Source organism: Talpa europaea (genome assembly GCF_964194135.1).
Source record: "Talpa europaea genome assembly, chromosome: 9".
In the NCBI taxonomy this organism is placed as follows: domain Eukaryota; kingdom Metazoa; phylum Chordata; class Mammalia; order Eulipotyphla; family Talpidae; genus Talpa; species Talpa europaea.
In genome coordinates, this window is record NC_140076.1 from 77,746,475 (window position 1) to 78,034,832 (window position 288,358).

The following is a 288,358-nucleotide window of genomic DNA, read 5'->3' on the forward strand; positions in this document are numbered from 1 at the left end:
TATCTGCAGCCTCTGCAGCATGAATTCAAACCCCGGCCAGGGAGCTACCCACATGGCACAGCAGACCTTTCCTGACTTGCCCGCTGCTCCCCTCAGAGTGTATTTCAGTCGATCTTTCTGTTCTATTCCCTACTCTCTCTCAGGTGAATCCTCTCACCCCCATACCTCTGGCCTGAATCCCAGTTCTTGTATGCATAAATAAATAAATCTTTAAAAAAATAGAAATAGAACATAAATGAAACATAGAAGGAAGATTAAAAAAAAAAGACAAGCTAAAACCAAACAAAACAGCAGCAAACACTTACACCTCAATAATCACCTTAAACGTAAATGACTTGAATTCAGTAGTCAAAAAGCATAGAGTGGCTAAATGGATTTCAAAACAAAGTTCATCCTTCTACTGCTTATAAAAAACCCATCTTTCCAACAAAGACAAGCAGAGACTTAGAGTTAAAGATGGAAGATGGTCAGATAAGCAAATGGTAATAATAAAAAAAAACACAACAGGAATAGCTACACTTACATCAGATAAAAAAAGACTTCAAACTAAAAAAGGTAATATGAAATGGATGAGCATTACATTATGATTAAGTGCCTAATACAACAAACATAAATGGTACTCACATAAGCACTAAATGACAGCACAAAGATACACAAGATAATCACTAACAGAGCTCAAGAGAGATATTGACACCACAATAACACTGCACTATATATAGAAAACCCTATGGAGTCCTCCAACAAGTTGTTAGAAACAATACAGGAAAGTTGCAGTTTACAAAAGCAACATACAATAATCTGCAGCATATTTATATACAACAAATGAGTAGAAAATAAATCAAGATAATAACTTAATTTTTAAAAAAGATTTATTTATTCATACATACAAGAACTGGGCACAGGTCAGACTTACGGGAGGGTAGAGGATTCACCAGAGACAGAGTGGAGAGCAGAACAGGCAGACTGACAAAATACACTGTAGAGGAGAGCAGCGGGTGAGACAGGAAAGGTCTGCTGTGCCATGTGGGATTCTTGCTGGCCGGCTGGGATCAAATTCACACTGCAGAGGCTGCAGACAGCTTCACAGTGCTGTGCCCAACCACCTGTGCCACCAGGGGAGGCCCAAGATAATAACTTAGTTTACAATGGCCTCAAAAAGAATCAGATGCCTCATAATTAACCTAAGGAGATGAAGGATCTATAAAATGAAAACGACAAGATGTTATTAAAGTGTTAGGGAGAAAGGATGTCCTGAGCAATCTCCATACAGGCTTTGTGGATGCCACCCCCACTCCGTCAAGACACTGGGAACTACAAATCCCATGATCCCCTAGATAGTGACATAAAGAGATGGAAGGAAGGGCATCTAATGCTCATGGATGGGGAAAATTAGTCTAATCAAAGTAAGTATCCTGCCTAAAGTGATATATAAATTTAATATAATTCCCAGAACAATACCAACAATATTTTTCAAAGAAATTGAGCAAAAAATATTGAAATTTATATGGAGCTAAAAAAGGCCTGGAGTAGTAAAAGCAATCCTGATAAAAGGAGAGACTCAGAGGCATCATAGTACATGACTTCAGACAGTACTAAAAACAGTGTAGTTTGGCACAAAAATAGACATGTGGATCAATGGAACAGAATTGAAAGCCCAGAAATAAATACATGTACCTAATGATATGATAAAGCAGCCACCACCATACAATGGGAACAGGAGAGTCTCTTTAATAAATGATGCTAGAAAGTCAGTAGCCTTCCTATACACAAACAATAAATCTGAAGAAGAAGAAATCAAAAAGACCATCCCTTTTGTTATTGAAACAAAAAAAAAATCAAATATTTGGGAATAAATCTAACAAAAGAGGTAAAGGACCTATACAAAGAAAACTATAAAACACTGTTAAAAGAAATAGAAGAAGACACAAAGAAATGGAGAGACATCCCCTGCTCATGGATTGGAAGAATAAACATTATTAAAATGGCCATCCTTCCAAAAGCAATATACAGATTCAATGCTATTCCAATCAAAATTTCAATGTCATTCTTCAAAGAAATAGAACAATTATTGATGAAATTCATATGGAATCACAAAAAACCCCGAATAGCCAAAGCTCTCCTGAAAAAAAAAAGAAGGGAATGGAGGCATCAGACTCCCAGACTTCAAACTATACTACAAAGCCATAATCATCAAAACTGCATGGTATTGGAACAAGAACAGACATACAGACCAATGGAATCGAATAGAAAATCCAGAAATAAACCCACAGATTTATGGTCAACTAATCTTTGACAAAGGAGCAAAGAATATGCATTGGAGCAAAGAAAGTTTGTTCAATAAATGGTGCTGGGAAAACTGGGTCGCTACATGCAAAAGAATGAAGCTTGACCACCACCTCACACCATACACAAAAATCAACTCAAAATGGATTAAAGAACTAGACATAAGACCTGAAACCATAAAATATATAGAAGGAAATATAGGCAAAACACTACGTGATTTGCACATCAAAGACATCTTTACAGACACATCACCCAAAGCAGTGATAGTGAAGGCAAAGATAAACAGCTGGGACTACATCAAATTAAAGAGCTTTTGCACAGCAAAAGAGACAATAACAAAAACAAAGAGAAACCCCACCAACTGGGAGAACATTTTTGCACCCAACACTAATGATAAAGGACTGATCACAAAAATCTGCAAAGAGCTGATGAGACTCAACAACAACAAAGAAAATAATCCAGTCAAAAAATGGGCAGAAGAGCTTAAAAGAAACTTCTCTGAAGAGGAAATGCAAATGGCCAACAGGCATATGAAAAAAAGTTCAACATCACTTGTCATCAGGGAAATGCAAATCAAAACTACCATGAGATACCATCTTACACCAGTGAGAATGGCACATATTAAAAAAACTAGCAACAACAAATGTTGGCGAGGGTGTGGAGAAAAAGGAACTCTTCTGCACTGTTGGTGGGAGTGCAAACTGGTCCAACCACTGTGGAAAGCTGTGTGGAGATTTCTGGACCTACTAAACATAGAGCTTCCATATGATCCAGCAATTCCACTCCTAGGTATTTACCCAAAGGACACAGAAACATCAATTCCAAAGAACACCTGCACCCCTATGTTTATAGCAGCACTGTTTACAATAGCTAAGCTTTGGAAACAACCCAAATGCCCAAAAATAGATGACTGGATCAAGAAGATGTGATACATATATACCATGGAATATTACTCAGCATTCAAAAAAGATAAACACATGCAATTTGCTGCAACATGGATGGTGCTGGAAGGGATCATGCTCAGCGAAATAAGCCAAAAAGAAAAAGAAAAATACCGGATGGTCTCACTCTTAGCAGGAATCTAGAAAACTTAAATAAGGGACCAGGAAAATGAATAACTATAAGAAAGTGAAAATCAAAATCAACAAAAAACTATGAACCAGAGACACTTTTAGGGGGGCGGGGGCGGGAGGGGAGGGATTGGGGTCATAATGGGGGGCTGCAATTGTATGGGGAATATAACAATAAAATTTATAAAAAAAAAATAAAACTAAATATTAAACAACAACAAAAAAAAATAAATGATGCTAGGAAAATTGGAGTCCACACATAAAAGAATGAAACTGGATCACTTTATAATTCCATACACAAAAATTAATTCCCAATGGAATAAAGATTTAGATACAGGACCTAAAACAATAAAATAGAAAAAGAAATACATAGAAAAAGAAATAAATGCTATGTTCCATGGCATCAACAAGGGCCTCCCTGGTGGTATAGAGGTTAATTCTCAGCGCTATCATACTATCGTTATCACAGCTGTGGCATGAAGGCCTGAGTTCAATCCTTAGCCACAGAGCTAACCTACATGGCACAGCAGACCTCTCCTGTCTTGCCCGCTGTTCCCCTTAGTAATGTATTTCAGTAGATCTGCCTATTCTGCTCCCCACTCTGTCTCTGGTAAATCCTCTCACCCCACCCCACTCCTGCCCAACCCCACATCTCTGGCCTATACCCCAGTTCTTCTATGCATAAATAAAGGAATAAATCTCAAAAAAAACCCCCACATGAGTGCAAACTGGTCCAACCACTGTGGAAAGCTGTGTGGAGATTTCTGGACCTACTAAACATAGAGCTTCCATATGATCCAGCAATTCCACTCCTAGGTATTTACCCAAAGGACACAGAAACATCAATTCCAAAGAGCACCTGCACCCCTATGTTTATAGCAGCACTGTTTACAATAGCTAAGCTTTGGAATCAACCCAAATACCTAAAAATAGATGACTGGATCAAGAAGGTGAAGAAGATGTGGTACATACACACCATGGAATATTACTCAGCATTCAGAAAAGATAAACGCATGCAATTTGCAGCAACATGGATGGCGCTGGAAGGGATCATGCTCAGCGAAATAAGCCAAAAAGAAAAAGAAAAATACCGGATGGTCTCACTCATAGCAGGAATCTAGAAAACTTAAATAAGGGACCAGGAAAATGAATATAAGAAAGTGAAAATCAAAATCAACAAAAAACTATGATCCAGAGACACTTTTAGGGGGGCGGGGGTGGGAGGGGAGGGACTGGGGTCAGAATGGGGGGGCTGCAATTGTATGGGGAATATAACAATAAAATTTATAAAAAAAATAAAATGATAGGGGGGGAAATTGCCATCAATTCCTTAGGTTTGGGGTTACCTATAATGATAACAGTTAATGGTCACATAAAAATTTTCAGAATAAAAAAAAAAAACCCACACTATCACCATGACATCAACGATAAAGATGGTTTTGGAGACTTGACCCCTATGGCAAAAGAAATAAAAGCAAATATAAACAATTGGGATCACCTCATGTGAAAAGCTTTTACATAGCTATTTATATATACACACGTATATATATATATATATATTTATACATATATATGATTATATACAGAAAACATTCACATAATATATAACCAAAAAGGGGTTACTATCCAAGATATATAAACAAGTATACAATTTAACAATGGAAAAACAAACAATCCAATTAATCAGGCAGCAGAAATGAACAATTCACCAAGGAGGATATCCAGAAGGCAAAAATGTTCATTAACACTTTCAGTAAGAGATGCAGGTTAAATTCACAATGAGTTACCATTTCATACCTGTGAGAATGGTGCACATGAAAAAGAGAGGAACCTTATTACACTGTTGTTAAGAATGTAAACTGCTGCTACCATTATAGAAAGTAATCTGAATTCATCTTAAAAAACAAAAATGGAAATACCATAAGAACCAGTAATTCCACTCTTAGGCATCTACAGAAGGAATATGAAACAATGCAAAAAACTATAAGCTCTAGCTAGGATATGCACGCAGCCTAATGTCTCCAACAGACAACTGGAGGTAGTACATCTACACCATGGAATACTATTCAGCCATAAGGAAAGATAAAATGCAGTCATTTACAGCAAAATGGTGGGAGTTTGAGGAATTATGTGCAGTAAAGCAAGTCAGAAAGACAAAAACATTCTGGGTATTTACATAATGGACAATTTGACAAAGTAAAATATGTATAGAAACTACTGGACATTAATAAACACAGTGAAGGCTCTGAGTTAAGAGAGAGAGGGGGAGGGAAAAAGGAATAAGGGAATGGTGGTGGTAAAAATAAATAAATAGGGCCTCCCTGGTAGAATAGGGGTTAAGTCTCAGCCTATCACCACTATGGCCTGAGTTCGATCCCCAATCAGGGAGTTAAAACTTGGTTCAGCAGACCTCTCCTGTCTCACCCGCTGCTCCCCGCAGCAGTGTATTTCAGTCAATCCGTCTTTTCTGCTCCCAACTTTGTGCTGGTGAATCCTCTCACCTCTTGTACCTCTGGCCTACTCCTGAGTTCTTCTATGCAAAATAAATAAATAAATTGAATGAATAAAAATATAAATAAATAAATGCATTCTCATAGGAAACACCCCCCACCCCCAAAGCAAACCATAAAGGCACAATCAAACATTTCTGTCAAGGAGCGGAAAATATTAATGATAAAACATGCCACTCTGAGATTTTGATTAGACCTTTCATTCCATAGTCCATCCTTGGTGGTATGAAAATAGTGTAAAACCCAGTTATTTTGCCAATTTGCAGAAATCTACCAGCTATATTATTTTTGATTAATAGTGTAAATCTTTGCTCTGTAGCTATTTTTAAAAATGTACTGAAATAAAATAATAACTAAAACAAGTACACTGTAAAGTTATATTAGAACTTTCAAACACGTGTATTTATATGAAAGCCTAAATTTATTTCATGATTTGCGTATAAGAAAGTTATCCAACATAAAATTGGAATTCTGTTACCTGGACAATCTGGAGAATTTTAGGAATTGGAATTGCTAATTACAAAGTTCCTTAAATATATTGTACATTCTTTACACAAAATATAGTTTTGAAAATTGTGGCCAGCACAAAATGTTAGATGTAGAAAAAAAATTGCTTCTAAACATACTGATGAGTACAAAGCTTTCAGAGTTGCTTAAAAAAAAGGCCTTCCTGAAGTTTGTTCTTTTTCATCATTCTACTTTCCTTAGCTGGTTTTGTACCAGCTTTTCAATATCAAGGGGATTAATCATGTCTTCCCAAGTCTCCACATAGCACCTTTTCTCTTTGCCTGACTTTATAGCTCATAAAATGGGAATAGTAATGGCTTACAGGCTGTGTTTTGACATGCTCAGAAAAATGCAGGACAGCCAGTCTTGCTAAAGACAACTTCATTTACTCACAGAGACTGGGCAGAGATGACACTGGGAATTCAGGGAAGGGGTAGATCACCACCCCATATTTCTGTCCCTTGATCTCTTGGTGGGAAACTAGGGTGTGTGTGTGTGTGTGTTAAAGATTTATTTATTGGGCCTCAGCCAGCGGTTGACCGCTGGGCTGCGAAGCTGCCCGCAGCCTCTGCAGCGCTGGTTCGATCCCCCCGGCTGCCGGCGAGGGTCCCACATGGCAGGACAGACCACTCCTGCTGTGCCCGCTGCTCCCCTCAGCAGTGTATTTCGTCAAGTCTGCCTGTTCTGTTCCCCTTTCTGGCTCTGGTGAATTCTCTCACCCTCCCGCGCTTCTTACCCAGTGCTTGTATAAATAAATAAATCTAAAAAAAAATTTATTTATTTATGGGGTACAGGCCAGAGGTGGGTGGGGGTGAGAGGATTCACCAGAGACAAGAGTGGGAAACAGAACAGGTAGATTGACCGAAGTACACTGCTGAGGGGAGCAGCGACCGAGACAGGAGAGGTCTGCGGCACCATGTGGGTTGCGCCATGTGGGTTGCGCCATGTGGGTTGCTCCCTGGCCGGCCAGGGATCGAACTCGTGCTTTAGAGGCTGCGGATTGCTTCACAGTGGGGTGCTTAACTCATTGCACCACTAGGGAGGCCCGCCGCTCCACTTTTAAAACCAGCTTAACATTAAAACAGCAGGTATTAGACTCAGCCTCGACATGTCGCAGGACACAACCCTCTGGTGTCATTGCCTCCTTTCCTCTCTAGAAATGACCCATTTTCACTGGAGGCCAAATAAGGATTTTCTTCAGCACATGCATTTTTTTTTTTAATAGAGGCATGTTTTATTTATTTATTTATTTGTTTGTTTGTTTATACATGCACTGGGTACAGTCAGAAGCGCGGGAGGGTGAGAGAATTCACGCAGGCAGAAGGACCGAAGGACACTGCTGAGGGGAGCAGCGGGCGGCAGGAGAGGTCTGCGCGCCATGCGGGACCCTCCTCCGGTTGCCGGGGAGCAGCCGGGGATCGAACCGGCGCCGCAGAGGCCGCGGGCAGCTTCACAACCCAGCGCTCAACCGCTGCGCCACCGGGGAGGCCAAGCACATGCATTTTTTAATGCACAAATAATAAAGCAGTTTTGAAAGCTTCTTCAACAATATCAATCTTATCTTTTTTCATAACATTTACAGGTTTGTGTGGAAGGCAACGCGACGTTCTTCTCAGGGAATTTTAAGACGTCATCCCCTTAAGACCGACACGGTCGCGCCCAGTCGGCCCCCGCGCTGCCGGCTGAGGAGGCGTGTCCCTGACGTCACATATGGGCGGGGCCGGACTGTTCTAAATCAGTCTGGTAGGGGCGCTTCTTTAGGGGGTAAAGGCTGTCCTGGGAAGTAACTTTCTTTCCCCCCACTTCTAATTTCTTTAGACATTACTTAAAATGTCCGGAAGCACACGCGAAGGCCGACAGTGCCCTCTACAGCCACGAAGAGAGGGGCGGATCCCCTCCTGCGGCCTCGCCAGCTAATGGCCGCTCCCACTCCGCGCGGGGTGGCCTGACTTCAGAGATGGGCATAAGTGTCGGCTTCAGGGCTCGCCGACAGGACGACCCATGGCCCCGCTAGGAGGCTCCCCGCGGCTCGTGCTGCTGTTCAGCGGGAAGAGAAAATCCGGGAAGGACTTTGTGACCGACGAGCTACTGAGCAGGTGTCCGAGGGGCGGGAAGGAGGGGAAGCGGGCGAGGGCGGAGGAGCGCCCCGCATCACGTGACGCGGGAGGCGTCTGAGGGTGGGCTGAGCTGCGGAGAAGGGGGTCCTGGGGTTGCGGGGCGGTCCGGCCCTGCGGGGGGCGCGGTCAAGGATTGTCACCATCACATAAAGCGGGCGATCTCCACACGCCCATCACAGAGACTTCAGCTGCCACATCTCCAAATACGTTAAACTGTAGATCTCTCTCTCCAGGAAATATTAGTAACAGTTGCCACTGAGGCATTTTTCTCTACAGCTGTTCCTGAACTTCAGGACAAGGAGTCGGAAACACAGACAATAGATTTTCTGACGATCACACCCCAGTCGTGGTTGACTCCTAACTAATCGTTGCCCAGCACACCACCTAAGAGCAGGAGTTTATTGAAACAACCTTTATTAAGTGCAGAGCACTGAACATGTGTATTATTTCATTTCATCCTGCAGACCTCTTTGGTACTGTGTGGTATTATTACTCAGAGTCTCTGCTTCACAGATGAAGAAACTGAGCATCTGGCAAGTTAAAAAAACCAAACCAAAATCCAAACTTGCCGGGGTCACAAAGTAAGTGGCAGGCAGGTCCAGGATTCAGATTCAGCTTTAGTGTGGCTCCAAGGAATGGATTCTTCCTGAATTACCACATTATCTTCCCAAATAACACTTTTCACTTGATATTTTGTTGGGGCATAGGCCAGGAGAGCAGAAGAGCTAGTGAGAAGGGGGAGTAGGGCATCTTTCCTCTTGAAGACCAGTGTGGTAGGAGTACCAGGAGGTTGCTTTAAGGTACCACAGGGGTTCCAAGAGGTTGTGGGGGAGCCTCGGGTAGAGGGTGCCATCTGGATCTTCCATCACCAAGTATCTACCATCTTTTCCTAAATTGTATGTCTTCTTATCCCCAGAGAACAGTCAAATGGTGTTCAGGAGCACAGATTCTGGTATTAAAACTTCTGGGGAAATCCTGGTTCACTGCTTGCTTGTGTGTGATCTTGTACACATTTCTTATCCACTCTGTTTTAGTTTTGTCATCTGTGAGATAGGGATAATAATAGAGTGATTGTAAGGATTAAATGAGACCATGTATGCGAAGGGCTGAGGACAATTCTTGACACGTAGTAAAGGCATGGGAACTAAATGCTGGCTGTTATTTATTTTGTGTTCCCACTGCTGACTTCATTACTTGCAGTGTTGCTTTAGGTAAGTCAGTTCTCCTCACAAAACCTGTTTCCTCATCTAAGTCATGGAGATAAGGACAGCTATCTTACCATGTCAGCGTTGAAATGAATCTGAACAGCTCAAGGCCAGGGCAGGAATCCTGTATCTTATTCATATTTGTATCACCTGGACCCAAATATAATACCCAAGAAACGGTTGGTTGAGCGAATTGAACTGCTGAATGAATGATTGACTTCTATTGTGACAACCATGTCAGGAACTGAGATACTCCGGCAGTGAGAGAATTTGTTCAGGGATCCAGCAGTAATTCAGCCAGGATATTGCCAGACAGGGATGTTCACACTATAATTAAAATTTTACTTGTTTTATCTGTTAGTTTCAGACTCTTTCACATTCAAGTTTCAAAATAATCCTGTGGGAGACAAGCGGAAACAGTTATCCCCACTTTACAGATGAAGAAATAGAGTCAGGGAAGTTGTGAGGCGACAGAGTTACATAGATAAGAGTAGCATAAATGGGGCTTCAACCCTCTGGACTCCTTTTCTGGGGTCCAGAAGTGCTAGGTTAACTGGATTTGGTTCTCCCTGTTCCACAGACTCGGAAGTGATGTCTGTGCTATCCTGCGTCTCTCTGGTCCACTCAAGGAGCAGTTTGCTCAGGTAGGTGACAACTCTGTGGCATCTGGTGGGTAGAAGGAGCCAGCTCCTGGGCTTTGGTTGCTGTGGGTATCATGCGATTCACCAGCAGGGCCCCTGCTGGCTGGGTGGTGGTCAGCAGTTTCCGTTTTCTGTGAGTGGATATTTTGGGAGCATTTTTAGCTTAAGATATTTCCCCACTGGCTTCACTCACTTCAGGTCACCTACCAGGGTGTGTTCAAGAAATTATGTTCAGGAATGGCTGTAGATGTGAGTGGCAGCTCCAATGGCCTCGGGTTAGTGTAAGGGCCTACACATGCCCCCTTACTCAGAAAGGGTGACACATATCATTCCCCTCTCCACCGGCCCAGAGGGCCTGCCACAACCTCAGGATTACCCCCTCAGAAATTAATTGTTAAGATATGGTGTTAAGTGAAAAGAGAAGATGTAGAATAGTTAGAGAATTCTACATGTGTCAAAAAATGGGGAACAAAAATTGTAAACAGGTGCTTAGATATCCAGTCATTCAACATTATTCCAGCATTGTGTTAAGTACTGTTTCTTGGGGTGCATTAAAACCTGAGGAGGGGCCTTCCTGGTGGCATAGCGGATTGAGTGCAGAGATATGAAGCTATCTGCAGCCTCTGCAGTGTGGGTTTGATTCCCGACCAGCCAGAGATATTCCCACATGGCATAGCAGACCTCTCCTGTCTCTCCCACTGCTCCCCTCAGCAGTGTATTTTGGTTGTCTGCCTTGTTCTGCTCCCGCTCTGTCTCTGGTGAATCCCCTCATACTCCTGCGCCTCTGGCCTATACCACAGCTTTTGTATAAAAATAAATAAATCTTAATAAAAAAATAAAACCTGAGGATACAGTGGGCCCTTGAACTATGCAGGGGCGGGGCAGTGACTTTGGTGGTTGGGGGAATGACTCCCCCCCTGCAGTTGAAAATCTGCATTTTTTTTTTTTTTTTAAAGAGGATTCACCAGAGACAATGGAGAGCAGAACAGGAGGACTGACTGAAATACTGTAACTAGCAATAAAAAGTAATTGCTAGCCCTGTGCACAGGTGTTTGAGGGAGGCTCGATTCCATGGGATTCAATGACCACACCGTATTAAAAAGGTAAAAGGGATTTATTGTGAGCAACATAAGCGATGCACATGCAAAATTATAAACAGTGCCCCAAACCTGACCAAACTGATGAACATGCATACATACTGTACAGTTTCCTCAGAAATTAGCATCACGGAGGCAAAAAAGTCAGCATTCTGGAGAACAGCATCACGGAGGCAAAAAAAGTCAGCACTCCGGAGAACAGCATGGGAGACATATCCACGTCCAGCAGCTGCGAGCAGCAGCAGCTGGGCGACCACTGTGTTTTTATCTCCCAAGGTCGGATATGGCCAGTATCCAAGCTAGGGATTCATGGTGGGCTGGTCATGTTTCTGCGCATGACGCCCCGGACTTACATAACCAGCCATATTTCTTGGTGGTCCCGGACATCGTGAACAGTTACATAACCAGCCCTATCTTTTGGCTCCTGGTCCGGGCGCTGGCCAGGCTCCCGGATCAGGAGGCCAAAAGGTGGTCGCACATCTTCCAATGTCCCCGGCAAAACGACATTAACACTTTATTTTCCTACAAATACACTGCTGAGGGGAGTAGCAGGTGAGACAGGAGAGGTCTGCCCCACCATGTGGGTTGCTCCCTGGCTGGCTAGGGAAGCTGAGGATCGAACTCCTGCTGCAGAGGCTGCAGATAGCTTTATAGTGCTGTGCCACCAGGGAGGCCCAGCATATAAGTTTTAATTTCTCCAAAAGTTGATTAGTAATAGTCTGCTCTTGACCAGAAGACTTATTGGTAACATAAACATTAATGATATATGTATTATACACTATTCTTGTAATAAAGTAAGGGAGAGAAGAATATATTATTAAGAAAACTTTAAGAAGTGGCCTCCTTGGAGGCACAGTGGTTAAAGTCTCAGCGCTATCAAGCCATCTCCAGCCTCCTCATCATGAATTTGATCCCTGGCCAGGGAACTGACCCACATGGTGCAGCAGACCTCTCCTGTCTTGCCCGCTACCCCCCTCAGCAGTGTATTTCAGTCAGTCCATCTGTTCTGCTCCCCACTCTGTCTTTGGTGAACCTCTTAACCCCTATACCTCTGACCTACTCCCCAGCTCTTGTATGCATAAATAAAAATCTTAAAAAAAAAAGAAAACCTCAAGGAAAAGACCATTCATTATAGTACTATATTATATTTATTGATACTGAAAGTTTACATGGTTAACAAGATCAGTTGTCTGTCAGTACCTACATCAATATCTTCTTATATGAGACAAAACAGTGTGGCTGTTATAGGTATTACTAGCCGTAGACATCAAAAATGAAAAGGTAGCCATGAAAAAGAAATTCGTGTTTATTTACATGTATAATGACGCATGTGTTGATAATGAAGACGCAGCAATAGGGTTGCGTCATGGCTTGGCCTGTACATGAAAATATTTATTTATTTATTTATTTGGTCGTTTATTTATTTATTTATTTATTTATACAACAGCAGGGCCACAGGCCAGATGTGCAGGAGGGTGAGAGGATTCACCAGAGACAGAGTGGGGAACAGAACAGGCAGACTGACGAAATACACTGCTGAGGGTAGCAGTGGGCGAGACAGGGGAGGTCTGCTGCGCCATGTGGGACCCTTGCTGGCCGGCTGGGATCGAACTGGTGCTGCAGAGGCTATGGACAGCCTCACAACGCTGCGCTCAACCGCCTGCGCCACCAGGGGAGGCCCTGTACATGAAAATTTTTATGATATACAGTATTTCAATCATTAGTCTTATGCTCTTTTATCATAGTTCGTGCTAGAATAGACTATTATCTACATATATATCTGTATATATATTATGTTTTTGTGATAAATGACTTTTTCTTAAATTTTTTGATATTTCTAGGCCATGTAGTTTTTTTCAAATTGTCAAAATTCTCCAAAACATTTCACAGTATATTTACTGAAGAACATCCATATCAAAGCAGACCCACAGGGTTCAAACCCGTGTTGTTCAAGGGTTAGCTGTACATGGGAGGCTACCGCGGGTGCCTCCAGGGAGAGACCTGGCTGGTGGACAGCAGCGGGGGGAGTTTTTGCTGTAAATGAATGTGTATCTTTTAAATTTTGAACCACGTAGATTGAAAAAATAGAGTTGCTAAACTTGGATTTAAAAAATAAACAGGGGGGCCTCCCTGGTGGCCCAAGGGGTTAAGACACAGCACTATGAAGTGATCCACAGCCACTGCAGCACAAGTTCGATCCCCAGCCAGGGAGCTAACCTACCTGGTGCAGCAGACCTCTCCTGTTTCCCACTGCTCCCCTCAGCAGTGTATTTTAGTTGATCCACCTGTTCTGTTCTCCACTCTGTCTCTGGTGAATCCTCTCCCCACCATACGTCTCGCCTGTACCCCAGTTCTTGTATGCACAGATAAATAAATCTTTAAAAAAAAAATAAACAGGGACTCTTGGATATTTAGATGTCCACGAGGGAACCTGGGCAGTGACATCAGCTTCCCACACAATGAAATATCTTGTCCCCTGTGTTTCTGTCCTTGACCACCAGATGCACCCCTCTGGGCATCTGGTCATGGCCTTTTGGTCAGTTGGCCTGAGTCTAGCTCTCTGGAGCCACTTAAGAGTTCATGCCCCACTTCCATGTGACAGCCCTGTGTTCGTGGGAACATTCCTCTGTTCCTTCTGTACCTTTGGGTCTTCTCCCACCACCATTCGTAGACAGCAGTGTTGGGGATCCTGGGGATAACTGGATCCGTGGTTTTCACATTTTTTTAGTGGGAACTTTCCCAAGTGAGATCAGATGCAGAAATTCTTTATATCCAGTAGACAGACTGGGAGTGATTATGATTTGTGGGAGACACTCAGCTTTCCCCAGTGGGGCCCGGGCACCTGTGAAGAACACTGGGACTCTGAGGAGCAGCTAGAAAGCCACTGGTGTTCCAGAGTTCCCAAAGCAGACTTGCTGCAGACCTATTATCCAGGCTGGAGTGGAGGTGGAGAGAAGTTTTCCTTTTTAAAACCTCAGTAGGGGACAGAAAGACCAGCCTGCCCTATCCTTTACAAGTCCACCCCCACTTCTATTCCAAAACAAATCCAGAATTAATCAATGTACTGATTTCTTAAATCACAATGGGAAATACGACTGACAAGCAAACCATGATGGTCCTGGTGGCTCCTCCTCCCCTGTGGCAAGAGGTGCGTGGGAAACCAGTGTATAAGCAGGAGGTGGCTTCTGGCCTCACCTTGGAGGAGGGATGAAGGGAGGTGATTTTGCAGTTTGCAGATGGAGAAACAGTCTGAGGAGGGAAGGTCTTCCTGTAGTGAGCTCACAGGGAGGTGGAACGTGAACTGAATGTTTCTCTCTCCTGGGGTCCTGGATGGACCCCTCCTCCTTATTAGTCCTTGGAGAAGGAGAGGTCAGGTCTGGAAACAACTTCCCATGTGATTAGAGTGCCCTTCTGCTTCTGGGTGTGGAGGGCCCCAGTAGTGCCTGGAGCCAAGTGGAGTGATGCTGCAGCAAAGGTGCTAGGAATTGGGGTACGAAAAAGGGGGCAAGGTGGGAAGAAGAGAGAGACAGGGAAGCCAAGTCTCTTGGGTTTATAGGGGGGCCAACAATGTCAAAAGGGTTCGTGGGAGGACATGGAATGTGGTGTTTTCAGATTTCCCACTGTAGTTAAAGGCTAAGCCTGTGCTCAGGGGATGCAAACTAATTTCAGGATTAGTTTAAGCCAGAAATAATTGGGAAGGTAAAACTGTTGCAAAAGAGAAAACCACATCACATATTTTAAAGACAAACTGAAACAATTTCTGGATTATCTTGAGACCTTTGTTCCATCTGCCATTTGGGGATTTCTTGGTTTCCAGGTCTCTTTCCTCTGCAGGCGTCTGTTGGCCTCTGTCCTGGAGAAACCTCATTAGTCTTTTCATGGGCCCTGGGGGAGGAATGAACCTGTCTCAGGAGTCTAGCAAAGTCGAGAGGCCGGTGACATAGACTTAATGATGTGCTCTGGACAGGAGCACGGCTTGAACTTCCAGAGACTCCTAGATGCCAGTGACTACAAGGAGACCTATCGAAAGGACATGATCCGCTGGGGGGAAGAGAAGCGCCAGGCTGACCCAGGCTTCTTCTGCAGGAGGATCGTGAAAGGTGTTTCCCAGCCCATCTGGGTAAGCCGGCTCTGTGGCAGCATTAAGGAAACCCATTTCTCTAGCCCTCTGCTTTTCCCCACATGCTGTAGATCTCAGATGCATTGGTTTCTCTCTCCACTGCTGCCACCTGGAGCAAGCCCCCACTGTCTCATCCACCTTTGATTCTTGCAGACAAAATGATGTTTTAAAAACAGACACTGGGCCTCCCCAGTGGTGCAGCGGTTGAGCGCTGGGTTGTGAGGCTGCCCGCAGCCTCTGCAGCGCCGGTTCGATCCCCGGCTGCTCCCCGGCCACCGGAGGAGGGTCCCACATGGCGCGCAGACCTCTCCTGCCGCCCGCTGCTCCCTTCAGCAGTGTACTTCGGTCCTTCTGCCTGCTCTGCTCCCTGCTCTGGCGCTGGTGAATTCTCTCACCCTCCCGTGCTTCTGACTGTACCCAGTGTGTGTATAAATAAATAAAAATAAATCTTTAAAAATTAAAAATAAAAATATTAAAAAAAATAAAATAAAAACAGACACTGAGTCATGTCACTCCTCTCTTTAAAAAACCTTGTCCCATTGTTTTCATGAGCAAAATCAAAATCCTTAACATGAACTTTTGGGCCTTGAATGATGTACGTTCTGCTACCCATATGAACTCTTTTTGGAATCAGGGCCTCTCCCTAGATGTTCTGCCTGCCTGAACTTCCCTTTCTTTCTCCACCTGTTTGGCCCCAGCTCAGCTTATAGGCACCTCTGCAGGGAATCCTTCCTTGGTGCCCATGTCTTAGCTGGTGCTCCCTGGCAGGTGCTCCCATGGTACCTTCCCTCTTCCTTCCTCATTCACTCTGTCAGCCTGTGTTAGCTGCTTGACCCAGGCCTGCTTCCAGCTACTGGGGATAGGCCATTGCAAAAATGTGAAGAAGTTCCTACCCGCTGGGAGCTTATATTATAGCTGGCCATGGAGGGAGCTGGATGTTCAATAAATATAGACTGTCAGGTGGAGGTAAATATGAAGGAGCAAAGTGAAGCTGGCCAAGGGTATTAGGAAGGCTGGGCTTGGGTTGCTGCTTTATTAAGGATGTAGGGAAAGGCTCCCAGATAGGATGACAACTGAGTATAAGGAGGAAGTAAGGGAGAGAACCGAATGGATGTGTAGGGAAGTAGCTTTCCAGAAAGGGAGCAGGCCCTTTTCTGGAAAGGCCCTGCGTGGAATGTGCCTGGCATATCTGTGGCAGATCCAGGGGTTGTATGGGTGAGGGTTTGGGTAGGAGTGTGATCAGATCCTACAGTTTCCTTGGAAGAGTCTGGGTTCTGCTGAGTTAGATGAGGACCCTTGAAGGGTTTGGGCAGAGGAGAGACATGAGCTGATCTATGTCGAAAGGGCTCACTTTGCTGCTAGGAGGAAGATGGCTGTGGAGCAGACAGGCCAGTAGAGGACGCTTCCCTGACAGGTGAAGTGGCTGCAACTCGGCTCTGAGTAGTCGGAGAGTGGAGGAAAGGGGTTGATTCTGTGCTGATTTTGAAGATAGAATCAAGAGGATTTGCTGGTGCACTGGCTAGGGGTGTGAGGACAGGAAATGGTACCAAGCAGTTGGACAAATATACTTGTTATTTTCTTATTCTTTCTTCTTCTTCCTTTTTTTTTTTTTCTTTAGAGAAAGAACAAGTTTATTGAGGAGAAAGGAACAGAAATAAAGTGGACTCCCAGACCAGTGGAACCAGGCCAGGGAGGGGCAAGGAAGCCCAGGTTATACTTGTTATTTTCTGAGACCAGGAATGGGGTGGGAGGAATAGGCTGAAGAGAAAATCAGAGGCCCTGATTCAGTCATGTCAAGGTGGAGATGCGAGTTGATGAGGACTGTGGTTGCACGGTTCTCAGTGAAGCTGCTGTCTCGCCCACCAGACTGTAAGCGCCACCAGGGCGAGCACCTACTGTTCTGCTCACCACTCTGTCCCCAGTGCCCAGCACACAGTAGGTGCATGCTGTTTATTTTTTTTAGTAACTGGGTGAATGAACACGTCAGCACCATGGACGAGAAGAGCGGGCCTGTTTATTCACTGCCTCATTCGTCAGGTGTGCTCGTGTGTCAGACAGGGCACAGGCCCGGAGACAGCGGTGATTGAGTCAGACTCCTTTCCCTCATAGAACTCTCTCTGGGAAGGCCAGACAAACAATAAACATATGACTAAATTAATAAGGAGTGATGATTTTAAGTGCACTTAGTGCTTGGAGGAAAACAGCCCATCAGGATCACGAGGTAGGACGGGAGGCAGGCTGGTGGGGAAGGCCTCTCCAGGGTGCCACTTGAGCAGAGACCTCCGTGGAGTGAGGGGGCTCATTCAAGGCCCAAAAGTTCATGTTAAGGATTTTGATTTTGCCTGTTTGTCCAGGCAGAGGCAGTAACATGAGCAAAGACCCTGAGAAGGAGAGGTGGTCGGCCTGTTTGAGAAACGGCCACAGATAGTGTCTGCCGTGAAATGAATGAAGGGAAGACGATGGGAAATAGGTGGTAGATCTTGTGCTGCCTTGTAAGTTGGCGTGAGAGCTTTGGGTTTTATTAGAATGATGGGAAGGGAGACTTTGAGTGGTTTAGGGACAGGGACTGCCAAAAATCAAATTAGTGTTTCAAACCAGGAAACCTGTTAGAGTACCTTTGTTCCTGGCCTCAGTTTGCTCACCTGTAAGATCAGTGTGTGAATCCACTTTAGGGCCCGAGGGCTCTCCTTCATTGCAGTGATGAGCCCCATCATTGCAGGTCACCAGTCTGTCCCTGGCAGAGAAATGTGGACAGAGTGGGCTGTGGCCACTCTGGGGGGTCTGCTCAGAGAAGAGGGGTGTCTCTTTGGCTGGTTGGGTGACAGTGGGGGTGGGGCTACACTTGTCTGGATTCTCCCGGACCTGTGCCCCTGCTTATTCAGACGGTTGCTGGCTCTTCTTTTCTCTCCCCCTTACCCCCTGCTCTATGCCTTGCACCCTGACCTGTTGGTCACATGTCTGTGTTCCTTCCCCACAGCTGGTGAGTGACGCACGGAGGGTGTCTGACATTGAGTGGTTTCGAGAGGCCTATGGCGCTGTGACACAGCTGGTCCGAGTGGTGGCCTCAGAGCAGAGCCGACAGCAGCGGGGCTGGATGTTCACGCCAGGTGTGTTGCTCACAACCTTTGCCCCTAAGACTGGCACATAGGTCGTCCACACCTTCTGCAAACCAGGCCACCCACTCTTGCGCTCTAGGTCTTCCACTTGGTTGCTGGCAGGCGGTGGGGGAGTGAGACAGGGATTATAAAAGGGAACCCAAGGCCTGGGCTCAGGAGAGCCTCCAGCTTAGAAAGGGGAAGGTGTCCCTTGGGGTAAAGGTCCCCTGAGACTTTGGCCTGACCTGTTTTCACTAGGTCAATGGACTTCTGGAGGGCCTGGGACCCACCCCACTGCTCCTTCAGCTTTGCTCTTCTGCCTAAGGGCCGGTGTGCTAACAGCAGGTAGCAGGTGGGAGGGCGGGCCTGACAGCCCTCATTTCATTTTGATTAGTAGTGTGTTGGGGGTGGCAAAAGGGGAAGCTCTGCATGGCAACTTTAGTCGTGCCTGCCCAGACCTGCTCTGTGGCCACTCAGAAGCCTAGCTCAGGCCTCTTTCCTGCCCCAGGTCCCTGTGACTTGGGGAGTTTAGGCCCATGTGCCTGCCCCCTCCTAATGGCTGCTCATTTCCCAGGTGTCCATCCAGGCCAGTCCTGGCCTGAGTGCCCTGCCCACTTTCTCACTATGTCATCACAGCACACTCACCAGGTCCATGTGTTATCACATTCTCCTTGTTACGTGAGAATGGCGCACACTGCCTCCGGAGAGGATTGGACCAGAGATTTAGCGATAGAAATAATTGACACAACCAGCTTTGCAGAAAATGAAAATACAACCCCCTTTTGGGTTGTCTATATAGATTTAGATCACCCAGTCTGCCCTCCATTGGCAGCCGTGAGTGAAGAGTTAACTCAGCTGGATAGTCTGGGGACTTGATGGGCAGTTGAGCCAGATAGCTGGTGTTTTAAGGGTTGGGCAGTACCCATTGGACTGGGTGAAGCTTGGCCCCATTCTGGCAGAGGGAAGGTAAGGGGAGGGTGGCTCCTTCTGGAGCCAGAAGGCTTGATATCCAATGTTTGTCTGGAGGGCTGGAGCCTAACCTTGCCTCACCTCCTTCACAGGGGTGGACGACGCTGAGTCAGAATGTGACTTGGATAACTTTGAGGACTTTGACTGGACCATCGAGAACCATGGGGATGCGCAATACCTGGAGGAGCAGTTGAAGAGCCTGGTAGAATTTGTGCGCTCCAAACTATAATCCTAGGTCCTAGGAGGCACCAGTGACTGCCAGGGTGAGGGTGGGCTGACTGCCAGACATGTGGTCACTGAGGCTGGGTAAAGTGGGGGAGCAGGCAAAGTGCCAGGATCTAGAGCTCTGGGGGATGGAGATGATAGACAAGTCAGGAAACCTCCAGGAGCCTCTGTTTATGGAGATGACAGCCCTCCCTCTTTAGGAGATATAAAGGGAAAGGGGGGTGAACTGGCTGTGCTTAAAGTGGAAGCACTGCTGTCTCGACAGTGCAGGCCTGTCAGCCTTTGGTAGCCTTGCTTCCCTTCTAGATGCTCTCAGCCCTTTGCTCTGAGTGGGAGCCTGGGCTGCTCAGTAGATACAATAAACCTTGGAGCACACTCTCTGAGCTGGACATTGTCATTTCCTGGACAAAGGCTGCCAGCCCAGCCTTTGTGGGGCTCGCAAGGGCCTGGAATGCATGCTGCTGACACTGACCTCAGCCTAGGTCATGTAGGTTACTGGCCTGCTTATGTTGGAGGCAGGATGGGGGTCTGAAGGTCTCATCTGGATTGCCTCTCAAAAGAGTCTCAGTGTTCCACACAAGTTGCCACCAGTAAGTACCCAGAGAGACTGAGGTATTAGAGCAGGGCAGAGACACTAGAGATCGATGGCCCTGGCAACCATTGTGTGACCCTGGGCAGGTCACATCATGAAGAGCCTCAGCCTTTCCCTAGATGTGACTTCTTATATTTACATCACTTTATACAAGGTGATGTAGATTATACAATTTCTAGATTTCTTCTAGATGCTTCACAACTGTCAGGTGAAACGGGCAAGGAGCGTATTTCCATCTGCATTTAGCTGATACCCAGAACTCAGAGAAGTGAGACAACTTGCCCAGGGTTTCAGGGTCAGTGAGAGTCAGGACTCAGCCTGGAGCACATACCGCCCCGCTTCTGCCACAGTCCTTTGGGATGTGGTACAAAGTCCATGGCTCTTTGTCATCCTCAGGCCTGAGCCAACCACCCCAACTCTGGAGCCTTGACCTCATTCCCCTCTCACAAATCCTGGGGTCCTCACCAATGAGGGACTTATATCAAGTTTCATAAAGATAAGGGAATTACATCAGCTTCAATGTGACCCAAACTGAACTTTGCACATTCCTGCCCAAATTTCTGCCCAGGGAGGAAGGCTTCCCTGGATCACCTTTTTCCTGTATTAGTTCCCTGGTTCTGCCAGCCTGACAGTGGGCACGGACTCCTCCATTCCCCCGACTGCTGGGACTAGTCACACTGTTTCTCTCCCTGTATCTTCCTTCTGGGATTCTCACTGGAAGGTGAATTCCTCGAGCGCAGGGGCCATATCTGTCTTGTAATTGTAACCCTGGCTCCTGGAACTGTATTGGCCCACGGTGGGTGCTCTGAAAATGGGTGTGATTTAATTCCGGCGAGACAGGAGTGTGGGAGTCATATTGCCATCAAGTAGGTAGTAATTTTATGGTAGCTCTGGGGGCCAATCTAGACAGGGGGCCATGCCTTGGGATGAAGGGACAGTGCTTGGTCAACCCTGGGGCGGCATGGACTCCCAGCCTCCTTCTCTCGAGGCCCCACAGATGTCTTCTTTGGCACTGACTTCCGGTTCCTTGGCGCTTTGGGGTACATCTCAGTCTCTCCCTAAATTAGGAGCTCCTTGCACCCTGCTCATCTTTGTGTCCCAGTGCCTGGCACTAGCAAGGGTGGTGACGACCGGGGATGAGCAATGATGATACTGAGTGGCCACCAAGCACCATCTCTCATGTTAGGTAATTTAAATGTACACTTAGAAAGAGTTTTTTAGAATGAATAAAAAAAAAAAAAAGAAAAAAAGTATTGACCAAACTTCAAGCTTTCAGGTACTGGTTTAATGGCCATCACCTCAATGATAGTTTTAACTACAGTGCTTTTTCAGGACTGCCATTGGCTAGGCACCATGCCAAAATTTCACACAGGCGTAGGCATTTTTCCTCCCATTTAACTGAGGGGTAACTAGAGGACTTCTGTGGTGCCTCCCAAGGGTACAATAGTGAGTGCAGGGCTGGCACTGGGTCCTGTGTGTGCCTCCAAAACCTGTGGCGGGAAGGTTCTATCATCTCCCCAAATGAGTGTGCCCTTCCGTTGGAGGGAATGTGCTGGTAAAGTTTTGAAAACAGCTACTTCATGCTTTCACAGGCAGAGTCAAAGCTCTGGATAGGTGTGAACCTAGATAGTGGGGCAACAGGCTGAGAGGTCACCGCTGCTTCCCCCTGGCTTTATTGAGGTAATGGACATAGAACATTGTGTAAGTTTAAGGTGTATACCTCTATACGCAGTGATGACTCCATACATGCATATACTGCAAGATGATTACCATCAAATGAGATTAGCACCTCTGTCAGCTCATGCCTTTCCCGTGTTTTGTGTACATGGTGAGAACGCCTCCCTGGTGGCGCAAGGGGTTAAGCACCACACTATGAAGCTATTCGCAGCTTCTGTAGCATGAGTTCGATCCCCAGCCAGCCAGGGAGCAACCCACATGGCACAGCAGACCTCTTCTAACTCACCTGCTGCTCAGCAGTGTATTTCAGTATATCTGCCTGTTCCGTTCCCCACTCTGTCTCTGGTGAATCCTCTCACTCCCTGCATCTCTGGCCTGTACCCAGCTCTTGTATGCCTAAATAAATAAATCTTTAAAAAAAAAGATTTACTCTCTCAGCAACTTTTGAGTATGAAATTTCAGTATTGATTATAGCCGCCATACCAGACTCCACAACTTACTCAGCCTTATTAGATCCCACAAATAAGTGAGATCATGTGGTGTTTTTTTCTGACTTAGCATAATATCCTCAAGATCCATCCATTTGCAAAGGATTGCCTTTTTTTTTTTTTTTTTGATGAAGAGTATTCTGTGTGTATGTGTGTTTAACACTCTTTTTAAATCTGTTCATCTCTTGATGGACACTTTTGTGTTTCTATGTCTTGGTTATTGTGAGTAATGTTGGAATGAACATGCAGATATGTCTTTGACAAAGTGATTTCATTTTCTTTAGATACCGAACTAGCAGTGGGATTGCTGAATGACCATTAGTTGTTGTTAAGTTTAAACATCAAGGATTTGAAGGTGAAGCAGAGAAGGGGAGGTGGGGCTGGTGGGTCTATATATCCTTGGAGGGGTGCTAACCTATTTCCTGGTCTGGGTATCTGTAAAAGTCACAGGATGCGACAGCCAGAAATCCTCCCCTGGTGACAGGTTGGCACTGACACTTCTTAAAATGGAAGGCCTTGGGGCCTAGTCAGAGTCACTTTTGCTGGATTTGAAGTTCCTCCATACTTAAAACAAATCCCTGATATTTCTCTGCATATCAAAATCAAGAATAACCCTAGCTTCTGATACTTTGATATAACGAGAGCTTTAGCTGATTGTATTTCAGGACCTTCTCCCCTCCCTACTAGTCATTGCTAACTTTGTCTGTGGTTGTAACCATAGATTATTGCTATTATTTATGTCATGTATAGAAATACACCACTTATTTATATCATGTATATGTTCTTTTGATAATATTCTTTTAATAATGATTTATAACACTAGCGTTCTCTTCAAGGTGTGATTATTCTATGTCTAACCAGCTTTATTGAGATATACTACGCATGTACTCATTGCACATATTTAAAAGGCACAATTTGATTAGTTTTGACATTTGTATTCATCACCACAATCACAACGCATATGTCCATCACCCTCAGAACATTTCTCACATTCACGTTCCCAACTCTCAACTTTCCCTGAACCCCCAACCCGTCCCCAGACTATCTCTGCTCTGCTTCCTGTCTTTATAGTTAGTTTGCATTTTCAATAATTTTATATAAATAAATCAAACAGCATGTATTCCTTGTTGTCTGATTTCTTCACTCACCATCATTATTTTGAGATCTAGCCACATTACTATTCATTCTTACTGCTGGCATACGGTATGACTATCCCACCACTGTTCATTATTTACCTGCTGTTGAACATTTGGGCTGTTTCTACTGTTTGGATATGACAAATAAAGCAACATTCAACTGATGTGCAAATCTTTGTGTGGACACATGCTTTCATTTCTCGTCGGTAAATACCTTTTAAACTTTCAAAGAAACTGCCAAAGTGTTTTCCCAAGTGACTGTATACTGCTGATATACCCATCAGTAGTAGGTGAGCATCCCAGTTGCCCCACATCCTCAGCAAGACTTGGTATGTTCAGTCTCTTCAATTTTAGCCATTTTAGTAGGTATGTAGGTAGTGGTATCTTACTGCCATTAAAAAAAATTCCTTAGTCATTAATTTGACACAAATCCCACAGTCATTTTTTTTGATAAGATCTCTCAGCAAACTAGGAGAATGAAACATCCTTTCCCTGATAAAGAACATCTGCAAAACCCCTACAGCTAGCAGCAGACTTAGTGGTGAAAAACTAAATGCTTTCTCCTTAAGATTGGGAATAAGACAAGAATGTCAACTCATCACTGACTCAAATCATACTTGAGGTTCCAGCCAGTGGAATAAGACAAGAAAAAGAATAAAAGGCATCTGGATTGGGAAGGAAGAAGTAAAACTGTTTTATTGATAGATGACATGGTTATCTATGTAGGAAATTTAGTAGCATCTCCAAAACTAGTAGATCTGATAAAACTGGATATAAAGACCGACATGTAAAAATCAATTATATTTCTATTTATTAGCAGTAAACTGTCAAAGATTAAATAATACCAATTATAATAGCATATAAATAGGAAAAAGGATAATTGATAAAAGACATCCAAGACCTGAACTACAAAAATCTTGAAATTAAAGAAAATTAAAGACCTAAATATATAAATAGATGACATCACATTTATAGGTAAAAGACTCAATATTAAGATCTTCATTTTTTAAATTGAGATATAATTATGTGCAGTGCAGTGTACTGGCCTTAAGTGTTTTACACGTGCAACACAAATCCTTACACCATAGGGGACATATCCATCACTCTAGCAAGTTTCTGTTTAACTCTTTCCAGTTTGATTTTTTTTCACCGTAGATCATCTTTGCCTATTCTAGAATTTCATATAAATGGTTAAAACCCAGTTTAAAAACAAATGTATAATAATTTATTTTTAAGTTTGACTGGTTTACTCTTCACTTCCAATCTTTTTATAATATGTCAGTTTCTCCATTTTTGTATTTTGATTCCTGTCCAGACAGTTGGTGTGTCCTCAAATGTTTTTTTCCAAAAGAGAGTGTGAGTGATAGATTTTCTAAATCCCTGTGAATGAGAGAATGACATTTTGTTGCCTCTGTATGCAGATAATGACTTAACTGGCATAGGATTCATATCCTGGCCCCACTGCCTGCAAGTGTTCAGTGTTGCAGAGTCTGAGGTCACCCTGACTTTTGTTCCTTTGAAGGTAACCTCTTTTTTCCTGTCTGGATGCTTTGGATTTTTTCCCCTTCATTTTTGAAATTCAAATTCTGGCATTCTCCAAGGCAGAACATGGTTGTTGCTCTTAGAAAAAGGTTGGCATCCATTGTTCCCTGTAAAGCCTTCCTGTGTAATGAGATGGCAATTTAAATGGTCCTGTTTCCATTTGAGTGCCTGCTGCAGCCTGCAGTAGTCACCTTCAGAGTTTGGGCTCAGACACTTCAGCGACGTGGCTTTATCCAATGTCCTGGGAGTTCCTCTTTGCTGTGAGGAGCTAGTCTCACCCCCTGAAAGTGGATTTGAGTTTTGGAAGCAGTCAAAGAAAATTTGGTGCTAAATTCCTGTGAAGGGAGCAAGGTGAGGGACATACTCTTTGGCTAGAGTACATGGTGTCTATTCTATACCAACTCTAAAGATCCCTCAAAGTCAATCTTAGAGAGGAATTTAAAAAAGTTATCATCCATGGCTCTGTGCCTTTCCATGTGCCACTTACTCTGCCTAAAGTAGCTTTCCTAGTGTCCTGGTCTTGGCCTCCACAGTTTGGGCTTTTACCTTGCCATTCTTGGGATGCCCCCATAGTGTGTACTTTTTCATTCCTCTACTACTCTGGGAGCAATTTAGGAAGAGATTTTTTGAATCTTCGAGCCCTTACACACAGTGGGTCTCAACAATATTTGCGGAAATGGAAAAGTTTTATAACTTTTAGGAAATAATACAATTTCCCAGGCTTACTGCGTTAAAGCAGTCACTATTCATCATACGGTGAGTGTGTTGGAAGAGCAGCAAGCTGGCTCCTGTTGCATTACTCTCATTTGTGCACAGGGGCATGCTGGGAAATAGTTCATAATTGGCTCTCTGGGGGGAAAAAAAAAGCAAAGCCCTGATTGTTAGCATTTGCCCATTTCTTTGGTGTAAATGTGCTGGCTATAACTGACTTTAAGCTGAGATGAGATGGCAACTGACCAGCAAAACCCCTGAACAGTGAAAAGTAGGTTCTTTTCAAGCTGTCTCCAGCACACCACCATAAAAATTCTATGCCTCTTTCGTTTTCATCATTACCCAATTCACTTGGGTGGCCCTTTTTCTGTTTACACAGCACATGTCTTATGTTTTGAATATTTTATCTCTTGCATCAATCTAATGATTAATTACTTTTATCTTCATTTTACAGCAAGTAAAATGAGGTCCAGAGACTAAGGGACTTGTCATGCTGGCAGAAATTTCCTATCTATTCCTGGCTCAGTCTCTGACTGGAGCTAATAGCAGGAGGGGCAAGAGAGATGTGGGCTTTCCTCAGCTTTCTTTCTGCGCACTGGTGTTGAAGGGAAGCTGCCTGGAAGGACCCCAGGACCCTGCGCCTCAGGACACCCCTGCCTGCAGTCCAATTGCGACGACCAATGGCCTTCGTCGTGCTCACATGAACAGGTGATAGGGATTTTAGCAACTGTTCTGTGGGGGTCAGTTGCTACCACTTTCAGGATCTGGATACTGGCTGTTGTCTGAGAGCCAAGTGAAGTGATGAGCTCCTCCTTACAGTTCAGGATTTTAACCTTCTTCTTCCTAGTGGGGTCTGGGAACATGGAGTCAAAGCTGAGTTCCTTTGAAGCCCAAGCTGAGGATGGTGATGGCTTCTTCAGGAGCTGAGAGGTGGGTCTGTTGCCTGTTTCCTGCCTGGCTATTTTGTCTCAAATGACTTTCAGTTACAGGACTTGTGGAAGGTCAACATTAGGAACTGTGTGAGACTTTCTGAGGGATCACAACATATGTGCTGTCACGGAAAGCAAGTAGCATTATGGGCCTCAGTGATCTAACTCTAACCCCTTTGCTTACAGATGAGGAAATTGAGGTCTCTAGAGAGAAGTGGTTTGCTAAAGTTCGGACAGCATTTGGTAACAACAGGATTTGGCTCCAGGGCTCCTTCCCTGCCCGGGTGTCTCTGAGAAATCAAGAGACTTGTGCTCTTTATGGGTGGTTGGCAGAGAAGGCCCAGCCTGAGCCCTCAGGACCTTGGTCAGATTCCATGCTACCTGGGTTTTTCCAGCCTTTTCTGAGGAGGCAAGGCCACCTGCCTATGCCACCTGGTGTGTCCTGTTAAAATAAATAAGCTGTACCAGGATGAGGAGGCCACAGAGGCCACATCCCAGAAGGAAACAATCCTGGCCTGCTAGGGGTTAAGGGGCTAAGAGATGGGTATAGAATGGGACCTACTATTACTTGGAGGTCAGGATTCCCGAGGTGGAGGCCCTGCCCTTACCATGCTGCTTTCCATGTGGGTGTTACTAGTGTCTGTGAAGTGAAGGCATTTTAACAACTCCCCTCTGTCGAGACAACGCTGGTGAATTTCCAGGCTCATCCAGATGGAGCCTGTGACAGTTTTGGCCCCTTAGGTTTCCAGCTGTACCTGCTAGCTGGTCTCACAAGGTGGGCGGGAGGACTCAGGGCATTGGGCATGGCTGGGTTCTAGCAGGCCCAGGGTGTCCCAGGAACTCTGCAGTAAGCCCGACTGAGCAGTGGCTAAGTGAGCCGGAGATAGAGGGGGCAGAACTTGTCCTTCCCCAGGGAGACTTTAACAAGGGGTCATACTTCACACACGTTTTCATAAATATTGTTTCACTTTGTTCTCCTAATGGCTCTCTTACTGTTCCCATTTTAAAACTGAAGAATGAGGACACAGAAAGGTCAAGTGGCTTTTAGTCAGGTTTGAATCCCAGCTGTCATTTCCTACCTGTGGGACCTTGAGCAAGTTCACATTCTGAGCCTTGTTCCTCACCTGTAAAATGATGGCCATGGCACTTACCTGAGGGTTGTTCAGGCAGCAGCTGCTTACCCTGTGTGAGCTCAGCCTCTGTGACTTCTGTGAGCTGCTCTTCCCCTCTTGCCCGTACCCACACAGACGGAAATATTGGAGCTGCACCTGGAATTGAGTTTCTATTTCATTTTTGGTATCGCTCTCCTTCTTCCTTAGTTATGTGAAAGACAATCTTGGCATTTTTGGAAAAGGAATTTTTTTTTAAAAAAAGATTTATTTATTTATGTTTACAAGAACTAGGGTACAGGCCAGAGGTAGGGGGGGTGAGAGGATTCACCAGAGACAGAGTGGGGAACAGAACAGGAAGACTGACTGAAATCCACTGCTGAGGGGAGCAGCGGGTGAGTCAGGAGAGGTCTCCTGCGTCATGTGGGTAGCTCCCTGGCCAGAGATGGAACTCGTGCAGTAGTTGCAAATAGCTTCAGAGTGCTGACGCCTCACCCCTTGCACCACCAGGGAGGCCCCGAAAAGGAATTCTTATTAAGACATAAAGGGGAAACGGGAATATACAGCTGCATATGTGAGCATGGCAGAGTGCTGATGCTGGGCCTAGACTTGCATAGACCCATGGCAGGGCCTCCAGGTCTTTGGCCCCTCCTGGAAGCTTCTCCCACTTCTGGGGGTGGGGTTTTAAATATGAGCTTATTGATGGTGATCTGAGCCCATCTTGAACTTGGAAGGGTGAGCAACCAGAATCATCCCAGAAACAGATTTAGCTGTGCCCACTGGTGGCACCTTAGCAATGGCACCTGGGACTTGAACCCCCTTCCATTATGGCTTTCAGGCCACAAGCAGGTTTTTAGTGATAATAGTGGCCTGGCAGGCCCCCACTCGAAATGATACTGGACATTCAAGCACCAGGACAGTACAATTCAAAGCTTGCTTGTACCTGGTTTCCTTCTGTCAATCATTTCTTAGGGACCTCACTTTTACGACATCTGGTGAGGCTGAAATTGACCAACTTGAAAGTCATAAAGTTTCCTTCAGCTACCATTAAACCAAGTCAGTACAGCTCTTCTCTCCCTCCCTCCCCCTCTCTCTTCCATCTTCTGTGATTTACCCACACAGCAATCCTGCCTGCAGGGTTATAGATTTTCAGTACGCAATGTGCATGGTTGTTTTGGTCCCAGAATATAGTGACCTATGGAGTCTTGAACTTGTAATAGGTAATGTTTTTTTACTATTTAACTTTTATTGCTAAATATCCCAAGCAGGCTCTAATTCCTATGACTTTAGCTCCACCCTTAGATGACTGTCCTGTGCTCTGCTCTTCAGCCAGCCTGAATTTCTGGATCTCTGTTCTGAGAACCACAGGCTCACCTCTGCACCTTTAAGTGCACCGTGCCCTCTGCTCAGGATACTTTTGCTCTTTCTGCTCTCCTGGCTGACTCCTCCTCTGCCTTTGGCTCTCTGCTTAATGTGGCACCTCCTGGTTTTGCTATTCCTGCACCTGTTCCCCAAGGTGAGATGTCCTTGCTCTGGAAACACCTTCTGTCTAGCCTCACCACCCCCACTCCTTCCCATGACATCCTGCTGAACGGAGCTCCCTACTACCCTATGAGTTCTAGGAGAAAGGGTCCTTGTCCTCTCGCTCATGTAACACCAGCGTTTGGCACAGTACCCATCACGTGGTAGGTGGGCAGGAAACGCCAGAACGAGTGGAGGAGATTATAAACCCATTGCTGGCTGGGGGCCTTGGTTATGACTCTAAAGTTGATTGGGCTCTGGGTTCCTCAACTCAGATCCCAGCACACAGCGCTGGTGTGGCCACCTTGCCATCGTCTGTGTCCAGCCTGTGCCCCTCTCCCTACCCTCAACTCCATTCTCTGAGTCCTTTCTCCCTTGTTGGTGGAAGCCCTGCCCTTAGACCTTCCTTCTATTGCTGACTCCCCACTAGTGTCCCACCCCCCTGTTCAGTTTTGCTGCATCGAATTAGGCCCTCTCCCTTGGAGTTTTCAGTTTTTCCATCTTCCCCTTCCGTCTGTGGAGCTCTCAAGGACCACCGTGGTCTCTCCTCCGCTTCACTCCTTAACGCGTTGCAGTTTGACCTCTGCTCCCACCTCTGTTGGAACTGCTTCCCGAAGGTCAGCCCCACGAGCACAGCCTTCCGGCTCTCATTCACGGCTGCCTGCATAGGCCTCTCCCTCCTTCACGAAACCACACTCTTGCTTCTCCTGCCTCTCCGCTCCTACCTTTTCTATTTCTGATTCCTTCTCTGTTCTTGACCTAGAAATACAGGTGTTCCTCAGGCCCTTGGACCTCATCATCACCCCTCCAAAGCTGGATCCTTCCCCTAAGTTCTCTGTCCCATTGCTCAAACTGTAATCTGGGGCCCTGGCAGAGACCAGACCTTCTAGTATTTGAAACCTCCAAGAAGTGAAAAGGGAAAAACTGTCACCGAAAAGTCACAAGAAGCTCCTTGTCTTTACCAGTGGTGTGTTTCAACTCAATTTTGGGCCAGGCAGACAGTTCTGCTTCCAGAAAATTGCCCTAAGGGGCCCTTTTTATCACTCACACATGCAGTAAGCATTTACCATGTTTCTAGGGGACAACTGAAGCTGCAGGCTACCCAAGCTTCCTCGCTTTAGTCCAAAACTTCTCTTTGGTGACATCCTATCTTGTGTGTATTTGAGCCAGAGCTCTGCCTGGAGAATTTCTTACTTTTTTGGGGGTTGTGGGGAGAAGTATTTCTTGAATCTGTATGAATTTAGCAAACACCGAGAGGCAGACTGCTGTTCCTGTGGCTGAGTGTTGTTGAATCAGTACTTTGTGGCATCCAGAGCCCACTGAGGAGATCTGCTGGAGAACCAGGTAAGCTCGCACCCTGCCCAGGAGATAATGGACCTGCCTTAGCATGGCCAGGACACTGGGCTGCGTGACTGACCTGTGTGATGGCATCAGTCTCCCACTAGACTGAGGCTGCACGCTGACAGGGGCCATGCACCGGTCAGAGGGGTCAGAAGGAGAACTCATAGATGGCTGAATATTGGTCTGTGTAGCTGGGGCCACAGAGCAAGAGCACCCTCTTTTGGTAGGGCTGGAGTTTCTCCAGAAGGTGCATCACTCTGGGAAAACGATGCTTCTGGGTCAGGAAGCAGGTTTTCACCTGGTTACTGGGCACCTTCTTTCTTCCCTCTGCAGGTGGGTTTTGTAGGGGGTCTGTGGGCCCCAAGTGACTCCATCTGTACTCACTGGGATTGTTCATTCTCTGTGAGTCCTTCCATCACTCTTAGTAAGAGTCTGAAGTTGGGCCTCCCCTGGTGGCGCAGTGGTTGAACGCTGGGCTGCAAAGCTGCCTGCAGCCCCTGCAGCGCTGGTTCGATCCCCGGCCACCGGCGAGGGTCCCACATGGCAAGCAGACCTCTCCTGCCACCCCCGCTGCTCCCCTCAGCAGTGTATTTCGTGAGTCTGCCTGTTCTGTTCCCTGCTCTGGCTCTGGTGAGTTCTGTCACCCTCCCACGCTTCTGACTGTACCCAGTGCTTCTATAAATAAATAAATAAATCTTTAAAAAAAAAAAAAAAGAGTCTGAAGTCACAGCCAATGCCCTGCCCCTCACATTTGTGGAGCGGGGCCAAGAGGCGTAAATATTACCTGTCTAAATATTAAAAAATTCTAAATAAAACTAACAACTGCTAAACAAAATGTGTTCTGATCTCCTACATTGACAAATACAGCTTTATAAGGACAAAATTGGAAAATATGTAACTCGAAGTTGGCAAGAGAGCAAATGGATTGAATTTAATTACAATTGTGCATGTCTGGATGTTCTGTTAATGGCCAGAGATGATTGGATAATAAAGATAAACATCACTTATAAATTGGTATATACTTTTTCATAAATTTATTTTTCTTGTCTTTATTTTAGCAAAATCACACATTACAATGGTTAGGTGAGATTTTGCCTAATCTGTGTGCTGTTGATAGAAGTGATCTAATAGATAAAAATGCTTTCCAAAAAGTAAGAATTTGAATATTTTTCATTAAAATGTAAGTTGAAGTAAATGTAAAATACTATAGATTTTAAATTAACCTGTATCTGTGTTTAAAGAAGTTCCTTTTCTTTTAAGATGGTCATCTATTAAAAGGCAAAATATGGGGCCTCCCTGGTGGTGCAAGGGGTTAGGCATCAGCACTATGAAGCTATCTGCAGCCACTGTAGCAAGAGTTCAATCCCCGGCCAAGGATCTAACCCACATGGTGCAGCAGACCTCTCGGTGACTTGCCCGCTGCTCCCCTCAGTGGTGTATTTCAGTAGATCTGTCTGTTCTGCTCCCCACCCTGTCTTTGGTGAATCCTCTCACCCTTCTACAACTCTGGCCTTCACCCTAGCACTTGTGTGCATAAATAAATAAAATAAATCTCAAAAAAGGCAAAATACCAGCTTATGAATTAAATAAAAAATTTAAAGCAAAATTTTTTTATTTTATTTTATAAATAATAAATTTTATTTTTATATTCCCCATACAATTGCAGCCCCCCCCATTCTGACCCCAATCCCTCCCCTCCCGCCCCCGCCCCCCTAAAAGTGTCTCTGGTTCATAGTTTTTTGTTGATTTTGATTTTCACTTTCTTATAGTTAATCATTTTCCTGGTCCCTTATTTAAGTTTTCTAGATTCCTGCTATGAGTGAGACCATCCGGTATTTTTCTTTTTCTTTCTGGCTTATTTCGCTGAGCATGATCCCTTCCAGCGCCATCCATGTTGCTGCAAATTGCATGTGTTTATCTTTTTTGAATGCTGAGTAATATTCCATGGTATATATGTACCACATCTTCTTGATCCAGTCATCTATTTTTGGGCATTTGGGTTGTTTCCAAAGCTTAGCTATTGTAAACAGTGCTGCTATAAACATAGGGGTGCAGGTGTTCTTTGGAATTGGTTTCTGTGTCCTTTGGGTAAATACCTAGGAGTGGAATTGCTGGATCATATGGAAGCTCTATGTTTAGTAGGTCCAGAAATCTCCACACAGCTCTCCACAGTGGTTGGACCAGTTTGCACTCCCACCAACAGTGCAGGAGAGTTCCTTTTTCTCTACACCCTCGCCAACATTTGTTGTTGCTAGTTTTTTTAATATGTGCCATTCTCACTGGTGTGAGATGGTATCTCATGGTAGTTTTGATTTGCATTTCCCTGATGACAAGTGATGTGGAACATTTTTTCATATGCCTGTTGCCATTTGCATTTCCTCTTCAGAGAAGTTTCTTTTTAGCTCTTCTGCCCATTTTTTGACTGGATAATTTTCTTTGTTGTTGTTGAGTCTCATCAGCTCTTTGCAGATTTTTGTGATCAGTTCTTTATCATTAGTGTTGGGTGCAAAAATGTTCTCCTAGTTGGTGGGGTTTCTCTTTGTTTTTGTTATTGTCTCTTTTTAAAGCAAATTTTTGAATAAAGTTGATGATATAAAATTTTATTTTATGAAAATTAAACTGCATCTATAAAATATTTGTAAAAATAAACCTATTTCAATTCTACCATTCAGCATCCATCTGGCAACCAATGTGAAGAATCAATATTAAGATTTATACATTTACAACTAGACAGACATATTTTCAAATTAAAGAATAATGGTAATGATTTAATATTAGTATATTTAATATTAGTAAATATAATAACTAAAAACACTCCTCACCACTATGTGTAAGAATTTTGAATACAGGTTTCCCTCATTATCCAAAAGTAGAGTCTGGTAGTCAAGAACATGCCCACATGTACCCAGAGACATGTTGAGGGATGAGTTGTGGAGCAGCTTTGCAAGGCAAGACTCTGCTGCTCAGTGAGCAGCCCTCTTGCTATTTATTAGCAGTAATAAACAAGCATGATTGATTATGTGATGACAATGGCAGGAGAAGCAAGGTCCAGGGGAAACAAAGGGTATTCATCTTTATGGGGAACAGGACTTCAAAAGCATCAAAGGGTAATCAATTTTATGGGGAACAGAGGAGGATATGTTGGCCATGTATACAGGGAGAACTTCTTGTGCAGGTGCTTGGTGTAATTTCCAAGCTACTCCCAGACTGTCTTGTGATATGGGCCATTGTCTCAAGGCAGTCATGCAGGAGGGCCTTGTCCAGTTCTTTCACAGACACACACACACACACACACACACACACACACAGGTGTGGAGAGAGGCTGTACACACAGGTGTAGAGGCCCTAGGTGGAAAAGAGGCCACCGTAGAGTGCTCCTATAAAACCTTTCATAAGCCGAAATGGCAAAAATGAAGAAGCAACTACCATTAATCAATAAAAATTAACTTTTTTCATCAGCACAGAGCAAGTTTATTAAGGAAAAGAGAAAAAGAGAGATGCCTGCATAAACACAGGTAGGCAGTGAGCTGCTCCCATTAATTTATATGGAAAAAAATTGTGAACCTTTCCAGACCTGAAAAAAAAAAAACCCTATCAAATCACACCAAATTACACATAAAACCCAAGATAACATTCACACATCACACATAGTAAAAACAGGAATGAGATGATAAGCACACACCTGTGAAAAGCAGTTCTGGAGGAAAGAGCTTGGTGCCGAGGCCCTTGCTGCTTGGGGGGCCGCTACCTCTAGAACAACGGGACCAGCCAGAGGCTGGGGGCTATATTTGCTTTCCTCTTTTTGTCTAAAAGTGAAGCTTCTTTATGGATTTCTTCCTGTTAGCAAAAACAGGTACTGATGCAGCAGGTCTTTCGTAAAAGCGATGTGGTGGCATGCGTGCTTCTGAAAAGTGGGGACACCTGTGCTAATTCAGAACTACTCCCACAGCCATGACTGAAACAGGGAGAGGCAAGAAAATGAACACTCAGCCTGTTGGTAAAGGAAATGCTATGTTATCTAAAAGGAAGGATTTGACAAACAAATTAACCTTATTTTTTAACCTAAGTACTTCTCCGCTGACAGGTTCATCTCCAGCATTGGTTTTGCCTCAACCCACACACCATCGTGGCATTTGGCTTTGTCTGGAAGTCATAGGGTAAGAGACATGGAGAAATGTTAACCACAAAAGAGGACGTGTGCGGTTGGGCATTGCCCGGTGCCGGCTGTCTTCCTGGAGAACGCTGCCGTGTGTGCCATGAGTATAACAGCTTTATTCTAACAGATGCACCAAATACCATATACTTAATTCACTTAAAGTGAATAGGCTGAAGCACCAGTGGCCAAAATGAAGTTCTCTCTCTTTGGGACTTCTGACCGGGCAAGAACCGTAAAAGGCATTTCAGAGCACCTTCCACATTCATAGGGAGGTCGGGTCTTCCCCTCTTCCCAAGGAGCTGAGCCAGGAGTGCTGTGTCCCATTCGGAAGGATGATGAAGTCCCGCTTGTCCAAGCGCACTGCAAAGGGCCATGTGTCCAGATTTACAGGAGGAAATATTGGGAGACTGAAGGAGTGCAGCGGGGGAGGCACAGAAGTCTATGGGGGCGCTCACCTCAGCAGGTGGGTATCACGGCTAAAACTGGACAAGGATGGCAGAAAGATCCTAGGATGCAAAGCCAAATCTCCCCAAGTAGGATAGGAAAAGGGCAAATACATGGAAGAATCAATTGCGAAGAAGCAGGAAAAAAGTGACCTTTCATACAACTGTCATTAAAAACTGCTACAATGAGGGGGAAAAAAAGTGAATAGGTCAGTGATTTTTAATATATTCATAGGGTTGTACAATCATCATCACTAATGTCATGGCATTTTTATAACCTTCAAAGAAAATTCTTCACCCATTATTAGTCACTTCTCATTCTACTCCCTCCCGCCAAGTTTCTGGCAATCCCATCTTGCTTTCTCTCTCTGTGCATTTAACATAAATGGAATCATTTAACATGATTTGTGACTGCCTTTTGTGACCCTGCCTGGGGGCAGGGTCCTATGTTGTCTATTCTCTTTAGGAGATATATAGGAGTGGACTCTCTGGGCCACTCTGGGGTGTGTGTGTGTGTGTGTGTGTGCGCGCGCACACGCACGCTTTGCCCTAGTCTAAGGGAGGTGCTGCTAGCCTGGTCTCTGCCATGTAGTAGAGAATGAAGAAGAATTTCATCACATTGGGGTTGAGAGGCCAGACTGTTGACCAGCATTTGTGGGGGGATGGCCAGTTGTAGTTTGGGTGTATACATGGAATGTGACCATGTGGTGGTTCTAGTCTGTGGCCTTTCTATGCACCAGTGCGCGTAGGGTTTGGAAGAAGCTCTCCTGCATGACTGCTCTCAGACAATGGTCCACATCACATGGCAGGCCTGGGGATGCCGTGGTAGCTGTTGACTGATTGTGTGGCCATGGTCTGAGGTGGTCTGGGAGTAGCTCAGAAATTATACCAAGTACCTGCACAAGAACCCCTCCTTATACATGAGGTCAACATGCCCCCTCCCATTTCCCCAAATGATTACCCTTTGTCTTCCCTGGACCTTGTTCCTCCTGTTCTTGTTGCATGATCAATCACGCTTGCTTGATAGTGCTAATAAATAGCAAACCTGTTCCAAGACTTGTCTCTCATTGTGTTCTTGGGGACATGCTTGTACGTTCCCGATATAACTCTAGTCTGGTGAGGTGTTGACATGGTGGTCTGGGCCATCATTCTCTTCACCATCAGGCTTAAATATTGTGGCACATGGTCTATGGATGCTGGCTTGTAGCAATGGCTCTCATGTCTGTCCTTTTGACTTCCTCTGCATGGTTTGCCTTTCATAAGAGTCTTGCACAGACACACTTCCTAGCACTGCAGAAATATGCAACGTAGAATGTAGAGTACCCATAATGAATAACTGATGGAAATAACCATCATCAATAGGATTCTCTTCCAAAAATTTTATGCATGTGCTAACATGTTATTTCCATGATTTCCTTTAAAAAACAAAAAAAGGGAGTATTGTGTACCGTTCATCCTGCAACGTGTTCTTCCCCCCCAACAAAATACATTAGGCATCTTTCTAAGAAAATCCATATAGATCTGCTTGGTTCTTTTAAGTAGATATATGTAACCTATTACGTAGTAATACAATGGTTTATGGACATTTGGGTTGTTTCCAAGTTTCTGCCATTACAAACAATGCTGCTATGTGTGTTTTGTTTACATGTCTCTTTATGCATTGGTGGATTTTTCTGGAGGATAAACTCTCAGCAGTGCAATTGTAGGGTTGGAGGAAGCACACAGTGAAATGCAGACCATCAGATTATCCTTACGTATCAATTGTTCTTGAGAATGATGGTTTTGCACCCCCACCCCCGACACTGGATTTTCTTGATTTCTGTCATCCTTACTGGTCTTGGCTGCATGCCCTCTTGCCTCCCTGTGGCACTGGCCTCCTAAAGGTTCCTCTGCACCCAGCTTCTCTTTGCATATTAATTTGTCCAAGACTGTGTTCCAATTACAACTTCGCCAACTCAAAAACCCTTTTGAAAAATTGAAATAAGCCCATCCAGGACACCTTTGTTCATTCAATCAACACATAGTCCTTGACTATTAACTATGTGCCAGGCATTATCTAAGCAAAAGTTGAACAAGCATGATAAAATCTTTTCTGTTGTGGAGTTTAATTCTTATAGTGGGAGACAGACCCAAACAAATATAGTAACAAAGAATGGTGAGTTTTAAGTGTTATCCTGAGAATTCATATAGGGAGATGCAATGGTTTCTAGGAGGCTGGTTGAGATTGGGTGGTCAAGAAAAGAATTTTTTAAAAAATAAATAAATAAAACAATAAATTTTATTTATTTATACAAGAACTGGGGTACAGGCCAGAGGCACAGGAGAGTAAGAGAAGTCATTAGAGACAGAGTGGGGAGCAGAACAGGCAGATGGACCGATAGCACTGCTGAGGGGAGCAGCAGGAGGGGCGAGACAGGAGAGGTCTGCCATGCCATGTGGGTTGCTCCCTGGCTGGCTGGGATTGAACCCACGGTGCAGAGGCTGCAGACAGCTTCACAGCGCTGCGCTCAACCACCTGTGCCACCAGGGGAGGCCTGACAATGGAGGATTTTAATCATGAAAGTGCCCTGATCTAAATGATGTTTTTAGAAGACCACTCTTACTGGGTTTGGTCATGGGTTATAACCAGGTTGTAACCAGGCAGAGAGATCCATAGGGATAATCTCAGTGACTTGGGTAAGGGGAAAGCAGTGCAGTTGGAGAGAAGTGAACATTTTTTGGATGGAGTAACTAGGTAGATGGCGGTGTTATTTAGTGAGATGGGAAGACTGAGTGAAGAATGGATTTAGGGATTGGAAACCCAAAGTTCTGTTCTGCCCAAGGCAAAGTTTGGAATGCTTATTAAACATTCACAAAATGTTATACAGGTAGTTGGATTTTTGAGTTTAGGATTTCAGGGAAATCCTGAGTTCATTGGTATAAATGTAGATTTGGGAGCCATCAACATATGGTATTTGAAATCTTGGAAGAGGGTCTGGCCACCTAGGATCCAGAGAGGGCTAGGGGCCCTGGGACTGAGCCATGAAGTCCCCCACTGTTGAAAGATCAAAGGAGGTAGAACTCACAAAAAGAGGAGGCTGAGAGGGTGCAGACTGGAGGCTGGAGGAGATTCAAATCAGGAGAATATGGAGTCAAGAAGCTAAGAGAATAACGTGATTCATGGAGGGAATGGCCAACTGTGTAAAATACACAAGGAAGGTGATCTTTGGATTTGGCAACCTGGGGGTCAGGCGTCTCCAGGCCCCAGCAGTTTGAGAGGACTGCCTGTAGAAAGAGTGACAGGTGGAGCCTCCCCAGTGGTGCAGCAGGTTGAGCACAGTGCTGTGAAGCTGTCCACAGCCTCTGTAGCGCTGGTTTGATCCCTGGCCTGGCCAGGGAGATACCCACATGGCATGGCAGACCTCTCCTATCTCGCCCACTGGTCCCCTCAGCAGTGTTTTCGGTCCGTCTGCCAGTTCTGCTCCCTGCTCTGTCTCTGGTGAATCCTCTCACCCGTGCTTCTGGCCTGTACCCCAGTTCTTGTATAAATAAATAAAGCTTTAAAAAAAAAGGAAGAGGGGGTGGGGCCAGGACTGCAGCCTCTGTCCTATAGCAGTTTTGCTGCAGTTGGGGAGAAAGCCATGGCAAGAGTACCTGGATGGGGATGTGAGATCAAGGGAGGATTTGGAAAGCAGGAGATACTAAAGCACATCACACGTCACACACTGATGGGGCTTTGTCATCAGTGTGGGAGGGAGGGGCTATAGGTGGCAACCATGTCCTTAGAAGGCGAGAAGCAGGGGTGGGGCACACGGATGGGTGCAGTACACTGTCCCTCCTCACAGGAGGGAAGGACAGAAAGGGTGGGCGCCCTGTGGGCAGGCCCAGGGTCTGGTGGTAGAGAGATGATGGCGTTCCAGTCAGACTGCACCAGACTTTCTCCTGGGAAGCAGGAAGCCAGAACATTGGTGTGGTGTTGGCCGGGTGTTGATGGTGGTGGTGGGTGAATTCAGGAGGTCTGAGGAAGAGGGGGTGGGGGGCTTAAGGGGGATGAACTTGTCATTTTGGAGACTGCCTAAGTATCCTTGGTACAAGTGGGAGGTTGACTTATCACTGTCCCCAGGTGTTACCCAGGGGGAAGACTTTAGTCCTTTTTCTTGGCCCAGCTCCCATTCTAGTGGTTTTGCTCTTTCATTTCCTCAAGGGGTGCTCTAGGTGGAAACCAAGGGAGGAGGGAAGGAGAGACAGGGTGGAGAGAGGAAAAAAATCAAGGTAGTTGTGTCCCCTGCTCAGGAAGTCCCCCTGTGACCCTGGGCAGCAACCGGAGGCCTGACTGGACCCCTAGGAAGGGCTGGAAGCAAAGCGGCTAATTATAGGAGGCCTCTGGGTTCTATTGTTCTTGGCGAGGCTGGGCAGGAGAGGAGGTGGTTTAAGGAGGGGATAGCAGTGTGGGAAAGGAAATGTGGCTGCTGTCTCCATCGCGTGAGGAGGATGGAAACTGTGAGCGTGGGGCGCAGGTTTCAGCCCAGAGGAGGTTCACCGCGTTCCCACAGAGCAGGTAGGAAGTTGCCCTTCCCTTGACCCCTTTCTGCCATGAGTGACTTTTCCATCGTTTCAGCTGAGCGTGGGGTCGGCTGGAGCCCTCAGCTCCCACGCCAGCTTCAGCATTGCCTGTGTGTGTGTGTGTGTGTGTGTGTGTGTATGCGTGTGCAAGTGCATGTGTGAGGTTGTTTCCCCCCAGCTGGCTCTCAGGCTGGCCGAAGCCAGCCTGTCAGAAGAACACAGTTTGGTTCTCCCAGCTGCCAGAGAGATAGCTGATATCCATCTCACATGAGTGACTTGGCCAAGATCTCACTTTGGTAGCTGAGCCCAGTCATGCTCCACGGTGGGGTGGGGGATGTTTCTTAGATTTCTGGAAGGATGGAAACTTTGGTTGTGGCGGTGAGGTTTGTCACTATTTGGTGGCAAACTGGGTAGACACAGTGAAGATGGTTTTCTTAGAATATCTGCGTCAGGAAAGAGGCAGGCAGGGTTCCAGGAACAGGCCCCAAAAGCCTGTGGCCAAATCTTGACTCCACCCCATATTAGTTTCATGACACTGAACACGCATTTAATCTTGAGCCTCTGGGTCTTCACTTGCTACCTGAGGCTAATAATCCCCGCCTACCTCTAAGGGCTTCAGTGAAGTGCCCATGAGATTGTGTGCCAGAAGGACTGGCACCAGAAGGGACTGACTAATGGGCCACATTAGAGGCTGGGTTTTTAATCTCAGTGCAAGAGGAGAGGATTGCTTTACAAAGGGAAAGGATTCATTGCACCTATTTGGGGGTTTCAAGGCTGGATTTTGTTAAAGTCTTGCGCTGGTTAGAGAAAGGCACACAGGGAGAGAGATGAGGTGCTGTCCAAGTCAGGAAAATTCCAGACCTTGCTGGTCTCCCAAACCCCTGGTAGTAGAGAGCCCTTACAGGCGGGGAAAACCACTCTGAAGGTGTCTTGTGTGAGTTAAAATTCTGAAGATGACTCGACAGCTGGGTATGTTCTTTGTTGCTTAATAGGTTTTCTCCAGCTAATTCTCCAGGGTCCTTTCCATTTCCTGGGCAGAAGGAGTCAGTTTTAATATCTCCCCGCACTGATGATAAGCTGGTCCCTGGTGAATGGAGGTGAGAAAGCGCAGATTTACGGAGGAGGGAGGATTGAGTGAAAGGATCTTAGCAGCAGGGCTAGAGGGAAGTTGGGCTGCCCTCAAGGTCACCTGGAGGTCTACCGTCTCCCTAGCCATAGAGCAAAACCTCTTAAACCTCACTGTGGTTGGACTGACCAGAACAGGACAAGGAAATACATGTGCTGATTAGCTTAGGTTGGTATTACTTCTTCTAGAAGCAGTCAGTATGAGGTGCAAAAGATGAAATTATGCCAGGCAGGGATCACCTTGGAACTGGGGTGGGATAACTCTCACCTAAAGATGTGGCTGCTACAAAGCAGCAGTGGGGTGGTACCCAAGGGGTACATTTTAGGAAGGAGAAGAAGGCAGTTGTTGCTGGGTGTGCAACCAGCAGATACCCAAAACACTCCTATGGCACTTGCTTCACTATTAAAATCATGTGTATTTACATTAGGCTCTCAAATTTCTCTTAATTTTGATGAAGTCCAATTTATCATTTTTTCTTTTTATGTATTGTACTTTTAGTATTATATTTATTGATGTATAGATTCATTGCAAAGCCTATCAAAATTCCAACTTAATCCAAGTTCACAATGACTTTTTTTTTAAAAGATTTATTTATTTATGCACGCAGGAGCTGGGGTGCAGGCCACAGATGCGGGGGGTGAGAAGATTCCAGAGACAGAGGGAGGAACAGAACAGGCAGAGTGACCGAAGGACACTGCTGAGGTAAGCAGCAGGCGAGTCAGGAGAGGTCTGCTGCACCATGTTGGTTGCTCCCTGGCTGGCCAGGAATCGAACTCGTGCTGCAGTGGCTGCGGATTGCTTCATAGGTTGCGTCTTAACCCTTGCGCCACCAGGGAGGCCCCACAATGACTTTTTTGGTGAGTTTTCTTTAAAAGTTTTATAGATTTACAACAAAAAACTATGAACCAGAGACACTCTATGGGGGGTAGGGGGCGGGAGGGGAGGGATTGGGGTCAAAATAAGGGGGTTGCAATTGTATGGGGAATATAAAAATAAAATTTATTATTAAAAAAAGTTTTATAGATTTAGGTTTTACATTTAAGTTGCTGACAATTTTTTTTAATAGAACCTTACATGGTTTTATTCATACATTACTGGTAATGAAATCAAACTTTATAAAAAATGTTTATAGAGATAAAAACAATCCTTGGCTAAGCAAAGCCATTCATGTGTGTATAGACACACAGATACACATACACAAGTATTTTACATCATAATTAGACATATTTAATGCACTGGAGCAAAGAAAGTTTGTTCAATAAATGTTGCTGGGAAAACTGGGTCGCTACATGCAAAAGAATGAAGCTCGACTACTACCTCACACCATGCACAAAAACCAACTCAAAATGGATTAAAGAACTAGACATAAGACCTGAAACCGTAAAATACATAGAAGGAAATATAGGCGAAACACTACATGATATGCACATCAAAGACATCTTTACAGACACATCACCCAAAGCAGTGATAGTGAAGGCAAAGATAAACAGCTGGGACTACATCAAATTAAAGGGCTTCTGCACAGCAAAAGAGACAATAACAAAAACAAAGAGAAACCCCACCGACTGGGAGAACATTTTTGCACACAACACTAATGATAAAGGTCTGATCACAAAAATCTGCAAAGAAATGATGAGACTCAACAACAACAAAGAAAACAATCCAGTCAAAAAATGGGCAGAAGAGCTAAAAAGAAACTTCTCTGAAGAGGAAATGCAAATGGCCAACAGGCATATGAAAAAATGTTCAACATCACTTGTAATCAGGGAAATGCAAATCAAAACTACCATGAGATACCATCTTAAACCAGTGAGAATGGCACATATTAAGAAAACTAGCAACAACAAATGTTGGTGAGGATGTGGAGAAAAAGGAACTCTCCTGCACTGCTGGTGGGAGTGCAAACTGGTCCAACCACTATGGAGAGCTGTGTGGAGATTTCTGGACCTACTAAACATAGAGCTTCCATATGATCCAGCAATTCCACTCCTAGGAATTTACCCAAAGGACACAGAAACAGTAATTCCAAAGGGCACCTGCACCCCTATGTTGATAGCAGCACTATTTACAATAGCTAAGCTATGGAAACAACCCAAATGCCCAAATATAGATGACTGGATCAAGAAGATGTGGTACATATACACCATGGAATATTACTCAGCAATCAAAAAAGATAAACACATGCAGTTTGCAGCAACATGGATGGAGCTAGAAGGGATCATGCTCAGCAAAATAAGTCAGAAAGAAAAAGAAAAAGAAAAAAGAAAAAAAAAAGAAAAAGAAAAATACCAGATGGTCTCAAATTTTGAGAGCTTCCATATGATCCAGCAATTCCACTCCTAGGTATTTACCCAAAGGACACAGAAACATCAATTCCAAAGAGTACCTGCACCCCTATGTTTATAGCAGCACTATTTACAATAGCTAAGCTTTGGAAACAACCCAAATGCCCAAATATAGATGACTGGATCAAGAAGATGTGGTGCATACACACCATGGAATATTACTCAGCATTCAAAATAGATAAACACATGCAATTTGCAGCAACATGGATGGCGCTAGAAGGGATCATGCTCAGCGAAATAAGCCAGAAAGAAAAAGAAAAATACCGGATGGTCTCACTCATAGCAGGAATCTAGACAACTTAAATAAGGGACCAGGAAAATGAATAACTATAAGAAAGTGAAAATCAAAATCAACAAAAAACTATGAACCAGAGACACTCTATGGGGAGTGGGGGGCGGGGAGGGGAGGTATCGGGGTCAAAATAAGGGGATTGCAATTGTATGGGGAATATAAAAATAAAATTTATTTAAAAAAAAAGATTTAGTGGTTGAATGGCAAGCAAGTGGTCTCTGGCAAGTTCAAAGAGGGTACAAATAACATGGATGCCCTGGAGTGCTTTGGGTGTAGGAACAGCAAGGCCAAAAAGAAGATCACCTGTCTTTCAAGCAGGTGGAAGTGAAGGATACTCTCTGAGGTACGGAAGGAATGGTCTGATGTTTTAGATAAAACCTAAGCCAAACTTATTAGATTTTTTTTAAAAGATTTATTTATTTATTTATACAAGCACTGGGTACAGTCAGAAGTGCGGGAGGGTGAGAGAATTCACCAGAGCCAGAGCGGGGAGCAGAGCAGGCAGAAGGACTGAAGTACACTGCTGAGGGGAGCAGCGGGCCGCAGGAGAGGTCTACGTGCCATGTGGGACCCTCCTCCAGTGGCCGGGGAGCAGCCGGGGATCGAACCAGTGCTGCAAAGGCTGCGGGCAGCTTCGCAACCCAGCATTCAACCGCTGCGCCACCGAGGAAGCCCTAGATTTATTTTTTTTAAAGAGATTTATTTTTTTTTAAGATTTATTTATTTTTTCATCCAAGAACTAGGGTACAGGCCAGAGGTGTGTGTAGGGGGTGAGAGGATTCACCAGAGACAGAGTGGGGAGCAGAACAGGCAGACAGACTGAAATACACTGTTGAGGGGAGCAGCGGGTGAGACACAAGCCTGCTGCTCCAGAGTAGCTCCCTGGCCGGCTGGGGATCAAACTCGTGCTGCAGTGGCTATAGGCTGCTTCATAGTGCTGTGCTTAACCCCTTGAGCCACCAGGGAGGCCCCAAACTTATTAGATTTGTCCACAGTCCTCAGTGGTGATCTTCTTTTTGGCCTTGCTGTTCCTACACCCAAAGCGCTCCAGGGCATCCATGTTATTTGTACCCTCTTTGAACTTGCCAGAGACCACTTGCTTGCCATTCAACCACTAAATCTTTTTTTTTTAAATAAATTTTATTTTTATATTCCCCATACAATTGCAATCCCCTTATTTTGACCCCGATACCTCCCCTCCCCGCCCCCAACCCCCCATAGAGTGTCTCTGGTTCATAGTTTTTTGTTGATTTTGATTTTCACTTTCTTATAGTTATTCATTTTCCTGGTCCCTTATTTAAGTTGTCTAGATTCCTGCTATGAGTGAGACCATCTGGTATTTTTCTTTTTCTTTCTGGCTTATTTCGCTGAGCATGATCCCTTCTAGCGCCATCCATGTTGCTGCAAATTGCATGTGTTTATCTTTTTTGAATGCTGAGTAATATTCCATGGTGTGTATGCACCACATCTTCTTGATCCAGTCATCTATATTTGGGCATTTGGGTTGTTTCCAAAGCTTAGCTATTGTGAACAGTGCTGCTATAAACATAGGGGTGCAGGTGCTCTTTGGAATTGATGTTTCTGTGTCCTTTGGGTAAATACCTAGGAGTGGAATTGCTGGATCATATGGAAGCTCTATGTTTAGTAGGTCCAGAAATCTCCACACAGCTCTCCATAGTGGTTGGACCAGTTTGCACTCCCACCAACAGTGCAGGAGAGTTCCTTTCTCTCCACATCCTCGCCAACTACTAAGAAATGCATCTTAACGGGCCTCTCCTGGTGGTGCAGCGGTTGAGCGCTGGGCTGCGAAGCTGCCTGCAGCCTCTTTAGTACCGGTTCGATCCCTGGCCGCTGGCGAGGGTCCCACATGGCGTGACAGACCTCTCCTGCCTCGCCCACTGCTCCCCTCAGCAGTGTATCTTGTCAGTCTGCCTGCTCTGCTCCCTGCTCTGGCTCTGGTGAATTCTCTCACCCTCCCGCGCTTCTGACTGTACCCCGTGCTTGTATAAATAAATAAATAAATCTTAAAAAAAAAGCATCTTAACAATCTTGAGTCTCTGATCTGTGAAAATAATGTGTATACATATACATATACATATGCATATATATATATATATATATATATATATACCTCCGTTTATTTAGGTCTTTAATTTTTCTCTGCAGTGCTTTGTCATTTTCAGTGTACAAATATTGCATATCTTTTTAAAAATTAGGTTCTAATCTAATTTTTATTTGATCCCTATTATATATATATTTATTAATATATGACAGCGTACCTCTTTTTTTTGGATTATTTATTTTATTTTTTAGATTTATTTATTTATACAAGCACTGGTACAGTCAGAAGTGCGGGGGGATGAGAGGATTCACCAGAGCCAGAGCAGGAAGCAGAACAGGCAGAAGGACCGAAGTACACTGCTAAGGGGAGCAGTGGGTGGCAGGAGAGGTCTGCGCACCATGTGGGACCCTCACCCAGCGGCCAGGGATAGAACTGGCGCTGCAGAGGCTGCAGGCAGCTTCTCAATCCAGCACTCAATCGCTGCGCCACTGGGGAGGCCCCCTATTTTATATTTTTGATGCTATTGCAATTGGCATGATTTAATTTTTGATCATTTGTTGCTAATAAGGAATACAATTAAGGGCCTCCTTGGTGGGGCAGTGGGTTGAGTGCAGTGCTGTGAAGCTGTCCCTAGCACGGGTTCGATTCCTGGCCCAGCCAGGGAGATATCCACATAGCACGGCAGACCTCTCCTGTCTCTCCTGCTGCTCCCCTCAGTGGTGTGTTTCAGTCTGTCTGCCTGTTCTGTTCCCTGTTGTGTCTCTGGTGAATCCTCTCACCCTCCTGTGCCTCTGACCTGTACCCCAGTTCTTGTACAAAAATAAATAAATCTTTAAAAAAAAAGAAATACAATCAAGTCATATACATTGATCTTTTTATCTTGCAAATTAGTCACTTCTAGCTTTTTTTTGGAGATTTTCATCAAATTTTTTTCTTAGTTGATTGACGATTGTGTCACCTCTGAATAAAGACAGTTTTACATCTTTTCTTTCTTCCTTATTTAAAAAACTTCTTTTCTAATGCTTCTTTTTCTTGTGCACTGGTTAGAACCTCCAGTATGATATTGAACAGGTAATGAGAGGGACATCTATGCTTTGTTTTCAACCTTAGGGTGGAAAACATTAACATTTCACCATTAAGTATGTTTGCTGCAAATTTTTTGTAGATGTCCTTTATCAAATTGAGGTGTTTTTTCCTGTTTTGAGTTTGTTGGAGATTTTTAATCAAGAGTGTGTGTTGAATTTTAACAAGGACCTTTTCTGTATCTATAAGTTCATCTCATATTTTTGTTTTTCTTTTTCAGTTTGTTAATATGGTGAATTATATTGATCTTCAAATGCTAAATCAACATTGCATTCCTTGGTTAAATCTCACTTGATTATGGTGTTTTGTCCTTTTTATATATTTTGGGATTCAATTTGGATTCAAACACTTTCTTGTTTTTTCTTGTTTTCAGACATTTCTTCAGGTCCACCATTAGGTTTCTCCCTCTGACTTGACCTATAATTGTTGCTTCCCCCAGAATCTTGTCCTGCTTTGTCCAAATTCTTGCTCTACATACTTCACCTACCCTCTCCCAAGGACAGCTCATCCACACATGCAGCTTCAACCATAACCTTTGTGCCGCCACAGTCTTGCCTATTGCTCTCCTTACCTGTGTCATGGCTTGCTTCTATTCTTCCCTTTGGGTTGGTGATGAAAATTTTGGGAGCAGGTAACAGAAAACCCACCCAAGCTGGTTTCAATGTAAGGGGTCACATATTCTTAAGGTAACATAATAAGACACTGGAAGGTGGCAGCTCCAGAGTTGGGCGATTCTATAACTCCGTGATGTTATCATGTACCTAGTTTTTTAAATTAATCTGTCACCCACATTGATGTCACCCACCCTCACAATGCCTTCCATGGGTTCAGACATCACATGTAGATGCAACAGTGTCTAGCATCAAGGAACACTTTCTCAGATGCCCCTCATAGAATTCCCTTCTCATGCCTTTGCCCGTACCTAACTAGTCACTGTGGAGGAGCATGGGGTCACCATGGTAGCCAAAGACCAATTATGATTCTGATGCTGGCTTGTAGGCTTCAGGTTGAGTAGTCCGTGCTGCCTGACATGCTTTCTGCCAGCCAACAGACAGAGCAGGCGGCACTCCTGTGTTCTCCCTGTGGCCCGGACACATAGTGTGACTGTTAGGTGTTTTGTCTCCCGGCCATTTTATATGAAAACCAAGGGAATCAAGCCATGTTACCCCTGGCAGCTTTGAAGAATGGGGTGACTCTAGAGAAGCTTGGCGTGAGACCTACCAAAGCCCGATTCTGGCAGAGTTCCTTTATCTTGTCTTGTTGCTGATTGAAGTTCTCACCTTCTCTGATTTTCTCTGTCCTAGGACAGGTAGCAGGATACAGCATCATGGTTAGGTTCAGGACCACAGATACACCCCCTACTGCTATTGTAAAGTTCCTGGGGGTGGGAACAGCTGGCTGCCTTGCACCTTTCCCTGGATACTGCTAAAGTTTGACTGCAGATCCAGGAAGGAGAAAGTCAGGGAGCAATGAGGGCTGTGGCCAGCGCTCAGTACCACAGCATGCTGGGCACCATCTTGACCGTGGTGCACACCGAGGGCATCTACAGCCTCTATAGTGGGCACGTCGCTGGCCTGCAGTGCCAGGTGAGCTTGCCTCTGTCTGCGTCGGACTCTGTGACTCCATCAAGCTGTTCTATACCAAGGGCTCTGAGTATGTTAGCATCGGGAGTTGCCTTGGCTGTGGCCTAGCCCATGGGTGTGGTAAAGGTCCATTCCAAGCTCAGGTCAGAGCTGGAGGTGGCTGGGATGCCAAAGTATTGTTGAGGCATGCAAGGACATTGCCTGAGAGGAAGGGTTCCGGTGCTTTGGGAAAGGGACCTCTCCCATTGTTGCTAGGACTGACATTGCCAACTGTGCTGACCTGGTGACTTATGACCTCATCAAGGATGTCCTCAAGAGGACCAACCTCATGACAGATGACCTCCCTTGCCACCTTATTTCTGCCTTTGGGGCAGGCTTCTGTATCACGATTATCACCTCCCCTGTGGACGCCGTCAAGATGAGATTGACGAACTCTGCTCTGGGCAGTACAACAGTGCTGGCTACTGTGCCCTTACATGCTCCTGAGCCTCCTACAAAGGGTTATGTGCTCTTTTTTTCCACTAGGACTCTGGGATGTTATGATGTTCATCACGTGTGAGCAGCTGAATGGGTCCTCACGGCTGCCTGCACTTCCTAGGAAGCTCCCTTTGAGCCTCTTCTGCTGCTGCCCTGACCGGCTCTGGCTTTGACTTCGGCTCCAGCCAGGCCCTACTTCCCTTTTCTTCTTTCCACTCCTTTTTCTTTCCCTCTCTTCCTACTGCCTCCTCCCAACCTCCCCCCATACCTCCTCCCTGCCTCACCTCCCCATGTCTCTCAATCCTGGTGAAGTCACTGCAATTGACACTTTTGGGGTTCTGGCACTGGCCAGGACCCCAACCCTCAGTCCCTTGAAAAGTTCAACCTGAATCTTCATCCTACCCTCAAGCCCAGCCCAGCCGGTCAGCAAGTTACCCATATAAATCAAGCTCAGTCTTGAAAAAATAAAACAATAAGACTGATTATGATTCAATGCCTGGGATTGGAGATGTGGTCCTCCTTCTCTGTGCTATCTGGTTGCAGGGGCGATGAAGTACCTGAACAAATCCTGAGTTCTTTTATAAGAAAAAGGGGGGCGGTGGTTGTTGGGGAGGACTGTGCTCCTCTGTGTGACTCTTCCAGGTGGCCAGACATCTGACCACATCAGTGCTTTGATGAGACCCTCTGGTGACAACACCGTAACTTCTGACTAAATTTTACATTCCTAGTGTGATCTAGTCTTTTCCTTTCCAGCCTTATCTCCTGCTCTCCGGCCTTGCTGTTTCACACCACACCAGAGCACACTGCTCCCTCAATGCGCGACTCACTCGTCACTGCCTCCAGAACTTGCAGGTGATCTGTGGGTCCCTGTCTCTCTTGATCCTCTGTGGCATCTCTGAGCACTTTTTTATTCTAAGTGCTTGATAAATCTTTTCTGAGCTGAACTATAGCCCTGGTGTCCTCTCTCCTGAGTTCCAGGCCTGTTTGACAGGTATTCTTTGTTCCAAAGAGACCTGAATCTCCACATAGCTCAGAAGTGAGGTGCCATCATTCGCTCTGGACTCTTTGTCCTCTTACTTTCCTTATCTCGGAGAATGTACCTTGACTGAGCTGCTCAAGAAAGGGACTTGGGAGTGACCTTTTCTCTCTCTCAACTCCATTTCCATTTCGTCAGCTAACCTTGTCAATCCTATCTTCAGATGCCCCTCCAACTTCCCTCCTTTCTCTCCTTTCTCCCTTAGTTTAGACCCTTGTCAGCTCCCAGTTGATCTCCTGGTGCCCAGTCTCGATGCTCTGCTCTCCTTTCTCCTCATCCTTGGATGCTCTGCATTCCCTTGTCAAACTGCCTTTCTTGGGTTAACCTGCACTCTTTGGTGTTTCTGTTTTAGTGGGAGTCAGGTTGGGAAGCTCCAGCTCAGAGACACTGCCAGGGGAGGAAAGTACAGAGTGTTTTCATGGAGTCAATAAGAGGACCTGCCCTAGTTGGAGGAGCCAGGGATGGCTTTCCTGCAGAAGCAATGGTTCATAACCTGAGATCTCTAAGGTCGGCCAGGTAAAGAAGATGGTGGGGGTGGTTGGTGGCAGTCCAGGCGGAGGGGCATCATGTGGGAGGACTCTGAGTCATGAGACCACCAGTCTCTGTGAGAAGCCGGAAGGAGCTGGCATGGCCGGTGTGTGGCAAGCGGGCGTGGTGAAGGATGAAGAGTGAAGTGGGCCACGGCAGGCCATGGAGTCCCATGAAGAGGACCTGGGCTTTCACCTCGAGAGCTCTGAAAGGCCATCGTGGGGTTTTTAACAGAAGAGCAAGATGGTCAGATTTGCATTTTTGAAAGATTTCCAGGCAGGCTTTTGGAGGATTGGAAGATGGGCTTGAGCACTGGAGGGGTGGCAGTGGGGCCAGTTAGGAGTCACTAGGGTGAAGATTTGGAGGAGAAGGGAGACAATGTTATGAGCTGTTTTTGAGGCTGGATCAACCAGATGTCAAGGGTGACTCCATCATCTGGGGTGGGGGGATGGATCCTGTCTGAGTTGGAGGATACTGGATAAGGGGATGGTTTGGGGGGACAAATGAAGAGCCTGTTTGGGACATAAGGATGAACTCTTCAAAGATGGCAACTCATATTATTTATCTCTAGTTCTCAGGTGTCAGGCCCAGCAGGGACCCAAGAACTGGAATGAACTGGAATGAATGACAGGCCGCCCTCAGGGGGCAAGGGGGAAGCCATGGTCATGTTCTTTCTCACCCAGTGCATTATCTTCTCAAATGGACAGCGTTGGCGGTTCCCCCAGATGAGAGGGGGAGGCACATGTGGGTGGGAGTGGGTGTTGGGTGTGAGAGAGAGAAGAGGGGCACAGAAGCTGGAGGAGCCAGAGCTCAGCATCTCATCACATTCATTTCCTGCTCAGCGGGCGTGGTCAGCCATAGGACAGCACTTTCAGCCCAGGGACTGGAGCACTTCCCAACACTAGCACATGGCAGGCCCAGATTTCCCTAGAGACAAGGGTTCCGTTTTGCAGTGGAAAGGTGGGAATGAGAACACACAGAAGACTGAGACACTGTCGAGGTATCTGAGCGGTTCATCCATCACCCAGCGGTGCATCATTCATTCACTCATTCTTTTGCCATATCCTGGGCCTGTGCTGGGCTCCATGTCTATCGTGGCAACAAGACAGGCTTGTTCCGAGGCCCCTTGAGCTCCCACACCTCACATGCCCCAGATACTGGGTGCTGCCACCACCCAGCCACCTTTAGAGTCAGCTGGCAGTTTCCAGAGCACCTTGTCCTCACTTCCGTCTAAGCTGGCTGAGCTACAGCACTTCCAGAGTGTGGAGGATGCTGTTGTTGGAAGTTTTATCTTCAACCTCACATACCAATTTGCTGGAATTTCTGGACAGCGATGCTACAGTGGCCCCAAAATAGTGAATGGTCAAGTATTCACTATGTGATGAGAGACCATGACTTTATCTAACAGCCACTCCAAGAAGGTGGGATTATTTTTATTTATTTATTTATTTATTTATTTATTTTAATAGAGGCATGTTTTTTATTTATTTATTTGTTTGTTTGTTTTGTTTACACATGCACTGGGTACAGTCAGAAGGGCGGGAGGGTGAGAGAATTCACCAGAGCTAGAGCAGGGAGAGAGCAGGCAGAAGGACCGAAGTACACTGCTGAGGGGAGCAGCGGGCGGCAGGAGAGGTCTGCACGCCATGTGGGACCCTCCTCCGGTGGCCGGGGAGCAGCCGGGGATCGAACTGGCGCCGCAGAGGCCGCGGGCAGCTTCGCAACCCAGCGCTCAACCGCTGCGCCACTGGAGAGGCCCTCCAAGAAGGTGGGATTATGTTGATGTGTTCATGAAAAGCTGACTTGATGTATCTGTGAGATTTCCCCTAACAAAATAAACAGAACATAAAATATCAGGCCTGTGCTGATTTCACTGCTCTACACCACGGATACACACGGCCATTGGAGCCGTGCAGGGAAATGCATAGCAGAAGCCTGCACCATGCGAGACATGAGCAACACCTGAGTTAGGCAGAAGGATAATGAATGACTTCCTGCTGCCTTATTATTTTCAATTCTTTCCAAGTTATTTATGACAAGCAAAAATATGCTATGAAAATGCAGAAAAAATAAATGTATACAGCGAAAACCTGTTACTTTTACCCACTGGCATAGATCAGAAAAGTACTTTCAGGGATGTGAGACGATCTTGGTGACGCCTAGATGCTGCTGTTCACATTTGTAGTAAAACACACACTGATATTTGAGAGCTGGGTTAGGTGGTGCTAAGTGTGTCCTTTAGCACCAAAGTTCTATGACTCAATTTGGTTCCATGTAATTTGAGACGTTCACACTATTCAGGGAAATGGACATTTATTTACTCATTCATTCATCCCACAAATATTCATGGCTTTCCCCGGGTGTTCCTGGCATTGTCCCAGATGCTGGGAAACAGAAACACGTAACTACAATGTCATATAGGAAGTGCCTCTTAGAAGCCCCTACAAAGTGTGACAGGCTCCCAACAGAGGAAGCAGCTGACCCTGTTAAGGGTTGTTGGGGTCAGGAAAAGCCTCATAGGGGAGGCTCATTTGAACAGGTCCTTGAGGGATGAATAAGAGTTCTCTAGATAACAAACAGGGGGAAATGGAACCTGCGTTATGTTGGGAATTATTTTAGGAGATGCCAACGTGTGCTCTGAGGGAAGATGGAATAAGTGGTTTGTTTATAAACTGTTGTCGTCCCAGCCACAGAAATCAGGATAAGTGAGTTCAAAGGTCTGAACTCAAAGTTAGAATAAGTCCTTTGATTCCTGTCCTCTTCTTTCCCCTGCCTTTAACTAAGGGTCGTGTGTGTTCAAGGTCTCTGAATAATGCCAGGTCCAGGAACTGGAAACATCTGGATCCTGCTGAGCTGGAAAAACAGTATGTGATCCCTGCATTCTGCCCTGCAGAAAGCAAGGACAGCTACCAGAAGATGACCTAGGACTGGAAATTCCAACTAGCATACACTGGGGTTGACAAGAAACCTTGAAAAAGCGATTATTGAGCATCTCTTGTCCACCTAGCTCGGTCACTCTTCTTTCTCCTTCTCCAGCGCCTGTTTCTCCTTCCTCTGTCCTTGTCACGTCGATTTTCCTTCTTTTCTCTTCCTTTTTTTTCTCTCTCTTGTCTCTTGGTCTCATTCTTTGTCTCCTTCTGTTGCTCTGTCTCTTCCTGATATATCGCTTTTCTGGGGGTCACCCCTTTGATTTTCTCCATTTTAGGGAGCGCCTACTTGTCTGTGAGGTATTTGGAGAGGACAGAGCTGGCAGGAGCTCTCCACTTGTTTGCCCTCCCTGACAAGCATCTCGTTTGAAGGAGTCTGAATATAACATACAAAGAGCTCTTTCATGCTGGCTCTCCTTTATCCCTCCTTGGGCCGAAACATTTCCAGACAGATAATCATCAAGTTTCCTACAGGAAATTAAAGACCTGGGCATTGTGTAGCTGCTGTCTTCACCTGCGTTGTCTGAATATCAAGGCAGGTTGGGGAGAGAACACATCTTTAATAAGATTTCTTTCCCAACTCTTTGTAATCAAGTCGCTTGTGTTTGTCTTCTAGATAAGCAAGCTCACAATAAGGCCAGAGGGTTCTCATTTCGTTGTGAGCTGGTGGCTCACTTCTTATCTGAATCACACTGAGCAGGCACCTGTCCTCAGGGTCCGCAGTGGGGAGCTGCCCTGGGGCAAGGACCTTTATAACATGGTGCATTTTGTATCTGCTTGGCTTGGCAGGTGCAGCACTTGCCTCCCTTTCTCTTTGGGCCCCCACCCTGGGCAGTGTCAGAGGAAGACAGGCCTCAGTCTGGCCAACAGGGTGGTCCCACCCATCCTGTGCCAGTGATTAACTTAGGTGTGAAACTTCACCCAGTTTGGACCCGTGAGATAGGAAGGAAACTCTTGGGACTTCTGGGGCAGTTTTTCTCATTATTAAAAAGACATATAAGATGGGTGCTTCCCTTCCTTGTGTCTGGACTTGGGAGCATGGTGAAGGGATGCTGGAGGGAGGATGTGAAGGGATGCTGGAGGTATTGCAGTCCTTGTGTGGTGATGAGAGCGGCCACCATGTTGAGGATGATGGATTGGAAAGTCAGAAAGAACCTGTACTCATGGTGACATGTGCCAACTAACTAATTGCCCTGGACCTGTTTCGCCTTGAGTTCTTAGTGTGTGGGTTGATAAATGTTCTTATTTCTAAACTCTCTTGAGTTGGGTTTTCCTTACTGGCAACTGAAAACATCTTAGCAGATATAGACAGGCAGGTCCAAAATGGTTCCACCATGTTTGATCAGGGCAGTGAGTTTGCTGAGAGAGGTAGGGTGTGGGGAAGACCCTCAGAATCAGGCGGCTCTGTGTTGGAGGAACAGCTTCATTGTCTGCTCTGTGGCAAGTAACAGGCAAATCACTTCACCTCCCTGAGCTGAAGTTTCCTTGGCTCCAAATGCATAGTGAGTACCACACAAATGCCCAGTAATGGCAGTTCTCTTCTCCATAGAGTGGTTTCTCTTTCAGTTATTTTTAAGGGACCAAGAAGTGCCAGGCACAGAGCGCTATTAAATGACATTTCAGTGCTGGGAAGAATTTTACACAGGGACCATTCTGAGTCCTTTACCCACAGTTGCTCCAAGTACAAATTATGTCTCTAATGCCAGCAACAGCGCTGAGGGGGAGGCAAATGCACCCAATTCTCAATTCTCCATGGTGATGAGGGATGTGGATAATTGAAAACAGCAGATAATCCCCAAACCTGCTTTGAGTCACTGCCTTCCACCACCTCCCCCACCGTCACTTTCCTGGCGTAGCTGACAAACTCACAGATGCACATCTCTCCTCTTCTCTCTTCTGTTGCATCACATGGCAAAACTGCTACAAGATGGCCAAGGCCAGGGTAAAGGAGGGGAAGCGAGGGGCCATCACTGTCTTCTCAGCCAAGAGTAGCCTGAAAGCTGTGCCACTGAGTTGGCCTTGGAGTTGGGCCCTGTCTAGCCCTTGGGCTAGTTTGACTTCAGTTTCTCTGTGCTTTTCAGGAGTTCACGGGGATCCTCCGGGTGGCAGTGGGTCCCCATGATGCAGGCTCTGTCCTTGTTGGGCCCTCCCCAGGCCAGCCAGGACACAGCTAACTTCAAGCATGCCAGAGCATCTATCCAGAAATAATGCCACCTGTTCTTTAGAAACAACAGTCTACCTTCTCCCATCTCATGACCAATGGCACAGACCAAAAGTAATTGTATTCACGGAATTCAGAGTTTTTGAATTTTTAAAAAAATTTATATAAGAACGGGGGCACAGGCCAGATGCGAAGAGGGTGAGAGGACCCACCAGAGACAGAGCGGGGAACAGAACAGGCAGACTGATGAAATACACTGCTGAGGGGAGCAGCGGGCGCGACAGGAGAGGTCTGCTTACCATGTGGGTTGCTCTGAGGCTGGCAGGGATCGAACCGGCGCTGCAGAGGCTGCGGACAGCTTCACAGCACTGTGCTCAACTGCCTGCGCCACCAGGGAGGCCCAAGTTTTGGAATTCTTGATCCAGGTAACAGAGATCCTCCTATTTACCAAAGCCTCCTTTTCAGTCAGTGAAACACCTTCATCCGAAAGGGATTAAAAACAAGGAAAGAAATGAGCATTGGTGAGCAGCTACCCCTGCCCAGCTCTGTGCCGAGCACTTTACACGTCTTTCTACTTGGGGACATCAGATCTTTCCAGTTAGAGCTTGTCTAGCCGGAAACAGGAGAGACTGGCTACTGGTTTGTCTCTGGCAATTTGTGATGGAAAATTTCCATCTTGGTATCAATAATACACAACTTGATTCTCTACCTCTCCAAGCCCCTGTTTCAGGTCTCAGGATCTCTTGTTATCTTGTCCTTTTCTAGACACACTAGAAATTTCGTCAGCCAGGATCCATGGGGCCACGAGCACTGGACAGCCTATGATCTCTTGGGGGAGTTGATAGCTTTCTTGGTCTTTATGTGATATGCCCCTTGGATCAGGGTTAAGGCTCATAGCATGGAAACAGCACTTAGATCTTGGGGCCCTGCAAGGACAGACTTTCACCTTTTCACTTTCCTTTCCCTTCTCTGACTCTTCTGGCTTGTTTGGAAGCTTCTATAATAGAAGTGGCAAGTAGTAGGAAGGCTCAGGAGGCTTGTCTGTTGGATTTTCAGAAGGAAAAGGGTATTGTGCTAAGATCAGAGGGTCAGTGCTCACCAGGCCTCCTGGGAGCCCTCACGAGGGGCCAAGGGACCATGGGATTGCTGGAGTCACAATTTGTCATAAAATCAGCTTTGGGAACACAATTTTGGGAACAGCCAGAGGAGGTGAGTTCTCCTAAATTGTAGGAAAAAACTCCCTGGTTAGAAGAATGGCTTATTTTGGGCATGTATTCATTCTGGGATGTGCAGCCTCATCCCAATTCCCATTCTGATGCATGACTTTCAAATGCCCAGTGGGAAAATAGCCAAGAGGAGGGAGCTGGGCCTTTTAGGCCTGGAGCTCCATTATTTAATCTTGGGCACGTCCTAGGCCTCTCTGGGCCCCAGTTTCTCTTATAAAACTGGGACAAGAACCACCTCACAGAGCATCATGGGGCTAATGAGAAGCAACTGCATGATCCTGGGGCTGGCTAGCTGCTCAAAAACTGGTGGTTGAATCAGATTTTGAACTTTAATCCAGGTCTAGTGTTGTGCCGATGACAGGAGCCCACATCCTCCCTTCTCCTGTTAAATGGCAGGCAGCCTGGAAATCCAGAATAACATTGTTCTCTTTTCTCTTAACCCTCTAAAGAATCTACTAAGCTCATGAGAAGATTCTCAAGATAGGAGCAGAAGCCAGGTCTAGAAAGACTAGTGTGGTTGCCCACTGTGATGTCTTGGGGGTCGGTCCTGTGCCCTCCAAACTGCTGCTGAAGGCACTTTCCAAAACTGAGCTTTCTCTGCTTCTTCGGCATCTCTTTTTATGAGAAAAACTTGCCAGAAGCTCTGGGGTGGGAGGGAAGTCTCATGCTGGGCTGTGACTACCCATGGTGGTTTCTTTGCTGAACAAATGTCAGGCAAGCAGAGGATTGGGATCCCCCCGCCTAGTACGGCAGACTGCGATGTTTGGGACTGACTTTGAGCATATCCATGGTTCAAGATGAGTAGTGATTTGTGGTTTTCTGGGACATGGGTTAGAGTTCCACTTGCTCAAAAGCCAGTGTTAGACAAAAACATTGGTTCAAAAGAACACCTGTACCCCTATGTTTATTGCAGCACTATTTACAATAGGTAAAACTTGGAAACAGCCCAAATGCCCCCAAATAGATGACTGGATTGAGAAGATGTGGTATAGATACAAAATGGAATACTAGTCAGCAATCGAAAAAGATAAACTCATGCCATTTGCAGCAACATAGATGGAGCTAGAAGGGATCATGCTCAGTGAAATAAGCCAGAAGGAAAAAGAAAAATATCGATGGTTTCACTTATAGGAGGAATATAGGGGAACCAAATAAGACATTAGGGAAAAAAATAATAACAGTACAAAACACAGCACAACAAACCAAAAATAAACAGACAATTATAAACCAGAGACATCCTGCAGGGGAGGAGGAGGGAGAGGGATCAGAAGGAGGGAGGAAGGAGCACAGGGGACTGTGGTGATGGTGCATGGGTGCATTGATGAGGGAAATTCTGTGGGGACTACACATGATTGGGGAGAGGGAAGCAAGCATTGTTTAAAAATGAACAATGATGTAAAGGCCATATATGACAAGCCCATAGCCAACATTATTCTCAAATGGTGAAAAGCTGAAAGCATTTCTATTAAGATCTGGAACAAGACAAGGCTCTCCACTCTCACCACTGCTTTTCAATATAATACTGGAAGTCCTAGCCAGAGCAATAAGACAAGAGAAAGACATACAAGGAATCCAAATAGGGAAGGAAGAAGTCAAATTCTCACTATGCGCAGATGATATGATAATATGCATAGAGAACCCCAAAAACTCCACAGAAAAACTAATTAAACTAATCAATCAATTTAGTAAGGCAGCAGAATACAAAATCAACACACAAAAATCAGTAGCCTTCCTATACACAAACAATAAATCTGAAGAAGAAATTAAGAAAACTGTCCCTTTCATTATTGAAACAAAAAAAAAAAATCAAATACTTGGGAATAAACCTAACAAAAGAGGTAAAGGATCTATACAAAGAAAACTATAAAACACTTAAAAGAAATAGAAGAAGACACAAAGAAATGGAAAGATATCCCCTGCTCATGGATTGGAAGAATTAATATTATCAAAATGGCCTTCCTACCAAAAGCAATTTACAGATTCAATAAAAATTTCAATGACATTCTTCAAAGAAGTAGAACAAATATTGATGAAATTCATATGGAGCCATCAAAAATCCTGAATAGCCAAAGCACTCCTGAAAAAAAAAAAAGAAGAAGGGAATGGAGGCATCATACTCCCAGATTTCAAACTATACTACAAAGCCATAACAATCAAAACTGCATGGTATTGGAACAAGAACAGACACATGGACCAATGGAATGAAACAGAAAATCCAGAAATAAACCCACAGATTAATGGTCAACTAATCTTTGACAAAGGAGCAAAGAATATGCAATGGAGCAAAGAAAGTTTGTTTAATAAATTGTGCTGGGAAAACTGGGTTGCTACATGCAAAAGAATGAAGCTTGACTACTACCTCACACCATGCACAAAAACCAACTCAAAATGGATTAAAGAACTAGACATAGGACCTGAAGCCATAAAATATATAGAAGGAAATATAGGTGAAACACTACATGACATACACCTCAGCAGCATCTTTATTTAATTAATTAATTAATTTATTTTTGTGAGACCTTCACCGGCAGCCAGGGAATGAACCAGTGCTGCAGAGGCTGCGGGCAGTCTCGCAATCCAGCGCTCAACCGCTGTGCCACCAGGGGAGGCCCACCGCAACATCTTTAAAGCATAAAAATCTACAAAGAGGGCCTCCCCGGTGGCGCAGCGGTTGAGCGCTGGGTTGCGAAACTGCGCGCGGCCTCTGCGGCGCCGGTTCGATCCCCGGCTGCTCCCCGGCCACCAGAGGAGGGTCCCACATGGCGTGCAGACCTCTCCTGCCGCCCGCTGCTCCCCTCAGCAGTGTACTTCGGACCTTCTGCCTGCTCTGCTCCCCGCTCTGGCTCTGGTGAATTCTCTCACCCTCCCGCGCTTCTGACTGTACCCAGTGCATGTAAAAACAAACAAACAAACAAACCAGCAAACAAATAAATAAAATAAAGCATGCCTCTATAAAAAAAAAAAAAAAAAATCTACAAAGAGATGAAGAGACTCAACAAAAACAAAATGAATAATACAGTCAAAAAATGGGCAGAAGAGCTAAAAAGGAACTTCTCCAAAGAGGAAATGCAAATGGCCAACAGGCATAATGTTAGGCATCACTTGTAATCAGGGAACTGCACATCAAAACTACAATGAGATACTATCTTACATCAGTGAGAATGGCACATATTAAAAACATTAGCTACAACAAATGTTGGCAAGGATGTGGAGAAAAAGGAACTCTCCTGCTCTGCTGGTGGGAGTGCAAACTGGTCCAACCACTATGGGAAGCTGTGTGGAGATTCCTCAACCTGCTAAAGATGGAGCTTCCATATGATCCAGCAATTCCACTCCTAGGTATTTACCCAAGGGACACAGAATCATTAATTCAAAAGGGCACCTGCATGCCTATGTTTATAGCAGCATTATTTACAATAGCTAAGCTATGGAAACAACCCAAATGCCCAAAAATAGATGACTGGATCAAGAAGATGTGGTACATATACACAATGGAATGTTACTCAGCAATCAAAAAAGATAAATTCATGCAATTCGTAGCAACGTGGACGGAGCTAGAAGGGATCATGCTCAGTGAAATAAGCCAGAAAGAAAAAGAAAAATACCAGATGGTCTCACTCATAGAAGGAATTTAGAAAACCTAAATAAGGTACCAAGAAAAAGACTAATTATAATAAAGTAAAAATCAAAATCAACAAGCAACTATAACACAACAAGCAACACTACGGGGGGGTGGGGAGGAGGGATTAGGGTCAAAACAAGGGGGGTGGGAATTGTATGGGGACTATAACCAAGATGAAAATGCATACATTGTGCAAAAATGAAAAATAATGTAAAAACTGTATAAAATAAAAAAATAAAAAAATTAAAAAGAATTTGAAGAATTTAAAGAAAAAATAAACAATGATGTAAAAATATATTAATAAAAATAAAAAAAATAAAAAAAAATAAAAATAAAAAAACAACAAAAGTCGGTGTTAGAGTCACTGTGAGTGAGCTGACTGCCCTGCACCCACTTCCTGGGGTGACTCTGTGGCCCTCTTTTCCACGTAAGTTCTGGAGTTTGCATTATAGGGTCTGGATAAGGATCAGTCCTGCTTCACTTTATTTAATGGCAGCAATTTAAAAACAAGAGAGAGAAAGAGTGGTGATGCCTCTCTCCATCTCTCTCTCAGTCTCTTCACTCTCTCTGTGTGTGCGCGCGCGTGTCTATGGTTATCTCTAGCTACGCATGGCAAGGGTCTCTCGGAATGGAGATGGACCTGGTGGTCCGTTCACTCACTTCTCCAGGACTGCTGCCTGTGGGCGGGGTATTGTGCTGGTGTCAGGGCAGAACAAAGCTTATGGTGAGGCAGCACAGCCACACAGCCCCCTGGCCAGCACGCCTGCGTGAGGCCCAGCACGCTCCCCCACAGGCCCTCTTAAGGGTTTGTGGCAGCCTCTGGGGATTCGGGAGGTGAAGCTGACTGTGCCCGGCCCAGAGCATGTGGCCACTGGTTGAAAACGGAGAAAGGACACTTCACAGTGAACTGTCCCACCCAGGGGACCTGAGTCTGGGGCTGGGTGGGTCATGTGGTCTAGTGACCTCATCTGATGTGTAGCTGGGCAGCTGTGGGACGCGGACAAAGGGGAGGTGGTGTGGTGTCATGGTGGGAAAACCACCAGTGGGGCCCGGATGGCGGTGATGGTGTTGCAGTCTCTGGGTAGGGACGCTCACAGAGGCTGCAGGCTTAGAGGTGGCAGAAGATTCACGGGGAGCAAACTCTGTTCTCATGGTGGGAAGTGGGTGGTGGCAATGACCTGGTCTCCTGGTGAGGGCAACTGAGGGCAGCTGTGTGGCAGTGGCAGTTGGGGTGCCTCTGCGTACCAGCGGCAGAGTGGGCAGGAGTCCAGCTCAGAAAGGCTCCTGGACTCTTGGTTGCTCCTAGGCAAGCACCAAAGGGCTGACACGGTCTCTTCTGCAGACTCTGCCTGAGCTCACTGCTGGCGCGCCTCGGCCCTCCCCGCCTCAGCATCCCGCCTGAAAGGCACTGGCCACAGTGATTAAGTGTCCAATTTGACGAGGCGCCTGTTAACAGACTATTGCTTTTCTAATTCTGGCTAAATCGACATTAGTTTTGTCGATCTACCTACATAGGTCGAGCTTGTTGCTTCCAATTTTGGGTGATTTCCATCTTGTCACTCTCCTTTCCCTTCGCCCATCTAATCCTCTGGGTCCCCCGCTGCCCAGCACCTCCTGTGAGGCGCTCCTGCTGCCTTCCCGGCTTGGCAATTAGACTGGGACTCCAGCAGGGAGGGCAGCTAGGGCTTGTTCCCGAGGAGGGAGAGCCTGAGAGCAGTGTCCATAGCAACCCTCAGCTCTCACCTTTGCGGGGAGAAGGCGGCACAGGAAGGGAGGAAGGCGAGTGAGCTGCCTGCCTGTTTGCATTATTCATATCAAAGTGCCGGGCCCTGAAGGCCTTGGCTTCTGACTCTGCCCCTTGAGTATGGCGTGGAGAAAGGAGGTTTTTTTCTCATTTAACAGCAGCAACTTGGAGTACAGACACAGCTGGGAGTGGAGAGATAGCAGGAGAGAGAGGACGGAGTGAGCTATGCTGTTGGCCGTCCACCAGCCGGGTCTTCCCTTGTGGAGGACACAACAAGGGGACTCTGATTTGGGTCCCAGCTTTGTCATTAAGTATGAGCAAGGCTAGGTAGGTCACCTTCCAGCTCTGGAGGGCTTCTTCTTGTGTTATTAAGGAAAGACCTTGAGCTATCTCTGTGGCCCCTTCTAGAGCTCTCTCCCGAAGGCTTTATACGGCCTCACTTAGGACAGAAAGCGGGCTCATTACTTCCCAGTGGTGGAAGAGCGCTAGGAGTTTGTCAAATAGTAGTTACCTTTGCAGCATTTCACAAAGGTGAATACTGGCACTGAGTCCAGTCCTTGGGCCTCCCCGGTAGCCAGCAAGTTAAGGTCAGGGCACAGGTTCTGTTTGGGATGTCCATCTGCACCTCCCAAGGTGCCTGGCGTGCAAAGCTATGTGCATGTGCCACCAGTAGAGGTCACCACACTCCTCACAAACCCGCCACAGGTTGCTGAGCCCCAGGTGGGTGAACCCTGGGGAGCATCAGCCAGCTGGGGCCTCAACCTCAGAGCCCCAGCTGGTGGAGCTGCCAGGATATCTGTTTGAGTGGCCATCATCACTGGTCATTTGGAATTGGGGAAAGGGCTGGTTTGATTACTGGCTCAGAGGGCTCGGGCCTAGTCATCAGCCTGGCCCTGGGGGTATGCCTGTCATTGGCCACCCTAAGTAGGAGGTGAGCTACGCAGGACCATGTGGTACCTCCCTGTGTGCCACAGGCCTGTGGCTACCCTGGTTCTGGGGCTCCCTTGGGAAGTTCAGGTGCCTATTCTGGGTTTGAAAAACTGTTAGAGGTAATTTTTTTTTGTCTGCGTCTTTTAGAGTGGGGGCCAGGAAGTTGATTTATTCAGTAAATCATAATTGGGGGCCTGCTCAGTGCCACATACTGTTTTAGGCACTGGGATTCAGTGGTGAGCAAAATAGATAAAAGCCTCACCCTTGTGAAGCTGAATCTCTTGGGGGAGGGTGAGTGAAGGGGGGGTCATCATACTGAAGTGCAGGGCTGGGAGTGGATGCATCCACGGACCCAGGACACGCAGGTGATTTTCCATGACTCAGCCCTGAGCACACAGGTCTTGGGACCTACCCAGACTCCAGGGAGGAAGCTGATGTTCAGCCTTGGCCAAGCAGGAATCTACCTGGGCCCTCCTTAGCCACCAGGGTCACCCATTTCTTGCCCTTGCCAGTCTACATGGGTCGCACTTTACAGTTTACAAAACGTGCACGTCCAGCAGCTCCACTTTCTGGCAGGGCCTCATGGTAATGGAGTGTGGGCACCCATTCCCCACATCTGACTCATCTGGCCAGGACAGCAAGTTATCTCACCCAAGCCATGGAGAAGGGGCCAGGAGAAGCATTAAAAAATGTATGTCAATTTTCACAAGGCAGCTGTGGAGGGAGGCACGAATAGGCCCAGTTTCACAGGCCTGTTCACACTTGCTTGTGTGCTCACCGGTGGGAGAATGGCAGCGCTAACCCAGATGGGTAGGATGCTCCGGGCAGCCAGCCTGGCTACTCCACTCTGATTATCACATGCCCAGGACCAGCCCAGCTGGTGGGAGTTTCAGGAACAGGATCATAGTTCTGCTTCCAGATAGGTCTCCGGGGGCTTGTGAAACCTTCTCCCACACCTTTTGTCAGGGGGTTTTATGGAGAACCTGGAGCTGGAGCAGGAGCAGGGCAGGGGGCGGTTCTTGACCTGGTAGGCAGTGAGTGGGGAGGAGACCTGCAAGTGGACAGAACTGCTGGGGTTGTGGCTTGGCCTTTTGCTTCCTCTGAGAAGAGCAAGCTGGGCACTGTCTCTGGAACTGAACTCAGAATCCCCATCTGTAGAATGGGGATATGGATCTCACCCATCCCCCAGCTTGTTGGAGTCACATGTGCACAGAGCAGACCTTCGGTGAGTGCACTGGGTGTGGGTGTCCAGCTGGGAGTCCACTTTATAACAGAGGTCCAGATAAGGCACAAGAGTTTCAGTTTTTCTCAGCAAAGCAGGTTACCGGAGGAGTCGGTGTGAGGTTGGGTGTTGGTGGGTAGCCTGGAGACGGGTGGGATGTGTGTATTCCTGCCTCACTCTGTTGAGTCTTGGGGAAGGGCAAGTGGGTTTCAGTTGTGAGATTCCCTCACCCTGGTGTCTGGACATTCAAGGAGTCAGGCAAAGGAAGCGCAGACACTTAGTGACTACCACTCCACGTGGTGGGGGCGCAGGTAAGGGGCACAGGTAAGGGGCAGTATGTCCAGAGTCAAAGTGCCCCCAACTCATGCCGAAACTCACTCACTTACTGACTCAATGTACAATTTGCGTGTGGGGTGAGATGCAACATTGTGTGTGTGTGTGTGTGTGTTTTGTCACCAAGGAGCTTATGGTGTAAATTAAAAGCAAGGGAGAAAAGACATGAACACAGACAACTCCAATACAAGGTGAAAAGTGTCCCCAGAGAGATACAAATAAAGTGCTAAGGGAATTCAGAAGAAGGAGATGTCAAGTTGGGGGTAGAAACAGAGAAGAGGAGGTGTAGGAAGACGCTGGGTGGAGGCAGAAATTGTGCACTTAAATTTTAGCAGGAATGGACATGGAGTGAGGGGTGGAACAGCATCACAGGCAGCATGAATGAGAAAGAAGTCGAGTCTGGTAGACTGCTCCAGGTTTAAATCCAAGGCTAACTGGTGACCTTGAGCAAGTCACTTAAAATTTTTCTAAACTTTAGTTTACGGTGGTGAGTGTATACAGGGTGGAACGATAGAACCTTTCCAGCCTACCGTCCAAGGCTGTCAGGAGCTGTAAATGTAGTTTTAATGTGAAGGCAGTTAGAAAATGATAAAGTGCTCTGCAAACCCTGGGATTGTTTTTATTATTAGAGCAATAATTGATCCAGTAACAACAACAGTAATAAGAACGCAATGCTGACTGAATCTGGATAGGCTAATGAAATGTTCAGCTCTCTATCCCTGGAAGGCTGAGGATATCCTTTAAATATCACTGCATTTTCCAAAAAACCTGCTACGACCAATCAGTGTATCTAAACTCCATCCATTCACTCATCAGCCCATCTGCCCATCCATCCATCCACCCAATAAACCCTTAATGAGTGTATTTATGACCAGGCATCCTGTTCAGTGTTGGGCATACAGAAAAAAAAATTAGACCCTTTCTCTGTGCTCAAGGATTTCACTGTCTAGTGGGAAAAACAACCATATAAACCACAAATCGTTACTTATCTTTTTTTTTTTTAAATTCTCTATAGTTTTCTATCCCAAACATTTTTTTTTTTTAAAGATTTATTTATTTATACAAGCGCTGGGTACAGTCAGAAGTGCGGGAGGGCGAGAGAATTCACCAGAGCCAGAGCGGGGAGCAGAGCAGGCAGAAGGACCGAAGTACACTGCTGAGGGGAGCAGCGGGCGGCAGGAGAGTGGGACCCTCCTCCGGTGGCCGGGGAGCAGCTGAGGATCGAACTGGCGCTGCAGAGGCTGCGGGCAGTCTCGCAACCCAGCGCTCAACCGCTGCACCACCGCGGAGGCCCTGTTACTTATCTTAAAGCTATTTTCAGTAGGTTCTACCGAGGGTAACAAGTTCCACAGACCATGGATTATGGAATTTTAAAGCTGAGTGATCTTAGAAATCATCCTTCTATCGCACTCATTTTACTGATGGGGAATTTGTGGTTATTATCTGTTGTGGCATTTATCATGACTTCCTCTTACTTGCCGCCAAGTGATTTTTTGCAGGTTTTCAGTTTGATTCAATTAATCTTTATTAAGCATCTACTGCATGCCAGGCTCTGTGCAAAAGCTATAGAAACAGTGATGGAGAAGGCACCGTTCCTGCCCTCAAGGAAGTCACAGTTAGGGGAAAAGGGTACACACATAGATAATAGTTATACTGCTTGAGGAAGACAGGATAGAGGCGAGCACAGGGGAGAGAAAATACAGAAGAAAGTCCCCTGAAAATGGACTTGGGAGCCCAGGGAATTCTTTCCAGAAAGAAGGCCTGGGAGGCATGTCTTGAAGGGCAAAACAAAATATGTTAGATAATGATATAGGAGAAAAGCAAACCAGGCAGAAGGAACAGCATGAGCAAAGGCAGAGAGATGTGAAATAGCATGACTTATGGGAGGAACTATGAGCAACTGGTGTTACTTGCGCTTGCAGCAGGAGGCAGTGAGGAATGAGGTTGGAAGGGAGGACAGAGGCTGACTGAGAGCAGGCTACCTTTTCCTCCTGGGGTTTGCTGAAAACATCCTTCTTCATTTTCCCTGTACTTGTTGAACTAAGAAACTCTACCACACTCCTCTTCCTCGCATCTTTCCACACCAAAGAGGCCAAATTTGTCAACTTTCATTTGGGGGCAGTAGGAAGAGTTACTGCCCATCCTTCATGTGGGGCTCAAGTGCCCCCACCTCTGTTCAGTCTCTCTGAGTCCTACTGGCCTATTTCTTAAGGCCCCGTGCGAGTGTGGCCTGGCTCGCCAGTGAGACCATAAGCTCCTAAGTGCTGGACTATGAATCACAGGCAAAGTTGAATAAACACGAGACTGAATCATATTGATTTCTGTTTCCAGGACACATAAAAAGTGCTGGGGCTTTGAGTTGGACCCACATAGACTTTACTCCAGCCATCCCTACTTACTAGTGACTATGGCTATGTTTTGAAATCTGCCTAATTTTCTCATCTATAGTTTCTCATCTATAAAATGGATGATGACTCCAGCTAATGGGTTGCTATAGACACAGGTGGAGATGGGGACCAGGGGAAATGTGGGGGCTCCCCAGCAGTGAGTATTTGGACCTGCAGTCATGGTAGGAAGAGGCCCAAGAGCAGAATGGGAACCTGACATGTTCGGGCCCCATGGATGAACATTTCACGGTGACAAAGTGTATGACCTGCTCTGTGTTATCTGCCTCCTTGGAATTAAGGAGGTTGGATCCCTGAGAGATTAATCAATTGGCCCAAAGTCACATACCAAGCAAGTGGCAAGGATTGTGTGGTGAGAGGGAAGGAGGGGGGTGCCTAGAGAGTGCTTTAGAGGAGAGTGGGGTACACATTTTGTACAGAAGATATGGGGTAGGAGGCAAAAGTTTAATGGCAGTAAATGTTTAACAACTGGCTTGCCAGGAAAAGTCAGCCCAAGAGTCATTTGCAGTGTTTGCTGATTCCTGTGGTGTAAATGCTCCCACTGTAACTGATTCCAAGCTATCAATGTGCCCTCGCTGAATGTGGAGTTAGATGAGATGTGCACAGTTGGCTTTTATCAGCCAGCTCCAGCATGCCACAGAGGGCTTCAGGGCGGCTGTGCGGGGTGGGTGGGGAGCTCCCCTTTAGCTTGCATGGGATCTTCCTCCAAACCCTGTAAGATAGGGGAATTATACTCTTGTTTTATAGAGTGGGAAAGCTGGGGATCAGAAGGTGGCTCCCCCACCTCAGCTACTGAGGCTCCCTGCAGGCAGGGAGGGCCTCCAGTCCCGGTGGTGCAACCCTAGAGCCCTAGCTCCAACCCGACATGCCCTCCTCCCATTCATATGTTGTTGCTGGCATCAGCTGTCAAGCTCAGCTCAGTTTCAGATGGATCTCCAAGAGATCGTTGGTTCAGGCACAGTTCAGGCTCTCCTCCCTCACCACCCGGGCTGTTTCTCAGCTCCATCCCTGGAGATGAGATAGACTCAAGGACAGACTCAAGGCTGTACTTCCAGTAAAACAGGAGGCAGGAGCAGGCACAGAAAGCTCCACAGAGGCAGCAGCAAGTGAAGTGGACAAAGAAATGCCTAGACCTGGAGCCTGAGCCTGACCCTGAAATTTGATGCTGTGTCTGGCCCTGAAACCAATACAAACACCACATCTCTGCTACTATGGACATAGTAATGATAAATTGTTAGGAAAGCATAAGGTCTAAATATATGATCTACAGCCTTTAGCCAAATAGGTGGCCTGCCTGGAGATGGAGGGAGTGAAACCAAGAAGGCAGAAGGGAAAGGAAGGGAAGGCAGGGCAAGCTGGAGGAGGTGAGTTTGGGGGTAAGCAATGGAGAGTCTACCCAGCCATGGGAGATAAATGAATTCCCTGATTTGTGTCAGAGTCCTAGCATTATGATGTGCAGTGGTGGATTTGGAGGGGGAAATGACCATGCCATTGATAATAATAACAATAATCAAGATTATTGTGTAGTAATAATTAGAATTATTCAGGCTTCTGAGATTATGGGTTTATATTACAAGTAATATTTAGCTCTTAATCATCAGTGCTGATAGTGGAGTAAAGAGGTGAGGACTGGTACACAGGGTACTCCGCGTTCGTTTAATGGGAATCTGCTCCTCCCTGATCTGGCCACCTGCCCCTCTCCATTCAGGACTTTTGCTTTAGAAACTCTGTGTAGTATGAGTGTGTGCATATGTGCATGTGTGGGCCAGTGTGTGTACACATGCACCTGTGTGTGTGTGTGTGTGTGTGTGTGTGTAGGAAAGGGGTTGGACAGAGGCAACAGAGCATGGGGAAGCAGGAGTAAGACAGGACGATGTCTCCCTCTTAAAATCCTAGGAGTGCCTGGGGAATCCCTTAATGTCTCTTCCTCACTGATCCCTAAGGCTGCTGCAGTTAGAAATGGAAATTAATTCAACTCTAGTTCCATCTCTTTGGAACTCCCTTTGCACACAGTGGGAGCTTAATAAATACTTGATGATCATGGTTTTGAACCTGGGAAGCCAGCAGCTGTCCCTAGCTCTGATTCTGAGTCCCATGGGACAGATCAGTTAGGGAGCAACCCCAGGGGGTCTCCATTGTTCCTGTCAGACCCTCTGATGACTCTCCCATCAGCTGTCAGGGAAGGGCTGAAACCAGGGTCCACTTCACACACCCTGCTTTGCGGCAGACAGTTTCTCCTTCACAGCTTCTTTCTTTGCCCTGGAGCAACCACTTTGCAACGAGCACAATGGAAGAACATCCTGGGAGACAGCGTGGGGACTGTGGGGTCAGATGGACCTGGGTTCAAATCCCAGCACCCTTAATTACAAGCGGGGTAGTATCTAGCAAGTTACTTATCTAAGCTTCAGTGACTTTTTTTTCTTTTTTTTTTTTATACAGTTTGCCTCTGTAAAAGGAGAATGATGACATCATTTTCTTAGGGTTGATGTGAGGGTTAGAAATAACAGAGAGGCGCCTGCACACATATTGCAGGCGTTCTGTCAGTGGTAGGTGCGCTTCTGCACCTGGCATCACTGGATCCTGGTCACTGCTTCTGTGACCTTGAAGTTGTTACTCAATCTCTTGGAGCATTAGCCGGTAAAAACCCACCTCCTTGGGCTCTGGAGGCTGTAACTGGATAATATGCGTGAAGGCATCTATCGTACACCCTGACTATTAATAACGGTTTGTCTTCCGGCTTCCTGCCCCACCCCCGCCCCACCCCCGCCAGGGGGTCCCCCGCCCCTCCTCAGGAGGCCCTCTGCCCCTGCTGCCCGCGCTCTGCGAGGGTGCATCCCTTATCGCCTTGGCCTCACGGGGTTCTGCCATACCTGTCGGAGGGACAGAGGGCAGCCGCCCAGCTCGGGGTGGGGAGCGGAAACTACAGATCCCAACCCTCGCCGCGCTGCCCGCCGCCGCCGGGGCTGGGAACTGAGGCCCTCAGGCCCCTCCTCCGGGGCGGAGCCTACGAGGGGGCGGGGCCAGGAGGTGGTTGGAGAGTTAAGCCAAGCCAATGAGACCAGCTGCTAATAAGTGGGCTTGGCTTACAATATAACAGTGGCAGGAGGAGGAGAGCAAAGCTATTGAGCCAGCGAGGAGTGAAGCTGAGCCTGGCCTCACAGGCTCCTAGAGGACCATCTCCTGAGACAGAGTTCTTTCTCCCCCTTCTCTTTCTCCAAGCTCCCCTCCTGCCTTCCTCCCTGCCCGGTACAATGCATTCTTGAGTGGCAGCGTCTGGACTCCAGGCGGCCCCAGAGAACCGAAGCAAGCCAGAGAGAGGACTGGAGCCAAGACACTCTGGTGGGGGAGCTTGGATGCCTGACTTTCTTTGAGGACATCTTTGGAGCAAGGGTGGCTTTGGGGTGGGGGGTTGTGCTGCAGGGAATCCAGCCAGGCCCCAAGATGGACACTTCTGGGCACTTCCATGACTCGGGGGTGGGGGACCTGGATGAAGACCCCAAGTGTCCCTGTCCATCCTCTGGAGATGAACAGCAGCAGCAACAACAGCAGCAGCAGCAACAGCAGCAGCAACAACAGCTTCAGCAGCAGCAGCAGCAACAGCAGCAACCACCACCACCGCCAGCGCCACCAGCAGCCCCCCAGCAACCCCCAGGACCCCCGTTGCAGCCTCAGCCTCCGCAGCTTCAGCAGCAGCAGCCACCGCATCCCCTGTCTCAGCTCGCTCAACTCCAGAGCCAGCCTGTCCATCCCGGCCTGCTGCACTCCTCTCCCACTGCTTTCAGGGCCCCCCCTTCGTCCAACTCCACCACCATTCTCCACCCTTCCTCCAGGCAAGGCAGCCAGCTCAATCTCAATGACCACTTGCTTGGCCACTCTCCAAGTTCCACAGCCACAAGTGGGCCTGGTGGAGGCGGCCGGCACCGGCAGGCCAGCCCCCTGGTGCACCGGCGGGACAGCAACCCTTTCACAGAGATCGCCATGAGCTCCTGCAAGTACAGCGGTGGGGTCATGAAGCCCCTCAGCCGCCTCAGCGCCTCCCGGAGGAACCTCATTGAGGCTGAACCCGAGGGCCAACCCCTCCAGCTCTTCAGCCCCAGCAATCCCCCCGAGATCATTATTTCCTCCCGGGAGGACAACCATGCCCACCAGACCCTGCTCCATCACCCCAATGCTACCCACAACCACCAGCACGCCGGCACCACCGCCAGCAGCACCACCTTCCCCAAAGCCAACAAGCGGAAAAACCAAAACATTGGCTATAAGCTGGGACACAGGAGGGCCCTGTTTGAAAAGAGAAAGCGACTGAGTGACTATGCTCTGATTTTTGGGATGTTTGGAATTGTTGTTATGGTGATAGAGACCGAGCTCTCTTGGGGTTTGTACTCAAAGGTAGGGGCTGCGGTTTCTCTTTATACCTTGAACAAAAGGAATATGTAGGTAGGTGGGGGGGTGGGGGGAGAGAGAGAGAGAGAGAGAATGGGGAGAGAGATTGAGCCTGGGGAGAGGGACAGAGCGAGAGGAGAGGTGGTGGTGGGGAGAGGCTTTTGCTCAATGGTATTGAAGTCTAACTTCCCAGGGTATCTCTTCAAATCCCAGCAGAATTCATTCCTCCTCTTCTTGGGGAGGTGGGGGGACATCCCCATACACTGTGTCTAATTTGCAGACTCTGTGTTAGGGAGGATTAAAGAATCCCTTCTGAGAAATCATTTTTCCTCCTGGCTCACTCGTACTAAAGCATAACCCAGCAGCTTAACGCACCAATTAATTACACTCCGCCTTGATGTGCTTGCCAGTCCTTGCGACTTCCCCTCCGCTCCTCCCTCCCTGCTCCATTCCATTTTCCTGAGGATAAAAAAGAAATAAATGTCTGGGTGGGGGGTGGGGATTCCTAGCTATTTCCCAAGTCCCCATTCTATCTGTCTTCTCCCTCTCTCCCCAAGTTTCTTTTCCCTCCTCTTCCCTGCAAGACTTAGGGCAAAATCCGAAAGCAGCCGTGACCTGAGCCTCCTGGGGACATGGGGTAAAAATACAGGCAGAGGAAATCGGCGGTCCTTTCCCTCAGGAAAGAGGACTCAGAATAAACCTGCTGCTGCCTCGTCAACATCCCCTGATAAAAATGGCTACAGGTGTTACCCGGCAGAGCAGATGGGCCAGCCTGGGCACCGGTGGGGGCTGGGGGGAGCCCCGCTGAACGGGATGACAGGGTTTCCCAGGCAGTCCTGAGCGAGCGCCTGCGCCCCCAGCGCAGCGACTCAGCCCAGGCTCTCCCCTCCCACCCCAACTCCTTCTCGGGATAAATAAGGATGAGTGTGTGTTCGAGTGTGTGAGTGCGCCCCGGGAAGGAGACTCAGGCACGGCTAGTGGGGGAGCTGGCCCCACAGTTCCAGCCTCTCAGTCCAACCCCAAGACGAGGAGGGGGTTTTCTTCCCACAAGGGGTTTGGAAACCGAGTCCTCTGAAAGAGTGGGCTTTGAGGAAGGTGGGTTCCTGTCAGTGTGCTGCTTGCTGGGAGTCTTCCTGCTGGCTGCCGGCTGGAAGGCTTTGGAGGGCTGGGAATCGTTGGACAAGTGGATTTTTCCCACTACACTCTCCTCCTCCAATATGTTGGTGTGTGTGTGCGTGCACGTGCTCGCTTGTTGCTTGGATTTCTCTACTTATTTGTCATTTTGGGCTGGGGGTAGCTGGGCTGGCTGGCGGGTAGCTTGGAGGGGTTCAGCTGTTGGAGGTTTCAAATAGAGCTTGTTTCAGGCAGGGCACAGCTGCTGCGAGACTGTCACATTCCATGTTGAAATCCAGCCGCAAAACCTACGAGGTGCTGATCGGGTTTCCCCATCCCAGCCTTGCTCTGACAGAGGCTCCGAGGCTCAAGCAATGGGTGGGGCAGACCTGTCAGAGGACCCAAGTAGGCAGAAGCTGGACTTCCAGGCAGAAAGCCCCCCCGGGGACCCAGCTACTCAGAGGGGCTGCCCCATCCCAGGGTAGCTCCTGGAAGCCGACTTCATTTGTCTACTTAGCTCGAGGATTTGAACCCCTTGGTGAGCAGAAGTGAGTGGGGTTTCCCCTGGAATTGCAGCTCACTTAGTCATTCCCGGTAATGAGCCTGAGTCTGTGAGTCCTTCTGCTGCTGCTGCCTTCTCAGAACCGCCTCTCCTGCTGGGCACTTTGGAAGAGGAGGCTGCCAGCTTCAGCAGGGCTGGCAGCTGCCCTGGGCATAGCCCTGGCTCCTTCCAGTCACCCTCGTGGGGTGGAGGAGGAGCTGATGAAGCATCAAGGGTTTTGGGTGTGGGGAAGGGGCGAGACCAGCATTTCCTTTTTCAGTGACCTCTTAAGGGAACAGCTCTTCCCATAGACTGCTCAGTGTGGGCTCCGTCTGGACACATTTGACTTGCTGCTGCAGGGAGGTTGCTTCTGGGCAGGGAAGGGGCCTCTTCGCTGCCTGGACCTGGAGCCACCTTGATGAGTGGCTTGATGGTACACCTTGATGGTGTACTCAGGCAAAGGAGCTTCCCCGTCCCAGAAAGCCGACTCTAGGTGAAGGAAGGGTGGGGTGGTCCAAGGGATGGGCTTCCTCCATTTCTAAATCACTGACCCACCAGCTGATGGCACCAGGGAGGGAGCAGCGACGAGGAAGGTCCTGCTTGCCTCAACTGCTGATAGCTGCTTCCTGTGCACCTTGTGATTGCTGTGGGCGTGAGGGGCAGGTCCCGCGCTTACCTGCTCACCTGCTCACTCATCCCCCATCACTCCATCTGTGCCTTGAGTCATTATGGAGCCAGTATTTTGTGGGTGTCTCTTATGTCAGGCCCCTTGATCACAGGAGGAAGTAAGCAACTAGCCCTCTCCTGTCCTAGAGGCAAATAGCATCATTTGAAAGAATAAAATTGAAGTTTGAGTCCCAGCCTGCCACTTCCAGTTCTGTGATTTTGGAGAATCCATGTAGCTTCTGGGAGCCTGCTTCCCCAGTGAAGTGGGGAGAATGTACTAATGAGACAAGCGGAGGACACACTGTGCTGTGCCTGCCCGCCCGGGACTGCTGTTGCGGTTATTAATGATGAGGCGAGGAAAGAGCTACCTTTCCCGGTTCTCTAACTCTGATTCCAGAGTTAGTTGGGATCTTAGCAGGTTGGGAACTAAGCCTTGTTGAGTGAGAGTGAGTGAGAAGCTGTGTCTGGAGGGAAGAAGTTGAGAAGGGGCTGGTCTTCTGATGAGACACCACCTCTTACCACGGGTCTGCTGGAGGGTAGAGGAGCATCTGTTCCCCAGTCTCATGGAGAAAATAACTCCGTGACAAGAGGGTTTGGGTTAGGATGAAAACTCACCAACTGGGAGAACTCAGAGATAGTCAGTGGAGACTGGGGGAGGGTGGGCTAGTGTCTTTTGCTGGAGAACTTTCCGGTTAGCATTGCTGATGAGTTGGAGGCAGGAGGATGGATGGGGGCCCCCTAGGCGCCCTGGTCAGATTGGATAATTCTGCACTGATGGTGGAAGTTCTCACTCACAGGCCCCCACAGCCCCCAAGTGATTGAGCTGCTGCTCTTGGAGGGTCTCTGCTTTTTTCCAGGGGGCTGTGGCCTTTCTGCTGGGTGCGGATTTCCCCACTAGGGCCTGGTACATGGCATGTCCTCAGCTACTCAAAGTTAACTAGTGTTAGGGAACTAGTGTGAAACTAGTGTGAGGAGGTAAGAGATTGCTCCCACCCTCACATAGGCTGAGGTGGGGCTCAGATAACAGGAGAGCTGTTCAGAAACACCCAGGGCCCTGAGGCCAAATGGAGAGAACTGTGGAGAAGGCTCTGACTGGCTTCTCAGTCAGGGATGCTGGGCTGCCCCTGAGCTGAATGAGTCTAGAGCTTTTTAAAATAGGTGGCTACTCTCTGAGCGCCTGGACACTATGGCAGGGCCAGGCCTAGAGAGCCTGTTGAGAAATCTTAGTCATGTTGTTTCTACCATGTTAGTGCTGGTCAGAATTAAGGCAAGGAGGGTTAGGAGACTCTCCTTGGGATTCTTTATTTTGGGGGGGGGTGGTTTGAGGCACACACTCTGATGCCTTAAACTGTCTTCTGTGCTCTGTCCACTGGGCTGAGAGAGAGTTGAGGATGGGCAAGGCCTGGCCTCCTCTCCTCCACAGGCAGTGGGCTTCCCTTTCCAGCCATCCTGCTGGTGGCTGAGCTGTGCCTCTGTCCAGCGGGCCAGTCGCTGGAGAGCCTTGTTACTTAGGGACCTCAGACATCTTCATGTGGGGACATCACAGGGGAGGACAGGAGCTGCTAGGGTAACAGGCAGCTCTCCCTTTCCTCCACTTTGGCACAACCTAAAACCACTCCTTCACCCCCAGCCTCACAATCCATTCGTTTTGTCTCCTAAGCAGTACTGACCTTTTGCCTTCCCGTGACCTGTTCCTGCCCACCCTGCCAATGTCCTGTCTCTTGCAGGCCCCACTACCCCAGTCTGACCTTGTGCTGGGTCCCCCAGGCCATGGGCAGAGGGGTTGATATGATGGTGCTTATGGAAATAATCCCCTGATGCTCTTCAAAGAAAATGGGGTCCCTTAGGGCCAACCCTTTGTGTCTGCTGACCTCAGAGGTTGGTGAGTCCACCCCCAGCCTCTAGCTGGATGATTTCATAGGATTACAGGTCCCAACCCCCTGGCCCTCTGTGGTCCTTGGTCACGAGGTCTTGTCTGCAGAAGGGCAGAGGCGCACCAGGGTTGTGGCTGTCATTGGTGTCAGGGGTGGGCATCCAGCTGTTTGGGAGAAGATTACTTAAGGGCTCTTATATCTGTGGTTTCGGGCATCCTGGGAAAGCAGGCACAGGACAGGCCTCTTTCCATGGGTCCTCCTTTGGGATGACTTGCAAGACAGGGTGCAGAAAGCAGGGCATTTTATAAGGGATGGGTTACAGGCAGGAGCCTGAGAGTCAGTCCCGAGGGCCACTGAGCGCGTGTTTTATCTTCACGGGTCACACCGAATGGCTTGGTCCCAGGAGGGCAAGGACAGTTCTGGGAACCTGAAAAGGATGTCTTCCATCTAGGGAGTCACCAGGGGGTGGTGACTTTATTTGTGCCCTATGTGGACAGTCTGCAAATGAGTCAAACATTTGTAACCCGCAGGGCGGGGGGATGGGGGTGGGGAGCTGACTTTTATGTGTGCGTCTCCTCTACTTGTCACCACACTATTTTTAACTGCCGGGGGGGGGTGGCAGGGGGGGACACTTCACGATACATCCGGACTTCCCTTCTTTGCAGGCAGTGTCACCCGCCATCTCTGGGGTCTTTATCCACCACAAGGCTAATTAGTAAGCTGTTGCATGGCCTTGCAGTTCCCTTAGTGGACTTTCAGGAAGGGGAATAGTGAGGCCATGGTCAAAAGATCTGCTTTAAAAAATACATAAGGTGAAAAGAAGCAAACTCAAAAGAAATCTGAGTAACCTCTATAACGAAGCCGAGGCCTGGAAGGAAATGTGAGATCAGAGCAGAGAGCTTGGTTTGGTTGCAGTTATTTGTAAAGCACATTTGGGGGAGAAAATGAGTGTGTATGAGAGAGTGAGAGAGAAGGGGTGTGAGGGGGCGGCTCGTATTGATGAAATACCGCTTTACTCAGCTCAGTGGCAGGCAGGCCAGCACCTAGCTGTTTTTCTTCTTTCTTTCAAAACCCCAAAGGGAGAGAGAGAAAGGAGAAAGCCACCTATTCCCCTTTAAATAACGAGGGTGGGGGAATTTTAAGATGGTGCTGTTCTCTGGAGCCGTGGGGAGGAAAATTCTAGTGCCTTTTTTTTTCTGGGGAGGAAAGTCCGGAGGAGGCTAATGGGTTTGGTGCCCCCTCCCCCCACCTTGTCATGCCACCCCCAGGAGATCAGCTGGGATGGAGAGAAAGGAGGGAGGAGGGGTGGGGGGGGCAGGGATGCACTGCTTCATCTCTGGGCTGGCGCTGCGTGCAGCCTGTGAATGCTGCTGGGTGACAGGAGAGGGGAAGGCAGGCACTGTTTGCTCAGTGCCAGACCTCTCCACACTCCAGAGTCCTGGAAGTAGGTGGCGGTCATGGCCCTCTTGGTAATGAAGTCACCTGCCAAGCTGACGGTGCTATAGGGGGTGGTGCTGGAATAAGAACCAGGCCTATCTGACTCTCAAGTTTATGCCCTTCCTTGCCTGCTGCTGCTGCTGCTGGGTAAACTGCTCATCATTCTTCTAAGAGACAAATCAAGGTTTATGGGCCTGAGACCATAATGCAAAATGTTGGGGTGGGAGGAACTTCACCAAGAGAATGGCAGGAAGGGGCTTGATGGAAGGTGGAGAGAAGGTGCTGGTACCAAAAGAAGGCAGTGTCCTAGGGGCAGCTGGTCTGGGCTGTGGACAGTTCCATGCTCAGTCCTGTGTGCTCCCCACCTGCAGGACAATGAATACTGCTTTCCGGGAGATGCTGGCGCAGCTGAGAGAGGCCAGGGGGTTACAGACAGGGTAGAGAGCTACGAAGGCCTGGGTTACTGGTGCTCGTACTATCGCCCCACCGCATGACTCCACTCTGCTGAGAGCCAGCGGCCCTACACCTGTTGGGACACTTCCACACACAGCTCTCTGGCCTCCCTGCCCCTCCCTTTTTCTCCCCTTGGTCCCCTTCTCATCTGGTCTGGCACTGGGCTGCAGGGCAACTTTTTGGGGGCCATCTACCAGGGCTTAGCATCTTACATCTCACAAGGTGTTTCCATGCTTGCTCCGGGATCCCCTGCAGGACCCTGGGAGTCATTATAATCAGTCCTGTTGTGCTCCCCAGGACAAATCAGTATTTCCCAGAAGAGAAAGCTGAGTCACAGAGGGGTTGAGTGGCTTGTTCCCAGCGTCCGTCTCAGGAAAGATGGTTCTAAAATGAGAATTCAGGTCTCTGGTGGACTACTTATCTCCCTGTTTCAAATCAATCACAAACCTCTGCTGGGGATTTAAGTGAGGGAAACTCCAAGGGCTTCTCCATCCTTTATGCTAGAAATTTCCTCTTCCTCTTTGAATCCCAGTTTCCTACTGTGATGCCACGTTTTTTTAGTGTCATCAGTAGCCATTAGTATTAAAGAAAGTCTCTGCCTTGAAGCCATCTTAGCAGGGGCTTCTGACTTGCTGTGTGGCTTAGTCAACTCCCTTCACTTCTCTGGTCTGTCTCTCTAACTTAAACATCACGGTGGGACTCGGATGCCAAACTTCTTTCCTGCTCCCAAGACTTTTGACTTCACTGAATGTGTGTTTATCATTTTCCGCCACCAAAACATCAAGCTATGGTCCTTAAACTTGTTCTTAGGGGTGTCAGGCCTGTACCCAGGCAGCATCTATCCGGGTTGGACTGTGGTTTTTGGTGGTGCTGTGGGATATTGGGAGGCTTCCTGTAGGAGGTGGGGTGGCTCCTGAGGATTAGACAAGATGGGTGGGTCATCTTGTCAGAGGGAGGGGGCCATTCTGACTGTGAGAAGGTTGGGAGACAGGGCAGAGGGGAAGTGGTAGTGAATGGAGCAGGGTAGTCTGGAGTTTCTGCACAGGGTATACATGGGGCAGGTCGAGAAGCCTGGGTGAGTTGCTGGTCTTGGGGCTCATCCTAGGAAGCTCCAAGCAGGGAACAGCACGTTCATGGTCGGTGCGAGGGCCTAGGAGTCATTTGACATTTAGACAATGTCTGCAATTGCCAGGGCTCAGAGTTCTCTCCCCTCAGGCCCTGGGGACTTGATGCTCCTCTTTTCTCAGAGGTGATCTTAATTGAGCAGCCAGCATGGGAGCCGGGCACCCCATGCCTTGACCTCTGCTAGCCGTTGCTTTTGTGAGATCAGGACTTAGAAGATGCTCCTGTTTACCCAAGGCCACTGGAGGAGCAGGGGTGGGGGGGGGCACAAGTGGCATGGCACCTGTGCATACAGGGAATGGTTGCAAGGGGCTCTGGAAGAGGGGGCCCAGGTGGGAGGTGTACCCTTTCTGATAAAATCAAGTGGCCCTAGCTTGGTGACTAGCTGCCCATCCTGTGTCTGGATGGGCCCCCGCGGGTGAATCTGTGCAAGTGAGAGGGAAGCAGGGTGTTCTCTGGAAGGCAGGTCCACAGTGGTGGCCTGACTTAGGCTTCTGGAGCCGTCTTACCTCATGGGCCCAGTTAGTCTACACTCAGAGTCAGCGATTTGTCGTCTGGGCACAGCTAATTGGGTGTGGACATGCAAAATAGGACAGGTGGAGAGAGAACAAAAATAAATCCATGGAGCCAGGCCAGAGGCTGAGAGGCCCGAAGGAAGGTCGGGGGATACATGATGACCAGGCAGAAAGAGTGTGTGAGCATGGGGCAAGGGAGAGGCTGTCTTGGGACAGGAAGAGGGAAGAAAAGCAATGCTAGGGACGTGCCAGGGACCAGGGCTTGTCCTGCGTGGAGGCCATACTCTCCCTATGTGTCCTGGTCTCGAGGTAACCAGAGTGGTATTCTGAGCAGCACCTGGATGACACTAAATGAACAACATGCAAATGATGTATGGTATAATATGCAAATTGGCATCTGTTATTTTTGTATCAGCTTGTTGGGTATTTTTCTTAAAGGACAGGCATGGTGCTCAGTGTCAAATGAACGAGAAATCTGTCTTAAAGGATGCTCCCACGGGGGCTGAACGAACTGGTGCCTTTCCCTTAGTGCTGGCGGGCACCAGCCTGCCAGCTGGCATCTACAAGCACTGTTGTTGGGTGTTCAGCTTGAGTTATAGGTGGAGAAGCCCAGGAAAGTGGGTGACTTCACCAGGGCCACCTGGGAGGCAGGGAGAAGGCCACGGGAGATGAGCTGGCTGCCTGAAGGAGGCCGCAGAGAGGCAGGAAGATGCTCCCAGGGGTTAATTCACTCCTCGCTGCTGGGTGACCAGAAGCCAGTGACTCCAATTTTCTGAGGCTCAGTTTCCCCATTTGTGAAAGGAGACAGCTGCATTCCCAGCCTGGGGAGAGTTAAACATGATAATCGTTGAGTAAGCAGCGGCTGACTGACTGCCCTTCCCAGCTGCCAATAAATGCTGGGCCTTCCTAGTGCCTTGGCCTGAGTTGCCACCTGCCCGCATCCTCTCAAAGTACCACTAGCAGGCATTTTTGCAGTCTTTTCTCCATTTTAAGAAGATTTCTGATTTTTAACGAATTGGGGCTGAGCCATTTCCTTCCTGTCTTTTCTGACTTCCACGGGGTAGATGATGACTTGATCACCAGTCTCCACAGAGCCCCACATGTGGGGAGGCCCGAGCTGCTGGCCTAGGGTGAGTGTGTTGCTCTGGCTCAGGCTGTTGCCTTTACAGCAACTCAGATGGAATTAGTGGGATGACCCAGGCAAGGCCTCCTCTGGCTTGGTATCAACCACGTCTCCCTGCATGGCCAGGCGCTCTGGTGTTCAAGTGAGCCAGCCTGGGTGGGCAGGGCCCTCACGTGGGCCTCCAGACCCAGAGAAGTCATATGACTGCTCCAAGGCCACCGAGTCCTGTAAGACCAGGGTGCAGCTGGAATCCAAGAGCTGGGGATTTGGTCCCACGGGACATGTGCTCAGGCCTGTGGCAGGCCCTCTCCTAGGCTCCAGGAGTGCAAAGGTCTGTGCCTTTAAAGATTCAAGTCAGGGATCTCCTCACTAAATATGTTGCTCTCTACTGACTCTTCCTAATATAGTTCAGGCTTTCACCACAGAATTGGGTTCAAATTCTGTCTGTGACTGTTTAGCTGTGTGGCCTTGGACAGTGACCTCTGTGTCTGGAAAGTGGAAATCTACTTCCTTTTCTGAGGGTGTTGGTGAAGGATTCTGGGCAGTGTAGACCTGGGCCTGGGGCCTTGTGGTCCATGCTGGTGTGTGACAGGCTTTGCCTCGGTTGTTTCTTTTGAGAACTCAGTGGCCATGGGCCCATAGGAGGGCCCACATAGCTGGGCCCATGACCCCTGCCCCTCTTGCACCTGAGAGTACCTGGAATTTGGCACTGCCAGGATGCTTCCCTCTATCCTGGGGGAGTAATGGTGGTGAGCAGGTGGGAGCACACTTTGGTGGAAGGCACCAGATTGGGCCCACCAGAATGTGGGCCAGTGGTGGAGAGATCCCTCAAGAGTGAAATTAAATTGGGCCTCCCCTGGTGGGACAGAGGTTGAGTGCTGGGCTGCGAAGCTGCCCACAGCCTCTGCAGCACCAGTTCAATCCCTGGCCACCAGTGAGGGTCCCACATGGTGCGCAGACCTCTCCTGCCGCACCCGCTGCTCCCCTCAGCAGTGTGTTTCATCACTCTACCTGTTCTGTTCCCCGCTCTGGCTCTGGTGAATTCTCTCACCCTCCTGCGCTTCTGACTGTACCCAGTGCTTGTATCATTAAATAAATAAATCTTAAAAAAAAAAAAAGAGTGAAATGAAATTGACGTGGGTGGAAGTCCTGGATGGAGGTTGAGTCACGAGGATTTCCTAATGGGTAGACAGTATCATATACAATGTTCTGTCCTCAAGTAGCTCTGCGGAACATGCTGCTCTTGTAAAGGGGAGACGTTTTCCCTCTTCCATAAAAATGATGCTGAATCAACGCTAGTCTTATTCAGGAGAGAGAAGAGGGACAGATGCGGGAGGAGAAGAAAATGTACGTTTCTTGAGGGCCTGCTCTGTGCTTTCACATCTTGTCTCATTGAACCCTTGTGATGTGCCCTTTTTACATATGACAGACCTGACGTTCTGGGAGGTTAGGTGACTTGCCCAGGGTCTCACATCAGGAAGTGGCGGAGTTGGGCTTTGAACCCTGGTGCCCTGTGGCAGACAAGCTTGTGCAGGTCACCTCCTGACCAGGGCTCTTTCAAGCCAAAAAAATGTTCATGCTCTCAAGAGCACTCCTCTCCTCCTCACTCGTCCTCCTCTTCACTAGGTCAGCTCACTGCTCTGCCAGCCACACCTGGAGCCCTAGTAGATGATTCATGGTCTGGAGGGACCAGGGGGAGAGGGCGTCACCTTAGGCTCAGAGGTTTGTTGACCCTCATGGAGCCCCGGGTACCCTGACAGGGAAGGCCGGGCTTTAGGGCTGAGGATGGTGACCTTGGCTCTGGAGGGGTCAGCCCAGAGGTCAGTGGTGCAAGATTACTTGTTCTTGTCCCAGGTCTGCAATCTAGAGGAGAAAACTGAGCCTCAGTCTCCAGATCTGTAAGTGGGGTGATGTTTTCTCCCTTGGGGGTGCGTGTCATGAAGAGCAAATGCGATAAGATACAGCCTGGACCTGGTGATGCGCTGGGGAAATCTGGCTTGCTAGTCTCATGGTTAATTTCCTCGTTGTACTACTGCTAGTAGCTCACCATTGTGATGGGTGCCTAGACACTGTGATGTTAAGCCAAAAAGAGGTATAAGGAAAGCAGACCCTCAAATTGCATTCCGGCAAGTAGCATCTGGGATTGCTTTATTCCTTATCAGTTTGTAATGAACCCATTTAAATGGAATGATGTTGTTTGAAGATCTGTTATACTTTGAATCCTCCAAACATGGACATATTCACCAAAACCCAGAGGTCTAGATTGAGGCCCTCACCCAGTGCCCCTTCTTTCAGGGTCATCTGTCCACCTGGCCCTACTCAGTGTCGTGTGGACTCTCTGTCCCTCTTTCCCTCTCTTGGTCTCTCTTCATGGCTACCTTGGGGCCCCGCCTCCCCCCAGCTCTGCTTCCCAAGCCTTTGGTCTTTAGTTGATAACTGCTCATGAGGGCTGACAGGTGCCAGGTGTTCTGGTTGGTTCTGGGAGTTCAACACTCACAGACTAGTGGGGAGGCCAACACTGGACAAGTAATGACAGGGATGATGGAGGGCTGGATTGGAGGCAGAACCCCCCCCCCCACGGCATAAGGCTGACCCTCCTGCTCCTCCTGCCTGTCCCCTGCCCTCTATTCCCCACAGGCCCATCTCACCATCACTTCATCATCTTCCCTCATATTGGCCGCTCAGCCCCCCTCTGCTGCTTATGTAGGGGCAGGAGAGTCTGGTGCGAGGAGAACAGGCTTTGATATGGCAGATGTGGGTTTGAGTCCCAGCTCTGTTACTAACTGACTGTTAACTGTTGTTAACTGACTGTGTGGCCTTGAGCTAGTTGCTTTAAAGTTTTGCTTCTGCTTCCTTGGGGGTTAATCACAACTCTGTTTTTGGGGTAGTTGTGAGGATTAAATGAGACACCCATTCATGTAGAGCATGTGGCTTGAGGCCCTGCGGAATTCCAGTAAAGATTGTGGATGAAGAGAAAAGCTCCGGCCAGGAGTGGGGGAACTTGGTTTCCAGGCCCCTTTTCTGTCATCTGGAAAATGGGGACAGTGAGGTTGAGGATGATGACAATTTCTCTGTTGTCCATTTTACAAAAGGGTAGTAAGGATCTGATGGAATTGGGGAGCAAGAGGGAAGAGGAAAGCAGTGTCCCTTGAGCTACAGCAGCACTTGGCTGTTGAATGGGTGCATTTTTTGGAGGGGTGGTCTGGGGTGGGGGAGGGTGTTGGTTTAGCTCCCTGTCCTTAGAGTGAAAACTTGCGAAGGCATTGTGGCTAAATGGATTTTCTCACTATCAGGAGACAGCAGAGAGACAGGCCCTTCTGGCCAGCCTCCCTCCCTGCTGCCTCCTCCCTGCAGGCCAGCCCTTGGCATGAGGCCTGCTCGGCTCCTGAACCCTCCTAGCAGCAGGGATTTAATTACTATAATGTAAGTAGCCGTGGCTCAAGGCCTTTTGGCAGAGGGGAAACAGATTTGTCTTCTCACTGGGAGAATAAAAATCGATGGGAAGGAAAGGAAATGTACCTTCCCCTGAAGTACCGCGGCTGCTGGGCTGATGGGTAGACTTCCTGGGGTGGGGGGAGAGGACAGCGGACAGCAGGGGAGATGAGACACAGTGTCCACTTCAAGGACCCTTGGTACTTGTTTTTACCGTCTGTGGGATGACTCAGCTAGGCTGCCTCTATTTCCCCTGTGCTCCTGGAAACAGATGAGCCTGCCATTCAGTGGCCATGTCAAGTATCTAATGTGTGCCTGGCACTGCCCTTGAGAAATTTTTAGATGATCAGGGAGCCTAGGCAGAAAAGTAGATAATTTTATTCATGCAACAAATAGTTATTGGATAGCTATTACATGCCAGGTTTGTTCCGGGCATCACAGATGTAGTAGGAAAACCACAACAGAGAAAAATCCCTGGGAACTTATATTTTAGTAGGTTAAACAGCCAAACTATCCAAATTAATGATACATGATGTTAGATGGTGATAAATGCTATATATAAAAATATATACATATACACTGGGACCCAGGGTAGGGAATTTTACAGGAAAAGTTGTAATTTTAAATAAGTATTCAGGGAAGGCCTTGCTAGGAAGATGACATTTGATGAAAGATCTTTTGAGGGTGAGGGAAGGAGCCTCTGGGGAAGAGGAAAAGCAATGTAAAGGCACTGGTTTGGGATTACACTGCGTGGTCTGGACAGTTCTGTCCAGTGGAAATATAATGTGAACCCCATTGTAATTTTAATTTGTAGTAGCCATATTGATGAAAGTAAAAGGAAATGTGAAATTAATGTTAAAATATCTTTATTTAACCCAGTATGGCAAAAATATTATCATTTCAACATAGAGACATAAAGCATTATTGAGCTGGTTTACATTCTCTTTTTCATACAAGGTCTTTGGAATCTGGCATGTATCTTATAGTACACCTTGATGGGACACTCAGTCTTTACTGGAAATGCCTGGTCTATATTTAGAGTTCTTAAAGTTTATATTTAAAAAGATAGACACACACCCAAGTTGTTGCAAATGTATTTAAAAGTTTTCCAATAAATGAATGGCGTATCAGCTTCTGAATGTAAATGAATGCAAGTAAAATGCCCCGCCACACTGCAGGGGCTCAGGGGACAGGTGGCCAGTGCCCCCGTCTGGGCAGTGCAGGTCTGGGTCAGCGAGGGACCTGGGGCAGTGAAGCTGAGTGTGGGGCTGCCCGGGGGTGTGAGGGCAGAGAGCTCTGCAGACATTTGTGAGGAGCTTGGCTTTGACACTGAGTGAGATGGAGCAGGTGGAGGACTTAGAGGAGAGAAGCGACAAGGTCTGACTTCCATTTTAATCGAATCGTTTCAGCTGCAGTGTTGGGAATAAACAAGTGGGGAGGGCAAGGCAAGGGATTCCTGATAAAAGGCTGGGGGGACCTCCGGGTCAGGGGTCATGGTGCTTTGATCTTGGTGGGTAGCGATGAGCTGGACTACTCAGAAGGAAGGCATCCCTGATGACTTGGATGTGGGGGCTGGTGAGAGAAAAGGAAAGTCAAAGATGTGGCCAACTTCTGTCCAAACAAATGCAAGCCTGGGCTTTCTGCTCATTGGGATGGAGAAGTTGTTTGGGGAGAAGATGGGAGTTGGGGTTGGACTTGATAGATTTGAGGTGTGTCAGTTTTAATACAATATGGGGAGTATGTGTCCTCGTTGTGGGACGCCAGAACATGACGCCTGGGTATGGAAGGTTCTGCTCCAGACTTTGATGGCTTCTCTTCCATTTTTGAGGGCCGTCATGGCACAGCTGGCCACATCAAAAAAATTCCAACTAGTCTGGAGGGAGTCCATCGGTGCTTACTCCTGAAGGTCACTGGAAGTGGCTAGGGTCTTCCTGGGTCAGTCCACATTTCAAGATCAAATCTCCTTGCTTGGGGCTGACCCCGAAGCGGTTTGATGAATAAAGGGAATCATAAATGGTCAAAACCTCACAGCATGATTGGGAAAACTGATTTTATGGGAAGTTACTGAGACCAAAAAACCCTCCAAAGTCATGTACTTCTCATTTCCGGCAGCAGGGACGTGTAGAGATGGGGCAACACCCCCAGGGCCTCACAGCTGGGGAATAGGAGAGGACCAGCCACTGGGTGCCCCCAGCTACACGTTCACCAACCGTGTCCCAAGCATCTGATCTTGAAGAGTGTCCAGTGGTCTAGGAGACTGGTTAGGGAGCCATGGCACCTGCTCCCTTCAGGAAAGGGTGATGGTCTTTAAGGTCTTCCCTCAACCTTACTAGTGTCTGATGCTGGGTCTTGGGCCTGAAGGGAAAGGGCCTTGGGACCCGTTCACCCGGGTCACCACACTCTGGCAGCCTGGTCCTGCTGGGTCCAGATTCCAACCCTGACCCTGGGTCCAGATGACTGGCTGTGGGACTTGAGTGATGTAGTTGTTGAATCTCTTGAGTGCGGTGATGGCGCCTGCCTCACAGGGGTTTTGTGAGTTGATGTTAATGAATGATCTTTGCCCTTTGGCTTGGTGGATGTGCACTGTCAGTACACACTGGTTCTCCTTCTCTGTTCAGGGGAGCATAAGGTATGCCCCACCCCCACCCTGTGTGGAGGGCACATATGAACTGATGTTGGGGTGAGGATGCCCTGTGGGCAGCAGAAGTAGAAGAGAAAGAATTGCACACGCCTGAAGGGGGTTGATTGTGCATGTGACATTGGTGGGGAGATCGTCGCCTTATTTGTGAAAGCCAGAATCCAAAACAGGAGATCAGGAGTGCTCAACTAGGGTGACTTTGCTCCCCAGGGGGACATTTGGCCATGTCTGGAGAACTTTCACCACAAAGCCAGGAGGGATGGTTGAGATCTAGCGGGAGGAGGCCGGGATGCTGGTGAAAGCCTGCCCCACAAAGGACAGTTCCTACCACAAAGAATTACTCGCCCAAAATGTCACTAGCACTCAGGCTGAGAGCCCCTGCTTAGATGACTCATCCTCACAGCTTGTTATGAGGATAAATGAAAAAACAGCCGAGATTGCTTTGTTAACGCCAGCATGCCACCTGACCCTCCCGCCCCACCTTTTTCTCAGGGTAGTCCTGGGGCAGCAAGCACCCTGGGCTGGCAGCAGAAGACCTGAATTCAAGTCCTGTTTCGGGTCTCCATGGCTCTTGTCCTTGGCGGTCTTGTCTGAAAACGGGTTGGTGTTGTCTCCTCAGTGGTGGGGACCCAGTGGGGGCCTGTGAGGGCAGATGTCCGTCCAGCCAGCTGTGCCATGCTGAGTGACAGGGCAAGAGGGGCTGTAGCCCTTCTCCTCCAGCAGAGAGTGATAACCTCAGAGGGGAGAGTCTGGGACGCCCCTTTGCCCCAGGAGGCCCGAGGCTGTTCTCCCAGGCCTGCCCCATCTGGCTTCTTGTTTTGTGTTTCCTTGAAAAGGTGGAGCTACGTCTCCATTTGGGGAAGATGGAACTGCAGGAAAATGCAGGACTATTATTTCTGTGCCGTGGGAGTGGGAGATAGAGTTGGCTGAGTGGCAGCTTTCTTGGCAGGGGGTGAGAGAGTGTGCCAGCCCAGCACCATTAGACTCCCTTTGGGGGAGTGGGCCAGGATTCCCTAGCGTCTGCCTTGGGGAACAAGTATTTGTTCTGATCTCAAGACCAGCCCCTGGGAGAATTAGGCCTTGCTGTCTGGGAAGGGTCATAGCAATGTGTTGAAAAGTTCTGGGGACATTCTACTGGATAGATGTTCACTGATGCCCATTTTGTGCCAACCGCCAGCCCCAGAAATGTTGGGGGCACAGAGATGGACAATACACAAGGCAGGGGGCTCAGGTTGCCACTGCTCTTGGTGAAGCAGACTATGACAATTGGGAGGTACAGTGTCGTGTGGGGGTTCACCTGTGACTCTTCATTTCTGGAGGCTCCTTAGAGGAAGGGGGCCAAACTGGACTTTGAAGGAAGGTCTGGCATCCTGAGGCAGAAAGGAAAGCGTATTTGAGGTGAAAGGACAGTTTGGGCAGAGGCCCAAAGTAAGAGTGTGCCTAGTGTTCTCGGGTAGTGACAAGGGAATTCGATTTCCTGGAAGTGTTGGGGACAGAGGACTGGAAGGGGACATGGGACCTGCTTGTGGGGGCTTTGCACACAGGCTGAGTCTGTGCTTTCGTCTAGAGGCACAGGGAGCAATGGAAGGTGTCTGAGTACCGGGACAGGGGTGTGATCGAACTATAGCAGGGGATGGATTATACAAGGAGGGAGCTTGAGGCAGAAAGGTTGGTTAGATTTCTGCAGTAGTTCTAGGCAGGAGACATGAAGGCTTGAACTGGGCTGGAGGCAGAAGGAAGGGAAGACGTGGGAGCATGTGGGGGCTTTGGGAAGGTAGTCACAGGTTGGGCTTCATGTTTCTCTAGCCTAGATAACAGGGTTGTATGTGGGGGTTGAAGTGAGTGCTATGATCTGACCCCCCAACCCCCCAGCTGCTCTGTTCACAAATCAGCTCTTCTGTGGCGCTGTGAGCCCTCAGCAGCCTGCCAGTGCCAGGGAGCGGTGGCACAGTGCCCGCACCAGCCGGCATCTGCTGCTCTGGCTGGGGGGCTTTCCTCCTGGAACCTCCAGGGCTCAGCTCTGGTATCTTGCCAGGCCTGATGGAGATGAAATACACCCTTTTCCTGCCCGTTTTAAAAGACCTGGGAGGGATCACCTGGTGTGCAGCCACTCTTGGCTCACCTGTAGCTCCGGTGCTGCCAGGCTCTGTGCCCAAGCTCCCTAAACCGGAGTCTGTGTGTGTGAAATGGGAGTAATTATGTTTAGCGCACTGGTGGTTATAAGAGAGGATCAAATAAGAACACAGATGTAATGTCCTTAGCTTAATGAACGGTCACTAGTTTTAATTGACAAGTCATGGTGACAGACGGGCTGTGGAGGGGAGGGGAGAGGCAGACTGTGTGGTCTTTAAAGGAGACACTTGGGAAGCTGCTGGGACGGTGAGCTCAGTGTTGCGTATGTCTGCTCTGAGGGGCTGGGAAAATACCAGGAAGATATTGGCGGGACTGGGGTGATGTTGGGGGTCTTCCGTCAGTGGCCTCACTCGCCTCCTTGGAATCTACCATCTTAAACACCGGCCTTATGGCCAGGGGCTCCGGTGAGGTGTTCAGGAGTGGGGGCCCTGGGTCAGCCCAGCCTCATTCTGCAGCACTTCCCTCCCAGGGGCTGGCCAGTCCCTTTGCCTGGGGGCTCGGTGGGGGCCCGGCCCAGCTCAGGCTCCAGAGTGGGCAGCACCCTGGGTTTGGAATCAGTGAGCTGATATCCACGTTGGCCCTCCCCTTCCCTATCAGTGTGACCTGGACACCCTGAGGGGCAGCTTCCTTGTCCACGAAGTAGAACTGGCTGCCAGAAGGATGCCAGGGGATGAGGGATGTGCCTGGCACGGAGGGACTTTCAAAAATGTTTGGTGATGGCATGAAGGGAAGGTTGGGCAGGGAGGAGAGTGGGGTGCTGATAGGGCTGATCTGCGGGGAGACCAAGGGGAGGGGTGGGCAGTGAAGGGGCCAGGAGACTGGGTCCTGACTTAGCAGGTTAACTTTGAACTTCAGAATCGTCATGGACTACCCAGGCTTGTAAGTGGTGGGGATGAGCACTCGGGTTTGGGGGCTGTTATAATGCCTCCCCACATTGTGGTGATTGGTCTAGATAGATAAGCCGACTACTTAGTTAACATCCTCCTTGACCATAGGCAGGTAGGGCAAGATTGCCTGAAAGGGCGGTCCCCAGAGAGCTTCATGACCCCAACTGTAACTGTGCAGGTGGCTGGTGCTTCTTTGGCCCCAGCCCTAATGAAACTGGCCACAGCCACTTAATGGCAGCAATGGTCCAGGCTGGGGTGGAGCTGGGGGTTGGAGGGTGCAGTCTGTTCCAGCGTAGACAATGAGGGGCACTTTGTGTATAGAGAATGTAAAAAACAAACAAACACAACAAAAACAAACCCCAACTAAAAGACATTCTGCTTTTTTATTGCCACACTTACCGGCTCTTCTAAATAAGGTCAATGATAATAAAATCCTGCTCCTCTCGGAGCAAATGCTTCTGCGCCTGCCCTTGGGAGTCCCTGCTGCTGGTTCTCCAGCAAGAGCCCACAGCCTGGAAGCGCAGGAGGGAACCTCGCTGGGAAGTGGGCAGAGGAGGAGGTGTGGGCAGGGGAGGTGAAGGCCACGAGCTGGGGCTGGGTGGGCTATGTCCCACCCAGCGATGTCCGGAGCTGTTCTAGCTCCCTCTGACCTGGCAGGACACCAGCGCTGAGCCCCAGTGGTTCCAGAAGGAAAGTCCCTGGGCCTGGGAGCCTGGTGTCAACTGGTGCTGGTGCTGGGCCACCTGATTCTGTTCCAGCCCCCACCCTAGGACTGGCAGACGGCTCCCCATCCTCCAAGGAGGGACTCAGCCTTCAACTGGGGGTGGGCTGAAGAGGGAGACTTGGGGGAGGCGAGAGACCACCTGGGATTTGCATTTCTCCACCTTGCCTAACAAGGATGTGTATGAGGATCAAAATGAGCACTTTTAGGATTTTATTACCATGATGTAAGCAGGTTTCCTTGCAGGGCTGTAGGAGGGGCCCCTGTGGAGGGAATGTGGGAACATCTCTCTAGATTGGAGAGGCTCAGCAATGTAGGAGGGAGGAAAGCATATTTTGGGGCCGACTGAGGCCCTGAGTCCCACGGCAGTGTGTGATGGGGGTCGCCAGTGTTTTGCCCCTTTTCTGCCTGAGCCCCTTGGTGAGTTTCTTGCCAGGAAACAGCCAGGCCCAGGTGTGTTTTAGAGCCAGGCACTTTTGGTCCCTGCTGTATTGGAAGCAGATGTCAGGATGGGCAACCGTGCCCTCTGTGGTGGGGCCACCTTTGGGAGTTAGGTGAGTGAGAGTCCCTTTTCTGGATCTGCTCCTTAAAGCATGTACGTCTGGTTCCATCTGGAATCCATTTGGAACCGGTGAGGAGACTGACGTGTGGCTGTCTGGGCTACTGGGGTTGAGCAGCAGGCCTGAGACTGGCCCATAGGAACTTCCCAGAAACTCATGGCGCTGTGACAGTATTGGCCGGATGTAGAGGAGTTGGCAGGTTATAGCTCAGGAACAGCAAACAGGTTTCCTCTGGGTGTCAGCTCTGAACAGTTGGCACCAGCTGCCAGAGGGCTGTGTTGAGAAGGAATCTGAGGTGCAGCCTGAGCCTGGTGGGAACAGTGCTGGGCAAGGAAGGCTGGAGGGTATTTGCCATCCCGGATGTAGTGGAGAGGAAACAGCAAACCTACATTTGACGGTCGGTGAGTGAATTTTACCTCTCCAGACCCCAATTTCCCTGTTTTTAAAATGTGGGTAAAAATGTTGCCCTTCCAACCTGATAGGCTTATTGTGGGCACTGAGTAAGAGAGTGGAGTGAAAGCACTTTGTAAAATATGAAAAAGCAACACAAGTGCACAGTGGGGTTTTGTTGTTATTGAATCACCTGGAACCCAAATAACCTAATAGTAACAATATCCAGTGTCTACTTTCTCTGCCTCCCTGGGGACAGACCACTCTGTGGTGGGGCGGGTAAAAGACACGGCTGATGTGGATTTGACGGATACGGTGCCTGGCACCGACGTTCACTCTTGGCCAATGTGTAACCGAGTGCTCAATCACGTGTCCAATTGGAAATCATTTCCTGTTGCTCACTGACCCTCTCCCCAAGTTAAGATTTAGAGTCTGTTACTGTATTTGATGAGAAAGGACAGAGAATCTTTCCTCTGACTCTTTACTCTCCATTAAAGAGAGCAAAATTGCTTTATAAAGCTTGAAAGCCTGACAGGAGCAGGTACTAATAATGCATGAATTATGCAAATCTGTATAGTCACTGGATTTGCATAATGGAGGGGATGGAGGAGGGTTGAGAGGGGAAGCAGTGGGGGGTGAGGATGCCTGCCCAGATCTGCGTGTAATGGGGGGCACCCACTCTCCTCCCCCAACTCCTCCTAGTCTGAGGGTGACTTTTCGCTAGCCTTTTCCTGCTGGCCCTCTGTCCATCTCTCTGCCCCTGGGCTGCACTGTCATCCTTCCTACTCACTGGGGTGTCACCAAGACAGGGTACACCACCCTGTGCCTTGCTCTCATGTGGAACTGGCTTCATTAAATCTCAGGGCCGTCCCTTCGTGTGCAGACAGCTTTCCCTGAGAAGTCCCCCGGGTCATTATTTCTCCAAGCATCTGTCTTGCAGAGGTGGTGGACTTCGTTAAGTGCCATCAGGAATGGTAACTATTGCCAAAAGCTTTTTTTCTCAGCTCTATGGAGAGTGAGGGTGAGAAGGCGTCTGGAGGAGAGAACACCTCACCTGGCTTCCTGGGCTTCTCTCTGGACCTTTCTGATCTTGCTCTGAAGGGTTTTGGTTTCTGCTATAGCGCAAACTCCACCTTTTTCTCTTCTGTTCCTAGACTCTTGCTAAACTTAGGACTCTACATTTGGTGAGGGCTGAGGTTGGGACTGAGGGCTCCTGAGGCCTGATGCCAGTGAGTGCTGCCTGGTGGTCTGGGGATGTGGGAGTCAGGCTGCAGGAGTGTTGGGGAGCAGCTGTGGAGGTAGGTTGGCACTGGGAGGGGTAAGGCAGTTGGCTTCTCCAGGAAGTCCTGCTCTTCTCTGCACAGGGCAGCTTCTGTTCTGGGGTAGGGGGTTCTCACTTCTGGAAAGGCAAAGGTTGTCAAGCCTGCAAATGACTGGGCTCAACTCAGTCATGGTACTTGTTGAGCTTATAGTTCTAGGAGCCAGGGCCTGATCCAGGCTCTGGGACCATGGAGCTAAAAGAGGCTTCTTCGTCTTCATCATTGAGCTCCAACCCTAAGCTACAAATTTACATGCATCCTCTCATTTAATGCTTACAGCCACTTTCTGAAGTCACTGCTCCCCATTTTATAGATGAGTAAGTGGCAAAGCAGAGTGCAAGCCAGGTGCCCTGACTCCACAGCCCCTTCTCCTGACCATGATGCTTGATTTCTTCTGTTGACTCTGACCCAGACCCTTCCCTTGGGGCTTATGGTAACAGAGGCCTAAACAGATGGTGGGGAGATGTGTGATGCAGAGCAAGGAGAGAGGTTTGAGCCAGGAACAGTGGTAGCACAGAGCATGTAATTTTGTCAGGGAAGGCCAGGGAAGATCTCAGAGGGGGGCAGCTCCTGAGTAAGCCACAGACGGGGGGTCAGCTTCTGTTTGGCTGGAAGAGACCAGATTTTGAGGGCTGGGGTAGAGAGCAGAGTAATTCCTGCTGCTCTTAACCTCCTTCTGCTCCACTTGAGGTAGGGTGGGCCTGGGTGAGGTGGTGCTGACAGACTTAAGCAACAGTCCTGCTTGGGGGACTGGGTTGTGCTGGGACAGATGGGTTGGGCAGTGTAGGGTGCTACCGCCCCAGGACTTCTCTCTCTGCCTAGATGTTCAGCAGGTGCACCTGTCTGTCTACCTGACCATGCAACCCTGAGAGCCAGGGGTCTGTGGGGACCGGTGTGGACTCTACCTGCCTGCTGCGAGGCCATAGCTGTTTTCTCCACACACCAGCTCAGGCCCAAGACAAGGGCTATCTTTGGAACAGCCAGGAAGTCTTTGCACTATAAAGGAGAATATGGAAGGTTGGGGTGCAGCTCAAAGGAGGGATCTGAGGTCAGAGAGGAAAAGTGACTTTCCTAGACACACAGCCAGTAAAGAAGCAGGCCAGCCCTGGGTTTCTAATTCTGAGCTCTACTGGGGTCTCCTCTCACTGGCTTCCTGGACTTCTGCTCCTACCGGCTGTGCATGCTCTCCTCAGCACCTATGTTGGCACTCACCAGCAAGTACACACTGTTTCCCTACACCTGAACATCCTCTTGGGCTCCTTGTAGGCCAGGACTCAGTTCTGGAGAGAACCGAAATGGAATTGTCAGAAGAGGAAGGAGCAGTACCTACTCATCGTACTACGCCACAGGCCCTTCACTCATGGTTAACCCTCTCTCTCCAGCCCTGCAGTGGGTCCTCGCTCCTGCTTGTGAACAAGAGCCCTGGGGATGTGTTGGCTGGGGAGTGGGTGTGAGGGGAGTGGGCGAGCCGTACTGGTAGGTCTGAGAGACTCCAGGAGGTCTGGAATGAGGGGGTCCATACTGGAATCACGAAGGTCTGCCCTGTAATCCTGATGCCATCCCTCATAAGCTGTGTGGCTATAGCTAAGAGACTTAACTTCTCTGAGTGTCAATTTCCTCATTAATAAAATGAGGGTAATAATAGCTACATTATCACTTTGGTACTTCTTGGAATCACTTGTGGATCTTTGAAAAATGCTAGTCTGGCTTCCAGCTTCTGACCTTTTGATTTCATTGGTCTGGGGTGCAACTTTGGTATCAGAATTTAAAAACACTCCTTATATGATATTAATGAGCTCTGAAATTGGGAACCACTATCAGAGGGTTTGTGGGGCACAAAAGGAGATAAAGCAGACTCTTGGGGAGGACTCAATAAATGGAGGTGATTGTTTTCTAGTCTTCTCCCTGCCTCTCACTCCATTTCCTGTGGGATCTGGAGGGAGAGGGAGGGTTGTCATTTCTACTCTGTGGCTTTGCCCTGAGGGCTGACCCTGAAGTGGCTGTCAGTGGCCCCTGTTTACTAGAGAAGCTCTTCCCTTACTCCTGTACCTTCTCTGCAGCCCAGGGCAGGCCTCAGCCTTCCTGATGGTCCCCAGGGAGCTTATGATTAGACAGGTGCCCAGGGTGGGGCTGGAAGGAGCTGGAAAGAAGCTTGGCTTGACAGTGCATGTATGGTCAGGCCTCCCAGGAGTCTCCTGGTAGCTTTGGAGATGGAGGCGTGGTGCCCACAAAGGCCTGTGGGGCACAGAGGCCCATGTGGGATACCAGTTTGGATTTGGTGGTGTGATCTGGGGCAAGGGCTATTGGGAGGGTGTTCTGGGGGAGGGTGTTAGTGGGGACAGTCTTTGAAACACTCAGTTCTGTTCCTGGGTACTGTTGGAGGCTCTGTGAACCTGAGGCAGGGGCTGTAAGGGAACACACATTCCCTGGACTCCTCAGCTGTCCTGACAGGAAGGAAATGGCCCTGCTGTTTGGAGAGAAAGAGGATTCTGTCTGGGGCTGAGGGAAAAGGTGTTGGCTGGGTGAAGCTGGTTTGTCCAGGCCAGGAAAAGGACTCTCTACCCTCAGGCTGTGCCTCCCGTTTGTTTCCTTTGAATGACGAAGATTGAATTTAGCTAATGAGGAGCTTCGAGAGGGAAGTGAGAAGGGGTCCTGTGAGATTCAGGAGGTGGCAAGCCTTCCTTCACAGGATGCGCATCTTTTGCTTTTAATCAGCGTCTTCCTTACCTAGCTCCCGCTTTGAGGACTGTAAGAGACACAGCATTTTGTGATCTTATGTCCCCCTTTTCCCTCCAAGCACAAACCATACCTTCCAAATGCCTTTGATTTCTATTTCTTTTTACCACCCCAAAAAACACAGTGAATCTTTTAATAGCACAAGGCCTTTTGGATCTCTAACCAATCGGTTGCCAAATCCTATCCAAAGTGCACTCAGAATAGACACCTTCAATAAAATATATTACCTTTAAGCCAGCATAAACCTGTGAAATTTGTACATTCTTTTAGAGCATCTCTACAAATTTTACAATATTGAAATTGCCACCCAGTGACCTTTCTGGAAATACTAGATAAATTACAAGAGACAAATAGACAAACCAAATGGAGAAATGCAATTTCCAGTGCTTTTTCCTGCCAGGTTCTCAGGCTGAGGCTCAGAGATCCCTACTGCCCACCACCCCTCCCAGCTCTGTGACCCCATCCTGCTGCCGGGCCTGTCTCTCCACCCTGCTCCTGGCAAGGAGCTGGCAGGCAGGGTGCAGCTGAGAACCACCCTCAGCACTCAGAGGCAGCACTGGTATGTGGCTCCTGGCACCTTGTCCTGTCTGTGTTTGTCTCTGTGCCCTGTCATTCAAACCCTTCTTCCACTGGAGGCCGAAGCTCCCAGAAATGACCTATGGGGTGGCTTTGAAAAGGCTCAGCTGTACTGCCTGCCAGGTATGCCCAGGCATGTGGTGGGTGTCCACAACCTCCCTGAGTGAGAGCTGAGCTGGATCCAAGCCCAGAGAGCCCCCTGTGGAACATTCTCCACACCCAGGCCAGCCCTTGGTCACTGTGTATGGGCTGTTCACTCAGGGGCTTTTCCACTTCTGGGTCAAGTCCCTGTTGCCTTCCTGCCGGTGGTGATGCTCAGGGAGTGTGAGGCAGGTGTAGCACACAAAATTTGGAAGTGAACAGTCTTTAAAACCACATCACTAAGAGCTCCCAAGGGCCTTCTGGGGACTCACTGCTCCTTTGGGTGTCCTGAGCCTTGGGACAGTGAGGGGTGTGGCACCATTCACCCTGCTTCCCAGGGATGCTAATTGCAGTTTGTTGGATGGCGCGGCTGCATCATTTCCAGAGAAGTGAACTCAGTAATCAGTCTGGCTGCTTTGCAGCACTGTTCAATGGCCTGGGTCCGTAGCACCCTGAGTTGTTACTCAGGCCCCCTGGATCTCGGCTGATATTTTCCCCACAGAGAACCACCTCAGAGAATTCTTCTTCTTTTTTTTTTTTTAAGATTTATTTTTTATTTATACAATAGCTGGGATACAGGCCAGAGACGCAGGAGGGTGAGAGGATTCACCAGAGACAGAGCAGGGAGCAGAACAGGCAGACAGACTGAAAGCACTGCTGAGGGGAACAGCAGGCGCGACAGGAGAGGTCTGCCGCGCCATGTGGGAATCTCCCTGGCCAGCTGGGAATTGAACCCGCACTGCAGAGGCTGCGGACAGCTTCACAGCACTGCGCTCAACCCGCTGTGCCACCGGGGAGCCTCACAGAATTCTTCATTATATCCAGGACCCCAGACCCTTCCACATTGGGAAGGAGGGAGATAAGGAAAATCAGAGTTAAAGAGTAATCTGCGCGGTGTTGGCTCTTCTGTAGGTTAAGTAGCTCCATGAGGAACAGAGGCATTGGCAACACTGTCCAGGGGTTCACCGCTTCTTAATTTCGTAATTAATTCCACAAGCATTAATGGAATTTTCTCACATGCCATATACTCTGCTAGGTGCTGGGGGTGAGGGAGATACCAGGCACTCTGCTAAGTGCTGGGGGCGGGGGGGGGGCGGGGGAAGCTGGAAGGTGAAAAAGGACCTGGTTTCCGCACTAAAGAGTCACAGCCTGGTAAATAGATGCTCAGTGCACTCCGAGAGGACGTGGCTAGGGAGGATGGGCCGAGGTCCTGGTGAGAGGCTGGGTCTTTCGGGTTGATTAGAAATGTGAGTGCTGCAGGGGGAAAGGACGCTTCTGGCTCAGGTGGCGTGTGCATTGGCCCAGAGAAGGGAGTGTGGTGCGGTTTGGAGGATTGTGGCTAATAATTCTGTATGGCTAGAATCTGTGGTGTCTGTGGGGAGGGCCTTAATCAGATTGTGCAGGGCCTTGCTTAGGTGGTCCACCTGTATCCTAGAGGCCAGGGGGACCCACAAAAGGGATTTAGACAGAGGGGTGGCAGAATTTGTGTGTTAACCACTGTGGAATCTACATATGGTGTAACAGGAACACAGGAATCGGGGCGGGGGGGTTGTCTGAGAAGCTATATTCAAGCTCTAGATGCTAGATCTGGTGACCTTGGTTTGTAAGATGGCCTGTTTCCATTCTGACATTTGCCACACCCACGATCACCTCTCTCGTGGTCCTCCCCACCTTGTTCTGTACTTGTTTGTCCACCTCTGGCTGCCCAGCCCTCATCCCCTGGCTGTCCTCTCACATTCAGCGGCTGCTACCAGCTGGAGGGAGAGAGATGAATCCTCCAGAACAGTGTGCACTCCTGACCTATAGCTCACAGACTGCCTGGCCTTTCCCAGTTCTGTGGGGACACTGTCCCCCTGGCCCCAGCCTACCAGCTCCCACAGCACACAGCCCTGGGTTTTGATACCAGCTGGGTTTTGTCAATGAGAGAATTCACTTCCCTGGGCCTAAACCCCTTCCCTCTCCCCAACCACCTGGCCCCAAGTGACAAGAGGCAGCTGACTCATGTCCCTACCTGGAAGCCAGGGACATATGCGTGGAGAGTTTGCAGTGTATTTGGCCTGTGTGTGCCGTCTTTCACTTTGCTCTAACTCAGGTTTAAAAACTTAGTGTGGGGCCTCCCCAGTGGCGCAGCGGTTGAGCGCTGGGTTGCGAAGCTGCCCGCAGCCTCTGCAGCGCCAATTCGATCCCCGGCTGCTCCCAGCCACCAGAGGAGGGTCCCACATGGCGTGCAGACCTCTCCTGCCGCCCGCTGCTCCCCTCAGCAGTGTACTTCGGTCCCTCTGCCTGCTCTGCTCCCGGCTCTGGCTCTGGTGAATTCTCTCACCCTCCCGCACTTCTGACTGTACCCAGTGCTTGTATAAATAAATAAATAAATAAATAAATAAATCTTTAAAAAAACCAAAAAACAAAAAAACTTAGTGTGTTAGCAGCAGCAGGGGCTACCTGGGAGCTTGGAATTCGCTCTTCCTGCCCAGGGGCCTTCCAGAGCCACTTCTGCAGGAGGCTTGGGGAGGACTGGTAGGAAGTCAGGGATGGTCCCATCAGCATCGTTTTGCTGCTGCCTTTCCAGCTTCAATGCCAGGCCCTTGAGCTTCTCCAGGGTGAGGAGCCAGGAGGCAATGCCTGGATTTCTGTGTTCCTGGGTCTTTGATCACATCTGTTTTATTTAAAGGCTCAAACAATGGATTTGAAACAAATAAGTATCTGTTTAGTCAGTGGAATGAGGAAATTAAAGGTGGCTCAGATTCCCCTCCCCTCGATTCTAAGTGCTGTTTACTCCCCAAGTGAGCAGGATTGTAGTGGAGTCATTTTGTTTGATTCTCCTCACCTTGGGCTTTGGCGTGGCATGACATGACATTCATCTCTTCATTCAGTCATTCAAGTATGTTTGGGCACCTACTTCTAAGTGCCAGACCTTGTGTAAGGTCACAGGGAGAGACAAACAGGGTCCAGAACCTGGGGTGACTACCCAGCGGGAGCCTAGGGACTGCAGGATCTCAGCCTGGGGGTCCAGCGTGGTGAGAAACTTTAGCTGACAGCTTTAAGCCCCATTCTTAGAAAACCCGGGCAACAGAAATAGTGCAAGAGAGAAGAAATGTGGGTGAGAAGAATGAGAGAGAAAGAATAAGGGTGGTGGAAAGAGAAGGAGATGAAAAGAAAACCCCTCTATGAAAGGATGCCCCAGACAGCACCCAGTTCCCTGCCACAGCTCACAGTTGTGGTCAGAAGAACGTAGCAGAAGGAAAGACCCACTTGCTTTCTCAGCTACACCCTAGTAAGCTGGATCGTGGGTCACTCCCTGCTTGGTGTCTCAGTTTCCCCATCTGTAAAAAGAGGCTTTCAGCTAGGGGATGTTGGGGATCTGTTTTGAACTAACGTTCTGTGACCAGTGTAAGGCACAGTACTTGGTGGGCAGGAGCCCAAATAAAGGGCTTCAAGAAGAAGACATGGTGTTCCCCTGGAGTCCCTCATCTCGCTCAACACTGAGAAGTGGGTCCTGCCATCTCTTCACTAGCAGAGGTACCTTCTAGCTGCTCCCCCAGCTCCCCCAGCTGAAGGGCAGAGGAGGAAGTTCTGGGTCTCTGTGTGCATATATTTCTCTGGCGTGGACATACTCTTGTAGTTTTTTCTTTGCTTTTTCTGTCAGTAAGGCTATCTGAAATGCTCATGTGTAGTTCTGTTCTCAGGGCAAGCTTGCATACTCTGATGCATTGGACCGACTCCTTGGCTTCATGTTCTGAGCTTCAGTTTTCCTGTCTGTGAGATGGGCGTGGCTCTCCCTATCTCCCAGGGATCAAATAGGAAATGGAGCGAGAAAAAGCTTTGTACACAGGAAAGCCCTAAACTGACATACAGTGATTCAGTCATTAATATATTCTAATATTCAGCCCTCTCCATGGTTACAGGCTCCTCTGTGCTGAGAAATTCAAGCCACAAAGGGATAAGGCAGGCAAGGCACATGACTGAGATTGTCCATAATTGATGGAATCAACCTTAAAGGAGTGACATATAATTGCAATTAATCCAGGCACTGTGACGCTGCCCTGCTAAAAATAGTTTCTACCAATAATTGCTTTGATCTAGCAAAATGATGCCTGTCCATGAGTCTGAGAACACGGACCCTGGCCAGGGGCCTGCCAGTGGCAGCTCTGAACCCTAGCCCTGTAGCAGGTGGGTGTGGAATTATGGGGGCAGAAGGGCAGGGACAGGGCCCAGTTCTCTCCATGGAAGCTGCTGCTACATAGTTAGAGTGAGCATCTGATTTAATGTCTAAACTGGGATGCTTTTGAGCATCTTGCATTGATAATTACTTTTCATATTCACAATGATGCCAGAATACGTGTAGGCTGGATGCCCCTCGGGGAAACCCGGATGTATGGTCACTATGTAGACTATGTTAAGCTCGTGGGAATGCTTGGGCACAGCATTTCCACGTTCATTATCTGGTCTTCCTCACAATAACTCTCGAAGGAAAGTAGGATGCTTACTCTCATTCCATGGATGTGAAAGATGGCGATGGAGCCAAAGTGGCCCAGCTGTGGTCTTTGGCCCAGTTTCTCCAGTGCACATCGAGTTCAGCTGGCCAGAATCAGGGAGCTGTGTGGGGAAACAACTGGAGCTCAGGAGAGAGCCAGACCCCGGCTTCACAGTGTTGGCAGGTGACCACATCCACAGGGCACATGGGGTCGGCAGGGACTTTGCCTGAGTCTCCTCCAATCCTGGGCCAAACTAGAAAATTCCTGCACTTAGTAATTAGGGGATTTGAACATGTTGTGTAATCACTCTGTGCCTCAGTTTCCTCATTTGTCAAGTGGGGACAGCAATTCCTTGCTGTGAGGATTAAGTGAGATCCTATGTGAACATGTGTAGACTCTGGGGAGGGCGTGTAATACATCTCAGTAAGTCCTTGTAGCATTTGAATCTGGAGAGAGTTCCCAGAAACAGCCTCCATTAGGGGACAGTGGGGATTCTTTTGCCTTGAAACAGCTGTAACTGGAACCAATTAGGCTGCCTTGAGATGGGGCCTGCCTCAAGTTCTTGGACAAAAGAAGTGGATAAAATAGATGCGTGGGGAAGTAGAGAAGCTGTGGGTAACCTCCCGAATGTGCTGTGCAGGGTGGGGCCACCCACTTGATCTTTTCCCAGGCCAGAGCCCGGGTTGGCCCACGATCCTGGCCCTAGCTCCCAGATGGATGTCCTCAGACATGAGCCAGAGACACGGCTCCAGGGGTGTCCCATGGCTGGAACTGATGACACCTCAAAGCAAAGGTAGGCAGGTTGGAAATAGTTTGGTGCCAGAAAGCTAGTAAGAGAGAGTGAGGACTGTAGAAAAGTGCCATGTTCCACCTATTAATAGCCCATGTTTGGTCTCCACCACTTCTATCAACACCGTCCATCACATCCAAACAATTGGAACACCAGTGCCAAGTGGCGGGGAGTTAACATCTCACGGCTGTGCTGTTTCTGAAAAACAGCATTTCCACTTCTTATGCAGCATGAAATGCTGATTGTTCCATGCCAACTGGTTATTTTTCCAGGCCATTTCCCTTTATTTATGTTTAAGCTTTTACATTTTTAAGCAAAAAAAAGATGGAGAACCTGGAAGAGGTAATTACTGTTTCTCCTGAGTTGCCCTTGAATGAGCCACAGAAGAAATGTGCATTCCCCAAACTGGAATTGAGTACTTGCAGTGGGATGGGAGAGGAATCAGATGGGTCCAGCCCCTTTCAGGAAGCTCGGGTTGGTGCACAGGCAGAACAGGGACATAGGAAAAACACTGGCCCAGCCCTTGGAAGATTGGGCTAGGCAAGCCTTTCCCACTGCTGCTACTGGCCAGAGGTAGCGCAGACCCCCTCTCTGTACCCTTCCTGCTGAGTCTGCGCGTGGTGTGGACCTGCTGTCTCACGTGTGCTGGCAACGGCGCAGGTGTGTTGTGCAAAGTGCTGCTCCAGTCTGCTGCTGCTCCAGGAAGCCTGGCAATATGGCAGGGAAACACGAACAGGGCTGTTCTTGATCTGGAAAGCTCCAGAACAGACTTCAGAGATGTTTATGGATCCTGCCAGGTGGTGGTTTTTCTCACCATAACTGAATTCTGGGCATCTTAAAAATTTTCATTTGCTCTAAGCATTGCCAGGCCCAGGGGATAATTCTGCCCATGTGGGGGATGGAAGTGGGTTTGCCTCTGGGCACCCAGGGCAGGGAAGTCCACTACGGCCAGAGCGTTGCTTCTGTCACCACAGTAGCTTCTGGTACAGACAGAGGAAGGGGCTGGAAGGAAAAGCAAGGGAAGAGGACCTGGAGGGATGATAAGGCTGAGAGATGGCGGGGCGGGGGGTTGTCTGTACGCCTATCTTTGTGTCTTTAACACCATCATGTGCTTCTCTGGGGTAATCTTGTGCCGTGAATCAGCATTTTTACTTCAAGTTTCTCCATGGAAGATCTATTTAGCCAGTTCATTGCAGTTGGTTGGCCACTCCCGCAGAGTGTCTGAGAGTTTGTGGGGCAAGATGGGAAGAGAGGAGCCTGGGCCTGGGACGAGCTGGGTCTGGGCTGTCTTGGCTCTAGCCGGAAACCCAGTGTGCACACACAGCTTTCTACACAGCAAAGTGATTTCCTGCTGTTTTATTGGCTTGGGGGCCAGATAGGTTTTAACAAGAAAATAAAACTACTTCATAGCAAGCTATTCAGAGAGCACATTTCTATGTTTCAGATGTTCAAGAAAATAGGGGCTTCAGCAAGCTGAAGGAAATAAGGGGAAGAGAGCAGTGGATGTTTACAAGGAGAGCCCCTTGCTAAAGGGGATGGCAAATCGAGCAATCTCGCGGCGGGGCTCTATACTCCTGGGCTTGTGTGGGGAGCAAAGTTTCAGTGACTCTCTGTCACTCAGGACTCCCAAGCTGCTAGGACAGGTATTGGGGCTGGGGCAACAGACAGTACGTCTCCTGCATTTGTAAGCCGAGGAAGGTGAAAGGTAATCAGAAGCAGGTTGCTTATGGGAAAGAGAAGCCGAGTGATTAGGTGAGAGGTTTGGAGGCGACTGCCAGGATAGAGGGGTAGGTTTTTGGAGAACAGATAGATTCAGGAACTGGTTGTTATATTTTCTTGAATAGGCCATGGGGTGGGCAGGCCTGCCTCTGCCTGAGCCGTATGACCCGGCTTCTAAGCCTTACCTCTCTGTAGGTTGCAGTTGCACAGGGGCAGGACCAGCTCCTTGGGTCTCAGTGTCTTCAAGTAGAAGAAGGGCGGGGGAGTTGATCTCTAAGGCATTTGTGGATTCCTATGGGTGTTTGGCTCAGGCAGCGCTCATTTGTGGAGGAAATTGACATAGGCACTCAGGACGCCAAGTTGGAGAGAGGCTCACAGAAGCATTTGTTTAGCTTTATTGGGGGTCATTTGACAAAACACAGCCAGATCTTTGAAAAAGTCAGAGTCTTCCAAAGTAGAGATGGGCTGCCTGGAGTAAGAGAGACCCCAGTCCTGGAGTTGATCAACAGAGACCCGATGACCACATGCCAGGAATCTCCTGCGGAGGGAGATTCATGGGCCATTGCCCGGGAGGGCTTTTAAGTTTCCTTTTAAGTTCAAGACTCTGGGGCTCCAATACCCTATGGAGTGACTTACTGTTTCATGGCGTCTCCGCAAGGCTATAGTGGTGGCCCCGGCCTGCGGGCATCTTTCCTGTGCTCCAAGAGCAGCAATTCTCTCCCAGGGCTAAAGTGTTAGACTCACTGAAGTAGTTTTTAAAATGTCAGTGCCAAGGCCTCACCTAAGATTCTGATCGAATTGTTCTGGAGTGGGACGAAGGCCCCAGAATGGCCTGGGCTATTGGGCCATTCTGATGGCCCTGATGGCTGGGGAGACATACCTTCATCACCAGCTTTTTGCTGTCTAGATACAGAGCTCAAAAGTTGGAGGCTGTATTTACCCTTACATTCACTCACCCAGCATTTGTCAAGAGCTTATATTATGTCCAGAGCAGCCATCGTGGGTCAGCTCTTGATTACCTTATGCAAGGAACAAACTGCCTTAAAACAAAACAAAATGCCTTGTCATCTGATGATGTGTGTTTCTACCTTCTGCACTTAACACAGTGCCTGGCACATGGCAAGCATGTAATAGAAACTTCCATTAAATAGCATGTTGCCTTTGGGGCAGGAAAATAAATCCTAGCAAGCGTGCAGTAGAGAATACATGATGCGCCACTTTCCCTCTGCTCAGACCTTGTAAAGGAAACCATCGCCTTAATTGGAGTTATGTTTGTGGCCGTGAGGGGTGGCCCGTTCATCTTGATATTTTGGTAGCGTGGTCTCCCAAATGATCTTTTCTTGCCTGCCTTGGGGCAGCACACAGCAGGAGAGCCGGGGCCTGGGGACAATCATTTCCTCTTAATTGGCATCCTGGTGCCGTGCTGGCTTCAATAGATATTGCCAGGCACCCTTTGCCCAGACCTGAATGCCCTTGTCATTAACTGCATGATGTCCTCAGACATCAGGTTCCATCTCTTCTGGGAGTGACACAGTGGGGGCCACAGAGAAATGCCCCAGGCCAATTTGACTTTATGAGTTTTATTTTGAAACCATTAGCTTCCTTCACTCCACAGAGTTTCCTGCCCGCCTGCCCCACGCCAGACCCATCTGGGTTGTTGACAGAGATGATGCGGACCCCCAGCCCTGACCTCAGCTGCTCACGGTCTATCGCGCCAGGGAGCTACTGAGACTTGATGGTGGTGTGACTGGGCCTCATCGGGGAAGGCTGGGCCTGGAAGGTTGATGTCCAGTGACTGACATCCACGTGTCCTGAGACTCACTGGGTGGACAAGTGTACATAGCTATACCTTTGGGTCTGACTTTGAACCTAGCCTCCACTTCTTCTTCATTCAGGGGCAATGGGAAAGTGACTGAATTTTCCAGACCCCCGATAGGGTTATTCTGAGGATCTCAAGCAATCAGAACAGTGCCTCCTGCCCCATGGTAAGTGCACGATAAATGTTAGCTGTTATTTTTATCACATTCCATTTGTTTTCATGTGTTGGGAAATCTAGGATGGAAGTGTTTACCCCCTTGACACATCTCAAAAATTTGAATGAATTTGAATATTCATTCAAATATTCAATGTCCATCTAATATTTATTGATGCATTATATGCTGAACTAGGTCCTAGGTAGGAGATGTAGTGGTGAAATAGGTGAAATGGTCATATCCACCCTTCTGGGCCTTCCCTCCGGGCGGCTGAGAAACAGTGAATGAGAGCAGTGGCTTAGGCTGTGGCAAGTGCTCCATCACCACAGTGAGGCAGTTATGGTCAGGGTGGTCCAGCAGGAGCTGCTCAGGCAGGATGTAGGGTCCGGGGCAGGCTAGAGGGATTCTTGGTGCACTTAGGCGAGGATCAGTGCTCCCAGCTTAGATGGTGGGTGTGGACTTGAGGCAGGGATGGTAGTTATCAAGGGGTTTGAGAAGCTATCTTCCCATGAACATAGGTCAGTTCCCTCCTCCTGGCCCTGGTCAGCTGGCTCCTAGTGTCCCTGCTGGCACCTGGGACAGACAGGAAAGTGTAGATGATTTAGCCTCATCTTTCTCCCCACCTGGGTCTATGCCTTTTGCATGCCCTTGTCGTGGGTGGTGGGGAAGGAGGAAGTCAGAGAAGCATCTATGTAAGAAGTGTCTCAGATGTAGAAAAGGCAACAGGGATGCTCGGTCCCATCTCTAGTCTTCGACCTGGTGAAGACAGGCCCTCACCCATGCCATCTCCTCAGGAAGGCGGGCCAGGTGCCAGCGGCTCGGCCTCTGGTATCCAGGTGTGTTGCTCAGCTCTGTGGACTTTGAGCAGGAAAAGATCTCACCTGTGCCTCCACCGCACAACCTGGGGAGAGCGTCCATCCTCAGCAAGCAGCACTTTGGGGATCAGGCACTCTCTGAAGCCCCCTTTGTCTGCCCTCCTCACCTCACTTGCAGGATGTAGAGTCAGGTTCAGCTACCTCTGCAGGGTTGCCTCCTCAGGTCCTGGGCACACCCTGGTCATTTAGGGCTGCCTGCAGGCCCTCTCTCTCCAGGCATCCTGCACACTTCTGACTGCCCCAGCAAACTCCATTTCTATAGCCCTGCTCACCTGCCCCTTCATCTGTCTGGGGGATTCAGGCTCAGCAGGCTGAGGTGGGGAAGGGATGAGGGGATGCCTGGTATTGAAAGTACCCGGTGCCAGGAACTGGACACACAAGTGCTGGAGTTGTCTGAAAGTTGTATGAAAGTTGGCCCCCACAGACTGCCGACGCTTCTTTCTGAAATTCCAGGCAGCATCGTAAATTATTGCAACCCTAGAATGGTGGTATTGAAGGTGCATTAAGCAGCCCAGACTGTGGGCCAGCTGAGTTTTCAGGACATCTTTGGCATTGAGAGAATGTGAATTTTTCTTTGTGAGAAAAAAGAATGAATTTTTTCCCTAGGCATTATTTTACTTCTTCATCCAAGACCTGTAAGTAAAGTGAGGGTAGGTCCCATGAGACCCGGTCTATGGAGGAGGAAATGGAGGTCCAGAGAGGTTAAGTGATAGGTCCAGTATCACACAGCTAGTAAACAGCAAATGCATGACTCAAATTCTGGTCTCTGGATTTCAAATCCCATGTTGCTCACCAAGAAACAATGGTAATCTTCTTTCTCCCAGAACTAAGTAAAAGAGGCACTGGTTCTGTTTGCGGAAAAGATAGCACGAGAAAGTTTTGCTGCTGAGTATTTCACACTCCCAATTTTATCATATATAGAAATGCTTGGGAAAAGAAAAAACATACAAAGAGAAGTATGGAGTGTCCCTAGGACCAGTGTACGTCGTGGCCAGCATGTGCCTGGTGCCATAGGCCCCTTGGCTTAGTTGAACTTCAGGGGATTTTACTGGAGAGGGTAAAGGGGAGGGTCCCAGAGTCTCATTTTACTGGAGAGGGTAGTGGAACAAGGCCTAGCAGAATGAAGCAGCTTGTCTCAAGCCACGCATTTACCGTAAAAGAGGTTAAGATGCCCTGGGCCCTCTGTGCCAAGTCCAGGGTAGTCCAGAGCCCTCTTGGTTATGAGGTATCCTGGGTCTTTGGAATTTTCTCAGGCCTATCAGCGACTTGGCTCCCCTGTGAGTTCCCCAGAGTCCACCCTTCCATCCCTGTGACAGCTTTCCCTTTCCCCCCCTCTCGGGGTGGACAGCAGAGCATACAGAGGGCCTCAGTGGTTCCATTCTGGACCATGAGTGACCCAAATCAGGTTCTGGTGGCTGCCTTCTGGTAGCAGCCAGACCTGTACTCACTCTGAGGATGTTGGGAGCATCCACAACTGTGCTTATGTGAGGCAGCTGAACCTAGGAGAGCGAGCCCAAGCTCGGAGGTGAGCAGGAGGGTGAATGGCTGAGAAGGAAAGATCACGAGAGAGCGGCAGGGTGGGAGCAGAGGAAGGAAGAAGCAGGGCTTGCTGATGTGAATGCACCAGGTTGGGGAAAAAGTCAGGTCTCACAGAACAGCCACCAGGAATGCTGTCTTCCCTGCCAGTGGATGTGGGACTGGTTTTAATTTGCATAGCATTAATTAGCAAGAGTGTCTAATTAGGACAACCATTACAGAGCCACAGGATTAAGTTGATGCTGAATACCAATCCATTTGGAGGCTCTCCATGAAATTGAAGGAAAAGTTGACTTTACTAAACAGAAAAGAGATCTAAATCAATTATTTCCCAAATCAAATGCACAAACCAGTGATGTCAGAAAGGGTCTTAATTCAGTAAATGCAGACCTTCGATGGGCCACTTCTTTCCCTTTGGGGGTTCCAGTCAGTGACAAAATTAATGAATAGTTCACATATGTGAACAGGCACACATGGGCGCACACACTTTTGTGGGGCAGCTTGTTTGGGAAGGTGACTGCACACCTTTCCATGTTTCAGCTAATACTTCACTTTGGTTCAGTGTCCCTCCAGGACGCTACCTTCAAGCATAGTTTTCTGTTATTTTCAAATGTTCCGAACAATGAAACACATTCAGAACTTTAAAGTCTCTGGGAAGATCTACCATAATCATTACAATTCTGGAAGCTACAAGGCAGGCCAGGAGAGCAATTTATACGGCTGGCTCTGAAGCCAGGGAACATACTCCATCACACTGCACAGCCTCAGGGGAGGCAAGCAGGAGCAGTTCTAAGACACCTCACTGCAGAAATTGGAGGCCAGCAAGGCATGAAGGGCAGCGCAGGGGTGCTGGCACCTGAGGAGAGCATGGAACCTGGGGGCAGACACATCTGGTGCAAATCTCGGTTCGTCACATCCTTACTTTGTCATTTGTTGGCCATGTCCTTGGACATGTTATATAACTTGTCAGCTGCTCAGTTTCCTCTGTGGCAGGGGCTTGATGACACTCACCTTGAGTGATAGGAGCTCACAGTGGTGCTTCATCACAGATTGTCATCAATGAGAAATTGCAGATCTGGGAAGGGCTGGACCTAACGGAGACCACAGGGATGGGGTGTCTTGCAGGAATGAGGTTCATCTCCCACTCTGCTGCAATCTCTTCTGTGCGCCCCTGATGACGGGAGCCTGTCTGTGCTAAGAAGACGGGAAGTCACTATCTCACATAACTACATAACTAGTTCATTACATAGGCATGGGGGTGGAGGTGGGGTGGGTGGAACATGGTATATGGAAAAATCTGGCATATGGCAAGTTATGACCCTGGAAAAATCGCATCGTCTCTCTGATCCTCAGTTTATCAGTAAAATGGAGAACTTACGACCTTCTATGTAGGGTGAGGATGAGGTAAATGGTGTAGAAGGTCTCATGTGAGACATGGTAGAGAGTTGATATTGATACCTGTTAGGTAAAAATAAAAGTGCTATGCTTAAGTAATCTCAAGAAGGACATGTTATGCTCCTTGTGTACTCAGGGTATCAGAGGTAATATCGTAGAAGTCCTGTTCCCTGGACTCAGGCAGACTGTGAGTGGAATGAAGGGCAATAATGTCACCTGAGTGGGGGCTCTCTGCCCAGCCCCGGGGTTGGATGTGGCTCCAGCCCCTAGCTGGTAGGTGAGTGATACGTACAGCGTGGTTCTAGGAAATGGGCATCCAGTAAACAACTAGTGTTTAGGAGACTCGGGTCCTTCATCCCCCTTGAAGGAATGGGCGAGACACCTCAAGAGTTCCCTTACAGCCACCTGAGGCCGGGTCACCAGGGCAAGCCACCCTTCTGCCTGGACGTCTCCTTCTTGCAGTCCAGGGCTCAGATTTTTAAGAAACAGCAGAAACTTTTCTGATGATGAAAATGGTATAGTCTCATTGTAGAATGTGGGTTAAAAAAAGGGAAAACAACAATAAGAAAAAAGCTCTCATATTTCAAGGTATTTAATGTATTTTCATAGTGTTTCTTTTAACATTAAAAAAGTAAAAAAATAAAAATAATTGGAAATATACTTCATATACAGATTTGAAATTTGGGTTTTTCACTTTCTGTCATATCACGAGCCTTCCCTTATATGTCTTCAGATATTCTCCACAGAAATGGTTTTTAGCCATTGCTTCATGTTCTATCATCGGCTATTCTGGAATTTACTTAACTACTCTAATTTTTATTTGACATTGAGGAATAAATGATTTTAAAAAGTGACTCTCTTCTGCTGGGATATTATTCATAAGCATTTCTGTGGACTGAGGATAATTATTATTGAGAAGTTCTGAATTGAGGGGAGAAGGGTTGACCAGTCGATCACAGGAACCCCTCCCAGCCCTGAGTCCCTTTTGGCCCTCAGATGGGGGTGGGTAGGGGCAGAGAAGGTATGGGGGTGCCCTGACCATGTGCTGTATGGGAGCTGATCAGTCAGCTTGGTGTCATTGCCATCACCCAAAGAACCAGACCAATTTCAATTTGCCTGGAGTTTAGGCATCAAAGAAAATATGATAATTCAACATTTTAACAAATAATAAACATTTCGAGTCTAGCCAGACTTCTTTGACATGTTTTATAACTATTAAAAATGGCTGATGGTTTCTTTTTTTATTGACATGTGATACTGAACGTAAGGAAATCTGGAAGGTAACCAGCATCCAGTGCATTTGATTCAGTGCATTTGATTCATCTCCCCATAGGGCTGGAGCTGGCCAGAGAGGTTGCACTGGCTCAAACCGAGAAGCAGGTGGGAGTCACCTCTTACGTAAAGACTTTGAGTTTTAGAACAAAAGGATGAGGCTCAAAGGAGAGGAGACAGCATCTGGCTCCTTTCCCTTCACCTCTTCCTCTAAAAATGATGGAAATAGACTTGGATTCTGATTTCAGTTAATTTCTGCCAAAAGGAAACAAATTAGAGGTTGAAATGTGCAGCTGATCTCAAACCCTTCCCTGGGGAGACTTGATGCTCCCCAGATGCCTTCAGACCCCTTTGAGAAGAAAGTTATGGTCATTTCTGGCTCAAAAACATTGTGAGCTGTCCTCACTAGATTCTGGAGGAAGGTTTGTCTTATCCCAAAACTGCCTGAGGCTCCTGGATTCCCTGCTCTTTTTAGCTTTGTCTAAGTCTCTGATTAGGTGGTGCTTGCTTGGGCACCATGTAGTAGTGCCTTCTGAAGGATGGGGCTGCGTTCTGTTTTCTTTGTGTGCACAGTAGGAGGGGCACAGCTGAGGTCCCCTTAGGCACTGCCATACCTGTGTGCTGCTCTACATGAAACCATAGAATGGTGCAAGAAGCAAAAAGAAAACGGTCTTAAGTTTAGAGCCTCATCTGGGTAGATGACTCCACGCAGTGTAGAAGTGTAGAAAGTGAGAGTTTGTGGCTAAGCCAGAAAGCCGTGGTGGGCAGGAGCCTTCTGTGAGTAGCCTGCAGCGCCTAGCACGTTGTAGCTGAGTAGTTATGAAGGAAAGAAAGAGTCAGTGAGTCCTTTATTAGTTCTCCCCTGGGTCCCAGCACCAGCTTGTGTCAACACAAAGTGGGCCCCATAACTCCATCATATAAATGAGAGAGATGCCAGGGAGACACTGTTTGTCTCAGCCGGCAGAGGGCAGGTGAGACTATGGATCTGGGCATCTTGAAGTTTAGGTTCAGGTTCAAGTCCCCCATTTACCCCAAGCTGCCATGTTGGACACCACCCCTCACCCCCAGATCTTGGTTGCCTCTTACTGCCTCTGAAAGTTTTCTTGGACAGTGGTGTCTCCCTCTCTTTGAACCCCCAGCTCTGCTGTAGGTGTCACTTGGCAGTCAGTTGCATCCTGCCTTTGGAGACCCTTCTGTCGTGGTCTTAAGCTGTCATGTGGGTCTGTATAAGTGGATGCTTCTCCTGTTTCTACTCTTTTCTCTTTGGAGAGTGGACCTGAGGGACAGGAGTCAGAGGCCTTGGTTTTGAACTCTGGCACAGGCCACCCACCCCTCTGATCCTCTACTGTAACATCTGTGAAGTTGGGATAGAGGCCCATGTCTGATGTGTTGATGGATGAGAACAAAGCACCTTGTCAACTCTATAGCACTCAGGCTTTGCTCTGACTGCCAGCCCTGGGGGCCCAGGGTCAACTTCTCATGTGCCGTGTGTCTCAGGATACGCAGATAGCAACTGATGCTCAGGGCTATGTTCCCATCTTCCTTTGGGGTTGGGAGCCATTTCTACTTCCAGGGTATCAAGTCTCCAAGCCAGATGGCCTGATTTGTAGAGGGTGCGAAATAACTGATAGCAAAGGCCAACCTCATGTGGCCAGGCGCTGGTCTCAACACTTTGCATGCACTAATTCCTTTAATTTTCACAACAGCTCCATGAGGTAGGTACTGATGTTGCTTACCCCCACCTGATAGACGAGGCAACAGCCTAGAGAGGTGGAGTAAGCAGTGGAAGGTCAGGTAGCTAGTGAGTGGCTGTATCAGGGTGTGGCCCCAGGAGCTGGCCCCAGGGTCCATGCTGGTGACCATGTGGGTCTCTGCCGTGTGGCCCACCGCCTCCCAGTCCTTGGCAGGACTCTTTTCCTGCCCAGCACTGCTCTCTGCTCCCGTGCTTGGTCCACTTCTCTTTCCAGTAGCTCCTCTGCTGTTCTTGCCTCCTCTGTGCCCTTGGCATAAGCCGGGAGGAGAGAGTAGGTGCTGGGACATTCTAATTCATTCTGCAAAGATCTCAGGTTTCCCCTGGTTCAGATTTGTTAAGAGAAAAGAGAGGCTCAAGCTGGTACAATATTGCTGCCCAGAGCACATAATCGTGGCACAAAAAAAAATTAGGTTCATATGACTTATGAGCATGGAGGCAAAAATTCTAAATAACACATCAGCAAATCGAATCTAGCCTTGCATAAAAAACATTATACATCATGCCCAAGTAGGGTTCATCCCAGGAATGCAAATATGATTTAACCTTAAAAAACAGAGGCCTGGGGGCGGCTGCTGGGACTGAGCTGGCCCAGGATCCAGCTTAAGGCTGGTTTGTGGCTCAGGCTACCTTTGGGCTGTACCTTGCTCCTGAAAGGGCTGGTGACAGTTCTTGCCTTTGCTTCCCACCCCCACCTCCCATTTTACAGGATCAGAGTTAAATGAGATGCTCCAGTCTGGCCCTCCCTAATTCTCTCTTTCCATTTCTCCTGCAGGATTCCATGTTTTCGTTGGCCCTGAAATGCCTTATCAGTCTGTCCACCATCATCCTTTTGGGTTTGATCATTGCCTATCACACACGTGAAGTCCAGGTAGGTGTCCCGGCCTCCACCACTGTGTGGTGGCTGTTCCCTCTGCCGTGCTGTAGCCTGAGCCCCCGTCTGCACCCAGGTCTTGGCTCCTCTCTTTAGTTTGAACCCTTGGGAGAGGAAATTGTGAGGCTGTCTGTGACTGGAATAACTGGGACATTATCTTTATTTGGGGACCCCAGAGGCAAACATGGCTTCATGATTTGGGAGGTGGCCTGCTCAGGCGCCTCGTTTAGCGCCGTGTGCTGTGAGAGCCGTTAGGGGTTGTTTTGTCTTTTTGATCTCTTGCTGGATCCTTTCTGAACTTGAGCCACTGAGTACCCCCATGAGGCAGACCTGCCCCCTACACACATTACATACCACACACACACACACTCCAGCGCCACAAAATGCCAACAGGAGCCTGTATTTCCACATAGCGTAGAAATGCCGCTGGACCTTGCCAGACTGGGAAGAACCATTTTCTAGATAGAGTAGAAGTCTGTGGTGGTCCAGGGGCCCCAGGAGTGACTGGCAGCCATAAAAATGCTGGCTGGGCCTCTGGGGTACACTTCCAGCTTGACCGCCCACAGGGCAGGACCAGGCTGGGCAGGGCAGGCAGGAGGGAGCGCAAAATCCCAGATGTCCCCATCGCCCATCCCACAGGTTGACCTGCTTAGCCGGGACCCGGGCAGTTCTGAAACATCCAGATGTTTTTTCTCACATGCATGTGAATCTGGAGATAGTCCCGGGCCTTGGCTGGAGGAACACAGATAGATTCACATCTGGGCAGCAAGCAAGAGAATGACAAAGACCAGAACTCAGAGTCAGAGGAGCCGGGGTCAAGCCTCGGCCATGACCTTCTCTCATGTCGTGTCTTTGGCCAGCACTGTGACCTTTGTAGGCCGAACGTGTCACCCTTTCTTTACCTGGAACATGAGGGGTTTTTGTTCCATGGCTGTGCAGATGGAATGAGGAGAATATGGGGGTGCTCTGTAAGCTTAAAATGCCATGAAAGCTGGTCCTTTGTGTCACAGCATTTTGGGGGGGGAGTGACTGCACCGACAGATGCAGTGGGAGCAGCCTCCTGCAGAGTGGGCTCCTTCCTGTTTGGTGTCAGGGGCTCCTGCAATTGCCTAGAGGGTGAAGCCTTGACTCCTGTCCACCTTGGAAGGCCTCCAGTGTGTGATGACCAGAGGGCACCAATATAGAAGGCTGGGCCACTGTGGTCTGTGAGGGTCACGGTTGCTCAGGGCTGAGAGTCCCAGACGTCACCAAGCAGCTTCCTTCATGAAATCTGAACTGGGAGAACCTGGTAACCTTTAATCTGGACCACTGTCCTGTGAACCCCAGAAAGGAGCCAGGAGTACAGGAGAGAGGGGCAGGCAAGAACCAGCATAGAAGGGAGTCATAGTGTGGGCACCAGGCCAGGTTCCACGCCGCCCAAAACCAGCTGTGGAGCCAATCCCCCCAGAGCCCCACGTCCTCATCTGGGAGGATTCTCTATTGCTGTGTATCACCCTGACCTGTGCAGAAGGTGTCACCAGGCCAAACAAACAAACAAACAAAAACCCACACAGCATCAAAAAGTTCAGGCTTGAAGGGATGAGGAAGAACAGCAGATTCCAGCTCCAACCCCACTCTGCAGCTCCACAGAACCTGACAGCTTCTTTCATTCCATTGTGATCAGACGGCAGGCATCCTTCCCTCTGGTTCTCTGGGAGTCTTTGTCCCAGCACAGAGCCTGAAGTCACAGCTCTCAGAACTGACCTGGCTGGCTGCCATGGGGACGGGAGTGCTGGTGGCAAGGCCAGATTGCTGGCAGGCCAGCCCCTTGCTAGGCACCTTTGTCCCATCCTCAGCTCATGGCTGACCTCACCCTAATTATCAGCAGTGGATACTATTTTGGTCACTTGTCTTGGCCCACACTCACAATATAGAGAAACACATTGGAAGAGTGCGTTGAATCCTGCCTCAGACACTTTGTCCTCAATGACCTTTAGCTACTAACAATTTCTTTGGGCCTCAGTTCCCTCATCTGGAGTAGGGGAGTTATATCACCCACTTTGCTGAACTCTGAAGCAGGTTGGTAACTGCATGAGTACAGAGCTTCATGAAAGGGAAAGTTTGGTCTCTTTCTTGTGACCTCTGCCCCACCACTTCCAGCTGGGCCTTGTCCCTGGACAAGCTGGGCCCACCAGATGGTCACTGTCATGACCGCCAGGTCCTGGCAGGTGGCTGGGCCTCCTCACTGCTCTGGGCCAGCCCTGCCTGCACTGTCAGCTCCTGGAGTCTGGCCCCTTATCCTGCCTGGGCCCACTGTCACATGGGTGGGTCACCAGGACCTGGCTCCCTCTGTGTCTTACTTTCCCAGTAAAGTTCTTTCTGCACGTAGCTGGACATTTTCCTGTCAGATGGAAAGGGGGTATAGCTGGCGTATGTTTGGGGGGAGGGCTTGCCCTCACAGACCCCCTTGTGTCCACCTCCTCCAACTGTATTGTCATTTTCTCAGGGACAGTGTTGTCACTCATCCTGGCATTTCCAGGGACCCACAGTTTCTGACAAAGAGCAGGTGTTTTGAATGAAATTTTGTTGGATTCTATGGATCTGGTTTCCAAAGCTAGTTAGATCATCACTTAGCTCTGTGGTTTTGGGTCTCAGTTTCCTCATCTGTGAATTGGGGACCCTAACCCCCCCCCCCCAAGTTCTATGCTTTTCTGATTTAGGTCTGGCTGCAAGGCTAACTGGAAGACCTGCTTCTTGAGAGTGGAGGGATGTGATACCCTAACCTTATCTGGAGGGGAGGCTTGGAAAACACTTTTCATGGAGAAAGGCCGCTGCTCTGCATGGGTAGTGAAGAAGGGTGGGGTCAGGGTGTGGCCCAGCTCCTCGGGGAGTGGTGTCGGGGGCTTTCTTCAAGGATGCATCCATCACTTCCCTCATCCATGCCAGTTGCTGGACACCTTGCTAAGTTTTAGCAGGGATCAGATGACTATGTCTTCATCTCCCCCAGATACTCACATTTAGGCCTGCGCCCCTGCCCAGCACACATATAAAGCTGGGGGCACCTTCTAGAACAGTGTTCCTATTTATTCGTTTGGATGGCTTTTGTTTTTGAGGAGGAAGAATTCTAAAACATGACTGTGTAACTTCCAGCTGAACTCTGGCTTCAAGTCATGGAATCTTAGGCTTGGAACGTTCTCAGAGATCACTGGGTGTACCCCCAGTGTCAGAACCCCACGAACCTCAGAGCGTCAGCCTGTGACAGGAAATCACTGCCTCTTGAGGGAGGCTCTCCCTTGCTGGGAGCTTGTGTTGTTATACAGCCTGCCTTTCCACCAGAGGATTGCCCTGGTGTGTTCTCTCAGCCCCGGTTCTGCTCCTGGGGCAGGGTGAGGGAGGATATGATTCCCGTGGGGCAGCCTCCATCATTGGAAGGTGCCTCCCATTTCTCCTCAGCTTCCTTTCACGAGTTTTGGAGCAAGGAGCTTTCAAAGGATCAGGCATCTGTTATCTGCAGGCCAATGTGACCTGGAAAGAAATGAAAACACACAAAAAGATGCATTTTGTTTATTTACCAAGGCAGTGCATTTACTCCTGTGGCTCGGAGATCACCAGCTACTCCCAGCCTGACAGGGCAGCCTTGTGCCTGGGCCACAGACCCAGCATGTAGATGCCCTGGGCATGGCAGCCTCATCATGAACACTGAACTCTCTCTTGCTCACCCAGTACCCACTCTCCCCCACTCCCTGACTGCCCATCTAACTCATTCATTCATTCAACATATACTTAATGAGGTTTACTCTGTGCCGAGCCTGGGACTGGAGCCCAGTTCTCTGTACTAGAAACCCTGAAATCACCTTTGCTTCAGGGAGTTGCCAGCCTTGAGTAAATCTATGGCTTTAATTAATGTCCCTGGTGCCATCCTAGAAGGCAAGAAAGCAGGAGGCTGAGAATATGGACTTAAGTTCATGGACTTGGGTTTACAGACTTGAGTAGCCTGGGCTTGGGTTCAAATCCTGCTCTTTGTCACATTTTTGTGGGTTATTTTTGACCTTTAGCAAGTTACTTAATCCCTCTCAATCTATTTTCTTTCTGTAAAATAGGACCAAGAATAGTTCCTACCACAAAATTTTGTTGTGCAGATCAACTTAGATAATATATATACAACACTTGAGCACAATGAGGACGTACTTGCCTGGCAGAGAGGATGGAGAGGCCATCCTAGGCCAAGTTCTCAAAATATGCACAGGCCCTGACATGGGAACTACCAGTGTGCAGAATGTGTCAGGTGAGGTCCCGAACATGGGGCAGGGCTGCTGTGGAGGTGGGGCAGGGCCAATGGCTGCCTTGTTGAAGGGTTTGCAACTGTCCTGTGTGTAGGCAGCGAAGGGAACTGGGAAGGAATTCAAGCTGGGGAGGACGATGAGATGTGCATGTTGGACAGTGCTCTAGCTGCAGCCTGGCAGTGTTGGAGGGTCAATTTGGGAAGCCAGTGAGTTAGAAGCATGTCGCCATGCTTCCAGGTGAAGGATGGTGACACTCTGAACCAGGGCAAGACAAGAGTCAGGACAGAGGAGGGGAGTATATGAGATACTGGCAGGCAGAACTGACCAGATGTGGTCCCCAATTGGGATGCGGTTCTGCCTGCAGGAGAGGAGGGGCCTACCAGTTGCTTGAGCAGCTCAGTGGATGAGAGTGCCAGGCATAAAGATTCAAACACAGGTGGCCAAGGTGGGGAATGAGGGCAAGTCAGCTTGGGACATGTTGTATGTGATGTTTGGGGCATGGGAATCCAGCTGCCCCAGTGAGACGGAGGCCAGGGCTGGATGCTCAGGGCCAGTGGGATGAGAGGAGGGCATAGGACAGGCTCTGGAGGGCCATCATCAGGTGGCAGGTGGGAGAAGGAAGAGAAGCCCACAAAGGAGAAGGGATGGTCCATGGATCAGTGGAGACCAGAGGCTTGGCGTCACAAAGCCAGGGCCAAGAAGGGGCTGATGACTATGCCACAGGTAGATGGAGGCATTGGGGGCTACTCTGGTCACTTGCTTTAGGCCCCAGGAGGCCTAATGCTCCTCTTCAGCATGGTCACTGGAGTTTCAGTGAAAGAGCAGGGGTAAGGGGAGGGGGCTGTGTGGGAAGTGAGAATGTGGAGACAGTGAATACAGGCTTCTAAGAAGTTTGGCTGTGAATGGAGGGAAGCCAGGTGACAGCTGGAGAGGATGCAGAGCCGAGGGAGGGATGTTTGGTCTGTTGAGTAGACTAGAGACCACATGTGTCTGTCAGCTGTCAGAGGGAGCAGTCCGGAGGGAAGGAGATAACCAGGGCCCCAGGTTCTATTCTGGAGCACATGGGGGTGGGGTAGGGAGGAAGTGCCCTGGCTCAGGGCCTGGAGTGGGGGTGTAGACACACCACATCTGGAGGCAGGGAGCAGAGCCTTGGTGTACTTAATGAAGCTGTAGGGGTGCGTGGTGGGGGAGGGGACGCCCAACAATCAGGGCCACGCCCAGCACGTAGCAGGTGCCCAGTTCATACTTGTTGAATTGGGAGAACTGCTGTGAGCCTGGGGCAGGACACAGGAGGTGGAAGATTTCACGCCATCCAGCGCATGGAGGGGAACTTGAGAGATAATTAGCTTCAGTTTGGGGTTATTGGCCATCTTCAAAGTAAAAGGCCTCCATGAGGCCAATGGGGTGGGGTGCCCACTCCTGTCTGGGAGTATGGAATCCCCCAAGATCAGATGTTGGGCTCAGAAGGCTTTTAATCTACTTCAAACTTGATAGAAAGATAATGGGAATGATGAGGTATTGGCCATTAACCTCATGAATTTGAAACATAGGGGAACAACAAAAAGGGAGACTTAATTTATTAGTTAGTAAAAGAGGATATTTTTATTAAATACCAATAGAGTTCTCCACTGACAAGGAAATTACTTCAAATTATAGGACATAAATTAGATTCAAAAGCCAGCTCAAGCTACAAAAAGGCTCACCCGCCGTGGGTGGCAGGATGTTCCTGAGGTCAGGAGCCTCCTGGGATCATGTAACAAGCTGACCGGGGCCGCAGGTGGGTCACTGGCCCAGATGCTGGGATTCCTGCTGCTAAATGAGACAGATGTGCCGTCGGGGCAGGATGGCTCAGGCCGAGACTGGCCTTGTGCTCTCAACCTCCCTTGTCCCTGGAGAATAAAATGGGCTCCAGCCACATCCTGAAACTTAACCATGAGGCCAGGACTTCTGTGTGTCAGCCACTTCAGACAATCCAGAAGTAATTCAGACCTGTTTCCAACCTTTGAAAGCTGCTTGTCCCAGACCCACAGTGACCCAGGCTAGTGAGCATCATGATCTGAAGTGTGTGTGGGACACTACATGGCCAGAGAGGGGCCGGTTGTTTCACAGGGAGATGAGACTTTAGCTATATGTTCTCTGTAACAGAGACCTTGTGTGTTTGGGATGTAACTGGCCAGGAGCGTGTTGGTGGATGGAGAGAAGGAAGGTGGGCCTGATGCCTAATCCCAGTGCGACTGGGGTCTCCATCCTTGTAGGCCCCTGGGGACATTTTCAAAAGGTGTCTGTCTAGTTGACTGATGGATTTGAATTGTTTTCACTGTGCTTAATGAAGGCTGAACAGATTGGGGTGCTCTGAGATCTGGGGACCTCTAGACAGCCCTCTCAGCCTCACTTCATCTGAAGACATCAGATCCTTATCATTGTGCCGAGCAGAGAGGAGGGCACTCTGAGCACCCAGGGTGGCTCCAGGCCCAAAGGGTATAGAGCTTGAAAGGAAGATTCCAGAACACAGCCTTCTCTGCTAAACTCACATCCATCTCCTCCTTTCTGATCCATTCACTAGAATGGATAGATCACAGAACACTCAAGAAACTGAAATCTCAGGGAGGCAGCCCATCTGGACCCAGCATCAACCCAGGACACCACTGCCCTCCACCCCCACCCCAGCCTGCTTGCACCTGGTGCTGCTGCAAAGAAAGAGAAAGAGGCAGGAAAGCTGAAGCTCCACTCTGGCCTAGCCGCGCGTCCGAACACCAAGAACCCTTGTCAGACTACCCTTCAAAGACAGAAAGTTGTGAGGCTGACGCTTTAGCAATCACGTCAGTAACGATGGTGTCATCTTGTCTTGTCTAGTGCTCTGTATTTTTTGGAGTGTTTTCACAAATATTATCAGACCCTTTGCTGGCCTGACTTCACCTCCTTGACTTTAGGGTTTCAGCATAGAAAGCTCCTCCAGGGCACCTTGCTCCCTGGGCAAGGTCCCCCTTCAAGTTGTTACTCAGCCTGGGCCCTGACCCCCAATGTTGTGTGTCTGCAGAGTTATGGACACTTTTTATTCCTGCCTGTCCTCCTCCCTGGTTGTGGGTCGATGGCAGGGGGGATTCAGTATCTGGAGCTGAGGACCCCTCGCACAGAGCAGGTGTTCAGTAAGTATAAATGAGTAACAGCTACAAACACAGGGGTGGGGGCACATTTAGTCCAGCTTCCACGCCCACTGCATAGAAGAGAAGATGGAATCTCTGTAAAACTGAGAGACTGGCCTGAAACCCACAACCCTGGCTTCTGGTGTTTTGTGTCATAAGGGGTGGAAGGTCTTGGGGGGCTTCCCCCGTCAAGCTGACCATGGACCTCCTCTCGTCAGCCCCCTCAGTTCCAGCCTCTCTGCACTCCTAGATCTGTGCTGCCCATGAATTGCCATGGTTACCATGCCAGCCCTGGCTGTCTCTGTGTGACATTTTGGTTTTATTTGCTAAATATTTAAACACTTAGGTTTAACCCTTTCTGCCTCAAAATGAGCTTTCCTGTCCTGTGCCCCCTCCATCGGTATGACGGCGTCCTGCTGGCATCTCCAGGCCCAGGGGCGTGTGTGCCTGTATGGCTGCAGCAAAGCAGTTTCAGCTGCCTGTATTGACTTTCTGTTTTGTTGCTTGGAAATGTCATTCTGTGTTAGACTTCTTGACTGGTGTGTGCTGTGCCTGTTAACAGGTGTGAAATCCCCTGCCCTGGCCATGTTTCAATGTGTCCCAGCCAGGAAGGACAGACCTGGACATCTAGGTCAGCCTGCTGGGATTCTACTGACTTCCAGGCAGATGCCTCTTCCTAAATCCTCCAGAAGCTTCCTCAGCTCTAGGAGTCTAGGATGTTAGGGGTATGCCCTGCCCTTGAACCCTGGTGGGGGCACAGAGAGGAAACTGGAATGGGGAGGAAACCATGTTTATGAGTGGGGAGAGGTGTCTCCTCCCTCCCATGCCTTCTCCCTGCCTCCTGTCATGTGTTACCTTGGAAACCACACACCGCCCTGGCCTGGCCCTGTGAAGCAGGGGAGACCAGGGCCTGCCTCTCAAGAGGCTTTGTTTTTAATTCAGGGATACAAGAAATCACTATTTCAGCACGGACAGTTGAGTGAATGAAAGGATTCTGAGAAAGAGGCATCTGAAGGGCAGCCATCTGGCAAGCCTCTGCCACCATTATGTGATACAAGGGCCAGTGGCCTGGATACAGATCACTGTGCAAATTAATGGCTCGCTCAACCTCAATTTTGCCATCTGTGAAATGGATATATTGGACCAAATGATCTCTCAGACCTCTGATTTTATCCAGGATTCCATGTCTGAGGGATGCTCAGGGATAGTAAGAAAAACGCAGGGAGAATACCCATGAATGGGTTTGGGTAAGAATGACCCATGGAGTTATTTATGATCAGAAGTCCCTCGTGGGGGACTGTCCAAGTAATTTTGTCCCTGCTAAAATTGCCTGTCCCCTTCACATGGTCTTGAACTGGAATAGTGAACAGTCACAAAGACAGTTCTTTGGCTCCAACATCTTCAAGTTTAAAGGTGACTCCTCTTAAATCTCTTACAAATATAAACCGGTCAGACATCTTAAAGCTTTTAGGATAATTAAAGTAAATGACTGATTTCCCTTTGTGAGTGCTCTTCCAACCTCCTTCCATGAATACAAACTTCTACTTCTCCCAAGTCGCAGGGGGAAAGAGTGTTCAAGTTAATAGAATATTCGATTTCCTGAGAGAGTGCTGATGTACATCCATGACTTGTGCAGAGTTAATTCATTTTACTCTGTCTTATTGTAAGGACTATTTTTAAATGATGATCTTTTCCCTCAGGCCAGTGGCTCTCAATCAGGGACAGGCATCAGATTGCTGTGCCTTGAATGGGCCCCCGCAATCTCTTGAAGCCCCTGGCCTGGGGACCCCATGTCTAAAAGCACCCCGATGACAGTGCACAGTCCTGATTAAGTCATAGGCTCAGCAAGGCCTGCGTGTTCTGGTCATCGCTGTGGCTGTCTCTGTGGTGCCAGTGACAGGCTTGGACACAGTAGGAGGCCATGATTCTCAGTCTGAGCTAAAGCTAATTGGCCCGCTGAGGATTTGGAGAAGTGGAGGGTGATGTAGAATTTTTAGTATTTGGAGGCTTCTCTACTGTCATCATTGCATTGTACTGCTGAGCAAATTCTGATCATACTAGCTTTCTGTTCAGTGGGAATCTGGGAAAATGACATTTTCCAGTCTTTAAGAGAAAATATGGCAAAATCACCCTTGCTCAAGTTCTCCCAAACCCAGCAATTGGAAAAGATATGAATTGTGCTTGGTTTATCTTTGAATTAAAGAATACAATACAATTAGAATGAGCTGAGCACCATTTCCTCTGAACACATGACTGGTTTAATCCCGCCGGTTTGGGAGGGACATTGCTCGGCTTGTGTGAAGACATTGGGCTAAGTTGTGACTTTATCATTAAATATTTGTTTTTAATCATGGTAAAATAGAACATAAAACTGATCGTTAAAATGATCAGTGTTCAGTATGCACATCCACAGTCTTGAGGCGCCATCGCCACCCTCCTGCTCCACACTGGCTCTGTCGTTGTTTGTGTGAACTGGCTGTGGGTGTGGGTCCCCCTCCAGGCCTCCGGGACCTTCTTCCTTCCTCTCCCACAATTGCCCCACCACATCAGCCCCTGCACTTAGCCTTCCCCTCCCCCAACATGTCACATCACAGGTCAGGGTCTAATCCCAAGTTTAGATTTGGAAAAAGGTTTATACCTCACGAAGGAAACAAGGATGTCTCTACTTGTTGATCTCTTATGTGCCAGGTATTGTGCCCTTTACTTCATGACATCTGTGAATGCCCACAAGAGTGGGGTGGATTCTGTTATCATCCCTGTTTTAGAGATCAGGAAACTGAGGTCTATCTCCCAGGTCATGTGGCTGGTGGGAGGCAGTGCTGGACTCAAGCCAGATTGACTGTCTCTGAGACCAACAGGTTTCACAGCTGGTGGGGAGAAGTCCATCCTCAAATGATTTCTTCTACCCTAATTTCTGGGCTGGGCCCGGGCACTCCCATCCAAAATGGGACAAGATCAAACATGATGAAGCCCAGGCCTGAGCTGTTACGGCGAAAGGATGTCCTGAGCAAACTCCACACAGGCCTTGTGGACTCCACCCCCATTCCATCAAGACACTGGGAACTACAAATCCCATAATCCCCAAAGGGAGGTTTCGAGGACCTAAGGGCAGAGTTAAGCAGCCATTTTCTCTGTTTGTAAATAAAACCAGCCATGATAGTGGGGTCTCAGGCACTTGGCTCATGCTCTCTCGTGCTCTTGGCCAGGCAGGGTTGGTCTTGGCGGGTCATTTGGGATTCCAGGTCAGCGAAACGGGTAGGACGCATTTAAGACTTTATCTCCCTCTTTTCTCCCTGAGTTGTACATTTCCTCATTCCCCTTCCCTTGTAAATAAACCTTTGTTAACCTTTTGTGTGCGCCTGCAGTGTAAGTCCCCTTTAAGTGCGCAGGTGAGGACCCACAGTCAGGTAACCCGTTTTAGAGTGGGGTTGCCCTGTAACAGCCACTGATTCCCTGCAGTGGCACTGGGGCCTCTGCTCTCCCATACCTCCAGGATGGACCCCCTGCCTCTGCTCTGCCTATTAGAAAGCCCTTCCTTGGTCTGGTGTCCCCATTCTCCTCTCCTTGGGTCCCAGGCTTGCCTTAGGGAGCAGGCGGGTTGCCCTCTCAGGATGCAGCCCCAGATCACGGCTTTGGTTTCCCTACTTCCTCTCCTGATCCCTGCCAGGCTAGATTGTTCCTTGAAGCCTTGGCTGCCTGGCTGGCCCCATACTGGGTTTGTCTTCCCTGCCTTCCGAGCCTCTGGCTCTGGCTCTCTATGCCCAGTCACTGCTTACCTGCTGCCACAGTGTCCTCCGGCCCTCAGGACCGGCCCTGCTCCACCCGCAGTCCTGTCTGTCTATGTTGCATCTGGTCTTCCCTTTAGACATTGAGCCTTGGGCTGCCCCTGACCTGGGCAGCAGTCTCCTCAATTTCCCCACCCTTATTGCTCCTTCTGAATCTCCCTTTGGTAAGGAGCCAGCAGCCTTACACCCAAGCCTCCCTCGGTTGGACAAAGGACCTCTCAGGGTCTTCTGTCCCCAGATAAAACAACCCAAGCTCCCTGGCACAGTGAGGGACCCTGTCTCTATCCTTCCCAACTGGATCACTCTATCTCACCTGCTGGATAACTGCCCACAGTCTCTGCCCTCCCTACCCTCAGCTCCCCCTTTTGTACAACCTGGGCGGGGGGCTTAATGCTATTCAAGGTTCCTCCCAACTGCTCTGCAAATGATCTACCTCCTCCCAGGGGTGTGAGATGGTCGGCACAGAGGGCCAGTTCTCTTTTTTTTTAAAGATTTATTTATTTTATTTATACAAGCACTGGGTACAGTCAGAAGCACGGGAGGGCGAGAGAATTCACCAGAGCCAGAGCGGGGAGCAGAGCAGGCAGAAGGACCAAGTACACTGCTGAGGGGAGCAGCGGGTGGCAGGAGAGGTCTGCGCGCCATGTGGGACCCTCCTCCGGTGGCCGGGGATCAGCCGGGCATTGAACCAGCGCTGCAGAGGCTGCGGGCAGCCTCACAACCCAGCTCTCAACCGCTGCGCCACCGGGGAGGCCCATCTCTTGTTCTCATTCTTCACTGCAGCCAAAAACATCAGGGCCTTTTGGTTTTAGGTTGAATTGGGTGCTTACTAAATCCCTGTCTTCTTCACAGAGCTGCCAAAGTACAGGGTGCTCCCCTATCTCCTGTCCTTGCTTGGAGTTCATTTTGGGAGACAAAAGCCACACCTTTCATTTGCCTCTGTCGGTTTTCTCTGCATTGATGCTCATCTGTCCAGATCTTTTAACATTTCACTCTGCAACATGTGTTTGGGGTGGTCAGCTTCCTTTCCTCCCATATCTCAGCCTGCTGACAATGACAATCGCTTCATCCAAACCATTGATACAAATGTTGAGCCAGAAATGGAATCTGGGGAAGCAAACTTCCTTTTATTGGGTTAAAGATGGGAGGAGAGATTCAAGGATTTGCAAATAGTTCTCATTGTGAACATTTTGTGGCCTCTCCCTAGGTTGTGATTTTAAGCTCCCTCCCCCGTGCATTCCCATAGCAAGTGCTCATGGTGGAGGGGTGGAGCTGGGCCGCAGAGGGGACCTGGCCCTGTGCTGCTCACAGTCTGGGCAGCAAATGGGAGAAGCCGGCACTTGGCCATTGGCAGGATTGGGTTGTGGCAACTTTGCCCCAACAAGCTGTGTCACTGGAGTGTCCCAGCATCCCCCATGCCCCATGATGCAGACCTTCCCAGAAACACTGTCAGTGCAGCAGCTGGGCTCTGCCGCCACTGCTGACCTCTGGCTCCACTGGCCGAAGCCACAAACCAGAGATCAGTAACCAGCCACGGTGGAGCCATCTGCCAGGTGCAGGGCGTCTGCCACCTCTGATCCCCACACCATGAGGTAGCTCTGTGGGAGCACTGTGGGAAGGCAGGCGCCCTGACATCCGCCCACTGGATCACTGCCCACGGGCTCTGCCCTCCCTACCCTTAGCTCCCCCATTTGCACAACCTGGGCGGGAGCTTAATGCTCTCCAAGGTTCCTCCCAGCTCTTTCTGGTGTTCCTGCTAGAATGTGCAAGAAATCTTATTGATTTGAGAGCAAAGAGAAATAACCAGCACCCGTGTATGTGTGGAATGGGAGTGGGGGGCAGTGGGCAGGGCAATATTTGTCTTCCTGCCACTGTTAGAAATAGCAACTGTTTTCCACCTCCCCTGAGGACTGGACAAAAGGTGATTAAATCATTTGATACAGAGCTATTGAAGGTCTGTTGTGAGAGGGGCACTCTGGGGACGGCAAGGTCCCTGCCCTAAATGGGCTTGTGATCTAATGGGGCGATAAGCATTCAATACTCACCACCTTGGCTGCCAAGTGCTAAGAGCCGAGCTGTGGAATGAAGGCACGGCGAGCACAGCAAGGACTCCCCTGGATGGAAAGGAGGCTTATGCCACACAGGGCATTTGAGACTGGTCTTAAAGGCTGAGCACTCCTGGCAGATGCAGATGGGGTGAGACTGCTTTGGGGGGAGGGTGCTGCTTAGGCAGACATGTGGTACTGGTTGCTGGGAGCTCAGAGTTTTGGGTGATGTGGTTGGCAGTAAGGGCAGTGGTGAGAAATGAGAACGGAAAGGCAGGCTGGCCCTTGTGCCCTGCTGGTGGGATTGCCAATTGGTGCAGCCACTCTGGAAAACAGCGTGGAGGTTCCTCAGAAAATTAAAAATAGAGCTACTATCTGATCCAGCAGTTCCACTTTTGGGAATATATCCAAAGGAAACAAAAACATTAACTCGAAAAGATATCACAACTCCCCTCCCCCAGCCAAGATAGGGAAACAACCTAAGTGGCCTTTGATGAATGGATAAAGACTTGTGGATATAGAGCCAATGGCATATTATTCAATCATTAAGAAAGGGGAAACCCTACCATCTATAACAACATAGCTGGACCTTGGAGGCATACCAAATGAACCAAATCAGACAAACAAAGACCAATGCTATAGGATCTCATTTATGATGTGGAATCTCAAAAAAAAAAAAAAATCACCAAAAACAAAACTCAGAAAAAAAGAGGTCAGATTTGTATTTCCCAGAATCTGGGACTGGGGGGGAGAGGAGTTGGAGGAAGGTGGTCCCACAGCATAAACTTCCAGTTAGTTATATGCTAAGTCCCAGGGGTGTCACAGATGGCCTGGTGGAATTAGCATGCACTGCTCTGTAGACTGCGCCTCTGTGAAAAGGTGGATGTAGCTGCATCTATTGTGCTCACTTTGCAAGAAGCCATCATGGTAGATGAACCCATCATGCTGTGCACCTTCACTTATGCACTGATGGCATCAACTATGTCTCCATCAAATTGAAGGAAAACAAAGGGCACCTGGAGGCAGACCTGGTGAGTAGAATCACAAGTCAGGCATGTATGTCAATAATTAGAAGGGGGACCTCCCCTGGTGGCACAGGCAGTTGAGCGCTGTGCTGTGAAGCTGACCACAGCCTCCACAGCACTGGTTCGATCCCAGCCGGCCAGCGAGGGTCCCACATGGCACGGCAGACCTCTCCTGTCATGCCCACTGCTCCCCTCAGCAGTGTATTTCATCAGTCTGCCTGTTCTGTTCTCTGCTCTGTCTCTAGTGAATCCTCCCACCCTCCCGTGCATCTGGCCTGTACCCTGGCTCTTATATAAAATAAATAAATCTTAAAAAAAAGAAAACAGTTTGAGGGGTTTGAGGATGACAAACTGTAGGGGGGACGGGAAAGCTAGGGAACCTATCCCCAGGTTGCATCAGCAAAGCATCTTTTTGAGAAAACATTAGTTAATAGTTGGTGTTAAGACCAGGGCTGGGCGAGGGGCGGGGGCTGGCACCTCCCCAGTCTTCAGCACCTGCTCTGACTTTACATCTCAGGATTGGACAAAAGTAGGCACTGGAAAATCTCCTTCCTTGGGGGATCTTTGGGAATAGAGATGACAGCTACCTGTACACTCTCATCAGGAGGAATGGAAAAATACTCCTCCTGGCCCCCGAAGCTGAGGTTCTGTGATCTCTGACAGAACACAACCCCACCAGGAGCCTCGTGGGGAGCCCGAGTTTGTCTGGCTCTGTCAGATCTTTTTAGATGTTTAGCAGGAACTGCACTGATGAGACTTTACAAGAACCTAAGGATTTTACAATTTTGCTCTTCTCTCATTGTTCCCAGATCCAGCAGCCACCTAAAAATACACTGTTCCCCAGCGGCCTGGGAGACTGAGCTTCCCCTGAGGCAGGGAGTTCACATCCTTCCTTTGCCTGCAGCATTCCACCTGCAGGTTTAGAGAGCGGGGTGCTCAGGAACCGCCACCCTCCAGGGTCTGTGGCAGGACAGACTCCTGACCCATGCCCTGGCTGTCACCTGCAGAGCAGTGATATCACCCAGGGCCGATGTGTGGGCTTCTCAGCATGTAGTGGGCACAGCAGGTGCAAAGGAGGGGAAATGGAGGAGGAGATGGCAGCCATGGCTTGGAAAGGAGCAGCTGATCAGAAACCAGCTGTGGTGCAGGCTGCGGTGCAGGCTGCTGCGGGCTTGCCTTAGAGCATGAGCTTGCCAGGAGCCGCCCGAAACAGTTTTTCCTCTTAGTTTCTTTTCCACCCTCTTATCAGCAGCATCTAAACCTACCTCTCTCCACCTTCTCTTATGTCTTCTCTGCTTCTCCTTTCTTGCTTCAACCTTCCCTGCCTTTCCTATCTAAATATGTGGTGTCTGTCAATCTGGGCCGGCTTCATGTGTGTGTGGCTTTCAAGCTGAATTAACAGGGTTGAATTTTACAGCCGAAACGGCCTGGCTCTGGAAAAAGAAAGAGGAGCACAACGAGGGACAGGATCTCTTCTAGTAGAGAACATTCTGATCTGGTGTCCTTTCAGGATAAATTTAGTTCCTGGGACTGGTGCAACATTCTAATTTGGGGGAGTCCACTGGGGCGTGGACATGTCTCCCCTCACTTGCCCGGTGCCTTCAGGGGCCACAGGAAACCCAAGGTTTATTACTATCATGCAGGGCTTCAAATATGGCAACCCTAAGCTGACACAGGATTTATTTAGCTGCCACCAAATTTCCTCCAAGCCCCTTTCTAATTGTTTGCAGTTCTTGAAGCTTCTACATTTTTATGGCCTGCACATTTCAAGGTACTATGTTGTCATGCTCCTGGGATTAAGTCAGTCATGACTGAAATATTAATCCAACTTTTGTGTAAAGAAAACAGAACATGGTACAGAGTAGAACATTCTAGATTGGTAATCAAGCGTTTGAATCTCAGTTCTGTTGCTAAAGGATGACCTGCAGGGGATCACTGAACTTCCCTAAGTTGGTATCCCTCTCTGAGGGTGGGATCTTAATGGCCACATAGCAGGGTTGTGAGCGTCAGTGACACAGGGTGGATGAAGGGCCCGCAAGAGTCTGACACAGATGAGGGGCTTGATGAATGTTTAATTTTGGATCCTCCTTGCCCAGGAGATGACTGCTGCCAACCCAAGCTCACCTGGCCTGGCTCTTCCTCATCGTTGCTAACTTTTGAGGTGGGACACGTTTAGCCACTTTAGATGAAGTCTAGGCGCCCTTACTGGCCATTCCCACGGTTCTTTGTTAGCTGGTAGTCAGGAACACTCCCTGGGGGCCTCCCTTCCCAACCTTCTCCCTCCCACCTCTTACCTCCCTATGGTCCCATTTCCTGTTGTTTCTGTGAACAGCATCAGGAAGCAGAAACACTGGTCCACGCTGAACTAATGGGCATCACAGGGCTCTCGGGAGCCTCTTGCTCTGTCCAGGAAAGCTGGCTTTTTCCCACCAGCCGAGGCCCAGGTCACAAAGTCAAGCGTCTTGCTGACGCACCTCAGGCACCGGGGGGAGGGCTTGTGGGTGGAGAGTGGGCTGCCCCCTGGCAGGGGCACCAGTCACAGGAGGTAGCTGCCACCTGATAGGATGGTGACAGCAAACTCGATAATGGTGATTAATGATTACAGAGCACTGCGGACAGTGCTACGTGTTTTATATATTTATCTCATTTAATTTTCCCATCCTTCCTGTGTTAGTTTCCTTTAGCTACTATAACAAATTGTCACAAATGTAATGACTTTAAAAATATAAACTTGTCTTACAGTTCTGGAGGTCAGGAGTCCAAAACGGGTCTAACTAAGCAGGTGTTAGCAGGGTCCAGGGGAGAATCCACTTCCTTGCCTTTTCCAGATTCTAGATGCTACCTCCTGTCTGGGTCTTCAGAACCAGCGATAGCCCATCAAGTCTTTCTCATGCCACCTTGCTCTGTCGCAGACTCTTCTTGTCTCCCTTCTCCACATTTAAGGGTCCTTGTGATCACCTTGTGCCTGCTTGGATAACTCAACATAAATCTATTTGATTCAGCTGATTAGCCATCCTCCTATGTGCATCCTCAATTCCTCTTTGCCTTGTAACCAAACAAATTCACAGCTTCTGGGGATTAGGAAGTGGATATTGTGGGGCCATTATCCTGCCCACCACAATCCCCAACTTGCAGAGGAGAAAATGGAAGCTTGGATATTAGCTAACATGCCAGTGTCATGCAGGTGAGTGGCAAGGTTGGGAATTTGAACTGGAGCTGTAGGCTCTAAAACCTACTGCTCCTCTGAAGGCCTCCTTAGAAAACCAGAGAAAACACGCTTTCCTGGAGTGGCCTCCAATAGCCCACACATCTTAGTCCATAATTAAAGAACTGACTTCTCTGGTGAATAACCCTGCATGGACTCAGAACCAGCGGTTCTCAAACTTGCCTGTACATTGGCTCACCCAGGGAGCTTTAGAATAATGCTGGTGCCTGACTCCCAGCCTCAGAGAGAGGGAGTTAATTGCTTCGGGAACGGACTGAGTATAGGGCTTTTCCAAGCTCTCCAGGTGATTCTAAAGTACAGCTGAATCATCTAAAGTGCAGTATGCAAAACACGGTATGGGAACCACAGCCTCTGTCCCACCCCAGACAATTACGTGCCTACTCAATTACGTGCCCATTCATTTGACAACATCCAGGACACACCCCTCTCACCCCTAAGCTGCCCCGAGCAGCCTTGTCTCCCTGTTTCTTCCTTGAAGCCTCCAGGGCACCCTGGCTGTGTGCAGAGCAACACCCCAGTGTGCACAGAGGACCCCCAGCATATTTTCCTCCTATGTCTCGCATGCAACTCTGGCATGGCTATCTGCAGAATTGAATTTTATTAATTTCTCCCTTGTACATATTGTATTTCTATAGTCTCTCCTAGAAAATATAGAGAACTGTTTCTGAGGGAGTTCACATTAGTTCAATGTGAGGAATTGCACATGTAGGGCTCAAACTCCAGAGCCAAACTGCTTGGGTTCAACCCCAGCCCTGCCAGTTCCTGACTGTGTATTTGGGGCAAGTTATTCTTTCTCCATACCTCAGTTTCTGCATCAATAAAATGGGGATAATACTACTTACTTAGACTTGGTGTGAGAATCAATAGTTTTAGCTATATAAAAGGGATTAGAACAGTGCCTGGCACATAGTAAGACTATGTAAGTATTTGCTGGTATTATTACTCCTCCTCCTACCAATGTTCTCTTGAACCAACCCTGTGGGAGTCAAGTACATTCAACACACACTGATGATATATTCAGTCCCTGGAATGTAAGAAGTAAGAGGTACTCCCTGCCCTCAAATAGTGTACGGTCTTGGGAGGGGTGTGAGAAGAGGAGGAGTCAGATAGGTGGGTGCTGAATGTCAGGTGGTGGTAAGAGTCTGAACCAAATTGCAGTTGGATAAAAAAGAAGGGGTATTGAGATGTGGGCATTCCATGGGACCAGGGATGTGAAGGTGAATTCTAAGCACTAGTAAAATCTTAATGGATTTTGTACCTACCATCCACCCTTCCAAAATTGTAGTCTGTAATACCCAATCAGGCTTTTTAGACTAGTTCTGTGAGTTACGAATTAGGTAAATCCCATTAGCCCTAGCTCGGAATGCATCAATCTGTCTCTGAAAGGTCTGAATGGTGAGCGACATCCCTTTCCAGCTGAAAATGCCTCAGGTGGGGAGAGCCATGAGGAAGGAATTGGCTCTCTGCTAGAAGAGGTTTACAGTCCCCTCCAAGCGAGTCCCAGATGCCAGCCGGGGTCCTTTGCATATGGGGAGGAGAAAGAACATGTCGTACAAATGAAGGGGCAATGGCAGCAATTAATAAAGGGACATAAGAAGAAAACTCAGAGTGACTTAGAAACCCTTGGGGTTACGCATGGGCCAGGCCAGAACCAGATGGATAGGCCGGCCTTGTGAGGACGGCAGCAGGACCAGCAGGGGAGGCGAGGGGCCAGTCCTCCGGGGAGAGGCAGCTAGAGAACAGCGCCCTGCTCCAGCTGAATGGCCAGTGCACAACCCCAACACCTCTCCTTTGCTCTCCACTGGCCCACATTGCCTGCAGCTGCGGCGTATCTGCCAGCTGTGGGAACAGCTGTGCTCCACCACTGGGCCATGTTACCCCTGGCATTTTTCCAGTCCTTGCTTGGTTGAACATACTTAAAAACAGGACTCAACACCCTTTGGTTTCTATCTGTAAAATATGTGCTCAGCAGACAAATATTTCTGTCTGCCTGGGGACCTCAGTGGGGCAAAATGTTTTATAGGCTTGTAGATTTTCTCAGTTTGAAGATAATCACCTGTCTCTGGGCAGACAGATATGGTTGAGTGCACTTATAAGGGTTGGACTGTTAGCTAATGATTCCAGATCATTCCCCAAGTGACAGGGTCAGTTCTGACCCATACTCACAAGCACTGTGGGAAAGTTGCTGGACACTGCCAACCTTCCAGCTAAAGCCCGGGCGTGATCATGGCAAAATGTTTGCAGTTGCCTGGGGCTGCATGGCCACCCTGCTAATCCATCGGTGTGATTTGCTAGTGGTTAGAAGTGCCCCTTCTTTTCCTGGGCCACCAGAATTGCTAGAATCTGCATGGAAAAGCAAGCCCCTGGTCTCATGGGTGGGGAGGGCCCATGGGGAATTTCTGAGCCACATCATAGGGTCTGGCCAGAGCTCAAAGCCCTATATGCACAGCTGGAGCAGATGGAGAAGGTTCCATCCTCAACAAAAGGCACTTGGCATGACCTTGGCAAGCTGTGAGAGACGCCAGATCCCTGGTCATCAAGTACAGCATGAAAAGGGGCCCTGTGAAAGCAGCAGGCTCTCCCTTTCAACTGGTGAGAATGGCTACGTGAAAAAGCTGGAGAATGAGCTGGGGAGAAGCCTCCCAGTGACAGCCGGAGGAAGACACAGGGCGACTGGGGTCACTTCATTCCGCCTCATGTGATGGTGCCTACGCAGCCTGTGTCAGCAGATGGGGTCTGGTGGGCAAATTCACATTTCCTGGGGTAGGCTCTAATGCCTAGCTCTGGCTGGATGGTTTCAACCAGTGGATCTGATTTTTTTTTCCTGTAATATTCTAGATATTATGCTTTGCCTCGTATTTTGGGCCGTAAATATTAGCCAGAAGCTGGTAGTCTTCCGAAAACATGCTTTTGAGTGTGTCATCCTCTCCACTCATTCTCATCCTTTGGTGACTTCTAGATAAAGCTGAACCCCTGACGCTGTACTTCAGGGCCCCACAGTGTGGCTGGGCTCATGCTGCCCTGGTCCTGCCCTAGGCCAGCTCCCTGTCATCTTGAGCACACACTGGAGTTTTCTTATCCCCCTCCAGCAACCATTTGTCCTTCTCTAGCGGAGAGGCCAGTGAATCTGGTGCAGATCCCAGCTCTGCCTCTTACTGGTTACATAAACTTGGGCTAGTTGCTTGAATCTCTCTGCCTCCTTTCCTTGTCTGTAATGCAGGGTCGTATCAGTACCTTCCTCAAGGAGTGACGGCAGCTATTAGAGGAAAGAAAGCACAGAAAGCATCAGACAAAGTGTGTGGCACAGGGTGTGAGTTCAATACAGTCATTGCGATTAGTTTTGTTGCTACGATTACTTCCTCCCACACCCCATAGCCAGTGCCTGGCACACAGTAGGTGTAAATAACTGCAGAATCACCAAGCAAATGAATGAACCTTGAACTACGTTCTCATTCCCCTGCTCTTGTGGTAGGGCCCCTTCTCTTTAGTGCCCATGTGCCACTCTTCCTGACTGGACACTCATTCTTGGGGTGCCCGTATTACAGATGGGGCACCAGAGGTCGAGTTTTTCACACTGAATTGCACAACCTCTTGGGGCATCAGCTCTTCCAGCTCTTCTCTGGAACCTTCTGCAGGTCCTGCAGCTGTTGCTCATGATGCCAGCTCTGGAGGCAGCTGTGCCTCCGCCATCTTGCTGCTTCCTCCCCTGGATTCTGCTATCACTTTAGAAGGCAAGTGCACTTAAAAATAAGTGGCAAAGTTGCACTTGTTTGAAGTGTAAGATATGCCACTCTCGGAACGAGATTTTTGTTCTTGCCGTATAAAAGTGAAGAAATAGATATCTAGTTAGAGAACTTTTTTGGCCAGCTTTTTGTTTTGGGGTGGGAGTGAGCATCCTTTGTCCTCCTGGCGCGGGCTCCAGGGAGAATAAATGTCTCGCTTCAGAGCTGGCGGCTGAGCCTCTCGGGGCGGGGGCTTTCTCATTGATCTATTTCTCTTGAGTGAATGGGTTTTACAGAAGCTGCAGAGAGATTTTCCCTTAATGATCGCAGATAGAAAAGAATAAAAACTGACTAGAAGGGTATCTGGGGACCTGTCCTAACTCGCTGACACTTCATTTCAGAACGTAAAGGGCCTTCTCCCATTTGGCCAAAATAAATGTCCTCTTCAGTCAGGGACAGGATGCAGAGAAGCAGGGCTTTCCACCTAAAATTGAAGGGCCCCCCAGTGTGGGGTGAGGGTCTTCCCCCGCTCGTCTCCCTCAGAATCTCCAAGAAAGGAGCTGGTGTCTCTGCTGGGCAGCTTGGTCCTAGGACAGCTCAGAGGAGGGAGTCTTCATCTGTTTCCTCTGAGCAGGCACCTTCCAGGGAAGCCTGGATTCTAGGGAAGGAATTTTGCTTAGTGGATCCTCAGGAAGGCTCTTCTGGGGCTGGCTCCTGGGAGATGCCAGGACTGGGTGATGTTTTCCTGTAGGCCCTGCATGCTGGCCAGGTTATAGCGAGGCACTCTGCAGTTTAGTGCTGGGATCCTGTAACAAACCCTGGTCCTGGGCACTCATCTCCTGGGTGAGGGATTGGGCCAGAAAATCCCCTTGAGCCAACTCTGTGTCGCTTGCCATGTCCAGCAGGAGAACAAGGCAGTGTGTCCTCTGTCCTTGACAGAGGGAGGGCATGTGGGTACACCAACTTCAGCACAAGACAGGATCTTGTGTGGGGTCTATAAATACCCACCGATGGTTTACTGGCAGTTTGAAAGAAGGAACTTACAGCTTCTTCTCCATTGGGGGTAGGTGATTCTGAGTGGTGGCCACGATCTACCTTGGGCTGCGTCGGGTGAGCAGGGAGGGACCAGGTGCTCATTTTGTTTCAGAGAGAGCTGTTCATATGTACCATTCTCTAAGAACAAGCCGATGAAACCATCCTGGACAGCAGGATGACACTGATGACTTTGGGGACAATCTAGTAAAGTCAAAGTCCCTTATATGTGGCCACATGCTACAGTTCTGCAAAGCTGCTTCCATGCACAGTGACATGACAACAGTGGTATTTAGTCTCTGGGGTATACCCTCACCCCACAAGGCATGGAGGGCGAAACAGGCAAGGAACGGGCAAGGTCAGGAACTATCTTAACAGTAAAGTGTAGAATGTGTGTCTCCCAATGTGGGGTGCACAGCCCTGGATACAGCACCAAAGCCATTCAACCCTCTGCAGAACTAATTTCCCTGGCCTTTCCTGGGTCTTGAGTTCTGCTGCCTGATCCCATCGGGGCAGGGGTGGGTGGGGGAGGCCGCTGTGCAAAGCAGGCAGCTCCAGGCCATGACCGGCTAGCTGTCAGCCACGAATCTCCCTGTGCCCTGCAGGGTAGTTGGGTGCTGGGGGAAGTGGGCAGAGAAGGCTCTCCTGGCTCTCAGCAGAACCTAAACCCTTTCACCAGCCTCTCTTCAGGGCACTTACAGCTGAATTCCTGTATGACCTTCTGAAGGGGAGGGAACTCGACCCCCGGCAGCTTCACTTTATGGGCTTGGAGGGTCTGGCTCCAGGAAAGCAGGCCAGCCTACCCACAGTCCCCAGAGACTCTGGCTATACTGTTTGAATGGGCCCCAGGGACAATTTAGGTCAGGAGGTGCCCTGACCAGAAAGTGGCAAATGCCTGGCACTGCTCTGCATCCTCCTTGTGAGTGACAGATTGTAAGCCCTTGACCTAATTCCTGACAGCGACCCGATCCACTTGGTGTCAGTGCTGGGACCGGGCAGCACTCGCCTCTTTTCATCTTAGCTTGGTCATGTCACAGCATTACATTAGCATAAAACATAATATATGTTGTATGTTATGCTTTGTGTGTATGCAGGTGGTAAATATTGTATCAATATAACACAAACACTGTAAGTGTCAGTGTCATACAGTTAAATGTTAATTTATCCCAGTGGTCTCACCAGTCTGCTCAGGTTGTTGCGAGGCGGGTTTGAAGACCAGGGTGTGAATTTTAGCACTATGACTTCTAGCTTGCAACATGAGGCAAGCTACTTTGCCTCTCTGAACCCCAGGCTTCTCATCTGCAAAGTGGGTACAGCGTCACGCCTACTCGTTGAGTTTTTGTCTGGATAAAGTGCTTGCAAAGATCTTATTGCTGCGCCGACCTCAGCCTTAGGAAACGCTCTATAAATGTTAGGGCTTTCCCCAGCTCTTATTATTCCATTAGTGTAAATAATGCTTCCTGTGGAGGCTGCTCCTGAATTAGTAGTGTTTTCTTGCCATAAATTACAGTTGGGGTATATCCTGATTAACAGCCACAGATAAGAGGCATTTGGTAAATTCCACAAGTTCTTCCGTATGGGAGATTTCAAAGAGAGGCTTGGTGCTGTTTCCTGCTTTGTCACATACTGCTTCCGTGGGTATCACTGGCATGTCCTCCTGGTCTGAGAATGGGGATAATGGTACGGCCCAGACTCTGGGCAGGACGACACAAGGCCTGGTAGGCATCCATGCCCACCTGTCTCCCTCTCTCCCTCCCTCCCTGCTCTACCCTCCTCCTTTCCTTCCTGTCTCCACTCAGATCTGAGGCTAAGAGGTGGTTCTTGATACATCTCCCAGGCCTGATGCTGGGCAGCAAAGGCACGGGGAATGCAGGAGTGAGGCTTGGATGGCTGCTGTCTGTTCCCAGTGCCTACTTCTTCCCGGGAATGGCTCCTGGGCCTCTCCACTCCATTTTGCATGGCAGTTTCGTGGGGCTGAGGGTTACACCTGTGGACTCCAGCGATGGAGCTGGCCTTTCCTGTGGTCCCGGTCAGTTCAGGACCCAGATGGAGAATTGGAGATAGAGTCAGAGGGTGCTGGAGAAGGCTGCAGCGACCACCTCAGACCATCTTCCTCATTGGATGATGAGCAAACTGAAGTCTGGGAGGGGCAAGAGACTCACCCAAGTCCACATAGAAGTAAGAGACAGACTCTGGCCAGAGCCGGGCTCACAACCGCATGCCTCTTGGCCTTCTAGGTGTCTGGGTCACCTGATCCCCCTTCCTTGAGCACATAGCACATGCCAGGCACTGTGTCCCAGTTCATTTACTAGAAAGTTCCAGTTCATTTACTAGAACTGGGGACCACCCAATTCATTTACTAGAAATGCAAAGGATGTGTACACTGTCCCCAGCACTGGGGATACAATAATGAGCAAGGCCCCAACCTCATAGAGTTTCCAGACAGGGCAGGAAAGACAAGAATCTGATGTCAGTATAAATGCAGACAAGAACCAAAACAAAATGGAGCTGTGATGGAGAAACATAGGGAGCAATTAATTGAGGTTTGACTTTCAAGAAAGTCCTCCTTGACATGATGATTTTGATGTTGTGAGATTTATGTCCTTTAATACTGTACCGTTTCCTTGTGAACTATACTAATCTCTTCTAGGGAAACTGAGAGAGATTACACAGATCACACAAGATTACACAGATGCTGAGATTACACAGATTACACAGATGACAAGATTACACAGATGCTGAGTGAAGGAGCCAGAATTCTGCCTGATTGCAAAATCAGAGTTCTTTCCACCGTCTTTGATTTTCTCCAGGTATCAAGATAACTCTAATACTTAGGGCAACATGGAGAAGCTTAATACAAACAGGCTTTCTCCCCTCCTTCTCTGAGGGAGGGCGAGGGACTCTCCAGGTGGCCCTTCCCCTCCTCTCAAAGGACTAACATCATGGGAGTGAGGTCCCTTTGACCAGCCGGCTCTGTAGGTCACTGTGGCCCCAGGGTCCTCCTGAGCCCGCCAGCGCGCTCCTTTCCCTGCTTCCATGTGCACACCAGCCCGACATGTTCCAGTTCCAGGTCCCAAATACCTTTTTAATTTCCTGGTTTAGTATTGTTTCAATTCCACCAGGTTTCATTTAGAATACCCTTTCATTCATCACAAAAGCAAGACACACAATATCCTGCTCTCAGGGCATTGTCTCACTTGCTGCTCACGACTCACAAGTGCCCCGGGAGCACCTTGCACACCTGGGTGAGCACTGGCTGTGCACCCCGACTGGCAGGGCCATCACACTAGGCACTGGGGTTTGGTCCTCCTCCAGGGCTCCTGGCTCAGACACTTTTGAGTCTGTAGCTTTTTGGACACAGTCAATCCTTGAATTGGGACTTGCCTCCCAGTCGCCTTTGCAGTCAGATGAACTGTCACCTAGGCAGTCTTGCACCTTTTCATCCAGTTAATATTATATCTAAACATCTGTAAACATCTCTATACTTTTCACGCCAGCCGGGCATCAGGCAGTGCACTGCACGCGGAACAGAGCCGCGCGGATTCCTGCTCTGCCCTCAGCCTGTTCCCAGAGGCTGCGAGATGGTTCCCAGTGGACTGTCAAGGAACACAGAGCTGTGGAGACCAGGGGGAAGGGTAAGAATTCAGATATGGAGTGGAGACCAGGAAAGGGACCTTGGAGAGTGGGCGCTCCACGAAGATATGTTATTTCTCTGTGGTACTGAGAACATCTCTTCTGAAATAAAACATCTTTTTGCACTGTTGTCTTTCTCCACTCAGCTCCTTTTGCCAGGTCCCACGTGGACTATTGAGGCAACTGTGCCTCCTCGCCCCCCCTCCATCACCTCACTCCACCCCACCCCACCCCACCCCACCCTACCCCACCTACACAGCTGTCTAGGAATCTAATAGACACACACATGTGACCTTATCTGGAAACCCCCAGCAGCTCCTCGCTGTCCTTAGAATATAGTCTCGATTCCCAGGGTGGCATCTAGTACCCCCGCAGAAGTTGGCCCTGCCTACTCTGCAGTCACATCTGTGTCACTTCCCCTTCAACAACTATGCTGATTCCCCCCAGGGCTCCCTGTGCCCTGCTGTCCTGCAGCTCTGGACCTTTGCATCTTCCACTTCTCCTCACAATTGCCCCTTTCTACCTGCCTGGCCCGTGAGGACCTGTTCATCCCTTCAGCCATGCTGTCCCTCAAGGGAAGCCTCATGACTACCCTAGCTGGCATTGCCCTCCCCCTGTCAGTGCCCCTCAGCCTCATGCATACATGAGGCTTTTTTGTTGTGTCTCTCATGTGCAATTTAGGTCTCTGTTTATACAGCTATTTCTAAGGAGTTATTTAGGGCATCCCAGCTCTATGTTTCTCTGAATCCCATGCCTTATACAGCAGTGATAGAAGTGTCTCAGGGGACATTTGGCATATGAGTGAATTATACACAACTTCCACTGTTTCTTCAGATGTTAACTTGGGAGGCCCTGAAACGGAGCCCCCACACTCAAAGAAGCCTCCTCATCACGTGTGCTCAGTGGCCAGGATTCACCACTGTCGCTGCAGGGTGCCCGGCCGCCCATCCCTGTGCACCTGCTTACATTGACCAAGCGCTGTCCGCAGGTGGTCAGTCTACAATGAGCAGCCAGAATGTTTCCTCAGGCGCCAGCCAAAAAAGGATGTGCCTTCCCAGATTACACAAGGGCAAACTAATGGCAGAACAGCACCTTTTATTTAACCAGTAGCTGTATAAGAGTCCTGAGAACAAAAGATGGAGACTTGACCATTTTCTCAGGCATCTTAGGATGGTATCTTCCACAAGCTTCCTTTGCTAGTGTTTCAGTGTTCTGTGGAAAATGTGAATGACCTTAAGGGGCCTGCCTCAAGCAAGCACTTAAGTATAGGCGACTTATGGAAACATCTAGCTGTGAGAAATCAAGCCATGAAACCACTAATGTGAGAAATGACCTCCCTTATTACACTGAACACACACCCTCAGGGATGGGGCAAGAGAGAGTTCTCCAGAAGATCAGTGGATCTCCTCAGAGCAGGCTTGGCCAACACATGAGAAGTGTGTCACAGGGTTCTCATCCTGTACCTAGCAGGCAAAACTAATAGATCACAGCATTCTTTCTAGATGAGTTCAAGTATCTTCCCAGAATTATCCTAACAGAGCACTTTGGGCAGGTATTTCTAATCATGTGGAGTTTACATGACAGAAGGTCAAACCTGCCACCCCTTCATGAACTAGAGCTTCTTCACTCCTGCTGCACTGCACCTCTGTGCTCAACGCCCAGACTCCTGTATATTGCTGTTCCTGTGATTCTCTGGCTCAACGACTAGCTAGTGTGACAAGCTAGTTGTCTGTTCATCCTCCCATTCACTGTGTTGAGTGTAGGCTCCTTGGGTACTTATTGTATCATTGCAACTTCATACTTTTTGTGTGCAATTATCTGACTAGGTTTGATCTGTCTGAGACTCTAAGTTACTTGAGCGCAGAGGCCACATCTGTTTCTATCTCCATTGTCTACACAGAACCTGCCCTTAATACCAGGTGTTTGATGAATGAAAAAATTAAGCACACCTTCAAGTTCACACCCAGGCAGGAGAAACCCTTTTGGGTCTTCCATATAAGTGACTCCGTCAGGCCTTTCCCGCAAGACCGGTTTTTAGAATGAGGAATTGGGACCTCTGGCAGGGGTCAGGGACCCCCCCCCCCCCACCAAGAGTAAAAGGGCTTGGACTATGGAAAGGAGACAGTTGTCATGCTCAGTAATTTCACTATTGTTCTTCTGGTCTCCCTTTGCATTCACGTTATGCCATAATGCTGAGGCCCACAAGGAACAGGCATTTTATTTGTTGTTGAGCCAGAGAATCACAGGAACAGCAATATACAGTAAAGGGAAGAGCATCCTAGGCTGAGGGAACAGCCTGCACAGAGACTGTGTTCAGGAAGGAGAAGACAAGCAGTCAGCCAGGGAGGCTGAAGTAGAGAGATGGAAGGGAATAATGGTAACAGGAGGCTGAAGTAGAGAGATGGAAGGGAATAATGGTAACAGGAGGCTGTGGAGAAGGAGGGACCTGATCCCAAGGGGCCTTGCAGGCCCTCTGAAGCCCTCTTGTCTGTACACAGGAAAACAATGGGCAGAACCACTGGTTCTGTGTCTCCCGCAGCTGGGACAGTGCCAAACACATCTGGGGAATGCATGCATCACAGTGAGGATAAAAGACCCCTGGATGGAAGGACTGAGTATGATAGAATGGTGGATGTTCTCTGAAATATTTGCAGTCCTTGCAAATATTGAAAACATCCTTTTCCATGTTGATGCAGGCCAGATTTAAACTTCAGATCTTTGGCATTCCTTTACTAAGTCTAAGTTATTGCTCTGGCCATTCACATAAGTATTTTTACTATAAGCATTTTGTGTTCTTTTTCTGCCTTCTCCTGTTCCCTAACAATTAGATAATAGTCCCAAGCATCTTGAATAAGTTACAAGACTTGATGTTAGTTTGTTTTTTCTTTCATGATTTATTGAGAATTTAAAGCTTGTGGTAATAACTGCCATCATTGGCAATCCTTTCATGGGGTCTGTCTGTTTCCAAGCACGGTGGCTTTGTCTGTAGGCTGCAGTGGGGCCTGTTTGCTTTCTTCTTCCCGTGCCCCCACCCCCCCCCATAACCTTCTCCAACCCACCCCCATTTTCTGTAAAGTGCTTGGATGGAAATCTAGGTGTGAACTTTCCAATGTCAGCCTCTCACAGAGGAGGACCTGCTGGCCAGCACCAGTGTGTGCCTTGCCCATGGGCCCTTGCGGTGGACTGAAAGAGCCAGGCAGCTGCGAGCTACTCAATGCATCCCTCCATTTGCAGCTCCCTGACTTTTCATTCTCTGGTTTGCATGTCTGACACCTCACTTGGCACATGATTTATTACAGCTTTTAAATAGCCCTTTCTTTCTGGATTGAACTGTCCGTATCCATTTGGAACGGAAAGAGTGGCTTCTGGGTGTTTGTTCCTGAGTGCAAAAGTTTTGGGTTAGGGGCTTCCTGCTCTTCACGCAGAACTGACGACCTTAACCAGGGAACTGCCCTGATCTGCCTGGAAATGGAAAGGATGGGGAGAAACATACCAGAAGTCTGACTGAAGGAGGGACTGTGTGCCGAGAAACCTTTTAATTTTGCCAACACCTTCAGGGCTAGAAAAACGTCAAACTTCTACCTGACTCACAGGCAAAGGGAATAATTCCATTGAGTTAGACAGGAAGGGGGTTCTGAATCCTTAAAGGACTTTCTCTCCAAGATCAATAGGTCTGGATTCCACTCTGAAAACACTCCCCTAAAGGGACTTCTCCAACATCTTTCTCTGTCTCTCCCCTCTTGCAAGGTTTTACAATCTCTGTAACCAAATCCCTCTTGTTATAGTTAAAGCCTCTTAGGGACCAGTTAAACTGGTATAAAGAATGGATATAACAAAACATGCAAATTCCCTTTCCTTTTAAAGAGAAACTGTCTCCTGGATAGTACCTGAATAAACTCATCACTTCATTATTACCATCCTGGGATTATCACTGCAGAAATTCTGGTGAAAACCTTCCATACCCTACATGGGGAGGGCAAGTCCTACCAGTTTCCTTCAGAGCATTCTGGTTCCTATTGTTACCCTATATTTATAGGTTGGGTTGGTTGAAAGGCTATTTAATACAATCCCAATCAAAGGGAGAGATTTGATGTGGCTGGAGGAGCATGGGAGAGCAGGCTGTGGAGGGAGCCAACCTCCAGGGCTGCTGCATGAGTCACCTGACCCCCTCCAAAAGAACATCCTTTGCTTCCTTTCGAGAGCCCCACAGTCGTGCCATTACTTTTACCACAACAGAGACAGGATTTATTCTCGTGGCAGCCTCCCTCCACCCACTTTCGATTGTCACCCCTCAACGTCTTCAGCCTCCAGTGATCAGGCCACAGGTGCCACCTGCCACTGTGGTTGTATCTTCTTGCAATTACACGGTTTCCTTTGCTACCCCAAACCTCGTGGAAGGAGGCTGTATGTTATGGACAGGTTGGCAGTGAGGTGAGTTCCAAGGGGCTGCCTCTATGCCCAAAGGAACATGAATCACTCTTGGAGGAGGCAGAGAAGTTTAAAAATCCTCAAGTATCTTTTAACCCTACTCATTTGGCAATAGGAGGACACAGCTTTCAAAAAGCCTGTGTGCTTAAGTCACTCTTGAGGTAGAAGATCTTTAAATTATTTGTAAAATTAACATCTTGTTCTCTTTTGAGATTCCTCTCAAGGATGGGCAAGAGTCATCTAGGCTTCACCCTCAAAGGTGACTGGATTTATTCGCATCCCACCTGCTTCCACCCTATTCTCAATTCTTGGTGTTTTAATTGTTTTTGTTTTTATCTGAGCCTGGGATTGTTGCTTCATGGCCAGAGTGGAGTGCAGCCAGCAAGGCCAGCTGTGGCTGCGGAGGGCAGCAGCGTCACCTGCTCTTCCCGTCCAGCCATCTTGGGCAGATGTCTGTGGGCCCGTTGTGCAGCAGCTGTGAGAAGGGATGAGACGTGGTCTGGCCCTGTGGGAACTCTCAGATTGGAGCTAGTGTTTTTTAAAATATTATCTTAAAGTACATGTGAAATTTGCCATTGCAACCATTTTTAAGTGAACAATTCAGGAGTGTTCAGCCCATTCATAGTGTGCTGCCCCTGTCCGGAGCGCCTCTCATCCTGCACAACTGAAACTGCCCAGGAACTAACTCAACCTTCCCTCCCCATCCTCAGCCCCTGGCAACCACCGTCCTACTTTCTCTCTCTATGAGTTTGTCTACTTTAGGTACTCATGTAAGTGCAATCAGACAGTATTTGTCTTTTTGTATTTGCCTTCTTTTACTTAGCACAGTATCCTTCAGGTTCATTCATCCAGGTGTCAAAACTTCTTTTTCAGGACTGAATAATATTCCACTATATGTTTAGTTATGTGTCATTTAGTGACAGGTATACATTGTGAGAAATGCACTGTTAGGCAATTTTGTCATGCTCACATCCTGTGTTTACGCAAATCTAGATGATATCGTCTGGCCGACTGGGACCATTGTCATCTATGTAGTTTGTCCTTGACCCAAACATCATTAAATGATGTGTGACTGTATGAAACACATTTTGCTTACCCAGTCATCCATCAATGGCCACTTGGGTTGCCTCTATTTTTGGCTATTATGAATAATGCTGCTGTGAGCATGAGTGTGCAAATAGTCTTACAAGAGCCTGCTTTCAAGATCAAGTGTTCGTAATCTGGGCCTGTGAAGGCCTAGAAGCTAATCTGCAAAGTGTGTTGTTAAATCCTTCTTGTTCTGGAGAAGGCAAACCCATAGCTCTCATTAGATTTCCAGTGGAGTTAAGATGCCAGAACGGTTTGGTCCAGAGGGTAATAGAAACAGTGCCTGCTTAGAATCCCTGAAGCCCATAGGTCCCCTCATCCTGAGTGCTTTCAGCAGCAGGAGCAGCAGCAGGTGCTGAGCTGTAGGGGCAAACAATCCACCTCTGTCCTTGCTGCACCCTTTATGGCCCCAGTGACCCTTGCCAGCTCATTGACTTCTTAGAGCCTTAGTCTAATAATTTGTAAAATGGGGATAATGACAGCATCCTCCCAGAATTTTTGACACAATTGAACTAACATAATGCAGTGTGTAAAAGCATGGTATGATACTTAATAATTAACCCCTTCTCCTAAATATCCAGGTCCTAATCCCTGAAATCTGTGAATATTACCATATATGGCAAATGGGGCTTTGCCAATATAGTTAATCAGGATCTTGATGTGGGGAAATAATCCTGAATTCTCTGGGTGTGTCCTAAGTGATCACAAGTGTCCTTACGAGAGGGAGGTCAAGGAGAGCAGGCTACAGAGGAGGAAGTAGGAGATGGGAGAGCGATGCAAGAGGCAGGAGAGTTGTGGGCATCTGGCTGAGAGAAGGAATGCAGATAGTGCGAGAGGCTGGAAAAGGCAAGGCGATGGGCTCCTCCCTAGAGGCCCCAGATGGAGCCAGCCCTGCTGGCACCCTGGACTTCAGTCCCATGAGACTGACTTTAGGATTCTGGTCTCCAGAACTGAAAGAGAATAGGTTTGTGTTAAGTCACAGACTTTGTGGTAATTTCTTATAGCAGTACTAGAAAAGCGCAGAGTTGGGAGCCAGACTCCTGGGCTCCTACTCGGCTCCAGCCGACACTGGCTGGGAGGCCGTGGCCAACTCACTTAAGCCCAGCATCCTCAGCATCCTCCCCTTTAAATAAGGATACTAACAGGCCCACCACATAGGCTTGTTATGAAGGCAATGGAGTGAATATTTGTAAAGCACTGAGAACAATGCCTTCAATCTAGTAAGTTCCATGTACATATATATTTGTTCAATAAAATTCTGCAAAGCGTGTGGGTGTGCCTGGCTCCATGGAGGCTGTTGCAGGGCACCAGTGGATGTTGACTGGTTTGGTGGCTTTGGTATGTTCAGCAGAGTACTTTGAAGAAGGCAGGGGAGCATCTGGTGCTTTCCAGAGACTGCCAATGTGTTGGTTCAAGTATATACAGTACAGGCGCTGAGCCCATCCACGTGTCACAGTGGCGGCCCCACTCGGACTTCCCAATCCTCCTTGAAAGTTAATAGCTGTCACTGCAAAGCAAGAGTCATGGTCAGGAGTCTGAGAAATTGTTTCAAAGCTGACTGGTTTCCTTTTCTTCAGGAATTCTTAGAGTGAGGCTCTATGAGTGAGGCTAGTGAGTCTTCAAGAGACATTTTCCAAACATTGGTCACTGGCCCCCTTTTATGGTGCTTCCCACAAGACTACAGTTCTGCAGGGCAATTCTGGAAGCCTGGGGCAGTCAGGGAAGGTGGATGAAAGTAAGGACATATTACTGTCAGGGTCCTGTTTACCTGGCTTCAGAACAATTTAGAAAATAAAGGTACTCCTGCTGTATTCACACACCCCAGCTAGGCAGAAAGGGTAAGGGACAGGACCTAGCCCTGACATCTTCAGGGCCTGGGGCCAGCCTCAGATGGAGACACCGAAGCTCCAGGCCCTCAGCCCCAACTCCCCTTCCCCTGGCTCCTCCAGAACTTAGTGACTCTTGTGGACTCCTGGCCCTCAGCCCCAGGCTCCATCCCACCCTCCCACTCTCTCAGGCATAGGGCTTGGGCCTATGAGCAGTGCAGGTCTGCCTACTGGAGGACAGATGGGGGCAGATGGTGTGGCCCCTGGAAACGGGTTCAGATAGGCAATTCAGGGCCCTGGATATCCAAAGACCAATTTACAAGATGGGGGTGGATACCACCCGCTGGCCCTATGGGCTCCTGGCTCAATAGGGTGAGACGTGGGCAGAGGAGATTGGAGCCTGGCTCTCTAGTTTGGGTGGGGTGCAGAGCAGGAGCCCCAGGTGTCTGGGTCCAGAGTAGTACCAAGCATGGGCGCTGACAATGCAGCATCACAAGACCCTGAGTTGCAAATGGTGCTCATCCTGCCTGTCCCTCACCGCCATGCTGCTCTCCCCCATAGCTTTATCTTTGTTTCCCTCTGTGGACCTCTAAGCTTCTGCTGGACAGAAACTTGAATCCCAGCCTCCTCTGTAGCCGTGGAGCCTAGAGCTGCAGCTGGCACCCTGCGGCCGAGCTCCCAGCAAGCCTGTGCCCACAGCAGTCACGTTGGGATCTGTGGCCCCCTGCCCACTCTCTCCTGAATGAAGGAACATGGAGCGTGATTTCGGCTACTGCTTGTGAGGGCCACCTCTTCTCACGGGAAGCCAGGCCTCTGCCCATGGTGGTGGGCGAGCGGGGTGGGGCTGACGGATGTGGCTTTCAGTGCCTGCGGTGCTAATGTGTGCGAGAGGTGGGCCTTGAAATAAGAGCTTTTGTTCATTTTTGTACGCTGGAACTACTCTTCATAGGGCGGTTTAGTCAGAAGGGCTATAGAACAGGTAGTGAAATTGGCCTTGGAGGAGGCATCCTTGTGAGAAGAGCCAGCTGGTAACACTTCCCAGTGGGGCTTTGTTCACAAAACCTCTGGGTGTGCGGGGGGGTCCTGGGTGCTTTGAAGCTCTATGTGGAAATATATAGGGCAGGAAAGGACTCGGGCATCGTTTTCCTTCTAAGAATGGCCATGTTTACAACATCCTCTTTCAGCTCAACTCGTGACTTTCCCCAGGACAGGCAAACAAAACAAAACAAAACAAAACTGTATTAGGTTTCAAAATTATAAAAGTAACATAAGCTTCTTTAAATATAGAGGTGCGTTCTAATTATTTAAGGAAAAATAATCAATTGTGGTGGTGTCTAGATGGAAGCTGATCCCACCTTCTGCCCTGGAGGTTCTGGCATTAACAAGATGGTGATTAATCAGAGGCTTTCACCATCTCAAATGTGAGTCCATGGAAAACATATACCAACCATATAAAAATGCCACACACGGGCACTTTTGTTTTTCTATGTTGGTGTTCACTTTCTTTTTAAAAAAGAAGAATCATACTTTACCTTTGCCACTGCAATGTTCTCTTGTTATTTAATAAGATATTATGAACATTTTCTAAATCAATACAAATAGATCCACTTCATTTTTAAAAACAGCTACACAATGTTCCTCATTCTGAGCACCATTATTTATTCAACTATTTCACTGCTGATGTGTATTCAGGTTGTTTCCAGGTTGGCTTTATTTTTTTATTGTTTTAATTACTAGTGGTTCTACTAGCAGGTTTTATTAGCAGTTCTCTTTTAAATATTCTTTGGTTTCTTTATCTTGTGAACGATTGAGACACTTTTGTCTTGGGAGAATTACAGAGATGGTGGACAATTAAAATGCTTTTCTTTACATTCAGTAGAGCTTGGACACCTTACCTGGTCACATTTTCAGATGGTTTGCTACCATTTGTGCTTTCATTTGGGTAGCCTGTGCCTGCCGGGCACGTGCGTGCACTGTGGGGGTACAGTGAAGGGCAGATGCTAGATCCCTAAGGACCTGCGCTGGCGTGGGTACCAGGCACACCAAGCAGCGGGCAGGCAGTTTGGTGAAGCGGCTCAGCTGGGGCGCAAGAGGCTTAATAGACAAGATTTGGATGCAAATCCCGACTCCACCACTTGCTTGCTGTGTTGTCTGGGGGATGTCAGCGAATCTGGAAACTACAGATGATAATAGTACTTTTTCCATGTGACTGTTGCAAGAACTAAGAGGTTAATGTAAAGAAAAGCACTTTGGAACAAGCCACATGCCCCCAGATCAGGGAAAGCTCCCTGAGGAGGTGCCCCCTCAGTAGACCCTTGAGTGTGAGTGGAAGAGCATTTAGTCAGTTGGGGGATAGCAAACACGCCCCACCCACCACTAACACCTGTTTCCATCTCTGTTCTGCAGCACCCCAGCTGAGAGATCCCCAACCCTTTTATTTTCAGTTGTAAAAATACCCTCCAAGCCTGAGTTAAGGAGCCCCTCCCCTGTGGTAAACAGGCTTGAATAACGGATCTGGGGTCCGGCAGGCCCACTGATGTGCTGTTACCCCACAAATATTCAGCAGGATGTTTTTTATGTGTCAAAATGAAATGGAAACTTACCAGAAACTTCTTGTGGAAAAACGGTTCTTCTCACCCCAGACTTACAAGGTGCTCAGAAACCTCCCACCTCCCAGATCTGCACCAGCATGCAGAGACCCAGAAACACCTGCAGACTGGCCCAAGGTGGGCACACACCCAGGTCAGCCCACCAAGGCCTCTCACTCACCCTGGGACCAGGACACATTGATCAAAATTGTGGACCTTGGAACCTGTTTGCCTTGGCTTTAGAGCCTTTGACAGCCCCTTATTAAGCAAATGAATCTCTCTGAGCCTCAGTCTCCCTATCTGTACAATGGGAAACCATAATATCACTGGACAAGGGAGTGGACCCACTGCCCCTCAGCTCTATTCCCAACCTCCCCCACAAAACAGGCAGGTAAGCTACCAGCTGCTATCCACTGCCCACCCACCAGGAGTCAGAGAGGTGGGCCGGGGTCCCACTCCCAGGCTGGGAGAGGGCTATTGATCCTCTGGTCAAGCTTGAAAAGAGGACTCCACAGACACTGGCGAGGGCAGAGAAGGAGTTAGTGTGTATTGATTAGTGGAAAAGCAAGAAAAGAGAGCTCCAGGAAGACCCCACTGGGCCTGAGAGAGAGACTCCCGGCGATTTGAGGGCGAGAAGCGCCTCTATAGGTTTTAGGACTGGGGTTTGAGAGCCAACTCCTTGCTGAAAAAGCGGGGAGAGTGGATTTGGCTCAAGTCTGTTTTGTTACTGGGCACCATAGGAGGCGGCTCGGGGGTCGTGCAGGGCTCGTGGCTGTCTCCAAGGTGAGCATCTCTTGGAGGCTGCGTGCCTGCAGCTCTAGTTTGAACTGGTCTCAAGGTCTGAGACTCAAGGTCTGTGACTCTTCTGGGTCTGCAACTCCCTTTTTTCCCATAGCAGCCAACTTGATAAGCCGTGGAAAGATAGCTCAGAAATGGTAAAAACAAGCCAAGGAAATTTATGGCAGCAGGTGTCCAGGCCTAGAATCATCATGTTTTTAACCTCTTGTTTACCAGCTCATGCCAACAGCAGAACTCCTGTTCTTGATTCCTGTCCTGGCTCCATCCCTGTCCCAGAACCCTTTCTGTCTCAGTGATACCTACCCCGGGGCCCTGTGAGGACTAAGGAGATAATACCTGTAATCACACATAGGGCCTGGCAAATGGGAGAGGATGCAATACTTGGTGTCTGTGGTCACTGTTGACTAATAGGCTACCCAGCTCCACCTGCCCCACCTGCCCCCACCCAGCCCTACTTGACCCACCTGCCCCCACCCTGCCCCACCCAGCCCCACCCTGCTCCACACTCTGAAATTGGGGCCTGCACTCCAAGCTTGCTTGCTTTCTTTTTATTTATTTATTTTAAAGATTTTTATTTATTTATGCATACAAGAGCTGGGGTACAAGCCAGAGATGCGGGGGGTGAGAGGATTCACCAGAGACAGAGTAGGGAACAGAACAGGCAGATTAACCAAAGCACACTGCTGAGGGAAGCAGCAGGCGAGTCAAGAGAGGTCTGCTGGGCCATGTGGGCTGCTCCCTGGCCGGCCAGGAATTGAACTCATGCTGCAGAGGCTGTGGACTGCTTCATAGTGCGTTGTTTACCCCCTTGCACCACCAGTGAGGCCCTGCACTCCAGGCTTTCTGACCATCCTTTCCCAACTGCTATTTGAAGACTAGCTCTGTGACAGCAGAGGTCACAGGGACTGGAAATGCTCAAGGGTGGCACCTAGCCCTCCCTGGGGTTGGGAGGAGATCAGCTCAGACCTTGGAAAGAAGAGGCCTTGATGTGGATCTTCAAAAATGAGGAGCCCCCGGCAAAGTAGTTGAGAAGAGGGCACAGCTTGTACAGAACTCTGAAGGACAGAAGTTTGGGGATCACGAGTAACTGGATTTGGCAGGAATGAGATGCCATGTTGGGGTAGTAGAGAGTGTGGGGCCATGTGAGGAAGGGCCCCATTTTGCCAAGTACAACTAGGAGGCTGGACTTGATCCTCAACAATCTGGGGAGCTGCACAAAGGCTCTAAGGAAGGGAAGTGACGTGGTTTGGTTTACATTTTAGAACCTTTGCTCTGGCAGCAAAGTGGAAGATGGATGGGTGGGGCATGTTAAGATACCAGGGGTGGCCGCTCTAATCCAAGGGTTGGCTGGGGTCACCTGTAGAATTGGGCATGAATTCCCACCCCACACAAGAAGGGGACCCAAGTTCTCTTTAGGATTCTCTGGGGGTTCTAGAGAACTTTCATTTCTCTTGGCAGCTCCTTTGATGTCAAACTCCTGCTTCTACTGATTTCTCTACCTCCACCCTGCTGACAGTAACCCCTGTGGGCACAGGTCACCTCCTGTCCTTTCATCCCCACAGGACCCTGTGGATTGGGGGAGCAAGGGGAAAAGGGTGGCATAGCTGGTGACACATGAACATGGTACTGAGCTTGCAAATCTTATTCTTGAAAGACCCTTGCTTGTTCTTGCCTCAAGGGAACATGGTCAGCTGCTTCTAAGTGGGCTCTATCCTCCCTCCTGGCCTTGAACTGGACCCAGGTGCTCAGCAACCACCTTCCCTCATCTCCTGATGTCAAAGTCCCCAGCTCCAACATTCTCATTAATTTCTAGCGCAGATCAACAAAACCCTGCGCTGGTCTCTGCCCCAACTCCAACCTTACCCCGAAGGTATCTTCTTCACTTGCAAACACCCTGTGGTAGGTGGGTGGGCTCCCAGACAAATTGCACTTCCCCAATGGGTACTCGGCCACCAGATTGACTCTCTGGAAGAGCTGAGAGGGACAGGAAAGGTGATACAAAGATCAACTTTGTTAGTTTCACAAACAGACCAGGCTGGATCGCTAATCACAAAGCAGTTTTCCTGGGGTGCTGCAGACCCTGCCTGTATATCGATCCTGTGGTCAGTGAAGACTCTTCTGAGAAATGAACTTTTAAAGAGTGGCCTTGAATTTTCTTTAGAATAATACTAAAGCCAAATTGGCAAGTACCCAACATAAAGGGGTCTGCTTGGCAGGTTGGCAGGTGAAAGGACACAGGCCTGGAATTACATGGGGTCCTGCAAGGCTCTGAGTAATTGCTTTAACCTCTCTGGTTTCAGTTTCTTCATCTGCAAAATGGGCACAATTTACTTCCTTAAACCTTCCTTGTAAGATTATATAGAGAGAATATGTGCAAAATAGCCTGGATTGACCTGTAGATGGGCTTTGGGGTACTTTTGACACTGCCATAGACTGAATTGTGTCCCCCCCAGAGTCACATGTTGAAGCATCAACCCCCAATATAACTATATTTGGGGACAGGATCATCTTCAGGAGCTAAGTAAGGTTAAATGAGTTCATAAGGGTGACCTAATCTGATAGACCTTGGCCTTATAAGAAGGGGAGGGAGAGGAAGGGAGGAAGGGCAGGTCTCTGCACATGAGGACACGGTGACAAGGCGGCTGTCTGTAAGCCAGGCGGAGAGCTCTCACCAGAGCCCAGTGCTGGTACCCTGACCTGAAATTTCCCAGCCTCCAGCACTGTGAGAAAATCAAGTTCTGCTATATGTGGTACTGGTCATGGCAGACCGAGCAAACTAATGCAATTAACCAGTGGGCTGTCTGTCTTCAGAAACTGGTGACCAAGTCCACACAGCCCTGGTGGGTAGGCCTGTGCTTGCCTTGCCGCTCCGCGCAGCTCCTTCATGGCCTCCAAAGTCACAGTGGTCTGGAGCCTACCACCCCCCACCACCATGTCTCTTCTTCCCCCCTCCCCTCCACTTATTTCTCATAGTGGCCTTCTTTTCCTCTTTTCTCAAACTCTCCCAAGTCCAGCCTGCCTTGGGCCTTTGCACGTGATGCCCCCTTTCGCTGTAATGCATTCGTTTGGATGGCTCACACTGCATTCAAAGATCTTCCAGAGAACCCTGCCCAGGCCGTCTGCCCACAGAACATTGTGTTCCCAGACTACTCTCAGGTCCTGTATCAGAGCAGACATCACTCACTGAAATGAGGCAGATTACCTATGTATTATCTGACCTTCTCTGCTAGAATGTAAGCTTTGGGAGGACAGCAGTCTTGTCTACTTGTTCTTACTATATCCCTAGAGCTAGCATGGTGACTGTCACATAACAGAGATTCGAGCCACACTGAATGTCTGAATGAATGGATGAACAAACTTATCTGGGTAAAACTCCATGCCTACACAGCCAGCATCTCTTGACCTGGACCCAAAGCACCTTGACTTCCAGCAGCACAGCTTCTCCCTCACTACAGGGTGGGGGTGGGGGGCAGCTGGTCCTTCCAATGGCTTTGCAGCTGAAGGCTTCTGTGGAGGGGATGGGGCTGCCATGAGACCTAGGCTGGAGGTGTGATGAGTGAGTAGGCCTGGGCCTTCGAATGCTTTTCTCTGCCCTTTCCACTACAATAGCTGTGAGCCAATCTGTTTCCCATGCTGGGCTTCTACGAACAATCCCATTAGAAGGAGTGGCTCTACCATTAGAAGAAAAAGGAAAAGAACAAATTGGACCCCTTATTCAAGTTATAGATGAAGAATCAGCACCAGAGAGGGCAATGGACTTGCTCACACACATATAGTGGCAGAATGTTCTATCCCTAATGCTGCCCCTGTTAGGGCTTAAAAATTTGTTATGAGTGAAGAACACTTGCTTCCTCAAGTGTTATAACTTGCCTTTCCTTCTCTAAAGAATGGGGGCAGGGAAAGGGTTTGGGCTCACCTGCTCTCTGGCCATCCCAAGCAAACTTCAGGGGCAGAAGTACCTGTGGGGCTCATGCTTGAGAGAGACTTAGGTGGACCTGCCAGGGACACTCAGGAGACCCTGGCCCAAAGGATCACTACACGGGACATTACACAGGCGTGGTGCCCCCTGGCTCCACAGAAGTTTCAGTCAGGGACAATTTCTTCTCAGAAAGGCACAGAGCTGTCCAGTGTGGACCCAGCCCTCTGACAGTCTTATTACTGGCAGACTACTAACTTCTGTCCTTTTTTAGAGACACCTTTTTTCTGTTTTTGTTTTTTTCTCTCTTTCCCTTTTCTGTCTTCTTCAGCTATTTCCATGGAGCTTTTGCTGACTGGAAATTTTATGTGAATCATTGCTGCAAACCCAGGAGTTCGTTTCATCACTGGCAATCAGCTCTTGTCCTTGGGGAGACCTAATTAGGTAGTATAGGACTTTTGATGTTGTTTCCATGGAAACCCCCATAGTAATGGTGCACATGTATATGCTCCAGGGAACTTGAAAAAAAAAATATATATTATTACTAGATTTTAAGACAATCTTGAATTTTTTCCTTTTGCTTTTCTTCTGCACATATTTTTGTAAATGATAGAGATTTCCTCTGGAGTTTTTCTCCCACAGAGAGAGAACAGTAGAGAACACAAAAGGCCTTTTCCATGTTCTCTCCTTTAATTAAAAGAAATATATAGCTGCGCAAGAATGTAAGTTTTTCAGGTTGGTCAGAAAATGTCTAAGCAGGATCTCCCCTGACAGCTGAGAACATTTCCATGAAAGAGTTTGTTTAAATAAAGAATCTGAAAAGCCTCGAATCTTCCAAAATAGAATGGGGGGTGGGGAAAGTAGTGAATTCAATGAATGTACTCTAAATTTATTTACCCTTAAAGGGGTGGGGAGGTGGGGGGGGGAGAGCAGGTTTCCTGTGCGGCTCCAGTGGCAAGGCAGGGGCCTCTGTGGGCCCGGTGCGTGGTGCCCCATACGTGGATGTAGGAGCATCTGGGATAGCCTCTTATCACAGTCAAGACAACCTGACCCTGGCCCACAGCTAACAGGGTAATTCCCAAGCGTCCTGTCCTAGGTGACCAGATGACCCCTCAGAGTTGCCTCTGGGGAGCTGGTAGATGACATCATTACTCTGTAGAAAGAATGGGGGGAATATGCAGGCCTGGTCTGACTGAGGCCCAGCATACTTTATATACCAATGAGCCACAGGTAAAATTCAAGGATTTCTGGAGAATCCATAAATAACTGAAATTATTTTCTTTGATACCTCTAATTGGCCATTCAAGAATGGAATGTCCATGCTGCCCTTTGTGCGAGCTGTCAGGTAATCCATGTGATGTGCCCCCCAAATTTGCCAACAAGGTTTGCTGTTTCCAGACTCCCTGCAGCTTTTCTCCCTTTACTCTGTCAATTCTTTTTGCCTTTGTTTCTTGATTCAGTCTACTGACTTCTTCACACATGAGAAACACTTTGCATGCAAAACAACTAAACTGCTTGCAAAATAACTTTGATATGCTTGGTATTATTCTTTGATACATTAAATGATGTGACCACTGGGCAGGGATAGGGCTGCCTGGCCCTTGATCATGAATTACTTGAAGTTGCTAGTTACCAAGTTACTTGAGCAAGACGGGCGTTCGTGACTGCTCCAGTGTGCAGTGGGAGTGCCTTCTAGGGACGGTGGCATGAGAAAGGAAAGGGAAATGGTGACATGGCAAGCAAATTACCTGACTTTTCCAAAACACACACCAAATCAGTGCATGAGCTACACTTCTTATGTGTTGGTTTTGTTGCATAACAAAGCACTCCACCTAATGGCTTGAAACAATAATCATTTTGCTCATGGCTGCAGCGGTCGGTGGTCTGGGCTAGGCTCAGTTGGGTGGTTCTTCGGTCACCTGGGGCAAGTAGCTCTTCTGGGACAGATTCCCTCTCATACCTGGCAGCTGGCACTTGGCTGGAGCCTGGGGTGACAGGGAAAATGCAGCGGTGTGTCTATTTTTCAAACCTATACTGCATCACATTTTCCAATGTCCCATTGACCAAAGCAAGGCATGTGGCCAAGTTTAGATTTAAGGGGTTGGGAAACAATGGGATGGGCGGCACCTGTGGCTCTCTTGGTATACTACCACACCAGGTTTTTCTGATACAGACCTCCAGAGACTCTTGAAACCTCATCTTTTTTTTTTTTTTTTAAGATTTTAATTTATACAAGAGCCGGGGTACAGGCCAGATGTGTGGCAGGGCGAGAGGATTCACCAGAGACAGAATGGGGAACAGAACAGGCAGACTGACGAAATACACTGTTGAGGGGAGCAGCAGGCAAGACAGGAGAGGTCTGCTAGCCATGTGGGTTGCTCTGAGGCTGGCAGGGATCGAACCGGCATTGCAGAGGCTGTGGACAGCCTCACAGTGCTGTGCTCAACCGCCTGCGCCACCAGGGAGGCCCCTGAAACCTCATCTTACCCAAGAAACCCCACGACGGACCCTCATTGTGACTCTCTTATACTTGAGCTTTTTGAGACCTGGTGCTAATTCGTGAGGCACGTGTTTGATTCATATTCATGTCAGCACAGTGTCCTCACCTACTTGGTTCTTTCTTGTTGAAGTATAATTGACAAACAGAATTGTATATATTTAAAGTATACAACATGACTTGATAAACATAGACATTGTGAAATAATTACCATAATCCAGTTATTGACACCTCTGTCACTTCATATGGTTACCTTTTGTGTGTGTGTGTGTGTGGGAGAACACTTAAGATCTACTCTCTCAGCAGATTTTAAGTACTAGTCGGTTGTTGCTGTTTTATTGAATTGAGTTGAAATGAGTTGGTTCTCCTTTCTCTCTAATTACAAGCTCCTTGAAGGCAAGTTGGACTGCTCTGTCACATAAAATCCTCCTCCCCTCTCCCCCAAGTTCTTGGGATTATACCAACAGGCTAAAAATCCTGCAGGCTCTCCAAGCCACTTAAGAAGGATTCAGTCTGGGGTCAGCTCTGTAGAGGGCAGCACCTTAGGTGAGAGCAGGCTCACCTTACATCTTCAGGTTGGCCTCACTCCAGATGAGGGAAATTACTATTTTAGGCTAAGGAGCCAGATAGACTCGGGACGATGGACAATGTAGCTTCCCTTTCCCACTCAGGGAAGTCAGTTCTCAGGGCTAACTGATCTACCCATTCTCCCCCTGACTGCCCTCCAGTTCCCCTCTGATAATCACTAACTTGTGGTGTAGTTACCAAGTTACTTGAGCAAGACGGGTGTTTGCAACTGCTCCAGTGTGTAGTGGGAGTGCTTTCTAGGGATGGTGGCATGAGAAAGGAGGCGATCAGGTTGGGAGAAAACTCCTTGGTGAGCCCCAGGTCCTTGAGACTTCTGCTCTCAAGGGCCTCCTGGTGCTCCATGTCCAGTGATAGCCTGTCCTTGTCACTCGCCACTCATCCAAAAGTCATCAGACTGCCCAGGGGTGGACAGTCAGGTTGTTCTGTAACCAAGCTGGGTGGCTGAGACCAGACCATGGGGAGCATGGTCCTTTGTTGGAGCCACTTGCACTCCTGCTCTCACCCCTCTTGTCCAGAAATACCAAGATCCTGGTTCCACATTAGTTCCAGAAATTTCTAAATCAGACAATTTATTCCTGTTCTGACCACCCCGTGGGAATAGGAGGGTGTTCTTCCTGTGGCATGTGATGAATCGCCGGGTACTTCATTAGTCACAAGCTCGGGGATGAGTTTTCTATGGGAATTTTCATTCTGGGTGGATGACAAGGACAGCCAGCAGCCTCTCTTCTTCTCCCTGTGATATAGTCGTCCACCTACTACCCCTGTCAAGCTGGGCAGAGCCATGACATGCCCTCGCCTTTACCTTGGATGGCATACATCTCGTTCCCCATCAGAAAATCAAAGGAATCTGTGACTTCAGCTCCTGCCCAGAGTGAACCCAGTTGCTATGGAAACCTGATGCATTTCTCTATTGTAGGGTGGATGGCTTTCATTTTGTATTTGAAGAGTTGGGCCAGGCAGTCATGTTACCTTGGCCTGGCCTGGCCTGTCAGCGGTTAGGAACAGGGAGCTCCCTGCACAGCCATTCGGTCTCTCTAACTGATGGGGGAGAAACCCCAGCTCAGCCACCCAGAGAGGGTGGCAATGTTGCTGAGTGCCATGCTGGGCATCCCCTCCTGTTTGTAGATTGCACCTCCTAGTTAGAGCCTCACAGGCTGAGATCCCGTCCTCAGCATCTTGCTCCTTCTACTTCTCCATCCTGATACTCACCATGAGGCCATGCCCAGAGCTGCTTTGTTCAACCTTGAGTCCCCAGGATTCTGGCAGATAGGGGCCTTCATCACACACATAAAAAACAACAACAACGATTTATTTTTGTGCCATTGACCCTTGAATAACACGGGTTTAAACTGTGTGGATTCACTTACATATGGATTTTCTTGTAAACAAATGACAAACTTGCAGTGTCAATAAATGTAGCACAATACTGAAAACATATTTGTTTTCTTCCTTATGATATTCTTTTTTTTTTTTAAGATTTATTTATTTATTTATACAAGCACTGGGTACAGTCAGAAGCGCGGGAGGGTGAGAGAATTCACCAGAGCCAGAGCAGGGAACAGAACAGGCAGACCGACGAAACACACTGCTGAGGGGAGCAGCGGGAGTGGCAGGAAAGGTCTGTGTGCCATGTGGGACCCTCGCCAGAGGCCGGGGATCGAACTGGCGCTGCAGAGGCTGTGGGCAGCTTCGCAGCCCAGTGCTCAACCGCTGCGCCACCAGGGAGGCCCCCTTATGATATTCTTAGAACGTTTTCATTTCTCTAGCTTACTTTATTGTAAGAATCAATTTACTGTAAGACTCTAGTTTACAGTGTTGTACATATGACATACAAAATGTACTCATTGTCTATGTTATCTGTAAGGCATCCAGTCAGTAGCAGGCTGTTAGTACTTAATTTAAAGGTTACAAGCAGTTATATGCAGATATTGGACTGTTCAGGGGGGTTGGCGCCCCTAAGCCCTGCGTTGTTCCAGCATGAACTCTGGTTTACAAAGCTCTTTTCAATGGGCCCTTTACAAGCTCATTATCTCCTTTACTCCCCATTATAGCTCCAAGGTTCAGGGCAGGAAGAAGGGGAAACTGAGGTTCATGGGCTTTGCTTTCCCCTGTGGGCCCCCAGGTGTGGGAGATGTGGCTTTTCCTCCTGGCTTGTTGGTTATGAGAAGATGACAAACTGTAGGAGGAACAAAGAGGAGGGAAAGGGGCAGGATGCTTGTTGACTATACAGTAGAAGGTTCCTTTGGCTCAGACCCTGAGAAAACAGAGAGACAGAGTAAAGGGCCCCCTCAGTCCCTAATCTCCCTGTGAAGTGGGGATAAATTGGGGGCAGGGAGAGGAGGAAATCTCAGTTCACTCTTTGGCTAACACCCCAATCCATGCTGACCAGACCTCCCTGTTACTCCCTCTGTGCTGGGGGTGTTTTCCAGGGTAAATAAAACTTCTGCCCAACATTAATTTTTAATTTAGCCTAACTTCCATGTGAACATGGATCCTTCCTGGGATTTCCAGGGTGCTCTCCTGGCTAACATGTACCGATGCTGTGACCTCTCTAGGGCACCAGTTCATGCTAGGTTCCCGGACCTGGTTAGGGCGGCATGAGTAGCCTGACTGAGTACCCCTCTCTGTGGTCCTGGAACAGACATATTGCAGGGCAGGTCTTGAGTAGGGGTGTGTGTGGAACCAAATTGTTACGCGCTTGACTATTGTTTTGCCATTTTGTGTATATAACCACCATTTTAGAATTTTGGGTTTAAGTTTCGCTTTCCTGGAAGATGATTCCCGGAAAATGATGCAACACTCATAAAATGTGTCTCATGCTCTACCAACTGAGCTAGCCGGGCGCCCAATATCAAAGGTCTCAGACCATTCTTGTGTCCGCTGATAAGAAAGTAACCAATTAAGGAAACCGCGGCATCCCCAAACCATCTGTTTGAATTTTGAATTGCGCCCGTGCCAAAAATGCCTTTTAGTAGTCAATGAGTAATTGCCAGCTTGTTTTAAAATTTAAGCTTGCTTGTAACCCTATAAATACCTTCCCATTTCCCCAGTTCGGGGCTCTCGCCATCCACCGCTGTATCGGTGAGTGTCATGAGTCCAGACTCGGGTCTGTATTAAACTCCCTTTTGTGCTTGCATCAGCTGTCCTTGATATCTTGGGGGCTGCGTTCATTGTTCGCGGGCATAACAGTGTGCGCATGAGCCAGCTGAGACAGAGTGATAGCCAGAGCTGCTGGAAGGCCAAGGCCCCAGCCTACGGTGCCAAGAAATGCCTCCACTCACTGCCTCTGAGAAAGGAGGTGCACTTCTGTCCAGGATAGCCCCACACTCACACAGGTCCCCATCTCAGATCTCATCCTCTAGGCATCAGAACCTTAGGCATGTCAAAGCTGGGTGGGATCTTAAAGCCTCTCATTTCACAGATGTGGAAAGTGGGGCCACAAAGGGGAAGGATTTGAGGTCCCTTTCATAGACATCAAGCATGGTTGGGAACCCCCAGTGGAACCACCTTGAGAACAAAGTTTGGATCTTCCGTGTGTGTGAACTCCAAGTCTGAACCTGAGCAGGATACACAACAGAGGCTTGTTTCAGCTGCTTTGCTCATCCCCAAGGCGTGGCAGTGCGAATCTCAGCTTTGCAGAAGGTTAAGGCTGAAAGGGAGCATAGACATCACCAAGTCCAACCTTCATTTTAGGGAAGACTAAGACCCCTTCCATTAATGCTCAAAATAAGAGTAACGGATTCTTACCATGGGCTGTGTCAGGCAGGATTCTCTGCACTCCACTACACTAACCCAGGCCGTTCTCGAGACATCTGTGCAGCAGGGATTACCATCATCCCCACATGAGGAAACAGAAGGACAGAGAGGTTCAGTAAAGTACCCAAATCACAGAGCCAGTTAATGTTAGGGGCAACATCCAGCCATAGCAGTCTGGCTTGTGGGTTCACCCCATTACGCCCAGCAAGGCTGTCTGGGGGCTGAGCACCAGCCAACACCATGGGTCCCTTCTCTGACTGCAGCAGGAAGCTGTGCCTGGCAGCCCACTTGCATAGGAAACAATCTCATGTGCCCTTCAGGACTTAGTTCAGAACCCGGCACCAGTCAGGGACCTGTTTCTAACACAGACGAGCTGTTCTTCCTCATCATGAAGCAACCCGACTGGGTGTGCCTGCAAACAGGAAGGGCCCTTGGGAAGCAATCAGCAATTTGCAGGAAATGGAGGCCTAGAGGGCAGTGTGTCTTAGCCAGGTCTCCCCCACTCTGTTGGCAGAACTCGCTCCGCACTAGCAAGGCCTCCCACGAGGCCCTGCCCTGGTTCAGCCTTGCCGCCCTCACGCTGTGGGGGTTCAGTTCTGGCCACACTAATGGACTCTCTGTTCCCGCCAGCTCTTCGTGATCGACAATGGTGCGGACGACTGGCGGATAGCCATGACCTACGAACGCATCCTCTACATCAGCCTGGAGATGCTGGTGTGCGCCATCCACCCCATCCCCGGTGAATACAAGTTCTTCTGGACGGCGCGCCTGGCCTTCTCCTACACCCCCTCGCGGGCGGAGGCCGACGTGGACATCATCCTGTCCATCCCCATGTTCCTGCGCCTGTACCTGATCGCCCGCGTCATGCTGCTTCACAGCAAGCTCTTCACCGATGCCTCCTCCCGCAGCATCGGGGCCCTCAACAAGATCAACTTCAACACCCGCTTCGTCATGAAGACCCTCATGACCATCTGCCCCGGCACCGTGCTGCTGGTGTTCAGCATCTCGCTCTGGATCATCGCCGCCTGGACGGTCCGCGTGTGTGAAAGGTATTCCCGCAGCCTTGCTGCGCTGGGGTGGGGGGACAGGAGGAGAGCAGGGGGTCGGGATGCCGACGGAGGAGGTCTGCTTAGGAGCCTGGCGTGTCCCCAAACACCTCAAAGGCTGAAACGGAAAAGGGGAGGCAGGAGCTGGGGCGAATAGGAGCTGCAACGGTGGAACGTTGGAACCAAGGTAAGCTGGGAAGAACGCGTTTCTGGTATTCCCCCGTCTTCCGCTCTCTCGGGAAGCTAGTGTATGGAAGCATCTGTTAACCTTTTCTCGTGTATAACACTGCGCTTTCTGTATTCCCTCTCCCTCCTGGAGAGGAAGGATGCTCACTAACATTTCGAAGGCTCCGAGAAGACCTGCAATAATGAAACTGGTTGAATTTTGTTTAGTCCAGATTTTCCCAAAAGTGTCAGTGCACTGACCCTTTTCCTTGTACAGCGCTATGGATGCCTGGACACTCTAGTTTGGTGCACAGACCAGCAACAGCAACCTCACTGGGAACTTGTTAGAGTGCAGAATCGCAGGCCTCTCCTAGGAACTACTGAATAGGATTTGCATTTTACAGTGTCACCCGTGATTTGTATGCCCCTTAATGCACTATACCCATGGAGCACCATTTGGAAAACATCGAGGTGGTTGGTGGCTTAGAAGCGGCTGGTGGGAGAAAAGGGCCCAGTAAATTTGGGGCTCTAACACTTGATGCCAGCCTTTTATACCCATCATCAATGAGTCTCAAGGGTGAGACTGTTGCCACAGCCTTCCTCTGACACCCTCAAGCTGCCCTGGGTGACTTTTCCCCCCTTCAAGCTGGCCCTGGGTGCTCATTTTAATGTGATTCCACATGCGGAGTCTGAATACTTTGGTTGGAAACTGGAATTCTGCCCCTAAGTATCTGTGAGACTTGGACAACACACTTAACCTCTCTGGGTTTCGGCGTACTTTCTTATTTATTTATTTATTGCATCAAAGAACTGGGATGTAGGCCAGAGGTGCGTGAGGAGAGAGGATTCACCAGAGGCAGAGTGGGGAGCAGAACAGGTGGATTGACTGAAATACACTGCTGAGGGGAGACAGGAGAGGTCTGCTGTGCCATGTGAGGTAGCTCCATGGACAGAATGAAACTCAGGCCATAATGGTGATGGCGCTGAGACTTAACCCCTAGGCCACCAGGGAGGGAGGCCCTGTCCCCTCATTTTAAAATGAGGATCTCTTGAGAGAGAAGGAAGAACTATTCATTTGAGACAGATTATTTTTACAGTCATTACAGTTTTTTTACAGTTTTTTTTTTTTTATGTTGAGGGATCTGGTCAAGCATCTCGTGTAAATGACATGGATCCCAGCACTCACCCTTCGTTTATTAGCACCCTTGTATTGGTGGATCTTCCACACACCTGTGTCCCAACCGAGGGAACGCTGGAAAAGAAGTCTGGAGAGGGTTAGCTTAAGAACATCTCCCATGGGTACGTTGGACCAGATTTCCTACCTATTTTGAGATGTTCTATTTGCAGACATTTCTTTGTGGTATTTGGTCAGCAGGTACACGGTCCAACTAAGAGCATTCGGCTGCAGCAGCTGGGCCTTAAGGATGGCTGGGCCTGTCTCTGAGGACCAGTACAGTTCTGGGAGACGCTTCTTAGCCACAAAGCTCCAGGGACACACCATAACACCTACTTAGACCCCCACCGTCACTCAGCAGCTGGCACAGCTACATCTGCTCTAAGCAGGACCCCATTCCATGCTGCTTCCTGAACCTTCTCTGTTAACTGACACTATCTGCAGTGGATGAAACACGTACTTGGGTTCCAACCCCAAGCCCCTCCCAGTACTCTTAGCTGAGCAATGTCATGTGGGTCACATAGCCTCTCTGGGCCTCATGTTGTCCCTCTGTGAGCTAAGGATAACAATATCTGCTTTTACAGGATTTGTTGTTAAAGCCAACAGATAGTGTGAGTGGAGACTGTACACAGCCATACAATGAGACTGGAAATTAATAATAATTACAGAAAGCCCTTCATGTCCTTGGAACTTTATGACTGCCTTCTTATCATTAGTACAGACCAACTCCTACCTTAGGTAGACCTGTGTTTTCCCTGTTTCCTTGCTAATTGTTTGAAGCAAAGTCTCCTAAAATAAGAATAATAGAATTTGCATAATGCTTTAAGATGTTTGAAATATTCCATGTCCTTAAATCAACCCTGTTTGGACATGGCTGGTCACCCCATTTTTCAGATGAGCGAATGGACTGAATATGGAACAAAGTACTTGCAAGTGAGCTTCATTGTTTATTGAATCTTTCACAAGTATAAATGACTATTTTTTTTTTTTTAGTGGAAAATAAGCACGCTTCAAAGCACACAGTTTGCAAGGTGCTCTGTTGCTCTTTATTCTCCATTGAGCGGCGCTCCAAGGCTGGGCCACCCCGCTCCGGCAGAGCACTAAAACTTTCTCTGCAGAAATGACCTTCCAGCCCCAGCAGGAGTCCAAGGCAAAGGCCCAGAGAAACAGCAAGCAAAGCAGTTCTCCTAAGGTCCCCCTCCTCTTGTGCTTTGGCCCTTTGGGCAGAGGCTCCTGCTCAGATCTGGTGCGAGGGGTGTTCAGCACAGGGGATGTCACCATTGCTCCTGTTCCTTGGAGGCTGGCCCTGTGCCAGGTCTATGGGAAAGGCTTCATAGATGTCATCTGTCTCTAGACCTATGAGAGAGGCACCCCGACTCTCCCCATTTACAGTTGTGGAAACTGACAGAAAGTAGCAATCCTGGGGCCACAGCTTTAAAAGTGGAGCCAGAATTTGAAATTGATTCTGACTCTGAACTTCATGTTTGTCTCCCCATGTCAAGCCAAAACCTGCACTAACAAGGAGACGGTGGCCTAGACTCTCCTGGTGGCTTTCCTGATCTGAGAGTCTCAAAGCCACGGAGATTGACACTTGCTGTTCTGCCTGCCTCCCAGGTCTGTGCTCATCAGCAGCTTATCGTACTGTCTTCAGGCAGGACTGACTTCATGTTAATGCAAACATACCTGCGTGTAGCAGATGCCAGATGTGCTACCCCAATGCCCACTCCTCCCCCCATCCTCGGCCCAAGCTCTCTTTCCCTCAGCTGGTCTTGTGTAGCGGAGGCAGGGCCCCTCTCCAAGAATGGCCCTGGCTGAAGGGAGTTGCCTCAGCACAGGTCAAGCTCAGCCCCCTGTCTGGGGGCAGCAAGGATCAGATGACTTGTCTGTGTAGGAGTTTAAAGACCCAGCAGGACAGCTCTCACTGGGACTCCAGGCACCCAGGCTCCGAGGGGGCTTCGCAGGAGGCCCCCTTTGTGACTTTGCAGTGCTTTCTTCTCCTCTTGCCCAGCCTACTTCCCTCAGCTGAGCCTGAGAGCATCCCTGCAAAGCCTCCCGCACTCAAACCTCAGTGTCTCAGAGACTCCCAGGAACATGATCTACAGAACTGAAAATATTTGTGAATAAGTATGTTTTTTCCTAATCAGGCAAAGTACTTCTCTTCACAAGAACAAGCAATTTCTTAGGGAATCAAGCTTAAATTATAATTGTCCTTTCCCAATGTCAAATAATAAGTAAGACTGGCAGAGGCAGTTGTACGGACACTGGAACCAGGGGCTGCTTTGGGGCCCACAGGGTCAGACAAGGATGGGAAGGTGCTGTGGGCAAGCTGGTCCCTCCCAGCCTAAGAGGATCACCCATCCCCTTAGACAACAGAAGGTAAATGACTTGTACAAGGTCACAGAGGATCCTGACGGTTCTAGAAAAATTCCTGCCTCTGATGCCCAGAGTGGGGCTTGTTCACATTCCAGGTGGCTTCCATCAGCCTGGACTTATCTCTGGTTGTATACACACACTTCTGAAGTTGCTATGGAAATCCCTCCTCAGCAAGACACATTTTAAAAGACATATCTCATATCTGGGGTTGACTTTTATGTGACCATAAGGTTTTTCATATTTCTTCCTCCCGAGGAGGGAGAGGGAGTTAGTGATCACCTAGGACAGCCTGCAACGGCGGGGGAGGGGCTGGCCTAGCTGGCAGGAGGGCAGAGACAACAGCGGACTTATTTTCCTTGGGCCCCAGCACGGCATTACATCATAGGTTCTGAGGCTGACAGTTGTGGCACTCGGCATTCTCTGGGATTCTCCTGGCTGTGTGCCCACCTCCCACAGGCCTCCCAGAGCCCATCTGAGGAAGCTCCTCATTAAACACTGTCACATGCCAGGCAGCCTTGCTGGTGGAGAGACCATCCGAGGCCCCCGGGACAAACGGCAGCAGGTTGGGAAGTGGGCTTTCCTGGCATGCCTGAGCGGAGGCCTGCCAGCTCGCATTGGGATGTTTATCTCCCTGGGAAGAGCTGCAGGGCCTCCCATCACAGTGATGGAGTGGGCTGTCTTGTGATCCCCAGCCAGGTTTTGTAAATGACCTTCCAGCCTCTTGAATGGACTGACTCCCTTTGGGCGCTTCTCTCCTGAGGCACCAGGTTCTGCTCACAGGCTGGCTTAGGTATTTGATAGTGATGGTGTGAATTTCCAGCTATCATGACATATTGATATTTTAATGAGAAATTTGGTTCAGAGACCTGGCTCTGGAATGGGAGGAAAATAATCATCGGGCCATTCTCTGACTAAAACAGAGCTACCTTCCCATTGTAAAAAAGAGAAAAAGCCTTCCTCCCTCCCTCTTCTCTGCCCATCTTGGACATCCAGGTCTGCACCAGCCAGAGTTCAGGGAGCGCCAACAGTTCCCTCCTGCCCCACCCCATCTCTTTCCCACAACCTCCACCAACTCTGGCAGGGGACCTCAATCTAAGAAAGAGCTGAGAGCAATGGGGCACAGGCCGTGGTTTCCCAGGCCGTGACTCCTCACGGGCCCCTTCCATTTGCGGCACAACCTCCAACATGGAATAGCACAACCTCCAACATGGAATAGCATAGCAGCAACTGGGGTGACGGGAAGAAGTGCCAGAACTTGTACTCGTAGTTATTTTTATCTAAAAAACCTTAAGCTTTACTAACATTTAATATGCAGGTAGACCATGAGGCAGATGTACAATTTATAATAAATATACATGGAGCAGGGGGAGGGCTCACACTCAAAAAATGTTCACTGATAGGGGTCCATGATTTAAAATGTTTGCAAACCACCGGTGTTCTGCTAACCACAGCCATGCTATAAAAAGCTTCCTTAGGTGATTTCATGGTGATGCTGACAAACCTAGTGGATACAGCCTAGGCTGTATGGTACAGCCCAAGGTGACCGCTGCTGTAGATGGGGCCTGTTCTTGACTGAAACAGCCATGATTATAGTGAATGAGGACAGGGACATGTCCTGCCACTGAATGAAGCCTGTAGGCCCACGACCCCTCCCCTCTACCTGGAGAAATGAGAAGTCAGCAGCCCTGAGGGCAGAGGAGCACCTAACTCTGCTGCCAGCTCTAGATAGACGACTCCTGGTCTGAGGCAGAATGCAAGTGTGGGGGGTGGGGGGGTGTGAGGAAGAAGGAGGGGCACTGGGGGGAGGTGGGAAGCCTTTGAAACCAACCAGCACCATTAAGAAAGAGGAAGTAAATAATTCTGAAGATGCAGAACAATGTTTAATCAAGAGAAGCAAAAAGCAAGATTGGAAGATTCTTGGGCACACATACTGGGTGCTAGGAGATGTGATCTCTCCGCTAGCGAACAGCAGACAACTATGAAGTGAAAACATATCTGGATCACTTAACCATAGGGTTCCAGAAAGCTAGCATTATCTTAGGAAGAAGGAAAAATCCACATCAGGGGCACTGGGTTTTTAAAGATGTGGAAGGTAAAGGACAAACTTAAAGTTCTCTCAGAGGGGTCGAACAAAGATGAGAGAGGAGGTTGGATAAGGCAGAATTGGAGGCTACAGAATTGCGGTTAAATCCAAGAATCCGTTATCTTGTAGGAAGAAACCAGAATAATTTGGGTAAAAGCATAATCAAGGACAGATATGAAAAAAACTTTTCCAGAACTGGCGAATCGGAGTGTTAGGGGGAAAGGATGTCCTGAGCAAACTCCGTGCAGGCTTTGTGGACTCCACCCCGACTCCATCAAGACCCTGGGAACTACAAACCCCATGATCACCAAAGGGAAGGTTGCGAGGACCTGAGGGTGATGTTAAGCAACGAGGCTTTTGGTTTGAGTGTTTAACTGGCCATGTGGCCAGGGGTCACCCTCTAGGCCATGCAGCGTGCTAGGTTTTTCGCCAGCTGCCCGGGTCACTGGGATTCCAGGTCAGCGGAAGGAGTAATAGGACGCATTTACAAATTTATGTCCCCCTTTTTCTCCCTGAGTTATTCATTTCCCCATTTCCCCTTCCCTTGTAAATAAACCTTTTATCAACCTTTTGTGTGTGTCTGCAGTTTAGCATTAATAAGTCCCCTTTAAGCGTGTGGGTGAGGCCCACAGTCAGGCACCCCGTTTTGTATTGGGGTTGCTCTGTAACAGAGGGTTGCTCTGTAACAGGAGGGGTTGGGAGGTTAAGCAGCTCAAAAAAGATTTCCTGTTCCCCAGTTAGAATGGATGAAATTTTATTTTTTGAAAATCTACTAAATTATAAAGTTAAATAGTCCTGAAAAGACACAGGAAACAGAGCAGGACCCTGAGCTCCAGGAGACATTGGGACATTTGTGTCATTCACATGAGGCAACTAGAAAGGAACAAAAGTCACTCTTGGAGTTTAATGGACTCAGCCTACACTTTTTGGGGAGTTTGTACACCAGCTGACCAACAGATGAGTCACAGTTAAGATCCTAATAGTAGAACCGTATGAAAGAAAGATGATAGTAAGCATGATTGTAAAATCAAATTCTTTTTTTTTAAGATTTATTTATTTATGCATACAAGAACTGGGGTACAGGCCAGAGTTGTGGGGGGTGAGAAGATTCACCCAAGACAGAGTAGGGAACAGAACAGGCAGATCGGCTGAAATCACTGCTGAGGGGAGCAGCGGCTGAGACAGGAGAGGTCTGCTGTGTCATGTGGGTAGCTCCCTGGCTGGGGATTGAACTCGTGCTGCAGTGGCTGCGGACAGCTCCATATGTTGTGTTTTAACCCCTTGCACTATCAGGGAGGCCCTGTAAAATCAAATTCTAATGTCAAAGAAAAGGTAGATTCTGGAAAGAGTAGAGGTATGAAATAAAAACAAGAATTTCATAATAATTAGTGGTTGCAAATCTTCAGATTAAAGAGTTGAGAGGAGGCTAGAAAGGATTAGTAAAAGCATGTCAAATTCATCATGTACATAGAAGAGAATTTTAAAAGCCTTATCATTTGCTTTTAATAATTAGGGAAATGTAGTTTAAATCATTTTTTAAACCTAAAGTTAACTATGGTTAGAATTTTCAAACTGTAACAATTGTGATAACAATTGCATCAGCCAGGTATTATTTCACTTAATCCAACCACAGTTCTGTGAAGTATGGGGAGACTGTTATTATGTCCATTCCACATGAGAGAAAATGAAGGCACGGAGAGTTTAAGCAATGTGCTAAGGGTCACAACAAACCTGGGGTTTGGTAGACCCTAGACCCAATACTTTTCCCTGCTCTGAAAGTGTGCACTTTCCACATCCCTGGATGAGACACAAACAACATCAGAGACAGAAAAATAAAGGAAGCAGAAAGGAAGGATTTAAAAACAAAGCATGAAACAAGATGAAAGAAAACTGAACTTAAAATTTATAACAATCAACATAATTTAATTTACCTCTCCTATTAGAAGACAAAGCCTCTTACTTAGATAGGATTTAAAAGCAAAATTTAATTTTGTGCTGTTTACAAAGGAGGTACCTAAAATGGAGGGACCCAGAAAAATACATGAATAGCAAAGGTTTATTAGGTAAGTACAAACTTAAGGGCAATTGAGTAGAAATTCTCATTTTAAGCCAAGTTGAATTCAAAGCAGAAATCATTAAATGGTCTAAAGGAACCACTTAATAGGGTAAAAATACTATACGCCATAAAACTGTAAACTCTTATGAAAAAACAAATAAATAAGGAGCCTGAGGATTTGAATTATTAAATGTTTTCATTAACTGATAAATGTTGAACTTGGCAGCCCATAAACAAATAATGCATCTTTTTTTTAAGTGTCCATGGAACATCGACAAAAATTGATTAACTTCTTGACCACAAGTTTCAAAACACCAGGGGCAGAAATCTCGGGTATATTTTCCAAACATGAGGCCATAAAACTACAATTAAAAGGAAACTTTTTGGGAGTGACTTTTAAACAATCTCAATTACAACTTGGCCAGAAAGAATTTTTCAAAACTACCCTTAAAGACTATTTAGAAAATTACAACAGTATTAACTCCATAGATCAAAACTCCGGGTGTGACCAAATTGTAATCAGATGAAAAATGAATCCTGCAAGTTTTTCATTTTTTAAAAAAATGAAGCATGAAAATAAATGGAATTTATTAGAAGAACAAAATAAACTTCAGGAGAACAGATTAAGTTTATAACAAAGATAAGGCCAGGAATTAATGAATTTAAAAGAACAAAAACAGAACTGATAAATCCAAGGTACCAATTTCTAATATAAATAATCAAATCTAATAAAACCAGATCACTTTTAACACATGGTATCAAAAGATACCAACTTCTAATAAATGTAATCAAGAAAAAGTGAGAAAATATAAAACTAGAAATTTTAAGAGGAAATTACTGATTCTGAGAATGATTCAATAAATAAGTGAGAATAAGTTAGCTTTCTTTTTTGAAAGAAACCATTAAGGGGGGCTTTCTCTGCAAGATATTAAAATGTATTATAAAACTAAGATAAATAAATCCCTTTGTGTTACTGAAAAATCACTAATGACACATCAGTGAAACCCAATGGAAAATCCTGAAATAAACCCATATGTAAGACCCCACATGAGAAAGAAAACCAATTAGGAAGCAATATTATTCAATAAATGTTAATAATATTGGATACTTGGATGAAAAATCTAATTAGAATCCTACTTCTCACCAGCCACCAGAATAAATTCCACGTGAATTAAAGAACCAGATGTGGGCCTCCCCTGGTGGCGCAGCAGTTGAGCGCTGGGCTGTGAAGTTGCCCACAGCCTCTGCAGCGCCAGTTCGATCCCGGGACTCCAGCAAGGGTCCCACATGGCGCGACAGACCTTTCCTGTCTTGCCCGCTGCTCCCCTCAGCAGTGTATTTTGTCAGTCTGCCTGTTCTGTTCCCCACTCTGGCTCTGGTGAATTCTCTTACCCTCCCATGCTTCTGACTGTACCCAGTGCTTGTATAAATAAATAAATAAATATTTAAAAAAAAAAAAAAAGAACCAGATGTAAAGGAAGAAACCACAAACAAGTTCTGAGATGGGGAAGAACTATTAAGCAAAACCTCAGATGAGAACAAGAAGGAAAAGACTGGTCCATCTGATTCCATCAGATACACATTTTTAGATTCTTGTCCTTCAAAAAATAGCACAATTATTTTAAAAGCAAATGTTACACTAGGAAAACTATTTTCACAAACATGACTAGAGGTAAATATCCCTATTCTACAAAGAAGTCTTGGAAACCAATCAGAGAAACTCATCTCATTAAAAAGAGGCTGAAAATAAAAACAGACAACCACAAACTCATGTTTTAAATCAACAGGGCTGAGAAAATAAAGTTGAAAGAAATATAAAAATCCAATAAAATGAAACACACACACACACATGTTCAGCCTCACTAGAGCTGCAAATTAAAACTAGGAGAATTAATTTTTTTTTCTGGAACTGACAAAAATTTAAATAAATATAATTCAGTGCTGGCGAAAGTTGTTATTGGTGGTGATAGGGCAGGAAGATTGTTTCACCATAATGGCAGGAAGGAAAATTGCACCACCTTTCTGGAAAACAATTTAAGAGTGTGTCCTGGGAGCCTGTACAAGTTTATAAGTTTAACCCAGTAATTCTCCTTCTAGGAAGCTATTCTAATGGAATCATCAGTTTATGTCAAGACTCTTGAGCACAATGCCCTTCTCAGTAGCAGAGAATCAGAAACCAAGTAAATGCCCAGGATTTAAACAATTAAATCAGGTCCAGCACACCCATAGGATTAGTAGTTAGGCAGCAATTTAAAAAATTAACATTTTGAAGATTATCATAAGGTAAGAAAAAAAAAGGTGTGATTTGAAAAAAAGAGCACACCAAATAGTATTATAGAAGATGTTACCAACTAAAAATACATAGATAATAGTAATAGGAAGATAATATATGCATAGAAAATTTGGGGGGAAATTATGTAAATATGAAGTTGTTTTCTCTTTGGGATGTTACACGTGATTTTTTTCATTACATTTTACTGTATTTTCTACAACAACGATGCATGACTTAATATATGTATTTGTTTTTCTAATGGAAAGAGGTAGCATTCGTTTTGTCTCAAAAATCCCTCTTTTCGTCTGCCACAGGAATTCGTGTTTTAAATCAACAGGGCTGGGAAAATAAAGTTGGAGGGCTCAGTTTTGAGAAATAAAAGCCTCAGAACAGCGCGATGCAAGTTCCTGCCTGAAGGACTGCCTCTCCTACCGAGTAGCCAGTGGGCTTAGGGGACAGGGCAGGGGCGATCAAGGGAGTCTAGGCCCCAGGCAGGTGTGTCGCTTAGAGCCCCTCTGTGGCCGCCGACGATTATGGGAAGGCCTAGAGCCGGCATGGGGGCAGAAAAAGATCCATGGGGGAGGTACGGGGAGGCACAACGCTATTAGTTATTCAGCACTGGCTTTGGAGGTCCACGCCATTAAAACCTCGCGTTGGCAGGTAGTTCCCGCGCCGCCAAGGCCAGGGACCGGGTGGTAACCTGGGCGGGGCTCCGCCAGGGGGCGCAGGACGCCCGGCTGCAGGTGCACAGGTGGGGGCCGGTGGGCGGGGTCTGCACGGACAGGGCGGGCCGCAGAGGAGTATCCCGCCTGGGCTGCTGGTCCAGCGCAGCGCGATGGGGTGCCGGGTGCTGGGGCCCCCTTAAGACCTGGGGCTGGCTTCTCTGCCCCAGGGCTGCTTCAACCTCATCTCTAGTAGCGCTCCAACTCTGACTTCACGTGCGTGTTTACATGCCCCCTCCATCCTCCCTCACAGCCCCTTGTCTCTTTGTTATTTTTAATTTCACAATTCTTCCCTCTTTCTCATTTGCAGTATTTTTGTGCCTTGACAGAGAAATCATTAATTTATGACTAGTTTCTTGTTTTTATTTATGTTAGATAATAATTTATTATTTGTATTATATTATAATTAAGGAATGACACCCCAGAAGAATCAAGAAGTGGGCAAATGAGGAAGATTTCAGTAAAAATAACGTTCTGAAGCACTAATTTTGGCACCGTGTGTGCAAAGGGAACTCCATAATGCATGAGGAGCCATGCCACTTTTCCAGTCCAGTCAGTCCCCAAATTACTACGAGCTGGTGAGACACTAAACCCTCAGTTTTGATCCACTGTCTCTGCTGGGAAGTCACCAATTTCTTTGCATTCAGGATTTCTGCCTTAGGGGGACCCAGCTAAGTGCCGGGTCTCTCCAGCTGCAACGATCTTCCTTTCTTGGTGAGGATCTGAGTGAATGAAGTCCTGCAGGAAGAAGCTGGAATGGGCATCTTCCTGTTCTCTAGCACATAGCAAGCACTCTACTGGATGTAGGGAAGGAGCTGCTTATCATGGATAACTTTGGGCTTAATCTCTCCACCCCCAAGACCCCTAACCAGGGCTGTGCCAATGGGAGGAGACAGTAACAAAATTCCTATAATGCTGGGAGCCCTTGGGGGAGTTGAGGGAAAGGGAGGGGTTTCCGTAAATCACATCAGCCTCATCTATTTGTGGACTGACATTAGTCAAGACTGAAAATCCACATTCTGTCAACTTTTCCATTTTCCCACGTGTGCAGTGCACTGTGCCCCGCATCTGAGTGTAGGCATGACCAGCGGACGCTGGCCCCCACCTGGAGCCTGCCCATGTGTTCAGTGGCCCAGTCACCTCCCGTGTACTCTCTTCTCTACTCCACTGCGTGGAGTCCTGCTTCTGCTGGAGGATCCCATGCATGATCTTCTCCTTCCATTTAATACAGACCCCTCCATCCTCTGAGACTTGGCCCAGGCCCCCAGAGGCAGGGCTGGGAGGGAATGTGGGTGAGAACATTCTATACTCCAAGTGACACCTCATTGAGCAGCCCTACTCTCCCCGCCCCCACTCTGTCTAGATGCCTATTTCCTCTGTGCGCTGCCCAGGAGTTTAGGGGCAACCACAGTCCCTTGATGGCTTGGGAAGGGGGGACGCACCAACCCTAACCCACCTGGCTGGCCATTTTATTCTCCCAAGAGGCTCATGGGATCTGTATGCTAACAATGCCTGTAGGCTGCTCCAACAGGCCCAGACTCGCTGAGACAGGCTGGATGAGCTCTGACACCCCCAAAATAGAGGGGCCACAAAGCCTAGTCAGTAAAACGTCTTCTGAAAATTCTGAACATGTTTCAGCTGAGCCAACACACATGAGCAGCAGGTAAGAGCCAGTTTGGCTCTTGGTCACACTGTTTACATTGCCCATGTCCTTAGCCTGCCACACAGCCATTACTGACCACTGCGACGGAAATGTGCCACTTTAAAAGACCAATCCATCTGCAGGTAGCACTGGCTTAGAAATAGGTTCCTGATAGCATTTAAAAATATGTCTCCTTGTGGTTCTCATTTTAGGTCCTAACTTTTCGGTATCCACACAAAAGCAGTTCCAGCAACACAGGCAATACTCCGCAGGTACATGGGGACTGTGGTTGCCCCTCACTCTTGGATGGTGATTCCCAGTGGTTAAACTGTAGCCATCTAGGCAGATGGGGCTTAGGTCCTGGCACCTGCTGCTGTTAGCAGGTGGCCCTGGGCAAGCTAGGCCTCAGGACAAACTGGGAAATGGCATGACTCACAAAAACCCTTAGCACAGAGTAAAGCAGTTTGCACAAGGTGAGTGGCCAGTGAGGCAGGCTGGTATTCTCTCTTCTACTGGAGGCACCTTAGATATTTAAGAACAGATTTTTGTTTTCTCCAAACTAGTGGCCTCAAACCACTTTAATAAGTCCTCACAAGTCTCTACTCTTTTGCTCAGCCTCCTCCCTGGTCATCAGTTTCCCCACAAGGAGGAGGCCCCAGACTGAACACAGTGCCCCAGGTGTTAGGCAGCCTCCCGTTTTCTTGGTTTCTCCTTTTAATGCAGCCTGAGAGTGGCTGCAGGCTGGGCAAGGGCTCCCAGAACAGGCGCAACGGCCTGGAAATCAGGAAGCGAGACACATTTCTGTTTAGGTTTGCACTTCTGACAGTCCCCTTTACAGCCCTGCTCTATTGTTAACTTTTGCTCAATACAGCTGCAAAGGCTCTGCGTAGCCTCAGCTCTGGGAGTGACTGGCACCTCTCGCGCTGAAGCCCACCGCCTGATGGGCGTTACAGCTGAGTTAAGGACAGAAGGGTGTTAAGCCACACCGGGGCCAGGTAGGACTCTTAAGTCAGAGGCTTGTGTCCTGTTCCCAGTATTATTAAGGGCCTGGGTAGGGGGTCCTTTCTCCCTTTAATTTTGCCGATGATGAAAGCAGTGGTTTATTAGGTTCTTGCAGATCTTCAAACAGGTATTGTTGGAATACCCGGTTCTGAGACTGCCTCGCCCATGCCCTGCACCCCTCCCACTTGCGGCCTTCCCAGCCCCTTCTTTCCTCCACCATATCCTCGTCTGCACTTTCTCATCCTGCTGCCATTTCCCTCTGTCACGCTTGCCTCCAGAGAATGCCCCCACTCTCCCAAGAACACATCCATGCCTCAAGTCAAGCCTCTCCCCTGAGCAGTACAGTTCTCATGCAAATGGCATGCTAAATAATAATAATGTCATTAATAGTTATGGGGGTTTACTTTTCACCATGCACTATATTAACAATTAAATATACCTTAGAGAGTAAAATACCCATTACTTTTTTCCTCATGGGGCTTATAGTCAACCAGAGAAGACTGATAATGAGTAAAGAAACAAATAGTATATAATTTCAAATCTATGATAAATACTGTGAAGGAGGAAAAGCAAGGTTGCCATAATTTAAAAAAAAAAAAAAAAAAAAGCACTGGGATTGGAGAGGGATCCTGTTCAGCTAGGAGCTGCTTGGAAGGGCTCTCTGGAGAAGGTATGTTTCGGCTGAGTCCTGAAGCGCGAGAAGAAAGGAGCAATTTACAGATGAAGGACATGGGCATGCCAAGAAGAGGGACCAGCATGAAGAACAGAGGGAAAGGAAACAGCATGTACAAATGCCCTGAGCTGGCGAAGAGCATGGTACATGGAGTAATGGAAAGAGAGAGGACTGGATGGGCAGGTGACTGGCAGGAGGTGGATAGTGGGGCCCTGTAGGCTGTGAAGGGGTTGAGGTCATATGCAGTGGGAAGCCTCTGAAGTGTTTTAAACAGGAGAGCAATATAATCTGGTTCGTTCTGAGACTATCACTAGCATCTTCGTGGAGAGTGTTCCCGGAGGATGAGTTAGGAGGCCATTGTAGAGGGCCAGGCAGGAGAAAATAGTGACTTAGGAGGGTGGAGGGTGACAGTGGCAGCGTCAGGTTCCTAAATGCATCATAGGGAGCAGCCTAAGAGTTTATAGTCATGCTCTCATGCACCGAGTGCTAGGCATCTATGTTCAAACTCATCTTGCTGGCCCTAATTTCTCTGTTTCTCTGTTTTTGTCTTCTTTTGCTCAGAAATGTTATCACTTAGTATTAATTTTTGGCTGCAGGTGTCAGGCAACCGAAAATAACAGTAGATTAAACAAAATAGATTAAACAAATATCTTTGTTATGCAAAGATAGACCAGATGCTTGCTGGCGTCAGGAACCCTGGCTCTTTCTCCCTTGTGGACTGAACCGTGGAACATGACCTCTTCCTCATGGTTCAAGAAGGCCACTGGGGTTCCAGCCACTGCATCTACCTTCTTGGCATCAGGAGGGAAAAAGGGACAAAACAAGCATGTTCTTTCTCTTTAAAGACATTTCCCAGAAGTAACACATGGTATTTCTATTCATATCCATTGTTCATTCACCTGACTGGATAATAGCTATATTATTAGTAGCCACTGCTCATTCCTGAGTTCTCTTACTAATGAAAAAGGGGAGGATGGCTCTGGGTCATAACTATCCCTTGGGCTCAGAACCATTCATAGTCCTTATGCCCTCTGCACCCTATTCAGCCCTCTGTTCTTGTTCTATGGTTCTTACTTTCTGATGTCTCCCAAATTCATCTTTCCCGCAGCCTGCTGATACAGATCCCTAGCATTTACGCCAGAGAATAGGAATTACTTCTGTGGCCTCAAGTGATACTACCACTAGATACATTCTATTCCCCTAAACATTTCTAGTTGCTTCCTTTAGAAGACCCTCTATGGCCTGAACCCTGCCGACCCATGATAAAATCATTTTGGTTCATTTTTAATAAGATTAGCAAAGATTGTAATACCACACATTTCTCAATGTAAGGTTGTGTTGCCTACAGAATTGGAAGCCATGGCACCTGAAATCAGAGCACCTGTGCTCACAGCCTAAGGTTAATAATGGACCACAGGCAAGTCACCCTATGAAATAAGTGCCCGTGACTGCAGCTGGTTCTGGACAAACACCAGGTCCTTTCTTTCCCTGGACCTCCTCCTCCTTATCTGGAGATGGGAGAGGTAAACCCGTCTTACCTACTGCCTAGGTGGGTTGTGAAGTTCTAACCAGAACAGGCACGAAAAGTTGGGAACCATAAAACATGGGTCTCATGCTCGTCCGCTTCTCCCACGGGGCCCAGGAAGTGAGCAGGCAGGGCAGGTCCAGAGTCCCACTCTGCTGAGACACGGGACTCAACCGGTCTCAGTGATTGCTCAGCCCCCCTGAAGTGCGTGGTAAGTGGGGACCTGGGACCCCTGATCTTGACTGCTTGCTGCAGCACTCTCAGAGTACTTGTTAAATCAGAGAGTTGTCTTATGTGACTGTGCTGGAGCCAAAGGAGAAAGAGCATAAAGTGCAAAGCGAATTCAGTTTTCCTTTCAGTTTGGGTTGTCGGGTCATTTTATAATTTGTTTCAGGGCATCTCTCGGGTACCTAGACAGATATTGTAATTGGTGCCATGGAAAGCCAGCGAATTTTATTGGGAAGTTACTTCCCATGAGTGGGTACAGGTGGAAATGCCCTCTTGTCCTTGAATGCCACAGGGCAGCTTGGGGCTGAGGGTTGGGGGCCGGGGGGCACCGTTTGGAAACTGGCTAGACTTTTTCTGGAAATGATTTATCAGAATTAATAAAGCAGACCCCTATACTGTCCAACTTAAGGAGTTAAGTAAATGTGAATGTTAACTGGGTAGTAGCTTTGTAATTATTTTGTCAAGTTTAACACATGAAATTGCTCCCACTTAGTTACCAGCATTCTTAATTTGTTTTGTTCTTGTTTATAATTTCAACTGTGGATTTTATTCAGGGAATAAATATGTCTTAAGGCTTTTCATTATTTAAGAAATTAGACTGTACCCTCCTGAGGTTGCCAGACTGTCACTGTGGCCAAATTAGGCAAAGCCCAAGGGCTGGCAAGGCCCAGCCAGGGTCTCGGGAGCCCAGTTCAGGATGACCTCAGGCTGGAGGAGGAGAGAGCCCTCACGCCATCACATCACCATCCAATTTAACCCTCACAGTGAACTTTGGTAGTATTGTTTCCCTTTTATTGAGGGGAAACTCAGGCCCTGCAGTGGGGTGACTCCCCCACTGTGAAGTTGCCTGTGTAAGTCTCTCCCCAGCAGATGGCAGGTCTGTGAGAGGATGACTGCTTGCTCCTGTGGTGGTCAGCACTTGCGGGAGGTTAGTCACTCTATTTTTTTTTAAAGATTTATTTATTTATGCATACAAGAACTGGGGTACAGGACAGAGGTGCGGGGGCTGAGAGGATTCACCAGAGACAGAGCGGGGAGCAGAACAGGCAGATTGATCGAAATACACTGCTGAGGGGAGCAGCGGGTGAGTCAGGAGAGGTCTGCTGTGCCATGTGGACAGCTCCCTGGCCAGGAATTGAACTCATGCTGTGGTGGCTGTGGACAGCTTCATAGGGTTGCATCTTAACCCCTTGCACCACCCGTCATTCTTTTTGAAGAAATAAGGAACAGTCTTACTTCTTGGCTGTCCCACAGTCCCAGTGCTCTGGGAAGCAGGCAGGAGTGATTCCCCATTTGAGAAATTAGAGAATGGAGCCTTGGAGAGGTCAGTGAGCCAGAAGCTCAGGGCCAGTGCAGACAGGGAAAGTTGTAGGTGGTTTTGTTTTTTTAAAAGATTTATTTATGTATGCATACAAGAACTGGGGTACAGGCTAGAGGTGCGGGGTGGGGTATGTGTATGTGTGAAAGGATTCACCAGAGACAGAGTGGGGAGCAGAACAGGCTGACTTCCACCTCTGAAGCTCTGCAGGTAGCCTTCACACTCTGGAGTCATCAGGATGTCATTCTGACCTGCGAGTGGGCATGGTGCCAAGAACAGGAATCCACCCAGGTGCCCCTGCTCCCTGGGCGCCCCCGCAATGCTGAATGGCCCCCAGGGAGAGTGCCATGAGTCCCAGTTGGTAGCAAGATATTCTTAGCTGCCTACATGCCTACCTTCCTTCCAATAGGCAGCCAACACCCCTGTACTTAGCTGCCAGGAGAGGGGCAGCAAAGATTCAGAGCCCAGGGTCACTTAGGCTAAAAAATGAATGGATCTGTGTTTAGATGATGGCAGTGGCGGGGATGATCTTTGTTTTAGAGGCTAATTGTGTTTCCTGGAAAGTCTGTGCCTTTACTTGAGAGGTGTTTAATAAAACCACTCATCATCTCAAAGCAGAAGCCAATAGATAAGGGTTTGCCTAAGGAATCACCATTATTGTCATTCCATCCTCTTCCTTATCAACAACCTCAACTCCAGTCATGACAGATTTGATTAAAAAAAAAAAAAAAGAGGCCTTTCGAGGACTTAACACCCAGAGGACTCCATGTCTCCTTCCCTGTCTGTCTCCCTAATTTCAGTGAGTCAAATTTTCCTTCCCATCTGTTTGCTTTTTCGGCACTTTATACAACTGTCTGGGCTCTTGCGTTTTGCTTTTGGTGGTTGCTCAGCTCTGCTGCTTTCCCTCCTGAAGCTTCTCCTTTGTTCTGGCAGCCCCCTCTCATCCGCTGGGTTCCAGTCCTATGCAGTGTCAGAGGTGAGTTGTGGTTTCAGCCAGCGTTTTGTTGCCTGGCAATATGTAACAAGTGTCTCTGGGAATGTTGCTTCCTATGAAGCCAGCCAGGGCCAGGGTGCTGGGATGGGGACCCCATGAGGTGGTGAGAGGAGGGGAGAGACAGACAGGCAGACAGATGGGCTGCCATGGTGATTCTGAGGGAGCTGGTGTTACTCCTTGGTGATGACCAAGCCCCAGCTGACCCCTCCTGTTCTGTTCAGCAATCCCAAGTGCTCAGTGGTCAGACACCTTGGCTCGGGGCTCCTGAGGGCTCTGTGTCACTTGCAGGTGCCTGCTGTGGCCACGAGAATGCGGTCCCTGGGTGAAGGTGGCACCTGAGCTGATCTCTGGCTTTCTCTTGTTCGCCTGGGATGCTGCGGGCCTTCTGTCTGTGGAGAGGCCTGGCTCCTGGGCTTATAGTCACAATCTCCCCAGAGATGGGGCAGTGGGGCCAGGACAAAGTGTGATTTAAAAATTCAGCATTTAACTCAGAGCTAGGAGGGAATTTGGAGCTTATTTAACTCAGTCCCCACATTTTACATCTGAGGAAACCAAAGCTCAGAGAAGGGAAAAGACGTGTCTAGAGTCCCACCGCCAGTTGGAGAGAGTCTGAGCTCCCAGTCAAAGGTCTTTCTCCTGAGGCAGATCATCCCTGATGCCATGACCGGTGCCTTGTGGGTAGACAAAGGCAGTGCGTGGCGAGAAGCACAGGGGCTTGAGCCGTGGCTCTCCCCTTTCTGGCCTCCATTTCCTTACCTGAGAAGAATGAGGTGTATGAGGTTAGAGGTAGCCACAACACTCAGTGACTCCCAGAGACAAAGCAGACCCAATAGGCAAAGCATGTCCTTCCTAGTCTTGTATGTCTGTGCCTGTTCTCTCCCTCCCCTAGAAAGGCCCAGAAGTTGAGCAACCCTGGTGTGCTCCCAAGGACACTCATCATTGGGTGACTTGGGGCAAGCCTCCTGGGAATCCATGTCTCTCCAGACTGGAACCCTCCAGGCTGCAAGGAGGGGAGCCGCAGCTGCGCAGTTCCCTACCTACCAGCACCCTGCCCTGTGTGGGCAGTGGGGAAAGAAGAAAGTTCTCAGAGAGCTACAGTCACGCAGAGCTGGAAGGGGGCCTGAGGCACCCGTGCCCCGGGCTCCCTCATTTCTCAGATGAGCTTGTGGAGACCCAGGGCTACGAGTGCACTGGCTGGTGCTGGGGGCGTTTCTACGTTCTCCTCAGGCCCTGCAGAGGGGAAGAAGCTCCAGGTGGGTTCTCTCCTGTTTGTCTTGCTCCTTCTTTTCTTCCAGCAAGACTCTCAGTTCAAGAGGCAGAAAAAAGGAATTGGGATCCTAGGGCAGCGTCTCCCCAGCTGAATCCCTTCATCTGCTCCTGGGACTGAGGAAAGCAGTAAGGAGGGCCTGGCTTACACCCCAGGACATGAGCCTTTCCTTCCAGCTGCTGCTCTCATAGATCTTGGGGCGTGTCACTTCTGGAGATTTAGAAGTTCCTCCAGCAAGAAAGCCACCCCCCGCCCCTTGAGGGGAAAAATTGGGTGTATGCTGGCTGTCTCCATTTTGTTCTCCACATAGTTCTGAATTTCAGGCTTAGCATTATTTCTGATGAGATTCAGGGCTTCGTCAGGTGGGACAGGTGGACGTGGGCCAGCCCCTGAGACCACGCCTAGCCCTTCATGTGACCAGAGCCCACTTCCAGAAATTCGAGGAAGTGGGCCACATGGACACCCAGGTTTGTGGGAAGAGGTCGGAGGCACCCCCTTTCCACGTCCAGGCCAGGGTACAGCCTGCAGCTCCCTTAAGCGTGGCAACCCTTTTCCCCAAGTTCCCATATTCCCTCTGCCAAGTCTGAATTCTTTCCATTCCCTCTGCTATCTGGGGGTACCCAGACGTACCCCTCCTTCTCAAAAGTAGGAGAAGCTGTTCAACCAGCCAGAGCCCCCACGTCCTGTCCTGGAAGCCCCATTTTCCTGGGAAACAGCAACAAGAAAAGTCCTTTGCAGAGTATTTCTTCCATCTTGTTTCTCTTTGTGCTGGTCACGGGCGGGCAGCCCCCACCTCCCTGTCACACTGACAAGGCCCAGTGAGACTGCAGCTCTGTGCTCTCCTTAACAGTTGCTCTTCTGTACTGCCTACCTTTCATTTTTTCTGGAAAGCCTAAGAGACTAGACACCCTTCTTCACAGGCTCCAGCCAGGACCACCGCCTGCCCCACACTGCCCTCCAGGGGGCGCCATGCACACTGCTAGCTCTGTGACTGGCCTCTAGAGTTGCATCCTCCCAGCCCTGGCCCTGGCTTACCCCCTTGTGAAAGTGACTCAGTGTGATACCCATGCAGGATCAGCTACCCAAGAAAGGGAGAATCCCCAGCAATCTGGGGATTGCACCCACTTCTTCAAAGGCTTAACATGGTGAAAGATGGGACTCTCGAATTAGGCCAAGTCAGCCTGGCACTCAGCCTCTGTCCCTCAGTAGAGGTTTTATTTTGTGCAGGTCCCCTAATCTGGCTGAGCCTGTTTCCAACCCCAGAAAATGGGGAACGGTAATTATGAATCTCATTCTGAGGACTGAATGAGCTTGTGTGCATCAGGTGTGGCCCGGGTGGGATCAGGCTGGCACTTGGCAAATGATGATTGTTATCTCTTAAAATGGGCTAACTAACCAGTCCTACCTACCTCACAGAGGTGGTTCCAGAAATAAAATAAGATGAGAGGTTGATAATCTCTAGGTCTTTGAGGGAATATTTTGCAAGAATCTCAACCACAGTTATTCTTGTCTTTCTATATAAAAAGCTAAGAATTGTGAAGCCCCTTTGCTTCCGAGTCACGCTCTGTTGCTGATGGCAGACGTTGGGGAAAGGCTCAGCAGGAGAGAGAAAGCGCACAGGCTGCAGACCTGAGGCCCCAGGCAGGTGGGACTGAATGAAAACCAAAGACAGCAGCTATGAGAGAAAGCTTGCAGTGACTTTCAGACAGAAAGCAGAGGCCCACAGAGGGGAGCGAGATGAGACCAGGTTTGAATGTCATCTCCCCCAGAGGTCTGTTTCATTCACTGCCTCCTGTAGAAGGTTTTCTGAGCTGCCTTTAAAGTACCTGGTGACCTGGGCTGTGGAGAAGGGTGAACCCACTGCTAGACCCCGTGGTAGGAGGTAACAGAGAGGAGTGCAGGGTTTAAGGGAGCTCAGCAGAGAGCACTTAATCCAGGAAGACTTTCTGGAGGAGGTGATTTCCTGAGTCCGAGAGGACTCCAGACAGAGGGACCACCATGAGCAGGGGGCTGGGGAGAGAATACCAGGGTGTCAGCCTGCAGTGTCAGCTGTGCTCCTGGCTAGAGAGGTTGGCAGGGGCCAGCCTTATCACCAGTCTAAGAAGTTTGGACATAATCTTCTATCAAAGTCAACAGCTCCCAAACTTGCTTATTGCTTCTTTAATCCAGCGATGCAGGAGAGATGGCATTCAGAACCCTGCCTTCTTCCGTGGGTGTGCCAACGTTATAAATCACTTCTCTCAGGCTAGCTGGAGTCCCCGCCCCCTTCCTTTCCACGGGAGAGAGCAAGTCAGAGTACACGAGAGTGGGAGTGATATTATCACAGGGAGAGCCTGGAAACCACCCTGACTCAGAACAGCAAATGGTTCACAAATGTCATGTCTTCAACTGCTTAGTCCTAGATAGATTGTTTGGATATCCCTGACAGCCACACGGGGGTTAAGAACACCTTGTTAGTCTCCCCACCCCTGGCCAGAGGAGTCCCTGGTGGGTTTTGAGCAGGGGAGGGCCTTATGTTTTGGAAAGATTTTCCTGGTTGCAGTGTGGAATTGAGGGCAACGCAAGGATGACTGTGAGACAGAGACCCTCGGGGAGATGGCTGTGGGGGTGTGCGCAGGGTGAATGCCATTTCCACCCAGGGGTGGGTGGCTGGGATGGAGAGTAAGGGACAGGTTTGAGAACAAGAGGATCCCAAACCAGCAGGGCTGACTTACTGGATGTGGGGTCACGGTGGAGAGAGTTCCAGAGCCATGCTCAGTGTCCTGGGGTGGCTGGGTAGAGGCGTTGTCCTCAGCTGGGAGATGCAGAAGGAAGAGGGGTAGCTTTGGAGGGGACCTGTCTTCTGGGAAGGGGAAGATAATGAACAGGGCTCAGGATAAGTCAAGCTTAGTTATTTGCTGTCTCCCCCGAGAAGCCCCGCGCCGGTAGCTGGGTCTGTGGCTCCGGAGCACAGTGGGAGATTGGGCCCATTCCCAAGGTCTGGGAGGTAGCGGTCAAAATCATGAGGGAACATGTGCCCCCAAAGGCAGAGGGCTACAGGCTGAGGACCCCAGGAAGATGAGGTCTTGTGGGTCTCCTGGCGCAGCCCTCCCCAGCTCCTGTCACAAGATTCTGACTCCACAGTGGGGAGGGGGCCCCTCGAGCAGGGGCCTGCGAAGCTTCCCTTATGGATCAGCGTCTGGCCACCCAGTAGGTGTGAAACACACATTTGCTCCGTCAGCCAACCATCCTGAAGCAGAGATTGGTGTCCCTGTGGGCGCTGCTACCTCTTTGGAGGCGGAAGTCCCTTAACCCTACGCGGGGGCTCCCACTGCGGGTCCCTCCAAGGAGAGATGAGAAAGAGGCTGAGCCAGTGAAAGAGAAAATGAGAGCGGAGAGAGAAAAGGGGGGTGGGAAGATCTCAGAGGAGGAGGAAGGATCTCAGAGAGGGAAGAAAGAACAGAGAAGCAGTGGAAAGGAAAATTGAGGTGAGGGAGATGGAGCATGGGGCCTGGGGTGGGCCCACGGTGCCAGTGTGTTCACGCTGCCCAGTGACCTTGAGGGAGCGCTTCTCTATCCTCCCTGTCTCCTGCTCCACTGGCCTCCCACCCATCCCAGGCTTCTCCAGAGCTAGCCCTCCACCCGGAGCACCCCACTGCCCACCCTACTCTAGCCTCACTCCTTCGGCTCCAGCGTGTTGTGACTGTGGAGCCCAGGGAAACTCCCTGCACGGCGCCCTCACACTCCTCGGCACTCCTCTGGATTGTAACTCAACCCCCCCACCCCCCCATTTTTTTTTGCTTTCATTTGCCTGCCTGATGTCCTTTCTGAACTGTAAATTCCATGGATTAGATGCCAAGTCCAGTGTGTGGTAAGGGCCTCACTCATAGCTGTTGATTAAATGAACTCATTCATTTAATAAGCACCAGGTGCTACACAGGATTTTAGATTTGCTATCTCATTTAACCAGCAACACAATCCCAAAATAGAGGTTCTATATGCTTTGTTTACCAAGGGAAAGCCTGAGATGTGGAGAGAGGGAAGCACCTGCCATAGGCCACAAAGCCGACAGGTGGTGGGCTGGGATCCCAACCCCCACGCTCTCGCCACAGGCCACCTGCTAGCATGTGGAAGACACGCTTCCCGTGGAACCGTGCTGCTTCCAAACATATTGTTTTTCTCCATTTTCATGCATTTTATTAAACATTTCCAAATCAGGAAACATGGAAATATTTTTTAATAAGAAAGAAAACATTGCAAATAGAGAAACTGACTCAGAAGGATTTGCCAGATGAGCCATCTGGGTTTTTCACTTAATAACAATTCAAAGAGGTTGACAGTGCTCTCCTTTAAGAAGAAAATGGACTGTGGAAGAAATGGCAGCTGGCTCCCCTCAAATGGTGCATCCATTTGTGAAGCTGTCGAGCAAAGCCTTTTAGCTCAACAAAGAGAGGAGACCCAAGAGAAACATGCACCGAGAAGCTTAACTGGCGTTCTTGTTGGGACTCCTCCAAGGCTGTGGAGAGGTTGCATCCAGATGTGTGACCCAAGCCAGATGTCCTACTCTTCCACCTTGGCAGATGTCTCTGCCGAAAATCGCCAAAGACGACAGGCATGCCCACAGCTGGGAGAAGCAGCCACGCCAGCCACCTTCACAGATGATGGAGAACAGCTGGTCTGTTTGATGGCAAGTCACAACTCGTTTGCCGGAGCTGCCGTGCTTTGGTGGTAGTGGTTTTCTCCCCTTTTAAAAATAACTGGAGGCCTTGCACCCATGCTGTTAGTTCTTGGGACTGGAAATAAAAGACTAGATTTAGATTTGCTGTGGAAAGACAGATCCTGGGCTGTTGCCTTGAATTACCTGGTAGAAGGAAACATCCTTATTTTCCTAACTTCAAAGCCAACTCTTCAAAAATAGGACACTAGTTACAGGAACAGAGCTGGCAAGGGAGTGACAGGTGTCAACCCGGGCTCGGGGTCAGCCCTGAGTCTTCAAAGCTATGCTGTTCAGTTTTAAGATGTTTATAAGGGAAATTGTTTTTAAGACGAGAGGGGACTTTTGTGTGTGCCTTCTAGTCAATTCTCCTGGAGCTGGAATGAACAGCAGCAGCCCTGAAGTCGCAACAGCCATTTGTTCCTCAGCTAACTTTGAATTTCAGTGATCCTCCTTCACATGCCTCAAGCAGTGCTCGAGTCCTCCTCAACTGAAGCTCACAGCACTTTAAGAAATGGCAATTTTCTCCCTCAGGCTGTAATCACATGCCCTAGCACACTGAGGGCGCTGGTAATTAGGAGTTGATTCCTTTGGAGGCCCAGGTGGAGGTAGAGGTGGGGATGGGCGTCACACCCAGGACACAATGAGAAGGCCTCCCTTCTCACAAGAGCTTCTCAGCTCCTAATACGAACTGGCACTCGCGGGATGCACAGAGCCGATGGCCGTGACCCTGAAGATGGGCTGGTCCTGCCCGACACACAGACACCGCTCCACCCCCACCGTGCCCTACTCACCACAACTGCCATTTTTAGAATCAGAAGAAATACTTTTCACTTACTTGCTGTGAGACTAGTTAGGCAGCTACTCTCTCGAGCGTCTTGTTGCTTCATTATCAACTCGAGATTACTGTCAGCTCTGCAGACCTTCTCCTGCTGGCTTGTGCTAAAGACAAAATGGGATCATTCATTTTCACTCATTTGTTTGATGAATATTTACTGGGCACTTGAAAAGAGTAAACAAAGCAGAAAAAGCCCTTCCCTTCATGTAGCTTATATTCTACTGGGGGTTGGCAGTCAATAAACATAAAAAAAAAAAAAAAAGCCCAGTGTCTGTTGTGTCAGGGCCACGTGTGCTGGAGGACAGGGATGCAAGAGGACAGGGATGCTGGGCTGCAGTGGGCCTGGGCCGGTGCCATCAAACAGGCTGGCAGGTGACTCCTTGCATTTGAGCCAAAGGCTGAAGTCCCAGGGTGAGCACCTTCTAGGGAGAAGAACTAGCAGAACCCCAAACTCCAAGACAGGAGTAAAGCTGGAGCCAGACAGACACCAGGGTCAGGAGGAGAACCAATGAAGGGGTGGCTCACGGGATATGGGGCCCAAGGGGCCTCAGGGGCTTGAGGGGTTGTTAGGCCCTTTTGGGCCCCATAGAACTCTGACTTTAGTTCCGAGGGATACAGGAGAAATACAGGAGGGTCTGAACAGACGTGACATGGGCTCTTCTCCTTTTTGAGAGGAGCACCAGCTGCTGTAAGGAGACCAGGAGACCAAGCAGGGAGATCAGTTAGGCGACTACTGTGGTGGCAGAGATGAGAGGGCAGGGCCTGGCCAAGGGTCAGCAGCGAAGAAGAGGGGAAGAGGTCAGGTTCTGGGTGTATTTTGAAGGCAGAGCAGTTAGAGATTTAAATTGCAAGTCACTACAAAGAGGGATGGGGCTGTGGCCAGCCTGGAACGACAATGAGACGAGGACAAGTAAAAGTAGTCCTGGCAGGAATGAAAATTTTCCTGCATGATGGTGTCTGCTGCCTGGTCTCCCACCACGTCCCTTGTGGCTTCCCATGTCACCAGGAGATGCTCCGGGGGGCAATCCTGGGTGGGAGGCTCCTTGACCGTCAAGCAGAGGCTGCTGTCTGTATCACCCACTGAAGACTGACAAAACCCTTCCACATTTGCTCCGGGTGGGATAGGCAGGGAAGACATGATGACACTCTGCTCCCTAAAGAGGAGACAGATCTTGAGACAGTTCAAGGTCACAAAACCTATGGGATGTGAAAGGCAGTCTTTTAGCTCCAGATCCTCTTTTCCTTCTGCTGTGCCAGATACACACAAGATGGTCATAGCACAACAACCAACCTCTCCTAGTGTGACTGCGCGCCAGGTGCTATTCTAACTGTCAAGACATAGCAGCTCATTTAACTCTTACGGTAACTCCATGAGTTAGTACAAGTATTATCCCCTTTTACAGGTGGGGAATCTGAGAAAGGGTCATGCAAATATTAAGAGACAACATCTGAATTTGAGTATAATCTGACCCTAGAGTCATGAATTCAATCATGACACCAAACACCCTGGTGGTCTCCTACCCGAGATAGTGTGCAGAGGCAGGGTGGTGCGGCGGTTAGAGACAAAGAGCTCACTTTGGCTGGGGGGGGGTCAGGGTGGGATTTGAGCCATGTCTTGAAGGGTCATTTAGAAGGGGTCAGTGAAGACAGTGGCAGGCATAACAGGAGCGAGAAAGGTATATATCCAGGCAAGCTTGGAGCACAGCAACATTGAAGAGGAGGTCAGAGGAAGAAGCCCAGAAGTATAGTAAGCACAGGAGGAAACCACTGAAAATACCAAAGAAAGACAGTGTTTTGAGGAGGGGGCACATTGGGGGTCAAAGGCCAACAAGGGGTCAAGCTAAGGACACACTATTGGGTTTTTCACTGGAGAGCTCAGCAAGTGCAGGCTCCACGGCACCGTGAGGGTTGGGGTCTGACTGTGTAAAGCTGGTGAATTACTGGAAGGTGAAAACAAAGCAATCACTTGGCTGGAGTTCTGTAGAAGACCTGGCTCAATTCCTGCAAATTTCCAGCAAGCAAACAAGACCCAGGATAAATGGCTAGAACCTTCAAATCTCTAAGATCTGTGTGGAAAGAGTTGGGTCATAGCTGATGTCAAGAAGCTGAGTTCTTATTAATAGTGAGAACTGATTCAAAGTCCAAGGAATTTGGTAGCTATTTTAACAAAAATTTATCTACTGAAGAGAACTGAAGTCCCTTTAATGTGCTTCACTGAATTACTGGTGTGAACCTCACTTTCACAGGGGACAGGAGAAGCAGCAATCAGGCCATATTCATTCCACAATGTTTATTGAGCACTATGATGTGTTAGGAAAGATAACAAAGAGAGCTATAATGTAACTCCTGGAACAGAATAGAGAATCCCAAAATAACATCTCTTTCGCTTAGAACATATATGACAGGGGCAACACTGAGAGTCAATGGGATTAATAGGATGGACTGATCATTCAGTGGACCTAGGAGAATTGGCTATCCATATGAAAAAAAGTAAATCATATCCCTACCTCACACCATACATAAAATAAATTCCAGCTGAATTCAAGACTTCAATGTGAAAGGCAGCATTTAGAAACATTTAAAAGAAAGTCTTAAAACTATAGGCAGGAAGGGATTTCTTTAAAAATCATGCACGTCACTAATTACAAATGAAAAGGATGAGAAATTCAACATCAGTAAAATTTAAAATGTCCACTCATTAAGTACACTATAAAGAAAGGAAATAAAAAAACCAGTCACAACCCAGATAATCTTTGCAACACACACTGACAAAATTCTTCCTATCTAGAATACATAAAGAAGACTAAAACACAAAAACAAAACAATGGTAAAATGGGCAAAAGTCATGAATGATATTTTACAGAAGAAGAAGCATGAATGACCCATAAACATGAAGAATACTATGCTTTTGCCAAGGAAATGCAAAGTAAAAGCATGATGAAATACCAGTGTACCCACTAGTTGGCAAAAGTGAACATTCCTTTCTGCTGGGGGAGCTTCATGGTGCCACCATTTTAGAAAGCAACTTACTATTTTCTAATGAAGTTAAATATGAATAGATCCTACAAACGCAGAAGTGTCCTAGAGAAACTCTTACACAATGCAGCAATAGTTATTATTAAGAATGTCTGCAGCAATATTTTTTGCTCATTAGAGGAAAAACCTGACAATCTAAATATCCATCAATAGGGCAATGAATCAATAATGATGTATTCACATGATGAAACACAGTACATCAATGAAAATACACTAAAGACACATAGATCAGCATTATGTTGAGTGGAAAAAAGGAATTCATTGTATTAGTTGTCTATTGCTCGTAACAATTTGCCCCATAACTTAGCAACTTAAAACAACAAACATTTATGATCTCACAGTTGCTGTGGATCAGGTATTCCGGGCAGCCTAAATGGGGACCTCAGGCTCAAGGTCTGTCATGAGAATGTAGACAAGCTTGCAGCCAGTGCTGTGGTCTCACCTCAAGCCTCCACCTTCGGGCTTCTGTCTCCCGGCTCCCTCATGTAGGGTGGAGGCTGTGATCCCTGGTCACAGGGGCCTCTCCACATGGTGGCCTCCTGGCATGGCCAGTGGCATCTTCCAAGGGCAAGTGGGTGATCCATAGAGAACAGGCCTGAGGTCACCCAAGAAAGGAAGCCATAGTCATTTTATAACCCAAGGGTGATATTCCGTCACCCCTGCCATATTCTATTTGTCAGAAACCAGCACTAGATCCAGTCCATCCTCAAAAGAAGGGCATTACGAAAGTATGTGAATTTGCCAGGAGGACAAGGAATATTGATGACCATTTTAGAGGCTGCCTACTATACTCACGTAGTGTGATTTCATTTTTAGTAAGCTCAGCAGAACTAAATTCCATATTATTTCAGCATGTATACCAATATGGACAGAGAGAAAAACACGCACAAGATAAACATGAAGTTCAGGCTATTGCTTATCTCTGGAGTTGATGGGAGGATTGAATGGGGAGAACACACATGTGGGCCCGCAGGCCAGGGCTGGATGGTGTGTTCACGACGCTGACTTATTATGTGCTTCGTGACTTTCTGTTAGGTGTATTTTTTCTCTTCGGTTTTGTTTTGCGTTTGATATTATGCAAGTTAAATATGCATCCATTTTAGAGTCCATTGTTCTGTGGTATTTGCTGTCCTCCACCAGTTCTTGACACTTTTACCCTTCTCTGGAGGAACTGAGTTTCACCCCCTGCTAACTCATTGTAGTCCTCACCTTCATGTCTCTAAATAACACGTCTGTGTTGCTGCTTGTTGATGCTCTGGGTTGGGTATTATCTATTCCCTTCCTTCGCCCAGCTTTTCCTGTCCCCCATCTTCTGTCATAATTATATCATAATTTTGGTTAGAGCTGTAATCAGTATTTACATTACTCAGTCAACACTAATTTGACTCTATTCACAGCGAAGCCTTGGAGTGAAGTATGATAACTTTTCCTTTCTTGCAGGACTTTTTGTTCTTCCTGGTTAATTGCCATGTTTGTTCATTTACTCTGTTTTCTATGTATTTATCACCAATTCAACTCTAATCTAAGCAGTTGTCTGAGTCGCTTCTCAGGATGTTTAGGCTCATCAGGTTTTCTGTCAGCTCCGTCTACTTGGAGGGACGTCTCCCCGCGCCTCCGCCTGCTCTAGTCGGGTAGGTCACTTCCACTCCTGAGCCCAGCAACACCCACGGGCCTCCCCACCCCAGGCCTTGGGCCTCTCTCCTCTTCCATCTTCAGTCTCCTGCATCACAAGGCTCCCCTCTTCTTGGTTGTCTCTTTTAGGGGGAAGCACGACCTCCCATAGACTTCTGAGAAAGGGTACAGAGGAGGCACTTCTCTGAGAGCCGTGCCTGTCTCAGGATGTCTTCCGTCCACACTCACATTTAACTAACACCTTGAATGGCTTGGAATTCTGGTCTCCCTGGTTTAGAATTCTGTTTTGGAGATCATCTGCCTTCAGAATTGTGAAGCCTTTGTTCTGTGGCCTCCAGCTTCCACTGTTGCTGGGAAAAAGCCCAAAGCTGCTCCTCCCCCTCCTCCCCCTCCCCTCCCCATCCTCCCTACCACCTCTTCCCCCTCCTCCCCTCCCCATCCTCCCTACCACCTCCTCCCCCTCCTCCCCCTTCCCTCCCCATCCTCCCTACTGCCTCCTCCTCCTCCCCCTCCTCCCCTCCCCATCCTCCCTACCCCCTCCTCTCCCACCCCTCCTCCTCCTCCCTACCTCCTCCCCCTCCCCTCCCCATCCTCTCTACTGCCTCCTCCCCATCCTCCCCTCCCCATCCTCCCTACCACCTCCTCCTCCCCTCCCCTCCCCATCCTCCCTACCACCTCCCCCCCTCCTCCCCTCCCCATCCTCCCTACCACCTCCTCCCCCTCCTCCCCTCCCCATCCTCCCTACCACCTCCTCCCCCTCCTCCCCTCCCCATTCTCCCTACCGCCTCCCCCTCCCCTCCCCATCCTCCCTACCGCCTCCCCCTCCCCTCCCCATCCTCTCTACCGCCTCCTCCCCCTCCTCCCCTCCCCATCCTCCCTACCACCTCCTCCCCTCCTCCCCTCCCCATCCTCCCTACCACTTCCTCCCTCTCCTCCTTCCCTCCTCCTCCTCTTCCCCCTCCCTCCCCTCCTCCTACCCCTCCTCCTGCTTACCCTTCCTCCCCCTTCCCTGCCCCTCCCCCTCCTCCCCTTCCTCCTCTTCCCACTCCTCCTCCTCTTTCTCTTCTTTTATTTCTCCTCCTCCTCCCTCCTCCCCCTCGTCCTCTCTCCTCCCTTTCCTCCTTCCCCCCTCACTCTTCTCTATAGGAACTTCCCTCCCCCGCCCCACCGTGTTCTGAAATTTCCCAGTAATATTTCTTGTGTTCGTTTATTTCCATCCGCTGTGCTGGGGACAGGGGGACCTTGTACTAGAAACTTGTTTCCCTCAGTTCAAGGAAACTTTTAGTGATGGCTGTGACATCACGCTCTCCTCCTCCGTTGGCTCCAGCTCTTTCTGAAGCTGTCCTTGTGTGAGGCGGCAGGCTGGCGCACGGATTTTCTCTCCTCTGTCATTGTTCTGTCTTTTTCTGCCTTTTGGGAGATTTCCTCTATTTACCTTCCAGCCTTCAAAGAAGACTCTTTGGTGCAGCATGCCGTTCTGTCTCGTGGGTCCACACGCTGACATTCTCTCTCTTGCAATGTTAATACAGCATTTTGTTCAAGAGTTCCTCTCCGTGAATGGTCTGTATTTGATCCAAGGTTCTTTTCTTTGTTTAATTGACTGATTTAGTCTGTGTCTTAATGTTAGAGACTTTCCACAGATGTCTGGGGATTCCTGGTTGTCTGCTTATTTTTAAAAGCAACGGACAGAAACGGTTAGTTATAGAGGGATTGAGGAAGGAGCAAAAGTCATCCATCGTTTTTACCCAATCATACCATCACTCATATCTATCACTATTTCCTAAAATTATTTCCTAATATTAAAAAGTGATAAAAACATAGTCCATACCCTAATGACACATTAATAATTACCCTTAAAACACACACACACACCCCTTTTCTAATTCCTTAACCCTTAAAGAAAAACTTGGAACTGTATTCGCCCCAAAATTCTCTAATGCAAAAAATAGCATGAGATTAGTACGTGAATCTGTGACAGGTGTAAACCACTCTAAAATTGTGAATAGGTTTGGAAACACATTCTCTCTGCTCTCCACTCCCACAGTCCTGAATCACCAGCCCGGCTGTCATCACTTCCTGCCTGGTGAGTCTCACGCATGTCTTATCTCCATGACGATGCTCCAAGCCACTGGCAAGTAGGGTGCATATCCAGGTCTTCTCAGCATGTTCCGTTGTCCCCCGAGAAGGGGATCATCAAAATGATTGAAGTGACAGTGAATGATATTCTTACAATTGCTTCTCCTCTCCTCAACACACACCGCACCAACAGTCTTGCAGCTGCAGTCTGCAGCCCATCCCTCTGGGGAGAACTGGCCACCACCATTTGGCATAGGCCCGGAAGCCAGGGTCTGCCACCACCCGTCCCAGCTGGAGATCAGCACGTGGGAATCGGGGACTGAGGTGGCCTGAGGACCTGGCAGGGCCCAGGGCTGTGGGAGTGGGATGGGAAGGGCATGTCAGAGCTGGGCTGGGGCTGGCACTGGGGCAGGGGCAGGCTACACTCCACCTTGGGGATCAGAGTCGGGCACTGCCTACCAGTGCTGTTCACATATGGTTAGAACGCAGACAGAGGCCAGGCCAGCCTGGGAGAAGAAAGCTGACTGCAAGGAGCAGCCCTCCAAGATGCCCTCAGTGCCACTGTGGAGCCAAGGAGAGTGGGGAGGATGGGGCAGGCATTCCACCAGCAGTGCTTTGGGGAGGGGCTGCCTGCTCTTCAGATGTCCCCTGGGGTGCAAACAACTATGAAAAGGCTACCGCCCTCTGCTCTGGTTGCTGGTAAAGGATTCAAGTGGGGCTGGACAGGCCCCAGTGATGTGCTCCCTGGGTCAGCTGGGACCAGGCTCAGATAGGTGACAAGGGCTGCTGCCTGCACCTCCCTCCTGATTCTATACCCTTCTCCACCTGCAACCCCACCTCTGTGTTCGTTCTATCTTTTTAAATATCCTGCCGACCACCTGCAGACCTCTGTTCCCGGCAGGTCATGCATCTTGTCATTTCTCCGCACAAAACTACGTTCAATTCCGTGGCCTCTGGGACTAAATCCAAACCTCTTATCCTGAATCAAAGATCTTCCAAAATCAGGACCCCTGGTTTGAAGCTAACTCATCTGCTGTTAGAGACCAGGTGCCCTCCTTTCACTAAAACTCCTTCACAATCCCCAAGGTGCACAGTGCTCACTCCACCTCCTTGATGCCTGGTGGAGTGGTAAAGGGAGCACAGATTTTGCTTCCATTTTCTCCTGTGTGTCCTCAGACAAGCCACTTAATGTCTCTGTGTTTCCAGTTGCTCGCCTGTAAAATACTTATAGGACATTGTGAGAATCAGAGTGTTTGTATATGAAGCAGCTGCGCGTGGGCGAGACAGTGTGGCTCCTGCAATCCCCTGCAGTTAAATGTGCCCTCATGTTCCCTGACTCACATGCCCTCCATCTCTTTTCTGACAACAGAATGTCTGCCTCCTTCTAGGCCTAACCCCAGATGCACCTGTACCTGCAGCTTTCCTTGTACACCTGAGCTAGAGGATAAGGGGAGGGAAAGCAACATTTGCCAATTGTCCAGACCCTGTGCAGGCATGGAGGGCACTGAAGATAGTAGCTAGTGCTTTCTGAGGGTCTCCACATGCCACATCCTGTCTCAAGCAAGTCCCATGTGCTAATTCTATAAGCCTTTGGTAATGCAGTTCTGTTGATTAAGATTCCCAAATGGCTTTCTGCTCTACACAGCCCCGTTGGTTTGGTCTCCCGGCCCTGTCTGACCTTTCCTACCCAGTGGCCTCCAAGAAGCTCAAGGAGTAATGTCCCTGCAGGATAGAATGCAGAGGCCCTTTCATGTCAGTCAGGCTGAGCCTGTTAGAGAGCATCTTGAGGAAAGATCCACCTTTCCCCTCAACCCATCCCCGCCCATCTATATGCCCCTCTGGAGTCCAACTCTGGGCTTCCTGCTGCATGGAACACCCTTCCCCCAGGCCTGCCTGGAAAGCTCACACCTCTGACTAACTGTTCTACCTTTGGGTCAAGGTCATGGCCTGCACCTCCTGTCTCCGTGGTCCTTTGTCCACCCGCTTTCAACCCTTCTGCAAACATCTGCATCTTGCAGAGCCCTGTCCCCGGGGCTGAGAGCCCTGAGGTCAGGGGCTGAGTCCTCTTGTTTTGTTTCGGAGCCTGGCACACAGGGGCTTGGTGTTAGGGGCTGGAGGGAGAAGGGTGGGAAGGAATGGCCACTGGGCAGAGGGAATGGTGGTAATAAGTTTCCAAGTGGCTCTTCTCAGGATGGGAGAGCCACGAGCCTCTGTCCAGCTCAGAAGAAGAGGCTGTCCCTCTGCAGAGACCCTAGCCTCTCTTAGAAATGGCTCCAGGCCAGCTCTGGCGCTGCAGCCCTCCAGCCCACTCCAGGAAGGTGCCAATCTTTGGGATCCATGAGCCTTCCTTCAGGAAATTGCTAAATGTGCTTGGTGATTTTTTCTGACATTTTCCCTGTTTGTGAACTTGTGATTTCAGATTAATCACATCCACATACATTTTGACTGTCGACTTGGAAGGGGAAATCTAAATTTTATTACTGCATGATTTCATCCAAAGCTATTTTACCAACACCAAAAGGATGGCTATAATATGGCATAAATCATGACAAAACATTTACCTCTGGGACCCAGCTCATGGCGGGGGGTGATGGGGAGCTGCAAGCTGGAGCTGGGTGCGCAGGGTCTCAGTGACTGGGATCTGGGTGCCACCATCGCGCTGTCCCCACCTCAGCAGATGGCATTTCCTTCTCCCTCCAGGTTTGCCTCAAGCCTTCACTCCAGCCACAGTGATGCCCTCAACTAACTCCTGTCTTCCCCTTGGCAGGTACCATGACCAGCAGGACGTAACTAGTAACTTTCTGGGTGCCATGTGGCTCATCTCCATCACATTCCTTTCCATTGGTTATGGGGACATGGTGCCTCACACGTACTGTGGGAAAGGTGTCTGTCTCCTCACTGGCATCATGGTGAGTACCTGCCTCTGCCTGTCACCCTGCCCCCTCCTCACCAGGAATAGAGACCTTTCTAGTGAGCTCAGAGGGGCCTTCCTAGTCAGGAGTGGGGCCAGCTGCTAGTTGCCAGCCTGCATACCTGTCTGCGCAGAGAAAGGCCCCAGCCCCTGGGACCCACATCTAAAAGAGTTTAGCTAGAGCTCAGAGGCAGGGCCTGGGGAGGAGCACTGAACTGGGCTTGACACCGTGTCCCTGACCAGGTTGGCCATTGGTTTGGGTCCTGGTTTGACTTCATGGCCCTGGGCCAGCTCTGACTTCTTCAGACTTCGGCTTCCACATCTGCATGTTGAGGTGCTGGTCTTCCCTGGGGTGTCCTGCTAGCCCAGTCCCATCCCCCACGCTCCCTGGGTGCCTGGCCACACGCTGCACCTCTTCAAGGTATATTTCTCCCACCCGTTAGCCTGGCCACTCCCGTGTTGGCCCATCACAGCTCAGTGTATGAGAGGGATGTGGAGGCTGAATTCCCTCCACCATCCTTACTGTGGGTACGTAGCCGGTGGGACCTCAGCATCCTCAACATAGATGGGGATGGAGGCTACTCTGCCCTCCTCACTGGTTGGTGGTGAGGATCATGTGGGCAGAGAACTCTTCCCTGACCTCGGTGCTTCTTCACCTGTCAGTTTTTAGAAGAGGAAACTGAGGCTAACCCTAAGAAGTACCCTGGAGGGAAGCTAGGGTGTGAGGATGGACAGAACGGTTGTAGGTCTCCATGGTGGGGTACTACAGCTCTCCGCGGGAAGCCCTTTTGACACCCCTGTCATGTTTCCATGAAAATTCTTCCTCTCAGTGTGCCCAAAGATGTCATGTTTACCCCCATTTCTCCAGGGAAAGGAAAAAGAGTCCCACCTGCAGAAGAAAGACCATTAACTCCTCCGCAGCGGGGGACGGCCTCGCTCCCTGCCGCCACCACCTGGTGGCCTCCTGGGACTGACCTCAGTGCCAAAGCAGCCAGATTCAAACCGCTGAGAGCAGGGGTCAGCACCTGGGCTGCAGGCCTGTGAGCAGGAGGGGTCCAGAGCGGCCATGTCAGGGCCAAGCACAGTTCTCTACTCTTTTCAACTAAAATCCAGGGCATATTAGCAGGCCAGTTCTGAAATAGCAGTTAATGACTTAGGCTTAGCACCGGGCTGGGGATAAATCACAGATAAGTGTAAGGCCTTAGAACAAACACTCCCATCGGTTAGTAGGAGTCTGTCTGGAGCAGCTCCAACTGTCACCAGGAAACCAGGGAAGGATGAGTCTTCCTTTCAGAAAGGAATGATACGCTGCCCAAAGGCCAAAGCCTTCCTGTCTTCCAGCCCCTCCTGGGGGCTCCTGGGGCGTGGGCTTTTTGCCTCGGAACCCACCCAGTTCACCCAGCAGGCTGGCACTGCTCCAGTCTGCCAATAGGTGCATTGGCCCTGCTGGGAGCCTCTGTTATTTTTAAATCCCAGCCATTCTCCCTCTCAGCATGGAGCTGTGCCCATCCAAGCAGCTGCCCATGACTGCCTCCCTGGTCCCCTCACTGCAGCCCCTCCTGCCTTCTCTGACAGAGGGCGGGGGTGGGGGGTGGGGGGGGTGGGGGGGCAGGCAGGACCCCAGGCCCGGCCCTGCCTTCTCCTTGGGCTGTGGTTTTCTGCACCCTCTTTTGCTCCTGGGTCTATAGCCGCTTCTTGGAATGGAGTGTTTTGTTCCTTGTGGAGAGAGGTGTGATCAAAGCAGAGAGAACAAAGTGATGAGGAGGACCCCTTAACCGCCTCCATATTAAAGACACCGCACATGCCTTTCATCTCCTTTTGAACAAAACCCTGCTGCATAAATACATCCTTCTCTATAGAACAGGGAGGTTCCCCTCTCTTCATTGTCAGTGTTTTTAGTCAAATTAAAGTCAGTTGCCTCACTCTGGGGTCAACCACAGTGAGGAGCCCAGTGGCATTTTACTAACAAATGTGACTTTTCTAGCTGAGTCACTCCTTCCCCGGTCTTTGCATTGCTGAGACTGCTTCCCTCCCCTCCCCCGGCCTCCAAACGCTGTGCACATCTCTGGATTATTATTGCAAGTGCCTTTACTCAAGGTAGGGCTTCCTGTTTGGTTACCATGGACACCATGCAGTCCAAGGCAAGGCCTGTTCAGGAAGGGAAAGGAAGGATTTGTGTGTGCGGCTGTAAATAGTCTTAATCATTGTTTTCTCCCGGCAATCCCAGTAACGGTGTAATTATCAACCATTAAGCAGGGTATATAATTTTCTGAACAACTTGACATTGTTGGCACAGACCCGGTGTGTTTGAGAGATTTCACCCACAAAAGCAGATATATCAGAGTCCAGCATCTTTCCATTACAAAAATGTACAGTTAGAAGAAAGAGAGCGAGCTGTCAATATGTAGTGCCCGGAAATGGAAATGAAAGGGAAACGTCAAGATGTGCCTTTGCTGCCTTTTGGATCTGAAAGGCCTTGGAGCCCCCACATTGGCTTGGCAGGAACCCCATTCCATAGAGCCCTTCTCTAAAGCTGGACTCACTTGGTGGGCCCTTCAGGAGTTAGGGACAAATAGAACCTTCCAGGATGTCTGTTGGGAACCCTGAGCTCCATGAGAGGAGGCTCCATGAGAGATGCTTCTTTGAACTGCAAAAGGAAAGTGATGATGAAGTAAAAGGTAGCACAAATTGAGTCATTTTGGGTGGAGGGGAAAAGAGGGCTCAGCAAGACATCTGCTTAATGTCAGTTTTAGAAGATGAGCTTCTCTCTGAAACACCTTGGTTTGAAACCAATTGATGTTATTTTAGTTGTTACATAGAATCTGTTGCAGAAACAGAATCCAACTGTAAATCCTCCAGGCTTCCCTCCTCCATTTGTCACTTTCATTTCTGTTTTATTTTATGCTTCTTTAGTTAAGAACACCTCATACTTTTCCCCTTGGGATACTTGTTTTTCCAGCTTCTAAGGTTTTCCAGCTGGAAAATATTTCTTAGAAACAAATGTGGGAGGATCCTTGCGGAGGAGACTCTGGGTCCAGATCTATAGATGAGTTAGGTGCCTCATCCCGGCCACCCTTCTCTACGCGCTGCTGGGCTCCGCTCGCCGCCTTCTATGGAAAGTATGACCTCACCAGAGGTGGGCCCTCTTCCTCCCGCCACCCTCCCCAGGAAACAGGAGTTGGACAGAGAAGACCCATGAGATTCAGTTGGTGTCCACGGTGATGAAGGACTTGGCACGTCTGAAGGCAAAGTCTGAGTCATGGATTTGCTCTAAAATCTGACCCCATGGAAGTCGTACCGACAGCTGCTAACCCTTCTCTGTCCCACTCCTTCCTCTCCTCACACGCCCCCACCGGCCATTGCTGAGATTCCTCGCTGGGACAGTATGCGCTTGCACACACCCAGATCAACCGAGTCTTTGGCAAGGGTCTCTTAAAACCAGCTCGCATCACACAAGCCTTCCCGGCGACTAACTTGAGCCTGTCACACAGATAAGCTCATCTCAAGGAAGAGACTCAGCATCCCAAAAGGAACAGGGGTGATCATTCCACAAGGGGAAAGAGCTAGACCAGAATCTTTCGTCTTTCTCTCAAGAGTCACCGTTGACCATTAACTTCTGATTCGCCTTAGGCTCCTGTTCCTCCTCCTTCCTCTCCAGCTCCACTTGTCCGTCCTCCTCTCTTACTCTTGTGTTTCTTTCTTTCCTCTTTCCCTGCCCTGCGCCATGCTGTGCCAGAGGCCACACACTTGTTTTATCTCCGCGTCTGCTCCAGATCTCTCTACACTCCCTCCTTTCCTCCCTCTCCTCTTCCCAACTCTCCCCCCCCCATTCCTCCTCCCCCCACCCCCATGCAGACAGACTCTGGAGAGGACCAGCAGTCAGAATTTCAGCCCCTGCCTGCCACTTTCTGAAGGTTGCTGATGTCAATCCCCTCTTCCTATGGTTGCCTCTGGATGGAAAGGACCAAGTTAGTTACCCTATTGGTGACTTCCCTTATTACATCCAGACAATGGATTCGAAAAGAAATACGGTTGAGAGCATGCACTGCCATCTATTCAATTTATAACTAGGGTTTAAGAGCATAGCATCTTCTAGACAAATATCTACAGGGCGCTTGACATCTGGTAAGTGTCTTCTTCCCAGTTGTCCACCCTCCTGTCTCCATGAAGAAATTTATCTTGACTGCATAAGATAGATGTTCCTCAGTTAAAGCACTCTTCTAGTTAGAACCCCCTGCATTCGAGGGGCAAGAGCCATGGAGCACTCCATTGAGACCCCAGAAATTTGGGATGGTGGGTGATTGATTGTTTTGAGCAGGGAGATAGTTTTGAGCAGGTGAGCAGGGAGATAGTTTTGAGCAGGTGAGCAGGGAGATAGTTTTGAGCAGGTGAGCAGGGAGATGCCTTCTTTAGGCTGATTCTGCCCCAGCTGTCAGGGCTGATTTAAGTAGAGCTTCCCTGGACCCAGGGAGAAAAGCGGCCATGGAGCCTATGGAGAGCCCTCTCTATCCCACGTTCCAAGGTGACATTTCCCTCTTTGGGGCTTGCAGCTCAAGCTATGTTTGGAACTCCATGCAAAGGAGAGGCTTACACTTGGTCTGCTTGAAGGGAAATGGAGCAAGCCTCTTCCCTTTAGGACGCTTTCTTTTAATTATGTTTCTGGTTATGGAGATCTGGCCAAATTGATTACAGCTGCAGACCAGGCTGCCCAGCTGCCTATTCATAGCCTTGAAAATTGGGCTCAGTGTCTTGCAGGAGCCCAAGGGTTTGCTCCTGCAAGACACTGACGTCACGAAAACATGACCGTGCTAAACGAGAGAGGAAAATGAGGGTAGAAAGGGAAAGTTCACATTGGCTTAGTTCTTTCCACTTTGTTGTGCTAGAAATGGGAGGCTGACTGAACAACCAGATATACCACAAACACAAGTTGGTTTTATGGGAGCCCCTATGGAAAACCAGGGAAAGTGCTGCCTACTCTGCCAGGCAAACCCTTACCCAGGCTGGTCTTTGTCAGCCTTGGGGAAGGAAAGAGAGATTATCCAGGAGATAGTAGGAGACTGGCCTGCCAGTAGGTACTCCTCCCAACTTTGAAAAAATATTCTTTTCTGTTTTTTAACACACACACACAAATAGTTAGCTGTTATGAGCCAAAAATGTTATTGATTCCTTCAATCTGGGACCTCTGACTGTTAAACTGGGTTCTCTGGCAACTCTAATTACTATTCTATCTGATCTAGAGGATCAGACTGTTGGCTCTATTAAGCTAATCATCTCTTCTGCGAGTGGAGGCCCAGTGTGCAGACAGAGGGCAAACAGGCAAGGGCAGGGTTGGTGTCTGCTTTTGGAGAAGAAGTAGGGGAGGAGGAATCGCTCAGTTCCCCTAGTGCTCACAGCCCAGGGGAGAAGCACGGTGAAGAGGACTTAAACATCGGGAGATGTTTGTTCAATTAGCGCTCCCCCTGCTCATTTCCGAGACAGGCAAGCCAGTGCCCGGGGAACAGGAGAGAGAAGTGAGTCCCCAGGACCTGCTTGTACTGGCCCTCCCCTGTGTCCCCTGGAGTGGAGCTGCCCCTGCAGAACAGGGCCTCTGCTCTCTGGAAAATGCGGAGTTACTCTTCTATGGGTTCCCTTAAAACCACAGTTTGAGGCGGAAGTGCTGTTGTTGTCTTTAGAGTCTCTGCATGAGAGTGAACACTTAAGCCTCCTGGTGAAGGCAAAAAAGAGCCGATTGCTTGTGCTGAGTCACAGCCAAGATGTCTGGTAAAAACACCCAGCTGAGGAGTGAGCCCTGTCATTGAGTGTCCACGTGCATGCCAACCGGTGTCCCTCTGAGGGCCCAGTGTTGCCTCTTCATTAGGTTATTTTCAGGAAAACTCTACCACCAGAGGTTTTCCCATCCAGCCCCCAGGTCTTGCCTGGCCTTCTTTCCTCCCAGCCTGTGGGCTGGGGCTGGAAGTGGGTTGGGGCAGTCTAAGGGAGGGAGGGCCTGTGTGCATGGAGCCCTCCACCTGCCCTGCCCAGCCTGGCCAATGACCTGGTGATCGTCTGTTGCTTTAAATTCCCTGCTGCCTCCACCCCATCCACTCTCCTGCTCCATTTAGAATCCGTTGGTTCTCTAAAGACTCAGTCTCCCCAAGGTCAGCTCTGTAGCTAAGCCAAGAGCGTTGCCAACCCCCTCGTGGGCGTGGTAACCAGGGCCCGGACAGTTGTGTGTGGCTGGGGAGCTCAGGTGCCCCTCCACTCCCAGAATCCCCGCAACCCACCAGGGAACCTGGAGCCTTCTGCCAGAACCTTGCTGCATAATGACGTGCTGTCTCCCCGGCCCTCTTGCTGTCCCCCACAGGGTGCCGGCTGCACTGCCCTCGTGGTGGCCGTGGTGGCCCGAAAGCTGGAACTCACCAAAGCCGAGAAGCATGTTCACAACTTCATGATGGACACTCAGCTCACCAAACGGGTAAAGGACCACTGCCCACATCGTTAGGGGGGAGTCACTCCCACATGAAAGCCAGTCAGGAAGTCGTCACACTGTGCAGGTCAGGACACACCTTTCAGTGGAGGGTGGTGGGCATGTGCACACAGCCTCCACAAAACGGGCACCATGTCTGAGCACCCCTGGCTCCTGTCTTCTCTCAAATGACTGTGCCCAGTCCAGGCAACCAAATAATTATCCTGATAATTAAATCTATAGCATACAATGGTGTCACCCGCCCCCTCGCCTAATGGCTGAATAAATCAACCAGCATGAGGTAATGGTTTTGTTTGTGCTCCAATGTTTTCATGGTTCTCATTAGGAAGGGCAGTAGAGAGTCTTAAACATGATATTGGAAATGTATCTAAATCCAGACCTTTCAAAAAAAAATCATTAATGACACTCATCACAGCAGAGCCCACTTTCCTAAATAATGTTCATCAAAACGCCACCATCCAATTCTCCCTTTTTGGATTTTCTGGATAATGTTTCTCACTTGTACCCTTATGCAAGTGGTTAAGGAGGCTGAAGCACTGAAAATATGCAGGAATGGGGAAATCATTTAGCTGCTCGAAGTCTGACACCCCACTGAATTGTCAGAGAAGAAAAGGCCCATTAAGAAGAGACAGAAATGAGCCTTCCAGGAGAACAGCAGGCCAAATGAGCAAGGCAGGAGCTGTTTATTTAATGACAGCTTTTATGGAAAATTCTTTAGAGTTGCAGGCTGAACGAAGGTCAGTAATATGATTTCCTGCAGGCACCCCTTTTGGTGAGACGAGAGTCAGAACCTGGTCCTGGGGTCTTAGCTGCTGTAACAAGCCCTTCTCATTTGGAACGAAAGTGGATTAGGAGATTCATGGGCAAGCACATTCTGATTTGGGCTTTTGAAAGCCAGAGAAAATATTCAGTGATTAATGTTGCAGCACAGAAAAAATATGTTAGAAATAGAGACAAAGACTGGGAGAGAACAAAGAAAGAGAAAAAGAGAAAGAGCGCTCTTAGGGAAGGCAGTGGGAGAATGTGCAGTTGCCAAAGCCTCTCCAGTTTCTCAGCAGAATTATTTATGGTGTTTGATTGTTTGGTCTTTGGTTACATTTATTGACTTCTTTAAAGGGCCTCCACACATGTCAAAAGGAACGGGTACAGGCAAACGTGCTTGTGTTGTTGACATACAGATGGTGGTGTCTGGTACTTTGTGGCCCTGAACTCTCTGTTGCAAAAAAGAAAACACGGTTGGTGGCACATGATGGCAGGCTCAAAGGTTGTGCCCATAGGGAGGCCCAATGAGTTTCACCCAGCACCCTAGAACCCAGTTAGTTACCCTCCTCTAGTCCCCTAAAGCACATGCAAAAGTCATGCTCAGACTGAGCAAGTTACAAGTTATCAGGTTACAAGTTATCATGGTTGCACCTCTTCTCCTGAAATAATTCAGTGCAGAAGTGAGGGGTCAGAGAGTGTTGCTCTGAAACCTTCCAGAAACTATTTCCCTGGAGCAGACATTAACATCTCTCTGTTTATTCTGGCTGTTTTGAAAACCAAGGATATATGTTACATTTCATGTTCTTCCTTTGTCCTCGCCATTTTTCATTCTGTAAATCAGGCTCTAGAGGAAAATAAAGGCAAGGAAAGCCGGTTCCCTCATACGACAGGAAAATAAACGTTTTTTTCTGTAATATAATTGTAGAAGGAGATGAGATTGTGGTTGCTAATTTCAGTTTCTCAAAAATGATTCTCTAAAATCTTCCTTAAGTCCACTTACTTTTTGAAATGTAGGACTAAAAATCAAATCAACAAATATTTATTGCTCACCCATGAGTGGAAGGCACCTTTGTAATCGAATAACATCTCACTTTTCTGAGAACACTGAAATCTGTTGAAATGTCCCTTTACTGTTTAATATGTTTTCCCAGAGAAACAAACAACACAAAAGCCATGGTTCTTGCAGAGAGGGGATTTTCAAAGCTGGCAGGACCAGAACTCGCAAAGGTTCTTTTATATAATTTGATTGGCAGGGGACTGGCTGCCTGCTGGCCTGCTCTGGCTTCAGCTCACCTTGCCCTGAAGCTCTGAGCAGCCCACCTTCCTACCCCTAGATACCCACTCTCTCCCTCCAAAAATAGCCAGCTGGGGTGGCTCCTTGGTCAGAGATGCTAGGCTCAGTCTACTTTAAGGTCTCAGTGAATTCTCAGAGTGCAGATGATTGTGGAGTAATTGCAAACCTCTCAGGAGAGTACAATTAGTAGATTTAGTAGATAAAAAAGCAATCTCTTACAAATACATGCAAACTTAATTCTTCAAACTTCTAAGCAAAAAACAAAGAAGAGGAACTATAACCTATGAATCATAAAACTCTTCAAATGGTTCTAGTGTTCTCTCATCCTCCCTGTGTTGCTGTAAAGGATCCAGCTTATCCTTTACCATTAGAGTCACACTATTTATTTATTTTGGGGTGGGGGGAGCCCGACAGCACACATAAGAGCTCAGTTGCTGGTTTTTCTGAACCCTATGGCTTTTCTTCTTTCACTTGTATAACTTGTCATCCCTGCTGGCAATGTCATTTCTGTATTTAATGCAATCAGACCTTCCCACACGCCTTTCCAGTGTTACTGCCATTGTTATTCTATAATTATAATTTTTTTTGCTAACCTCTCGGCTACTAGATAATATATATGTAAATGACACATGGAGAGACTGGAAAAGATACCAGGTCCCCATCTTCACTGAAACACTGCGCATCCCCCAACACTCCACATCCCCATTGCAGGGGTCATCTGCCTGCCAGACGACACTGTGGGTTTTGGGGCCACCACAATGGATAAGAGATGGCCCCTTTCCTCATACCTTCTGCCTCTTCTTTCTGCAAGGCAAGGTAGGCTGCCCCGACACAGTTGGCTTCAGAGGCAGTGTGGACAGGAGATACTGTTTGCCGCGTCCTCTCTCCAAATCAAACATTTGATTGCCCCAGTGTGTGCCGCTGGCTGAGGACTGTGTCCCCTCATCCTTGCCACTGGGGTTCTTGCCCCAAATTCTTCATCCAAGTCTAATTTCCCATGACATCAATAAGTCAAACCGAAGCCAATCCCATTTCTTCTAAACTAACGCCTTCTCCTGACTTCTCTCGTCAGCTAATGGCATCTCTGTGCCAGCCTCCAGGCCTGAAAACTTTGTAGCATCTCTGACCCCTCTGCACCCTGGACCTCACAGGGGTCCCAGCAGTTTCTGAGCCTGCTTCCACCTTACCCTGGCCTTGACTGTCCACATAGGTGGCTTCCTCCAGCCTTCCACCCCTCACCCCTTCCACGCCTTGCAAGGTGACAGCTGCATCTGCCTTTTCTTCTCATGGGCCTCCCTTAGCCCTGACCTGTGGCACTTTGCTTCCCATGGATCTTCTTAGCTCTGAACATGCCTCCAACCTGCTCAAGCACTTTTAATGACCTCCCTCCCCGCCCACCACATACACCCTGAACGATGCAAAGAAAATATTTCTTTAGTTATGAGCATGAGTCAAAGTTTTATCACAATCCTGCTGGGAATAAAAAAATTATAGCAAGCAAATTTAAAGATTTACTCATAGTGAGGTTATTTTATAGGAAAAGACAATGGTCCTCACTGTTATACTGGAGGCTGAAGGCCTCTGGTTAAAGGCCTCTAGACTGACTCTAAAGGACTGACGGCTGGTCGACCCCACACTGGACTCCCAGAACAAGCCTTCTCGCTTTAAAATGTATCAGATAATCGACTGAGCAGTTATCAGGAATGCAAATTCTCCCTGGATGGAGAGTGTAAACTATATTACTCACAAAGGGTCTTTCCCAGCCAGTTTGGGTCTGGTTTTCCATTAACAACAATCATAGAAATGTTAAGCAAGTGAGCTGGAAGGACCCTGAGGGGTGCGCTGCTGCACCCCAGAGATCAGTAAGGCAAGGGTGGCCCAGCCATGTGCGACCAGCTGGGTCCCAGCCAGGGTTGCAGTCGGGTGTCTGGCAGGCAGCTCTCTAGCCATAGCCCAGTGGGTTTTCCAGAGCTCTTTGGAACTTGGCATGGTGGTTAGGGACCAAGCCTGCTGAAGAAGAAAGCCAGGTTCTCTCCAGACTAGCTGAGCATTGCCTAATAGCTTTACAGAATTAACTCCATTCACTACCATGTTGCTATGGGGAAAGAGCTTCAAACTCCAACTTTGAACCACAGAACTATATCCTCCTTCATTCCCTGCCCCAGACTCCTGCCAACCAGAGTCTGGCGTCTCCGTTCTAAGTGTTCAGTGCGAGGCCAGGCAGAAGAAAAGCCTGAACAGGGAGTATGGACTAGGGTGGGGGAAGGAAGGTGAGAGGCTAAAGCAGGGTCAAGAAAGGGATGGAGGCTGAGGGAGCCCACAGAAAGTCTGTGGAAGTGAGAGAGGGTTGGCAGAGGGGAGGAGGGGACACCCCTGTGGGTCATGGACGCCTTCAGTCAAATGTCTGGGGGCATGGCTGGGCTGTGGGTTCTCAGACTGTGATGTTTATCAGGCCCCAGTTCATCGAAATCAGCCGCTTGCCGGGTCTGATGTGCCTTCCTCCCTCCCTGCTTCCCTGTTCTAAGCTCCAGGTAGAAAACCTCTTCCCTGAAAAGAATCCTTGGTGCATCATGGGCATACCGATGATTTCTTTCAGGGGGATCCACTAGTGGGGCTTCTGGAATTCCCACACAGGCTCTCCGTGGCTGCTGGAGGATGGGGAGGACAGAAGTGCCCTCTGCACCCCATAGACCTGTTATACTGAGTGGCAGGTCACCCTGGCAGAGAGGGCCCAAAAGCAAACCATTGATGTGGGTGATACGTCCAAGAGCACAAAGAACAAACATACATGTTCTGTTTTATCTTTTCTTTTGCTGGGGAGAGGGAAAGAAGTTGACATTTATTGAGGCACTGGGGAGATTGAGAATATTCACAGCCGTGTATTGAAGCTCACTGTGGCTGGCTCTACGCCTAGTGTTTATGCATATACCCCTCAACCCCGCAATCCACACAACAACCCCATTTCTCAGGCAGTAACACTTGCATCACTCGTTGATTCCCCACCACAATGTATTTTTCTCTGCGGCACTTATTCCTGTCCTGTCCCTACAAGATCATAAACTCCATGAGGGTGGGAGTGTTCGGGTTGCTCATCACAATTTTCTCCCATCTCAGAACTGTGTCTGCCCCATCAGAGGGGCTTATTGAATGTTGTGTGTGTGTTGTTTTTTTTTTTGAAAGAGTAAATTAAAAAATTGCATCTCAGGTTCAATAACTGGTCCAAGATGGAAGATAATAATTCCATTGCCTCAGTTTTCGCTGAGGATTAAGGAATAATGTAAACACAAAGTGCTTAGCACAGAACCTGGCACACAGTAAGTGCTCAGTAAATGCCAGCTCCCAGGCATTATTTGCAGGATCTTAGCTGGATGACTTACTGGCCAGGCCAGTTAATCTTAGAGTTCTCCCTAAGCATGAGCCTTTCTGGCCCCACAGAGGGAAAGCATACCAATTTTTGTGCTTTCTGGGTTTGGAGCAGAGCAGCCAGCCTTCTGTGCACATGCCACCTTCTTCTGACCACCCCTCACCCATCTGACGGAGGCCAACCTTGCACATCCCTTATCCTTCCCAGTTTCTTGACAGCCCCAGCACCCTTTAGGTGCCCTGCCCGCCAGGAGAGCTCAGAGGGCACCTAATTCAACATGTCCCAAGAAGGACACATGACGTCCACTGCCCCCACCCAAGCGATGCGCAGAGCAATCAGCCCAGTGAATTGGAGGGAGAACCTGGTCACAATAGCATTTACTGTCGACCTGGGAAAGCACAGTGCAGTTAAAAGCCTATTTCTTTTTCTCTTGCAGATATTGATCTACTTAGCTTTGTGCCAGGCTGTTTGCTGGCAATTAATTTCAGAGTCAGCACCAAAGCTTGCATTTAACCTCACTTTCCCAGGGACTCAGGGGCCTTCTGTTCAGACCCATAAAGTGAGGTGATGACTACCTTTCTCAGCTGCCCAGGGCTTCCATGTGGGCTGAAGTTCAGCAGCAGACCTGGACTCCCTGTTCTCTCATATGCTGAGTGAGGGCCATGCCGATTAAAAAAAAAAAAATCGAATGTCTTTTCCAACTCCTTGACTGGAAAACAGGAAATAATTTTGTTTGTGCAGAGGTGACGTCTAGTCAGGTCTTTCTTCAGACCACATGGAAACCTTTTTCTCTCCGTGGACCTGGTTCTTGTTTTAACTGTGCCATAAGCCATTTGTGTGGTTCTGGCCCTCATACCCTATATCGGAAGCTGTTTGCTGTAGTTTTTATTTTTTTTTAATTTTTTTTAAATTTATTTTATTTTATTTTTTATAGAGGCATGTTTTATTTATTTATTTGTTTGTTTTGTTTATACAAGCACTGGGTACAGTCAGAAGCGCGGGAGGGTGAGAGAATTCACCAGAGCCAGAGCGGGGAGCAGAGCAGGCAGAAGGACCGAAGTACACTGCTGAGGGGAGCAGCGGGCGGCAGGAGAGGTCTGCGCGCCATGTGGGACCCTCCTCTGGTGGCCGGGGAGCAGCTGGGGATCGAACCGGCGCCTCAGAGGCCACGGGCAGCTTCGCAACCCAGCGCTCAACCGCTGCGCCACCGGGGAGGCCCTGTTTGCTGTAGTTTTTAAAGGGGGTCTGGGTTAGATGATAATAATCAATTGTATAGTTTACTTACATCCACATCGACTCCATTTGCCATCTACAGTCTTCATCTGTGTCTTGGCTTCTTCCTCAGTAAAATTGGGCTAGTCCCAGTGTTGCTGTGAGGGTTCACTGAGTTCACATATGTGATGTCTGCTCACACGTGTACCTGCACCTGCTAAGTATCAGCCGGTACCGACACACCGTCAGCACCATCATCATCACCTCCTTTGGGCCTCGTAAACAACCTCTTGGGGAAGGATTTATTTTTCCCATCTTATAGATAATTAAGCATTTATTCCTAAACTCCTTGATCACTAGTGGAACAAAGATTCATTCATAGGCTTTCTAATGTTGAAGGTTTGTTCCACACCAACCTACAGATAGCTGTCATGGGTCCATCAGTGGCACGCCAGGTGGGAATACCAGTATTCCAAAGAGGAGACTCTGGAAACTGGGACTCTGCTCATGATTCTGAACACAGGGGCAGGCTCTCCCCTCCTGTTTCTCTGTGAGGCTTCCGTGGAGGAGGGACACCAGGGAAACTGAGGAAATCACATGTCAGCTTCCCTCTCCTTACAAAGGCTCTCAGCAGTATTCACACTGCCCAGAGAGAGGCTTCCCTTTGGTGCTGCTTCTTTTGCTAGAAGGCCTCTGTTCATGCCAGGCCCTGGACAGACCCCCAGGGACCACCTCTTCTCTGCTTCCCCCGCTTCACCTGGACATGTACCATTTCCAGCTGCTATTTACTACCACCTGCTTCCTTTCAGTCAAGAAAGTACCAGAGGTGGGCAATTAAGTCACTTAAAACCATATTCACAGTGGATTTTTACTGCACAAAAAAGCAATATTTATGTCACTTAGACATTTCTGAGAAGACTTAGCTGTTCTTTTAAAAACATCCCTTCAATGCCAATGAAAAAAATACAATCTAGCCTTAGTAATAAATCTTTAAAACATACACACACAAAAGTTATCAGCCTGCAAAACAATGTTTCCTTGGCCTTCCCACACGTCTCAGCATTTTAACAAAGTCCCATCTGTTGGTGTCAGTCTGAAGAAGCAGGCCTGTGTGCTCCCATTTTATTAAAATGCTTTCTGGCCAGTAACCCGATTTCTACTAGGCTGGCCTACTTACTCCCAGGCCTGGGGCCTGTGGGCCTGTGCCAATTTGCATGGCTGACAGAAGTGGGACCGGTTAATCAAAAATCTGTTTAACTGTGCTTAATAAGAAATGTTTCCTTTTGCTCTCGTTACTAATTGCTGAAGATGTCTGTGTTTGGATTAAAACTTTGTCCCCTGCCATCTGGAAACCATTGATATGTCTCAGCTCAGCCGTGAGCTGGGTGATATCAGTGGTTTCCATGTCAACAGATGATAGCGTTGCATGTGGAAACGTGTGATCCCCGCTCACGGCGAAGAAGCCAGCCCTGGAAACGACGCAGCTCTGGTTTCACACCTAAATATTGTCCCGATTTTCAGGCACTGCTTAGAAATTGTCTCAATATGCCAATTACGTTTACATGTGGAATTACCAAAGTATCAGTGTTGTTTGTCCATTTGGGGAAGGAAACACTGGACTTGTTGAGACCTGTGCTTCCATCCGGTAGGAGAGACATTTCCTCAAAGAGGACTTTTAAAATCTCCAGCTGATAGAAAATCTGTTTACTCTTTGAATCCAAGAAATGTGTCATGCGCACTTGACAAAGTCTCGGGGAGAGCGAGGAACTATGCAGGCAAGGGCAGGAACCGTATATATTTATGTATTCAAAGGCTGCCCCAGGCCTCCGGGTCTGGGTGATAAGCCTGTCTAAATATAGCATCCGCAGCAGCAGTCGAGAGGCAGCCCTGAAATAATTAAGAAAGAAACAAGAAATACCCCTCAACTTTGGCTCCAGCCTGTTATGTCCAGGCCTGGATTAACAAGGGATGAATTTTAGTCATCCTTTCTAGAGTTCATGATTTGATTAAAGAACTAGATGATGACACAATGGTTTCCTTATAAGGTCGACTGTATCAGCACACCAAAAAACATCTGTCAACCTGAGAAAAGGAACATGATTGTGACCTGCTTTGTTTATTTTCCCTTAGATCAAGAATGCTGCAGCCAATGTCCTTCGGGAAACGTGGCTAATCTATAAACACACAAAGCTGCTAAAGAAGATTGACCACGCTAAAGTCAGGAAGCACCAAAGGAAGTTTCTCCAGGCTATCCACCAGTGAGTATTCTGGCTGCTCAGCACCAGATGCCCAAATGGGGGTGGAGGGACCCCGCAGCTCTCAGGGTCTCCCTGTACACTCAGGAGGCACATTCTGCTCCACTCAGCACACTCAGGATGGTGAACCAGACCCAGATCAGTGTGTTTATTTGTTTATTGCTCTTGCCACTTCCAGGCTGCCATGGAAGGTAAAAGCTAGAGTCAGAGCCTCTACGGACTTACATTCTGCACACCCCCTCCCTCCCCACATCCCAACTCAAAGCAGAACAAATGGTGGTTAGTGCTTTCTTAATAAGAGAGGTATTAAAAGTATAGCAGAAAAGCAGAGGATGGAAACATTTATTCTTACCTGAGACTTGGGGAGACCGTGGAGGCGGAGAACAGGGCACTGGAGGTGGAAGGCACAGACATAGAAGCAGGGAGATGATCCGAGAGTAGCTGAAGTGACGGAAGGTAAGTATGCATGAGGATGAAACTTGGGGGCCTGGCAGCACTTGATGCTGCTCAGTTGTCCCCCACATTCAAGGTCCCTGTGTTAGGTTCCAAAATCAAAATGGATGGCAGTAGATGTGGAATTGGCTCCTGGGGCCAAACCTTAACACATATTTGAAGGGTGTGGCTGTGGCAACTCTTTCCCACAGACTAAGGAGTGTCAAGATGGAGCAGAGGAAGCTGAGTGACCAAGCCAACACCCTGGTGGACCTTTCCAAGGTGAGTGGCAAAGTCCAAAGACGTCCCAAAGGGTCCTCAGACACTGGCATTTAGACATCTCGGGCGTGACTGCAAAGACCTTGTTATCTTCAAATTGCATTGCAGGACCAGGAAAGCTAAGGACAGTTTCTCCTAAAAAAGAATCAAGGTTCAGATGCTTGACATTTGCAGTCTACTAGTGTGGCTTGCTGTCTTTTAAAACCTGACATTTGTTTCTTTTCTTTTTTAGTTGATTTCCTTCTTTTCAATTAATATTTTTAGTGGTGGTAAAATATAACAACATTTCCCATTGGCACGGTTTTTAAGTGGCATTAAGTACATTCATGTTACTGTGCAAACATCACCACCATCCATCTCCAGAACTCTCCTCATCTGCTGACTTGGAACTGTGTGCCCGTGAAACAATAACTGCTTTGTTCTGCTTTGAGTTTTAATGGGGTGTGTGTGTGTGTGCGCGCGCACGCGTGCGTGCGTGCATGCGTGTGTGTGTGTGTGTGTGTGTGTTAGAACTTGAGTCCTTAGAGGCTCTGACTCTAGCTTTTACCTTCCATCCTCCCCCCATCTCCTGGCAACCACCATCCTACTTTCTGTCTCTATGAATCTGACTGCTCCAGGCTCCTCAGATAAGTAGAATCATATTGTATTTGTCTTACTGGGGCTGACATTTGTTTCTTCAATTCAGTCGCTCAGGTTTGTCTTGGCTTGGAATTAATGAGCCGACCTACTAAATCTTTGTAGTATGTTGCTTTCCTCGCTGTCTTCTGAGGACTTCCTGGGGATGAGCTAGAGTCTGTTCACAGGGGTAAAGCCCGCTGACAAGGACTGAATTGTGATGATGGCGACGGCGTTGCCTAGTTCCCACCCAGAAAGATCCTGCAGTTTGCTGTTATAATTAGACATTCTTTTCCCTCCATCTTTCAATTCTTACCACCCAGGCTTTCTGGCAGTGCATTGGTGGTGGTGGGTGCGTTTCTTTACTTCTCAATAGGCAGACAACCTACAATGAGATGCCAAGAAAGAGAGTCCTCCTTTGAGAACTCTGGGACTTGACATCACACTGTCACCCTGCATCTCTGCCATAAACATGGGAAGACGCTCACTGCTCTTGCAAGTCACTGAGTGAAGGCAGGAAGTCTGCATGGCACACAGGGCCAAGTATGGGCACCATGAAGAAAGGCGCCTTCTTCTCAGGCCTGCTCCTCACAGCCTTTTCATAGAAATTGTATATCAAGTGTACTGGCAACGCCAGGTTGCCAGAACATTCCAACAGATTTCAAATATCATAATGGAACATGTTCCCTGGGCAAGAAAGAGAAACTCCCTCAGGCAAATTAAACACCCTTTGAAAAGAGGGAGCCATCAGAAACAGTGAAGCTGTTAGGTTGTGTGCAGGCACCTCGTCCAGGGAAGGGATCACGCCAAAGTAAAGGCCCCTAGCCTGGGAGGACTTCAGGCTGGAATGGGTGGCCTCTGCAGGTGGGTACAAGCCCGCAGGCTGAGTGATCTTGGAGGAGGGGTTGAGGTCTCCCGTGATCCTGCAGGTGGGATGGGTGAGGGGACTGCTTGAGGGCAGGAGAGAATCCCCCGGGGTCTTAGGTATGTTGATTAACACTCTTGGGTTCCGGCATCAGAACCCAGGGTCAGAAATCGATTGACAGTAGATTTTAAAATGGGGGCATTTATTATGAGGATAGAAGGGAGTCTCATTCCAGGCAGAACCTTGAAGCAGGTACATGGCCAGACTGTAGGAAAGAACTAACTAGAACTAAACATTGGGAGCCCACACCTACGAAGTATTTGCTCACCATCTCATTTATCTCTTTCTGTTCAAGTGTGTGCTTCAGCCTCCCTGTCTTTCTCGCTGTCTGGACAGCTGTCTGTACCTCCTGTCTCTGTGGCGGGCCCCTATCCAGAGCCCCATGTGCCAGTTCTAGGCACAGGCAAAGGCAATTGTCCTCCTATTGGTCTTAATTCTAAATTCTCAGAAAAGATGAAGAGATTGACCAGTTAAGGGTCACGTGTCCAGCCTTGGACCAATCAGCTGTGATCCAGAGAAGTGGGGGGAGGCCCACCCTGAGAAGCTCAGGAACGGCCAAAAAAGATGCCTCGAGATCTTTCTTCTATGAGCGGCGGTGTTTCCCACCTCACCGCTCAGCTGACTTGCCACACTGGCTGACGCTCTGGGAATTTCAGGCAAACCAAACCTTCAGGCCTGCCTTTCTTTAGCACCACCCCGCCTGTCACTGAGATGAGACCCAGCACAGAGCAGACTGGGGTAAAGACTCACTGAAGTGTAAGAGGCTCATGTGAGTTGGGTGGAGGAACGAAGCCTTTAGTGATCAGGGAACAAATTGCCTGGAAAGAAGGGGTGTGGAGGGAGTGTCAATCAGGACTTCCTTGGGAAGGCAGTGGTGTCAGACCTGGGGTATCTGATGTCCAGCCAGTCTTTGTCTTTTCCTCCAGGAGGCTCACCCAAGGTCCTGGCAGTTGCTTACCATATTTCACATTGGTCCACATTCCCCCTGGCACCCTGGCAGCAAGCGACAGATCAGGCTGACAATAACATGTCTTTTCTGTCTGTGCTTCACCCCACCCCCAACTCACCCTCCCCAAGTCCTTAGGACCTCTCTAGATTAGGAAAATGGCATGTGGCTTCCAAATATTACTTTCTGTCTTGACCAGCTCTCTTACAGATCAGAGGGGAGGGTTGGAACTCTTTGCTAGCTTCATCTTCTTCAATTTAGGTTAAAAAGCATTTCTAACATCTAAGGTTCAAGTCATCAAATAAAATACCTGTGACAATGCTTTGTAAACTATGAAGGTGTTGCAAATGTAGTTCTGATGGTGAACATAGATGAGGAAACCAAGATGCCAAGGGACAAAGTGACTGTCCCAAGTCAGGCCGTTGGCGAGTGACAACGTTGGCTGAGACCCAGGGGTCTGGGCTCAGTCGGATAAGTTTGTGGTATGTCCACAAACCCCAGGAAGAAGGTGCACCTGAGGAGGTTCAGTGAATTTTAATGGATGAAAGATGCACTTTTACTTGGGAAGTCACCCTCTCCTCCAGGGGATCTTGAACAGCTGGGCTGCCTCATTCCGCCTCTTTGCGGCTCTTCTGCTGCCCTAGAGGGTTTCCTCACGTGCCTTTCACCAGCTGGGAAGGGATCAGCCACCCTTTCATCCCCCCTTTTTCCCGGTTCCCCTCCAGCTTCTCATATTGTTGCCACCTTCCTTTATTCCTCGTTTTTTCTTTTCCTCACCTTATTTCCTACTTCTTGGTCCTGGAGCGCCCAGGAATTTTGCATCTTCCTGGAGTAACTTGACTCAGGTGAAATAGGATCAGTGTGTCACTGGCACATGGCCAGAACTCCCAAGAGTGAAAGTGGTTAGGGTGGGGTGCTGCAGCCTCAGGAAGCTCACTCCTAATGCCAGAGCATGACGACCTTCTCCTTAGTCTGATGTCACATGTTAATTTTCGGGCAGAAGTGTGGCTGTCACGTAGATGAGGACTGCAGACCAACCCAGGAAGCCAAATTATAATCAGAAACTTGCCTGATAAGAGTGGAGTCGGAACCATGGGATGTAGATACTGAGCGCTTCGGAGCCTGCTCGATGGTCCTGGCTGGAACTCAAGTGGTTTAGTTGTAATTCAGTGAATTGCAATTGAGGGATATTTATAGGTGGGGTTGAGAGGAATTCATGTGGGTGACATGTGAGGGGTGAGGGATAGGCGGACACCTCAGTTTCTGGTTGGGACCATGGAGTGAATGGCAGTGCCTCTCATGGAGACAGGAAACACTGGCAAAGAAGACTTAGGAAGGAAAAAGGTTCATTTGGCACGAGCTCCCTCTATTCAGCTCTCTTTTGACCTAGTTTTATGACTAAACTTTCAGAAGGCAAGTTTATTATGTTTAAATATTATTTTATTTCCATTCCCTGAGCACATCCCATATTTGCTCCCCTGCTCTCATGACCTCCTTCAAGTTCATTCACAAAATCAGTATGGGGCACCTGTTCTAAGGAGCCGTGCCTTGTGCTGAGCCCCTTAGAAGTCTTTTCTTCAGTCACTCAGGTCTCGCTAGAACCATCTAAACCATCTAGACATATGGGTCTCTCTGAGAAACCATCTAGATATATGGAAATAATTTGTGGCAAAAAAGACCTTTCCCACCATCAGCAAAACTCCTACCTGGGCCAAAGGATGGAAGGGATAGTGGTTTTTACCTGTGCCCATATTTTGCTCATTTGTTCTACCAACATCTTTTAATGCCAATCATGAACACAGAGTCCTCTGCTAAGCAAGTGTGTGTGTGGACACTCATCATCAAGATACTAGTTAGTAGTTAGTTGAGCATCTCATCTCAAAATGTTGGTTGAGCATCTTCTATGTGCCAGACCCTATTTTTTGCCCTTGGGATGGATCAGTGAACACAAAAGCCGAGGTCCTGCCCTCAAGGAGCTCACCTTCCAGTGGGCCATGACAGACAACTACAATAAGCAGAAGAAATGGCAAAGTGTCCAGTGTGTTTGAACGTGGAATGAATAAAAGGAAAAGTTGAGCAGGGTTAGTGGGATCGGGATGGGTGGGGACAAGTGTCCTGTTAAGCAGGATGTGAGAGGGGATTTACTGAAAAGTATTGTCCAGGGAGGCCAGGGTACTGGCTGAGAGCTATATGAGAGAAGCACTGATAGGGTGGGCCCCTGGAGCACTGGGAGACAGCACTGGTGCAGGAGGTTTATTGGGGTCTGGGTTGCCGTCAGGGAGTGAGGGAGCAGGATGGGGCAGAGGGAGAGTGTGAGCTGTGATGTGATAGACAAGGGCCTCAGACAACTGAGGGGAACATGGGAGGTGGACTGGTCAGGTTAATCCAAATTGAGACAGCGTACCTCCTCTTGGAGCAGGCAGGGGAGGGGCTTGACCTCAGCGAGCAGCTTATTAGGCTGCATCCCTGACTGCCTTGTACAAGCTAGCACTGTGCTGACGGGGGAAGGGGCCAGTAACTTCATAACCATGCGTGGTTATAATTCACTCCTAGTTTGTAAGGAGACCGAAGCTCAGAGAGGCCGGGGACCTGAGGGAGGGTGCATTATTAGTGAACTGCAGACTTGTACTTGAACCCTGGCCTACCCCAGGGGGGCAGTGTCCATTTCCCACCACGTGCCTTCTCTTTCATCATTAGAGTCCAGCAGCTGCCTGAGCTGAGGCTGCAGGAGTAAGAACTTGAGGATGGTCTAGTGACTCGTTCCATTTAAGTAAAAAGTGCTGCTGCTTTTCCATTCTACATATTTTCTAAAATATTTTTCTAATGATATGCATTACTTTTGTAGTGAGAAAAAAAAAAAAAGGTTATGCCCATTTGAGGCTCCATGTCTTCAGGAAGGCAGTTTCTCCCTCCTGAAGGAGAGCAGAGCTGGCTGGTGTGGGAATTGCTCCCGTTGTAACTCGGTGGCCTGTCTCACTCTGCCTGTTGCGCATTCCTTGTGATGCCTTGTCTGTCTACACAGATGCAGAACGTCATGTATGACTTAATCACAGAACTCAACGACAGGAGCGAAGACCTGGAGAAGCAAATCGGTAGCCTGGAGTCCAAGCTGGAGCACCTCACTGCCAGCTTCAACTCCCTGCCCCTGCTCGTCGCCGAGACCCTGCGCCAGCAGCAGCAGCAGCTCCTGTCTGCCATCATCGAGGCCCGGGGCGTCAGTGTGGCGGTGGGCACCACCCACACCCCACTCTCCGACAGCCCAATTGGGGTCAGCTCCACCTCCTTCCCCACCCCATACACAAGTTCAAGCAGTTGCTAAATAAAACTCCCCACTCCAGAAGCATTACCCATAGGTCTTAAGATGCAAATCAACTTTCTCCTGGTCACTTTGCCATCAAGGAACATTCAGACCAGGGGACAGAAGGAAGAGAGACCACGTTAATTAATTCGTGTTCACTCAGTGTGCTTGGTTCGATATGCCTTGAAACCAGAAATCTAATCTCTGTTTAGGTGCCTCTACTTGGGAGCGGGAAGAGGAGATGACAGGAAGCGTCGCCTCTGGCAGGGCCCTTGCTGCAGAGCTGGTGGAGAACAGAAATCCACGCTCAATCTCAGGTCTTCATGGGGGGGTGGGGTGGGGGGTCAGATGCACTGAAGCAGCCAACAGCGATGTCAGCCCAGAAGGGGTCCCATGGGTGGGGGGGTGTCAGGCTTGGGAGATGGGTTCCTCACCCCTGAGGTCCGGGAACACGCCCCTCTCCTTTCCTTTTGTCTAAGAAAGTCCCTGAGTGACAAAAGCAAAGAAGAGGTGCCCACAACTTGCCAAACACTTTCTTTCCTCCCATACCTGATAGTTAGGAAGTGTAATTTAAACTGAAAGAGAGATAAATAAAAAGCTAAATTTTCCATCCAATATTAATACCCATATTAACCCGTGTATTCGCCAGTGTGCGAGCAGACACACACACACACACACACACACACACACACACACATCCCAGTCAACCCAGGTCTTGACCCAAATAGAAAGGGGCCTGGCCCCTCACCCTGCTCAGCATAGGTGTTCTCGAGATGTGTGTGGAGTTGGCTGGAACCCACACGTGGGCTGGCTGCGTTCTGAGTTTCATGGAAGATGCAGGTCCCTTCAAACACAGTACAGGTTGCCTTGCCCTGGCTGTGCACCATGCTTGGCTTGAGACAGATGCCAAGCCAAAACCATTGGCGTCCTGGAGGGATAAGCAGCCTTCTGAGAATAATCACTCCTGCAGTTCTCTTCTTAGCGCCAAATGAGCTGTGTTCCAATGGAGCACCTGACCAGGTGGCTGTATGTGAGGGAGGGGCAGGGTCTGTGCCCTTGTGCAACCCAGGGACACCTGAGTGAATAGTATTGTCTGGGGATTTGCTCAGTTGTGTGTGTCCAGCTACAGGTTCCAGTCCCAAATGTAAGGACTGCACAGGGTTCAAGTGTCTCCCCCAAGAGCCACTAAGCTGGGAGGAGAAGCGATGGTGAGTGGCCCGTGTGGCCCCTTCTACCTGACCTGAAACCAACTCAAAGCAAAAGATATGAGAACAAAGGTGCCCTTAGGGGTCTTGGTGGGTAAGGTAAGATGATGTGGATTTGTCAGTAGCCTGTTCCCACTGTGCCATGTCAATCTTGGTGCAAAAACTATGCTACTATCTCTCAAACTCCAAGAGACTTCAGAAATATCAACATCCAGTGTGGAGACAGGCTTTGTAAGGAGAGGGCAGGTGGATGCAAAATTTTTTCATCGCTCCGTAATCTGACCACACATCACATTTATGATGTGCAGACCATCGTGCTGTCAATCCCTTTTCTCATTCTGAGCTCTGTGATTTCTGCTTGTAGGGAGTTGAATGGCGCTGTGTGGAATATTTCATCTGTTTAGGGCAAAACAAAAGGTTGCTATTTGCACATAGTTGTCCTGTTGAGTTTCACTTGCAGCAGGATGTCTGCATATTCCGAAGGCAGTGTCTAACTGGGGAGACTTCTCTTCTGCAGCACCGGGCCTTTCTTCTGAGAAGGCAAAGAACTTCACACCCAAAGACCAGTGACCTTGAACTAAGTTGGCTCTTTCAAGAAGATCTGGGCTCTTGCTAAAAACCTTTTGTCTCATTTTCCTGCTGTTTCTCTTTATTGGACTCATTTTTTACGTGGATAACACCTTTGAATATTTCCATTCATTATTTTGCATACCAAGATGCCATATTTACTGTTGGCTTGCTATTGTTTTTACTTGTTCTTTTAACTATTGATTATCTGAAAAAATCCCCCTTCCTTTCTTTCTTCCGTCCCAAGAATGGTCTTCCTGTTTCCAACAGTTCAGGTGAACATATAAGCCGATGTTTAAACAGATGAAATAACCATGCAGTTTCTACGTGGCATTAGCTCCATCTCACAAAGTGAAGACCACTGAGAGGTCAACGTGCCAATCCTGATTGTTTACGCTACATGATCAGGATTGACTATTGATTCTATCACTCTTTCCATTCTGCTGCAAGCCTATGATGTGTGTGTGCACACCCAGGAACACATATAGGCATCTAGTCTTAATTTCAAATACATGACATTCAGGATTCCACTGCCCCTCCTCATGTACCAGAGTGTGCACAGCCTGTCATTGGTCCCTCGTGGTCTTCAACGGACAGTTCTTCAGTTACCCTATCACGGGTTTACACTTAGATAAACCCTGAAGGCCAAACTAGCAACACTAGTAAAGGGAGGTACTGGAGTTATTTCCAGTAGCAGTAGCCACTGGCTTGCTGGGACACAAAAATGGGCGTTTGCAGTGTGTCCTGACCTATTGGTAGTGCAATAGCTCTGATATGGTTTTATCTTGGCAAAAGAACACTTGCCCTTCAAAAAGCAGCAATAGCAGAAACCAGTGATTGGCTCTGCATGTTGATCCTGCAGTTGTGAACAGGAGGCTGCTTGTCTGGACTAGTATTTGAGCTTTCTGTGGGGAAGTTGCCCATTCTCCTACGAATATAGCCCCCCTTTAATGGTTTCAGCTGGGGTCAGATGGGGTGGAGCTCACCCGGGTGTTCTTCCTACAGCCCATCCTTTGGATAAATCCACTGCACCTCAGCATCACAGTCCAGAGGGGGAAAGAGGGCAGGTGCATTTTCAAATCACACATTCTTGTTCTTTATTTTCAAGTTTGATGGTGGAGTAGGTTTAATTACCTACTCAAGAATTGGCTATCTATAAAAACTATTAATTACGGTAATTTCTCTCCAGTATTGAATGGATTGAGTACACTCACACCTGGAATGCTGACCCAGTGACTCAGAGCTCCCGCTATAACCTTTCTGATCACTCAGTGGCAGGTAAAAGTACTCGAATATTCCCCCAAGTATCTATACACTTGAATTAAAAATAATAGAGCCACCCCCTCATCACTTAAGCCATATTATAGTGTCATGTACTGTAAAGTGAGGGATGTACTGTGATACTTTAAGACCACTAATCTCAGTGGAATTTCAGGACATAGCATCATGTGGTAATTATGCCTGACTAAGGGTTCATTCTTCCTTAGATTGAAGTCCAAAAAACGATCTGCACCTCTGGATCAAAGGCCACGTATGTGTGATCAGCATTAGTGGATAATCATAGAGTGCTTATGATCTGCTCTCGTTATTCTCATAGTATGGAACTCCATGACTTCACATCTCTAGAAATGCTTAATACAACCCAAAAGAGCTAAGAGGGGTGCAGCCAGGAGTCAACACTGACTTCTGACCCCAGCAGATGTCAGTGGTATAACAATCTCATAAGCTTAAGAGGTGTAGAAAATGTATGTGCAAGTAAAATCCAAAGTTCTGAGCAAGGGCAAGCTATTGTTATTGATTAAAAGCCAAGAAGGAATATCATTGAAGAAATGATTTTAATGTTTCAGACTTTCCCCCTTAGATTTTCAATAATTACCTTGTGAACAATCATGGAGAAAAGGAAAACTAGAGATACAGAATCAGAATAAATAAAACTCTAAAACTGGGATCCACATCTTTGGCAATTAACCTCAGACCTCAATTTCTCTGTACTTAAGATGAAAATAATAGTTAATATTTTAAAGTGCCAAGTATTCAATAGAATTTAAAAAATAGAATCACTACTATTACCCAGATAGACTCTCTTTAGTTCACTCTTTGATGATGCATCTGCATGCAGTCAACAGTTCCCAAAAAGTAATTATTACATATCAACGAGGTAATGAAATTACCAGGGAGAAATATGGGGTTAGCATTGTTCCAGGACCTCTCTCTTGCTTCAGTGTGTACCTCGACAATGGTGCAACTCAAATTAAAATCAGTGTTTCATCCCAGAACAAATGGTGTTGCCACCTTCACAGTGCCACAACTGAAACTCTATGAAGTCATTGCACTATCACTAGGTTACTGTTTTTTTTTTTTTTTAACTGACTTCTTAAATCCAAGAAGTTAACTTTAAATCCTTGGGAAAACAAAACAAAACAAAACAAAACAACCCAACCATGTCCTTAGTTCTATCCAGTCATTCTGCTTCCCTGGAAGTTGCTTAAATGTAGGATCTGCTGGTGGTCAATTTGCTGTCCCTGTTGATTCCGCAGCATTTGGTTTCAGTACCTTAGACAGCTATTTGTGGTTTCCTGGTAGGCACGGATGAGCCACTTCCTCCCCCTGCAGTCTGTGGGCTTGATGACGCCTGGACAGTTCCCTTTCTTCTCTACTGCCACCAAAGTAATCATTATGGGAACAGTATCACTGATACACTAAGACAGGATTATACAGGGATCGCAACATTAAGTGTCTGCCTCTGGTATAGGTGAGTGGCCTTCACCCTGAAAGTGTGTGTCAGGCTGCATGATAAGAAATTAATACTAAACTCCCATCAGACAAGTACTAGGTAGATTTTTTACTGAAATAGAAGCTTATTAAAAAGTACTCAGTGCAATGGTATGTACAAATAGAGAAAAAAATAACTGTGATCTTTTTTTCCTACACTATTACTGGAAATGCCCAAATATGAACTGGAGTTCGTTCCCTCTGAACAAATCCATTGTCAAATCTTCAACGTGTAACCTCCAAATCTAGGTGCCGAGTGCTTTGTGGCAGTTGTTTACACACCTGAGAAACACATTCTGGAAGCTGTGATCTTGGGCCTGGACCATGTGTTGAAACAAACAAGGGACGTTGTGACCAACCAAGCTGATGGAGGAAAAGCACAAAATTCAACCCAACCATTAGGAGCCCAAGGAGATTGGGGCTTTATAGTCAATATATAAGTTAATAAATAAGTGACAAGTCAAATATGAGTCTGATTGGAACGGCCAATGTCCAGCTTCCCAGAAGAAGGACGGGGATAGACTGCCTTCCCGAGCTGTGTCATGTGGGCTCCAATTTTGAATCTCAACCAGGACCAATCCACCTTCATCAAACTCACTTTTTAGGGCACAACGGCTCAATTTTGGTCCCAGACTCTCCATCCTGCACTGACCAGAAGAGAACAACAAAAGAGAGCAACAGGATGTGAATGGAGGAAACATTTTCATGGCAAACTCAGAAATGGAAATGCTTATATTCAGAATCAGATGAGCTTCAATATGAATTTGCATCTTGCCTCTGTACTGCTTGCTATTTTTTAATGATAGGAAAAAGCATAACAGTTTATTTTAAATATGAAATATATTGCTATATTATAAAATATATTGTAACTTTCAATTAACATTTTGTATCAAACTAGTCTTCAGCAGGTCCAGTGTCAGCCTGCTCTCCCGACCACTGTTTCTGGGTACATATTACTGTTACTGATCGCCTGACACCCAGACCTAGGGTCCTCAGCCTACAGAACTGCCACACTCAAATTCTCTGAGACCCAGCTATTAGAGACAAAAGAACATTATTCCAAGCTTAGAAGAATAACTCTACCCTAAATCCTATCAAGCCATTTCAGAAGAGATTTTAAAAGCCATCACTCCTTTAGTTGCTGTGCAGAGCCAGTTTAATAAAAGTGCAGACTCTTTCTATATAAATGCAAAGGCCCCATTATGTAAATTATATGTCTCCAACTCAGCCAGCCAGTTTTTCCTTTGGCAATATCACAATTGGGCATAAGGAAGAGTCTTGTTCTCCTGTGACATGAAAGACTCGAAATTCTAAGCATTATGACTTTCTATGTCAGAGTGAAATGGGATTGGTATTCCAGTGACAATGAGAACCCACTGCACAGATGTGCTTTTATGAATTGGCAGTACCCTGGTGGGAACAAGATTTCCACATAGTTATCCACAACATGGAGCATAGCTCCTAAGGGAATGAGGGAAGAGACAGGACATGCACAGCAAAATCCAGCATGGAGCTGGGCTGCTTTTTCTGCTAGTTTACTCTAGCTGGGAGGAAAGAAAGCATTTTAATCAAGATGTTTTCCTTTATACACAAAATTAGGGGAAATTCTCCACTTAAACATCTTATGAAATCCATCCCCCTCCTTCTCTGGTGTAGCAGTGGAAACACACATAGAAATGATCGCTTCCCCCCTCTCAATGGCCAAGGGACTACTTCTAGGTAAAAACAGGATGCGTTTGGTTACAGGCAAAAGTTTCCAAGAATCATTGCCCAAGGGGGGTCTACATGCGATGCAAGCCAGGAAGCATCAGTGTCGATTTAACTGAGGGTGAGTAGCTCTTCCCTTCTGAAAATACCCAGATGTATTGATAGTGCAAAATAACAGATTTTCTCCTGGGAAAAAGGCTGGAATCTTCTCAAGCTTCCACTCACTTGAGTTGAAATGGAAGTAAGACTGTGGCCTCAGTGGCCCTGTGGTATTAGTGGTACCCCCCCACCCTGCAATGGTATTAGTCATTCATGCCCTGTGAAAGATACCTGAATGGCCAGCTTCAATATGCTTGTGTAGCTGAGACCTCATTCAAACACACATTTTATATTCTTGTGGAGCTAAATTCTCTTAGTGTGTGTGTACAGCTCCTCAGTTCCATGGCAGGCTGGGCTCCATTAAGTCATCAGAACTCCAGGGCACCTGTTTTTAACAGGTTACTCGGTCACTGAATAATGGAAATTAGTTTATTCTCAATTTTATAATTGACTGATGACTGTATTGGTGGTGATTGATTTGTCTCGTAATACTTTTCTGCTACTAAATTGAACTGTCTTAGCTTTTCCTTCTAGCACTTCTCAGACTGAATAAGACTTTACATTTATAGAGAGTGAATATTTTCTGATTTTTCCCCCTTATTATTCAGTCTACATCAAGGAAACCAATACAGCTTTCCAATGTGGGGAAAGCAGACCTCTTGACAGTAATTCAATTAACCCCTGCTACTCAGTGTGGACCACAAGCCAGCTGCATGAGCACCACTTGGGAACTTGTTAGAAATGCAGAACCTCAGGCCCCATGAACAATCTGTCAAATGAAATTTTAACAAGCTCTCCAGGTTAAAAAAAAAAATAGACCTCCCAGGTGGTCTGTATATACATGAAATGTTGAGAACCACTGACCTCATCACCTCAGCTATGGTAACCAACCAATATCATTAATAATTGGCAAATTAAAGCATTTCTTCTTTGACCCTCATTTACAGACTAGAATTGCGGGATGAAGTAAAGGTCCTGGATGTTCATAAGGATAAAAACGAATGCACCTTACAATTTTCTGTGAGGCCATATAACTTGGATGGTGTACACAAAACAATAGAAAGCCAAAAAGAGGCAGTATCATCCCAGTCAAATTTAAAAAGCATACACTTTCATAGTTTTGAGTCACCTGAGAGTCCTGTCTTAGATTTTTTCATTTTCCTTTATGCTGGCAGGGCTTCAGACTAGCAGGTGGTCCCTCAGGCTGGGTCCCTTGGGAGCCCAGTGGGCTCTCTGCTCAGCGCTGACAGAGCCACATCTGTGTTCCTTCCTTGAGAAGCTCAGCATCCACACAAGGGAACTCTCCTCCCCTAGAGGAAACTGGCCAGAGAAGTTAGTTTAACTGTCAAGACACATTCCTAATCTCTTTTTCAACCAATTCAGAGAGACTCCAAAGTGAGCAAGGAAAGAGGTGAATCCTGATATTGGCACCATAAATCGATATGTACCCAGAAACAGTTATGTTCTGAACTAATGGCTTTAACCTGTTCATTGTAAAAAGTGCCTTGGACTTCAATCTAAAGAGGTCAGTATAAATATATATGTGTGTGTGTGTGACTTATGTAGGCAAATATTTACATATTTATACATACATAGGTGCACACACATGTACCCGCACATTCATATATAATATATACATACATATATAAGCGCTTCGTAATATATCACATTGCTATTCGCAGCTCCATTTCTTTTGTCTGGTTCTATGTTTGTTTAGTGAGACCTTTACATAGAGAGGTTCTATTCAGGACATCGATGTATTTTTTTGTTTGTTTTTTACTTTTTATTAAAAAGGTAAAGGATATTAAAAAAAAAAAAAAAGTCAAGTGCCTGAAGGTTTTGAATGGAGTTGTGGTAAACTTTCTCAGGTCACCAAAGAGGAAACGGAATTTTCCTTTGGGAAACCGTTTTTCCTCTTTGGGAACTTCGTTTTCCAAAAACGGAAGTGCGTAAATAAGAGTGGTTCCAGCAATTTTGGACCTTTCATTTTAACCCATTTCTGAGGTCTCCAGATACAACAGCAAACATCTTGCTTGGTCTAGTGCCCAGTTCTCTTCACAGGCTAGGCCCACTCTTCCCAAGCTGCGCACGGTTTGGTCATCGGTTATTGTGTTCCTCACTGAGACTAATTTGTAGGGGTGGGTCCAGGTCAGCTTCAAACATTGCTTCCTTCCAGCAGCACACGCACGCACAAACGGGAAGTCTCTCCAGGCGGGAACTGTCTGAGAAGCCTGACGCGGTGACCTTTCCAGGGCGCCCATGCCGGGCCTCTCTGTATTAACACAGTCACGTGTATCAACCAGCCACACCTCTTTCTCTGGTGGGACAGCTTGCAAGGGACCCCAGCTCTTTGGTTAGAAGCCCCATAGCTCCTGGGGAGTCTCCAGGTGCCCACAGTCCTGCACATGATTAAGAAGGCATTTTACTTCTTTACACCGGCTAGATCTCTCCAGCTCCCTGCCCCGCTGGTGACACCCACAGACAGCCAGGGTTGGGCCAGAGAAGGAATGCCCTGTTCACATTGTCAATCAGGAGAGACACTGCAAGATATCAAAGGGGACCACAAAGATGACAGGTCTCTCTAGTTGTCCCCACAGCTGCAACCACATCTGTAGAATGTGACAAAAAGGTTTAGCGGCCAAGAGACGGGAGGTGAAATTCTCCAAGTTGAAATCTCCATACTTTCACTTTCCTCCCCATGAACTTTTCTGTAGTACTAGACCAAAAAAAAAAAAAAAAAAAAGGACAATAAGAGGGATGTTATTTAGGTGTTTTCAAATATAATATCTAATATTTGGGGCTTTTTCTAAGTTAGCAGACCTAACTCATATTTTCAAAAACATATCTAGCTATATCTCTGCTGTTGTTCATTCCTTAAAACTCTCTTACAAAAAAATTCCTTATGAATGGAGACATTTACCAACTCAGTGATTACTGAATAATAATACCTTGGACTTAAAAATAATACCTTTCATCTACAGACCTCAACAATCAATAAATTAGTTGTTACCCTGGGAGGTGGAAGCCAGATATTATCTCTCACTGAGTGAGAGAAAACCAAGCAGCAAACATAGGTCAGGAATTAAACTGAAAATACAACCTAGGTTTTCTCGCTACATTTTGAGAGCAAATGGAAACTTGGCGACTCAACTCTATTGCTGGTCACCTTTGGATGAATGAGATGGAGAACACCGACCACATCTTGTCAAGACTTAGTTTGGGGCTGCTGGAATGTGAGTGCTAGCTAGGCTGGTCTGTGGGTTTGGAGACCTGGGTGCAAGGCAAAGTGTGGGAGCAAAGTGAAGGTGGGTTGAGTCTGTGGCCTTCCCTCTTCCTCTTCAACTGTCGGAGAGAGAGGGCATTTAAAGAATGTTCTGGCAAATGCTGATACAGTATAATGACATGAAATAAAAACAAGAAGGGAACTGACTCAAACCAAAAACACAAATGCAATGACTGATTTCCTTTAACTTGATCTTCTTCCTTCCCCGAGTCTGCGATGGGGAAACAGGAATTTTTAAAGGAGGAAATCTTAATTTAGACCAGAGCTGTCTTCTGGAAAAGGTTATCTCTTTAAACAAGGCCATGATTGCCCTGGTTTTGATAGCAACGTCTGATTGAGAGATTGGCCCTGCCAACATGAACAGTTCAATACCTAACCCAGTTTTCACAAGCAAGAAAGTGAGGCGAATGGCTGTTCATCATGAGACTCTATAGACACACTGATGTATAAGGCAAACCTGCAGTTCTGTTCAAATAAAGGATCAGGCAGTTAAACACTTTAAACACTACAATCGGTCCTTTTAGCTCAACCTTTGCTTCACACGGGAATCCCCTGAAAGCTTTTGGAAACACCCATGCTCGGCCCCCAACCCCTGGAGATTCAGAAGCTGAGCAGGGCAGTGCCTGGGCCTTTCCCTGAAGTACCCTCCTCCCCGCACCGCCACCGCCCCAGCCAGGTGATTCTGGGGCACCCACAGGGAGACCCCCCAGCACCTGGGCAGGATGTGCACTTTGAGTTGGCAAGGAGTGGGGGAGGAGAGGACCAGAGATGGGGCAAGATTTTACAAAGACCATGATTTGCTTGACGCTCCACTCCTTTCCATCTTGGTCTCATTTCTTCCCAATTCTGGACCCATGAAACTGCGTTAATTTGCATTCAGGCTCCACACGGACCGGCAAACAACAATGCCAGGTTATTATTCACTCAGAACCTTTCGCTTTGCTGCCACAGCTTCTGCTTTTTCAGGGCACAGCAGTCTGTCTGGGCTTAATATCTTTCTTTGTCCTGAGTTCTGGATGAGGATGGGGGAGAACTCTCCCCACATTTTTCATTAGGCAAAAGGTTAAGGTTTAAAATCATGTTGTCCTTGCTAGCAGCTGTCTGCTAAACCTGACACAAAAATAGGGTAACTCTTTCCTCTTTTCCTAACTACATTTAACCATTAAGTAAAATGTTGTTTCCTATCCAACGTTACACACTGCTGGGAAAGGTGAGAAAACAGGACACGCTAGATATCAAGATGAGTCCAATTCTCCCAACCGGACAATTCTGCTAAATTCAGGACCCTCTGCTAAGGCCGCCCCCTGCAGGTCAGACGGAAACACAGCAGCCTGAGGGAACAGGACACTCATTGGCCGTAAGGGAAAGGCTGCTTTGTGTCATGTCCCTTATCTCACACAAAGGAAATAGAGGAAGAGGCAAAGTGATTTTACCCAAATCAATAGGAAATGAGAACTGGAACATGGCTGTGCCATGTTGAGAATGACATCGCTACTGGTGTGGAAAGCTGGGACCTGCCCAGAGCTTCTCCATGATCTTGCTAAATTCATCCTCTTAGTCAATTATCAATTTTGCAAATGTCAGATAAAAATAAAAGGCCCTGCTTCACCACACACACGTTCTCACACACAGACACACATCACATTATCACTATCTCACTGAAAACAAAGATGTGCATATCGTGGCTGGCTAAATTAATTCCTCGTGAACTTTATATTGCAAAGGCATTGATCATTTTCAAAATTATCTGCCTTCAGTTTAAAGAATTCAGAGCTAATACTTGCAAATTTACAAGAACCCCCTACTGGTTAGGAAAAATTAAATTATATTATTAAGATGATGCAATTTTATATCCAACGTTACAGTGAATTATGCTAATGGTGGTCAAGGTTATTAATCTTTATTTCAGTCACTACTGCAAATAGCACAGGAATATTAGCCAAAATTAGCTTAATCTTTTTTTGTAGCATGATTTTGAAATTTACACTTTATTTTTTCAGGGACAAGTCACACTTAATAACATCTCTTAAAATGCAATCTGTTCCCTGGAAAACCAAAGGTAGAAAACACAAATGCAAGATGTTGCCGCTGCCTACGGGCAGTTTCCTCTTCACTGAGGTGAAGCTTCTTTCCAAATCTGTTCTGCCTCCTACTTTCCAACACTGGGGTATCACTTAAAAGCAATCAAGCATTTCTCAAGAAAGAATACATACAGAAGTGGGGCACCCACACCCCAGTCACTCATCATGCAAAATGTCAGGTCTTCTGTAAGCCGTGATTCAATTGCCCTTTCTTCGAACACCCTCCTCACCTCCCACCTCTTGGAATGAGAAGGTAGATACATAGCTCAGTCTGAAGTTCAGAATTTAGGAATCTTAACAGATTTATACTTAAGATTTCCTAGAGGAATTTTTCTAAGAACAACAATGCAATGTTGTTCTTACAAATTCAGGAGCCTAGGACCCTAGGACCCTGTCTAATTTGGGTTCAATTGAGAAAATGATTGTCATGCATTGCCTTGACAGAACATTAACAAGAGGTGATGACATCCTCGGTTCTCTGGAAATATGATGAGAGGAAATGGTAGAGGACATTCATTCATTATTCAGTATCTCCACAGCCACATTTCTCCAGTTCTCCAGTCAATGGTACATGAGTTTTCATTCATTCAGTCACCCTTCCCTCATGCATTTGGATGGGATTAATCCTATTTCCAGACCTATGGTGAACCATGGCAGGTTTTTGGCATTTAAGGTACCCCAATATCTAGGCAAAGATACGGGCCCAAATGCGAGCAAGTGAATCCCAGAGCCAGCATTTGAGCAGGAGCTACCAGAAAAGAGAGTCTCCCCTTGGAGGGTGTGCTAGAAGGGTTTTGTTAGGATCAGATGTGACTATTATGTTTCACATGGGGGGAGAGTCGGCTTGATTGGGATCCACCACCGGCAGCATGAGAATGAAGCAAAGACCATAGAAGGCAGAGAGGAGAAATGGTGACTTTGGCAACAACCTTGGAGCCACTGAATCTTCTACCTGGACCAGTGAGTTTGCTTTATAGTGAAGCCATTTGGAGGTGGATTTTTGACCACATCCAACAGAGTCCTGGTGGAGAACCAAACTTCTGTACCTACATCTCATTTCCCAGAGGAGTAGCCAAAATGAGAATTAAAGGAAAATGCCTATTTCATAGTCCTAGCATTTAAAAAAGTTAAAACACAAGAATTAAACAGGATAACAAGAAAATTGGAAATGTCAAAATTGACTTTAGGGTACATCTTGACCACCAAGGAAGAAAAGAACTTCAGAAACTGATTCTGGTAAATGAACCAATTTGGTTTTTACAAGAAGAGACTAAAGGAGGCAATGAGCTCTCAGTCAGATGAGGGTGATGGAGTAAGCGTGAGCTGGTTATAGTTTGGAAGGAAGAGAAATATTGATAACTTCAGAATTTGATAATTAAAATGATAAAGTACTACTATAACTGAAATAGAGTCTAAACTTCCACATTAATAGAAGTTAAAAATCAGTGCATAAGGAGAGTAAGAACAGAAAACGTGGAACAGATTGAAAGGACATAACAAAATGGAATAAACATACCCAAATATTTCCATAATCACAATGAAAATAATGGACTAAATGCTCCAGGCAAAAGAAAAGGCTTGTCAGATCAAATGTTGTAAAGTATCCAAATTAATGATATTTACAAGGGCTACATCTAAAAATAAAGGAAAACCTAAAATATAAAACTTTAGAGACACATCAAATATTTCCTAATGAAAAGAAAGAGGGCACAGTGATAAAAATAGCAGAGAGTAAACACACTAATGCAAAAAGCACTGAGTTCACCAGGAAAATGTAACAATTCTAAATTTGTAGAATACATTTAATCATTATATGGAAAACAAACATTTATGAAACTACAACAAAACATAGACAGAACCACAATCATAACAAGACAATTTAACACATCTCTCTGAGGTAGCAGGTCAAGCAGACAAAAAATCTGAAAGGTTACAGAAAATTTGAATGGTGTAATAAATAATCATAAAATCTGTAGCTACACACTTTTCCCTAGACCATGGAACATTAGTGAAAATGGACCATTTAATGGACCATAAAGCAGGTCAACAATTTGATGGGACCAGTATCATACCAACAACATTCTCTGACTGCAATGAGATATACACCAAAAAATCAATTTTTCATAATGAAAAAATCCTTTGAAGGTCAAGAAACATAAATAATTCATGAAGCAAATAATAGATTGTAATGAAAAGATTTTAAATATGTAAAGCAGAAGTTAAATGAAAATAACAATTCAAAATAGCTGAATACAATTTTAAGAAAAACAGAATGGACAAGTATGAACAAGAACAGAAATCAATTAAATAGAAAATAAATATATACGAAATAAGATTTTTTTAAAAGCCAAAAGTTGATGCTCTGAAAACACTGATAAATGTCTAGCAGGATTGAACAATTACAGACTGAAGGAGAGAGAGAAGAGGAGAGAGAGAAAGAGAGAGAGAGAACACAAAATAATTAGAAATGGTGTTATGAACGCTAAAAAGATAATAGAACATTTGGGAAAAATGAAAATAAATTCCTTGAAAAATATTACTTACCAAGATGACCTAAGAAGAAAAAGAGACATAGACTATAGGTGTCATAAAATCATTATAAAAAAATAAACAAACGGTTCAAAATTTTCCTTCAAAGAAAACACCTAGTCTGGATGGATTTACCAGCAAATTCTAACAAATATTCAAGAAGCAAAATAGTTCCAATCTTACACATTTTTCCCCAGAAGAGACACAAAAGGAAGCCTCTCCCAATTGCATCTCCTCAGGCTGGGGAGCGTAGACCTGATAAGGGAAGTACAACAAAGAAAAATTATAAACTAGTTTTAATTATGACTGTAGATGCAAACATCCTAAGCCTACTTTATCAAACCAAATCTAGAAACAGATGGGGGAAAGTAAATGGCGATTTAAAAACGGTTAGCCCCCCAAAATACATTTGTTTAATATTAGAAAATGAAAGTCACCACATAACAAGTCAAAGGGGAAAAATCATTTAATATCATTTAATGATAGGTTCTTTAAAGCATTAATTAAATTCAACACCGGTTCATTTTTAAAGGCTGAAAAATGAGGTGTTGTGCTGGGGAATCACCATTGACCTGTTTAATGCTCTTCCTTGAGCACAGGAGCTAACAAGCCTGGCAAAGGTGACAGGATGTGACCCCCAGAATTATGTTTCATCATAGAAGACTCTATCTAAGACAATCAGAGCCATTCTCCTGCTGGCTTTGAAGGGTAGATGACATGTTGTGAACTATCCCGGAGAAGGCCACGCAACAGGCACCTGCACACGGCCTCGAGGAGCTGTGAGGAGCTGGCATGCTCGGTCACATGACTCAAGAAGATGAGTTCTGTCAGCAACTGGAATGACCTTGGACAAACAACCGTTCCTGATCAAGCATGCAGAGGATATGCCATCCGGCCACATGATGCCTGCCGATGAGACAAAGGGAATGACCCAGCTCAGCCTAGACTCCAAACCCACAGCCACCAAGGCAATAGATGCGTGCTAAGTCATTGAATGTGTGGCAGTTTACTATGCAGCAAAAAGTAAAAAAGTAATAAAGAGGGGAACTTCCTTAACCCAATAAATGATATATATAAAATGCTATCTTCTAAAGCATACCTCAAACTAAGTGGTGAAATGAAATTACAGCCTATTTCCACCTCTGCAGTGGAGGTGGTAGCCATAGAATATGCTAGAAAAATAAGTGGGGAAAGGATCAGAAAGGAAGAAAATGTTATTATTTGCAGCAGACAAATTACTGTCTGCTTGTCTACCCAAAAACTTCTGAAAATAAGAATTATTATTAGAATTAATATGACTAGTAGGATTATTATTAGAGTTAATATTAATTATTACTATTAGAATTAATAAAAGAGCATGGTTGCTGGATACAAATTCAAAAGACAGAGACAAATTACATTTCTACTTATGAAATAATATTAAAGAAAACTTAAAGTTGTTTAGGATTGTAAATATGTTTGTTCTCCCCTGAATTAATCTATAATTTAATGAAATTCCAATCAAAATCCACAGGGTTTTCCTGTGTGTTTGTGTGTGTGTAACTGACAAGCTGATTGTGAAAACTGATACAAAAACAGAAGGCCTTGACATTTCTGAAGAGCGAGGTGAGAAAATTTATACTACTTATGTTAAGAATGTTTGTCAGTGGGGCCTCCTTGGTGGTGCAAAGGGTTAAGCACAGCACTGTGACGCTATCAGCAGCCTCTGAAGCGCAAGTTTGATCCCTGCCAGGGAGCTGACCCACATGGCGCAGCAGACCTCTCCTGTCTCGCCCACTGCTCCCCTCAGCAGTGTATTTCAGCCAGTCTGCCTGTTCTGCTCCCCACTCTGTCTCTGGTGAATCCTCTCACCCCCCACACCTCTGGCCTGTACCCCAGTTCTTGTATGCATAAATAAATAAATCTTAAAAAAAATGTTTGTCAGAAACATGTAAACTGACCACAGATCTGAGGCATGGTGGGGGATTGGTGGGGTCAAGACGGGAGAGGGAAGAGCACAAGGGACAGTGGTGATGGTTCATGGGTGCTATGGTGGTGGGAGAACTATACAGCTACACCAGAAGGGAGAAACCAAATACTGTCCAAAAATGAATAACAATGTAAGAAAATAAATATATACATATATAGAAGGAATGTTTGTCAGTAATTAATGTAAAGTATCTTTGTGCAGAGACAGGAAGACAAACAAACAATGCAACACAACAGACAGCTAACAAACAGACTCAGACATTTATGGAAATTTGATTTATTATATAGCTGACCTTGAAAATCAATAAGGAAAAAAGAACTACTCAAAGAACATCATTGAAACTAAATTCATACACAAAAATTGATTCTGTTTGGATTAAGATCATAAATGTAAAGAAAAGTTGTGACACTTTTAGAGCACAATGGAAATCATTTCTTAAACAAGACTCCCAAAGCTCAGTCAATAGGGGGAATAAGTGACAAATTTGAGTGTATTAAGATGAAAAATTCTATTCCAAGAGTTTCTTAAAGTGAAAAGATAAGTTACAGAGTGGGAGATGTTTACCACTCATATAACTTACTAAGTCAGGCAAGCCAATAAAAAATAGGCAAAAGAACAGGAATTTCACAGAAGAGGAATCACAAACAGCCACAAGCATATGAAAAGATGATCAACTTCAAGAGCCATCAAGGAAATAAACAAAAATCACAAGTTACTGTTTCACACCCACTAGAGTGAGAGAAAAAACTTGAAAATCACCAAATCACCAAGTGGTGTGAATATGTGGAGCAACTGGAACTCTTGCCCACAGCTAGAGGAAGTGGACACAGGACAGCCATGTTGAAAGCAGTTTGGCATTACTCAGCTGAGCTGAGTAGGTGCATAACTAATGACCCAGTTTCATTTATAAAACCAAAATCAAATCACTAGAACCAACCCAAACCAAGACTAGAACAAGCAGATAAAATCCACGCAATGGGGCGGAAGGCAGCAGTGAGATCAAGTTTGTGAGCTACAGCGAGTGTAGATGGCACCGTGACTCCGGGTCACACAGTGTGGAAGCAAGGGCAAGCCAGCACAGCGTGTGCCCACCATGTAATGTCCAAAACCAGGCAGAATAAATAACATCCTGTTTAAGGACAGAGACATTGGTGTGTCATTGGGAAGAAAATGGGGTGGGGTTGGAGAATGGTGCCAGAGCAATTCCAAGCTCCTGGACACTTTCTAGATTTCAGCCTGGATAGATATGACGCAGATGTGAACTGTACTTTTCTTTAATCTACACAGAGATGTATTTGTACACTCTTCTGAATATCTGTTCTACATCATAGTTTTAAAAAGTTCTTAACAAAGCAGCACTCCAAATATGCAAGGTGCTTCCTCTGGCCGGGTTGGGCAGGTTGGCATCAAGAGCAGCAGGGCTATCTCAGGCAGGCAGGATGCCTGACAGTCCAGGAAAGCAGGGCAAAGCTGAAGGGACACCACTGGAAGCCAGTGATGCTGTTTCAGTTTTTAGAGAACAGTCTAGGTGCCTGTAAGTGACACCCACATGTTCAATTAGGAGTAGAGCTTTTATCTGAAGAGGACTTTGACCTTGAGCACTGCAGAACCTCCTAAAAACCGAGAAAGAAAGGAGAAAGCAGTCCTTGTAGATTCCAAAAAAAGAAGGATGCCTTATTCAATCAAGAACAACTTAAGTACCCACCACCAGGACTTAGAGTAAGCTAGACCAGCTTCTTATGCTGACTTAGAGCTTAATAGCTGGTGACTTCTAAAGGAAGAACATGAGCCTCAATTTCCACACCTGTAAAATGGGAATACTGATATTACTTCTGCCAGAGAGTTGCTGTGAAAATCAAACATCACGTCTGTGAGCTCACCTCCCACAGGCTCATGGCTAGCTGAGTCTTAGACTTCTTGTGTACAGTCACTTATTTCCAAGCTGTGTGTTTTACCCAGAGAAAGTGGATTTACTCAACCATTGCTTCTTTTCCCCAAATGATGGTGCTTTCTAGTCTCTGCCATGCCTGGAATCAACCACTTCTATCAGCATGAAATAAAGAGAGGCTGGAAACCCCAGCATAGCATCCCAAGGGCAGCAAATCAAGAATGCGGCTCACACAGCTCATACTGACACCCGAGTCTAAAGCACGTCATGCACTGTGATTAAAATGAGGCTTTACTGCCTCAAAATACAGTCCTGACAAGCCTCCCAATCATCAAGAAATCATAAGAACTGACAAATATCTCCTCCCAATAGAATTTTACAGAGGTCTGCATTTCTTAAAGAAGAGCATTCAGAGAGAGGCTTGGAAAACTCAGCCCCTTGTTCTTGTAGAGGACGGTGGGCAGGAGCCAGTCTTGTTGCATCTCCTTCCCACCCCTCTGCAGCTCTGGGCTCCTCTGCCGGCCATTATTTAGAGCTTCTGCAGGGGAAGGTCGGACACAAAGATTGATTTACCCGCATCCTGCCTCCATATCCTGCACTGTGAAAATAGTCTTTCTCCCTCCTTTTTTGTCCAAAATGAGGTAAGTCAAAGAAATAATAGCCACTTCACAGTGCATTCAATTTTCAACAATCTACTCTCTTCTCTCACCAAAAGTGCTATGATGCTTCTGGCTAAATTAATTATAAATTGCAATCTTCCTTTTCCTGCTTATGTTCGTTGTTCCCCAATATGTCAAAATTCTTGAAATCAAAAGGATGAGCTTTTAAATAAAGATGATCTAGACATGAAATTATGTTTTATGCCCAGCATAAAAATTCTTCAGGTGCTCTCCTGTTCCATAGGATACAGCTCACATTCCTTAGCATGATTTCTCATCCTCCACATGGTGCCCCCCCAACACCCACTATCCTCCTGTCCTCATCCTTCCTCCCTCCTCAGTCACCTGTCTTACACACTCACCTGTCTGACACACACACAACTGGGCTGGATAAACCTCAGCTTCCTATTCTCATATTTATTCCCCTCGGGTGTGTACATGCCATTCTTCCTGCCTAGATAGCATGTATCTACATTTTGCCTAGAAAAATTCCACTGCATCCTTCAAGTACCGTTTCTATAAAGCTCTCCATCTCCCTCCCTCTGATGCCTACTGGTTCTCAAGTGCACATCAGGATCGCCTGGAGAGCCCTCCAAAAACACATATTCCTGCCTCATCTCAGACCCACTGAGTCAGAATCTCCCAGGGGAGCGAAGAGATTCTGAAGTGAAATGATCACCTCACAGGTGATTCTACTGAGAGGCATGACTGAGAAGCTGTGCTGACTAGCAACTGAGCTCTTGGGCTCCAGGAAGAAATACTTTGGATTTGAAGCTCAGCTTTGCTGCTAACTGGCTGCCTGACCTTGAGCGAGTCATTAATCTTCTTTGTCTCTGTAAAATAGGCACAGCATCTCTTCATAGGGTTACTGTGAGTTTTACATGAGTTAATATAGGATAAGTGCCTGGCACAATTAAGTGTTCAATAAATGGTAACTATTACTGTGTCTCTCTGGTATACACTTCAAGTGATCATCACAGCAGTCCTGAAAGATAGTTACTATTCATGGTTTACAGTGAGGCATCAGAGACTCGGAGAAGGAGAGCAAACTGGGATTCCCACCAGGTCTGCCCTGCCTCGGAGCCTATGTCCATTCCAGGAAACCACAGTGGGCTTCACACCTGTGGTGGGTGAGTCATGATGGGGTGGTCTTGCCTTTTGGGTGGGCTCCTTGGTACTGGGTGCCAAGTTCCCTGTTGGTAGGATTCATGTGTGGGGCATCTCCTTGTATCCCAACACCTAGCACAATAAATGCCATCTCAATAAATGTTGGTTAAAATATGAATTAATACAGGGAAGGAGAGAAGGAAGGAGGGAGGGAATCACTCAAACAACAAGGGCCTGAGCATTTGGGCAGCTCCAGTGCCAGGCTCTGTGCCTGGGGGGCTTCACATATGTCTCCCGCACAGCCGATGTTTGGAGCTGTGTTAAAAGGATATTAGTATGACTATCTGAAAGTTAGGAACATGAGACAGAGAATAGTTATAGTTCATTAATCGCTTGTTTTCTTATCTTGGTTTTATATATCCTATTGTATGTGTATCTTAATATACCAGGCCACTTCCAAGTTATCTGTGAAAACAGATCGTATAGAAATCAACTAACAGAGTTGTGCTGTTTTGTTTAACAAACAGTGTTCGTTGTTAGTGTTCCTCTCACCCAATCGACCTCTTTGAGAAAGACAGTGGAAATCTGAAATTCCTGTTTGCTGATGATCTCTAATGAATAGAAACGCAATGCATCCATCATGTGGTCTTGTCTCTGGGATGGCTTGAAGAATATGGCTGTTTGGAATTTTAAAGCATATGGAGGAGACATGTGGGTGAGTTGGGGGACTCCACTCACCAGGGCGGCCTGGAGGCCAAAAGAACAGCAACGGAAAGGGAATTTATTGAAGAGGAGTCATCTTTTGTGGGTGGGAGTCATCGACTGCAGCTCCCATGTGAGGGAAGCAGTGGCAACCCCCACTTGGACGTGGACACCGAGCCAGGACATCTGCCCTAACAGATGCGCAACGCTGTTGAGTGAAGAATGAAGGACCACGAGACCAGTGCACACCTCACTCTCGGAGCCCTTGACAGCTGTGGTCCCAGCCCCCAGGCCACCAAGTGATATTTTCAAATATAATTTTTGTGCTGTCTGGTATAAGTTTTTCAGTTTTTGATCTATTTTTTACAGTAACTTGTTCCTCAAAGGTCTCAATTTCTCCTTGTGAGCTCACATTCCCCGGAAGTGAGGCGTGTCAGGGTGATGGGACGGAGGCCCAGCCCTTGACTTGTGACCCCCGAGGTAAGTGGGGGCTCCAGGGCAGGCTGGGCGGGCGGGTGATGTTCCTGCCGCACACAGCTGTCTCTACTCCCAGTTCCCAGTGCCCTGTCCAGGCCCCACTGCTCAGGAAACCCACTAGACTCCAGACAGAGGAGCTCTTCCCCAAGTGTCTGCTTATAACTCCTTTGGGGCAAGGGGATGGGAGCAAATATTTAGGAGCCCTCAGGTCTGGGGGGAGACTGTGGAATTTCGGATCAAGCAGGTTATCATTACTGAGTTTCTTTTTAGAAACAGCTCCGCCAAGTACTCGGGGACACTCACGGGCCTGGAAGTAGGCAGCATAACCTCATGGTCTCTAAATATGAAACCCCCCAGTTTGCCCACCTTTCCTCCACCAGGAACTATTCATAAAGCCTCTTTGGCCATACTGTTAAAGCCCAGCATGAGCAAGCCTGTTCAGTTTGGAACAGACAGGTGAGAACCGACTGCAGAGGAGAAATGGAGCCAAGCAGGAGCTCAGCCAAAGGGAAGAGACCATTTTGTTCCACCAGATGGGAAGCCTTGACTTTAGCCGAGGTGCTCTGTCTTTCCATCCTCTTCCTCCATGCCCCACCTCTTCTCCAGAAATACTCAGAACAAAATCCACCCCTGCCTCTGAGAGATCAGTTTTGATTTTCAAAATAAAGTTGGAGAGAGGGGGCTAGACAAAACTAGTGCCTGCATAATAAATATGGAACAGATTCTCAATACATCACAGGCTGACCCATCAGGCTGAACAGTAGCTGGAACCTGTAGCCAAGTCATTAGCTTGCTGACTCACTTCTAGAGAAAGCCCACCAGCCTGCACGTCCTCCCTGTGTCCTTAGACAAACTGTGTCCTCTCTCCCTGGGCAAATTCATGGATTTCGTGGTAACTTCTGCCTTATTCTTACATCATATTCTAGTTTCAAAGTTGGCATGTGGTGATTAAAATAACATCAATATTTCATTTCCAAAGACATTTCAATTTTAAACAAATAGTGTAAACTGAATATATTCCTCCATACGCAAGGGCAGTTATTTATTCCAATGAGTTTTCTCCATTACTTTCATGCCAAAGGAACTGCAAAGATTGTTATTGTTAACCTCTTAAACATTAAAAACATCACACTGGTATCAGGCATTGTTTCATATTTTTGGGAACCATATGATTCAGAGAAACCCCCAAAGTACAGATTCGCACCCTTTCTCTTACAGAATGGTGCAGTATTTAAAGCAAGGTTTGGCATCAGACTGCTCAGGGTTCACATGCAGCCCTCTGCTTGCGGGGTGTGTTATTATTTAAGCCTCCTAATCTCAGTTTTGTCATCTGTAAAATGGAGACAATGATACCTATGCCAATGGGCTGCTGAGGATTAGCTGTGATTGTTCAAAGCAGTGACTCCCTGGGCCGGCAGCATTGGCCTCATTGGGGCACTTCCTCAAATGCAGATTCTCAGACCCCACTCCAATCCTACTGAATGGGAAGTTCTGCAGGTAGGCCCAGAACCTGCGTTTCAATCTGTCTCCCAGGTGATTCTGAACGTGCCCCCTCAAGTGCCAGAGCCGGGATGAAAGCCTCGAGCATATAACACCGGCTCAATAGTTCCCTTGTCCTTTCTTTTTCAGTAACAAAAATAATTCTTTGTATCTAATGAATTTGTATCTAAAATGAGCTAGTGATTTCAGACTACTTGCTAGGTTTCAGCTAACACAAACTCTAGACAAATTAGCTCTTTTGGGGTTGGATACCTGCAGTCCAAAAGGAGATCTTCCAGATAGCACATGGAAGGGAGTAGACAGTGAACACTGTGCATTATTTTATGGTGAGTTCCCTCATAGAAAGAGACCTGAAGCTGTTTTCATTTCAGGAATAAACCAAGTACTTTCAAATTCCCAAGCTCAGCAGGGCCACTGTGGGGCTGGAGCCTTGACTAAATGCTGCCATCCTGTGGGCAGAAGCAGAACTCAGACATGGGGCCTCCCTGGTGGCGCAAGAGGTTAAGCACCACACTATGAAGCAATCCACACACACCCTCTGCAGCACAAGTTCGATCCCCGGCCGACCAGGGAGCAACCCACATGGCAAGACAGACCTCTCCTCTCCTGTCTTGCGCGCTGCTCCCCTCAGCAGTGTATTTCAGTCAGTCTGCCTGTTCTGTTCCCCACTCTGTCTCTGGTGGATCCTCTCACCCACTGCATCTCTGGCCTGTACCCCAGCTCTTGCATGCATAAATAAATAAATCTTTTAAAAAAAAAAAAGAACTCAGACATGGCACTGTCTGGGTGTCCATCACACACTGGCCCACGTTAGGGCGTAGGCCGGCAGACTTGCCCACTCTGCCCCCATGTTGTAGGCCCTGCCCTGAGGAACTTGGAATGGGCTAGTGGAGGGGACGAATTGTAAACAGACAAGCCGTACCCTGTGCAGGAGCTGAGAAGGGAGGTGCACAATCCTGCCATCACACAAGGGAGCAGGCTCACAGCCCCTCAGACCTATTCCAACCAAGAAACAGGCTGATAAACTAGCAGCACACCAGCTGCTGTCCACTGCCCCACCCGCCAGAAGTCAGGGGGATGTACAGAGGGTTCCAGCTCCCAGGCTGCAAAAGGGCTATTAAATCTCTGGTCAAGATTGAATAGAGGACTCCACAGACAGGTGAGGGCAGGCAAGGAGTCTGTGTTTATTGATTAAAGAAAGAACAAGAAAAGAGAGCTCCAGGGAGACCCCTTTGGGCATGAGAGAGCCTCCAGGTGGTGTGGGTGGGAGGGCCCCATATGGGTTTTATTTATTTTTTTAAACATTTATTTATTTATTTATTTATATAAGCACTGGGTACAGTCAGAAGCGCCAGAGGGTGAGAGAATTCACCAGAGCCAGAGCAAAGAGCAGAATAGGCAGATTGACGAACTACACTGCTGAGGGGAGCAGCGGGCAAGACAGGAGAGGTCTGCTGTGCCATGTGGGACCCTCGCTGGCCGGCTGGAAATCGAACTGGGGCTGCAGAGGCTGCGGGTAGCTTTGCAACCCAGCGCTCAACCACTGCGCCACCGGGGAGGCCCCCCATATAGGTTTTAGAAATGGGGTTTGAGAACAGAGAGTTAAACTTTATTGGCTGAAAAGGCATGGAGAGTGGACTTGGCTAAAATCCATTTTGTTGCTAGTCGTGGGCACCATCAGCGGGGGCTCAGGGGTCAGGTCATGCAGACCTTGAGATGGTCTCCAAGATGAGCCTCTCATGGAGGCTGTGTGCCCACAGCTCCAGTTTGAACCGGTCTCGTCTCAAGGTCTTTTGGGCCTGAAGCCAACTTGATAAGCTGTGGAAAGATAGCATCCCATAGTTCAAAAATGGTAAAACAAAACAAAACAAAACAAAGCGGAAGGAAGGAAGGAAGGAAGGAAGGAAGGAAGGAAGGAAGGAAGGAAGGAAGGAAGGAAGGAAGGAAGGAAGGAAGGAAGGAAGGAAGGAAGGAAGGAAGGAAGGAAGGAAGGAAGGAAGGAAGGAAGGAAGGAAGGAAGGAAGGAAGGAAGGAAGGAAGGAAGGAAGGAAGGACACTGAGCCAAAGAAATTGATGGCAGCAGTGTCTGGGCCTACAGTCAGCAGGTTTTTAACCTCTTGTTTACTAGCCCATGGGAGCAGCAGAATTCTTACAAAAAATTTTGCACTTGATTTCTGTCTTGTCCTGTCTGTCTCACTACCAAGTGTCTGAAAAGATTATTTAATACACAAGCTGTTCCCTCAGGGCAGCAAAGAATTTGCAGCACTATTAATACATTTTCACAAAACACCAAATACACCAATTTTTAAATGAGAAACTGAGAATTAAGAGTGTCTAAGAAAATGCTATTCAAAGGCTTGTTCTCTAATTATAGTTTCTTAATGGAGAAAACACGTGACGCTTGGCGTCTCCGCGGTCACGCGTGCCGCGAGCGCTCCGTTGATAAACTGGAGCACTCACTCTTCCCTGTTCATGTCACGTGCTTTAGAATCCTGGAAGGACATTACATTGTAACACAAAATACCACCCTTTGAGCAAATGCAATTACGTTAAATTCTATATATACCTAATTATCTTTCAGGTAAGTAAAAAACAGCTAGCTAACAACACAAGAAACTGCTCAGAAGAAGCAGGGGGTATGTTAAAAAGGTCTGCAAGATGGCGTGAAGGCATTTCCAATGGCCAGGTCTAAAAAAATTGGGGGTTGGGGGTGGGGATCCAAACAGTGAAGTAACAGATTACAGTGCGTTGAATGAAATAGGAAGCGGGAGTCTATGTTAATAGGAATAAACAAAATAAATAGAAAGTTTAATGAAGAATAGCATAGTTACATAGTTTTAGAATGCCACCCCATACATGTAAATTGGTATAGTCAATAAGGAAAACAATGTGGAATTTACTCAAGAAATTCAAAATAGAACTACCATATGAACCATTTTTAGGTATATAGCCAAAGAAAATTAAATCAGTGCCTTGAGAAATACCTACACTACCATTGCATTGTAGTATTATTCACAATATCCAAGCTATAGAAACAACCAAAGTAAGTGCCTGGTGACAGATGAGTGGATAAAGAAAAAGAAAATATGATATCTTATTCTCCAACTATATATAAATATATACCTATGTACACACATATAATATATATGTATACATATATAATAGCCAATGACTTGTGTGGATGTGTATACACATATACATACATACATGTAATAGAATATTATTCTTAAAAAAAAAAAAGGAAATCCTGTCATTTGTGACAAAATGGCTAAACCTGGTTGACATTACATTAAGTTAAATAAACATAGCACAAAAAAACAAATAATGCATAACCTCACTTGTATGCGTAATCTAAAAAAGCAGAGCTCATAGAAGCGGAGAGTAGAATGGTGGTTGTCTGGGATTGGAGGTGGGGAAATGCGATGTTGGTCAAAGGGTACAAAATTTCAGTTATGAAGACTTTCTGGAGATAAAAATGCAGCTGGATGCTCCTGCCACAGACACACAAAATGGTAACTGTGAGGTGATGGATGTGTTGATTAGCTTGATTGCAGTAACCATTTCACAAGGCCTTTCAAAACATCACATTGTATGCCTTAAATATATACAATATAATTCAAGTGATGGACATGCATGCACATTATCAATAAGGGGACAAATCAGAATCCTGTCCCATCTAACAGGGTGCATTGGGACACAGCACCATTTCTGCAATCTATAACTTGCATCTTACTACGAGGAGATGGGAGAGAAACTCAGAGTGAGGGACATTTTGCAAAATAACTGTAATTTTCAAAAATGTCAAGGCTGTGAAAGTAACAAGGCTGTTACAGACTGGAGGAAAGGCAAGAGATTTAAGAATTAAATGCAACAAGTAGTTCTGAAGTGGAGTCTTTACTGGGACAATTGGCAAAGCTCGACTGGGGTCTTAGTGTTAGATGGTAGTTCCATATCAGTGCTAACTTCCTGATTCTGATGTCCTTGTTTATAGAACAAATACTAAACACAAAAACTAAAGTTATTGGAGGTGATGGGGCATCAGTTTCACAATTTACTCTCCAGTGATTTAGAGATAAGGAAATTCTTTGTAGTCTTTATATAATTTGTGATTTTCAAGTTTAAAAGAAAACTAATTTTTTATAAGAATATCAGCTCTGGAGTCAGATTCTTTGGGTTGTAATCCAGTCTCTTAAAGTAGTTTTGGGATCTTTTTTTTTTTTTTTTAATAGAGGCATGTTTTTATTTATTTATTATATTTGTTTGTTTGTTTTGTTTATACATGCACTGGGTACAGTCAGAAGCGCGGGAGGGTGAGAGAATTCACCAGAGCCAGAGTGGGGAGCAGAGCAGGCAGAGGGACTGAAGTACACTGCTGAGGGGAGCAGCGGGCGGCAGGAGAGGTCTGCGCACCATGTGGGATCCTCCTCCGGTGGCCGGGGAGCAGCCGGGGATCGAACCGGCGCCGCAGAGGCCGCAGGCAGCTTCGCAACCCAGCGCTCAACCGCTGCGCCACCGGGGAGGCCCCAGTTTTGGGATCTTGACTAAGTTTCTTTGCTGTGCCTTAATTTTTATACCCATGCAATGGTCGTATAGTAATGGCTCCCCCAAGGGATTATTAGAAAGTTTAAACGAGCATAATAAATAGTATGAGTACATACTAATGGTATGACATAACTAACAATGATAGGTATTGTTTAATTTATCATTCAACTTGGAATTCTTTTCAGAGAAAAAAGGGTGTCAACTGCTTATTTTGAGATCATCAAAATAACTTATCTGCAAAATTGAGTTTCTTGCTCAAGGCAGCAAGATCAGTGTCTTGATGAACCATTGCCTTAGTATTGTCTTAGAAGGAAGAGATCATGGGTGGGATATCAGAAGTTTTGGGTGATCTGGTTTGATGGGATTTGATCTTTCAATATAGGAGTCCAGGAGTATGATTGGAATTGAATAAAATTCATCATGTAATAGTTTAAAATTGATTGGTAGGTATAGGGAGAAGAGGGATTTGAAGCAGGCCTCAAGTAAATCAAAGAACTGGCTTTGACAAGCCAGTTGAGTCATCAGTGAGTCTAAGAAGGGGGCTCTTGCCCTGAAGAGAACTAGCTGAGTCGTCTATGTTCAGAGAAGTGGATTTTCTAGAAGCTCCAGGAACAAACAACAAAGCTATTCGCAACTTCATGTCAGGGTTAGGGGTTTCTTACAGCGCAAGTTGTGTTGTTACAGAAATTCTGGCCTTTTACCCAGGCAGAGGAAGAGCAAGGACTTCAGGAATGGTGAGGTCAGGAAAAGCTTTATTACTCATGCATGAGGTCTCAGATGTGGGTAGCCCCACTCCCCTCCATGGTCTGAACCCCAGTTTAAAGACAAAGGGTTCCTTTTATACATAAATCTTCATATTTGTTACATTGATAATTGGCAAAACATTTTGTGGAGAAAAAAAAGTTAGTAAAGTGGCTTTCCACACAAAGGGGAGTCTTGGACAGTGGGAGGGGATGTAGCCCTAAGAAGATTACCCCAAAGAGACAAGACTGCTGGACTGGTTATCTGACTCTTTGAATGCAACTTTGTTTAGACAGGAGTGCTGAGACCCTGGACATAAATCTTTAAAGGGAAGAGTTGAAGTAAGCAAATTTGTTAATTATACCTGCATTGGAGTGTTCATTGCACCTGAGCTGGAAGTTCTGCTGGGATCTTTATTATATCCATTTGCTCAATAATATTGTTCTCATCAGTGTAAATGCAATCTTTCTTCTTACTCAGCTGAACTATGTGGACATAGTTGGTTTCCATGCTCAGTGGACATTGACCAGACCACGTCCAGGGATAACAGGTATAAGCCAGAACATATGGTTACCCTATCTACCTCTCAGCAGCCACTGAATCCACTTTGCCGTTAAGGAATTTGAGGCTTGTGGCCCTTAGGAAGGAGAACAATAAGGAGGATTTGAGATAAATCAGAATCAGTAAGAGGGAGAGAAGCAGGCAGAGGAATGATAAGGAATCAAAGCTAATAGGACTCAGTGTTTTAGAGGGCCAAGGAGAGGGAGAAGGTCATTCTATGAGAATTGCTACTGAGTCATCCTATCTGTGAATGTGTCTTTTCTTTTCAGGTTTTTTAGAGCTGTTGTTCAATAACATTTTATGATTTTCTTCATAGAAGACTTCCTTTTCTTTGGTTTTTTAAAAACGACATAACTAATACTGTTTCGCTGTTATAAATGGTATCTTGAAACCTAATACTGCTTTCTGAACTGATGAGCTAAAAGGCAGCTATTAACAAAATGACCTGTTTCATCTTTGGGCCAAATGCCCAGCCATTTTGGAACTCCATCAATTAAAGAAAGAACCACAACATCCAGGGCGGCAGCCAAGTGGCCAAATAGCAAATTGATCAGTTCCCCGACACCTTTCCTCAAAGTCAGCAGGATCACAGCTGCCCCTACCTCCCCAGACAGAACTGTAGGGGGGAGCCCTGATTACACCCTCCAGGGTGGGTGAGAAAACTGCCAACTCAGAAAATAGCTGACCCTTGAAAGATTTCTCCCAGGAAGCAGCGAGCTATTTGTTGAAAAGTAACTTATCATTAGCAGCAAGCAATCAAGAAAGCCTTTGGCTTATCCCCTAATTCCCTTATGCATTATCCAAATACATAAGGGAAACACTATCCTTGAATGTCGGCAAATGTTCACATCACGCTAAATGAGTTGTTTGTTATTGTTTACTTAGGGACTGAGTAAGGAATCAGCCCTACCAAATTTGCATAGAAGAGACTGATCCTTATACGAATGGTAGTTTAGTAAATTCAGAGTGTATGAATATTGAAGCATGAAAATATTTTCTTCTGGAATCGTTCAGAATGCTCTGTGGGTGATAAGCAACTTTTTTTTTAAAGATTTATTTATTTATACAAGAACTGGAGTACAGTCAGAAGCACCAGAGGGTGAGAGAATTCACCAGAGACAGAGCGAGGAGCAGAACAGACAGACAGATGGAAGACACTGCTGACGGGAGCAGCGGGCGAGGCAGGAGAGGTCAGCCGCTCCATGTGGGTTTCTCCTTGGCTGGCCAGGAATTGAACCCGTACTGCAGAGGCTGCGGACAGCTTCACAGCATGGCGCTCAACTCGCTGCGCCACCGGGGAGGCCTGATAAGCAACATTTTTATTTACACCTTTTTCATTTCATTTACATCTTTTTCATTTCCTTTCCTATCTATTATTTCATTTCATTTTCAAAACAACCCTATGAAATAAGAGGGATAATATTTTCCCGGTTTTATAGATGTGGAAGCTGAGGCTCTAGAAATTTCAGGACTTGGCCAAAGTGGGCCCTAGAACTGGCACCGGAGCCAGCACTCAATGGCTCGCTCTTAGTTCCCCAGACCTCTGCCAGCATCACACCGTTAGCTTCGCCTGTCTTGTAGCAATGTAGCCTCAGCTGTTGAAGGTCCCTCGCCAGCTTGAAAACTGAACATAAAGCTTTACTGGGTTGGAGGACAAGAAATAAATCAAAAGACAGCTATAACTAATTTTTATGCTAACCTAATTTGTATTTTGCCTCATTTATTATGAAATCAAGGGAGAGCTGCATTTTCAGCATAGCTAACTTCCACAAGAGTTGTGACCCTTAGGGAATTTCCCCTCACCTGGCACTTTTTTTTTTTTTATTAATTTCAAGAATTTATTTCAGTTAACCCAACATGTCCAAAGTATTAATAATTTCAACATTTAATTTATATAAAAATTTTTGAGATATTTTAATAGTTAACTTTGAAATACATATTTTTTACAATTAATTAAATTTTTATTTTGAATTAGCAAATCAGTTAGTATTTATTTATTTTTATTTTTTTAAATAATAAATTTTATTTTTATATTCCCCATACAATTGCAACCCCCCCATTCTGATCCCAATCCCTCCCTTCCTGCCCCCCACCCCCCCCAAAAGTGTCTCTGTTTCATAGTTTTTTGTTGATTCTGATTTTCACTTTCTTATAGTTATTCATTTTCCTGGTCCCTTATTTAAGTTTTCTAGATTCCTGCTATGAGTGAGACCATCCGGTATTTTTCTTTTTCTTTCTGGCTTATTTCGCTGAGCATGATCCCTTCCAGAGCCATCCATGTTGCTGCAAATTGCATGTGTTTATCTTTTTTGAATGCTGAGTAATATTCCATTGTGTGTATGTACCACATCTTCTTGATCCAGTCATCTATTTTTGGGCATTTGGGTTGTTTCCAAAGCTTAGCTGTTGTAAACAGTGCTGCTATAAACATAGGGGTGCATCACCTGGCACTTTTGATCAATACCATTCACGGAGTGGGTCCTCCCCAAAGCCACCTGCAATTGCTAGATTAAGGCTGACCCTTTCTAAGTTGATGGAACCATGAGCAGCACACTTCTTCCACCGCAGAACACCCTTCACTTTTGGATCGGAAGACACATATCAAATAAGTTTTACTTTTATAAACTGCACCATCAGACAAGATGGGCTCTTCCCGGTGAAACCACTTCACTTCCAGTAGAATATAGACAAAACGGTTCTTCCTAGAATACAATGCACTGGAGAATATGTGGTGCCAGCAGCCAAATTAACTTACAGCTTTTCCCCAAAATTCTGAAGATTGCCTAAGAAGAATTGTGTTCATTTAACCCTTGGGACATTGAAAGAAATTAGATACCAAAAACACAATAACGACTAGCTTTTATCTACACTGGCTGGCTACAAGAGAGTGATGAGAGAACCACTTCTAAGATGCACTGGAACCATTTGGATGAAATGAGTTCATTTCAAATCTATCAGGACAACAGCTATCACTATTTCTCCAGTTTTCAGCATTTTCTTTTTTCCGGAAAAGTTTTCTTTTTCCACATAAGCTATTTTGCATGTAGAGCAGTCTCTTCCTTAATAATTTTTTTCTCACAATAATTTTAAAAAATGATCCTACATGGAGGCTTTGGGCTTATATTTTAACAGATATTTGTCCTGGTCTGTTCTGTTTTATTTTACATTAGGAGGATACATTTGGTTGGTTGATTGACTGGTTTAGACATCAGAGATGGCTTTTTGTTTTCAAGACAATTGACTAAATTGTTTCAGATATGTAAACTTATGTTCAGTAAGAAACCTCAAGATAAACTGAAAAACAAAGCTACTTGAACCTCAAAATAGTTTTCATTATAAGTTTGGTTTAACTTTAAAGGACCTTTTAGAAACTATTGTTTCTAAGAAAGATTTATTAAAGTCAGCATTTCTTCCACTATCATTTCAGTCTTGCTTTGTTTCTGTTAAATTCAAGTAAAGGTCAATGTAATCCTTGTATTAGGTAAGGTTCCCTTGGATACAAATGACAGAAAATTCAGCAATAAAAGGGAATTTGCTGCCTCCCCAAATTGAAGATTCTGGTGGATCTACCATGGACCAGAGGTGCCCTCAGAGCCCTGCAGCTTTCATCTTCATTTCATTTCCCACTTGTTAGCTCATTCTCCAGACATCCCCTCCCCAACTGGTGGTGAGAAAGTCTCTGGAAGGCTTTATATCAGAATGTCCCCATTTAGCAAGCTGGAGGAAGACACCATCCAAGTCATTAGCTGCCCCTGAAAATTTTAAGAAAGACCTGGTTAATCCCATGTTGGTTGAGCTGCCTGCCCAGCCATGAACCAATCTCTATGGCAGAAGAGCAAAGGAGGGCTCTGATTGGCTAGACCTCGGTTATAGGCCCAATTGTGTAGAGGGGAGGATGGGCCCAGACACAGCATTTCAGAGATGGTCTTCACAAAACAGAGGAGATCTGCAACAAGAAGGCAGCCAGAGGAACGTGGACAGAGCAAAACAGACATGGATTTCATACTTCTTTTTTTAAAGAGTCCACCCTCTGTTTCTTCTGGAGATACAAATGTTCAGTTTGGATGATGAGAATGAGCCAAATACTGGTGACAATTTATTCCAATTGTTTATTTGTTCCAATGAGTTCCAAATGGAGGAAGAGGCAAGTAGGGTCGAGATTGTTTGGCCTTTCAGTTTTCAGCTTATCAAAACTACACCCTGTCACTTGCCTGGCAGGCCCGCCCCAAAAAGGCCCACATGAAAACAGTCAACGACAGAGACATGGAGAATTCAGCACCTGTGCAGTTCAATCTGACGCCCCACGTGCTCTCTAAAATTCCATATTTGGTCAGAGCTGGGCTGAGATCAGGGTGCTGGCCCATCTCTGATCCCCTGCTCCTCTGATTCTGCTTGGCAGCTTTCAGGGAGAGCAAGTTCAGATACTCTGGAGTTGATGGGGCTGTTCACTTGGTAGTTTGCTGGGCTAACCAGTACTTCTATCTTTTGGTCCTGGGTCTCTCAAAGTTCACCACAGATGAAGGGTCAAGCCCATTTTTGATCACCTCCCACCAGTAATCCCCTACCATGGCCTCTTCTGGTAGCTTGAATGTATCAGGGACAACCACAACACCAGGATTGTTTTAGGAAGTGGTCGGCAACTATTTCAAGGTTCAGCTCCCATTTGACATTGTTCTTCATCCCCACCTCCAGTGATACTCGTCACACATTTTTCCTGTCACCTCACCTGCCTTTCTGGATCATCTCTAATTTTCCTTCTTGTCTCAGCAATAGCTCCTCTTCAAACAACTTCTTGTTTTCAGGAGATGTGTCTACAGCCACTCCTTGAGGAAGTAGTTGATTACGGACCACTGGTTTCTTCACTGGGTACTAGTCTTTGGAGTCCTTCACAAGTCTGCATTCAGGGTGTCAGCTATGACTGCAATTTCATCTGAAGCCCCATCTGGGAAAAATCTTCCTCTAATGGTTGTTGGAGGATTCAGTTCCTCACAAGCTGTTGCACTAAGACCTCTTATATTTCCTTGCTATGTAAGAGCATCTTGCAACACCAAAGCAAGCAAGCAAAGAGGCAGAAAAGAGTGCCAGCAAGAGGGAGAATGCTAGCAAGATAGAAGCCACTGAAATGATAGCTCATTACTTTTCCTGTATTCTTTTTGCTTATTCAAAGCAAAGTCACATCAAAATCAGGCTCACAAAGAAGTGACCTTATAAAGAAAAACAAACATATGATGGTTATGTTTCTAAAGGGTTAAAAATATGAGTAACAAAAGAATATAAAAATGACTTTGATATGAAAAAGTACCAAACTGAACTTCCAGAAATAAAAAATAAATTGCCAACATTAAAATTTTAAAAATCTGAAAGGTGGGATTTAATAATTTTAAATGCTTATGGGAAAAGTAAAGAGGATATAAATAATGGGCTGAATGAACTTAAGAAATTAGAAAAAGAATAACAGAGTAAACAAAAGGAAAATAGTAGGAAGAAAATAATAATGGTAAGTAAAGAAAGTAATGAAATCAAAAACAGAGGCTCAACAAAGCCAAAGTTGACTGAAAATTGACAGGCTTCTGGCAAAATTGATTATGTTTAAGATATAGGTATATCTAATCAAGATACATAGATAGACAGAAATGTAGATGGGGTGAGCCTTGTCAGGGGTGTGAAGGGGAGACAAAACTATATTGCTTTAATGTCATATTATTGGAATAGTCATACAGCATTAGTTCTGCCAAACTTTGTCACTAAGGCAACCTATATTCTCCCTTTGTGGGAGAAGTGTCAAAGAATTTACAGATGTGTTTTAAAACTGCAGTACTTGCATATTACAGTGATGTTTTAAAATGACTACTTGCTATATTACTTGCTGTTACCCAAAGAGTAAGAACTCCCCCAAAAAATAAATAAATAAAATGTATATGGACTAGAAAGGAAGAGACAAGTCTGTTATTCACAGGACAGATTATTTACATGGAAAACACAAATGAATAAGTAGATGAATTAATGTAATTAATATGCTGGATATAAAATAAATATACAAAAATCAATTGCCTTGTGACATACCATTAAAAAATGATTAGAAAATAAACTGTTAGAAAATACCATTAAGAACTGCAGCAGTTAGTGTAAATTAAATGAGACCTACTCAAGGGACCTCCCTGGTGGTGCAGCAGGTTGAATGCAGCGCTGTGAGGCCATCCCCAGCCTCTGCAGTGCTGGTTCGATCCCTGCAGGCAGAGAGACTCCCACATGGTGGGGCAGACATCTCCTGTCTCGCCCCCTGCTCCCCTCAGCAGTGTATTTTGTCAGTCTGCCTGTTCTGCTCCCTGCTCTGTCTCTGGTGAATCCTCTCACCTTCCTGTGCATCTGGCCTGCACCCGGCCCAGTTCTTGTGTAAATAAATAAATAAGTCTTAAAAAAAAAAAAAAAGTAAATGAAACCTACTCAGGCTGTTTACAAATACAGGCACTTCCTGCTTAAATGTCAGCAATTAGATTCTGAAAATCAGGCATTCTGTATAGAAATACTAATCCGGAGCCTATTTTCCATTATTTTAAGAGTAAAAATTTTAAGATTACATTTCACGCCAAATACCTTAATCTATTCCCTAAAACTAAACATGGTAAAAGCACCTATAAGTAACAAATGACTATGTTAGGATATATGATGCTTTAAAAAACCTCAATGACTAATATAATTGTTAGACAGTTGTTTTGCAGGCAGTGGCATGGCTTATTTGAAAATCAACAAAATCTACACGCATCCCCTTTTTTGACACTGGCTCTAATTGTTGCTAATAATTTTCAAGCTTTCTTTTTTCTATGTTGTATATTGTTATCTCTATATTCTCTATTCAGATTGATATATTATCAATTCTAAGGTTATAAATTTTACCCTAAGTACAGATTTTTCTCCTTCCTTTAAGTTCAGATATTTTCAATATGTTTAGTTCAAAATATCTTTTTATTTCTATTGTGACTTCATTAATCCATCAGATGTTTAGAATTTCCAAACATTTGAGATATTCTAGTTATCTATCCTAGTTATCTTTTTTCTTTTTTTGGTATTGATTTCTAAATTAATTTCACCAGAGAAGGTGATCTGCTCAGTTTCAGCCATCTGAAAATTGTGGCCTGACATATATAGTCAGTTTTGTTAAATATTTCATGTGTGTTTGAAAAGAATATATATCCCATCACCCACGCGCTTAAAAGGACTTATCAATACTTTACTGCAGGTACACGCGAAAGGTTAATAAAAGGTTTATTTACAGGGCCTCCCTGGTGGCGCAGCGGTTGAGCGCTGGGTTGCAAAGCTGCCCGCGGCCTCTGCGGCGCCAGTTCCATCCCCGGCTGCTCCCCGGCCACCAGAGGAGGGTCCCACATGGCATGCAGACCTCTCCTGCCGCCCGCTGCTCCCCTCAGCAGTGTACTTCAGTCCTTCTGCCTGCTCTGCTCCCTGCTCTGGCTCTGGTGAATTCTCTCACCCTCCCGCGCTTCTGACTGTACCCAGTGCATGTATAAACGAACAAGCAAACAAACAATTAAATAAATAAATAAAACATGCCTCTATTAAAAAATATATATATTTTAAAAAAAAAAGGTTTATTTACAAGGGAAGAGGAAATGTACAACTCAGGGAGAAAAGTGGGAGACAAAGTTTTAAATGCGTCCTACACAATCCCCCCCCCCCCCAATCTGGAATCCCAAATGGCATTCTGAGAGCTGGCCGAGAGCCAGGAGCCTTGAAGCCAGGAGGGGAGGGACAGAGCAAGAGAGCCCAAGGCCCACGTGTTTGGTTTTTTATACCAACCCTGGCTGCTTAACTCCACCCTCAGGTCCCAGCCACCTTCCCTTTGGTGGTGACAGGATTTGTCTTTCCCAATGTCCTGATGGCTTTGGCCTGGGGTGGGGGTGGAGTCCACAAAGCCTGTATGGGATTAGCTCAGAACATCCTTTCCCCCTAACACCACCATTGTTGCAGAACATTTACCTAAATGTAGCATGTAGGTAGCACATATTGCATTGCTCAAATAGTTTACATTTACTAATTTTTTGCATGCATAGTCTGCTATTTAATGAGAGAGGTAGGTTAAAATCTCCAACTATAATTGAGAATTTTCTTATTTCTTTTTTTAGTTACAGTTTTTGTGGTATTCTTGTTTTTCACTTTCTATATTCTGATGTTTTCTTATCAGGTACATACTAATTTTATGTCATATCTTTTTGAAAATGAGCTTACCCCATTATCATTATGAAATATTACATTTTTATTTCCCTCTAACTTACTTTTTACAATAAAGTATTATTTATGTAATGTTTTGTTTTTGCTAATCAGCTATTAGAACTGTCTATTGCGTTATTAATTTCAAACATCACATTTTCAGTTCTAGAATGTACTTTTTTTTTTTAATAGTTCCCAGTTCTCTCCTAAAATTGTCCACCTTCTCATTAGTTTTCTGGAACATGTTTTTTTTTTTTTTTTTTTTTTTTTTAATAGAGGCATGCTTTATTTATTTGTTTGCTGGTTTGTTTGTTTTGTTTATACAAGCACTGGGTACAGTCAGAAGCGCGGGAGGGTGAGAGAATTCAGCAGAGCCAGAGCGAGGAGCAGAGCAGGCAGAAGGACCGAAGTACACTGCTGAGGGGAGCAGCGGGCGGCAGGAGAAGTCTGCGCGCCATGTGGGACCCTCCTCCGGTGGCCGGGGAGCAGCCGGGGATCGAACCGGCGCCTCAGAGGCCGTGCGCAGTTTCGCAACCCAGGGCTCAACCGCTGCGCCACCGGGGAGGCCCTTCTGGAACATGTTAATCACAGTTATCTTAAAGTTTGTGTAAGCTAACTCCAATATCTGGATTACCTACTGGTTTCTGTCTACTGTCTATCTTGTCTGAATTTTTTGGTAAAATCTTTTTTTATAGGGCCTCCCCAGTGGCGCAGCGGTTGAGTGCTGGGTTGCGAAGCTGCCTGCAGCCTCTGCAGCGCGGGTTCGATCCCCGGCTGCTCCCAGGCCACCAGAGGAGGGTCCCACATGGCACGTAGACCTCTCCTGCCGCCCGCTGCTCCCCTCAGCAGTGTACTTCAGTCCTTCTGCCTGCTCTGCTCCCCACTCTGGCTCTAGTGAATTCTCTCACCCTCCCGGCTACTGACTGTACCCAGTGCTTATATAAATCAATCAATCAATCTTAAAAAAATAATTAAAAAAATCTTTTTTTATATACATATTTTCATTCAATAGTAGACATTGTGGATGAGAATTTATAGAGATAATTTGAAGTCCTGGACAATACCGTCCATGCCCTAAGAGGATTTATTCTTGTTTATAGGAGAGGTTAGCAGAGGAGCAAGCCACCTGGATAAGTCTGTGAAATTGATTCCAGCAGGATTTATGAGGAAAAAAAAACTATACAATTTTGCTTCATCATTACTCCCTTTAGGAATCTCAACTGAAAGACTGGAAAGTTCTCACTGGTGATCTCTGAAGCCTAGTTATTGTCTTCCCTGTGAAACTTCCAGAGCTTGCTCAGTTTCTCATCCTCTCAGCTTTGACTTTACAACTGGTAAATATCTCAAATGGCACCAAATGTTGGCCTTACCTCCATGGGATTTCCTTTCCTTTCTTATCTTGTCTTCTAAGGCCTTTGCTGTCTCAATAGTTGTCCACTTCTTTCAAACATATTGTGAAAATATTTTATCTAGTTTTCCTAATTGCATGATGGGAGACTTAGTCTAATACAATCTGGCTTAAAATATCTTTGGATGGTTTTTATTTATTCCACATCGCTCAGTGAGCCTGAAAATGGAAGATCTTAATAGCACCCAGAGGCATTTCTCAAATGTAAAATTCTCAACCCATCAGAACATAAGTGGGCACTGATCTAGTGCTTCTGCATAACTTGACATATTTAGCAACATTCTGGAAGGGATGCTGAGGTGGACCATTTCAAAGACCTTTCTTTGCCACAATTTTCTCTCTCCCAAACGATCCAGCAAAAACACCTATGTTCACAAAGCTTGTTTCTACCATTTCCAATTTCTCCCAATGTTAGGCATGCAAATTCATGTATACCAAACTTGAAATTCTTGATATTAAACCTGAAATCCTTGATATTTTACAGAAAAGTGTCACCAAAGCAAAAATACAATTAGGAGAGTTCACATCAGGGGAATTGTCACAGAGAAAATTGCTGTTCTTACATCTCCCTAAGAGGAACAGTGCTTTCACCCATACCTGTGCCGTTAAAATGCCCTTCCTTCTTTTGAGAATAATTCTCCCTCTTTGTTTCATTACATGCTCCACTTCAGAATCTCTTGGCATCACCTTTATGTAGCCCCAGTCCCGGCCCCACTGCTGAACTAGCTCAGCACAGATTCCCGCCCTGTTCATGCAGGCACACAGAGACAGGCTCCATTCCACACCCCCACACCACTCTCACCTCTTGCCCTGAGGCTATCAGTTGAGGTTGAGTCATCAGAAATCAGGGACATGCCTCTCTTCCCAGAAGGGCCAGGGAGTTAGTCCTCTTGACAGAGGGCAAACAAGCGTTAGGAGAGAAAGTCCTCTCTTCTTTCTCCAGAACAATTTATTGAGATATCCTTAAAAATATCAAATAGTTTCCTCCCTTCACCTCCCTCCCACCTCCCTAAGACTTTCCTGAGACACTTTATATGGCCTTTGGGAGGATAACTGTGCCATTAAAATGTCCTTCCTCGGGCCTCCCTGGTGATGCAGGGGTTAAGACGCAACCTATGAAGCTATCCACAGTCACTGCAGCACAAGTTCTCTCTCCGGCCAGGGAGGTGACCCACATGGCGGAGCAGACCTCTCCTGTCTTGCCTGCTGCTCTTTTTAGCAGTGTATTTCAGTTCATCTGCTCTGTTCCCTACTCTGTCTCTGGTGAATCCTCTCACCCCCCACACCTCTGGCCTGTGCCCCAGTTCTTGTATGCATAAATAAATAAATCTTTAAAAAAAAATGCCCTTCCTTGTTTTGAGAAGTCTCCCTCTTTGTTTCATTATATGCTCCACTTGAGAATCTCTTGGCCTCACCTTTTTCCCAGTTGCATTTAGTGGCCACTATTTTGTAAACGCATCCTTATACTGGTTCTTTTTCTTCCTCTTTGTGTAAACCCAAATAAACATTGTGTAGACTAAAATGACAAATTTGTGGACTGAACCCAAAAGTTAGACAACAGTACCATTTTAGTCAGAAGAGATAAGAAGGTAACTAAAGTATTTAAAAACTCTTTTATTGTCTAGAAGAGAATGACAACATTGTCTTTAAACTTCAGTTCTTGTCAGTTAAAATGCATGATAAATTTCAAGAGTAACCACTAAAAAAACTTACTTCTAAATCTTTAGGAAGAAAAACGGAATAAGAAAGAAGGTTCAAAAATGTTAATAAACAAAAAAGCCAGAAACAGACAACACGAAGCAAATAGGATTGAAAAAGTAAGAGAGACTCAAACTCCACCTATATCAAGAATTGCAATAAATATATGTTGACCAAAATTAATAATTACAAGACAAAGATTGTCAGTTAAGATTTTTTTTTTAATCCAGCTGTATTCATGAGTACATTAAAGCACTCACTAAAGCAAAAGAACTTTTAGAAAGGTTGAAAGTAAAAGGACTTAAAATTGGGGCCTACTTGGTGGCACAAGGAGTTAAGACGCAGCACTATGAAGCTCTCCGCAACTACTGTAGTACCAGTTTAATCCCCGGCCAGGGAGGTGACCCCAATGCTCAGCAGACCTCTCCTTTCTCGCCCACTACTCCCCTCAGCAGTGTGTTTCAATAGATCTGCCTGTTCTGCTCCCCACTCTGTCTCTGGTGAATCCTCTCAACTCCCGCATCTCTGGCCTGCACCCCAGCTCCTGTATGCATAAATAAATAAAACTTTTTAAAAAATTCTTAGAAAAAGGATTAAAATTATATTATTGGCAAATATTCACTAAAAGGAAGGTAGTTTGGTTATGTTAATATCAGACAAAATAGACAGAGAGCATTTAAGACAAAGAGCATTATAGGGATAGAAAGGGATGACTGCGTAATGAGAAGAGATTTAATTCACAATTTTAAACATAACTATTATGTGGCATAAGGAAACCAGGACACTGAGGCTAACAAAAAGCAGGTTTATTGTACCAGTATTTGACTCAACAGATCTACATCCAAAGGCTGAGCACCCCTTCAAGGAAGTTTTGGGCTTATATACATTTTAGCTTGTGTTGGGAGGGTTATCATAGTAAACATTCAAGGTCAGATATGATATTAGTTACAGTCCGAGAAATGTAGCAAGTTGCTTATCACAGGACCCAGGGCTGCTCTGTTCCCTTGCTTCATAACCACCTTAAAATACATAAAGTATAAACTGATGATATTAAAAAAAAAGCTACAGGGATAAATTGAAAAAATTACAATCATTGTGGGAGATTTTTCAACATACTTTTATCTAGGACTGTTGATTGAAGCAGACAAAAAGAAAAGATCAGCAAAGATACAGGATATTTGAATGACAAAATCAACAAATTTGTACTAATAAACACATACTAATTTTGCACCCAAAGTGAGAGAATGCAAATTCTCCTTAAGCACATACGAAACATTTACAAGATTATGTCATGATTAAGGTATAAAAAGCAAATATCATCAAATTCCAAAGAAAAGTGTTTAAAACTATGTTCTGATCGCAATGTAAATATGTTAGAATTTAAAATCTTCATAGAGGGCCTCCCTGATGGCTTAGGGGTTAAGTCCCATTGTTACACCACTGCAGCCTGAGTTCCATCCCCAAGGAGCTATCCACATGGCACAGTAGACCTATCCTGTCTCACCCACTGCTCCCCTCAGCAGTGTATTTCAGTAGATCTGCCTGTTTTGTTCCCCACTCTGTCTCTGGTGAATCCCCTGCACCTCTGGCCTATACCCCAGCTCTTCAATGCAAAAATTAAATAAATATTTAAAAATAAATAAATAAAATCTCCATGTTTAAGTAACTCACAAATCAAAGAAGAAACCATAAAAACATATATTTTATATTTAAATGATAAGTGAAAACAGTATACATCAATATTTTGGGATTATAATAGGTAAGGCTTCAAGAGAAATATATTTTCTTAAGAACTTTTTATGGGTGAGAGAAAATGGCTGAAAATTAATAAAGTAAGAACACAACTTAATAGAAAAAAATGGAATAAATCTCAAAGAAAGTATAAACAAAGACATGATACTTAGAAGAAATGGAGAATGAAATAGAAAGCAAAGATACTATAGAGAGAATCAACAAGGCCAACGAAACATCCATTCTTTGAAAAAAACAGCAAAAGAAATGAACCTCTGCAATGAGTTATCTAAGAAAAAAAGAAAAGAAGGCATGCACAATTTTCCAGGCAGCTTTTCTATGGTATCCCAATTTCAGTGCTTATTTTTTGCTTTCTGCAGATGTGAACGCAGGTCTCCTGCTGGTATGTACTGCACATGTCTTCTTTTTTCTGGGATTGTTGTGCAGCCATCCCAGGTCTGGTGAATTTACCATCACTTTTCTCAGATGAAAAGAGAATTTGGAGATTTAGGTGGATTTTGTAGTCTGTTAATGCTGAAACAGGGGACCCTATATACAGGCAGGCAGAGAGAAACTAGGAGAGGCTCCAGCTCTGACAGGCAAAATAGCAATTTAGCCCCCTTTGCTCTGTTAAATGCCCATGGCCATACAACTGATACATTGCTGCCAATGCAAGGTCTGCCTGTGTTTGCTAGATGTCCTAAGGTGGAAACATAACATTTTAAGGCATGGGCTGTCTATTGGGTGGAAGGCAAAACATACCCTGATTTTAACTCATTTTTCTTACAGATACCCAATCAAGGATATGCCATTCTCATGGAAGAGAGGAAAAAGTAAGGAGTTTGTGGAGACACAATATCTTTTACTTTTTTTAAAGATTTATTTATTTATACAAGCACTGGGGTACAGGCCAGAGGCGGGGGACGGTGAGAGAATTCACCAGAGACAGAGCAAGGAGCAGAACAGGCAGAAGGACTGAAAACTCTGCTGAGAGGAGCAGTGGGCGAGACAGGAAAAGTCTGCTGTGCCATGTGTGTATCTCCCTGGCCAGCGGGGAATCAAGCCAGCACTGCAGAGGCTGTGGACAGCTTCACAGCGCTGCGCTCAACCCACAGCACCACCGGGGAGGTCTCACAGTATCTTTTAAAGCTTCTCATTATGTCGTGGTGAACAAGCCCACCATCACACCCCTCCCCAAGAGGCACTTCAAAAACTAGGCAGTAGGTTGGAATGTGTAGTCCTCTTAGAAGAAAGGAAGCAAATATTAGAACACTGATACAGACTACCACAATTATAAATGAAAAAAGAGGAATAACTACAAATACAGCAAAAATTAAGAAGATAAGAGAATACTATTAATTACTTTATGCCAATAAAATTAAAACCTTAGATGAAGTGGAAAAATCCTTAGGAAGAGATTACTTATTACAGATTCAAGCATAAGTAAGATATCTGAAGAGTTCCATAAGTATTAAAGAAGAGAAAGCAGTGTTTAAAAATCTTCCCACAAAGAAAATACCCAGCCCAAACTTTTAGTTGAATTCTACTGAACCTTGAAGGGAAAGGTCATTCCACTCTTAGTCAAATTCTTCAGGAGGATATATAAACAGAGAAAATTCTCTTTATATCATTCTATGAATCTCGAAACCCAAATAAATGAAGACAGACAGAAAGAAAAGCATCAAGTTCGTAATGTTTACCAGCACATATGCAAAAATCTTACAGATAATAATTTTTCCTAAGAAGATGAGGATAATTGAATATTAGAAAAGCTATAAACACCATTCAACATATTATAGAGAAAGATTATGTCATTTTCTCAATGATAGAGAAAAACTTTGATTAAATTCAATATCCAAGATAAAATTTTTCAATAAATTAGGGATAGGGGGCCTCCCCGGTGGCGCAGCGGTTGAGCGCTGTGTTGCGAAGCTGCCCGCAGCCTCTGCAGTGCCAGTTCGATCCCCGGCTGCTCCCCGGCCTCCGGAGGAGGGACCCACATGGCGCGCAGACCTCTCCTGCCGCCCGCTGCTCCCCTCAGCAGTGTCCTTCGGTCCTTCTGCCTGCTCTGCTCCCTGCTCTGGCTCTGGTGAATTCTCTCACCCTCCCGCGCTTCTGACTGTACCCAGTGCTTGTATAAATAAATAAATAAGTAAATAATGATAAAAAAATCTTTAAAAAAAATAAAAAATAAATAAATTAGGGATAAAAGGAAACTTCTTTAATCTGACAAAGGGATTTACAAAAAGCCCACAAAAAAACTTATTCTAAATTTATTTACCAAAAAAAAAAATCTACAAAGATAATTCTTTTTAATCTAAACAGATTATTTATACAAGCACTGGGGTACAGGCCAGAGGTGCGGGAGGGTGAGAGAATTCACCAGAGACAGAGCGGGGAGCAGAATAGGCAGAAGGACTGAAAACAATGCTGAGGGGAGCAGCAGGCAAAACTGGAGAGTTCTGCCCCGCCATGTGGGCATCTCCCTGGCTGGCCGGGAATCGAACCAGCACAGCAGAGGCTACGGACAGCTTCACAGCGTTGTGCTCAACCGCTGCACCATCGGGGAGGACCTACAAAAATCATTCTAAATTTCTTTTTCAAAAATCAGGATCAAGTTAAGAGTGCTCAAGTCAAGAATGTCAAGAAAAATCACCATTTAATAACATAATCTGGAGGTCCTCATACTGTAAGGAAAATATACTTTGCACATTTATATGTGCTATATAAAATGTAATTCTGTGTAATACTTTAATGAAAATAAAGGCTGGAGGTGGGGGGAACAAGCATTATTTTTTTTCAGAGATAAAAGATCACATCTCTACTAATGTATATTACCACACCCCACTTACCACCCAGGCACTCACAGTCCTCCACTATATTTCACTGTCATTATTTTTAGGTAATGATTGTTACAAGTAAAATGCAAAGAATAGATAGACAAATTATTAGAAATAATAATAGAAAAATTATTAGAATCAAAGACAAGGTGGATGGGGCCTCCCTGGTGGCGCAAGGGGTTAAGTACAATACTGTAAAGCTGTCTGCAGCCTCTGCAGCATGAATTTGATCCCCAGGCTGCCAGGGAGGCACCCACATGGTGCAGCAGACCTCTCCTGTCTTGCCCTCTGCTCCCCTCAGCAGTGTATTTCAGTCAGTCTGCCTGTTCTGCTCCCCATCTGTCTCTGGTGAATCCTCTCACTCCCTGCACCTCTGGCCTTTACCCCAGCTCTTATGTGCACAAGTAAATAAATCTTAAAACAAAAAACAAAGACAAGGTGGATGGATACAATATCAATATACAAAAATCCAATTTATTTTCTATCCAGCAACAATTACAAAGCATAATTTTAAAGGATATCATCTACAATAGCAACAAAAATGACAAAGTATCTAGGAAATAACTCAACAAAAGATGTGCAAGATCTGGACCAAAAAATACTAAGCTTTTACATTAATAAAGACCTAATTTAAAAATCATAAATATGTAAATTCTCTCTAGATTGATCTATACATTCAAGGCAATGACAATTAAAATCCCAATAGGATGTGTGTGTGTGTACCCATGTGCCCACAATATGAGAAGCTTGTTCTAAATATATATAGAAAAACAAGGACCAAAAGTGCCAAGACAGAAGATAGAGAAGAAAAATAAGGAAGATTTACCCTGCTAGATAACCAAGACTTTTTATAAAGTTATAGTAATTAAATAATGTGGTATCAAGACACTAATTGTACAGTGGAACAGAACTGACAGCTTAGGTATAGAACCAAACATAAATGTAATGCTGATATATTGATAAGACTAAGATAGCTTGATAAATGGGTTTGGAAAGGTGAGGCTGGCCAACAAAGTGGCCTGGGAGGGAGGTGGATGGGAAGTTATTTGTAAAAAGTAAAATTAGATCCACACCTCACATTCTAAACAAAACCAAATTCCACCGAGAATAAGGTTTTAAATGTCAAAAGCAAAATGAAATGTTATCAGAAGAGCAAATTAAAATACATTAGGGAAGAAAAAACAGGATATTTACAAATTCAAAGTTAAGAACCTCTATTTATGAAAATAGAAAGTGAAAAGACAAGCCCTAACAAAAGAAGAAATTTGCAATGCATATAACTGACAAAGGCTCAGTGTTCAGAGTAGATAAAGAATTTGACCAACAATTTGCTTTAAAAATGGGAAAAAGAAGTGAACTATTACAAAAATGAGCCAAGGATGGCCTCTATATTTTAGTTCCTTGGTTGTTTATTTCTTCACACCAGGCTAGAACCTACAAGCTCAAAAGCCTGCCAGCACCAAACTCAATTTTTTACACACCCAGTTGTTTTTACACATAGCCCACATAAGCAGATTTTCAGCCATTTAGAGTTGCATGAATGCTTTGCATACTTCATGAAACTTTGACCAAAACCTGCCAATCGTCAATAAGATAGATCTTATGTTTATAAAAACCCCAAGTAATCTTTCTGACCCAGACACTTCCTACTGGACTGCCAAACATTACCTAAACATGTGAGCCCTCTCCTCCAGGAATTTCCTTGCCCTTCTTTCCTTCTGGATGCTGCCTTTTCCTCCTTCTTCCCCCATCCCCAGTCTCTGGATTGTCTGCTTCTCTAAGGAGCTTCCCCTGGACACAAACCTGTCAAAGCTTGCCCAAATAAATCTTGTCTGTACTACTGCCACCTCGTGGTCATATCTTTTTCCTTGATCTACCTTGAAATCCCTCAAACCCTCCCTGCCCTGTAATCCCAGGCTACATGGGAGGCTGAGGAAGGAGGATCGCTTGATCGGCAGTTCTGGGCCACAGTCGGCCACAGTGTGCTGCACCCAGGTGCCCGCACGTTCACCTCCTCAGACGTGGTGACCTCTCCGGGGGCGGGGGTACCACACAGTTCGGACAGGGAGAAGGGGCAGCCCAAACCCCGCAAACCTGCCTATTTTAAATGGGTTCTGCCATCCGCCGCATCAACACAAAACATAGGAGACTTTAATGGGAAGGAACTTTAATAAAACTAGGAAACAATACAGGTAAGTCAAAGAGTCTAGTTTCTAAATGAAGCACCCAAAGTTACCCATCCCCTCGTGGGTAAAAGTCCATCCATATGGGATTGGCCCAGAGCAAGGCCCCAAAGCCTGCCACAAGTCTAAAGCATCTTCCAGTGGGGACCCACAGAAAAGGGTCAGAAACTACCAGACAAGGCCGGAAGGAAAAGAGCAAAATCAACATCAAGATAAAAACTGCCATGGTCACCTCCCCATGGGTCTCACCCACATCTGTGTCACCCAGTCTACGACCAAAAGACAAAAGCAGTTTCTTCACGTGTCTCTAGGCTCCATGCGCCTCCTCCAGGTCTCCTGGCTCCATCCTGCTTCCTTCCTCAGTCTCTTCTGCCGCTTCTCCTCTTCCTGCTCAGCTCCACCCTCCCTTTCCTGGGGACCACCCTGTTACAGTATTAGGAAGTGTGGACTTTGGGAAGTGCTTAGTCTGCCCCTTAGGAAGTGCCTCACCCCGACCCCTGACTTCCAGTCCCCAGAACTGTGAGAAATAGGTTTCTGATGATCATAAATTTTATAATAGCAGCCTGAATGGACTAAACACTTAGGAAGAGGTTTGTGGAAATAACAGAACACTAGATGAAAGCTTGAAAACACAGTAAACTAATAAAAAAATGTATTGCTTGATAATGAATACAATGTGACAAGTTAGAGCACCGTAAGAGCTGTGTAAACACATCTGGTAATATTGGGTTGGGATAGTGAGTCCAAAAGACTGTTCATTATATCATTTTTCAAAAATATAATTTAAAAGGCCAACCAAAGACTTGTCTGATTTGGGTGCATTAACTAATCCTGTGTATTTGGGTCCATCTTTTTTTTTTTTTTAAAGATGGTACCTGCATATCGTCCGAGGCCTACCAACCCAGATGGCCCTTTGCTCAGGTCATGAACATGCAGCATCCCAAACTCGACTGCCTACTGCCCACCGCGCCCACAACCACGCCGTTAACAGATCAGTGAGAAACCTAAGAACACACAGTAACAAAAACCTAGCTTAACTGGGACGCAAACAAAAGAAGGAGGAATCACGTGGTGTTCCCTCCCACGCGCGGCGCGCCAATGATGTCACCAATCTGCGACTGGCCGCTGAGTCCAGACTGAAGGTAGAGAGGGCTACGTGGTGGGGGAGGGCGGGGGGAGGGTCCTGGCGGCAGAGGCAACCTCTGGTGTCTGGCTGAGTCTCGGAGAATTACCAGGCTGGGTAAGAGGCTTTTTCCTTCACCGCCATCACCTGCCGGGGAAGGAACGCCCGGACTCGCGCCGCCTATCGGGTCTCGGGTGCTGATGGAAGGGGTTTCGCGGGGGCGCCCGGGTGGGTTCTGAGGGAGACCGCAGGGCGGGAGTCGGGGGCATAATGCGGGTGGTGGGAGACAGCGACTGGGTTCTGCAGCCTTCTGGGAGGCGACGCCGGAGGCCCGGGTGCTTGTATGCGTGTGCTCGTGTGCTCGTGTGCATGTATGTGTGTGTTCGCGCGCCCGTGAGTGCGCGGGTGTGGGCGGCACGGGCTGCGCACGGATGCTCTGGCGCTCGCGCCAGCCGGAGCCGAACAGCTGGGTACCAAAGGCCCTTGTTTCCCTCTAGCCAACTCCCGTCGCCTGGGAGAATGACTGGAGAGCTAGGCTCCTGGGACTGGCCCTGGGAGCGCCTTCCTGCGTCTTACCGCCCTAGCTGCAGAGGCCAGCGCCTCCTCCCAGAGATCGTATCGGTCGCCCTTGGTGTGCCTTACTGGGGGAAAGCGTAGGCGTTGGCCATAGAGAGCCCACTGCGGGGTCACGGCTGCCTCGCTCAGCCTCGGTCTGGCTCTGGTGCAGGAGGCCTAGTTGCGTCACCGCCCCTTGCTTCATCTGCTTGTCTTGGTTCTTGGGCCCCATTAGCGGTAAGCCTGCCTCTAGTGTTCGGTGTTGATGTCAGAGTTTGGGAAACTTGTCTTTCAAAAAGGGATACCTGTCATTGGATTTTAAATGAAGTGTGGGGGAGTCCCAGCGTGCGGTTAACTGAGGGAGCAGTGTGAGCTGCTAAGGGAGGAGGCAAGCACACAGAGGCCTACACAGGTGTTGTGCTGAGAGAGGCCAGAATGATTGTTAGAACAGGTCATTGGGAGCAGAGAACACAGGAGTGCCAAATTGCCCAGCAAATGTGAGTGATGATGCCAGTGTCTTTCTTTACCAAAGAAGCCTCTTTCCCATCGTTTCAAAGATTCTGAAACCTCTTTTTCATTATTTAGATATTTAACAGTTGAATGCTTGCTGATATGGGAGGCAGGGAAATGGAGTGGAAGGGCCTGTGAACTTTGCAGTCAAACCTGCCATTTACCAGCTGTATGACATTGAGTGAATTATTTAACCTCTCTACTCCTACTTGGTCTTATCTGCAAAATGAGGATAATTATATATACCTTGCAGGGTTGTTGTCAGAATTTCAAGTGTCTGGCTATTATTAGTAAGGCCCCAGCACTCAACACTTGAACTTGCTCCATTGCTGAAGGTTTCTCATTGGTACAGTTGCTTGAGTAGCAGGGGAACTTTTTACCATTTTGGATATTTGCTATTTTGCTAGATAGGATAAAGCAGACTTGGGGGTGGGGGGGAATCTCAAAATTCGTAAGCTCTACTATAGACCTCATAAAATTTTAGAACACTTTACTAATTACAGCTTCTCTTTACTGAACACTTCCTTTATTGAACACCATACCAAGCACTTCACATGCACTAATATATTTAATCCCTCCAGCAATGCAGTGTAATAAGTAATAATATCCCCACTTTACAGATGCAGAGGTGAGTCTTGTCCAGGGCCCTGACTTGGTAACTACGAAGCTGAAAGTAGGATATAAGGCTTTAGGTTATGTGGTTTTAATCTCATCTCCCAGTGGCTAGAGTCTGGGCATTATGAAACTGATGTTATGGGGGATGGAGGCATACAGTGTTTAGAGGGCATTATTTGCTGCAAGAACAGCATCTCAGTTTGTCCAGGGATACATTATCTTTTATTTTACATTTTACCCAGCATTGTCCAGATAGGAGTGAAGATTTGACTTTTTCATCCAGAGAAAAATGGAGAGGCTTATGGGCACACAGTGCTGGGATCATGGGTACATGGGCAGTATTTGGTAAAATGACCATAGAAACAAGAAAAGGCCTTGAGGTATTGTTATTTCTGCCAGAAGACCCATTGCTGAATACATAAAGATTCCCTTAAGTCTAGCAGTTTTTATATGATAATAAAGTGTAATATGAGCATCTTTCCTGCTCATGGATTTAAAGATTTGAAGCTGTGTTTCAGACCGCAATTGGTATTATTATCTGTGACCAACCGATTAGAGTTTTCAAATATGTGAATAATAGGATCTGAGCTTTTGGGCTTCTGTGTTGATCTTTTGAGATACGGTAGTTCGTTTGGCTACAATATCTGTGAGACTTGCATCATAATGGGTACAGCTGCATGACTTGAGTTTTCTGGAGAATATGGGATGATTGCTCTCAGGAATAAAGAGTTCCACTTATAAAATGTGTCTCAAAATTAAATATTTGGGAAAGATCTGTGACTGATGTGCATTAATGTGGGACTCAAGAGGTGGATTTAAACAGATGATATTGTTTTTGATCAGATATTAAATGTTGGTTCTCCGTTGGAATTACAACCAATTGACAAACAACCAGTGTTTATATGTTGATATCTGTATCTGTTTGCTGTTTAGTGACTTGTTAAGAACTCACACGGCTTATATAATCCATCCATGTAGACTGCAGCCTGCACAGATTCACTCAGTTCCTCCACCCAAGAAGCTTTTGTTGCTGCTACCTCCTAAAGGTAGTCTTGAAGCTACCTGTTTCACTGTCTTTATCAAACCTAATGGAAGAGGCCTTCTGACGTCTATCCTCTCTTTACCTCGAAACCCACTGCCACCACACATATAGTGAAGCTCTCCCCCCCCAAAAAAAAAAAACAACAAAAAACAGTGGTATTTGTCTATGAAAATGGAAAAAATGGAAGAAATCCATTAAAAACTAATTAAAGCAAAAAAGGGTCCCCCCACCTTTGATCATTAACTGGGAGGTTCAACGATGAGTTTCAGGCATGGATCATGAGGCTGCAGTGATGTAATGAGTACTCTTTGGGCCCTGCCTTTCTCTGCTGCTTTTTGTTTATTTTTTTACACATAGTAAAAAAGATGACTGCTGCAGCCCCAAGCCTATGGCCTTCTAGCTGTCTTCTAGATTTGTAAACTAACCACTGTGGAGAAGGAGATAGGGATACTGTGATTGGAAAAGTCAGTGTCATGGGCCCACTCCTGGGATGAAGGCATGAGCTTCCCTTCTGTAAGCACACAGAATGGGAAAGGTATGGGCAGGTAAGAACAGCAGGTGATCACTGTAGCTTGTGTAGGCACACGACACGCTCTTCCATGTGTGCTTGTATTCCACTCCTTTGAGGCCCTTTCAGAGGCTTCCAACTGGAATGAATCCACCTGGTTTTGTTTGTCCACTGCAAGTGATTAACCTGTTGTGGCATGGATCATGCGCTCGCTCTCCCTCTATTGCCTTCCATCTGCTGTTTGGGTTCTCCACATCTTCATTTGGCTGACTTCCTTTTAGATTCAGGTCATGCTTCTACTCCCCAAAGACTTCCTGTTGTTTTTTTTTCCCCCTTTAATGTGCATGACATTAATTAATTTATTAGTTTTTTTTATTTATTGAAGTAACCTTGGCATACAACAACTGTATGTGATTTAGGGGAATAGGTGTGCACCTCTCAGATGCAAGTTACCCTCCCCCCCCCCCGTCCTTGCACCTCCAGGCATTGGCCCTTTCCTTCTTTGTTCCTTCCTGTTTTCTTCCCCCTCTAGTCGCCTCAATTCTGCAGTCATATTTGTAGGATTTGTTTTGATTTAGTTTTCTCAGTTTCTTTGTTTTTTTTCTTTGTGTTCCAAATATGAGTGAAACCATCCAGTATTTATCTTTCTCCTTCTGATTTATAGCTTAGTCCCTCCAGTTTTATTCACACTGTCACAAATGGCAAGTTCCATTGTGTATATATACTACATCTTCTTAATCCACAGCTCTGTCAACGGGCATGTAGGTTGTTTCCATAACTTGGCTATTGTAAATAGTGCTGCAGTAAACATAGGACTGCATATTCAAATTAGTGATTTTATGTTCTTCTGGTGGATAGCTAAGAGTGGAATTGCTGCATCCTATGGTAGATCTATTTTTAATATTTTGAGGCAAAAACTGTCCTTAATCTCCATGAATGAGTTAGCCCCCCATCCCTTCTCTCTGCACATACCCTGTTGTGGATATGATTTCTCTTTGATAATTGTATGTTTACTGGTCAGTTATATACTACAATGGACTGAGAGCCCTTGAGGACAAAGGTGCTCTTTGCTTTATATTCCTTACCTTCTGCTCTTAGCTGGTATTGTTTTTCTTTATAGCACCTTCAAAAAGTTCATATTGCATATTTATCTGTTGCTTACTTTTCACTAGAACATCAACTTCATGGAAATAATGAGGGAAAGGAATTGTGTTTTGTTGACTGTTGTATCTTTAGGGTCTAGTGCCTGGCACATAGTATGTGCTTAATAAATGTTTATTAAATGAATGAATAAAAATCTGCCCACAGGAAGAAAATGCTGCATCATGTTGATGAGGATTCCAATCTGCATAATAGATACAGTTCCCACTGTACATGTCTGTAAACTCCTGTACTGCTGATCCATCCTGGAGAGGCAGAACCTCTCCCCCATGTGCATCTGAACTTGCAGAGGCCAAGGGTCAGACCCCAAGGAGAAGTCACACCTGGAAGTTCCACTCTGTGAGATGTTTCACTCCCCTCAAACCTTTCTGAACTATGATAGATTGTATATTAAGGCTTTCCCCCCATAGTCTGAGTCCTTTTCCTTAGAGTATTTATTATTAAAACATTTACTTGAGCACTTATAATGTGCCAGGCACTGTTCTAAGCCCTCTATAAATAACAACTCATTCTTTAGCTGGAGTTTTAGGATTAAGGGTTGAGAACGTTTAATTTTTTTTTTCCTTTTCAATTACTAAAGCACTCAAGAAAGGCTAAAAAAGAAACACCTCAATTTAAAAAGTAAAAAAAAAAAAAAAATGAGGCCCCGTCCTCCAACTCTTCTCAGCCTCCAAAGGTAGAGCTACTGTAATAACTTGGTATGTGTTTCCTTCCTGGCCTTTTCTTAGTTTTTACCACCGTACCTTATCATCATGGTTTGGTTTTTACCCAAATGCATCTGTGTTCTAAATGCCCCATCCTGCACCTGGCTGTCTTCAAGGTGCTTCTGCTGCATTCACCACTGCTCCCCAGGGCAAAGCTGCCAGGTCCGGGAATGGGCAGCAGAGCTGGATGGGGGACGAGCTGCCAGAGCCTGCTTGGGTTGGCCTTTGGGACAACGGCTATTCACATGCTGGTCTTCAGACCTCTCACAGAGAGGGTCCAAACCCACATCTGTAGGCCCCCTCCAAGCTCATCCATCCTCTGGTCTTGCTGTACCTTATCTTCAGGAATCCTACCCATACCACACCCAACCCCTAAAAAAAAGAAGGGGATACCCTTTTGCCTCTTTGAACACACACAAACACACACACACACAAATAGTTCTCAGACAAATAGAATTGAGATGAGAGGGCTGTTCAATATGCACGTAACCCCAGACATAGAGCTCCATCCCAGCCAGCTGCACTGCTCTCTTACAGTGCTTAGTCCTAAAAAGTGAATACAGCATGCACTACAGTGCCTGTTCACCCAGGTGCCTCTCTCTTACCACACCCTCGCCAGGACTGGATGTGTTAATGAAAAGGGAAAATCTTCACTAAATTGGAAAATGGTGCCTCATTTTAATTTGCATGTTTTGTTACCATTAAGTTTGAATTCTGTTTGCATATTAAAGATTCATTTATTTTTATACAAGAACTGAGGTACAGGCCAGAGGCGTGGGAGGGTGAGAGGATTCACCAGAGACAGAGCAGGGAGCAGAACAGGCAGACAGGCGGAAGTACACTGCTGAGGGGAGCAGCGGGTGAGACAGGAGAGGTCTGCCCTGCCGTGTGGAGGGTATCTCCCTGGCCCGCCAGGAATCAAACCAGTGCTGCAGAGGCTGCAGACAGCTTCACAACGCTGCACACAACCCACTGCACCACCAGGGAGGCCCTGCATATACTCTTTAGCCATTTTTATTTCCATTTTTAAAATTTCCAATACTTCATCCATTTAATAAGTTTTTAAAACATATAAATTCTCTTTTAAAGGCCGAGTATGTTGTAAGAAATCAACATAAAACCTGCTGTGAATGTTTTTCCAATTTTTGTTTGCCATCTAATTCTGCCTCTACCATTAACCATATAGAACCAATTTTCATTCTTCTGTAGTAAAGTTTTGTCCTTTTTGATTTCTTCCTTTGCTTGTAAGCTTAAAAATGTTTTTTCCTCTTTCTGTATTCTAGTTTTTTATTGTTTTCTTTTTGACATGACTTTAAAAAGATGTTAAGTATCATTTCAGGTTTTAACAAGATATTTGATTAAAATATTGTGTAATATTTTAAATAAAATGAGTTTAAATTAGTCTGTTTTGTTTTAAAGATGTTTACACTTATTTATATTTACATTTTACATTTTTCCTTTTTAAAATAATCTGTTAGAATATCTAAGCCTGCTCCACAAAACTGAGATCCAATTTTATGTATATTTTTCATGTTTTTAGCATTTCCATAAATGTGACCGTTGATCTGATTTGCAAAGTGTTCTCATTTCACTAACAACTTCTCAGTGTGCATCTAAGATGATGGATTTAGCCTCTTCCAGTTCCTTTATCCCAGTTTCTCTAAGACTTTTTAAATTAAAATATATACAGTAAACAGTACCAGTCAATGATTTTTTTGCAAATATATTTGCCCATTTTAATCACCATCCAAATCAAGAAAATAAAACATTTTCATCACCTCAGAAAGTTCCCTCAGACCCATTTCTAGTCACTGCTGTTTCCCAAGGCCACCATTGTTTTGATATCACCACAGATTATCTTTGCGTAGCCTCACATTTCACATAGATGGAGTAAACACAGCATGCTCTTATGTGTGGCCTGTTTAGGAGGTCTACCATGTTGCATTTGTCACCATCCGCTGTATAAACAAACATCAAGTTGGTTATTCACTCATCAGTTGATGGATATTTGGGATGTTTCCAGTTTGTAACTCCAAAGAATAAAGCTCTGTGAACATTCTTTTTCTTCTTCTTTTATTGTGGTAAAAAACACATAACATGACATTTACCATCTTAACCTTTTTTTTTTTTTTTAACATATATTTATTTATACAAGAACTGGGGTACAGGCCAGAGGTGCCAGAGGGTGAGAGAATTCACCATAGACAGAGCGGAGAGCAGAACAGGCAGACAGACCAAAAACTGCTGAGGGAGCAGAGGGGAAGACAGGAGAGGTCTGCTGTGCTGTGTGGGTATGTTTCTGGCCGGATGGGAATCAAACCCGCACTGTAGAGGCTGCGAACAACTTTATAGCACTGTCCTCAACCCGCTGCACCACCAGGGAGCCCCATGTTAACCATTTTTAAGTGTACATTTTTGTAGTGTTACGTATATTCAGGTTGTGAAGTAGACCTCTAGAACTTTTTCATCTGACAAATCTGAAACTCTACACCCATTAAATAACTCTCCCCTTTCTCTCCCCTCTACCCCTAGGAACATTCTTGGATAAGTCTTTGTGGTTATTTCTTGTTATTTCTTTTTCATTCAGGTACCCAGGTCTATAGTTGCTGGGCCTTTGGGTAGTTATATGTTTAACATTAGTTTTGGGAAACTGCTATTTTCCCAAAAGGGTTGTATCCCTTTGCATTTCCATCACCAGTATGTGAGTATTCTCACGGCTCCAGATCCTTGCCATCATTAGATGGTGGTTTTTAGTGTTTTTTCCCTAGTAGTTCTCATGACTATGAAGTGGTATCTTACTGTTTATCATGGCACATTTTAATCATTTACATGGCTGTTTTTTAGTACTAGACTAGGAGCTGCTTAAGGGCAAGATTCATTCACTATGTCGTGGCATCTTTATTTTTATTTTTATTATTTTTTAAAGATGTATTTATTTATTTATACAAGAACTGGGGTACAGGCCAGATGCATGGGAGGGTGAGAGGCTTCACCAGAGACAGAGCTGGGAATAGAACAGGAAGACTGATGAAATACACTGCTGAGGGGAGCAGTGGGCAAGATAGGAGAGGTCTGCTGTGCCATATGGGTAGCTCCATGGCTGACTGGGGATCGAACTTGTGCTGTAGAGGCTGCTGATCGCGTCATAGTGCTGTGCTTAACCCCTTGCGCCTCCAGGGAGGCCCAAATTTTTATTTTTTTATTTTTTATTTTATTTTATTTTTGTGGGACCCTCGCCAGTGGCCAGGAAACGAACTGGCACTGCAGCCTTGCAGCCCAGTGCTCAACCGCTGCACCACCAGGGGAGGCCCAAATTTTTATTATTTTTTAAAAATTTATTTATACTAGAACCAGGGTACAGGGCATATGTGCCAGGAGGGTGAAAGGATTCACCAAAGACAGAATGGGAAACAACAGGCAGACAGACCGATGAAATACACTGCTGAGGGGAGCAGCGGGTGAGACAGGAGAGGTCTGCTGCGCCATGTGGGTGTCTCCAAGGCCAGCGGGGATTGAACCTGCACTGCAGAGGCTGCGTTGCGAACAGCTTCACAGTACGGCGCTCAACTGCCTGTGCCACCAGGGAGGCCTGATAATATTGACTATTAACTGAGCTTATGAACATATTTAAGACTTGAATACACATTGTCCAATTGTTTTGTGAGAAAATTGAGTCCATCAGTTTAGACTTGACATAAGTTAGTAGAGTGCTTGCTTCTCTGCATGTTTTCCTTTTCTCCCATCTCTTTCTTTACTCAGTCATTAATGTGAATGTGTATTCACTTGACACTTACTTCCTATACTAAAGACACTGTGATGAATCATGGGGGTACAGGATTAGTGCTGCTCGGGACAGACCTCATGATTAATCAAATGATCATGTCAATGTGGGTAATAAAGATTACGGTGAAAACTTCTGGGGTTCCAATGCTATAAATTTTATAATACCTCTACCTCTGGCATGGGAAAGGACCAGAGCAAAATATTGTGTACTTGACTTTTTAAAGCATTTCTTTTCTTTTTTAAAAAATTTATTTATACAAGCACTGGGTACAGTCAGAAGCGCAGGAGGGTGAGAAAATTCACCAGAGCCAGAGCGGGGAACAGAACAGGCAGACTGATGAAGTACACTGCTGAGGGGAGCAGCAGGCAGCAGGAGAGGTCTGCGTGCCATGTGGGACCCTCTTCTGGAGCAGCCGGGGATCGAACCGGCGCTGCAGAGGCTGTGGGCAGCTTCACAACCAGCGCTCAAATGCTGCACCACCGGGGAGGCCGGTACTTGACTTTTTTAAGGCTGCAAAAGTGCTCTGTGGGTATTGGGCAAATAGGATGGAAGGTGCCTTTTGAGAGGTCTGATCAGGGTAGGTGTGGGTAGGATGTACTACAGACCTTATTATGTATGAACTTGGACCTTAATCCTAAGAGCACTGGGTAGCCGCTTTAGGGTGTAAAGAAAGGTGGCTGCAGTGACCTGATCATATTTGAGAACATTTTGGAGGGGACCAGAGTGGATTCCTAGAGTCTGAGATGAGTAATTTTTTTAACTGCTATTTTAATGAATGAAAACATAAATCCTATTACCTTTTCATGTCTTTAATTATTAATGTGATTAACTGTTTCCCAAATGTTTGTACTTTCTTTTTGTGTATTTTTACCGACTGCAGCTTTAGTGAGGGCAGCAAAGTGTAATGGTCTAGAGCACCTGCTCTGGAGCTAAAATGCCTGAGTCTGAATCCTGGTATTGCCAGTTACTGGCTGTGTTACCTTCAGCAACCTGTATGACTTTGGTCTGCCTCAGTTTCCTCTTCTGCACCTTGGGAACTACTGTACTTCTCTCATAATTTGGTTGTGAGGTTTACAAGGTTGACTACAGTGCTGACTGACATGAGCACTGCGAAGGTGTGCACGACATCTAGGGCTTTCTGCATACATATACATGCATTAACTTACTTGCATATGTGTTGTGACTGTGATTCCCTGTCTATTTTCATCTTTTTTAGTAACATTTATTTTTTTTCTCTGGGAACATTTTCAAACGTTATGTTGCTTTTTTTGAAATACAGAAATTTATCTGCAGTGAACAGATGTTCTCCTTTGTGATGTCTTCCATTGTTGTGAAACAGAACAAGCCATACACGCTGACTTTGTTTTTTAGTGGTTTTATTTTAAATATTTACAAATAATCCTTTAATCCATTTGTGATTTATTTCAGCTTATTAACATACAGCAGCACTCTAAATTTTTTTCTCTGAAAGGCAGTTAGCCAAGCTTCATCTATCCACTAGCCCTTCTTGCCCTCACTGCTGCTTTTGGCTGCCTCTAATGCATTGGGTTTGTGCACACACTAGGTTCTATTTGGGGAAAGGTGATTTAATTTGGTTAGTGTAGCTATCTTCTTTAAAAAAAAAAATTTGGCCATTCTTGCCTGTTCATTCTTACACTTGAAATTTAATCATTTAATCAGGTATCCACTCCCTACTGCCTCCTTACTGCATTAGAATTTGCAATACACTGTTACTGAATTTTGCTCTAGTTGGCATCCATAAAACTATTCAACCTTATTTGGGGCTGGTGTGTCCTCTACTTAAGACATATATTCCTAAGCAGAGTTTTGTACATTTTCACATTTAAGCTCTTCACATTTCTTCAGATTATCCCTAGAGGTTACTCTTTATTTTTTTAAGCTTTATTTATTTATGCATACAAGAACTGGGGTGTAAGCCAGAGGTGCAGGGGAGGGGTGTGTGTGAGAGGATTCATCAGAGACAGAGTGGGGAGCAAAACAGGCAATTGACTGAAATGCACTGTTCAAGGGAGCAGTGGGCAAGGCAGGAGAGGGCTGCTGTGCCATGTGGGTTGCTCCCTGGTGGACTAGGGAGGCTGGGGATTGAACTCTTGCTGCAGTGGCTGGTGATAGCCTGATAGCACTGTCAGGGAGGCTATCCCCTGCACCAGCAGGGAGGTCCCCTAGAGGTTACTCTTTTAAAAAAAAAAATACTTGCTCTAAAGAATATGTTTTTCTCGACTCTTAGCGGTGGATCACTCGGCTCGTGCGTCGATGAAAAGAATATGTTTTTCTGCTACATGTAAGGAAGTTATTGTATTTTGCATATTGCCCTTATATTCAGCCATATTCCTTAACTAATATTGATTCTAAGAATTTTTCCATTTTCTTAAACCAGCTAAGGTTATATTATCATTTGCAAATGATCTGTTTTTCTACCCCTTTTAAATAGTTTATCCAGGCAGTGTCTTTCTACTTGCTATGTGGGGTACTCCCTGATTTATGAATCATTTAATAAAGTCAATCAAATCTTTAAAAAATAGTTTATTCCTTATTTCTTCTTTTTTTTTTGTTACAGTATATACTAGAATTTCCAAAACAGTGTTCAATTTTGTATTTCTTTGATTCTAAGACTTCTGGGCATAAGAACATGCTATTAATTTAATAGCTGTTGGAAGTTATCTGATTTGTGCATGCATTCTATAATTCACAGTCCAATATCAGAAATATTAATAATGTATATCAGATTTGAGGAAATGAAAGATTAGTGGTATGGTAGTTTTCTTTATTTTATTTTTAATTTAGTATAAATGCCTAACTATTCCATTTTTTTTTTTTTTTAATAGAGGCATGCTTTATTTATTTGTTTGCTGGTTTTGTTTTGTTTGTTTTTGTTTATACATGCACTGGGTACAGTCAGAAGCGCGGGAGGGTGAGAGAATTCACCAGAGCCAGAGCGGGGAGCAGAGCAGGCAGAAGGACCGAAGTACACTGCTGAGGGGAGCAGCGGGCGGCAGGAGAGGTCTGCGCGCCATGTGGGACCCTCCTCCGGTGGCCGGGGAGCAGCCAGGGATCAAACCGGCGCCGCAGAGGCCGCGCGCAGCTTCGCAACCCAGCGCTCAACCGCTGCGCCACCGGGGAGGCCCCTAACTATTCCATTTTAAATGTTATTGGCTGTTTGTTTGAGATAGACCACCTTTGTTAGATTAAAGAAATATCCATTTTTTTTTCAGATAAACAAAAAGCTCTAAATCTGCTGGACAGTGATGAGCAGGATTCACTGATTCATTTAACCAGGAAGTGGAAATTGTGACTGTGCACATACCGTCTTGGGTAGCTGGTCTGGTTCAGCCTTTTTTCTCTGTTCCAAAAGCAGAAATCCTTAGTGGCAGAACAAGGTCCATGCTAGTCCTGTACTCAGAGCTCCCTGGTTTGTACCAGCCATCAAGATAAAAGTTTCCTACAACTGCAGTAACAAATTACCACAAATTTAGGCCTCCCTGGTGGTGCAGGGGGTTAAGCACCACACTATGAAGCATTCTGCAGCCTCTGCAGCACGAGTTCAATTCCTGGCCGGCCAGAGAGAAGCCCACATGGTGATGCAGACCTCTCCTGACTCGCCCACTGCTCCCCTCAGCAGTGTATTTCAGTCACTCTGCCTGTTCAGTTTCCTACTCTGTCTCTGGTGAATCCTCTCACCCCCTACATCTCTGGCCTGTACCCCAGCTCTTGTATGCATAAATAAATAAATCTTTTTAAAAAATTACCACAAATTTAGTAGTGTTAAACAACAGAAATCTATTCTCTCACAGTTTTGGAGACCAGTAATCTGAAATCAGTGTCATTGGAGCAAAATTGAGTTTTTGTAGGGCTGTGTCCCCTCCAGAGGCCATAAGGGAAGAATGGGTTCTTGCATCTTCCAGCTTCTGGCTCTGCTTGACATGTTAAAAGAGTGTTTAAACCAGTGCCAACAAGGGGGACAGGTCACTCTGTATGAGTTCTACCCATGTGCTGGGGACACTGGGGAAAATGAGTTTCTGAGGCCACAAGTGGCCAGCTGTCTCACCTCAGATAGTGTACGCAGTGCCTGGGAGTCCCAAACAAAGGCCACTCGTACAAGATGGCCCTGTCCCTTTGACAAGGATCTGGCACTTCTGGCACACTGGTAAGTGTTGGGCCAAGATCCAACTCACAGTGATAGCTGGAGGTGCTCACCACTGGGGCTGCTGAGGTGATATCACAGCAGCCTGCAGCAACCGTCTGAAGGCCAGACTGGATAGCATTGGACACTAGGCCAGATAGCAGTGGCCCAGTGCTGGACAATCAAAGGATGGGCAACTCTCAATGGTGGCTGGAACAGATTGCCAGCTACCAGTCAGCAATGCTGGTCTGCATTGGTCACCAGGAGGTGGTGTTGAAGACACCAGTGTTACAACTCTGTAAGTTGTTGACGTTAAGCCAGTAGCCAACAGCTTTTTGAGACACCAAGACCAGACTGACAGTGCTATTTTCAAGTGGAGTCAGAGGCAGGTACAGTGGCCAGGTCTCTGAGAAGGTCTCTGAGTTAACTGAATCTCACAGACGTCTGTTCAATGCTTCTCTGGAGACCGACTGCTCAGTAATGTTCTCTCTCTGGAGGCCATCTGCTGAATCCTTTTTCAGAACCTGTCTACTGAATGAGTCCAAGCTGAGTGCTTGTTCTGCTTATATCCTCTTCAGAGTCCTCACCCTACGAGCTTGTTTGAACCGTCTTTTCAGTCCTGATTGGTGCTATTAAGCTGCAATCAATTCGCTCCCATTTTCAATTTGCATAATGAGTTCAAGGTTTGAATGACAGCTGGAAAGTTCAAGCCTAATCTGTCCACTTATGATCCTGACACCAGATTTTTTTTTTTTTACATTTTGAAAGGACAGATATTAGGAAAAGGAGAAAGAAAAGGAGAGGTACCTGCATAGTCACAGGTGGGCAGGAGAGCTGCTTCTGGCAACAGATTTAAGGATAAGCTCAGACCCTTCCTAGATCCAACATGCACTGAGGTCAGGAGAGTTGTGGGCCAGAGCAGGCATCAGTGGGGCCGGAGGTACACTGCACCCAGCTATCCTCAGTGGGGCTGAGTTTTAAAAATTCAAGGGGCCCTGCAGTGTTGCTGAGACATGTTCAAGCACCTGCCGGGCATGGTGCCACTAGGAGCCCACCATGTTGGCCTGGCACTCTGTGGGCCTCTTATGGATCCAGGGAGCTGTAGTAACAGAGCTGCCCCCATAGGACCCAGGGTTCTTTTCCATGGCCCTGATCCAGGAGCCAAGGGGTTTGGGGTGGCCTCCACTTCTAAAGCCCCAGAGCTGCTCTGATTCTCTGGGAATTGATTTAGAGTAATGGGCAGGGTGACCTTGCTGCTACAGCCCTAGTGGGGCTGCTGGGTGGGAAAACCACCACCACTCTCCACTGCCTCTGCTGGCTGCTTTTGAAGCTGCCTGAGCGTTGCCTGCAGACAGTGCTTCCTGAGGCCTGCTGCCAGAGCCGTAGCAGAGCCACTCACACTGGGGGCAGCAGGGTGGTGAAACACCTGTTGCTGGTGCCCGCCAGCATACTGCATGCATGGGGCTGGGGGAGGGGCTGCCCACAGACCAGGACTGAGGCCAACAAAGCTGGCCTGCCCTGTGGCGCCAGGGAATCCAGTTTCAATGTTGTTGCACCGCTCCAGTCTTCAAGAGCAGTGTCTTCAAATCTCCCTCTGCCCATCATCACACAGCCTTCTCCTTTGCATAAATGGAAATTCTGGTGAACATTTCAGTGCTAAAGTAAATACATTTAAAGACATGTTAGGAAGAGCAAACCCTTATTACCTTTGGAATTAGAAGACTGGAAAGAAGACTGCTGACACCTAGAAATGACTCTAAATCAATTCCCAGAGAATCTGTCTACTGAGAGTCAGTTCTGCAAAAGCTCCTTAATCTCAATCACTTGTTCTGTTCCCCAGTACTCTCCCCAGTCTCCAGCACTACCTAAACAGGGAGAGAGTGTATTTTCTCTAATACTGTTATGAAGACAGAAAAAAAACTCATCAATTAAGATTAGAGAGCTTAAAGAAAAAAGTAAAGTCAGCATATTGGTTATTTAGGAAATTGGTTATTTAGGAAATTGGCCATTTAGCAAATTGACTTACCCCAAATTGACTTTCGGTGAAATCAGCCTGCCTCCCTAGGAAACACTGCAGAACTTAGGGCAGAAGCTACTGTCAAGGCCTGCCTTGAACAGAACTGTACTTGTCTCCTCTGCTTCCTACAAGCTGTAAAGATGGAGACAGTGCCCTTGTAGGAAGGTGGGACTGAGTCTATCCACTCACAGGCTGGGTCCTAGCGAAGACATAGAAGAGAAGGGGAGAAAAGTGAGAGCGCCCTCCCTAGCTTTGGACCCTGATTAAGCAAAACCCAAGGCCAGTAGCTCAATCTGTGCTACCTCAATCTGACATCAAAGTAGATGTCAGTCAGGTACTAATGCCAGACCAGTCTAACATAGTGGAGGCAGTTTAAAGAAGTTAGGGCTTGATGCATAAAACTGAAACGGGGCTATAGGGGTGCTACAGCCACCCAAGGACAGTGCCCAATAGGGGGCAGGTTACTGTGTGTTCTTTACTTGCACACAAAATTGAAGGCCCTCCTGGCTCAGGGAACACCAATAATGGGGCTTAACAAACCAGGGAAACAAAGAGTTACTAAGGCCACAAGCGGCTGGCTATCTCTCCCTAGATAGTGTCCAGTGTTCAGAAGTCCCAAACAAAAGGCCACTCATCAAAGATGGCACTATCTTGGATCTCCTCTGGTGGCGCAGCGGTTGAGCGCTGGACTGCGAAGCTGCCCACAGCCTCTGCAGTACCGGTTCGATCCCTGGCCTCTGGCGAGGGTCCCACTGGTGCGCAGACCTCTCCTGCCGCCCGCTGCTCCCCTCAGCAGTGTATTTTGTCAGTCTGCCTGTTCTGCTCCCTGCTCTGGTTCTGGTGAATTCTCTCACCCTCCTGTGCTTCTGACTGTACCCAGTGCTTGTATAAATAAATAAATAAATAAATAAATCTTTAAAAAAAAAAAAAAGATGGCACTATCTCACAAACAAGGACCTGGAGTGCATGGCAGTGGGCCAGTGGTGGGTTAAGATAAAGTTCAGGGTGGTGGCCATAGGCGCTCATAGGTGGGGCCACTGAGATGACGCCACAGCAGCCCCCAGCAACAGCCTGGAAGTCAGCATAAACCACATTGGACACTGGACCAAACAACAGCAGAGGCAGCAGCACCAAGGCAATGCTGGATGACCAGAGGAACAGCTCTTTGAGACACCAGGCCAGGGCCTTCTGTGCCCTTTCTAGGCTATGGCAGCAACAGGGCCGGAGGCAAGTTCAGCCTCCTGGTTGCTGCAAAAACTCTTTGGCTTCTCTCTTTGGATGTTGGCTGCTGGGAACCTTCTTTCTGAGACAGGGCTTCGGGAGTCTGGAGATCTTGGAGTATGTGGGGAGTGTTGGCAGTGGGGGGGGGGGGTCCCAAGATGATTCCTCACTACCTTATATTCTGTTTCAAAGTCCAGCCACCCTACTTGATACCTCCTGATTGGACCATTTAACCCTGACACCCGAGGAAAGGACTGCCCACAGCACAGGCAGCAGCTTTTGGTGCAGGTGGGTAAATCCACCGTGTTTTTCTAACAGTTCCTGCTGCTTATATAGCAGTGGAAAAACCCAGTCTTGTCCTGCATTCCATACTGCAGGACCCCGGTTACAAAACCACAGTTTCGTTTTGTTTTAAAGATTTATTTATTTATGCATATAAGAACTGGGGTATAGGCCAGAGGTGTGGCGGGGGGTGAGAGGATTCACCAGAGACAGAGGGGGGAACAGAACAGGCAGACTGACTGGAATATACTGCTGAGGGGAGCAGTGGGCAAGTCAGAAGAGGTCTGCTGCACCATGAATCAAACTCGTGCTGCAGTGGCTGCGGATAGCTTCATAGTGCTGCATCTTAACCCCTTGCACCACCAGGGAGACCCCACAAAACCACAGTTTTATAGGGTTTTTAAAAAACTAAATGTCTCATATGAGGCCTTATTACTGATATTACATATTTAATATGTGATAATAGCTACTATCACAATACTGAACACCTATAAAAAATTGACAAATACTGCTTTTCTTCTTTCATTTGTTGGATAACTTCGATTGGGCACTCAGCCACTTTTGGAGACATCTGTTTCTTCTGGAGGAACTTGAGATATTCCTTGCTTTCCTGTAACTTCAAAAACCAGTCTAGTCGTTAACATCAAGCCTGTACATTATTGTAAATATAGCTGCAGAACACTACTCAGCCAGTTGGGCAACTCGCTAGTCTGTTTACAGAAAGACTTACAGGTTAGCAAAGCAAGTCGGGTCATTTTGGGAAGGCCCTAAGAATTTTGAAAATTTTATCAATGTGGCAATAGCTGTTTCAGCAGAAACAAGATCCAAAAAATTAATTTGTGCTTAGCAACTCTATAAATTGCTTATGTTGTTATTAATTGCTTATTTCCTTAGAGTTATAAGAATAGCTTTTTGTGTTTGTCCTATTCTAAAATAATGCTGTAATACTAAAAATAACTCAGTAATGTATTACATTTTTGTCAGTGCATTGCAGGTTAAGTAGCATGCATTCACAGGCAGTACATTTCTGTTGCACATTGAGCAAATATTGAGGGGGTTTGTAGACATTGCTTTATGATAGGAAGATAGATGATCCAATTGGATGTAGCCCATATGTACAGTAAAGTCTGGTTATAGGATATTTAGACTAAAGAACACTGTTGTAAATCTGTATCCCTGTACATAGTAAGGTTAAACAAAAGATCCACAATAAGACAATTCATTACAAAGCCATACTGACAGTTATTTATAGTTTAAAAAAAAAAAAGAATAGCAGGCATTGAAAATGAAAACCAACTCAGTAACCCAGATGATAATGCATCCTTTCCCATAATTGGAGAAGTCTGGACCCCAATGGCACATATGGAGCTGGAAAACTTGGCATTGTGTGGAAGCCAGGCTTCCCAGAATACTGAGTGAGGGCTTTTTTTTATACATACCTAATTTTAGATAGTAACTCATAATCATTTATTTAGATGGTTGTTAGTAAGTAGCCCTAAGTGGTATGAACATAGGGGAAGATGCATTTGGGGTTACTTCACCACTGGGCAGTAGACAAGCAGCCAGGGGTAGGGGAGGGGGCGGTGCATTCTGAGACTGGGGAAGAGTGCCCATGTTTCCTGGTGATTTTTGCCGAGGGAAACTCCCAATTCACAGAGGATCAGGGATAATTTTGACTGTGTTTGTATTTTCTGAAATTTGCTGTAACCAACTTGTTACTTTTGGTTAAAGATATTTATCCAATCCTCCAAGTTCCAACAATAGACCTGCAGAAAGATTTATGTCACCACCTCACAACTCTGTGGGAGCTGAAACAATTACTCAGAAGAAGATAAAATGTTTATGAATAAGACTGTCAGCTGTTACTTGAGCTGCAAAGATTAAATATCAAGAGCAGTTGTTGTTCTTGCAAGGATCAACTGACCCTGTGCTTAGGAAACAAATTTCTCCTTGTTTCATCACTACCTCCTATGTTAAATTAAAAGGGATGGAGGCCATAGCAATACAGCCTCCCCTGCAAGGTAGTTGTGATTAAGGCTCTTCTGGACCATTCTTAATGAGGGTTCAAGGCTCTGCCTGAAGGCAAGAAAGCAGAGGTAAGACAGTGCATTTTACTTAAATGGAAAATAGAATGTAGGAGGATAGATTGGAATTGCTGCAGGGGTTGTTTCTAATCATTAAAAATTATGAAGTATAGCAAGCATATGTGTATAACTTAATGAATTAGTGTAAAGCAAACACATATAACCACTCTCCAAATCAAGAACTAGATAGAACATCACCAGCACTCAGGATATTCCTCCCTCGTCAAATCCCCTCCTTTTCCCTTGAGGAAGCTGCCCCTATCTTTAGTGCAGTACCTACTATGGTAATTTTGCTGGGTTTGGGGCTTTATGTAAGTGGAGACATAACCATATTTACATGGCTTCTTCACTCAATATTGTGTTTAAATAATTACCCACCTGTTTTATGTGACTACAGTTCTTTCACTGTTGTTGCTGTATAATATTCCATCATAGGCATACATGCCATTTACCATTTCTACTTAGTAGATGTCATGGGGGAGAATAAGGTATAGGCTGGAAGCACTGGAGTGAAAAAACTCACTGGAGACAGAGTGGAGAACAGAACTGGCAGATTTATTGAAATACACTACTAAGAGGTAGTGACAGGAAGAGTCTGCTGCACTGAGTGAGGGTCCCGAGGCTGTATATATACTCCAGGCATCATTGACTGGTTAGGGTGACTAGTCTTGGGTCTTACTGATGATCTGAAGTAGCATAAAGGATCATCAGCTCTTCATATCATCAGCTTAATGTCCAGGTTCCCATGGCAGTCCCAACCACTCCCAGACTTGCCTGCTGGGTAAGGAATGGGGACTTGGGTTTTTAAATTTAGCAATGATACTACTACGGTAGACATTTTGGTTATTCCACTTTGGAAATAATGAGTAATAACTATGAACTTCCAGTACTAATATCCACATCTAAGCATGGAGCTGCTGAACTGTTGGTGTGTGTATTCACGCCTTTCCTAGACAAGGAAAAACTGGCTTCCTGTGATGACTGGGAGCTGCTCTACACTTGCTCCTGCCTGGTCTGATCTCTTTGGTGATTGGGCAGTAACTCACTGTCCCTGATGAGATTGAGCACTACTTTATATGCCTGCTGATATTTTAAATTTCCTCTTGTGAAGTTACATGCTTTGTTTTGCCCACTGTTTTTTCTACTGAATGGTCTATTTTCAGCCAATTAACCAACCTTCTGAAGGTCATTCTGTCAGGGATGTTTCCTGCCCTGAGAAGGCTGTACAGCTCTTAAGGCAAACATATATATTTTATATATATCTTAAGGCAAACATATATATATTATTATATGTATTATATATATTAATTTATAACATTGTGATGATTGAAGCACATCTCCTCCCCTCCCCCCAGGGCTGTTATTCATGGCCTATGCTCAGTGCTTAACACAGTGTCTGGCATATATTAGGTGCTTCGTAAAGTTCTGTGGAATAACTGAATGAGGCATTTTTCAAAGTATGGTGAAAGTGCTCTGTAGCGAGTAAGTGTTGAGTAACAGAGAAGCATGAAATAAGGAACCTAAATTGCATTCATACCCCAACACAGAGTGGGACAAAGCTTCTCCTAAGAGGTAAAATTTGAAACAGATCTTGAAAGACTAGTTACCAGAAGCAGTGGAGGAAGTACATTTAGGCCACAAAATAGATTGTGCAAAGGCACTGAGGGAGAATGACTGTTATAGACTATGACCTACACTAGAAACATGAAATTTGGGGTGACAGTGAATTGAATGAGAGGGTAATGAAGAAGGAAAGAGGCCTTGGCTGGAGATAATGCTGGGGAGGGACTGCATTGTGAAGCTTAAAAGCAGTGGGAATAAAATCTAGATTAAACTCAAAAACATTTCTCACTGGTAAGGGACAAAGCACTAAAATTGATCTATATATAGAATCTTGTCCTAGAGTTCTTGAACAAAATAGAGCAAATACATATATTTGTCAGGAAATTAGTTGACTTTTTTTCCCTACACGGCAAAATTTCTTTTGGAAAGCAGTGGTGTAACCTGAGCAAATGAAGAGTGGTGAAGAGAGCCTCCCCGGTGGTGCAGGTGGTTGAGCGCAGCGCTGTGAAGCTGTCATGCCGGCAGTGGAGATACCCACATGGCAAGCAGACCTCTCCTGTCTTGCCTGCTGCTCCCCTCAGCAGTGTATTTCAGTCAGTCTGCCTGTTCTGTTCCCTGCTCTGTCTCTGGTGAATCCTCTCACCCCCCTACCCACCCCCCCAATCTGGTCTGTACCCTGGCTCTTGTATAAATAAAATAAATCTTTAGGAAAAAAAAAAAAAAACTCAGCGTGTGGGGGAAAGAGAGGATGTCATTTGAAAAGATCTGCTCTTCCCCTCTCCCCCCACTTTAAAGGTTCCTGGTCAGGTTAGTGTGACCCTTGGGAGACAGAGGACAAGCAACTGCCCCTCGGGCAGTGACTCCAGTGCTAGGCTTCCAGTGTGTCTTTGTTTTCTTTAATGAACAACTCGTTTGCAAACTTAATAATTTGGGGGGGGTTCAGCTGCACAGATGTGCACATAGACTTCCCTACCCACCACCATAGCCCAGTGCCTCCCCCTACCACGGGACCCTTAAGTAGTCTCCCTTCCCGCCTTCGACTTCCCCTCTGGTAAAACCACCATATTTTTGACAAAGATTTCTCTTTGTTTTCCTTTTTGCTTTATTCTGTGTATCTCGGAGAGGTCCGTGCGAGGAGAATTCTGAGCCCAGTTCTTACAGCTGTTTTCCTAAAGAATGAGTATCTAGCCCAGTTCTCTTGCAAGGAGAGGATTAGATTTGTGATCTGCGTGAAACCAGGCTGCTCAGGCTAGTTTGGCTCAAACCCCACCTCTCAGCTTAACTTTCAGAACAGGAAGGATTTCTGAGGAAACGAAAGTGAAATTAAACTGGAGCCATTTCAGCAGCGCGGCTCACCCCGCAGGCGGGTGGCGTTTTCCTGTCGGGCCTCAGAGGCACCCCCCTCGTGGGGAAGCAGCCAGCGGGAGCCGGGCTGGACGAGCCCACCTCAGGAAGGGCTTCCCTCCCAGGGGAGGGGGGAGGGTCGCGCTACCGCGGGCCGGGCCGAGATGACTAGGCAGCGCCATGGACCCGAGGCAGGTAAGGCAGCTGGGGACTCCAGAGCCTTGGGCGACCCACCACTTGCTCACTTGGGGTTCATCTTACACCTCACTTGCGGCGTGTGTCCCTAAAATGCACGGGGGACGGGGGTGGGGGGGGGATGTTTACCAAGCACTAGCGCCGTGCTAATGCTAATCAGCTGCTTTGCTGAGCACCGGGTAGAAGATGGCTCCTGGGGGAAATGGCCCCTCTCTGAGGAGCAACACCTGAGCCCGGGTGAGGACAACCCCCTCTTTCTGCTGGGACCCCGTTGCTGTCACACCCTTTCCCCCTTTGACCCCACTTTGGAACACATGTGTTAACAGTCTCCTCTGTTAGCAGCCATCCTTTCCACTTCCTGAAAGCCTGGAAGTGAAAAATAGTCCTTCTTAACCTCTAGAAGAAAGTTTATAACCTCTAGGAGAAACCTGAATCTTTATTGATAAAAACTGGAAAACTCCACAAATGTCCTTAAACAGGTGATTGGATAAACAAACAGGGATATGTATCATCCATAGAATGGAATACTTATAAAAAGAAAAAAAGGCACTAATCCAGCATCATGGCGAAACCTCAGGTATTTTGTTCCCTGGAGAAGCTAGACTCAAAAGATGACTCCAGAAAAACTAAAAACTAGATGGACAGAAAACAGACTGGTGATTGTCAGGAGTGCTGGGTGTGGGGAAGGAGCTGACTGCAAAGTGCGAATAAATTTGGAGGGAATGAAATGCCTTAGGTCTCGACTGTGGTGATAGTTTTAAGAGTATATATGCTTTGACTCTAGTCAAAACTTGTAGAATTATGCACTAGAAAGGGTAAATTTTACTGCTTGTAAATTATACCTCAGTTTAAAAAAGATTTACATGTGTATGTAAATACATGTATACTATATTTTTATATATTTAATACATACATAAAAATATGTATTTAGATATAAAAATAACACACTTCTTTATAAGGATCATCTATGTGTGTATACATTTATGTTAAATATGTTATGTATCTTGTTTGTGTGTATACCTTCCTTGAAAGGATTAGGGGCACCTGACTTGAAGGAAAGGCATTATTTCACGTGTACATATTACCCTGAGGACCCCATGTAGGAAAGAGGGAGGCTCATCTCTTGATCTAAATATATGAGACTACAGAAAGGGAACTTTCCCCAGGTGCTGAAGGTTGAATGGCCTGTTAATGTAGCTTGCCTGGTGAATAGGCATCACCTGGGTGAGTTGAGGGCTTTAGGAACAGGTGGTCATGGTTGGTGTCCCATCCTTGTTACTCTCACCCCCACTCAGTGGCTCTCAAAGGACTAGTCTCAGGTGGCTGTTTGGCTTGACTTGGCTCTTAGAGGCATTAAGGGAGTATAAAGAAAATAATGTCCATCTAATCTTACCCTAAAATAACTATTATTAACAAATTCATGCATTTGTTCTTTTTTGTGTGTTCATTCCTCAGTACACATGCATACATACACGTTCATGATTTTTTTCTTTTGTTCATGAAAGTTACAGCATACGTGTTACTCTGCAACTCGTGTTTTGTGTGTTTAACTCATCTCTA

The 288,358-nt window shown here is 47.0% G+C and overlaps 2 protein-coding genes across 4 annotated transcripts; both read left to right on the forward strand.

Annotated features, from left to right (window-relative positions):
* Positions 1 to 8,371: 8,371 nt before the first annotated feature.
* Positions 8,372 to 19,843, forward strand: PMVK (phosphomevalonate kinase; the record flags this gene model as incomplete). 3 transcript variants are annotated; one of them, XM_084244335.1, is made up of 5 exons in its annotated part: positions 8,372 to 8,466; positions 10,273 to 10,351; positions 15,350 to 15,550; positions 18,528 to 18,657; positions 19,707 to 19,843. In XM_084244335.1, the coding sequence occupies 5 exons, from the start codon at positions 8,372 to 8,374 to the stop codon at positions 19,841 to 19,843; spliced, it is 642 nt and encodes a 213-aa protein (XP_084100461.1). The 3 variants fall into 3 exon arrangements, with proteins under 3 accessions (XP_084100461.1, XP_084100462.1, XP_084100463.1); XM_084244336.1 differs by having other exon boundaries at positions 10,273 to 10,336; positions 15,398 to 15,550; XM_084244337.1 differs by lacking the exon at positions 8,372 to 8,466 and having other exon boundaries at positions 10,284 to 10,336; positions 15,517 to 15,550.
* A 50,726-nt stretch (positions 19,844 to 70,569) lies between these two features.
* KCNN3 (potassium calcium-activated channel subfamily N member 3) lies at positions 70,570 to 217,498 on the forward strand (the record flags this gene model as incomplete). Its single annotated transcript, XM_084243765.1, has 8 exons — positions 70,570 to 71,517; positions 112,449 to 112,544; positions 160,534 to 160,952; positions 195,486 to 195,627; positions 201,973 to 202,083; positions 210,858 to 210,985; positions 211,627 to 211,696; positions 217,202 to 217,498. The coding sequence occupies 8 exons, from the start codon at positions 70,570 to 70,572 to the stop codon at positions 217,496 to 217,498; spliced, it is 2,211 nt and encodes a 736-aa protein (XP_084099891.1).
* Between the last annotated feature and the right edge of the window lie 70,860 nt (positions 217,499 to 288,358).